Source organism: Lissotriton vulgaris, assembly GCF_964263255.1.
Source record: "Lissotriton vulgaris chromosome 5 unlocalized genomic scaffold, aLisVul1.2 SUPER_5_unloc_1, whole genome shotgun sequence".
Classification (NCBI taxonomy): Eukaryota; Metazoa; Chordata; class Amphibia; order Caudata; family Salamandridae; genus Lissotriton; species Lissotriton vulgaris.
In genome coordinates, this window is record NW_028240613.1 from 639308 (window position 1) to 927665 (window position 288358).

Genomic DNA, 288358 nt, shown 5'->3' on the forward strand with positions numbered 1-288358 from the left:
GAAGCATGCTGCACAAGACGATTGAGTTCTGCCACATTTATTGAAATGGACACACAGCGTCAGGGAAACACAGCATGCAGCCAAATAAAAGTCCTTCCTGACGCGTTTCGTGCTCCAGCACTTCCTCATAGGAACTGGACTCTGCAGGAAATGCCCAGTCGCTATCCGGCACCACTTAAATTCTGCCCTTGTGGGCGTGGCCACTCCTGTGGCTCGATGGTACTTGTAGTGCCGATTTTTCCAACAGTGCGGTCTTCGTGACATTTCCCCATATTTCAAAGTATCACCACAGTGGGTTGTGCACCTGCGCTCACACCAACGCTGCATTAATGATTCCCTCGTCAACTGGCATCTCCCAGATAAAGGGACGTCATAGGGCGTCTCCTCTGGAGGGCTGGATCAGCCCCGGAGCCTCACTTCGCGGCTCAGGCAAGCCGCCAAAAATCCCACAAGTTTGCCTGTGTATGAAGCATGCCACACAAGACGATTGAGCTCTGCCACATTTATTGAAAGGGACACACAGCGTCAGGGAAACACATCATGCAGCCAAATAATAATAAATGTGGCAGAACTCAATCGTCTTGCGCGGCATGCTTCATACACAGGCAAACTTGTGGGATATATATATATATATATATATATATATATATATATATATATCTCTCACTGGTTATTCTGAAGCAGAGATCAGGCCCGGGACCAGGGTTCAATTCCCGACGCAGCAGGGTCTTGGGCTCAATGTCCGTGGACTCGATAATTCTCGCCTCAGCGCCTATTCTAATCATGGGTCCCACGCTGCAACTCTGGGCACTAGCTTGCTTAATCTCCACAACGGCCCCAACAACACTGGGATGCCTGGCTTCACCTTGGGGGTGCCCAGGAGGGGCATCTCACAGGGAGAGCCAGGAAGGGTTCCACAGCGTTATACAGCGCCGGGACGCCCCGTTGCGGGGGCAGCTGTGCGCTTTACAAGTGTACTACATTTACATTTACATATATATATATATATATATATATATATATATATATATATATATATATATTCAAACAGAGTTCCAATGAGCACTCGAGTCTGTGAAAAAACAACAGGGTCCGTTCTTATGCCAAAGTAAAGAGGTTTATTAACGACCTAAACCTTCCGTGACGCGTTTCGCACTCCAAAAAACGCTTGTTCACACAACAAAGTTAGTAAAGTTTGTCTCTTAAAAGTCTTTAAACACAATAAAGTTCATAGTCATGGTAAGTGGACTGTAACATAATCAGTACAAGGGCGCCACCTTGGCATGTGTAATCCTGCATAACATAGTAAACAATGTAACCTTCTGTGTTAATTACATGCAATGTACTAGGTAGGCATCAGATACAGTTAATGGGCAAGGAGCTAGAGACTCTATTTATAAGAGTATCGGTATAGCTGGCAAGTCAGTCTGCGTGGACGAAACTCAAGGCGGCTTCGAGGGCTGGAATAAATGCTGACGGAGATTGCACCGGTGGTGCTTTATGGGAGATGTAGAGTATGTGCGCTAGTGACGAGATACCTCACTCTCACTCGTGTCGCGAGTCTGCCTCATTAGCCAATAGATATCAAAACACTTTATAAATGTAAGAGCCCATAATAAATGCTGGTTAGTGCAGCAGGGCCCATGAAAGTGCTAAACTCCAGGCATCGGGAATGCCGGGGTGTAGAGACAGGTACGATAGAAAGAGCCCAAAATTAATGTTTGTTAGTGCCAAAGGGCCCATGCGAGCGTTAAGCTATAGACATCAGCAATGCCGCTTGGGTCTGCCTTATGTGCCGGTACGCAAGGCCAATCAAAACATTACAATCCTAAGTGTCGATAAAAGTATACAACAGGAATTCCTGAGTAGTAAAATATAATTAAGCATGGGCGAATTTTGCGGATCTCGCGTTCGCGGATTTTGCGGATTTGCGAACTCGCAATCCGCAAAATCCGCGAATTCTCGCGAATTTGCGGATTTTTTTTTATGTTCGCACGGGTTTCTGCAACTTCGCAAGGGTTTTGTACAATTTCGCAAATTGCGAAATTGTACAAAACGCGTGCGAACTTGCAGCAACCCGTGCGAACACGAAGAGAAAGAAGCTCCTGGTCACAGGAACAGCACGGGGATTGCGCTCATGAAAGTCAAGGATGCAAAGGCCTCTACCCAGCATCACAGCTGATTTTCCACGGTAGATTTGGGAAGAGGCACCTGTCCAGCCTCGAAGACGCTCATGATTGTTTTTGGGCTAATGAATGAGTCACTGAATTTGAGCATTAACTAGTTCGAGCGACCATGATTTGCGGATTTTGTGGTGGGGGGGGGGTGCTTCCATGCGTGTTCACATGCCTCTTGTATGTATAAAAGGTCAGAGAAAGATCGGTTCAGCAGATGAAGAAAAAGAAGCTCCTGGTCACAGGAACAGCACGGGTATTGCGCTCGTGAAAGTCAAGGATGCAAAGGCCTCTATCCAGCATCACAGCTGATTTTCCGCGGTACATTTGGGAAGAGGCACATGATTGTTTTTGGGCTAATGAATGAGTCACTGAATTTGAGCATTAACTAGTTCGAGCGACCATGTGTGTGTTACTATGCAATCGCCCTGAAGGGCGCAGGGGTCCCTTGAGTGACCTGTAAGGCTGTGCTGCCCTGTAACTATTTTACAATGGCGCCAGCAAGCTGCCAGCGCCGTTGTAAAATAGTTACAAAGTTAGCTTGCACAGGAAGCACCTGCTTCGTTTTATCTAGTGGTTCCTGTGCAAGCTAACTTTGTAACTATTTTACAACGGCGCTGGCAGCTTGCTGGCGCCATTGTAAAATAGTTAAATGAGTGTGGGTTCAACTTTTGAACCCGTTACGTTCGCGGATTTTTTTTTGCGGATTTTGCGGGAAATCTGCAAAATTCGCGGATTGCGGATTTCCCGAAAATCCGCAAAATCCGCGAGCGTAACGGATTTCACGCTCATGTTTAAATATAATACCCTTGTTAGTGGGTGAAGCCCCTTAAGCCCATCTGACTCCTATTTGTGACTCCCTGGTTAGTGGATACGAAGTCCGGTAGGTATCTAGTATGGACAAACAGATATTTTTATAAACCTCATTCTCCTAAACAGTGTAAATCAAAATGGAAAATACGTGAATGTGCATATGTATACAAGTGTGTTAAAACCATATACAAAACAATGTATATTACTTAACATGGTGAGGAGAAGAATAGAAGATGAATCACGGAAAAAGGTTTAGGGTACAGGTGCCGTAAGCCTGAGACAACGTCCCTCCCTTCCTTCCTGTGAGAGAGAGAAAAGAAGAAAAATAGAGCATACATGTTAGAAGAAATCCATTTAGCAATACATGGAATCAATAAAATAATCCCTTAACACAGAGCCCTGTGTGCACACCATAAGGCACAACCATGAAGAAATCAGGACAACGTACGGTTCTTCGCTAGAAAGTAGAATGGCGGTACTAGATGTTACCCCAAGGTGGATCTATTCTTTCTGTAAATGTATGGCTAGTTCTTCATTCATTTTATGCCCTTTGGGGTACAGAGTGCACATGCTTTTAATATATCTGGGTTCCTTCTGTCTCAGTCTCAAAGTGCAATTGCCTCCCCTCTGACTCTGATTCACCTGTTCTATGATGACAAATGAGTTTGGTTTGGTCTGAGAAATGAAAAGCCTCAAAGTGACGGGCTTTTGGGTATTGTTTGTCGTTCTTACTGATGGCTCTGGTATGTTCTAGGATACGCTTTTTGGCCATGTGTGTGTTACTGCCCACATACTTAAGGTGACATGGGCATACTAACACATATATAACAAATGTGCCTGTGCATGTGAGAAACTGGTTTATTTTGTTCATACTGTTGGTACTGGGATTCCAGTACTCCTTGACCATATGGCTGTTGCTACAGGCTTTACAATGGCCACACGGGTAAAAACCATGAAGGTTTCTGTTAAGACTTCTACTGCGGATGTCATTGTGTACTAAAATATCTTTCAGATTATGACCACGCCTGTACGTTTTACTAGGGCGGTCAGGTAAAGTGGCCCCAATGATGGAGTCCCTATGAAGATCACGACAAGGCACTCGAGTGGTGAGTGAATTATGTCCAATTTATTAAAAAGCAATGAAGGACACGTCTGTACGAAGAGCCTGGGTCTTAACCGTCCTCTCTGGAATCACGAGCACGTAGCGTTCCTGATTCCAGACATGACATCAAGACACCACACATTTCCCTTCGTAAAAGGAAAAGAATTGCATGAAGAGAAATAAGTAGAAAAACAAACTTTAGTAGAACATGTAAACAAAAGAATAATGCATGCAGCAATGGAAAGAAAAAAAAGTACATCGTGAAAATTACATACTTGTGAACATGTGACAATTGAAACTAGAAATTTATACAAAAGATGGGAGAAATCATAACATCCTTAACTGAACCCATTACTTTTCAAAAGAGTAATCTTTATGCCACATAGGATTTTGACGGTTTCTTAGTGGACGTTGATTACAAGGAACACCACGAGATGATGTGGAAAACTTTCTCCAATTTTTTCGCGGCATTGGCAGAATTCGAACAAGAAGGTACATAGGAATCATGGACATTTTCATTCGGCCACAACCAGCGAGGAACTTTAACAACTTTAGATAAGCTCCACACATTTCCATCTGATCGTTCAACTACCTGCCTGCCAATGCGTATGACTTTCAAAGGATCAGAATACCGTGCCCCTCCAGATTTGATTAGTCTGCTTTTCTTTACACGGACCCAAGCATTTACATCAATTTGACAAGAAACATCTTTCGAGATATTAATATTATTCTTATTGGTCAAATTTGACATCCATGATTGAGACATGTTAGAACAACTCTTCCTTCCCCTCATTTTTTCAAAAGGAGACAAATCTCCCATACTTCTAGGAGAATTTCTATAACACCACAAAATCTCACTTAATGCTTGTTTACAATCTCTTCCATTACGTAGTGCCAACTGTAACCCTTCCTTAAATACACGTATCCACCTTTCCACTATTCCATTGCTCTGTGGATAGTATACAGAGGATCTTTTAGGAATGATTCCATGACACCTAAAATATTCTTTCATTTCAGTAGATATAAACTGTACGCCATTATCAGAGGTAATAGAATCGGGAAGGCTTTCTCTCTCAAATATCTCATTTAAAAAATGTATAACTACACTTGAGGTAATGTTTGAAACAATTTTAACCTCTGGGCATTGAGAAAATTGATCTATTACAATAATGGCATAAACAACACATTTATTATAAGTTAAAGGTCCATCTATATCTACTGAAACACATTCCCCAGCACGACATGGTCTAGAGAGGGGTAAACGCTCATAAGAAATATGCTTTTGAGATTTGTCACTCAAACAGCATTCCATGCAATCTCTAACTTTATGCTCAATGGCTTTGTCCATTGCTGGCCACCAAAAATCACTTCTAATTCTGTTTTTCATGCTTGTCATGCCTGGATGACCTTCATGAGCCATATTTAAAATTACTTGTTGTAATTCACAAGGAACTACCAATTGCAAACCTCTAAACAAAATGTCATCATTCAGGGAGAACTCATGAGCAATCATAAAAAAAGGAATTAATTTTTCTGACAAATCAGTTTTTCGTGGCCATGACGACTTAACATATAATGTAACATCTCTTAATGTCATGTCATTATCACACGCAGATCTCCAATCATGTTCTTGAAGACAACCTTTCGATATTTCACAAATAGAAATAACACTTTCTAAATCAGTATCATCTTCTACGATATGGTCATCAGGAGCAGGTAACCTTGATAAGCAATCAGCTAATATATTTCTTACGCCAGGAATATACTCCACCTTGAAGTGAAAGTCTTGTAATTTGTATTGCCATCTTGCAATCCTTGAAGTTGCTTTTCCACAACCCTTTGTGGTGAACAAATCAACTAAGGGTCTATGATCACTCCTGACTTTGAAAGTGGTACCATAAACATACTTGCGGAAATACTCAATTCCCCACCAACAAGCTAAAGTTTCCTTTTCCAAAGTAGAATACTTGCACTCAGCGCCTCTTAATGGTCTGGATACAAAACCAATAGTTACTAACTGACCTTTCTGGTTTTGCATCTATACTGCATCAATCCCTGCATTGCTGGCATCGGTAACGATGACAGAACTGCATGCTGTGTCAAAAGTTGCTAAAGCAGGTGCTGAAATAATACTTTTCTTTAACATTTTAAATTCCTCCTTACATTTATCATCCCACATAAATGACACATTTTTCTTCATTAAGCATCTCATGTTAAAGGTCTTATCAGCGAACAAAGGAACAAACTTCGCATAATATTCAGCAAGCCCTAAGAAAGATCTGAGTATCTTTATTTTCAGGATCTGGGGCTAAGTCAATGGCTCTCATAAAGTTTTGTTTTGGAGAAATACCAGCTTTACTAATTGAATGACCCAAATAGTCAACAGATGACACACCAAATTTACATTTGTCTTTTGCGAGAGTAAGACCATTGTCCTGTAAGATGGATAAAACCTTGTGTAAAATGTTTGTATGTTCAGAGGAATCGGATGCAAAAATCAAAATGTCGTCTTGGAAATATAAGACATTTGCCATATCTTTAAATAAATTATGCATTACCCTCTGAAAGACAGAGGAGGCAGATATCAAACCAAATGGCATTCTTTTATATCGGAATGCCCCTTCTGAAGTGATAAATGACGTGATATGTTTACTGTCATCATGTAGAGCTATTTGATGATAAGCGTTGGATAAGTCTAAGGTAGTAAATATTGATGCCCCTTTTAATTTTGTGAACATATCATTTATATTTGGCAAGGGATGTCTTACATTTTCAAGACAACATTTTGATTTTTGCATCCAATTCCTCTGAACACACAAACATTTTACAAAAGGTTTTATGCATCTTACAGGACAATGGTCTTACTCTCACAAAAGACAAATGTAAATTTGGTGTGTCATCTGTTGACTATTTGGGTCATTCAATTAGTAAAGCTGGTATTTCTCCAAAACAAAACTTGATGAGAGCCATTGACTTAGCCCCAGATCCTGAAAATAAAGATCAACTCAGATCTTTCTTAGGGCTTGCTGAATATTATGCGAAGTTTGTTCCTTTGTTCGCTGATAAGACCTTTAACATGAGATGCTTAATGAAGAAAAATGTGTCATTTATGTGGGATGATAAATGTAAGGAGGAATTTAAAATGTTAAAGAAAAGTATTATTTCAGCACCTGCTTTAGCAACTTTTGACACAGCATGCAGTTCTGTCATCGTTACCGATGCCAGCAATGCAGGGATTGATGCAGTATAGATGCAAAACCAGAAAGGTCAGTTAGTAACTATTGGTTTTGCATCCAGACCATTAAGAGGCGCTGAGTGCAAGTATTCTACTTTGGAAAAGGAAACTTTAGCTTGTTGGTGGGGAATTGAGTATTTCCGCAAGTATGTTTATGGTACCACTTTCAAAGTCAGGAGTGATCATAGACCCTTAGTTGATTTGTTCACCACAAAGGGTTGTGGAAAAGCAACTTCAAGGATTGCAAGATGGCAATACAAATTACAAGACTTTCACTTCAAGGTGGAGTATATTCCTGGCGTAAGAAATATATTAGCTGATTGCTTATCAAGGTTACCTGCTCCTGATGACCATTTTGTAGAAGATGATACTGATTTAGAAAGTGTTATTTCTATTTGTGAAATATCGAAAGGTTGTCTTCAAGAACATGATTGGAGATCTGCGTGTGATAATGATACGACATTAAGAGATGTTAAATTATATGGTAAGTCGTCATGGCCACGAAAAACTGATTTGTCAGAAAAATTAATTCCTTTTTTTATGATTGCTCATGAGTTATCCCTGAATGATGACATTTTGTTTAGAGGTTTGCAATTGGTAGTTCCTTGTGAATTACAACAAGTAATTTTAAATATGGCTCATGAAGGTCATCCAGGCATGACAAGCATGAAAAACAGAATTAGAAGTGATTTTTGGTGGCCGCAAATGGACAAATCCATTGAGCATAAAGTTAGAGATTGCATGGAATGCTGTTTGAGTGACAAATCTCAAAAGCATATTTCTTATGAGCGTTTACCCCTCTCTAGACCATGTCCTGCTTGGGAATGTGTTTCAGTAGATATAGCTGGACCTTTAACTTATAATACATGTGTTGTTTATGCCATTATTGTAATAGATCAATTTTCTCAATGCCCAGAGGTTAAAATTGTTTCAAACATTACCTCAAGTGTAGTTATAACATTTTTAAACGAGATATTTGAGAGAGAAAGCTTTCCCAATTCTGTTACCTCTGATAATGGCATACAGTTTATATCTACTGAAATGAAAGAATATTTGAGGTGTCATGGAATCATTCATAAAAGATCCTCTGTATACTATCGACACAGCAATGGAATAGTGGAAAGGTGGATACGTGTATTTAAGGAAGGGTTACAGTTGGCACTACGTGAAACCACTTCATTAACCCTTTTAATATATTGTTTATCCAATTGACAAATAGCTTCTTCATAGACATCCACTCCTCCTTCCGTGGTGGATGTTGCATTCCCACTTGGAGGTAAATGACTCAAAACGTGTCTACCTTCTGCACCCAAACAATGTTTCAAAATAGCCAATTTTCTTTTTTCAGTGTAGTCATCACCACCTATTGCTTCAATATATGCTTGAAAGCCTTCTTTCCATCTTTTCCATTCTAAAATAAGCTCACCAGGAGAAGCTAGAAAAGGTGCTGGTGCAGAAACATTATCCATTTTAGGATTATTTGATGAAATAAAAAAAAATAAAAAATGTTCTTTCTTCTTCTTTATTTTTAAACTTAAAGGCCCACATGCATCAAGCATTTTTGGAGTCGCAAACGGTGCGGTTCCTTAAAATCGGCCGTTTGCGATTCCAAAAATGCTTTTTTGGATGCATCAAGCAATTTTAGAAATCGCAACATTTTTGCGATTTCTAAAATTGCGATTGCTTTTAAGAAATCGTAAATTTGCGATTTCTTAAAAGCAATGCATGATTACTTTTGAAATTGCGAATTCGCAATTAGAGGGATAAATTTACCGAGTAGTTGAACTACTCGGTAAATTTGCAAAAAGTGTAATTAACACAGAAAACGCATTTTAAAGGCATTCATATTACGGACACACATGTCCTTAGGACATGTGTGTGTGCAACATGATGCGAAAAATACATTTCAGGGGTGCTGGGCTCACCACCCTTGAAATGCAATCAGGATTTGCGATTTTCAAATTGCGAATTCGCAATTCCCATTCATTCCTATGGGCCTTTTGGCCCATAGGAATGAATGGGAATTGCGAATTCGCAATTTGAAAATCGCATTTTGTATGCGATTCGGTAGAAATAGCGATTTCTACCGAATTGCATAAAAATTTAAAACATAATCATGCATAGGCTTTTGCGATTTCTAAATTGCGAATCGCTATTTATCGCAATTTAGAAATCGCAAAAGCCGAGATTGATGCATGTGGGCCATGATTCTTTATTATTCTTACAATAAAATTGTTAAAATAGCTCAATTTGAAGTAACGCATGTATCAGCAAAGTTCACATCAAAAATATGATATTGATGATTAAAACCATGTTAAACACAGAAGTAGAAAGTTGTAATGCTTGCCCGAAATACTTTTGCAAGAAGTAATGTCAAATTGGTTCCCAAAATATGTCCGCCGTACGTTTTGACGTTTATACGTCATGCCACATCATTTGCGTGTGTTCAATTGAAATTTGGTTCCCAAAACATGGCCGCCTCACGTTTTGACGCTCATACGTCACGCAAGCGTCGGAGGGGTCCGCGCTAAGCTCCGAGCGCTTCGAGTATAGAAAATGCTTCAAAATGTCTAAAAGACTCACCGGGCCCATAAGACAAACAGGGTTTTCAGAAACGGTGGTTGCGAAACAAGAGATATGCTTCGGTAAAGAAGATCGAGATGAAAACGGAAATACGGCCGCACTTGCTCTTGAGGACCCTGATCTGCATCAAGCAGGACTCCAGGCTTAAAAGTTTGCCTCCGATCGTCGCCAATATGAAGATTACGACAAGGCACTCGAGTGGTGAGTGAATTATGTCCAATTTATTAAAGAGCAATGAAGGACACGTCTGCACGAAGAGCCTGGGTCTTAACCGTCCTCTCTGGAATCATGAGCGCGCAGCGTTCCTGATTCCAGACATGACATCAAGACACCACAGTCCCCTTTGAGTATTTTCCAGTTTTTCGCTATGCATTTCCGAATTTGATTGGAATTGCCATTGTAGTTGATTATGACACGGGTCTGAGCCGTGTCAGGGTTCTCTTTTTGTGTGGTCAGATAATTGCTGAGTAAATTCTCGCGTTCCACCACTTTGACTTTGTCAATAGCTCTCTTTACTACTCATTTGGGGTACCCCCTTGCCAGAAACCTCTGTATCATGATGTTTTGCTGTTTGATGAAATCTGACTCAGTACTGCAATTTCTCTTTGCTCTGAGCAGCTCACCATAGGAAATACTCCACTAAAGATTCTCCGGGTGGCCGCTCAGAGCATGTAACAGGGTATTGCCCACCGTGCTTTTGCGGTAGAGGACAGTGTGGAGTGTATTGTCCTATATCTGTACCTTGGTATCCAGGTACTCTACCTCATCCTTGCTGATGTTACATGTCAGAGTGATATTCATCTGTTTCTGATTTAATCCGGTTATAAAGTCTTAGGCTTGGTCTTTTTTACCTCTCCAGACGACAAAAATGGCGTCTATGTAGCGTAGCAAAAAACAAAATCTGAAAGAGGGTCTACAGGGGAAATATATTAAGAGACCTATTTGCATCCTATCCCCTAATCTAACTAACAACAGATACACAAGGGATGCTAAAGATCTGTGTGTGGCTCAAAAATGTCTGCTTACTCAAAAGTGGGTGTATGTAAAAGCTAAGTCAAATGAGAGGAAAAGATATATATAAAAAGAAATATATACCCATCAGCCCACCAGGTGGCGGAAACTCATCATCTGGGATTTTTGTAAGACTGGTATCTGCTTGGTTACTAACTTAAGATATCGTGAGAAATCCTAGTGTCAGATCCACCAGTGATGGAGGCCAGAAAGCTGTGGTACAGGTGCTGAATGGGAAAAAGTTGCAGTGCTCAAAAAGTGGATAAACCAATAATGAAAATGTGAGAATTAAAATTGCCTAATGTGGTGCCAGGAAATGACTTTATTAGAGAGGCCACCACAATGGCAAGGTTAAAAACAGAGTGTAGATAGTGCCAACAAATACTACTATCAATAGATGGAACTGGTCGACATGTTTCAGCCAAAAAATGGCTTTCTTCAGGACCCAATGATGTTAAAACACTACTGCAACAAGTGAGGACAGAATGGATATTATCTATCCACAAAACAAAATGTACCATGTAAAAATAATAGCCTACCGTATTTTAATATTGAATGGTAGGACAATGAAGACATGGTCATAAGAATTCTCACCTGTGGGAAAGACAAATACATACAGATACAATTTTGTGAGGAAAGCAGAAGTTATGTGAACTAAACATATGATGGCCTTTGATCAAAACTTGATTCATCCTTGTAGTACATTTATTAAATGACTCGCCCAAACATTTGATGGGGAAAGGCCTCACCTCGCCTGGCACTCGCTCAGGTTCAGAGGCCCGCTCTAAAGAGATGGGGAAGAAAGGGGAAAAGAAAACATCCATTTCATACATGGGGTTAATCATTATTCCCCTATATGCAACCATATCTCTTCAAACAATCTCTAGTGCATGATGAACATAATAAAATAGCGATCTCAGCAAACCTAAGGAGGCCGGTGATCGACTATAGTTAGTTACCTCAATTAGAAATGTTTACATATACCAAAAATTGAGGATTGGACTAGTGCTAAACACACTAGATGTGAGGAACTAGATGTAAGAAATTGCAAAATGGTGCAGAGCAAGGATCCATACATCAAAGATGTGGATATAATACTATCAGTGGTAGTATATATCCCACAGATAGGAGGAAAACAAGTGCCTCTAAATGAGAAGGATCTCAAGGTGAAAATAAAGAGAAATCCATAGGACCTTACCTAATGCTACTGCATATTGTGAAACAAAGTGTTTCTGGAGGGAGGAACCTCCCTCCAGACAGCCTAGACGGATGTCCGGGGTACCAACGGACAGAGCGGTGCTCCGTTTTACCTGAGCTGTAGCCAGGTGAGGTGGAGAGTGCATTCCCTATAATATAGGCGAATCCCAGGTGATATTGAAGAATTTTCTTTAACACTTTGTTTCACAATATGCAGTAGCATTAGGTAAGGTCCTGAGGAAGCAGTATATACATATCGTTTATAAAATTCATTGGTGTACCCGTCAGGGCCTGGTGCTTTCCCATTCCTCAACCGTGATGGGTGATGCTAATATTTCCCTTTGCCCATCCCAGAGCCATCCTATTGCCACATTTTCTAGATATTTAAAAATGTCGTCCATCGATGTAATCGGTCGTGACCTGTATAGCTCCTCGTATTCGTCTGCAAAGCATGTTAAAATGTCTGTGGCTTGTGTGTGGATCGAACCATCATCAGATTTAATGCGTAGTACAGTCGTGTGCCCTTTACCGTCACATATTTTGGCCGCCAGTATGCTGCCTGGTCTGCCACCCTCCCCATATGACCTGGCTGTGTATTTTTTGTCTATGTATTTAATTTCATCGTCGATGAACGTCTGGTGTTCTGAGTGTAGTTCTCTCAGTTCTCCCAAAAAGGTGATGTCTTGAGTGATCTCATAGGCCATCTCAAGTTCCCTCATACGTGTCTCACAAAGTGTAATTTGCCTCCGTATGTCCTTTAAAATGCCTATCGTGGTGCTCATGCATACTCCCCGTATTGTGGCTTTGAATGCTTCCCACAGTAGCCCTGGATCTTCCACCACTGGTTCGTTTAAAAGGAAGTACTCCTTAATCGCTTTGTGGATGGTATCTGCATAGACTGTGTCTGTGAGAGCGTGGGAGTTAAACCTCCATTGAAAAGGGGGTGTAGTATAAGTCGGAATCACTAGGATTAACAACACAGGGTTGTGGTCCGAAAGTGTCCTGGGTAAAGTCTTTAGCTCTCGTGTCCATAATGCAATGTTATCTGTGCCTAGCCAGTAGTCCAGGCGTGACCAGCTATGGTGGACCGCTGAAATGTGTGTAGCTCCTGGTTCATCAGGGAATTTGTGCCTCCAGATGTCTGTCAATGATAGATCTGTGAGCATGTGAAGTAGTTTAGCCCTGGCCTGTTTATGTGGTTCTGATGAATGTAAGGAACGGTCCACTCCCTCTTCCATCGTCACATTCCAGTCCCCCCCACATATGATGTGTGTGTTTGCTAGCGTTTGGAGATGACCCCACAATTCCTGGAAGAATTCCGGGGCATCTATGTTTGGACCATACACATTAAGAAGCGTTATCCGTTGTCCACGTAGTGTGCCTGACACAATAACATATCTTCCATGGGGATCGCTGATAACTTTGTGTACTGTGAAGTTCATGCCTTTACGTATTAGTGTGAGCACTCCTCTGGAGTAAGAGGAGTAAGTAGCCATGTACGAGGACTCCGACCAACGTCCTCCTATCTGTTTATGTGTGTTAGTTGCAATATGTGTCTCCTGTAGCACAGCAATATCCACTTCCCATCTATTTAAGTAGGCAAATACCTGTCTTATTTTTTTCGGCTGTGTGAAACCCCGTACATTCCACGTGAGGAAGTTGACATGATTCCTACCAGTACCCCTAACTACCTGAGCCATCTATAAAATCGAGGGATCCATCTAAGTAACAGATTATAAGCAGATGCAAAGTCCGACTTTTTCCCCCCAGTGGAGGTCGAGTGCTCTTGATCAGTCCGTCGCCTCCTAACACCTCGTGAGTAAACATGCAGTAGTTGCTTTGGTCTCATAACATGAACAATTCCCCTAGCCCCCCCTCCCCCTCCCACTCCAGCAACCCAAATCTGCCGAAGCCATTCTCCCTCTTGTAACATCCCCCTGAAAACAGCTGAATACAAACAACTTTTGTGGGGATTACCCTTTTGGAGGTCCGCCTGGGGCACAACTCTACACCCAACTAAATGGGTGCGGACGACTCACATATTTTACGATTCATACATGCGTACTTCGTCCAACCACCCCGGTCCCGCCCACAGTTCACAAATGCCCTGATACAACAGTGTAGACATCGGCAGTAGGCGACACATCAGATAGATCTCAGCAGTGCGCCACCACTATGTAAAGAGGGTGGGCCGTCCTTATTAACAATAATGTGCAACATATTGGCATGTATGGTCGTGGCCCACAATTTCCCATTCCCAGCACTCTATTTAGAGGAATAACGATACGCCACTTATGTGTTCCAGGCCACAAGTGTAAGTGTTCCTGCACATCAATACTCCAGAACAAGGATTGGTAATGGCCCATGTAATGCATTTGAATGTCAACCATTAGCACTGCAATATGAGACACCCATTGTCCAAAGATGCCAACCTCATGGGGGTGTGTGTGGTCCTATTGGCCAGTACAGCCCGTACTCTAGCAGTGTCCTACCCCATATGATCAGAAATACCTGAGGTTATCAAGATTGTGGTGCAATGCATCCTGCAATGTGTGACAACACCGGGCCCCCCTCGATTTAAGATTAAGGCACAGTGCCACCACTGACATGAGGGTGCGGGCACCACGATTTACCTGGTAATGTACTTGAACAGTTCCAAGTGTTATCATTCTTAGTGTTCCCACACGTTAGTAATCAAAAGTTTAAGATCAGAAACATAGCAAAGTTCCCAAGCGGTCCATTCTGGCCGTTAGTTGTGGTCCTTGACAATAACACCGGGTTTTTACATCGGAGTCATTGTCATTCCTACCATTGGGAATAGCGATTCACACCCCAAGCATCCAACATCTTACCGCAGTTCTGGAAGGGGTGTAATCCAAACGTCCCTCACCCTCAGTCTGAGTCCAGGTGTTGTTCCTCACGCCCTGTCGCTTTAGCCTGCTGTTGCACTTTTTTAACAAACTCTTGTGCTGCTTTTGGTGTGGCCAACAGCACTGGTTTACATTTCCAAGTCACCCGCAGTCTGGCCGGGTACAGCATAGAGTAGTTGATGTTCAATTCCCTGAGTTTGGCCTTCGCAGATGCAAATTCCTTCCTAGCTTGTTGAACAGCGACAGTGTGATCTGGATAAAACTCAAAGGTGTTCCCCTGGTGAGTAATCGTTCCTTTTTCGCGGGCTAACCGTAGTATGGTGTTTCTGTCACGGTAATTTAGAATCCTCGCCACTATGGGCTGCGGTGTAGCTCCCGGCGGTGGGCGTGGCGCTAGAGATCTATGCGCTCGCTCCACGATGAAGATCGGAGAGAGTGCCTCTTCGCCAAAGATATCCTTGCACAACTGTTCTATGTAGACCTCCATGCGACCGGTGTTGGTCGATTCCGGCAAGCCCGTGATGCGTACATTGTTACGCCTGGAACGTGCTTCCAACTCCTCCTCCCTCGTTTTGATCACTTCCAATACGCGTTCCATGCCGGTGCATTTAGTGGAAGTCGCACGTGATTCATCCTCCACCGCTGAGATTCTGTTTTCGGCCGTGTCCAATTGTTCACCATGTTTGTCTAGTTTCGCAGACATGCCATCCATCCTGCAAGTTAAATTGTCTAGTTTACCATTAATGTCTTGTAGGTTTGCTTGTATGGCCATCAGTATCTTTTCCATGTTAGAGTTAGTCGCCAAGTCAGTCGGTATATCGCCGTCCGCCATCTGGTCCGTGGGTTTAGGCACTTTCTTGCTTTCAAATGATATCTTCTGCTGTTGTTTATCAGGCTTGCCCATCTTACCCAGAAGCGGGCGCCTCGACTGTGTAGCCTGGAGCGAGGATCTGGTTATTCTGTCCGATGACGCCGTGTTGACTGTGTGATGGCCTGTGGCCGAGTGCAGTACACCAGGGCTGGGAATACTGTGTCTCCGGTCTCCGCGTTTCTTTGGAACGTGAAGGAAGCTGCCAGTGGATCCGGTTAGCACTTCAGCTGTTCAGCACCCAATCAGTGTGATTAGCGGCAATTCATGCTCTGCGTAGATCTGAGGCCGATTCACGACAGGCTTCGAGCGCTAGCATCTCTTTGCCATGGAGGACTCAACAGATTTCCCGCTGAAGCACCCATCGTTCGGTTCACACTGTAATATCGCACCACCTCGGGCCGTTTGCCTCTCCCAGCGGCAGTTGGCGTATGCTGCAGATGTTCACTTCCCGGTTTGCTTGTTAGTACCTTTGTCCCAACTGACCAGGCCGCGGACAAATGCCTGAGCCGACACTCGAACCTCCACCAGTCTCGCAGCCCAGCAGCTGAACGTGAGGAACGTGGCGCCGTGTCACTTATCTATGGTGACGCAGTCACTGATCGTACACCACACAAACATCATGAATTCCATCTTTTCGCATTAATTCAGGCGCACGACGGGGTTGCATGCCATTTTTGTCTTAATGGTAGTGCATTACTGCGCCCAGCAATCAACACCATCCCGCCCCAGAGGTAGTCGTCTCCACGTCTCCGCGGAGGTCCTATCCACCAGTGCGATTGTCTGCCTCAGCGTCAGGTGCGTGGTAGTGCACGCTTCAGGCGGTGGTCGCGGAGTGCTTTATGTTTTCCCCTCTTGATTCGACCCTCGAGGGAATGTACCGCATTCATTTACACGCGGGTCCTGTTGCAAACATATCTGACTTTAGCCGGCATAACGGTAATCTGCTAAGGCGCCGCCATTTTGAGTACGCCGCGGTCCGATCCGAGGGTCGGGCTATCTGCGTGGGGTAGTCTTAACACCTGTACTAACTATGTGCGTGTTGGAGTTTGCAGGCGAAAAGCTAGAATCGCCACCACAGACGCACTTCCACACTATCCTCTGGTGCTCTTACCGGCGTTTCAATTCCATGGTCGGAACAGCTCCGGGTCTGGGTGCCATCTTAACTGCAGCCGCCGGCCGGTGAGCGCCGAGTTTCCTTCGTCCAATGCCGTTAATTCGCACAATCACCGCACATTACTCCGACATGGTGTGCCCAGGAGGTATATACACACGATCACTGCATTTTTGGACGGTTCCACAGAGTCCGGACAGGATAAACACGCATATTCGCGGTCGTCCGGCGGAGCTACGGTATCACCCAGCCATTCCGCTGTGCGCCCCCTAGCGCCTCCAATCCATACAATAGTTGGGCAAGGATGGCGGGCGTATTGCCCCCACCAGGCTGGCTGTGGCTACCGCCAGCCTGGCGGGGGCAATCCGCCGCCATCCTAATGGGGCCCAAACAATAGTTTGATTTACCTGTTCATCATCCATAGTTAGTTCTTCCTGTATCGAGCCTGTTTGGTTCCCACGTGCTCTTTTCCATTTTCCTTTTTGTTCCCACCTCTGTTTGCATTTCTTCCGCCTCTTGTTCTGGTACCCCTTGGTCTTCCTCTTCCACTTGGTTCCGCTGAGTCCTTCTTCTCCTTGAGTCTGGCTGAGGATCTGGTGGCTTGCGGGATCTGCTTCATGAGCCGGTACTCGTCTAAAAAAAGTCCTGCGTCGTGGTACAGTTTCCCCTTCCGACTTGGAACTTTCTGATGTCCTAGTTAATTCAGAATTCTCTGTGTTCGAATCACTTGTACTTGCCACTTCCTCTTCTTGTTGTCTATGTGGCATGTTCTCGCTTGAGCCTTTTGCCTGTGATGACTCATATAGGTGGTCATATTTTCTACTGTGTCAGTATCCTTTCTGATTCATAGTCACCACAGTCCCTGTGAAGTTTGCATTGCTTTCTTTTCTTTATATCTTCTTCCATCAGCCTCAGTCTTTTCTTCATTTCTTCAATAAATTTGGTAATAGTATCTTGGTCAGGATGTTTGTTGAGTTCCTCTGCCAGAGTCTCAATGTCTTTTTTAATATTCACCCTGTCTCACCAAGCGTATTTGACTAAGATTTGCAACATAGTCCTTGAGCTGTTTGCTGAATTCTGTGACCATACCTCCAACATCAGGGGATCAGATATATACACCAATAACAAAACATGTTTAAAGTACAAGCCATTTTAAATAAAACGAAAAAATGAACAAAATACATTTCTAAATTTTATAAAATTATTTTACACATTAAAACAATAATTTAAAATATAAATATTATCATTTTAACCAAGGAGAAAACATAATATAAAGTGTAACAATATAAAATAAATTATATAAGTTTACATATAATACATATACTATTCCCACTACAAATTATACAAAAGTAAGCAATTCTTCCACTAAAGATGTATACACTTTACTACTCCACTTCATGCAACGCAACAGTAGGAAAACTGTTACATCACACAGGTAAAATTTACTATTCCCTCTCCAGTCAATACATCAGTAGGGAAAATGTTGGATTACGTGGAGGTCAAATTTACTATTCCCACACCAGTCAGTACAACACTAGGGAAAATGTTGAATTGCGGAGGGGTAGAATGTACTATTCCAACCCCAGTTAGTGCAACAGTAGGGAAAGTGTTAGATTGCGAAGGGGTAAAATGTACTACTCCCACTCCGTGAACCAGTAGGGAAAGTGTTGGATTGCAGAGGGTAAAATGTACTATTCGAACTCCAATGAGTGCAACAATAGGGAAAGTGTTAGATTGCGGAAGAGTAACATTTACAATTCCCACTTCAGTTAGTGCAACATTAGAAACAAATTTTCTTCAACACAATAAAATAATTGCAAAAACATAGTAAACAAATAAAAATATAAATATGTAAAAAAAATACAAAGATATTTTATATTAAAAATTAAATACAATAAATACATATGACAATGTTAAATACATATAAATACCTAAAATAATAAAATTAAAATAAACAAAAGTAAAAAATGTTATTAAAAATTATTTATTAACAAAAACAATTATTACATTTTATTTTCGTTTAGTTACTTCCTACCTTGTACCTCTACAAAACTCACAACCCGCACCTAAAACTGAACTTCGAAAAACAAATTATTTACCCTATAACATAAATATTTATCAATAAACTAATGATCATTAATAAAAAATGAACTATAACTTAATTATAATAAATTTACTTCCCACAATATACCCCCACAAAACAAACACAATCCTAAAATGTAACTTACCAAAAAATGAACTAAACAATTAACATAATTAATTCTACATTTAATAATGAATATCAATTAAAAAATGTATTTTAACTTGAATAAAAACAAAAAAATAATTACTTATCATTAATTTACTTCCCACCCTGTACCCCTATAAACCCCACAACCCACACCTAAAGTTAAAAAAAACTACACAATTAACATAAATATCAATTATATAATTAATATTAATTAACAACTAATGACTAAGGCCCCCATTAGGATGGCGGGTGGACTTTGCCAGCCCGCCATCCTCACGGTACTAGGGACCGCCCGCCATAAAGGTGGGGGTCCCTTGCATGGCGCATCCAGCATTCCTACCATTGTGGCGGGCGGTGTACTCAGCACCGCCCGCCACAATGGTAGGAAGGCATGCAGGGCACTTTCATGCACAACATTGCAGGCACTGTGCAGTGCCTGCCATGTTGTGCATGGAACTGCTGGGGGGTACCATAGGTACCCCCCCATGTGCACCCCTCACACCCCCGAGTCCTTGGGGGCCCGCAACGGGCCCCCAGAGCAAACTCCGCATGCCTTTCTGTGGTGGCATTGCTGCCACGGAAATGCATAGAAAATTTTGCATCCTAATATGGATGGCGGTGTCTGATAGACACCGCCACCATATAAACCCTTTTCCGCCCCGGTCGCAAGGTGACCGGGGCAGAAAAGCGGCGGACGGTGTTTCCGTCCGCCGCAGACCCCCCAGCCAGGTTAATATGGCGGGGGGTCTTTGCAGCAAGGATGGCGGGCGGATTGCCCCCGCCAGGCTGGCTGTGGCTACCGCCAGCCTGGCGGGGGCAATCCGCGCCATCCTAATGGGGCCCTAAGTATTAAGAATTTGTTTACTTCCCACCCTGTACCCCTATAAACCCCACAACCTACACCTAGAGTTTAAAAAAAATATTTACACCATTAACATAGTTATCAATGAAATAGAATTAACAATTCTTTGTCAGGACTGGAGGCGAGGATTATGCTCATTCTTCCTTCGCTTTATTAACACAATTTCAAACAGCAGCTTATCACAAACATGTTTAACAAACTACATTTCCCACAGGACTAGGGAAAGAAAAACAGTCTCTGGACAGTCCTTCCACAATGTCCATGGCCCTTATCCAATAAATCGTGTCACTTCCTGCATTTTCTCTTTCTTCGCTGCTCGGTAGCAGTAGAGATAAGTGCTTTTATATTCCTCTCATTTCAGCAGATGGTATTTTGCTGGGGTATCCATTGCCTTGTGTTTTTCTTTGGTGCTTTTTTTTCCCCAGATTCCCTGTTGCCGTGGGAACGCTTGGCGCTCTTACGCGGCGTGCTTTCACCTTAGAGAGGACCGCGGTGCGGTCTGCCGCCTGCTGGAGGGCGCTGTGGAGACGTCGCGACGGAGCGCGTTTCAGTCAGGACAAGTTGAAATGCGTTTCGGTCAACCGTTCTGCCCGCGCTCCGTGCGGTGCCTGAAGCGCCCAGAGAGACTGGGTCTGTATTACTGCCCATTTCGTCATGCACCCGTTTTTTATAAGCGGGTAGGTAGTGGTGCGGAGCACCAGGAGTGTTAACTCCTTACGCTCTGTTCCTACGGGGTCAGTAAAAGTGTGTTGGGCCTCAGGCCTTTTTCTACAATACTGACACCCTTTCCAGGTAGCAAACCCTTTGTACCTTGAGGGTGTTGTGGTGTCCTGGGGTTGACTGCCCCATAAATTCTGTGCCTTTGGCCTCTAAATATCCTGAGAGACCCTCAGCCCCTACTTTCTTGCGCTCTGCGTGAGTGTGCTCACTAGTATTGGGCCCAGTGTTTCCAATTTTCACTTGGTCATGAAGCACGAGTATTATGAGAAGGAGGATTGCGTTTCATACTTACAGTGGCATGATGACATTTATGAAAAGGTTGACACCTCCATTTATAGAGCGGTCACCGAGCTGATGACCCCGATGGAACAGCGTTTGGCCGATAAGATAGAGCAGTGGTGCGCCAAAGTAGGGCAGCCTCCACAGGCTACCCCGGTGGTACCACCTGCGGAGCCAGAGCCGGTTCAGCCGGGCGGGGAGGGTCCCCCTCTCCCCAAGAATAAGTGTGATGGGGGGTTGCTAAGGATGCTTTTGAACGTCTCAAGCAGGTTTTCTTGTAGCACACGGCGCCCATAGGGCTTCCCCAGGAGTCTGCTCCTCCGAGTTGTACCCCCAACAGGTTTTGCCTCAGTCTCAGCAAGGGGACACTCCAGACGTGTCTGATGATGAGGCTGGTTCCTCGAGGTCTTGGCATCCGTCGGGTTCTACTGATCCACCTAAGGTGGGCATAACCGACATGTTAGACCCGGATGATATTGTGCATCCTAGGTCGGCTGAGTGGGTTCCCGCCAAGAAGGCCGCCTTATACGTACCGTCCCGACTCAGGAAGCCTTTAGAAAATTAGGCTAGAAGTAGACTACGAGCGGAATGTCCCCGACCTACTCTAGAAGGTAAGGTGGCGCTTACCCCGAGATTGAAGGAAAGATGGCTACCTTCCTAGATAAGTTCATCAAAGACCCCACAAAAGGGATAGATCGTTCCTGGCGTGCGTGTCAGGACAATCTATTGGACACCATTGGTCCCATGACGAAAATCCTTGACATGGCGGAGGAGGCCAGTAGTTTGGGCTCCTTGATTGATCCTGAGGTCCTGTCAGCTTGGGCGCAGAGGGCAATCTGCTTTATGGGTAATGCAAATTGTGCTCTCTCGAGAGACGTAGGTCCCTTTTGATTAAAGTTGCCCCCAAACTTGGTAACTTAGCCTGTTCTGAGTAGGGGGCAACAGCACAAGGGGGTTTATTTGGCGAGCCCTTCGTTAAAGAACTGGGCAGATTCGTCGCCACGTTTACTTCCTTAGATACGGCCCAGGTAAATATAAAAAGAGTTTTTAGTCCTCAGGTTTTCTGCGGGCCGGTCGGGGCAGGAGCCGCCCGCCCGGCTGAGCTCAGAACCAAACCCCCCAGGGCAGGGGGCAAGGCTCCGGACGTGGACAGCACCATACGGATCAACATTTTAACAACTTCTACCCCGACAAGAAGGGAACGCTTCTGAGGTCGAGGAGGTTACAAGGGCGGCGACGGAAACGTCAACGGTGAGTGTTTTGCCCGCTGTGCAGGTGCGAGTTGGGGGCAGGCTGGCGCAGTTCTTCCCCGCTTGGGAAGCTCTTACCGGGGATGCTTGGGTGCTTTAAACGGTGAGGGGGTTCCAAATAGAGTTTTATGGTTCCCCCGTCAGGACATCATCCGACACCCAATTGTTTTCTGTGCGGCAAACGCAGCTATAGTAGATGAGGAAGTGGCCGACCTTCTCCGCAAAGGGGCGGTGTGCCTTACAGAGGTCCATCCCGGAGGTTTTCTCTGCAAAATATTTTTGGTGGACAAGACCGACGGGGGTCGAAGGCCGGTTATCAACCATCGGGAATTCAACGAGTGGCTGGTGTACAGGCATTTCAAAATGGAGGGCATTCATCTGCTCAGGGACGTCCTCCTGACGCTCGATTGGATGGTGTGTCTGGACCTGAAGAATGCATACCTAGTGGTCCCGATTTTTCCAACGCACAGATGGTTCCTTCAATTACTTTGGCGTGGACAAGCTTACCAGTTCTGGTGCCTTCCATTCGGGCCTTCCTCAGCCCGTGGTGTTTCACCAAGGTCCTCAAACCGGCAGTGGAATACTTGAGAGCACACGGGATCCCCTTGATCGTCTACATAGACGATATTCTTCTCTTAGCCCAATGTCCTTTACAGCTGCGGAGTCACCTGCAGATGGCAGTGTCTTTGCTTCAAGATTTGGGGTTTGTGATCAACGAACAGAAGTCCATCCTAGTCACAACTCAGAAGGCAGTCTTTCTGGGGTTCGTGATAGACTCTGTCTCATCTTCGCTAAGTCTACCCTCCAGGAAGGTGGCAGATTCGTCACGAGATCCTTCAAATCCTGGCCAAACAGGGGACTTCTCTATGTCAGATAGCCTGCCTGGTGGGTCTCTTTTCGGCCTGTATTCAGGCGATTTTTCTGGGTCCTTTGCACTACTGGGCCCTTCAGCGCTTGAAGGCACACCATCTGCGGAGAGGCCTGATGTATTCTCAGGTGGTCCCTTTGACAGATGAGGTACACGGAGAGTTAGAGTGGTGACTATCCCACATGGGGGCTTGGAACCAACGAGCCATCTTCAGTTCCGCGCCCAATTTGGTGATAGAGTCGGACGCCAGGCTGGGGAGCGTGGTGTGGGGAGTTCTCCACCGGCGGAAGTTGGTCTCCTCAAGAACAACAACTTCATATCAATTGTCTGGAGCTTCTGGCGGGTTCCTTTGCAGTTCGTTGCTGGACCAAGGATCGCGTCCAGGCTTTGGTACTCCTAAAAATGGACAATGTGTCGGCAGTCAGGTATATCAATCATCTAGGCGGCACCCGATCCAAAGCCTTGGTAAACATGGTGAAGCAGTTCTGGGAGTTTTGCCTTTCCAATCAGATCTCGGTCACGGCGGAGTACCTCCCAGGGTGGGAGAACTTAGTGGCGGATTGGCACTCCCGTTGCCTCCGAGACACCAGTGTTTGGAAGCTGGGCCAGGGGATTTTTCGTTACCTGCAGGAACGCTGGGGCCTTTTTCCATCGACCTCTTTGCTTATCGCCTCGACCGACAACTTCCCCGGTTCTTCAGTTGGAGGCCGGATCCGCTAGCGGTGGCGACCGATATGTTCACTCAGGATGTGCATCCGGAGAGCGGGTATGTGTTTCCACCTATTCTCCATGGTCACCCGGGCGGCAGTCCAGGTTCACAGGCAGGGAGCTTCCGTGGTTCTGATAACGCAGTTTCGGAGGTCACAAGTTTTGTTTCCGGTTCTACTGTAACTTTCTTTGGATTTTCCAATATGACTCCAGCGAACTCCCCATCTTCTGTCTAGTCCGGAGGGAGTTCCTCACCGCTTGGTGGAAGAAGGTTCACTTCAGCTCATGTCCTGGCCGATTAATTACAGGCAACGCTGGAAACTGCCGGGACATTTGGAGCACGCTGAGCTCCTACTTCCAGAGCTTGGGCAGACAGCACGTCCAAACGATACAAATCGGCTTGGATGCGATGGGTATGTTGGTGTATGCGACTGGAAGTGGATCCCGTGGTCGCAGATTTAACGCATGTTCTGGCGGATTTGGCAAAAAAAGGCTTGGCGTATAGGTCGGTGAACACGGCCCGCTCAGCAATTTCAGCGGGTCATGCACCGGTGGATAGAGCCCATTTGGGGAAACATCCTTTTGTTTGTAAACTTCTCAGGGGCATTAGGCTATCGCTACCTCCAGAACCCTGCTATTCAGTCCTCTGGGACATTAACCAGGTTTTGAATTTATTGCTAACTTGGCAACAGAATCGTTTCCTTTCCAGGAAAGAATTGTTGGCTAAATTAGCAATGTTGCTATGACTGGTGTCGTGCAGAAGAGTATCGGATGTCAGAGCTTTGGATATTACAGCAAGGGTTTTCTCCCCTGAGGGTGTTACCTTCACAGTGAGTAGACGCACTAAGTCCAATACCCGTACAATCTCTTATCCTGCTTTTGAGGAGTCACCAAAGCTCTGTGTGGTTCAATGCCTGAAAGCCTATGAGGAGGCGACGGAGGAAGTCTGCCCTCCGGGCGAACGACAACTCCTGATAGCCAGTAAGAAGCCATTTAAAGAGGTTTCATCCCCCACTATAGCCCATTGGATACAGTGGATAATGCAAGAGGCGAGCATTAATACGAGAGCTTTTAGTGCGCATTCAGCAGGAGGAGCAATGGCGTCAAAAGCATTCAGCCTTGGAGTTAGGTTAGGACATTATGAAGGCAGCCGATTGGTTGCCGGATTCTACCTTTAAAAGGTCCTATTTTAAACAGCTGCTGAATGTGGCTCAGATAGTCATTGACAAGCTTTAAAGGAGCATAATCCTCGCCTCCGGTCCTGACATAGAATATAAATTTGCCTAGCCTACGAGAAGGTAAGTTTCAATTCTATTAAGGACGCGGAGGCAAGGATTATCCCTCCCTGCAAGCTCGTTGGTTGCTGTCCCGCCCTGTATAGATGTAAGTAATCCTTTTACCTGTTATAAAGGGGTCATGGGATAGGACTGGGTGGTCTCTTTATGATTGGCTAACTGTTGCCTTATTCTTTGCACAATTTGTGTTTACATGCCTGGTTTAGGTTGCAATTTGCTTGCTTATGCCTTTTTATGGTGTTAATTCCGTGATTGATTGGTGTTGTTTCTTTCAGGCAAACATGGTGCGAAACAGAATGCGTAAACATGGGAGAGTTCCTCCAGCGAAGAAAGAGGGAGTGCAGGAAGTGACACAATGATTTATTGGATAAGGGCCATGGACATTGTGGCAGGACTGCCCAAAAACTGTTTCTTTCCCTAGTCCCCTGTGAAATGTAGTTTGTTATACTTGTTTATGATAAACTGCTGTTTGAATTATTTTTTAATAAAGGGAAGGAGGAATGAGCATAATCCTCGCCTCCGCGTCCTTAATAGAATTGAAACTTACCTTCTCGTAGGCTTGGCAAATTTCTAATCATTAATAATTAATTAAATTTAAATTACTTCCCACCCTGTACCCCTACAAACCCCACAAATTGCGCCTAATATTTAAATAAAAAATTGAACAATGAACATAAAAATTACCAATTAAATAAGCAATGTTAATTTAAAACGAATTGATAATGTATTATAAATAAATTACTTCCCAACCTGGACCCCTATAAACCCACAACCCGCTTTGGTACTAAAAATCACAAAAAATAATACAATTTCATAACTACAAAAAATTTAACTACTACATTAATAAACACAAACAATAATTAAACAAAAAATTCATATCATATACATTTAAAATGAATACTAAAATACCGAACAATAATTTAAAAACGATAATATAAACCACTATATTTTTGTAAACTATATTAATGACAGATATTTTAAAAATCGTTATTACTTACCATAAAATCGATATTCTTGACAACGGTATTCTTGCAGATGATATTTCCATAGCATCCTATTTTGGAGATTATATTTTGGTATGATGATATTTTAACTTCAATATTTTGTTTGAATACCCCTCCAAAGTATAAAAGCCCCAGCTGCAGGTAATGTGTGCGCCAAAACTAACCTTTTGAGGTGCTGGGAGAGGGCTGGTGTGACCTCGCCACTGACCCACGTCTGCCTTGTAAGAGCGGGAGATGTGAAAAAAGTTTTTATGATCACCATGTGCAGAAGTCTCACATGCTGGTACTGTCCCGCAAAAGTATAAATAACCTGCTCGTGGGAGGGTGATGTGCCCTTTGTCTCCAAGGTGTCATTCTGTTGGGCTGGTGAGCAAGAGCTCACATGGGGCCAACATGCCGCTGCCATTTGTTCAGTTGGCATATTTTCTATCGTTGGGAGAGGGCAGGGGCATAGAATGTTGGCTGCAAAGACCAGGATGTGAGTGTGACCTCCCTGCCTTCCTCCTTGCAATACATTTTGCGAACTGGTAGAAGAAAGGGGAAGTGGTTGCCAAGGTTCAGCACCCCCTGATGGGTACATTTCAAGCAGTCAGGGTATGTAGCAAACTTGATGTGGGAAGGGGGTGCTGATAAACAAGCGTGTGCTACTAAAGGCAACTGTGAGTCCTTGGTTCACTTTATCTCAGTCACCTCTGGTTCTCGAGGTCCAGAGGGCTAAAGACATGATAAGATGGAAGTTTCCAGAGCCGGTGAGTAATGGGTTAGTGGCATGCATAATGGCTGGCCCAGTGGTCTCCACAGCATCAATGCTGGACAAAGGGACAATCTCACCCCTTTTTCTGCTACCGCTGGCTGATGGACAGTAGGAAGAACATGGAACCAAGAGCTGCACTTGTATTGCCGTGGATTCTTCCAGAATAAAATGTTGCAAGTGTAGATACAATCTCCAATTCTCGAGTTGAACCGAGAAGCACAATTTCCAGCGTGTTGGAGCTCTACCAATATTTAGAAGTTGAAAGTTAAACCGCCTGGTATCCAGAGCCTTCCTCAATAACTCTGAAAGTGTTCCCAAAATTGATTTCTGAACTGGGTACCGTACTCTACGTCACGCATAATTTAAATTATTGCACCTACTAACTGCTGATCATCTACCCTAAGCCATTCTGCATTGGCTTCTTTACTGGAACCTATTCAGCTCATTTTCACATTTTTAAAAAAACCTGAGATTAACATAAAATGTGCATTGGATATTCTTTCTTGTACCCACTGGAACTGCCACATGCGTCAGAGTCTGGGGTCCATGCATTACTTCTCCTAAATTCTTGAAATGGAGTAAGCAAGCAAAGTTGTGGAAACCTCGATCTATGTCTGGTAGAAAGGGCTTCCTGTACGTACTTTTGTGTCCTGTCCATGCTATATTTAGAGCCCAAGTATTCTTTAGCTAGATTTTCCAAATTCCAGGTTCTCGTATTTATCAGAGGTTTGAACGTGCGATAAGAAAATCCTTCATCGAAAAGTTCTTGCAACAAGGATTGTTTGTAACCTGACAATAGAGCCCAATGCCCGCCATTGGGCTTATCATTTCTTAAAAGTGAGGGGGCATCTAGCTTTATCCTCTGCTAACTTTTAGAAAAAGGATCCCCCATTTCCATAGTCTGACTTTTTAAATTAGCTTTATCTGAGTATTACTATTAGAGTTGGCGAAATAGAACTTAAAGTAAACACTCTCCATTGAGCTTGATCTAGCAGAACTGGTAGTCTACCCGGAAAGATTCCTGTGTCATCCGTGCCAAAATGATAAGACTATCATGCGTACAACACCACAAATAGGCAGCCTAAAAGAAGCCTCAAGCTTATATACAGCTTGCTATCATGTTCCTAAGGAGTGTTACATGTGCTTTACTTCATCCCTTTCACCAAAATAAATACCTATATATATATATACTTGGGTAAATAATGTTGAACTGTGATACACTTTATTTGTTGAATATGCCGAATCATGATTATGTATTTTGTTTATCAAGAAACACGTATATTCCTGAATGTATATAAGAATATATCCATACTAATAATATAAAGAGAGAGCCCAAACCTTTGAGGCGGGTAATCTCAGGAACCACAGCACCAATCACAACACCCAATACAGCGTTGGAAAGGGCAGTTGCTGCAGAAGGACATAGGCTATGCAGACGCCCACCATATACATTTAAAAGGTAAAAGAACCGTGCCAGCAAAGTAGTCCCTTGTGGGCGTGTCTGCGTTGTGCTGTGGGCGTGTGCTGGGGGCGTGACAAATGCTGGGGGCGTGTGGTACGTTCCGCCGTTCATGCCATGTTTCATATCGTGTGCTAATCCCACTCTGCTCCCTTTAAATACCCCTGCACCCCATAATCATTACCCCTTACACCTTAAAATACCCCAACACCCTTAAACACTAACCCATCTTAACCATATAAATATACCCTGTACCCCAAAACCCAAACCTATCCCTAAACCCTAAACATACCCTGTATCCCAAAACCCAAACCTAGCCCTGAACCCTATAAATACACCTGTAACTCAAAACCCAAACCTACCCCTGAACCCTAAAAATACCCCTGTACCCCAAAACCCAAACCTAGCCCTGAACCCTAAAAATACCACTGTACCCCAAAACCCAAACCTACCCCTGAACCCTAAAATACCCATGTACCCCAAAACCCAAACCTAGCCCTGAACCCTTAAAATACCCCTGTACCCCAAAACTCAAACCTACCCCTGAACCCTAAAAGTACCCCTGTAGCCCAAAACCCAAACCTAGCCCTGAACCCTAAAAATACCCCTGTACCCCAAAACCCATACCTATCCCTAAACCCTATAATGACCCCTGTACCCCATACCTCAAAACTATATCTGAACCCTTAAAATACTCAAACACCCCAAAACATATACCTCAGTACCCCAAAACATATACCCCTATACCCATACTTACCTTATCCAAACATTTTAAAAAAAAACAGGCTTTTACCATTCATGCATTTACAACGAATTTCGTTGTAAATGTATGCGTGGTAAAAGCATATAAAATGTAACGCCATGCGTTATAATGGCATTGCGGAGTCATGGTACTTTTGTAATGAAAGTATGCGGAGTGATGGTATGCGGAAAGAAAGTTGCGGAATAATGGGTGTTTACCCTCCCCCGGTAAGTACATTGGTGGCACGGCGGCCCACATCTCCAGCAACATACTCATATTTTTTCACCACCCATTTGAAAAATGCACAGGTCTCTCTCATTGATGGCCAGCACCGACCTACACTTTTAGACACACCTCCCGCCACAAGTTCTAGAATTGCGAACTTTAGAGCTGGGGAGCTACGTTCGAATCTCGGCATCAGCTCAACATCCTGTGATTCCATCCAAATCGCTTTGTCTCCCCGTGCCTACTACAAATGAATGTGTTTTTCTGTAATGTAAATTGTGCTCATGCCATGTTGTCGAGTTCGCACTATATAATACTGCAAGGAAAAATTAAGTAGGGAAACTCAAGTTCACACACTATTGAACGCGCACTCTTAAGTGCATCAGCAGTGCACTGTGAATCGGAGCGTTTCACAGGCCTGTCACAGATAAGAAATGCTATCAAAACGAAATCCTACAAAACAATATACTACTAGTCGGCAGCAAATCATACCCGGACAACGTCGGGACAGGCTGCTATATGAAGATAAAGATATACATATCTGTATTTTGTAATTTTGAGAGTTCAGGAGATGAATCGCATGACATCATAGGAATTGATTTGATTAAGAGCAAATTACTGCAACCCTGCCAGATGCTTTTAGCTGAACCATTGTTGGTAGTTCCATTTAGTTTCTTTGAGGTTTTTCAAGCCTAGAATGTGTATTGGATGGCGTATTCCATTGCAGCTATTAATTGTACTAAATTGAACTTTTATTGATTTTTTGATCCTACCCTTTTTGTCCCAGTGTAAACTAATAGAGTAATATCGACATGGGCCACAGTTTAACATAGGACATAGGCCGATCCACGGCTTAATAACAATGTCAATGTACTACATCATGATAAATTATAACTTCTGACGCGGGGCAGCCACCTATCTGTAGGTACAACAAGTGTTGTATAGCTCCTGCACTGATACAAAATTGTGTATGAACACCGTTACAAGATGGCGCCCACAGCGTCTCTGAGGGGTTATTGTCCTATGTTTGTGTCCATGTCATGATGAGATGTAGAGAAAAAACGTTATTAACATGCCTGACACTAAGTGCTTTACACACTGACGAAGGCAGCACGCCGAAACGCGTCTGTGTAGCTCCTGCATACAAAATAAAAATGTGGTTACCCGTACCCTCTTGAGTGATGTCACTGAACATGTCATGAGTGATGTAATATGTGACGTCATCAGCAGTGCATTGCAGGCGCGCAAGTTATAGTGAGTCCAACTAACTATAACGTGGGAATTTCAATGGTTTTATGTAGGTAAAATTTCCAGCTAACTATAACTGGTGTGAAACCTCTGTTTCTTTCAGTGAATATATATATATATATATATATATATATATATATATATATATATATATAGATATATATATATAGAGTAAATATGTCCCAGAGCCCTTCCCACTTTACAGTTGCACATAAACCGTGATCCTGGTTTTCGGAGCTTACGGCTGAATACCAGAATATTATTTATTTAATGTTGTAGCCTTACTGTTAATTCATTTGCAGTATAACATTGCTCCAGGACATTAACTGCCCATTACAGGCTGATGCTTGTTGAATCCAAGATTAAGGTTATCATTAATATTGTAATAAAGGAATATGACAAGAACTCAACTTTGGCAGGGAAGTTCTGGTGTTCCACAAGCTTTTTCTTAAGTCAACAATGTATAGGTTGAGCAGCCAGGGTGTGAGGACACAGACTTGCTATAACAGTTGTATTTGTCTTCACTTTCTGGGTCTGTGACTGGGGGTGAGTGTCTGAAAAGTTTCAGTGCTCAGTCCTTCATGTCCTTGTGTTTGCTTTGTTCGCCCTAAGTCGGCAGGGTATGCCCAGAAGTGGGCCCCTTGCTCACTTTGCCAATGGATTCCAGCTAGCCTGGGTGATGAGGGCTGTTAGCTCAAAGCCGGTCCCAGGATGCTTGTCTCCGGTCCAGGGAAGACATGCCTTAGCAGTTCGCGCTGGACTGTTCCCATGAGGCACAGGGTCAAGACTAATTTGCATATAGCTGTGTCTGAGCTGGGGTGGCAAAGTGAGCTAAAGAATGATGATGGATTCAACCCAGATCTGTGACTGGGGGTGAGTGTCTGAAAAGTTTTAGCGCTCCATCCATCATTTCCTTGTGTTTGCTTTGTTCGCCCTAAGTTGGCAGGGTATGCCCAGACGTGGGTCCTTGCTTACTTTACCACCGAATTCAACCTAGCATGGCTGATGAGGGCTGGTAGCCCGAAACCGGTCCCAGAATGCTTATTTCCGGTCCAGGGAAAACACGGCTTGGCAGTTCGGACTGGACTGTTCCCATGAGGCACAGGGTCAAGACTGATTTGCATATAGCTGTGACTAACTCGGGTGGCGAAGTGAGCTAAAGAACGATGATGGATTTAACCCAGATATGTGACTGGGGGTTAGTGCTTGAAAAGTATCAGTGCTCCGTCCATCATCTCCTTGTGTTTGCTATTTTCTTAAATATGAGCCTGATTTAGAAAAAAGGCTCATTATAGCTTTTAATATTCCGATTGATTCCCCATTGGTTTAGTTTTGCCACAAATGTTGTTTTCACCCTATGGAAAACTATGTTCCGGTCTTCACAAAAGGCATGTAATAAAGAGGCTGAGTTATACACCTATTATGGATTAAGGCAGACTGAGCTATGTTATACAGTGCCCCGCAGGAAGAATTCTGTTTTGTACACTGCTATCAGATTGTTTTCCGAAACCCAAGCCCCCGGAGGAAGATTTATTATTTCATTAAGTTGCATCGCCTTTGCACCACGCAAGGGGGCACAAGGGCTATGCAACTACTAAGTCAGATTTATCGAGCCATGCAAGGCATGTTTGGCCCAATTATTATTGGGGGTCCTAACCTGTGACCTGCACCTGATCTCCAATCACCATGTTATATTTGTCCAGTAATTTTTGTCCATTTCCCAAACATCATCTGCCTAATTACTTGAAGTGCATAGCTCTTGCACCTGTATATCTATTTTGATTTGTTTATTTCACGTTTCATTATCTTTTTATCTACTTGTATACCATGTTTGCTTTTTATCATCCTCTCATGTAAAGCGCTCTGATACCTCTGGGTCTAGCCAGCGCTATATAAAACTTTTAAAATAAATAAATAAATACTTCTTTGAATATTCAATGTACTATAAATCGTTTTTAAGATTACCACCAGGTTTTGCAAACCTTCAGTGACTCAGTTGACTTCATTCCTAGAGTAAAACACTATAAGAAATGTTTCCATACTCACCATCAGTTTAGCTGGCATTCATCGCCCATAGTCTAGGTTTGTAATCAGAACCAGTGGACGGTTTGGCATCCATACACTCTGCAGAGCCAAGTAGCTCTAGAGAGCACACTACCCCCAGAAAAAGGTATCAATATTGCTCCAGCCCAAGTTATTAGGCACCACTTAACACACTTTCTTTAAGCTCCTCATAGTCATATCCACCATATCCACAGTATTTGGAAGTGTTAACCAGAAAGCAAATAGGGGCACCAACTTGACACAACTTATTGCCATTATAACAACAATTATTCGGAGCTCTCTTGCTTTGGAAAAATAGTCTTTCCATGATCAACTGGGTGCCTGTTGATCATGTGCGACAGTATTGTAATTGTATTTATATAGCGCTTACCACCCCTTAAGAGGCGTTGAAGTGCTTTTCTGCGAGTAGGATGCTACTCCGGATCCCAAAAGGATTAGTATTGGGGAATATGAGTTAAATTGATCAGTGTACATGTGAGTCTGTGAGTTGGATTGTATGGGATAATAGAGTAAAGAATCAAGAAAGTGTTATTTGGGAGATCATAGTATTACATTTGGTTTGGGATGAGTAAGAAAGAGAGATGGAGGAGGGAAAAGTCTCTAGAAAGGGATTAGAGAGGTAATAGTAAAATGGTTTTGGGATGAGTCAAAGGAGGGATACTTGAGGGAAGAAAGGGTTGTTTGGGAGATCATTGTAGTAAAATGAGGTTTGGGGTGAACCAGGAGGAGTAGAAGAGGGAAGAGTCTAGAAAGGGTTATTTTGGTGATCATAGTAGTAGAATGAGGTTTGGAATGAGTCAGAGAGTAGGGGTAGAGGATATATTGAGAGAGGTATAAGGTGAGACAGAGTAGTGCATTAGAGAGAATAGAAGTATTTTTTTCTTTTTCTCTTCTACAGTAGGAGTAAAGTAATAAATATATAGATACATAAGTACTTAGAGAGGTTACATGAACAAGGAAGATAATATATTGAGATTTAAAGTTGTATTGTATAAACTCAGACTTTCAGGTATTGCTGTACTTAAGGCTAATGTATGTGTGTTTTTTATAACTATTTTTTAATCATTTTATATTTACCTCAATATTTCAATAGTGAAGTGCTTGTAGATAAAATATTTATGATATTTACATATTGTCAAAAACAGAGACCCATAAGCATCTAATCAAATAACCTATATAAAAACTAGGCAGTGATCTGTAAACATGTTAAGCATAGAATTATATATATATATATATATACATATATACATATATATAAATATATATATATATATATAAATATATATATATAAATAATTCTCTCTCTCTCTCTCTCTCTCTCTCTCTCTCTATATATATATATGTATATATATATATATGGATATATATATAGCTTCCTGGTATCGCATAAAGTTGGTCACGTACACCTGGTTTGCAGGTGCTCCCTAGTGGGTGGGGTTAGCCGGCAACACTTTGCACACAATACTTCGTTACCGGTTAGCGTCCAAAGTAGACAGGCATCCAAAGGTGCAGTATAAACGCTGTTTATTTCCAGGAGATTCAATTAATCCCAACTCGTTCTCGCTCCACGAGCCTTTCCCAATGTGGAAAGGTCCAATCATCATTTGAAATAAATACAAACTTTTGACTTGGACAGTGAAGAAATCCTAACTGACCCGTCCAAGGAGAGTTTCATAAATGCTATAACAGCATAAAAAACAATGTGCAAATCAGCATACCAATAATTTATTTAGGCACATTATTATTAAAGAATAAAATAAATGCTTAAATGAAAATATTGTAATTTGAAAATCACATATTTATCCATAGACATAGTAGAGTCACGCTATAAGGTCAGACCGACCTGTAACTATATCAAGATAATAAAAATAAAGATTAGGTGCCCCATAGTCCCAAGAAGCAGCCTATCCTCGGACCTGTTAGGAGTTCCCAAGTACCCAGATCAGCTATACATATAGTCCCAATGGGTAATCTGAACTCTTCAATGGGTGTGAGTAGGGCACACAGATTACACATGTGCATTGTTGGATAAATGTCCACACAGACTCTTGTATTGCTAGGGGACCGCACATCTAGCAGAGGTGGGAATTTCACCCCAGTGGGCTAAAGTTTGATCAACAATCTTAGACATCTGGTGTCACTTGTTCAAAATAAAAAAAAATCAACACCAGACATCTCACATAAACTCAAACAAATTAACAATGACAAAGATTCAAAGGGAAAATCTGTAAGAAAGCAAAAGGCAAAGGAAACATTTCATTACATTATATCAAATGTCACATAACAGTGAGAGTGAACTAGATAGCATAGAATCATATCATATACAAAAGGAAGTACCCTAGTAGTAAAACCTCACTGGCCAGTAACCCAAACACAGCACTATAAATGCGAGAGACACTCAGCCACATGAACTACCAATTCCTCATCCTTATTCAGGCCTGAGGGATGTTTGGTCTGTAAGAATATATCTTGACTCAAGTTGTCTGGTTCTATTGCTCCTCACACATTTCTATTGATTTTATCAATTACAAAGAACCTCAAATTGAAAACACCATTCTGGTGTTCCAAAGAGAAATGTCTGGCCACAGGGTAGGATATATCTACATATTCTTACAGCAAACTGATGTTCAAGAATGCTCTTCCTCAAAGGGAAAGTCGTGTTCCCAACATACATTAAATTGCCTCAACACATCAAGATGTATATACAGAAATCTGATGTACAATAAAAAAAATTGGCCTATCTGTCTCTTGTGGTCATTCGATGTCAGATATACAGAAGTATTAGAAATATTTGTACAGACCTTCCATTGGCCACAATAAAAAAAATCCATTATACTTGGCCAACCAAGTATCACGTTTCTGTGTGATAGCTATGAGCTATGTGGCTAACAATCCCCCAATTACCTCCCTTTCGCACGTGATGGACAGTCTTAAGGGTAATCCTGTGCCTATGACTATGTCACAGACCAATGTTTATGCATTAGACTCCTTATCCTCTGCGAGGAAACATTGTAAGTTGTAATCAAGCAAATGCATTCCTATTCCGGGATTTATCAATGTTGGGATAAAGAAGTTCATCTCTTGTCAGAGGTTCTGCTTTCTTTTCAACTATGTTCAGAATCTTAGCAATATTATCCCTCTCCATTAATCTTTTATTCATGAGTTTTTTGTTTAAGTAATTCAGTTTCGGTATTGCATACTCTTTTAATCATAACATCTCCCCATATGGGATACTGCTAATGGGGTTTTGAGATGGTAGTCCTTTTTTAATGCTGATTTAGTGTTTATGAACCACTCACTGGATGAGTCACATAGGATTTCTTTAGTGTCTACGACCAAAGTTTGTATTTATTTCAAATGGTGATGGGGCTTTTTCACCTTGAGAAAGGCTCTTGGAGGAGAAACATCCATTACAACGCAGTCATTACATCACACTGCTTTTACAACGCAACTGCCTTTACATCGCATGCCATTACGCAACTGCCTTTACATCGCATGCCATTACAACGCATGTCACTGCAATGCATGCCATTACAACGCATTATAAGGTAAGTAATGGAGAATTTTAAGTTTTAGGGTGGGTATGACTTTTGAGGTACTTGGGAATATACATTTTTACCCCTACACTATCCAACACTTTCCCTACTGTAACACTCACTAGAGTGAGAATAGTAATTTTTACCCCTATGCTATCCAACACTTACCCTACTGTTGCACTCACTGGAGGGGGAATAGTTATTTTTACCCTACGCTATCCAACTCTTATTGTTGCACTAAAAGTATTATGCGTTGTAATGGTACTTTTAAAACATGCATTGTAATGGCATGCGATTACTTTAAAAAAATGCATTGTAATGGCATGCGTTGTAAAGTCATGCGATGTAATGGTAGTTGTGATGTAAAAAACGCGTTTGTAAAAGCATGCGTTGTAATTGTTTGCGTGTAAAGTCATATATTCCTTGTGGAGCCGAATCGCTTTGGGATGAATTGAATCTGCCTGAAATAAACAGCGTTTATACTGCACATACCTTAGTGGCGTCAACTTTCAGCTACTCTCAGTGCATCTGCAGCTTTTAACATAATCCCAAAACTCTATAGATCCTCCCCTCCTCTCTCCCAACCCTCACCCCCCTCCCCACCAGCTGTATCCAAAGCACTTCCACCACCCTGGATTATAAGGTCTGAGAGGTGTTAGTGGCTTGGGGGTCCGGTTAGGTGCAACAACTTGAGGTATCTGGGACACGTGAGCTCAGTTAATTCTTGCGATAGGAGTGTTATGAATGGGTGCCATGTTTCTCTAAAAGTTTCTCCACCTAGGTCAAGAGATGTTGCCAGCCTTTCCATTTCCAAGAGATCCCAGATGTGGTGTAACCAGGCTAATCTCGATGGAACCTTTTCAATGCCCCTGAGGTCCAATATCGCCTGGTGCGCCGCTCGGAGGGCTAATATGATATGTCTACCCTGTTTGGAACCGAGCGGGTAGGTAATTGGATTGGGAAGATCCAGGATGGTGAAGGAGGGAAACCTAGGGAGCTGGGTGCGAAGTGGGTGTCTATTTCTGTTAGAATCCCTTCCCAGAATAATTCCAGTCTCGGGCACTCCCAAAGAATATGGACCAGTGTCCCTGAAGAATTGTTACATCTCCAACACTTATCCCCTTATCCGGGTTTATTTTATATAACCTAGCCGGAGTCCAACACCAATAAAAAGCAGTCTTTATTGCCGTTTCTGTGCTTGACATGTTGGTGCCACAGCAGCCACCACTGTAATTGAGTGTGTGCTAGGGGCCCAGATCTTATCTGTGTTCATCATTCCGAAAGAAGGTTTAATACAGGAATTAGATTTTTCGGCATGACATGTTTTGGAGTGCTATCTTCTGCTAACAGTTATTATAATACATTCCTAACTACATTGTTTCATGAATATAGCTATAATACTTCATAAGCGCAAAAGATATGCAATCATCTTGATTTCAGTGATTTTCCCGCGAGTGACCATGAGGCTCAGTTAAGCCTATGAAAAAGTATGTTTTTCTTTATTCTTTTTCCTTTCTTTCCGTTCAGTTGTATGTCTGTGATGTCCTGTGTTGAACCTAGTACAGCGCCGCATTTGTGTTTTCTAAAATCAATGTACATATCATGTCATAGATAAATCACAGAGGGTGTTCCTTCACTTTGGGATCACTCGTCTTTTGAGTGTGTGTACAAAATCGGGTGTAGGGTTAAGTAATTTTTCTGTATATATTTAGACACTACCTTGCCACATTAAGAAAAATCATTGAGAATCCAGCAATTATTTTATCTGTTGAACACGTAACTTTGGTAATATGCTTTCTCTTCACAGATATGCCAACGATTGCAGAAAATTAGTATGTATATCCAACAATTAATGTAGGCATACTTTTACAATCAATTCTTTTTGTTTTTTGGAGTGGTACTCACAGGGCGGGACCCTGTGTAGTCCTGAGGAAGAGCTGAGGGGTACAGCTCGAAACTAGTTGATTTTTTACTAGGGCACTGTGTTTCATAATAGAACCAGCGTACCCGGTAACCACCCCACTTTTAATGTATCCGCTAGGAGCCTGAATAAAGTTAGTTTAGCCCACTAGTAGGATATTTTTAACCTTTATCACTCCACTTCACTTCCCCCCTTTTTTCACATCACACCACACATAGTTCTCACTAAAAGTGCTCCTACGCAATCGCGATAGTTGTAGCACGCCTCAACCCGCAGCGGGTTGGGAAGCCCCTATGATGAAGCATGTCACCGTGAGGAAACTCCGGTGAGTGAGGGGACTATAAAGAAAAAAATTTCTTTCCCTGTCTTAATATGTTTTTTGTTTTTTAAAGACAGACCCAATGGTGTAATGTCCCAATAGCTAGCTAGGTTCTCTGGATCTGAATGTCTCAGATCTTTTTTGTAAACTTAGTGCTGTGGAGGGCGAACCTAGCTATTGTTTTTCCTCTACCTCCCCCCTTTTTTCGAATAGTATATATCTCTAAAAGTTTCTCCACCTAGGTCAAGAGATGTTGCCAGCCTTTCCATTTCCAAGAGATCCCAGATGTGGTGTAACCAGGCTAATATGGATGGAACCTTTTCAATGCCCCTGAGGTCCAATATCGCCTGGTGCGCCGCTCGGAGGGCTAATATGATATGTCTACCCTGTTTGGAACCGAGCGGGTAGGTAATTGGATTGGGAAGATCCAGGATGGTGAAGGAGGGAAACCTAGGGAGCTGGGTGCGAAGTGGGTGTCTATTTCTGTTAGAATCCCTTCCCAGAATAATTCCAGTCTCGGGCACTCCCAAAGAATATGGACCAGTGTCCCTGAAGAATTGTTACATCTCCAACACTTATCCCCTTATCCGGGTTTATTTTATATAACCTAGCCGGAGTCCAACACCAATAAAAAGCAATCTTTATTGCCGTTTCTGTGCTTGACATGTTGGTGCCACAGCAGCCACCACTGTAATTGAGTGTGTGCTAGGGGCCCAGATCTTATCTGTGTTCATCATTCCGAAAGAAGGTTTAATACAGGAATTAGATTTGTCGTCATGACATGTTTAGGAGTGCTATCTTCTGCTAACAGTTGTTATAATACATTCCTAACTACATTGTTTCATGAATATAGCTATAATACTTCATAAGCGCAAAAGATATGCAATCATCTTGATTTCAGTGATTTATATATTGATTTCATGTAGAATCTTTCATATTCTATGTTCAAAACAAACCGTCCTTTTGCATCACTCAAAACAGGACTGGAACTCACCAATAGCCCTAGGTTTCAAGTCAAACACCACTCAATGGCCATCCAAGTACATTGTGGTCAATGTGGTAAATCATTAGCAAACTTGTAGTCCCCCCCCCCCCTCCCCCGATCCCCCGATCCCCCGTGAAGCAAATCTTGGTAAATATTTCGAAATTAATAGTTAACAGTAGCCAGCCCTGTTTTGAGTGCTATCAAATGATTTTTTTTATTGTTTGCATATTGCAAGTCCAACCTTCATGCCTCAAATTATTTCAGCCATAAATTGTTTCATGAAAGACTCGGTTATTCATGGCGATTAAAGACAAAAACAATCTGTTACATTAATTATAAGCATTACATATTAATACACACAAACTCACAAATGCATCTGATATAGGCTGTTTCTTCATACACAAGTTAAAACATTCTTTAGTCACAGCCAAAAACTCTTATCTGAGCAGCAGTGCGTGGTGGCTGATGGTACGTGGAGACACGATCGGTTTCTTTATCCTTATTTAGTTTATTCTTAAATGGCATATATGACTAACCCACCAGTCAGCATCTCTGCCTACCCTGTGTCCCAGCACCAACCGTCCTTCTCTAATTGGCTGTTCAAATACCTCACACACTGAGATGATGGATGGTTGGCAACATTCCAGTACCCAAGCATTCTACCCATTAGATCATGCAATTATGACAAATAACAATGAAGGCCCCAAGATACAACATCTCCCCTCCTAAAAATACAAAAAGTAAAATGTACATTAATACAAATTATTATGTAAAGAAGAATAAAAGATAAAAACAAAGAAATAAACAAAATGACGTCAAGAAACTGCAATAAAAAACTTGCAATATTATATTGTTATATGGTTTCCTTCGGATACAACTGATCTTACTATAGATAACCACGAATGCATACAATGTTTATGTGCAATACTCCAGTATTTAGGTTTCTTTGTCATGAGACCACATCTAGTAGTGGTATGTTCTTCACTATCAACACCCTCAGTACATGGATTCTATTCTATATCTTGAGTATCAGGGAAACTGACACATCTCTCTGCACCGAAGAATCACACCATTTTTCATACACAACAGGTGACAACACAGATTTTTTTATTTTTATGTTATTTTAAAGGTTTTGTATAGCGCGAATAAGACCCTTGCGGGTATCAGAGCAATTCACAAGTGAGGTAGTTAAACAACTGAAACAATTGTACAAAAGAATCATAGTATAACGAGATAAAGACATATGTTACAGCTGGATTGATCCAGGAGTCCGAAATAATGTTCAAGTGAATTTCGTCATGATCAAGAAATCGCTTGGATATGTCAGTTTTCTGCAGGTCCTCAAGCACAACTCAATACCTTACTGTCCACCATCTTTCATCAGTTAGCTTAGCAGATCATTGTGCCACTTTCACAACTTTAAATGGACCATTAACTTTATAGTGAACTTTTGACCTCTTTGCTCTCACGTTTTTAAGCATAACCCAATGGTCTAACGTACACCCTTCTCTTCCCCAACAATGTTTTTTTAATCAAAAAAGCTTTTCATTTTATTCTGAGCCTTATCAACATTAGCTTTTTTTTTCCAGACTACGTTCTTCTTTTTCTTCTTCCCTCTGCGCAGTATAAGATTTGTCACTTAACCAACCTGGAATCAATCCAGTACTAATCTTCCTACCTCTCAACAATATAAAAGTAGAAACACCGCTCACACCATAAGGAGAATTATGATACGCCCATACTTTGCTTCTAACAAAATCATGCAAGTCTTTCCCACATGTAAGTACAGTTTGATTACCCTCCTTAAGTAACATGTTCCCTCTTTCCTCTGCACCATTGGATTGTGGGCTGTATAAAGCTACAGTGTAATGAGCAATTCCTTTATACCTCAAAAAAGGTTTCCATTCTCTCTAATATAAGCTGCAACCCATTATCTGAAATAATTAATGGGGTTAACCTTCAAGAGAAAAAACTTTTTCTAGAAAATCTATTGCCACACTAGTGCTAATTTCGCTAATACATTTTTTAATGAATCCATTTAGAAAAATAATCTACCATTACAATCAGATGCCTAGATTCTTTAGGTAATGCCACAATGGGTCCAGCAAAGTCGAATTCTACTTTATTCCATGGTATGTCAGGATAGGGTGTAGGTAACAAAGGTGTCACCCTTGTGTTCCAATGTTTATTGGATAATAAGCACTCGTCATATTTGTTCACAAAATCTTGCACATTCTATCCATGTACGGCCACCACAAAGACTACCTTAACATTACCTTGGTAGCTGTGGACTCTAAATGTCCTTTTAAAGGCAGACTAATGATCTTACATCTGAGCTCTGCATGTGCCACAAGTTTTCCAGCGCTCAATAAAATTCCTGACAACAGAAAGGTGAGAGGCAACATGATAAATACAAAGCCTTTCACCACTCGTATGTTTCTGCAAAGGCCATTTACACAGCAAATACTCCATCACCTTCAGCATACAGATGTCTTTAAACCTAGTGGAATTCCATTCCTCTTCCCTAATGGTACCAAGACAACTTTCCACCACATCCATTGCTTCTACCGCACATTTTGATCCAAAAATAACTTTGTCTACCGAAATTTCATCTTCACAAATAGGACGTCTAGAAAGACAATCAGCGCTGACTTTGGAACCTCCTGGAATATATCTAATATCAAAATTGTACTCTTGCAATTAAGATAGAATGTGTATCAACCCTGAAGCTGCTGCTGATGTCATTTTCTTACCCAGCAAGTACAAAAGTGGTTATAACCAGTACATCGAATAAAAAGAGTATCCCATAGATATGTTTTACATTTTTCAATTGATCATGCACAAGCAGAGCTTCTCTTACAATAGTCATGTACTTTCTCTTCACCTTAAACAGAACTCTTGAGGCAAAGGCAATGGTATGCTTCACCCTACCTATATTTTGGTAAACTTAGCTCCCAATACTACTGCACTAGCATCAACTGTAATGATGCATTGCCGGTCACTGATGTAGGTTTTCAAAGACAGCACCTCTGTAGGAATGCTGTTTATGTCTTTGTCTAGAAATACTTCTTGATTCCCAAACACATAAAAAAAAATATTTTCTCAACTTTTTAAGCTCCATGATAGTGGAATAATTTCCCACAAAACCTGGAACAATAGTCACATAGACCTATAAATGATCTTAATTAATCCTTGGTAGTGGGACGAGATACTTCTCTCAATGCTTCATGACATAATTTTTAGGCTCTATTCCTTCCGCTTTTATAGTATGACCCAGATACTCCACAGAATCCGTTAATAATGTACAGTTCTCTTTAGCAGCAGTCATACCATGTTTATTCAAAAAACGTAGGACTCTGTTTAAAATTGAATTGTTCTCTTCAATAGTGTTTGCAAAAATGAGTGCATTATCCTGAAAAGCTTCGACCCCAGGAACATTTTTGAACAAACAATAGATCAACTTTGGAAACACACTTGCAGAAGACGTAAGACAAAATGGTAGGGAAAAACGTAGCCAGTGTCTGTTATTATTTTACCAATGGGACTTAGTAATACACAGCCCTAAGATCAAGGTTGCTGAAAAACTTTGCCCTACCTAAAGATGTTAGTAATTTGTGAATCTGAATTAAAGGATGACAATCTGCAACTCTAAATTTGTTCAGTGAATGCAAGTCTGCACATAAACTAATTTGCCTATTTTTCTTTTTTGCAACTACAACTGCATTTAACCATTCAGCTGCATTCATAGGATCAATAAACTTTTCTTGGCACATCTTATCTGAATGTTTTCTTAGATCTTCTTTAATGTATAAAGGCACATCACGCACATATTGTTTGTTTGTTTGTTTGTTTCAACTTTATTTCGGCTAACATTAGCCATAAAAGCACAAGATAAAACATTACATGTTGTTATTAACTCCATAGTCCATTTACAAACATTTTGGGGAAAAAAAGATACACAATTTATCAGCTTTATAAATTATTCCCTAAAAACATTCAATTTACTTCCATAAATATAATAAAATTTGTTTAAAAGCCAGTTTAAAATGTTTTAGCAGCACTTAGTATTTACAAGGCAAAAGTTAAATAAACAGTTCAATTGCACTATAATTTGAGCCCAGCCTTCTTCCTGATTAAGAAAACGTTATATAGGAACCTAGATATGCAAAACACAATCACCTGTGTAGTATTGGTCCTCAATATACGTTCAGATCTTTACAAGACCTAACACCCATATTCCTGCATAGAGGTCTAATCCAGCGAACCCTAGGCAACTTATATTACGGGCAGAAGAAGAATAGATGGACATCATCTTCCTTCGCCTGCTGTGTACAGGAGATACATAGGGGAGTTAGTCAAACGGGGGGATCCCTGGGGTCGGCTGGTCGACCGATAGCTATTGGCCTTTCCTATTTTGGGAGGAAAGAGGTCACAAAGTGCAGAGGGTATTTGAACAATTGTAAAAATAGTTTTCCACAAAGAAATAGAATCGTTAACAATCTATATTTATTAAAAATACAATCAATCACGTAATAAAAACAAAGCAAGTTCATACAGTTTTCACAAAACAATTTAAAATCCAAGTAAAAGGTACCTTGGAGGGATAAAAATCAACAGTGTTACACATACATGATATTACGGTACACGGAAAGTGAAGACATAACTAAAACAAATTTACAAAAAATATACGGCAAAATACAGGTAATTACAAAATAAAACCCTTAGTGCATATGTGGCTCACCAGATATCTCTGCCACTCAATTAAACCAGATCCAATGGCCTGACCCAATACAGTTACTATAAAGCTTTAGTGGAAGAATGAAATACCCATCTAAAGTTTTACCCGGCCCTAACTGGATTCTTTTAAACAAAGAAACAGTGCGTCGACGCGTTTCGGTGCTGTACAGTTGATTTTGTGGCACCTTCCTCAGGACTTCTCTTTTCTGGGGTTTCAGGGAACGGATGGTTATACCGTATCCTTAGGGTTGTGTGGGCGATGTACCGTGATGTGGTCTGCTTGTTATCGCACTAGGCTTCCTCAAATTTTGTTCCTTCGGCCTTCTTTCTCCTAGCCTTGGAGCTCCTTATCTTGGGGTTTCTTTTCTTCTCTCAATTGTCAGGCGTTCTCTCAAGTTTCATGCATCTCAAATAATTTTAAAACGTGCTTTGAATGGGCATATAAAGTTGTAGGTCTCTTCCAGAACCAGATATGTTCCGAATTTCGTAGTGGCCGTACTTCTGCCTCGTTCCTTCTCTTGCTGTTTCTTTGTTTAAAAGAATCCAGTTAGGGCCGGGTAAAACTTTAGATGGGTATTTCATTCTTCCACTAAAGCTTTATAGTAACTGTATTGGGTCAGGCCATTGGATCTGGTTTAATTGAGTGGCAGAGATATCTGGTGAGCCACATATGCATTAAGGGTTTTTTTTTGTAATTACATGTATTTTGCCGTATATTTTTTGTAAATTTGTTTTAGTTATGTCTTCACTTTCCGTGTACCGTAATATCATGTATGTGTAACACTGTTGATTTTTATCCCTCCAAGGTACCTTTTACTTGGATTTTAAATTGTTTTGTGAAAACTGTATGAACTTGCTTTGTTTTTATTACGTGATTGATTGTATTTTTAATAAATATAGATTGTTAACGATTCTATTTCTTTGTGGAAAACTATTTTTACAATTGTTCAAATACCCTCTGCACTTTGTGACCTCTTTCCTCCCAAAATAGGAAAGGCCAATAGCTATCGGTCGACCAGCCGACCCCAGGGATCCCCCCGTTTGACTAACTGTCTTTCTACCCTGTTCCCTGGTGAAAGTGGGGTACCCTCTCCTTTTGAAACCGATACATAGGGGAGTACCCACGTTTCCCCCCCATCTGGATGTATTTGCATTTATCTGTAGGACCCCGTGTCTAAACTGTAAAAATAAACTTTTTGCTATTGGTGGTCCAATCTCATCCATAAAGGGTTCAAAGGAAACAGTATCTTTGAAGATTAAAAACTTTTGGGTTAGTGAGCCAAAAGATGTGCCCTGTACTAGTGGGTTACTGATGTAAGACCAGAATGCAGACTTTAAAGACTTTTTACAAGACGGTGTCAGTCTCAAGGGCTCATCCCAATAATGGGATAACCCTAATCTATTTGTCCAGAAAGAAATATGTTTGAACCAAGGGATATTTTTGTGCCCATCGAACTGCATAATTTCTATCAGGCCACATCTATAATTATCCAACTCAGGAGTAGTCCATATCTTAATCCAATACAATAGGGGCCTTAAAATAGCATGATGGTCTGTACGTTTGATAGCAACATCCAAAAACACAGGAACTAGGGGGGTTCTAGACAGAATTTTTAACAACCTCCGTATAAAGATGTTTTCATCCCGTTCAAAATTCTTTTTGCAGGATGGTCCCCAAATCTCAGCCCCCTAGAGTCCTGCTGATTGGGCCTTTGCTTTGAATTCTTCCAATGCTGGAGTAATGGCCTTAGATTGGCTACCACCGTGAATTTTTAGAATGGGCATTGAATTCTGACGAAGGGCTATCCTGCTCTTTTCAAGCTGCCCTTTCCTGGATAGTTTACTGTCCAACATGATTCCCAAATAATTAAAACTCCCCACAAGTTCTAGTTTTTGGTTGTTTAGGGCCAGATTTTTTCTAAAGGTTTTCTGGGGATTTATAGACATGTACTTCGTTTTTGAAGAATTAATTTCCAATCCTTTATCCACGCAGTAACTAAAAAAACAATTCACCAAATTTTGGAGTCCCTTTGGGGTCTGTGAAATGAGGATGGTATCATCAGCAAAATGTAGTGCTGGAATCAATTCACCCCCTAGTTTTGGAGAGTCATTTACACAGTTCCCTAAGTACGTGGGAATATCGTTAACATAAAGTGTGAAGAGCGTAGGCGCCAATACGCAACCTTGGCGTACGCCCTGTCTCACTGGTATGGCCTGTGTTAACTCCCCTCCCTTCCCCCATCTTACATTGGCGTAGTTTCCTGTGTGGAGTCTGATTAATTCTATAAGTAATTCACCAGGTACCCCTATGTTTGCTAATGTTTCCCATAAAAGTGTACGAGGGACAAGATCGAACGCAGCCTTCAGGTCCATAAAAGCAACATACAGACTGCCCTTCTTAATATTGATATATTTCCAAACAATACAAGTAAACCTAAAAACCTGGTCTATTGTGCTGACTTTTGCTCTGAACCCTGCCTGATATTTGGATAATATCTGGGAGTCATCCATCCACTCTAAAAGCCTGTTTAAATGTGTCTGGCATACACTTGTTGAATAAGATCTATCAAACTAATTGGGCGATAATTTGCTGGATCATAACGGTCTCCTTTTTAAAAAATCGTTATGATTTCAGCCCCCTTCCAGGACTCCGGAATTGGAGTACCTGCTGCTGTAGAGTTACATAAGAAATTAATATACGGTCCCCAAACTTCTATATCATGCTTGAGTAGATCGCCAGGGATCTTATCAGGTACCGGGGCTTTCCCTGGTTTGATGGCCTGTATCGCCTGGACAGTCTCCTCTAGGCTGAAGTATAGATTAGTAGTCCGTAGTGGCAATGCGACCACCTGTTCAGCTATGGGGAACCCCTCTTTGTTTAGGGAGTATAACTTAAGGAAGTGATCTCTCCATGTTTTTTCATCAAGGAAAGTGTCCTTACAAGATCTACCCAACTTATTTCCTTTTGATATTAGGCTCCAAAAAGTGGCTTGATCCTTCGTTTTGGCTGCCATAAGTAGATCAGCCCAGATTTCCTCATCCCAAGCTTTTGTTGAATGGGAAAGGGTTTTCTTATAAGCTTGTCTGGTATCTCTGATTCCCTTTCAGTCCTTAGTTTTAACTGCCTTGATCAGGAGAGACTTAGCTACACGGCACTCTTTATTGTACCATGGGTTACCATGTTCTAAGTTAATGTTATGGGATCTATCCCCCTTCTCGTAGATTTTACTCAGAAGAGGAGTTAGAGCATCAACCAAATTAAGGTGCATATCTAATACTCCATAATCGCCTAAGGCGAGATCCTGGCATGTAGCATCTTTATCAGCAAAGGTATTATAATACATGTCATAGATGTCTCCTTGGCTAAGATATATGGCCATCTTAGTGCACGCCTATTATTACTTATCTGAAGTTCACCATCATACCCCTTGGGCACTATTTCTGTAACTGTATTAATTTTGAAAGGCTGAGGATCCAGGGTTAATTGTAACGGTAAGTGATCGCTCTCAGTCCTATACCCAACCTTAAAATCAGCAATTAGGTGCCACGAACTCATGGAGACCATTATGAAATCTATATGGGACTTGGCATTTCCTCTACAAAATGTAGGGGCCGCTGGTCTATCTGACTGAAAACGACCGTTACAAGCCCTTAACACATATTGTGCTATTGGCACAGCATGTTTTTCCAAAATTATTTAATGTTCAAACCCTTTCACAGTACCGATCTTGTCTGAAAATGCTTGTGGGTATTTACTCAAACTTTCCTCGATACACTCATTGCTGATTCATCAATATAATGGAAGTGGCAGTACCCAGTTTAAGTATTATAACTAGTCTACCTTTGTCAATCCAAACCATAATGTCACTGCTATTCACAGCATCATATATCTTTGTGAAGTTCTGTCTCCGAGAAAACCATAGCATAATCTCAAAATAACCCAATGTTTCATTTTCTGTATCTTCTTCATAAGCAACCGCTCTGATATCCCTTTTCTTTAACAAGGGGCTGTTTCCACAAAGAGTTGAAAGTGACTTCTGATAACATAGTCACTGGTGAACCAGAATGTCAACATCAAATAATTTGTCTCTCCACTTCCTTTCATAGTTAGAATAGTGGTTGAATGTAAGGTCGAAGGTACAGTATTACAATTTTGCTCCTCAAATTCAGGAAGACAACCGACTCTCACATTAAGAATTCCTTTGCAAACACACATAAACGCAGCAGATGAAGCTAGGGAACTGGGTTCGAGTCTCGGCAGGGACGCTCAACATCTTGTGATTTGGGGCACATCACTTAACTTCCCTGTGCCTAACAAAATTAATGTGTCCATCTGTTACGCAACGGGTGCTCATGTAATGGCCTCTGATACCTTCGGGTCGAGCTTGTGCCTTTATAAAAGTCCGGGGGGGAAAAGTGTCTACATTTTTTGCACTTCTTAGCTTCTGCAGGACAGCTCACACTGTTACTAAAGTGATTGCTAGAGCCTCACCTATAACAGTTACTACCACGAGACCTCACCTTAATATTTCTGGCACCTGTGACTTGAGCCTTCGTTGCCACACTCACACTTATACAGTGAGAACCGGTAGTACCAGTGAGCACTTTCACTGATTCAGTGAAGTGTTCTATGCCTTTAGCTATTTTAACTGTCTCCTCTAGAGTAGGATTTGTACAATATAACAGGTGCTCTGGTATCATTTTAAGATAACTATTCAAGACAATCTGATCTCTCATGAATTTGTCTAGTGCATTATTAAACTGACATGTACTAGCTAAAATTCTGAGTGCTGCCACATATTGATCAATGTTTCCTCCTGCCAATTGTTTTCTAGAATAGAAATTAAAGCGCCCCAAAACCACACTTGGATCTTCTGAAAAATGTAAAGTTAGTCTTCGTTGCACTTCTGTCTCCCACGTATCCATGGGAGGCTGCGCATTCGGTAAATGATCAAATATCTTCTGGCCTTCCTTACCCACACAATTACATAAAAGTGCCAACTTCCTTTGTGGAGAATACTTACCAGTATCAATGGCAACCACGTAATTTTCAGATGACTGAAACCAGGGTTTCCACTCCACTCTGGGATTGCCAGGACAGGGCAAAAACTGTGGAGGTTGTTGAATACTACTATTTCTAGACATATTCAGTAAATGTCAGAAGTACCCAATATGAGGTATATATACACACACAATATATATGTGTGTCATATAAAACTAGAAACGCAGTATTAAAACTTCTTACTAAATAATCCTTCAAACATAGATTTCGGTGACATCTCAGGCAGGCACCGCAGTTTTAATTTTAATACAAGCACACATACATAAATATAGTATTTGAAGCAAAAAAATGTTGGTTTGCGCAGTACTTTGCAGCATGTGAAAAATGTTTCTTTCTGTTCATTCTATGGCTCAATGAATATATGCAGCACACATGGAAAGAATAAAAAACGAGGAGAAATAAAACATATTCTCCTCATTACGCCTGCAGCGTTAAAATCCATGGGTGCTGTGTGGGAAAAACCCATTGCAAAGCTCATGGAACGCCTCCCTGACGTAGAGTAAGGCAAGGCCGCGACTTACGCTGCTTTGTCTTTCTCCATATCTATGAGACCAAGTAAAGTCACATATAATGGCTTTGCGTGGCCTCATAGATATGATTGAGGGGCTTACACCATCCTGGTGGCAAAAATAGTGAAGGTCTAGCGGTGCAAGCCTCTCATAAATAAGCCCCTTAGATTCAAAGGGGCAGATTTACAATTACTGGCGCATCCCTACAAATTAGCAGGGATGCACTAGTAATTGTGCGCCGCAGCTCCGCCACCCATGATGCGCCGCATTTACAATGTTATTCAGAAAAGGGGGTGGTGATGGACAGAGTATCTGAATTAAACAGAACACTCATACCCAGTCAACAGATCAGGGCTTGATCCATCACCGTTTTTTAGCTCACTGCACCATCCCAGCTCAGAACCTGGCTCTATGCAAATTAGTCTGTCCCTGGCCCAGTGCATCATGGGAACAGGGCAGACCGAACCACCAAGCCAATTCTTATACTGGGAAGGAAACAAGCTTCCGGGACCGGTTTCTGGCATTACAGCCGTCTTCGGCCCGGCTTGCTTGAATCCTGATGGTGCAATGAGCAAGGGACTCACATCTGAGTATACCCTTCCACGCTTATGGTGGACAAAACTATTCAGAAAAGGGGGTGGTGATGGACAGAGTATCTGAATTAAACAGAACACTCATACCCAGTCAACAGATCAGGGCTTGATCCATCACCATTTTTTAGCTCACTGCACCATCCCAGCTCAGAACCTGGCTCTATGCAAATTAGTCTGTCCCTGGCCCAGTGCATCTTGGGAACAGGGCAGACCAAACTACGAAGCCAATTCTTATACTGGGAAGGAAACAAGCTTCCGGGGACCGGTTTCTGGCATTACAGCCGTCTTCGGCCCGGCTTGCTTGAATCCTGATGGTGCAATGAGCAAGGGACTCACATCTGAGTATACCCTTCCACGCTTATGGTGGACAAAACGATTCAGAAAAGGGGGTGGTGATGGACAGAGTATCTGAATTAAACAGAACACTCATACCCAGTCAACAGATCAGGGCTTGATCCATCACCGTTTTTTAGCTCACTGCACCATCCCAGCTCAGAACCTGGCTCTATGCAAATTAGTCTGTCCCTGGCCCAGTGCATCATGGGAACAAGGCAGACCAAACTACCAAGCCAATTCTTATACTGGGAAGGAAACAAGCTTCCGGGGACCGGTTTCTGGCATTACAGCCGTCTTCGGCCCGGCTTGCTTGAATCCTGATGGTGCAATGAGCAAGGGACTCACATCTGAGTATACCCATCCACGCTTATGGTGGACAAAACGATTCAGAAAAGGGGGTGGTGATGGACAGAGTATCTGAATTAAACAGAACACTCATACCCAGTCAACAGATCAGGGCTTGATCTATCACCGTTTTTTAGCTCACTGCACATTTACAATGTGGTGCACCATGGGGCCAAAATGGCACAGATGCGTCACACATCTGTGCCGTAAAATGGTCACATTGCCGGAGTTGCGTCGCAAGCGCGATGCAGCTCCAGCCATGCTCTGGGGGGGCCTATTCCTTCAATGCTGCCTCAAGCCTTATGCCTGCTTCAAGCAGGCGCAGGGTTTTGACGCACCATTGGCCTAAAAGTGACTGAGTGAAATCTTGTAGATTTCAATCAGGCACTTTTAGGAGGCGTTCCTGCGCAGGAACGCACCCCCCTGCGCAGGAACGCCTTCTTATGGCGCAGGTCTTGACAACGTGACGCATCTCCCAGATTCGCCACATTGTTAAAACCGCGCACCATGGCGCATCTTTTGTGCCACCGCTGCGTCACAAAAGTGAAGCAACGGCGGCGCAAAATAGGCGCAAGGGGCTTGTAAATCTGCCCCATAATCGGAACAGCCCAAGAATCTCTGCGCCAGTTTGGTAGTGCGGGCAGAATATGATGGAATTTGATATCGTGTATCCTGGGATAGGAGAGAAAGGCACATTTAATTGTATTTCTGAGAGACATCTGTGAAGATCAGGTGCAGCATCTTAAAACTTAAGCATCGCATTTACATATACATAGTGCACGTCATTTGTATACCCGGTGGGCCTTGAATTTCCTTACTTAAATAAACATTTTAGGAATGGATAGTATTATGCAGAGTGCATCTTAGCCGGGATGACAGCCTCTACTTAGCTGTAGGCGGCCCTTCCTCCCCCCCCCCCCCCCTCCACACACACACACACACACACACATCCCCTACTCTCGGGTATAAAACCTCCAAACACTGCCATGAACATGCCAAGAAAACTTGGTCTGGAAAAAATAAAACAATATAGGCCCTGCCTCCGTGGATGCCAGCCACACCTGGGCTGCAGCAGAGCCAGAAGGGCGGGGCTTCTAAGAAATACCGGCGCTGGCATCTTTCAGAGCCTTACCTGATGCGCGGTCAATGCTGCGTGGCCAAAAATAGCTCCGATTTGTCAAACTCTGCTTCAGCTAAAGTAGATTCGAGCATCACAGGCCAGGGAGTGTTAGTTTCAGTTTCAGAGATAATTGCCTTATGTTTTCTATTTATGGAAGAGAGGGAATGCTTTTAACCGTAGGGAGCTTTTGATTCAGGACCAGGGGAGTAGCTTAGTCAGTGAGATTTGTTTTTGGGGGGATTGATCTAAAAAAATCCCAACTAACAAAGTAAAGGGCTCAGGGTGGAGGGGAGAGATGACCAGGGGTTGGTATGAACTGTTTCCATGAGGAATAGGGTCAGCACTGATTTGCATTGAAGGACCTCTGTCTAGAATGCCACAGTGTGTGAAAAATGATGGTTTGGAATGCTACCGCCAGCAATTGCAACTGGTTAGACAATTTTCAAGCATTCATCCCACCGCATTTTAGGTGTTTTGTTTCCAGTAATATGCCTGGAAACCTGTGACTGGCGCAGCTTTCCAAGCCTACCACTGCCAATTTTTGTGAATTCTAAAGAGTAGTACATTTGCACTCATTCAAGGAGTATTTCTATGGGTACAGACTGACTTTTGGTAAAGCAGTCACTATATATATATTTAAGATCCTGATCCAAAAAACATGAGCAAGTTAAAACCTCTTGGTGACATGAGGATGGCGAGAAAACCTGACACAGATGCAGCCGAGACGACTCAGTGCTCCCAGACCCAACTACCAAACCAAGAATGCATTTGAGGGGTGTTGCACCCCAAATATCACCACTGAAGCTATGTCCCTGCCCATTCCACCTGGGCCTGTTAGTTCTCAATGGGAATTCATGACTAATGTCATGTACAACACAATGACCTGGAATCCATGCCTTTTCAACACTTATTTTAAATCTTTTTCACCGCTTGTACTCTCCTCTGTATCTACTACAAGAAGCTTTGATGGTAGGATTATCAAATGCGTTCATGTAGGAAGGTCTCCTTGTTTCTAGTTCTCACCTTTTACAAATCATTTGATTAAGTGATTGACAGCTCCATGTACTAAGCCTGAGTTGCAAATAGTTAAAGGGACATAGACAAATTAATAGGGCGAGCTTAGCCAGAGCTGAGACGTGGGTATGGTTAGTGGGTGGCTAGAGCTTTTGCCACCCGGGGCGGTCCCTAAGTTTGATAGCCAGTGCAGGTAAGAGCAGGGAGGGAAGTGCAAGTGATGTGATGGGGTGAAGTACCTCCACCCCTAAAAAAGTGCGACCTGGGGCGGTCCCCTCCCCCGCCACTGGAGATATGTTTTTTCTATGAGACGGTGCACAGGCAGATCCAAGCTAAGACACCGTTTGACATGTATATGTAAAAATAAGGTACAATATCTTCAAAATTTATGAATTTGTAAATGATTTTACAAATGGATTACGAATGACAATTGAAAAGAGGTGTGTTGTTTGCTCCCCTTTTAAATAGCGATTTAGACCCTGAGGTATCAATTGTATTGTATTGTATTGTAATTGCATTTGTATATCGCTTACTATCTCTGACGAGACGTTGAAGCGCTTTTTCGTAGAGCAGCACGCTACTCCGGGACCCATAGAGGATAAGTGTTGAATTGGTATAGGGAAACATGCAAGTAAATTTTAAGTGGTGGCTATGTTAGTCCGTTATTTGGATTATTTGGATTAGGACGGATAGCAGAAGGATAGAAAAGGGAAGAAGGTTTGTATTTATATAGCGCTTCTAACCCCTGATGGGGTGCTACTCTGGAAACCCATAAAGGATCGTGTTGAAAAATTAGTATAGTGAAATATGAAGTAATTCGAGTGGTGGATATGTTAGTCAGTTATTTGGATTGAGAAGGGTTAGGGAGGGCTAAAAGAGGAAAAAAAGGTTTGCATTTATATAGCGCTTGTAACCCTGATGAGCTGTTAAAACGCTTTGTTGGCGAGTAGCACGCTACTCTGGAACCCATAACGGATTAGTGGTGAATTAGTATAGTGGAATATGGAATTAGAGACGTGAACATGCTTGTCTGTTATTTTTATTGAAAAGGATAGTGGTGGGATAGAAGAGTGAAGGATTTCTTTTTTCAGGTCATAGCAGTAGGAGGTGGCTTTTGGATGAGTAGAAGGTTTTTGGAGGAGAAGAGTCAGAGGGAAGAGTTTAGAAAGGTTTGTTTTTGGGGATCAGTATAGTAAAAGAGTTGTCAGATGATGCAAGGAGGGGTAGAGTAGGAGAGTGTCAAGAAAGGGTTATTATGGGGAACATAGTAGTGGTATGGGGTTTGGGATAAATGAGAGAGTGGGTGTAGAGGATATAATGATAGATGTATAGGGTGAGAGATAGGGTAGTGAATTGGAAAGAGTTATAGAAAGAAGTTTGAGATGAGTCAGAAAGTTGGGCTAGAAGATGTATTGAGAGCAGTATAGGCTGAGAAATAGGGTATTGCATTGGAAATACTAAATTAGAAGAAAGAGATAAATATATAGATCCATAAGTACATTGAAAGTTTATAGATGCATAAAGGAGGTAAGTATATGCAGATTAGAGATATTGATAGAGGGAGGGGATGAGAAATAGGGTAGTGCATTGGATATGCTTTTTCAGGAGAAAAGTAACAGACACACAGATCCAAGTACATGGAGGTACATAGATACACAATGGAAGCAAGTACATGTAGACCAAAGATGTTTTTTTTCTTTTATTTTTGTTTTATAACAACATAATTATTGTACATGTTTATACAAAGCAATACACAAAGTAAGGCTCATATCTATAGTGAAAATACATGCTTATATACAGAGGGACAAACACATAGGGTGGGTATTAATGAATGGGAAAATGGGCAGCACTCCTGGCCCTGATCCCGACCAGTCTTGAACAGGCTCAAACAGGCGTACACCCTTGTCCTCTCCACCCTTAGCCTCGATGCCCGGGCTGAGACGCCCTAAGCCTTGGCCGGTTATAGCCTTAGTAGCCAGGTGACCCCTTCAGCCAATGGGAACCCTATCCAATCACAGCACTAGCCCTAACATCTAGAACCAATAGGAGATGAGGACCTTACAGCCACTTTTAGCCCTAGTCCAAGCACCCAATCAGTTTAAAAAACCCTGATCTCTATGTCCAATAGAGGCCCTAGCCCTAACAGTAGTCTCAACCCTAGTCGAAGCAACCAATGGCACAGGAAGCCCTAGTCCCTACTTCCAACAGAAAGCCTAACTCTACTCTTAGACCCACACCTAGTCCAGCAACCAATCACACCATAAGCCCTAATCGCTACTTCCAATTAAAGGCCTAACCCTAGGCCTAGTCCCACCCTAGTCCCAACAACCAATAAAACAGAAAGCCCTAGTCCCTACTTCCAATAGAAATCCTAATCCTAGCCCCAACCCTACAATGATTGAATCACAGACCCAGAAACCAATCAGAACCCTCAAATACCCAACCAATGAGGACACTAACCCTAATCCAATAGAAACATCGGATACAACCACCAATCAGTGTACACATGTACCAAACAATATCAGATTATATAGGGCCCCAGCTACCTCAGACAATTTTGCTGGCTAGGGAGTTGGAAGTAAGCATGGGCGAATTTTGCGGATCTCGCGTTCGCGAATTTTGCGGATTTGCGAACTCGCAATCCGCAAAATCCGCGAATTCCCGCGAATTTGCGGATTTTTTTTTTTTGTGTGTTCGCAATTGTTTCTGCCAGTTCGCGAGGATTTGGTACTAGTTCGCAATTGCGAACTTACTTGTCGGCTCGCAACGGTCGCGACTATGTTGTTTCTACGTCTGGTTCATCATCACAGCCTCCCAGCACCCTCTGTTTTACCACTGGCACCCTCTCTTTGACCCATGCCACCCTCTGTTACATCAATGCCACCCTCTGGTTCATCATCACTGTAGAAGATGGGGGGGAAAAGCAAGCCCACCTGCCCTGCTTGAACTGACATGAATTAATTTGGGGTTAGTTTATTAACAACACCTGCCCTGCCCCAACTGACAATAATGAATTAGGGGCTAATTAATGTGTCACTGAAAGAATTTAAAGTTCCAGCCTGGCACCTGCTTGTCTGCTCCTTTAGCTGTAAATCAGGACCTTTGTGGCATACAGTTAAGGTCAGAGCAGGGTCACACAATAGTTGCAAGCAGGCAACCGAATTCTGGAGGGCCCCCTCAGGAAGCACTACAAAGAATCGTTACAAATCATGAGGTTGACCTTTTGCACCTGCTCATTGCTTTTGCTTTTGCTGAAATCGTTTTTCGGTTTTTTTCGCGCTATTCGCGGGGCGCGGCGTCGTGCGAAACCGACCGCGGAAGCCGCCAATTCGTGCGAATGAGCATTTTATTTTTTTGCGGCTTGTTGTTTCGCGAGTTTTTTTGCAGTATTCGCGAGCCGCTTGCAGCGCAACACGCGAATTTACCCCAAGGTCGAGTACGGGCGCGGCCATTTTGTTTGCGTGACGTATTTCCGTTTCCGCCCGCTATGTATAATCTCGCGCAGTAAGCGCATTGCGAGTAGAGGTTCGCACGAGATCGCGCGGGAAATCTAGAGGTTTGCACGAGATCGCGAGGAAAATCTCGCGCGAACTTACTTTCGCGCTCATGAACGGGCGCCGGCCATCTTGTTTTTCATTCATTTCCTGTGTCTGGGCATGGTGTTTAATCCTCTTGGTATCTTTGCCATCCTTTGCTTGTTTTCAGTTTTTTTTTTACGATTTTGCTTCTTATCTATCCCTCTCGTTTCCTAGCTGTATATTTTTGTCTTTTCTGCTATTTTTCTTTACTTTTAAACTACTTTTTAAAACTCTTTTCTTTTCTTCTTCCCTATCCTATTCTTTCTTAATTTTCTACTTCTTCCTACCTTACCTGCCCAGACCATGGTCAAGCCAGGCGCCGTGAAGCTGCCCAGGCACTTGAGGGCCGCAGCGGCGGCGGGGAGTAGTGCTGGATCCAGTGGCAGGACAGCATGCGGGAGATTGAGGGGGGAGCAGGTGACGCGACGGGAGATATTCAGCCCGGAGGAAGTGGGCGCGCTGGTCTACTTCGTCCAGCGCCGCCTGCCCAGGACCATCGCGGGAGGCGGCAGGATCGCGGCCGGCGGCTACAACATGCGGGAGCGCCGGAAGCGGTGGGAGAAGGTGTGCTGGGCCATATCCCACCTCTACGGGGTCCAGCGCACCTACAGCCAGGTCACCCATCGCTGGACGGACCTCCTGGACCGCGAGCGCGACCTGCTGGACCAGCTCGGCTTGGAGATCCCCGGGCTTGGTGAGTAGTAGTAGCCATTTAATCACTCACTACTATGATGTTTTCTCCTGCTCTGTGTTGTTGTATTGCAAATATTTGTTTTTTACATGGAGCAAGCCAATAATGCCGCTGATGACGATTACATTGTAGTTAAATTATATTTCAAAATCTTCTGTGCATTTCAGGTGCACTGCTCTCCTTCTCAGTGGCGTTGCTACTATGCTTATTTGTTTTCTATTTCGTGGTCTCATTGGCCTGAGTAACTATTATGTATGAGTGTACTTTACAGAACTGCGTAATGCTAGACACTAGGGGGCAGATTACATTTACAAGCCCCTTGCGCCACGTTTACGTTGCCTTGCGTGACGCAACAGCGGCGTAAACGTGCCGCATCCCTGCGAGTCATTTACAGCATGACGCATCTAGGGAGATGCGTCACGTTATAAAGCCATGGGCCTGCACCACAATGGGTGCGTTCCTAGTACGCAGGGTGGGCGGTCCAGCGGCTGTGCGCCTCGCAAAATTGCCTGCGTGAAATCTACAAGATTTAACGCAGGCACTTCTGCGACGCTGCTACGTCAATTCAATTCCTTATGTCTGCTCGAAGCAGGCGAAAGGACTGACACAGCATGTTAAGTATTGGGTGGCCCTGAGCATTACTGGAGTTGCATTGCGTTGGCGACGTGACTCCAGCGATGCACCGCTCTTACGTGACGAGATGCGTCACGCAAGTGCCTACCCTTGCGCCAGGGCGCGCCGCATTGTAAATGAGGCACATCTGCCGTGTCGCAAGGGTAGTTTTGCGTGACGCATTTGATCTGGCGCATCTCTGGAGATGCGCCAGAACGCGTAAGTAAGTATGCCCCTAAGGGGCAGAATTGCAATTACCGTCGCATCCCTGCAAAGTAGCAGGGATGCGCCATTAATTGTGCGGCCCGCTACCACCACCAAACATGGTGCGCCGTATTTGCAATGCGGCGCACCATGGGCCCAAAACGTCACCGAAGCTTTACTGCTGGAGTTGCGTCGCAACGATGGCGCAGCTCCATCAATGCTCTGGGGTACCCTATCTCCCCAATGCTGGGTCAAGCCGTACGTCTGCTTCAAGCAGGTGCAGGGTTTGTGTGACGCATCATTGTCCTAAAGGTGACTGATTGATATTTTGTAGATTTCCCTCAGCCACTATTAGGATGTGTTCCAGCGCAGGAATGCCCTCCCTTGCGCCGGAACGCCCCCTGATGGCGCAGGGCTTTATAACGGGATGCATCTCCCAAATGCGTCACGTTGTTATAATATTATACGCCGCACCATGGCGCCCTTTTTTGTTTAGCTGCTGCGTCACAAAAGTCACGCAAGAACGGCGCAAAAGAGCCGCAAGGGCTTAAATCTGCCCCTTCCTTTGTACCCCTGACAATAAGAAAAATAGTGGCGGTGGATTGATAGTTTGACTATTTAAATGACTGGTAATGTAGCAGGCAACTGTTAGTGTTGTCACTGATCTGACTGAAATCACAATGGAGTTTGTCTGTCACTTTGCGTCTTGCCTGCGGACTGCTGCCTGCCAGTCCTAGGTGAACGTTTCAGTACTTTGTTTAGTGAGTTACGTGACTTTCGAAGTCACAGGTCTGCAAATAAATGAAAAGTAACCATAATCAATATAATTTCGCGGAAATATTTTGTTATTGTTCTTTTGAAATGTTTGATTTGGTTGACATTGACAAGCAACAATCATCCATGTTTTCTGTTCTTTCTTTCATGTTGTACGTCAGCTCCCCCCAGGGGCGAGAGGAGGACACAGGAGCAGCAGGCGGCGGATGCTGTTCAACAGGGCCAGGATCGGGCAGGCGAGGGCTCCTCTGCTGGCCCCAGTAAGTTTTCATTTTAGACTAGTACCTATTTTTCCTAGCGTTCCTCATTTGACTTTTTTCAAAATTGTCTTTGCTCTTCTTGTAGACTGTATCTAAATTCTTATCCTGCCTCTACTATGACTCCCTGTGGTATTACTAGATTATTCTTATTAGTCTGTCTGTGTAGCTAACTAAGATTGCACGGTTGGCGAAACTCCCATGATTCTAGTCAGCAATAGCTCTATCAACTTAGTGCAGTCCTCTGGGATTGTCCATAATGTCTTTTGAAGTGTTCTATCTGGACTCGTGCTTGCAAAAATTGCAAAACCTTTCGCTCAGTCACTCTAGTCTGGACCAAAAAACACAGATTGTATTTAAGTTTAAAAGCTTTATTAAAAGTAAACACATTTATTAAAATGAAGTCATAATAAAACTAAACGTTTAACTGATAATGGAAAAGTGGTTAGTGCTGACGATTAATTGAAGACATTTCTTGTGGTCGAGCCGAGCTCTCACCTGGTTTCAACTTGATCTTGTTGTTAGAAGTCCATCTTCTGTCTGTGTGGAGAAAAATGGTGCGTGTTAAAAAAACAGCCTTCATCAGTTGTGCCAAAAAGTGCAGCAAGACAACCTTCCCTGGAAAAAGGGACATTTTTTTTAACTTTAACGTAGACAGTCACAAATTACATTGTTTTCACATGTCTTCATTCCTAGACCAAAGACTAGTGAGTGCTTTATTCTAACATTCTTAAATGTACTTTGTAGGTGGAACATCTGGTGGCGGGGCCAGTGTGGAGGTGGTGGTGCTCGACACGGAGGCGGAGGGCGATTCTTCAGGGGAGGAGGCGGCGGCTGTGAGAGTTGAGACGGTGGTGGTGGCGGCCAGAGGTAAGCTCTTATATATTCCTTACTTATTGAGATTGAAGACTAGCTGGGAAGGCAAGAATATGAGATGCATGGCTGGGTGAATGATGAAGCAATGATGGGTGGAAGGACAACAGCCTGGGTGGGTGACACAGAAACTGTATGTGTCCATATACCTGGATCATGCTACTATCTGACTCTTAGATAGCATATGTGTATCTAGAGCAGGGGTACTCATAGTACGGCCCGCGGGCCGGTGGTGGCCCGGCAAGCCTTCCTTGGCGGTGCGCAGACCTTGCAGACAATCACTGCTCCCCCGGCCCCCACAGAGCAGAGGCTTTTTTGTATTTCACCTGTTAGCGCCCCTGCATCTCCACTCTGACAATCACTGCTCCCCCGGCCCCCACAGAGCAGAGTGGAGATGCAAGGCCACAAAGAGGTGAAATAGAACAAAGCCTCTGCTCTGTGGGGCCGGGCAAGCAGTGATTGTCAGGGTGGAGAAGCAGGAGCGCTACAACAAACAAAGCCTCAATAATATGTTAATGGTCTTTTAAAGACCTGTTAAGTACTTTGGTGTTGTTGTCTGTGTGTGCGCGTTGAGGAAGCGGTCTCAACCCGGGCTGAAGGCTGACACAGATAGACACACACACAGTGAGATGACAGAGGGGGAGGGAGAGGGAGGGCAGGAGGGAGAGAGAGATGGAGGGAGGGCAGGAGGGAGAGCAGGAGGGAGAGAGATGTATGTAAATGCTGGGTCTGGTGGCTCAGTGGATGAGGGCATCTGCTGCAGGGACCTGTGTGCAACCTCATGGTCACAAGTTATCGTTTTGCTTTAGCCCCGCCCCCTCTGACTCCGCCCCCACCAGTGCGGCCCTCGGCCCCAAACTACACTGTAAATGTAGCCCCTGAGAGAAAGTTTGTGAGTACCCATGATCTAGAGAGAGTAGACGGTCAGTGGATGAACTAAGTGTAACTTTGAAGAGCATGTAACACTGCACCCGCACGTCCGTTCCAGTGTAGGAAAGGCAAGGAAAAGAACTTTTAATTTTGTCCAAATACTACCATAAATAGTAGCAGTAGTTTGTATTGCAAGCACTGCATAGATCCGGTTATTACGGTGGCCACTCCCTACCTCTCTTAATAAGTTTAGTAGTACTCAGTCATTCATGTGTGGATGTATCACTGGTCACTCAATAAAAAGCAAAGCACCTAAAGTCATCCCATATATAAGCAAAAACATCCCATGTGAAGTGATAGATAATCAGATTATTTATCTTCTTCAATTTTCCATTTCTAGTACTCATTTCCACTGTAGGGTGAAAGTTAAATTAATTAAGCAGTAGCCCTTGAGTTGTAACAGAGTATTCTCAGTGCCACCCGTAATAGAAAAGTAAGAGCTTCACCACCTGCATGTACTGGACGGGTACAGTAACGCAACGCAAATCTAGGTCACTCCTCATGGCGTGCGTCTCTTTTTCTCGGGTGCAAGTTTACTGCGCTGGCATTATGCCGGCTTGCAGAAAATAACGTACCAATTTTCCAAAACAAGAGATAAGAAGAAGAATAAGACTGGTGTACTTTCATAGTCGACTCCAATGGAAGTCCACAGTGCTCGTAGAATTTGTTCCTTAAACTCCCACTAATGTTAGAGCAAGGATGAAGAAGTGTGAGGTTAGATAGATACTGGCCTCAATAGTTATGTAATGCGCTTGCAAGTTGCTAGTTGTACTGCAACACAAATTTCTGCTGAATGATTGAGTTAATCTTAAAGAGCATTGGTTACAGACTATGTCTTTCTTTCTTCATATAGATGCTCCTTCCAAACGAACAAGGAGGAAGGAGCTGGCTAGAGCGGCCCGGCAACGGAGGATCGAGGCCACTGTTGCGGAATATCGGCGGCTGGTGGCCCTGGAGGACGAGGAAAGTGTGCAGTCGACAACAACAACAACGTCGTCTGCATCGGCCTCCGTGGCCCCACGGGCTGCCACCCAGCACAGTGGTCCACCCAGACTGAGCCGGGCTGCCAAAGGCAAACGCCACCGCCGAGCAGCAAGGCCAACAGCTGCCTCTCACAGGCATTGCACCTGCAAGGCAGTGAAGGCACGCCTGCGCCGCACTACCCTGATGGTGTCCCGCCTTCAGCAGGAGCTCGCCTTGCTCCGCGAGGAGCATGATGCCCTGGCCCAAAAAGTTAACAGCATCCACCCATAGTGTCCCTTGCCCCTTTTTTAGAGACTTTTGGGGAGTGGGAATTGGGAGTTGGGTTTTTGGGGACTTTTGAAGGACAATCGTTGGGGTTAGGGAGGGTCTTGCGGGAGATTATTTTGTTAGGGATATAAATATACTTTTTCAAACTTTATCTGAGCATACCTGTTTTTTACTGCTTGCCTGGTGGGTGGGGGTTTAACGTTGACTGTTTTCCTGAAAGTTTAGTTCCATTTTCTTCCTTTAAGTGTAAATGCCCAAATGTTTTCAACACTAAGTGCCTCTCACAGACTAAGTGAAGTGAATCCAAGAGTCCTAGGACTTTAGTAGTACTACCTTCAGTCTCTCGTCTCTCGTACTAATACTCCATTATACCCCCAAACCACCAAACGCTTATCTTACCTGTAATTTGTGTTTGAAAGTAGGGCTAGACCCAGGGCTGGCTCCACGGGAAACACCGAATAAGGTTGGCAATCTTGGTCGGATAAAATTTCCTCATAGCGGTGGTACTAGTGGTGTGACACAGTGGCAGTTGCATGCCTATGAAAAAAAAGAAAATGAAATCTGGTTTGTCCTCCTGAGCAATTCAACGGTACAACTGAGAATATAGCAGGTGACAGAAGTACAGTAGAGCAGTGCCACATTGTAGCCTAACAAATGGTAAAGTATAACTACTAATTCGGTTGAAGTTCTTTCACATTAGCAATGGTTCTTTGTCAAGCAGAGTAAGAATATATCCTCGGATTTCTTCACCAGCCTGTTGCTATCACCTTATCCTCCCCAGCAAGTGTGTGGATTTATTGCTGTAATAATAATTTAGTCACACATCAATCAAAACCACACAGCCCGGGGGAAGAGGGTTAGGGTTTGAAAAATGGATGGGTACGGGGGTTTTTGGGAAAGGTTTTGGGAGACAAGAAAAAATAGCACAGCATAGACAAACAATTGTGAACATAAACAAATCTTTGGGTACAAACCTATCCATCAATCTTTGAAAGTGCATGCACTACTGCATGCATGTCAGTGAAAAGTAAGTAGTACATTCGACAACTGTGGAAAGAAAGAATGCGACAGTACAGGGCCTGTGTGGAATTATTGATAACGATATTCAACATAAGGTCTCTGTAGCCAGATACCCGAGAGCCTTGCTGGTCACTATAAATCCATTCACAACAACACTCAATGGGGTTGGTCTGGAAGGTGTCAGGTTTACTCCCCGTGATCCAGTCGATGCAAATATGGTTCCACCTCCAAATGTCACCAACACCCAGAAGTGTAAACACAGGGTGTTCGAGCCATTAGGCGGGGGAGAAAAATAACAAACTAAAATAAAAAATGTGGGATGGGTAAAGGTAGGGTCAGCAGGGAAAGGATACCTGTAACAGAAGACAAGACAGGCATCAGTGAAGTGCTGTCCTAACATACAAGGCTACTCTCATATAGTCTCACTAAATAACCAAGGAAGTAGACAAGTACCTGAGCACCAAGAAAACATGACCTTGGATAGGAAATACTATAGCCCTTCTGCCACAATCTGTGAGGAAGGCCTAAGAAACACATAAACATATAGTTAACGAACACACTCCTGTCGCACCAAACACACTCGCGTTATACTAAGACATCAAACCCACTACTCACAACATACCACAAACATGGTAGAGGACTCAATGTACAAAGGGGGTTCCAAATAGTCAAAGCAAAGATGTATGGTCCAACAAAAAGGAAGAGGGAAACGGTAGTGTGTAGGAAGCAAGAACTACAACACTGCGCTCTCTAAGTAATGACCCAGTAGAGAATCTTTGGTGAAGGTCAAACAGAAAAACGTAGTTGCGACCACCACTGAATTCTGCCAACAACACACCCCACGGTGCACTACACAAAGAGAACTGGGGTAGCCTGTAGTTACCTCACTACATGCCCAGTTATGGAGGTCCTTTGAAATACACAGTTATACAACGGAGACGCGTAGTTGTCCTTACTACCGCGCTCCGTTTTAATAGTACAAAAACGATCCCCGATGTGAACGGTAACACGTGGTATAGACCGCCACTGTGCTCCGCCACACACAATTCAACCAAACAGGAATTCAGCAAAGGTAGAATTCTGTTAGAAAACAGTCACAGAACCTCCCTTAACAATCCGTTCAGGCAGTAATCAGCTGACCGCACGGGCGGCCGAAGAGTTTAGAGCGGCTTTACCTGAAGACGCGTGAAGTCCGTCTACCGCCAAGGACAGAACACGGAAGCGCTCCCCACTGAGCCTCAGGGGGGGGGGGGGAAGGTGATAGTCCACAGGAGACACGATAGAAAAGCATGCAGAGCGTCCGCTCTCATGCCGGTGCAGAACAGAAACCAGAATAACGCGCAACAGGAAGCGCGTCTGTTCCCCAGATAAACTTCCTGCAAGTCTCCCGCCTACTCATGGGAAATGTAGTTTCATAGTACGGTAGGCGCTTAGGGGCTGCGTAACCTGACAGAAGGTATAGTAGATAGAAAAGGAGAAATTGCTTTTTTTCTAGGTGTCCCCTCACTCACCAGGGTTGCCCCTTGGTGACATGCTTCATCATTGGGGCCATCCCAGTCCTCTACGGCCTGGGGCGTGCTGCGACTTGCGAATTACGTAGGAGCACTTACAAATGACTATGTGTGGTGCAGATGTGATAGTGGAGTGGACTAAGTGATGTGTTAAGGGATCAATTTAGAAGCCGAGAGAGAGCCAAGAAATGCAGTCACAGTCAGAGAAAAAGGCAAGGGATACTGTATCTATGTGGTTGTAGTGGTCCTGTTGGAAGTGGTAAGTAAGTTGCCTGCAGAAAAAAAATCCTCCTATTAGCGGCACTCCTCCATTGCAGCCGACGCTTCGTCCATCGATGTTGGTCACCAGAAGACACCCTGTAAAAAAAAGCACAGCATAGACAAACAATTGAACATAAACAATTCTTTGGGTACAAACCTATCCATCAATCTTTGAAAGTGCATGCACTACTGCATGCATGTCAGTGAAAAGTAAGTAGTACATTCGACAACTGTGGAAGAAAGAATGCAACAGTAAAGGGCCTATGTGTAAATTATTGATAACGATATTCAACATAAGGTCTCTGTAGCCAGATACCCGAGAGCCTTGCTGGTCACTATAAATCCATTCACAACAACACTCAGTGGGGTTGGTCTGGAAGGTATAGTAGATAGAAAAGGAGAAATTGCTTTTTTTCTAGGTGTCCCCTCACTCACCAGGGTTGCCCCTTGGTGACATGCTTCATCATTGGGGCCATCCCAGTCCTCTACGGCCTGGGGCGTGCTGCGACTTGCGAATTACGTAGGAGCACTTACAAATGACTATGTGTGGTGCAGATGTGATAGTGGAGTGGACTAAGTGATGTGTTAAGGGATCAATTTAGAAGCCGAGAGAGAGCCAAGAAATGCAGTCACAGTCAGAGAAAAAGGCAAGGGATACTGTATCTATGTGGTTGTAGTGGTCCTGTTGGAAGTGGTAAGTAAGTTGCCTGCAGAAAAAAAATCCTCCTATTAGCGGCACTCCTCCATTGCAGCCGACGCTTCGTCCATCGATGTTGGTCACCAGAAGACACCCTGTCCACTGCCTGCCTGATGCTGAATTGTGGCTCGCTACTGTGAAGCCTGACTCCATCCTTTTTTCCCCATTGCAGAGACTGAAACCCGGCCTGTAATTATTCAACGAAAAACAGGAAGTGATATAATATTACAACACCAATGATAAATAAATATAAGGTATGTAGGCTGTGGAGTGCAAAAAGTCACAATTTGATTTTCCTAATAGACAGTACAATATTTTTGAAAGTGCGTACTCTGAGTCACCTTTTGAAGGATAAATAAGTATGGGCAAATTAATGTAGCGGATCTTGCCCCTCAAGCTAGGTGTACTGTAAACTGTGTTTTAGAACAAAATTAGATCTTCCTAGCAGTGCTCCCACCCAGACCCTTACTAAAGCCAGTCGCAAAAATGTAGAAGACCCCCAATCAAATCTCAAAAAACGAGGCCTAGCAGAAAACTGGTGACAAAACTTACTTTGAAAGTAAAAGTAGGCCGAAGTACCCCCTTCCTAATTACCCATTACCCACCGTGGATTGCATTCAAACCACTTGCAAGCAACCAAGCAAAAGTAGCCATAGCCAGCATCGCTCCAAGACTCGAAATCCCCCCCACTCAAACACATGCAATAGAAATACTGCTAACCCTAACAAACCCTAAGTTAAGAATAGTGGCAAAGGCTTTCTTTAACTATGCCAAATCCCCCCTTTCCCACCATGGATTTTCTTCAAATGACTTGCAACCAAAATTACACATTCTCACGAGTGCTCTAAGACCCCAGAACTCAGTTGGAAAAATCTAGAACACCGCGAAACACATGCAATCCTGCTGCTAGGGCTAACCCTAACGAACCCTAAGTTACAAAAAGTGCCAAAACTAAAGGCTTTTCCGCGCGGATTTTGTCCCAACCACTTCTACCCGGTATTAGACCTTCCCAGGAATGCCCCAAGACCCGGCAACCCACCCGCCAAGAAGCATAACACCCCCAAACAGGCCAAAAGCAAAATCTCATACTTGCAATATTTCTGGGCCTTCGGTCCAAACGCGCTGCGTAGCTAGGCCATAAGTCGGGGTTGGCACGACGGATTTCCTGAAAAGCAAATGCAATCAAGATTAGAGTGTCCCAGCAATGCTCCCAGACCACGAAACTCACCCACAAACAGACGGAACCCCCCCTAAGAGCACCTCAAAGGCAAGCAAGTCATCAAAAACACAAAAAAAATTCCGCCTGGGATTTGGTCCAAAACACTTTTATCCGGTATTAGAGCTTCCCAGCAATGGCCCCAGAGCCGTCAACCCAGGAGAAAACGAGTAGAAGACCCCCAAACAGCCAAAGAGCAAAAGTACAAAAATGGGGACTTAGTCAATTTTTCACAAATTTCCCAAATCACTCCGCGCGCGCTCTGCAGCTAGGCCCTAAGTCCCCTCTGCCACCATGGATTTGCTTCAAACCTCTTGCAAAGTAAAGTATATATAGCCAGCAGTGCTCCCAGACCACGAAACTCACCCACAAACACCAGGAAGCCCCCCAAACAGGCCCCCGAAAACGCTACATAGAGCAAAATGTCAGAAATAGCCAAAAAAAAAATCGGCCTGGATTTTGTCCCAACCACTTCTACCCGGTATTAGACCTTCCCAGGAATGCCCCAAGACCCGGCAACCCACCCGCCAAGAAGCATAACACCCCCAAACAGGCCAAAAGCAAAATCTCATACTTGCAATATTTCTGGGCCTTCGGTCCAAACGCGCTGCGTAGCTAGGCCATAAGTCGGGGTTGCCACGACGGATTTCCTGAAAAGCAAATGCAATCAAGATTAGAGTGTCCCAACAGTGCTCCCAGACCACGAAACTCACCCACAAACACCAGGAAGCCCCCCAAACAGGCCCCCGAAAACGCTACATAGAGCAAAATGTCAGAAATAGCCAAAAAAAAAATCGGCCTGGATTTTGTCCCAACCACTTCTACCCGGTATTAGACCTTCCCAGGAATGCCCCAAGACCCGTCAACCCACCCGCCAAGAAGCATAACACCCCCAAACAGGCCAAAAGCAAAATCTCATACTTGCAATATTTCTGGGCCTTCGGTCCAAACGCACTGCGTAGCTAGGCCATAAGTCGGGGTTGCCACGACGGATTTCCTGAAAAGCAAATGCAATCAAGATTAGAGTGTCCCAGCAGTGCTCCCAGACCACGAAACTCACCCACAAACACCAGGAAGCCCCCCAAACAGGCCCCCGAAAACGCTACATAGAGCAAAATGTCAGAAATAGCCAAAAAAAAAATCGGCCTGGATTTTGTCCCAACCACTTCTACCCGGTATTAGACCTTCCCAGGAATGCCCCAAGACCCGTCAACCCACCCGCCAAGAAGCATAACACCCCCAAACAGGCCAAAAGCAAAATCTCATACTTGCAATATTTCTGGGCCTTCGGTCCAAACGCACTGCGTAGCTAGGCCATAAGTCGGGGTTGCCACGACGGATTTCCTGAAAAGCAAATGCAATCAAGATTAGAGTGTCCCAGCAGTGCTCCCAGACCACGAAACTCACCCACAAACACCAGGAAGCCCCCCAAACAGGACCCCCGAAAACGCTACATAGAGCAAAATGTCAGAAATAGCCAAAAAAAAAATCGGCCTGGATTTTGTCCCAACCACTTCTACCCGGTATTAGACCTTCCCAGGAATGCCCCAAGACCCGGCAACCCACCCGCCAAGAAGCATAACACCCCCAAACAGGCCAAAAGCAAAATCTCATACTTGCAATATTTCTGGGCCTTCGGTCCAAACGCGCTGCGTAGCTAGGCCATAAGTCGGGGTTGGCACGACGGATTTCCTGAAAAGCAAATGCAATCAAGATTAGAGTGTCCCAGCAATGCTCCCAGACCACGAAACTCACCCACAAACAGACGGAACCCCCCCTAAGAGCACCTCAAAGGCAAGCAAGTCATCAAAAACACAAAAAATTTTCCGCCTCGGATTTGGTCCAAACCACTTTTAGTGCTTCCCAGCAATGGCCCCAGACCCGTCAACTCACCTGCAAAGAGGTAGAACAACACCCCCACAAGTGCTGAGTCTTTCTTCATTGGGCGTAAACCAGCCCTCTGCTTTGATGGAAATAGGAGTCTGGAGGAGGAGGATAGAGGAGCATGTTCTTCTGAACTTGTGAACCTGAGGAATGCAGACTGCGGCACCTTCAAATCAATTAGCAAACAAGTGAAGACAGTTCTGCTGATGGGCTTGTTTTTGTGATTATCTGATTAAAGTTTGAATTATATTAACTGTGCACAACAAAGAAAGACAGACACACAGGAATAAAAGTGAATAAGGATGAAAAAGAAAGTTATTGATTCGTTGTCTCATTTTCAGGGCTCGAAGTCGGTATCACGGTCCAGGAATAAGAATAAGGCTTCGTCATCATACTCTGCGAATTCAGGCAGGGTGAGCTCAGTGTCACCTGACAGAGTAGAAATTCCCTCATCTATGTTGCTGGCCACCTCCTCTTCATCCGGCACGCTCTCTTGTACTCTGAAATCTGGTGGTATGAGGTGCTGATTCATCTTGATCATTGTTAACCTCTCCACATTTTTGGGCGAGAGGCGGCTCCGTTTGGGAGTTACAATCCCACCAGCCGCACTGAAAACCCGTTCAGAAGACACGCTTGCGAGTGGGCAAGACAAGTAGTTTAAAGCCAGGTTGGTGAGCTGTGGCCACAATTCTTTTTTCCCATGCCAATACGCCAATGGGTCAGAATTAACATAGACCTCTGTTGAGTCATTCAGATAGTCCTTCACCATCGACTCAAGGTCCTCATCCAAGGTTCCTCCACTTTGCTTAGCTCTTGCTGTGCCTCTGACCTTTTGAGAACCAAACCCACGCAGAGCTAGCCAATCCTCTTCAGCCTCCAATGTTTCTGTTGTCTTTCGTGCAGATGATCCGGTTGCCGGTGTCTTTAACGGCTGAGAGGTCACTTGTGCCACAGCCACAGGTGCAGAAGTGGATTGTTTTGACTGGGGATGGCCTGCTGATGTACTGCCATTTCCTTCAATTTCCAGCCGTTCTGTTTCAAACTTCTTGGCTGACAAGGCTAGCCAACGTTTGTACTTTGGAACATGTTCATCATCAAAAGGAAAGAATGCTTGGCCTGCCAGCGCCTTTTTGTAGCGTGGATCCAGAATAGTAGCACAAATGTAATGCTGTTCTGAGTGGATCTTTTTAAGACGTTCATCACCTTGTAGGAGCTCTAATAATTGCTCAGCCAGAAGCAAAGAGTCTTGGTTTTTGTCATCTTTTCCAAACACAGAACACACCTCCTTCAGTTGGTCCTCCAGCATGTACAACAATGGGATAGCTTTTCCCAAATTAGAGTCCTCCTTGCTGACTGCACGCGTGAAGAACTCAAAAGGACGAAGCATGCGTGTCAGGCTTTCAACTATGTTCCATTGCGGCCCACCCATCCTCAGCTCCTCTATACCCTCTTTCAAGAAATATTGATCGAGTTCCGTATACTGCTCATACAGACGCTCAAGCATGTAGAAGGTTGAGTTCCAACGTGTTACCACCTCCTGGATGAGTGCTTTCACTGGCATTTGACGTTGATATAGCAGGCTCCTCAGCTGCTTCCGGGCCTTAAAAGAATGCCTGAAATGCTTGCACATTTTTCGGCAGGTCTCCAATACACTGTACGCTGCACTGCCTTTATTACCCAAGAATTTTTGGACAACCAGGTTTATACAGTGCGCCAAACACGGCACTCTGAAATAGTAACCGTCCCTCATGGCCTTAACTATATTGGCGCCATTGTCCGTGGAAACATAACCAACCTTGCGTTTTAGTGGGGACAGCCAGTTAAGGACCTTTGTGTTAAAGACATCCAAAATGTTTTCTGCTGTGTGACGTTTCTCCAAACCAAACATGGCTAGTGTTGCATGTTTCCGAGCACCTTTAAAAACAATGTTAGTGTCAACACCTGAGTTTAGCTTTGCTTTAGCCCCTGAAAAAGAGACCCAGTGTGCAGTGATGCACATGTAATCAGCGCCTGCGCCACTGGTCCACATGTCTGTTGTCAGATGTATAGTGTGAACAGCACTCTTCTGCAAAGCTGCCCCAATCACCTTCAGAACATCTTCATGTAGTGCTGGAACCGCAACTCGGGCAAAATAGAACCGGCTAGGAACCTTCCATTTAGGGCAGAGCGCTGTCACTAATTCTAGAAAACCAACCCCTTCTACAAAAGAAAAAGGGAGAAGGTCCAGAGCTAGCATTTTAGCCAGCTTAGTGTTATACAGACGGGTCATTGGGTGGTTGCGTTCATATTGCGCTTCTGTAAACAACATCTTTTTAATGTTGCCCTGGACCAAGGATTTACGGGATGATGATGATCTCTTCGACCCAGTTACGCTCGCTGATGAACTTTTCCGCATTGATGTCTCACTCTCTCCCACACTCTTAGTGTGGCTCCCATGGGGTGTGCTGCTGACAGGGGAACTGGGTGTAAGTGAAGTGTTTGAATCGTCTTCTACCTCCTCGTCATCACCAGATGAAAAAACAACGTTTTCATTGCGTGCAATTGCGGCTTCCTTGATCGTGTGTAGGTGCGCAAACCATTGGACATCGTGCGTTCTCCTAAGATGACCTCTCTGGCCTCCGGTACCATAGTTGGAACCCAACTTACCACGACTAACTCGAAGCTTACAAATGCTACAAATGGCTACGTTTTCATTTTTTGGGCAAACACTAAAGAAGTCCCAAACTGGAGACTTGAAATGTCTTCGGGGGCCGGAGGAGGCGGCGATACTGGTGGTGGTGGTCCTGCTGCTAATGCCAGATGAAGTGGAGGATGTGGATTGCCGAACTTCAGTACGTTTTGCACTTTCACCACCACGAATTGAGGTCGAGGACGAGGTGGGTACCTTCTTGCGAGGAAGAAATATGGAAGCGGTAGGTTTTGGTGTACTACTTAACTCCAAATCTAATGATTCCATTTCCATTGCCTCCTCGCCGACATCATCATCACGCTCAGCAGCTTCTCGGGATAGGGTCAAAATGTCTCTTTGCTGCATGCCCGGTGGGGCTGCAGTGACCTTTGTGATGACTGGCTCGTCGTCATCGTGAGAAGCTTCATCACCAGCAGTATCTGTCACTTCTTGTTGAGCCTCATCACACTCCATAGGTTTGAGTTTTTGGACGACCTTCCTTTTACGCTTAGGTACCGGTGTCAGATCATGGTGTGCCTCACTGTCAGACCGCAGTTGTGGTTCCCAAGACAGATCACTTGCATCAGAACGAGGTGGGCTTGAAGAAGATGTAGACACCCCCCTTGATCTTTTCCTTGCTAGGGATGTGGAAGACAATGAATGATCATCAGGAGGAGTGGCTTCCAATGATACCTCGGCTTCATTGTCGATTTCCAAATGTGCCCCTACTTCGGGAGGAACAACTATTGTGGGCACTTGTGAACCTCCATGCACCTTTGCTTGCGCATCTCCTTTTGCTGCCTCTCCTTCCACATGTACTTGGGCGTGTACTTGCACATGGTGTTGTTGTTGCGGCTGTGGTTGTTCAACACTTGTCAGATGAGTTACAACAACCTGTGTTGATTCAGGGACATTGCTGCTACTTTCTTGCGATGAGCCAACATCACTGGTCGATGGTGATTGGAGAAGTACACTGACTGCCTCTGAAGCACTCAAGGGCTTTGACTTAAGTTGGCGTGGTGGTGGAGGCACTGAACCCAATGGAGCAGGGGTGCTGCTCCCAGCTTGGTCCCCAGCAGATCCTGCTGCTGCAGGCGTACTTTTTTTTTTGCTCCCAAAAAACGTGGCGGGTGGCACACCAGCCTCCTTGGTAACTTGCTTCTTCTGCTCCTTACTAGCAACTTTCTTGCTAGAGGAGCTACGGAGAACTTTCTTTGGGGGCGGGGCCATCTTCTTCAGAGCAGGTCAGACAGCAGGCCGCAGTTGCACGAATTGTAGAGTTGTCTGAGGCCAGACGTGACGTCGCGTGACGTTATGCTGCACACACACACCGCTGCAGGACTTCTTCCTGGCACTGGTGGTTCTCTTGAGTCTTGTGCACCTAAAAAAAATGGAAGACAGAGGAACATCAGTTCAGTTATAGAGCACAAAAAAATCGAAAAACACTGCAAAATCAGCACAATCCCAATCCATCCATGCCCTCCATAATGTTTAAATTCAAGACAACCCACAGAAAGACTAGGCCCATGCAAGACTCACTACCCCTGGGCATAAATAAAGGTTGAAAAGTAGGCAAAATGGTTGGAGGCCTAACAACAAAGCCTGCATTCAAAATGGCCACTTGCCTGCCAGCACATGGCCAGTGCCTGTAGCTGCACTCAAAATGGCCACCAGCCACATGGCATGTCCCTCCCCATGAACACCCCCAAAAATCGAAAAACACTGCAAAATCAGCACAATCCCATTCCATCCATGGCCTCCATGATGTTTAAATTCAAGACAACCCACAGAAAGACTAGGCCCATGCAAGACTCACTACCCCTGGGCATAAATAAAGGTTGAAAAGTAGGCAAAATGGTTGGAGGCCTAACAACAAAGCCTGCATTCAAAATGGCCACTTGCCTGCCAGCACATGGCCAGTGCCTGTAGCTGCACTCAAAATGGCCACCAGCCACATGGCATGTCCCTCCCCATGAACACCCCCAAAAATCGAAAAACACTGCAAAATCAGCACAATCCCATTCCATCCATGGCCTCCATGATGTTTAAATTCAAGACAGCCCACAGAAAGACTAGGCCCATGCTAGACTCAAATACCCCTGGTGAAAAGGCCACAAGTACAGGCCCAAAAAACGAAAATCACTGAAAAATCTGCACAATCCCATTCCATCCATGGCCTCCATGATGTTTACATTCAAGACAACCCACAGAAAGACTAGGCCCATGCAAGACTCACTACCCCTGGGCATAAATAAAGGTTGAAAAGTAGGCAAAATGGTTGGAGGCCTAACAACAAAGCCTGCATTCAAAATGGCCACTTGCCTGCCAGCACATGGCCAGTGCCTGTAGCTGCACTCAAAATGGCCACCAGCCACATGGCATGTCCCTCCCCATGAACACCCCCAAAAATCGAAAAACACTGCAAAATCAGCACAATCCCATTCCATCCATGGCCTCCATGATGTTTAAATTCAAGACAACCCACAGAAAGACTAGGCCCATGCAAGACTCACTACCCCTGGGCATAAATAAAGGTTGAAAAGTAGGCAAAATGGTTGGAGGCCTAACAACAAAGCCTGCATTCAAAATGGCCACTTGCCTGCCAGCACATGGCCAGTGCCTGTAGCTGCACTCAAAATGGCCACCAGCCACATGGCATGTCCCTCCCCATGAACACCCCCAAAAATCGAAAAACACTGCAAAATCAGCACAATCCCATTCCATCCATGGCCTCCATGATGTTTAAATTCAAGACAGCCCACAGAAAGACTAGGCCCATGCTAGACTCAAATACCCCTGGTGAAAAGGCCACAAGTACAGGCCCAAAAAACGAAAATCACTGAAAATCTGCACAATCCCATTCCATCCATGGCCTCCATGATGTTTAAATTCAAGACAACCCACAGAAAGACTAGGCCCATGCAAGACTCACTACCCCTGGGCATAAATAAAGGTTGAAAAGTAGTCAAAATGGTTGGAGGCCTAACAACAAAGCCTGCATTCAAAATGGCCACTTGCCTGCCAGCACATGGCCAGTGCCTGTAGCTGCACTCAAAATGGCCACCAGCCACATGGCATGTCCCTCCCCATGAACACCCCCAAAAATCGAAAAACACTGCAAAATCAGCACAATCCCATTCCATCCATGGCCTCCATGATGTTTAAATTCAAGACAGCCCACAGAAAGACTAGGCCCATGCTAGACTCAAATACCCCTGGTGAAAAGGCCACAAGTACAGGCCCAAAAAACGAAAATCACTGAAAAATCTGCACAATCCCATTCCATCCATGGCCTCCATGATGTTTAAATTCAAGACAACCCACAGAAAGACTAGGCCCATGCAAGACTCACTACCCCTGGGCATAAATAAAGGTTGAAAAGTAGGCAAAATGGTTGGAGGCCTAACAACAAAGCCTGCATTCAAAATGGCCACTTGCCTGCCAGCACATGGCCAGTGCCTGTAGCTGCACTCAAAATGGCCACCAGCCACATGGCATGTCCCTCCCCATGAACACCCCCAAAAATCGAAAAACACTGCAAAATCAGCACAATCCCATTCCATCCATGCCCTCCATGATGTTTAAATTCAAGACACCCCACAGAAAGACTAGGCCCATGCACCACTCACTACCCCTGGTCAAGGCCCCAACAACAGGTCAAAAATCGAAAAACACAGAAAAATCAGCACAATCCCATTCCATCTATGCCCTCCATGATGTTTAAGTTCAAGACAGCCCACAGAAAGACTAGGCCCATGCACCACTCACTACCCCTGGTCAAGGCCCCAACAACAGGTCAAAAATCGAAAAACACAGAAAAATCAGCACAATCCCAATTCATCCATGGCCTCCATGATGTTTAAGTTCAAGACAACCCACAGAAAGACTCAGTCCACCCACCACTGAGTACCCCTGGGCAAAAGGCCCCAAAACAGCCCAAAAATCGATAATTCCAAAATTTTAATTGCAGCAACTGTAATGCCCCAAACAAACTTACTTGTAAAATTTCTAATCCAACAGTAATCCAAAGAAAGTCAAAAAGGCCTCAAATCCAAATATCCAGCAGCATCCACAAAAAGTAATCCTTCCAGCTCCAGACCCAAATGAAAAGTGACCAGGAGATGGAAAAAGCACTGGGAGGAGCCTGCTGAACAGGAACAGGAAGTTGAAGACTGTGGGGCACTTCCTTCCTCCCACCCCCCTGCCCCCCTCCCCAAAATGGACTCTTCGCTAAAAAAGTGCAGGCAAATGTCAAACTAAGGAGTTATTCACATAAAAATCATCATTTCTAGAAGGTTTATGCTGCTTGCTGGTGGATTTCTTGTGCAGAATTACAAATTTATATTTTCGCTCGCCGCATCTCAAATCTCGCAATTGCGAAGTACCGCGAGACGTGATCTCGCGTACTCGCGTTGACAAACTATCGCTGGCAAGCCGCGATGACGTAATCGCGCTCGCCAATTCCCGCGGGATCACACAGCAAGATCCAAAATGGCGCAGCACTCGCAAACTATCGAAAAAAACAACTCGGCAAACGATGATAAACGCCGCGCGCCGCAAAAATTGTATCACCAACGCCGCGCGCCGCCAAAAAAATCCGCTGCGTGCGAATTTGCGGATTTTGCGGGAAATTCGCAAATCTCGCGGATTGCGAATTTCCCAAAAATCCGCAAAATCCGCGAGCGTAACGGATTTTCCGCCCACACCTAGTTGGAAGCTGCTCCTCTATTCAGAAATCTCCTAGGAGACAGACCGGCTCAATCCACACTTAGGACTTCTGCAGGTAAGGCCCCAACAAACTTGTCCTCTAACAACACTATTTGAATAAAACTGTACTCCCTCTCCTGGCCAAAAAACAAAGTGAACAGTCCCTATTAAACACAGTTTAAACAGTTTACAATGGATTACTGCTGTCTCAGGGGCATGGGGGGGGCTGATTTCACTGACTTGTTAACACAAAATGGACACTGGGGGTGCACTGCTTAACATACAGGTCTTAGCACAGAGCAAAGGAGACATTTGGAGGGAAAAACTGATAGTCACAAGGAATGAGAGGGAAAAACTACAGAGTTTGGACTGCAAATCCCACAATTCAACTGGTTAAATGGAAGCAGTCATAGGCAGGAATAACCAGAAGATTAAACACAAAAACATGGGATAAATCATGCAATCACTGGCAGGTTAAATCTACAATTTTAAACGGTAACAACCACAGGCAAAGACAGTTAAAGACATTTAAAAAGAAAAAAATAAGATGATGCAATCACAGGTAGGGAAAATCGTTTTTTAAACTTTTTTAACAAAGAGTCAGCACTAGGCTCTCTCCTTACCACTTCCTGGACTCTGCTCACTGCAACCTGGGGCACAGGTAGGCTGCAACTCACAAGATGGAGGAGAATTTTTTGGGGTGCACCAAGGAAAGCCTTAAGGGGACTGGGCAGGTGCAATGGTGTGCACCCATAATTTTTGTCACAAATCATTGATAAGTTACTGAATTCCAAGTTGGAGTGGTAACTGATATGCAAAGAATAAAGGGGCATATTACCAAGCAATAGCGATAATTATCGCTATTGCTTGGTTAGCGGGAAAAAAATATCGCCGAGCACGAGGATTTTTACCGCTGAGATACCTTGATATTATCAAGGTTTATCTCAAAAGCGGTAAAAATCCTGCGAAATGCATGAATATCGCTGAAAAATCAGCGATATTCATGCATTATCGTGACAATGCTGTTAGCCATGTTATCCACCTTCCATTGGATAACATGGCTAAGAACTGCTTTTAGCAGGCGTTAGCTTTTGGAGATATTCGCGCCTAGCGCGAATATTTCCAAAAGTTGTTAATAGGCGTTAGAGATGTTAGCGACTGTTTTCAGTGGCTAACATCTTGGCACGCCCACTTTGCATGTCATTAGCGATAATTATCGCTGACATGCAAAGTGGGCCCTAAATGCCCGCTATCGCCTACCAGCTGTCGCTAACTGGTGTTAGCGACAGCTTGGTAATAGGGCGATAAAATTATCGCTGCATTAGCAGGAAAAAGTCCCGCTAATGCGGCGATAATTCCCTTGGTAATATGCCCCAAAGAGTCCCCCATTGGATCAATTTCCCTGTGTGGATGTTGAAAACGGTTTCAGAGAGAGAAAGGCAATAAACCTTTAAAACACCCACTTTTTTTTAAATAGAGTAGCGTGTTTTATCAGGAAAAAGAGCTGCATTGAAAAACACACTTTTTTCTTTATTTAAACATAATCCCAGACAGCTGAACCTTGCAGGCCATTGTCTCTGTGAGTGTTGCCATAAGTGTTTGCAAATTGCCATCTGCCTAATGATTATTAATTACACAGGTTGCTCTGTGATCCCTCTGATTCAGTATTTTTTTTACCTATTTGTACTTAGGTAAGGTCTCAAAATCTTATACAATTTGCAGTCTGTGCCCAATTTGTGACCCGTTTTTGTGAATGGAATACTTGTGCATTGGGCCGAGGGGTGCTCAATAAACTCAGGATCTCTCTGAGACAAAGTGGTATACCTTGCACACTTGTATTTGTGCTGGCAATTGTGTGGGGCACAGTTCTAAAACCAAACTTCAATGTAGCAAACCTGATTTCAATCCTGTGAAAAGTACAGTGGCTGCCATTTTTTTATCTGTCATAAACTGGCTTTGATGTTGTGATCCTCTGGTACATACCTATCCAGGCGGCCACCTGCCTGAGTTTGTGTTTTTTAGTTTGTAGATTTATACAGTGCTGCTTATCACCCGTGAGGGTATCTGGGTGCTGTCTATGGGCACAGGGAGATTAAGTGATTTGCCAAGAATCACAGGATGTTGAGCAGACACCAACACTCAAACCTAGATCCCCAGTTCCTCAGTCTGCAACTCTGGCCACTTTGCCACATATTCTCCCTGGGTTTGCCGCAGTCAGTTTCTGATATGGCTGACCTGTTCGGGTCAGTGGGAACACTACCTCCATTGGTTCCTGAGGTGTGTTCAGGTCTTGAGAAAGCCTCATATAGATAGGATTGTTCTCTTCTGGCTTGAACAAAGTAGGCAAGCCCTTCTGCAAGCCGCCTCCTGGGCCTTATCGTCCACGGTTTTGTCTTGGGAACATGCTGGTCTATTCAGGCCTACCAAGTTATCTGAGTGAAATAGCACTTTGATAGCTGTGTCCGATCACATGGCCAGTGCCTGGTGGTTCTGTGTGCCGTAGCGTGCTCTTACAGAACGGGAGCATTGTCTGAGGAGGCCCACAGCTCATGGTTGCAGCTCGGCAACATCCTATTCATTGCACAAGGCAAATATTGACAATTTCCATGCCTTTTGCATGCACTAGATTAGCCCGTGATAATGTCGGTTTGCATTTACTTTGGAAGCAGCTCAAGGCGGTGCTTTCATGGGGTCAACAGGTGTGGACGGAAGTAGGTCTATGATTCTGGACACGACTGCAGAGCCCCCCACTATTGTTCTAACACGTCTTCATAGGTATGGAAGGTTATTTTGTAGGAAGACTTTCTTTTTAAGCCTGGTTTAGGGGAAAGCTTTAGCTGCTTCCCCAACCCTGGTAACCTGCATGTTTACATTCATACAGGGGTTTTCGGTCGGCCCTCTTCATTCATTCAATTCATATTTTGCATCCACCCTTTGTAGCATACAATAAGGGGAACTGGGTCAGCTCTCCTCCTCCACTGGCTGTCTTGCCTAGAGAATGAGGGCATTTCGCCTGATAACTTGCACAGCCACCAAAAAAAAAAAGAATGCACACTAATTTCAGAATTATTATGCCTGGCCTGCTGAATCACCCTATTATAGTTATGTTTTTTAAATGTTTGCCATTTGTTTTGATACTGCATATGTTTGCAAAAAAAAGTTGCATGCTTACAAAGACTAGGGGCCAGATGTACCACCGAGAAAATTGGGCATCTCAAATTGCGACTCTTTTGGGAGTCACAATTTGCGAGGTGCAATTGCTGATGTACAACAGTCTATTTCACACTGTTTGAGATTCCCAATAGGGTCGCAATTTGCGATGCTCATTATTATTAATGAGCCTCTCGCAGTTTGCGAGCCCATTGGGAATGACAGCCATCCCACAGATGGGCTCAGCAGACCACCATGTCTGGGATTCCTTTTTAATACAGCATCTTTTTTTAAATGCAGCCCATTTTCCTTAAAGGAAAACGGGATGCATTTTAAAAAAAAGAAACTTTTCAGTTTCATGTTTTTTAAGGGCAGGCAGGGGTCTCTGGGACCACTGCTTGCTCTTAAAAAATATCTTTCAACATATTCAAAAAGGGTAAGGGGTTCTCTGGGGACCTCTTCCCCTTTGCGAGTGGTTTGTGGCTGCAAATGCGGTCTCAAAACACTAGTACATAGCATGTTGACTCGCTAATAGGAAGGGACGCCCCATCGTAAAAGCGAGAGTCGCAAATGCTTTTTTGCGAGTCAGGGACTCACAAAATAACATTTGTACATGCTATTACCCTTTTTTTGCGGCCGCAAACGGGAGGTTCTCCCGTTTGCAGCCGGATAAAAGGGTTGTATATATGGCCCCTACACCTATTGGCTTTGTCAGTGCTTGTTCAATATTGTGTCTGACAAGAAGGGATAAAAACTTTGGAAATCAGCACCTGATTAACTTATAAGGAATAAGGGACATTTTCCAACAGGCCCAAAAGTAAGTAGGTTTGGTGAATGTGGTTGGCATGTCACATCTCAATCTGTCTTTAATGCTATGACTTGTACAAACAGGGGCGGCTCCTCTAGTAAGGCGGAGGAGCATTGCCTCACTGCTCTTTGAGCAGGAAAAATAAAATTGTAATAACATGGTTATTATCATTTTATTTTTCGCAGGTTCGGAGCTAAGTTAGGGTGGTGCGGGGCTAGTGGCACAGGGAGAGGAGTGGTTTGCACACTCCAAGTGTGCATAATGGTTTGGCCGGCCGTCTGGGGCCGGCAAAACCGTCATGCGCACTTTGCATGTTTCCCACCATTACACAGCCTGGTGGGGAACATGCACGGGTTCCCTGTCCCCCCACCCCCGCCTGAGCGCCGAACCATGGTGCTCAGACCAAACACAACGCTGCATGGTAGCTTTGTGATTGGCTTAGGGGAGCCTGGGTGCTTTCTGGTTCCAGGACTCTCCAGAGCAGCGAAGGAGAGGTGTGGCCGGCAGAGAAGTCAGTGGTATCTTTTTTCTTTTTTGCATTTTGTTTGTCCCCCTACCCACCCACCCCCTCCCTCCACCACATCTCCACTCTCAATCCCTACCAGCTACTACTGTGTACAGAAATATACAGTTTTTCTTCTTGGGCAGTAGCAAAGTCTCTGAAAGCCTTTAAATGGCATCTTAAACTTCTGGAAGGACCAATAGAAACCAAGGCTTGCCTTGCCAACAGTATTAAAGAACATCCAAATTTTCATGAAATCGCTTGAGCCGGGGTCTCTCAACTTTTTCCTGTTGACTATCTTACTATAAGGGTTAAATATTTCAAGAGGTCCCTGTTTTTCATTGTGAAGTGAGAGTTGGATGACATGCTTAGTGCCTAGAGTCAAGACTTTATAGAACAGTTGAATTGACTAGAAAAAAGCAAATATCGCATCGTACGGTAAATATTTAAAAAGGGTTTAGGTGTTCTTAGAGTCTGCTGATGTGCTCATGTGGTTGGAAATGTTCCTAGAAGGATTGCATGAATTAAGACCTCTTATGCAGCATTATATTTATTTATTTATTTATTAAATTTGTAAAGCGCTACAGCTACCCAAACGGGTTTCCCGGCGCTAATTGACACAAGTCACCTGACACCCATGAAAAGAAAGAATCTACTGGTTGAAGAGCCAGGTCTTAACAGCTCTTCGAAAGCAAACATAGTTGACTTCCGCACGGACAGCCAGCGGGAGAGAGTTCCACAGTCTGGGTCCCAAATTGGCAAATGCACCGCCCCCCATTCTGGACAACCTATACTTAGGCGCATGAAATAAGTGTTGAGAGGAAGAACGGAGCAAGCGGGAAGGAGAATAGGGCTTAACAAGTGACTGAAGATAGAGGGGAGCCACACCCATCTTAATCTTGTGCATGTAGCATAGCGCCTTGAACTTTATACGGCTTTCCACACGGAGCCAATGAAGTACCCTCAGGCGTTCGGTAATGTGGTCTGATTTACGACATCTACAAAGGAGTCGCGCGGCCGCATTTTGAACCAATTGGAGGCGGCGGGTAACCGCCTTGGTGGACCCCAGATAGAGTACGTTGCCATAGTCCAATCTGGAGGTCACCAAGGCGTCAACCACGGATCTCTGAGTGTCCGAGGGGATCATCCCAAAAATGTTTCCAAGCCACCGTAAGATGGTAAAGCAGGTGGCAGACACTCTGTTTGCTTGGTCCCTCATAGATAGCCCCTTATCAATAATCACTCCAAGATTACGTACAGATGCAGACGGAACTGGCAGTGCTCCCATCGCTGAAGGCCAATGACTCGGACTCCAAAGATCAGGTTTATTGCCCAAAACCAAAACCTCCGTCTTCCCACCATTTAATTTAAGGAAGTTCCTATTCATCCAGTTTGCTATGTCACTGAGTCCGATTTCCAAGGGAGAAGGTAGGGCAGGATCAGTTTGGATAGGGAAAAAACAATCTGTGAATCGTCCGCATAAGTAAATAAATTAAGACCGGCCCTTTGAGCAATATGAGCTAAGGGAGTAACATAAAGGTTAAACAAAAGAGGACTAAGAATGGAACCCTGGGGTACACCATGTGGGGATAGATAAACTTTAGAAATGGAAGGGTGAGAAACAATTTGGAAAGTCCGGTCTTTCAAAAAAGACGAGAGCCAATCCAAAGCCTTGCCACCAATACCAAGGTGTGTGAGGGATCTGATGAGTATACTGTGTGATATAGTATTGAATGCTGCACTGAGATCGAGCAGTATCAGTGCAGCAGTTTCCCCTCGATCCAGATGTAATCGTAGATTTTCTGTCACACCTAAAAGAGTAGTCTCCGTAGAGAATCCTGGGCGAAAGCCAGACTGAGAGGGATGTAGGAAATTGTTTAGCACCACATATTGAGATAGATGCGTGTGGATATGTCTCTCCAGAACTTTAGAAAAGATAGGCAACAGAGAGATAGGACGATAGTTTGATGAAACATTGGGGTCCAAGGTGGGCTTTTTCAAAAGTGGTGTAATCATTCAATGTTTCCAGCAGCTTGGGACAGTTGCCGTATTCAAGGAGTGATTTAGCAGAGTGCAAATAATAGAGAGCAGGGGGGGCTCCAAAGATCGTAGGACGGAAACAGGTACAGGGTCCAACGGCGAGCCTGACTTAATTTTACCCAAGATCTCTAAAAGAGTAGAAGGAAGAAGGTCGGGCCAGGACAAAAGTGAAGCTGAAGACGGAGTGGGAAGAATCACCTCAGCAGCTGCAGGGGGCAAGTTAGCAGAGGTGTTACTGATGTTGCCAGCTCCCTGCGCTGTAATGTCCAGGTGAATATTCTCAATCTTAGAGATGAAATACTGAGCGAGCTCATCACATTTATCGTTGGATAAGGGAGGAAGTATGGCCGTAGTTTTTTTTTTTTCACAACTGTGAGGAAGTATGGCCGTAGTTTTAGAGCCAGCAAGTTCCTTGACAACACTAAACAATGTTTTAGATTTATTTGAGCATTCTGGGGTGAGAATTTAAAAGAAGCCTTTGAGGTTCCTCGAATTTGCCCGTGTGACCTGTAGGCTCAAAGCTATGTAGAAGAGCAGGTTGTACCAGCGATAGAAAACACAACATTGCGTGACAAGGATTCAATGCTACGGTTGGGTGTTAGTGGATTTGGCTCCTAGAGCCTTTTGGATTAAGGTATTCCTGGAAAAACGTGGGCTTTCTGCCAAAAGCCTACGTGCTGTGGCATGAAGCGAGTTCAACTGAGGACTACGGTGCTATTACACCCTGCCCTTATGGTCTTGTAGACACTGAGCTTCCTAGAAGGGTTGGACGGTATGAAGAGAGCACAGGCGTCATTGTTTGGCAAAGGTTTCATGGTAATATTAAGTTCCCTAGAATGGTACCTGCCCAGGATGCTGGGTTAGGTATTGACCTGGCAAGGCGTTTCCACTTGCTTATGGTTGAATTGCCTTTGTTAGTCTCTTTGGCAGTGGGACAGTATGGGCTTATCTGCAGCTATAATTAAACTGCATGGCTGGAGATGAGATGTATATGTCTTGCGAAGGACGTGCCCTTTTGTTACTTTGATTCCCTTGCCATCACCTTAGGAGGTTTCCTGGAGCGTGAACAGCTCATGTTGTCATCGGCAAGCAGGTCTGCTGGGACCTGCTTGGAGCTATGTACTCCACACACAAGCCACACCTGTGCTGACTGAATGAATGATGGCTTTAAACAAACCAGAGAAGGGACCTTAAGCAAACATGAGAGGTGTAGACACCATGCCAACATTCTGTCCAGTTGGCACCATAAACACAATTCGTTATGTCCTACCTTTCATCAAGGACATTCAGGAAGATACAAAAATAGAAGGACTACGAATTGTTTGAGGACAGTAAATCTGTCCAATAGGGTGGTGTGCTTTCTCTGCCGAACTTGTTACTGGTTGAGCTCTTCCCGTCCTTACTTCCCGCTGACACAGACAACCACTCAGTCACCCTTCACTATACTAGTTCACCATCCTGTAAGCACATCCCTATAGAAAAGCGAACCCTCTCCATATCTTAGCTAAGGCAATGCCCCGGGCAGTTACCACCTGAAATCCAGGATTGAGATGTGCAGTTGTGTACCATGCAGCGTTTATGCTTCCTGAACCCGTACTTCAGGTCTCATCAGGCTTAACCCCTTTCAGAGCTCAGGGACTTCAGTGGACTGGACTGTGAGGACACTTATGATAAGGGCAGAAATCTAGTCTGGGCTACACCAGGCTCAGCAAGTGTTCGGGACAAACCTTCAGCGCCCTCTAGTGCTGTGATCCTCATCTAGCCCTATTAGCTGACCTCCTAGAAACCACAGGACAGATTTATCAATATTTCACACAACGCAACACAGCAAGACACCTTGCTGCGTGACGTGAAAGGGAGAGGGCTGGAATGTGCCATACTTACCAATAACTTGGTGCATTACAAGTCTCTGCCTGGGCTGGCGCACAATAAGCAGGCTAGCACCAGGGCAGGCACTCTTGTGCAATGGGGGAATAGGGTCCCTTCCTGCACAAAAACAACCCTTAGAGGCCATTTCCTCTTTCAAACTGCAGCACTCTTAGCAAGATGAAATAAGGAGAAGAAATAAAGATATTTCTCCTCATTGTGCCTCCCCTGGGAAGGTATTGCATTTTGACACATTCCGAGGTTTACCAGTCTCTGTAAATATGGAAATGCGCCAATGGGTGGATGAGTGAGAACCCCCAAATTCACCCATGGAACGCCTTCCCAGGGTAAAGTAATGCAAGGCAGCAGCTTACTCCAGATTTACCTAGCAACGCAGGGCCACACAAGGTGGCCTTGCATTGTTTTATAAGGGTGACTTAAGTATTGCGTTGACCTTGCAACACCATGCATGATGCAAGGACAACACAATGTAAATCTGGACCCAAGCATCTAAGATGTGGAGTGGCTCACAAGCTCTCCTTACTCGACATCATTATAAAGGTGCTGGCTCACAGAAAAATGCATCATTATCTATCCAAGTTTAAGGAGGTACAAGGGTAGTTAAGGACCTTGGGTAGCAGTTTCAATAACAACAGTGGTCCTTAAAAAGAACTGTAGTAACATATAGATAAAATATAGCCTTCAATGGGTCCTATATTCATTGGTGTCCAGCCGCACACAAATTTAATCAGTTAGGTAAATACAACAAATAATCAAAAAGAGAACATACAATACAGTGGGACACAATCCTGCATCCGATTCACAAGAAAATCACACAAAAGGAAAAATTGTTTAGAGTAAACAACGTTTTTCAGGCAACAAGTGGGCGGGAGCTGGGGTCAATGGTAATACATAAACAAGCTATCCCCGATGTTTAACACACTGGTAGGAAACATTGGTTGACTGTGTGAAACTATACAAGTGGTCGACTGTGTTTCGATCCCTTATAGCGTATAATGGGATCATCATCAGGACTGTTGTAATCACATGCCTGAATTTAATTTCTGCCTGTTGGGAAAAGAAAGGGTAGAAAAGGCAGACATAAGTGTGAAGGCAGGAAGGATGAGAGTACAGCTTGTCAAGACCATCTATATATGGCTTAAGGAACCATGCACTTATAAGTTAAGAACCATGCATGAGTGCATATCTAGTGGTGAAGGTATACAATGTGAAAGACACCTGTAATAGAACGTGGGTTCGTGAAAAGGCGCAAGTTGAAAAACAGTTTAGGATGAAAATCCGTTAGTGAGACTGATAGCCTCAGTGTTCCTAGTAAGGACAGCTCGACTGACGCGCACAGGTTGTGACCGGAGAAAATCAAAAGGCTGTGTCAGAGTGGGGCCGAAATTATTATCAATACAGCAACTGACTCAAGCAGAGACGTTTTAAGGCATGGGCAAAGTGGGCTCTGGCCCAGTGCCCCAGCCTTGCAAGGGGCCCCCTGATAGAGCCAGCTATGTTCTGCAAGGAGTCTTGCCCTGATGACTCTGAATGATTTTTAAACAGATTGTTCTAAATAGCATTTTGCTGTAATTTTTTTTCTGTGTGAGTCTATTACAGACATTTTGCAGACAAAATGTGCTTATATTTCATGCAACATCCATATAAAAAGTTTATTTTAGATGAATACAGGCACTCACGTATGAAGAATAGGAAGGTGTGACAGAAATAATTTTCAGTAATATTAGTAAGCTGCTGTTGTGTTACAATACTGAAACACACATCACTATCCCTGAAAATCAGATGTACACACATTTAGAATTTGATCAAAGAGGGCATAGAAGAGCTGAAACAGGAACATAAAATCAGAGCTGTTTGGACTGGGGGCCCCCAAAATACATTAGGCCTAGGGCCCCCAAAAGCCAAAATCCTTAAAAAGTAGCCCTGATTCAGGTGAGGTCGCGAATGGTGTCTGCAGAGCTAAAGATTGTGAGCGGAGAAGAACAAGCTGTGTCTATTTGGGTCCAGAAAAAGTGTCCAAATGGCAATTCACTCACGTGGCCCGTGTGCGGGTTGGATCGCGGATGGAACCTGCTGCGCAAAAGTGATGAAAACAAGTGGGAAGTGCGGCACGGCAAGTCATGCCGCGTGGTATAATTCCTTAACAAATTAATAATAACGGGCGCGGAGCGGCAGTGTTCATGCTATAATTCCATGACTGAAATGAGCATGGCAACGCGAGGATTCCGGCAAACTGTGTCTGGCCTACAGAACTAACCTTAGTGGTAGATGCACGTCTGTTGGACAAAATGGCAAGAACTCGATCGTTTCCTATTGAGGAAGAGCAAGGTTTAGAAAAACAGCCCGGTGATGATGTGAGATAATAATGTGGGCAGGAAGGTGGCCAGGTGGTTACCTTATTTTGTGATCAAACTTCCTGGGTGCGGGTGAGCGATTCCAGGGGTATCAAGGAAGCGCGGTTGCTGGAACGATAGTCTGGAGAACAACCGTCTTGAGAGGGCAATGCCTGGGGATGTTGAAATTGGCATTAAAGCCTGGTAAAAGCAATAGATACAGAGAGGAAACTTAAAGGAGGGAATTCTATTGCAGGACAGGAGGCTCCGATTATGCTATCTCATTTCTTTAATGAAATGCCCAGCAGCCATAGAAACAAATAAACTACAATACCCAGAAACACATGGGTAACAACCATAGAGTATGTGGAATATAAGGCCACATAGAGAGTCACTCTTCCTCTTTCTTTGCTGCTCCGCAGCCAGTTAAGTGCTTTTGACTTACCTTGCATGTGTTGCTGTTATTGAATTTCTGTTTAATTTCTTGCTGTCGCGTGCTTTCTCTTCGCGCTTTCAGCGCTTTATGTATCTGTGCTGCACGCGCTTTCCGCTTTCCGATTTTGCTGCTTAGGCGTTGCGGTATTTGGCTCTTATTTTCCCGAGCCTTCGGTTTCCTTTGGAAGCGCGTGGCCCGCCTTCCTGTGCCCGGGCGCTCGGCGCCCGTGTTTGTTTATTTCATAAGTGGAGCGGGAGACGGGGGTTTTTGAGCCTCGCGCGCGGCAGCGCAAACTCATTTCTAACGCGCCTGGCTTCTAGCATTTTGCGCATGCGCAGTTGCTATTTTCCTCGTTCCACATCTCTTCAGAGACACGGAGCTTCCAGAGAGACGCCTCTTCACAGCGTCGACGCCCACGGCCAGTGTGTTTAACCCCTTCTGACGCCCATTGTTGGTTAAAGGCTTTCGGCTGTATCATCTTTGCATAGGCTCTGCCTAGAGTGTATTTTAGTGCACAGCAACCCCTCCCTCCACATTGTATTGAATTTTGGCAGTTCTTTCTGCTTCTTTGGCTTGCTGTCAGGGTTTTTACACTCCCCCTGCATTTTGCCTTTGGCAAACCAGATTCTTGTCATCCAGTGGGCTGTATATATTTTCTCACTCAGTGAGTACCATGAGTGCTTCTTATTATGGGGATGACTATTATGATGAGGAGGAAGCCCCTGAGTCCTTAGAATATGATTTGGTGAGGCTCTTGATCAAGGGGTACAGCATTCAGTCAATAAAGTTTTGGTTAGAGCCATAACGCCTCTGAAGCGGCATTTGACCCAGTATGCGCAGCAGCAGGATGGGTTCCTGCTTCGCGCAAGTCTTCTACCTCCCCTAAAAACCCTCATTCTTCGGATTTCCAACAAGCATTTACAATGCAATGGTTTCGCCTTTGGAAAAGTTAGAGTTATTGGCATTGTATATGCCAAAATTTGTATTTATGTTTTTGTTTCGAAAACAGATAAGTAAATGGCATTGTCATTTACATTGCCATTACCTTTTTTTTGCAGTCACTTGGCACTCTCTAGCACTCCCTAGTACTCTTTTTGCACTCTGCATTTCATATGCACTCCCTGTGCACTCTGCACTCCCTATGCAGCACTCTGTATGCACTCTGTACTCTATATGCACCCTACACGCTCCACTTCCTATGCACTCCCTATGCACTCTGCACTTTTTATGCAGCACTCTGTATGCACTGTGCACTTTGTATGCACTCCACACTTCCTATGCACTCTGCACTCTGCACTTCCTATGCACTCTGCACTTATCATGCACTCCCTATGCACTCCCCTGTGATTTTGTGTTTTGTGAATCAACCTATTTGTATCTAGGTTTGTATGCAAAATCAAATTGTATTCGTAAAATTGGGTGAGCTAATTGTGATCACTTTTTTATGTAATCTTGGTACATCAAGCCCTAATTTATCAATGTTGTGTAGTGTCAAATAACCAGTGGTTGACACTCAAGCTGGTCATTTCTTGACCGCAGGCACCAAATCACCATAACAATGGGAGAAGGAAAAATCTGCATATGCAATGCGCATCAATGTCACTTCATCATAAGAAGCACTTTCACAGCCTTCTTCTGCCCTCTATTACAGTCACAGGTGAAATAAAAATGTAGTAATGTGTATTTAATATGCAGGTAAATACAAAATTCTCACTGCATATGTTCCTATATAAACAACATGCTGGGGTCTAAGAAGCTTGTGATCATATTTTGTTTTCACTGGTGTCCTGAAAAGGCCTCCTGATTAACAGAGCACTATAAAAAATAAATATTATTTCAAATGGAAGTGTGAAAGAACATTCAAGTTATTTTACTAAGGTAATTCACATGAATATTTTCCATGTATTTAGGAACTGACCATATGAATTAGTCAAAAAGACATTTTAAAACAAGGGTTGCACTTGTTTGGTGTATTTAAAAGGGTGAGTTTTTCAACAAGTAAATGAATTGCCATGAATGTTATAATGCGTGAGAGCTACAGGTATAAAAAGTGAGAGATGGCTTCGAATTGCAGTCTTATATGCCTCTGACACCCCACCATGGTGCCTTCGAAATGTCGAATACTTTTTAACTTCTTGTCTTACTGTAAAAATGTACCTGGCCATACATGAGCCTTGCGCATGGTCAGCCAGTAAACAATATAAAATGTCATCCCTCAATTCTTGGCCACTTATCATAAATCATAGGTGGGGTAGAAACGTCACAAGCAATTTTAACCTTGTGCCTAAGGTTGCATGCAGTAGAAAAACTGATTATTGCTTTGTCACAGAAAAAAACATGGCAGCAGAGGTACACAGGGAGTGGTATTAGACTCGTCCAATCCCCGTAAGCAAATTTTTGTAAACATGAATGGGAAACATCCTTCGCCACGTCTTTGTCTCTTGCCCAGACCCTCCCCTCCATCTCCTCAATAGTTCCCTCTCCCGAGGCATAGTTCCCAGCTCTATGAAATCCGCGGTCATTGTGCCCATTCTGAAGAAACCGGGGGCAGATCCTTCTGTCCCGGCCAATTTCCGCCCCATTTCCCTCCTACCTTTCTTGGCCAAGGTGCTCGAGCGCCATGTCACCTGCGCTCTGAGTTCCTTTGTGGAGAAACACGGTGTCCTTGCCCCCCGTCAAGCCGGCTTTCGCCCCGCACACTCCACGGAGTCTGTTGTTATGTCGGTCCTCGACACCCTCAGGGAGGGTATGGACACCAATCAGCACCAGGCGCTTGTGCTCCTCGATCTCTCAGCCGCTTTCGATACGGTGGACCACAACACCTTACTCTCCCGTATCGCGGCGGCGGGGATCGGGGGGAGTGCCCTGATCTGGTTGTCCTCCTTCTTGAGTGACCGCACCCAGGCTGTCCGCCTGGGTGACTATACAGCGGACACCCGAAGAGTTCAGTGCGGGGTTCCCCAGGGTTCCTCTCTCTCTCCCCTCCTATTTAATCTGTATATTGCCCCTCTTATTTTCTCTCTTCAACAGATGGAGGTCACCGTATTTAATTATGCGGATGACCTCCAGCTGGTCTTTAATCTCTCTTCTCCTTCTGCTACACTTAATTTTCAAACTGTCATGCTTCATATCAGGGACTGGATGAACCACAACCATCTCAAACTCAACCCCGATAAAACAGAACTGGTGTTGACGGGTGGTTCGTCCAGCCCCTGGTCCCCCCTCTTCTGGCCCCCTTCTCTCGGTCCTTCTCCTGTTCCCTCTCCCTCAGTCAAAACCTTGGGCATTAAACTTAATTCACAACTCACCCTTCACTCCCAGGTCAGCTCTGTGGTTTCTTCTTCCTTTCTCTCACTGCGCACTATTCGCAGGGTGTCCCGATTCTTCACTTTCTCCGCACTGAAACTCATCATTCTGGCCATGGTGGTGTCCCGCCTGGACTACGGGAACGCCCTGTATGCTGGTATTCCCGCATACAGCTTACGCCGCCTTCAACAAATACAGAACCAGGCGGCCCGCCTGGCCTTCAATCTCCCCAAATTCCACCACTCTACCCCTCTTTTGATATCACTGCACTGGCTCCCCGTGCGAGCTAGAATTCAATTCAAGCTCGCATGCATTACTTTCCTGGCCCGCTCCAGTTCGGCGCCAGCCTTCATCTCCTCTGAGATCGTCCCCTATGTCCCCACTAGGGCTCTACGATCCTCCACCCAGTCCCTCCTCACCATCCCACGCTTCCGGAGAAAGAAGTGGGGTGGATCTAAATTTTCTGTCCTCGCCCCTACCCTCTGGAATTCCCTTCCCCTTGAACTTCGCTCCATCCCCCTCTATTCACTATTCCGTAAAAACCTCAAAACCTATCTGTTCACTAAATCCTTTGACTAATTGCCCGCTTTGACCTCCCTACCTCCACCCTCAGTCCCCGTTAGTTATAGCGCCAAGAAGCCGCTGGTATACGTGCGCTTAAGAAGAACTTTTAAACTCAAACTCAAACTCAAACTGTGACAATACAAAATGACGTGTACACAATGGAGGGAAATACCAGATTACTCTCGATTTAGCTAGCTATTTTGAGCATTAGCCTTGCCATTCCTCAGTGATGGCTCCCATACTAAACAAGCATTGGGAAAGCCAATTGGTGTGGTGCTGCTGCCAGCCTTTTGGTGTAGTCAGTGATTATTTTGTTTTGCCATCGTTTTTACAAACCTTTATATTGAGGAAGCTGGTGGCCCTCCTCCGTCTAACAAACAAATGGCTAATAACAAAAATACTTTCTGGGTAACAGAAATCAAACATTGCCATGGTAGCCCAGGGCACTAAAGAGAACTACTTTGTGTGTGGATAGGCTTCTTCTGAGAGGGCAGAATGGCGCAACTCTCAGTGAAGTTAGCCAAGGGGTGAAGCTTGCCTGACCCTTTGCCACAAGTTGTGCTCTATAGTGGGCAGAAGAAAAATGTGAATGACACAATATCAAACCAATGGATGATGAGGAGAAGCTGAAAGCCCCTTGAGTAACTGTACTGTACATATCATTTTAGGAAAATCAAAAGAGCAAAGCTAACTCCAGACCTAAAAACGTATCTTGTCTACTTTAAAACTATTCAGTCAAATTCAAACCAAGAATTAATCAAAGATAAACTTGAACGTCCAACCCTGATAACTAGTAAGTCCCTGCTTGCCATTCACTAGGCTCTACCACAACCTGAACCACTGCGCACCACCAGCAGGCACGCCACCCACATTCAGACAGGAAGACCCATATGAGGCCCTCCCTTGGTGTCGCTACGCTGACATGCTGCTGCTCTGTTCATTTCCAACTCACAGCTATCTGCAATGCTAAACACATCCTACTGCACTCTCAGACGTCACTCCCTTTTCCGGCCACCAAAGAACACACGACCTGCTAAATTCTCGAAAATACCAATGCCGGCCTCTGAAATTTGTGTTTGTCAACAGAAATATGGACATTCTATAATCAGCCGAATACTGCTACGCGTGGTTGAATATTCAGATATAAAAACTGCAGTATTATATGTTAATATGCAACACTGAATATTTCCTGTCGGATAAGAGACGGCATCTTAGTTTGCTGGACAAATGCCCCGTCACTCAAATCGGTCCTGATAATATTGATGTCTCTGCAACCAAAGGGGCACTTTGCAAGCGGTAAGGAAGTGTACTAATGGCGTCATTAATTTGATTTTAGCACAGGGTCCATAGCTCTTGATTCTATGATTCTGTCACAGGAAGAGCTGGATGTCACAAACCACATTCCAATGAGCCTTCATTCGCCATATTCGATTCCCAAACTGCATGATGTGTTTGCGCATAGTATAGTATTTTATGATGTATAGAAGTGCGTCACATGCTGAATGTTAGGCGGTATGTGTTTTTTAAGCAAAGCACAAATACACTGAGTGAAACATATAGGTTTATGGCTTGTCATTACGTGGCATGTCGGTCGTATTACGTGAATGCAGCGCACGGACTTCCTATCCCCCTGCGCTAGTTATGTTACTTTATAGGGCCAATGATGATTTGCGTCAGAAGTGAACTCAGCACAGAAGCAAAAAACATTATCACTGCAAGTGCAGCGAGATTGGAAATAGTAGGCACAGTGGCGCACAACTCTGACACCAACACTTTCCACGCGTTCCCTCAGAGTCCGCCCCTTCTGCCCCCACAACCCGCCCGTCGAGCTCACCTCGCGTGCCCATAATGCTGCCCAGTTTCTCATCAGCATACCTGTGCGCCACATGCAGACTCCCAGACAGCGACCGTCACGTGTTCCCAAAGACTCACCCTCGCAGGCACGGCCCCCGTCGCAGCTCCCACTGGCCTCCGCTGACGTCGAGGGTTCCCCCGGAGTCAGCCACTCACAGCGCGGCTCCCGGGGCAGATCCTGATGACGCGGCGAGGCTCCAACCAACGGCGGCGCAGCTCACGGGGACAGGCCCACTGCAGCGGCCAATCAGAGCGCGCCTCTGCCGACGAGCCTCCGAAAAGCCACCAATGCGGTCGCAGCCCCTTTGTGTCTCGGCCAAGGTGCCGAGCAGCTGCCGGTTGACCCCCGGGCGGATAAAAAAAATGGCGGCAGCACCTACGAGGACACGGGGGGGGGCGGGAGAGGAACGGACGGCGGGAGGGGGCGGGAGAGGACACAGGGGGCGTGAGGGGGGCGGGAGAGAACACGAACGGCGGGAGGGAGGCGGGAAGCGTGCCGGGGGAAAAACACTCACGATGCCCAGGACAGCAGCAAGCACGGCCCGGCCGGAGGAGACTCGGGGGCGTTCCCGGCGTCGCGTGACGTCGGCAAAAGCCAAAGAATCTCGGGAACGCCCCCGTGTCTGGTCCGGCATTGATGGACAGGCCCCTCGTCCAATGGCTAGGCTCCATTTATGGAGCTAGCCAATGGGACGGGGGGGCGTGTTCCATAGTGCTTACTATACTCAATAGATTTCTCTGGAGGAGGAGCCTAACGGCTCCGCCCCCCAGCGAAACCTAAAAACCATCCACACCAACGGATGCGTAATTAAACCCCGAGTTCAGGGATACCAAACTCGACATTGCACCATGCTCCCCGAGCCAGCTAGGATTATAGCGTTAATAACCCCGGCGGCCCATTCTATCCAACGGAGAGCAGGCTACCTCGCAATAGTGAAGCCCTAAGATGGCGGCACTTCACTATCAGGACATGCCAACTTGGTCAGGCTTGTCCTACCTTACACTTACAATGCACCCTGCCCACGGGCCTACCATAGGGGTGACTAACATGAAGCTAAGGGAAGGTTGAAGGGACTGGCAGGTAGGTATACCTGCGCAGCCGACGTGACAGTGCAAGACTGCACGTGGGTCTCGCAATGACCGACCCGTAGACATTCGTTTACCAGGCCGCTCCTGTGGGTGGCACAACACGTGCTGCAAGCCCACGAGCGGCATTTGCATTTACAAGCCCCGGCACTCCTGGTGCACTAGACTAGGGACTGACAGTAAACCAAATAAGCCAAACATGGATACCATAGATACATCATTTTAACATAGGGAGCACTTGCGCTATGGCACTGATCAGCAGTGACACGGCGCCCAAAGCATATACCAGCAAAACATCGTAACACAGTAGAGGCAAACGGAAAACATGGAGGAGAGACTCAAGCCAATGATGTCAGGTCTAACATCATCCATCAGCTGATGTTCGAGCGATGAATAAGTGTGGAAGTTCATGTGCTATTCTCACTAGAAAAGTGGTATTGTAACCTCGGGATTGGCTCATGGATGGTTAATAGATGTAGAAGTGATGTCACTGAGGAAGGCACAAATGGGCTCTTGCATGCGTCACCAAGGAGCCAGGAACCTCATGTAATATGGTATGGAAGGATAAAGGAGAACGGTGGCATGGAAGTAAAGCTCAGATGCCACTGTCAGCGGAGAGCTGTCAGCACAGCAGAAGGAGACCCACAACGCGCTGAGGGAGTGAGTGACCCCATAAGTCACCAGAAGAGGCCATTGCCCGGTTTGTACCAGGGGCATTGCCAACGGACCCTACCAGACCAAGCAGAGGCTGCAACATGCCCTAACGCAGGCCTGATCGAAGGACGGGGAAATGTTTACTTGTAGTACTTGGGGTGTTTGGGTTTTGGTTATGGTTATAGGTAAAAGAGGGGAAGACCTCTTTTGAGCATTCCCCATCCTAGGACAGGCACACGGGGATGACAGCCTCCCGCTCTGCACTCGCTCTGCACTCGGTCTTTCATAGTACCAGACTAGCGCCTAGAAGCAGAAGAGTGCGCGGGTCTATGAAGGTGACCGTGAGTAGATGTCACCTGCTGTCAGTCCTTACAGTATAGGTGTGCTATGTGGGATGCACTTCTGTGTGCCTGGGGAGTGGGTGTACATCTGTGTGTGTGTGGGCTAGCGTGTGTGTGTGTGCGTGTGTCTTTGTGTGCGTGTGTGCATGGGTGTCTGTGTGCATGTGTGTCCGTCGCCACCTCAGAAGCAGTGGTGAGCATGTCACCCCCTATGAAACTGAAAGAGCAGGTGGCCCAGGAGGGGACATTGACGTCCAGCAAAGCAGCCGCCAGATGATCGATCAAAGGCAGGCCGCAGATCAACTTGGCAACGAGGCCTTCTAGATAGGACCAGCAGTGGGTGTGTGCTGTGCTAATGTGCAGAGGGTACCGTTCTGTGCTTGTTAGAATGGTTGGTGCATGTGATCAAATATGCCTGTCACAGGGTGTGCATTGTATGCTCTTTGTGTGCATTCCAGGAGGCTGTGTTCATGTCACGATGATGTGCGCATGCACGTGTGCAAACTGTTGTAGTGTGTGCCTGTTGCAGTGTGTGTGCGTGTGCTCATTGTTGTGCTGGGGGTGTGTACAGGTTGAGGTGTTCAGCGCATGCTCTGCTGCTGTCTTCATGGGATGGTGGTCTTTGTGTGTATTGTGGCGTGTGCATGCCGCGGTGCTTTGTTCACGGGTTGTTGATTTGTGCGGTTACACTCGTATGAACCTAGAATGGCGTGTGCATGTTTTGCTACCGTGTGCACGTTGCAGTGGTGTGCACACGTGATGGTAATGTGCCCGTGTTATGACGTTGCTCGTATTATATGGCAGGTCCTCATTTCACAATGTGTATATATTATGGTGTGTGCCTAATAGGGTAATCCGCGTGTTTTTGGGGTGCTTTGTGCATGCTCGAACGCTGGGTGTGCATGCTACTGTAGGGTGTGCATGTTACGGTGTCTCACGTCGTGTACACTCAGTGCTGGGAGATTGCTCCGTATATGGGATGTCCAGGTCTGAGTCCAGAGACGCATTAACGCATGCCCCCCTGACCCCAAACACACACAGGCGCTGCCGGGCAGTTATTTCTGGTAAACACCACTTTAGCACCATGAATTGGATTAAATTGATCCGGAGCAGGAGGTGTGTTATTGAGACATCACTGTCTCGGTGATGGATGGGCGCAGCGCCGTCCCATGAGCCGTCTCTTACCTTGCATTATCCCTTCTCTTCTTTTCTCTCCCTCTCTGAACTATCACTTTTCTCGACGAACGCTTGTCTCTGATTGCTGACCTCTCCCATCTCCCTCGACCTTTATTATGTCTCTCCTTTACCTCCAAATACTTGATTTTTTTCTTTATAAATCGGTTCCCATTTCCGCGTTGGTGAGACCCGTGTGCGTCAGTCAGTGAATGAATGAATGTGTTAGGTTAGTCTGGAAGGTGTGGGGGGGGGGGGGGGGTGTACTATGTTGTGATTTGAATTGACCTCCTAGAGACATAAGGGCCGAGTTAAAGGTGGGCGGCTCTGCCAAAAAGTGGCACGTGACCTCGGTGCTCCCGGCCCCCCAGGAGTGCAAGCCCCCTATCTAGTGCCTCATTAGGTGTGAGGCGCAAACTCCAGTTCCGTGGTAGCTTGGCATCCCGAGGGTAATTGCCAGCTGCAGTCAGTATCGCACGCCTGCCACTTTCATCAGGGTCAGCTACGGTCAGTGACGTCAGGTCAAAGCTGCCAACATGTGCAAACTGTTGTAGTGTGTGCCTGTTGCAGTGTGTGTGCGTGTGCTCATTGTTGTGCTGGGTGTGTGTACAGGTTGAGGTGTTCAGCGCATGCTCTGCTGCTGTCTTCATGGGATGGTGGTCTTTGTGTGTATTGTGGCGTGTGCATGCCGCGGTGCTTTGTTCACGGGTTGTTGATTTGTGCGGTTACACTCGTATGAACCTAGAATGGCGTGTGCATGTTTTGCTACCGTGTGCACGTTGCAGTGGTGTGCACACGTGATGGTAATGTGCCCGTGTTATGACGTTGCTCGTATTATATGGCAGGTCCTCATTTCACAATGTGTTTATATTATGGTGTGTGCCTAATAGGGTAATCCGCGTGTTTTTGGGGTGCTTTGTGCATGCTCGAACGCTGGGTGTGCATGCTACTGTAGGGTGTGCATGTTACGGTGTCTCACGTCGTGTACACTCAGTGCTGGGAGATTGCTCCGTATATGGGATGTCCAGGTCTGAGTCCAGAGACGCATTAACGCATGCCCCCCTGACCCCAAACACACACAGGCGCTGCCGGGCAGTTATTTCTGGTAAACACCACTTTAGCACCATGAATTGGATTAAATTGATCCGGAGCAGGAGGTGTGTTATTGAGACATCACTGTCTCGGTGATGGATGGGCGCAGCGCCGTCCCATGAGCCGTCTCTTACCTTGCATTATCCCTTCTCTTCTTTTCTCTCCCTCTCTGAACTATCACTTTTCTCGACGAACGCTTGTCTCTGATTGCTGACCTCTCCCATCTCCCTCGACCTTTATTATGTCTCTCCTTTACCTCCAAATACTTGATTTTTTTCTTTATAAATCGGTTCCCATTTCCGCGTTGGTGAGACCCGTGTGCGTCAGTCAGTGAATGAATGAATGTGTTAGGTTAGTCTGGAAGGTGTGGGGGGGGGGGGGTGTACTATGTTGTGATTTGAATTGACCTCCTAGAGACATAAGGGCCGAGTTAAAGGTGGGCGGCTCTGCCAAAAAGTGGCACGTGACCTCGGTGCTCCCGGCCCCCCAGGAGTGCAAGCCCCCTATCTAGTGCCTCATTAGGTGTGAGGCGCAAACTCCAGTTCCGTGGTAGCTTGGCATCCCGAGGGTAATTGCCAGCTGCAGTCAGTATCGCACGCCTGCCACTTTCATCAGGGTCAGCTACGGTCAGTGACGTCAGGTCAAAGCTGCCAACATGTGCAAACTGTTGTAGTGTGTGCCTGTTGCAGTGTGTGTGCGTGTGCTCATTGTTGTGCTGGGTGTGTGTACAGGTTGAGGTGTTCAGCGCATGCTCTGCTGCTGTCTTCATGGGATGGTGGTCTTTGTGTGTATTGTGGCGTGTGCATGCTGCGGTGCTTTGTTCACGGGTTGTTGATTTGTGCGGTTACACTCGTATGAACCTAGAATGGCGTGTGCATGTTTTGCTACCGTGTGCACGTTGCAGTGGTGTGCACACGTGATGGTAATGTGCCCGTGTTATGACGTTGCTCGTATTATATGCCAGGTCCTCATTTCACAATGTGTTTATATTATGGTGTGTGCCTAATAGGGTAATCCGCGTGTTTTTGGGGTGCTTTGTGCATGCTCGAACGCTGGGTGTGCATGCTACTGTAGGGTGTGCATGTTACGGTGTCTCACGTCGTGTACACTCAGTGCTGGGAGATTGCTCCGTATATGGGATGTCCAGGTCTGAGTCCAGAGACGCATTAACGCATGCCCCCCTGACCCCAAACACACACAGGCGCTGCCGGGCAGTTATTTCTGGTAAACACCACTTTAGCACCATGAATTGGATTAAATTGATCCGGAGCAGGAGGTGTGTTATTGAGACATCACTGTCTCGGTGATGGATGGGCGCAGCGCCGTCCCATGAGCCGTCTCTTACCTTGCATTATCCCTTCTCTTCTTTTCTCTCCCTCTCTGAACTTTCACTTTTCTCGACGAACCGGGTTAAGGAGGTCGACATCCGGGTATCGAAGGCCAGCACCAGGAAACAGATGCGGCTGACTTAGAGCTCGTGCACACAGGACAGTGTTCAGGCCCAGTCTTCAGACTAGTATCCCAGACCATTCTCCAGTCTAAGGAACTGAGTCAGCCACTCACAGCGCGGCTCCTGGGGCAGATCCTGATGACGCGGCGAGGCTCCAACCAACGGCGGCGCAGCTCACGGGGACAGGCCCACTGCAGCGGCCAATCAGAGCGCGCCTCTGCCGACGAGCCTCCGAAAAGCCACCAATGCGGTCGCAGCCCCTTCGTGCCTCGGCCAAGGTGCCGAGCAGCTGCCGGTTGACCCCCGGGATACCACTATTTGTGAGGACACGGGGGGGGGCGGGAGAGGACGAGGGGAGCGGGCGGGAGAGGACGAGGGGGGCGGGAAAGGACACGGACGTCGGGAGGGAGGCGGGAAACGTGGGGACGGCGAGAGGAGGGACACAAGGCAGGACAGCAGCAAGCACGGCCCGGCCGGACCAGACTCGGGGGCGTTCCCGGCGTCGCGTGACGTCGCCAAAGCCAAAGAATCTCGGGAACGCCCCCGTGTCTGGTCCGGCATTGATGGACAGGCCCCTCGTCCAATGGCTAGGCTCCATTTATGGAGCGAGCCAATGGGACGGGGGGCGTGTTCCATAGTGCCTTACTATACTCAATAGATTTCTCTGGAGGAGGAGCCTACGGCTCCGCCCCCCAGCGAAACCTAAAAATTGGCAAAAACTTTGCATTCTGTCAAGCCTGTGCCCAAGGTGGGTGCGCCTTCAACCTTCCCTGCGGGTACGGACGACCAGGATTCGTCTTCCTCATCTGACCATGTGAGACCTCCTCCCAAGAAGAAGGTCTGCAAAGAGCATTTTGTGGATGCGCTCACGCATCCTCCTGTCCTGACTTTTGAGCCCTTGGACATTGTCCACCCTAACTCCTCAGCCAGGCTTCCATCCCCTGCGGTGGCTGAGTATGTGCAAACTCACATACGCCAGCCTTTTGACAAAGATGTGCGAGCTCGCCTTCGTTCCGAATATCCGTGTCCAGACCTGGCGGATCACCTTGCAGACACCCCCGAGGTAGATCCCACGATGCTTACCTATCTTCATAAATATGCGAAAGACCCTAAGAAGGGATTGGACCGCTCTTGGCGCTCTTGCCAGGATAAGGTTCTGGATCTTATGGGCCCGCTCACCAAGATTCTGGACCTTGGATTCGTGGCTAAAGAATCCTCAGCGATGGTAGATCCTGATGAATTGATTGAATGGGCTCAGAGGGCCATTTGCCAACTCGGCAACGCAAATTGTGCCCTTTCCAGCGAGCGTCGTGGCTCGATTCTTCTGAAGCTTGACCCGAGGCTTGCTGAACTTTGCACTTCTGAGGCGGGTCCGGAAGCTCAAGGTTTACTCTTTGGCCAGCCGTTCTTAAAAGAACTGACCAAGTTTGTGAATATGTTCAGTGGTTTGGACAAGGCTCAAGCCTCATTACGCCGAGCCTTTCGTCCGGTTTTCGGCAGGGCTGGACGAAGTAGGTGACGTTCGTCTGCCAGTGGTCAGACCACCCAAAGGGGAAACCAGTCCAACAGAGGCAATCAGCAGGATTCCGGATACTCCAACAGATCCAAGTTCTATCCATTCCAAGAAAGGACGTGGCCAGTACCAGAAAGGTCGTTCTGGGGGATCCTATGGTGGATACCAGGATTCCAATACATCAGGGGAGCCTAATTCCTGCATGCAGTGTGACTCATGGGGGCAGGATACAGTTTTTCCTAGACAATTGGCGATTGATCTCCAACGATGCTTGGGTGCTGGAGACTGTTCAGGGTTACCGAATAGAATTCTATCATCACCCACATCAGCCCCACCCTCCCTCTCCACTTTGCTTTTCCACTCAGGATCAGGAGTTCATTTCAGTCCAATAGGGTGGTGGGCTTACTCTGCCGAACTTGTTACTGGTTGAGCTCTTCCTGTCCTTACTTCCCGCCGACACAGACAACCACTCAGTCACCCTTCACTATACTAGTTCACCATCCTGTAAGCACATCCCTATAGAGAAGCGAACCCTCTGCATATCTTAGCTAAGACAATGCCCCGGGCAGTTACCACCTGAAACCCAGGATTGAAATGTGCAGTCGCGTACCATGCAGCGTTCATGCTTCCTGAATTCATACTTCAGGTCTCATCAGGCTGCACCCCTTTTAGAGCTCAGGGACTTCAGTGGACTGGACTGTGAGGAAACTTATGAAAAGGGCTGAATTCTAGTCTGGGCTACACCAGGCTCGGCAAGTGTTCGGGACAAACCTTCAGCGCCCTCTAGTGCTGTGATCCTCATCTAGCCCTATTAGCTGACCTCCTAGAAACCACAGGACAGATTTATCAATATTTCACACAACGCAGCACAGCAAGACACCTTGCTGCGTGACGTGAAAGGGAGAGGGCAGGAATGTGCCATACTTACCAATAACTTGGTGCATTACAAGTCTCTGCCTGGGCTGGCGCACAATAAGCAGGCTAGCACCAGGGCAGGCACTCTTGTGCAATGGGGGAATAGGGTCCCTTCCTGCACAAAAACAACCCTTAGAGGCCATTTCCTCTTTCAAAATGCAGCACTCTTAGCAAGATGAAATAAGGAGAAGAAATAAAGATATTTCTCCTCATTGTGCTTCCCCTGGGAAGTCATTGCATTTTGACACATTCCGAGGTTTACCAGTCTCTGTAAATATGGAATTGCCCCAGTGGGTGGATGAGTGAGAACCCCCACAATTCACCCATGGAACGCCTTCCCAGGGTAAAGTAATGCAAGGCAGCAGCTTACTCCAGATTTACCTAGCAACGCAGGGCCACACAAGGTGGCCTTGCATTGTTTTATAAGGGTGACTTAAGTATTGCGTTGACCTTGCAACACCATGCATGATGCAAGGACAACACAATGTAAATCTGGACCCAAGCATCTAAGATGTGGAGTGGCTCACAAGCTCTCCTTACTCGACATCATTATAAAGGTGTTGGCTCACAGAAAAATGCATCATTATCTATCCAAGTTTAAGGAGGTACAAGGGTAGTTAAGGACCTTGGGTAGCAGTTTCAATAACAACAGTGGTCCTTTAAAAGAACTGTAGTAACATATAGATAACATATAGCCTTCAATGAGTCCTATATTCATTGGTGTCCAGCCGCACACAAATTTAATCAGTTAGGTAAATACAACAAGCATTGGAAATGCAATAGGTCTCGCACCATTAGAGTTAGTGCTTTTAGAATTGTTTATGGGTTTTTTTTGTAAATGTTTAGCATTTTTGTTTCCTGTAGCCAATGCTAAAATATTACAAAGCCATAAACATTTCTAAAAGCTCTAATTGAAATGGTCTGAGAACTATTGCACTGTGTGAGGGTGAGGGTGAGTGAGGGTGAGGGTGAGTGAGGGTGAGTGAGGGTGAGGGTGAGTGAGGGTGAGTGAGGGTGAGGGGTTGAGGGTGAGTGAGGGTGAGTGAGGGTGAGTGAGGGTGAGGGGTTGAGGTTGAGGGTGAGGTGTTGAGGGTGAGTGAGGGTGAGGGTGAGTGAGGGTGAGGGTGAGTGAGGTGTTGAGGGTGAGTGAGGGTGAGTGAGGGTGAGGGGTTTTGGGTGAGTGAGGGTGAGGGGGAGTAGTTGAGGCTGAGTGAGGGTGAGTGAGAGTGAGGGTGAGTGAGGGGTTGAGGGTGAGGGGTTGAGGGTGAGTGAGTGAGGGTGAGGGGTTGAGGGTGAGTGAGTGAGGGTGAGGGGTTGAGGGTGAGTGAGGGTGAGGGTGAGTGAGGGTGAGGGGTTGAGGGTGAGTGAGGGGTTGAGGGTGAGGGGTTGAGGGTGAGTGAGGGTTTGAGGGTGAGGGGTTGAGGGTGAGGGAGGGTGAGTGAGGGGGAGGGTGAGTGAGGTTGAGGGTGAGGGTTTGAGGGGGAGGGGTCGAGGGGGAGGGGTTGAGGGTGAGTGAGGGTGAGTGAGTGAGGGTGAGGGGTTGAGGGTGAGTGAGGGTGAGGGGTTGAGGGTGGGTGAGTGAGGGTGAGGGTTTGAGGGTGAGGGGTTGAGGGTGAGTGAGGGTGAGGGGTTGAGGGTGAGTGAGGTTGAGGGTGGTTGAGTGAGGATGAGTGAGAGTGAGGGTGAGTGAGGGGTTGAGGGTGAGGGGTTGAGGGTGAGTGAGTGAGGGTGAGGGGTTGAGGGTGAGTGAGGGTGAGGGTGAGGGTGAGTGAGGGTGAGGGGTTGAGGGTGAGTGAGGATGAGTGAGAGTGAGGGTGAGTGAGGGGTTGAGGGTGAGGGGTTGAGGGTGAGGGGTTGAGGGTGAGTGAGGGTGAGGGTGAGTGAGGGTGAGGGGTTGAGGGTGAGTGAGGGTGAGTGAGGGTGAGTGAGGGTGAGGGGTTGAGGGTGAGTGAGGATGAGTGAGAGTGAGAGTGAGTGAGGGGTTGAGGGTGAGTGAGGGGTTGAGGGTGAGTGATGGTCAGGGTGAGTGAGGGTGAGGGTGGGTGAGGGGTTGAGGGTGAGTGAGGGTGAGTTTGAGGGGTTGAGGGTGAGGGTGAGTGAGAGTGAGGGTGAGGGGTTGAGGGTGAGGGTGAGTGAGGGTGAGGGGTTGAGGGTGAGGGATTGAGGGTGAGGGGTTGAGGGTGAGGGGTTGAGGGTGAGTGAGTGAGGGTGAGGGGTTGAGGGTGAGTGAGGGTGAGGGGTTGAGGGGGAGGGGTTGAGGGTGGGTGAGGGGTTGAGGGTGAGGGGTTGAGGGTGAGTGAGGGTGAGGGCGAGTGAGGGTGAGGGGTTGAGGGTGAGGGGTTGAGGGTGAGGGGTTGAGGGTGAGTGAGGGTGAGGGCGAGTGAGGGTGAGGGGTTGAGGGTGAGGGGTTGAGGGTGAGGGTGAGGGGTTGAGGGTGAGTGAGTGAGGGTGAGTGAGGGTGAGTGAGGGTGAGTGAGGGTGAGTGAGGGTGAGGGGTTGAGGGGGAGGGGTTGAGGGTGAGGGGTTGAGGGTGAGTGAGGGTGAGGGGTTGAGGGTGAGTGAGGGTGAGGGTGAGTGGGGGGTTGAGGGTGAGTGAGGTTGAGGGGTTGAGGGTGAGTGAGGGTGAGGGGTTGAGGGTGAGTGAGGGTGAGTGAGGGTGAGGGTGAGTGAGGGTGAGTGAGGGTGAGGGGTTGAGGGTGAGTGAGGGTGAGTGAGGGTGAGGGTGAGTGAGGGTGAGGGAGGGTGAGGGTGAGGGAGGGTCCACTAGAAACTGTTGATCTATTTCCACCCAACTCTTAATCGAGCCATAAGCAACGATTGGCCGGTAACCATACACTTATCACCTAATGCTCATAGTGCTAGCTTTCTTAAGAAACATTGTATACAGCATCTGGGTCGCTATTTTATAAACGCCCATATGCGTTAAAATAGTTAGAGAAACGTGCCAGGGCATATTGCACTAAAGTTAGTCCTTTAGTTTATCGCATAATATGCTGCATTATTTGTCTACCCTTGCGCTATAATTCCGACGGCTGCCCCAGCCCCACAGATGTCTACATAACGAAAGCAAAATGTCAACCAGCCTGATGCTGCATACCGTTATCAAATGGGAAAGCAGGATGCTCCAAATTGACGTGAACATTCGATTCATATTTGAAGTTCCCTATGGATTTAAGTTGTTTGGCTTATGAACAGTTCTCGTTGTTGGCACCCTAATAATAATACACCCAAAAAATCATACTAGCCTTGTTTTAGGGTGTCTTCGCTCCGCTCTCTATCATTCTAACCTGAAAGGCAACCATATGTTAAGGCCTGTGGAAAGGGACATCACCTCAGTATACAGTATACTTATACAAGGAAGTAAAGGCAACTATTCCAATTGAGAAAATGCGAGGCATGTAGGGCCAAACTTGCTGTGAACTTATTTAAAGGGGCATCTAACGTATTTCATTTACTGTGAGCACCCAGTTTGCATTCGACAGTGTATGTACATACTACGATCTAATCTTGTTAAGTGCGCCGTCATTGAAAATACTTCTGCCTCTAAATCGGAATAGGATACAAAAAGCTAGCAATGCTACAGGCTGAAAGGAGAACGCTGGTTAACAATGCACGTTACCCTCAGATTGTCCCTGGCTCGGACATTTTGTCAAAATTTCTGGTGGTCCGGTGTGTCAATTGAGCAGCGCTTCCCGCTGGGATGCAATACGCGCCTCTGCCCCTTCTATACTTTGAAAGGCGGACAGTTTAGTCGCTTGCATACACTGAGGTGATGGCAACTATAAAAGCATATGTTTACTGTGCGCTCAGACACGAGATTAAAATATATTATATGGTGTGCGCCTGCACTGGCACTGATACCGAGTGGATGTTTTATGATTGATATCGGGCGTCCTGCGCCTTTACAGCATGTCCCAAGGACGTCTAGGGGGGGGGGGGGGCAGTCCTTAACCTGTTAGGGTTTTAACAAAAGTTCCCTGGAAACGCTGGCTGAGCTATGCACCGGAAGCACATTGCGCTAGATGAACACACACAATCGCCAGCTTCCTAAACCACCGGCTTCCTCACTTATTGCACGAGGCAGGAAACGTGTTGGACGCTTGCAAAACTCTTGTGAGGACACCCGTGCAAAGCCCAGAGGATTCATAAGCAAACGCACACACGCATCTATCTACCCCATGATGCATAGGAGATATTTACAATGCGTTTTTCCATTTTGTTAAGTGTTTTTTCTGTACGCTGGTCATAAGAGCACTGTACAAAGTAGCTTAAACAAGACGGAGGGAAGAGAGGGGAGGGGGGAGGAGAAATGCGACACGGCGGGAAGGGGAGGGGGCGGAGCGGGTAAAATAAACAAACAAGACGGAGGGAAGAGAGGGGAGGGGGGAGGAGAAATGCGACACAGCGGGAAGTGGAGGGGGCGGAGCGGGTAAAACAAGACGGACGTGCACGCGCTTTTAAGCTCAATGCGCATGCGCATTGAGCTTAAAAGTCACGGGCACTGCAAGGAATCGCCACGATTCCTTGCAGTGGATAAAGAGTGGATAAGCCCCCATAGTCTCGCTTGCTCGATGCGCATGCGCATCGACAGGCGAGACCTAAAAAATAATCAAAAAGAGAACATACAATACAATGGGACACAATCCTGCATCCGATTCACAAGAAAATCACACAAAAGGAAAAATTGTTTAGAGTAAACAACGTTTTTCAGGCAACAAGTGGGCGGGAGCTGGGGTCAATGGTAATACATAAACAAGCTATCCCCGATGTTTAACACACTGGTAGGAAACATTGGTTGACTGTGTGAAACTATACAAGTGGTCGACTGCGTTTCGATCCCTTATAGCGTATAATGGGATCATCATCAGAACTGTTGTAATAACATGCCTGAATTTAATTTCTGCCTGTTGGGAAAAGAAAGGGTAGAAAAGGCAGACATAAGTGTGAAGGCAGGAAGGATGAGAGTACAGCTTGTCAAGACCATCTATATATGGCTTAAGGAACCATGCACTTTATTAGTTAAGAACCATGCATGAGTGCATATCTAGTGGTGAAGGTATAGAATGTGAAAGACACCTGTAATAGAACGTGGGTTCGTGAAAAGGCGCAAGTTGAAAAAATAGTTTAGAATGAAAATCCGTTAGTGAGACTGATAGCCACAGTGTTCCTAGTAAGAACAGCTCGACTGACGCGCACAGGTTGTGACCGGAGAAAATCAAAAGGCTGTGTCAGAGTGGGGCCGAAATTATTATCAATACAGCAACTGACTCAAGCAGAGACGTTTTAAGGCATGGGCAAAGTGGGCTCTGGCCCAGTGCCCCAGCCTTGCAAGGGGCCCCCTGATAGAGCCAGCTATGTTCTGCAAGGAGTCTTGCTCTGATGACTCTGAATGATTTTTAAACAGATTGTTCTAAATAGCATTTTGCTGTAATTTTTTTCTGTGTGAGTCTATTACAGACATTTTGCAGACAAAATGTGCTTATATTTCATGCAACATCCATATAAAAAGTTTATTTTAGATGAATACAGGCACTCACGTATGAAGAATAGGAAGGTGTGACAGAAATAATTTGCAGTAATATTAGTAAGCTGCTGTTGTGTTACAATACTGAAACACACATCACTATCCCTGAAAATCAGATGTACACACATTTAGAATTTGATCAAAGAGGGCATAGAAGAGCTGAAACAGGAACATAAAATCAGAGCTGTTTGGAGTGGGGGCCCCACAACTACATTAGGCCCAGGGCCCCCAAAATCCTTAAAACGTAGCCCTGATTCAGGTGAGGTCGCGAATGGTGTCTGCAGAGCTAAAGGTTGTGAGCGGAGAAGAACAAGCTGTGTCTATTTGGGTCCAGAAAAAGTGTCCAAATGGCAATTCACTCATGTGGCCCGTGTGCGGGTTGGATCGTGGATGGAACCTGCTGCGCAAAAGTAATGAAAACAAGTGGGAAGTGCGGCACGGCAAGTCATGCCGCGTGGTATAATTCCTTAACAAATTAATAATAACGGGCGCGGAGCGGCAGTGTTCATGCTATAATTCCATGACTGAAATGAACATGGCAACGCAAAGATTCCGGCAAACTGTGTCTGACCTACAGAACTAACCTTAGTGGTAGATGCACGTCTGTTGGACAAAATGGCAAGAACTCGATCGTTTCCTATTGAGGAAGAGCAAGGTTTAGAAAAACAGCCCGGTGATGATGTGAGATAATAATGTGGGCAGGAAGGTGGCCAGGTGGTTACCTTATTTTGTGATCAAACTTCCTGGGTGCGGGTGGGCAATTCCGGGGGTATCAAGGAAGCGCGGTTGCTGGAACGATAGTCTGGAGAACAACCGTCTTGGGAGGGCAATGCCTGGGGAAGTTGAAATTGGCATTAAAATAATTAAACAACAGGGGGTGGTGATGGACAGAGTTTCTGAATTAAGCAAAATACTCTCACCCAGTCAAGAGATCAGGGCTTAATCCAACACCGTTTTTTAGCTCACTGCACCATCCCAGCTACAGAACCTGGCTATATGCAAATTAGTCTGTCCCTGGCCCAGTGCATCATGGGAACAGGGCAAACCAAACTACCAAGCCAATTCTTTCACTGGGAAGGAAACAAGCTACCGGGGACCGGTTTCTGGCATTTCAGCCGTCTTCGGCCCGGCTTGCTTGAATCCTGATGGTGCAATGAGCAAGGGACTCACGTCTGAGTATACCCTTCCACGCTTATGGTGGACAAGATAATTAAACAACAGGGGGTGGTGATGGACAGAGTTTCTGAATTAAGCAGAATACTCTCACCCAGTCAAGAGATCAGGGCTTAATCCAACACCGTTTTTTAGCTCACTGCACCATCCCAGCTACAGAACCTGGCTATATGCAAATTAGTCTGTCCCTGGCCCAGTGCATCATGGGAACAGGGCAAACCAAACTACCAAGCCAATTCTTTCACTGGGAAGGAAACAAGCTACCGGGGACCGGTTTCTGGCATTTCAGCCGTCTTCGGCCCGGCTTGCTTGAATCCTGATGGTGCAATGAGCAAGGGACTCACGTCTGAGTATACCCTTCCACGCTTATGGTGGGGTGAATGTGTGACATTGATCCACATTCTGTCCATCACCTGTATTGTTTGCAATACCACCATAAGTGCGCTGGGGATGCTCACACGTGGGTCCCGGGCACTCCACACCACTGGAGTCAAGCTAGCCGGGCTGATGAGAGGTGTTACCTCGAAATCGGTCCGGTCCTCGGATGCTTGATTCCGTTCTGGGAAGGACATGGCTTTTGTAGTTCGGACTGGACTGTTCCCATGGGGCACAGGGTCAGAGCTGATTTGCATATCGCCATTGTCTAACCCAGGGTGGTGTGGAGTGCAAAAAAACAATGGATTTGGGCCCAGATCTTTGGACTGGGGTGAATGTGTGACATTGATCCACATTCTGTCCATCACCTGTTTTGTTTGAAATTGGCATTAAAGCCTGGTAAAAGCAATAGATACAGAGAGGAAATTTAAAGGAGGGAATTCTATTGCAGGACAGGAGGCTCCGATTATGCTATCTCATTTCTTTAATGAAATGCCCAGCAGCCATAGAAACAAATAAACTACAATACCCAGAAACATATGGGTAACAACCATAGAGTATGTGGTATATAAGGCCACATAGAGAGTCACTCTTCCTCTTTCTTTGCTGCTCCGCAGCCAGTTAAGTGCTTTTGACTTACCTTGCATGTGTTGCTGTTATTGAATTTCTCTTTAATTTCTTGCTGACGCGTGCTTTCTCTTCGCGCTTTCAGCGCTTTATGTATCTGTGCTGCACGCGCTTTCCGCTTTCCGATTTTGCTGCTTAGGCGTTGCGGTATTTGGCTCGTGTTTTCCCGAGCCTTCGGTTTCCTTTGGAAGCACGTGGTCCGCCTTCCTGTGCCCGGGCTTGGCGCCCGTGTTTGTTTATTTCATAAGTGGAGTGGGAGACGGGCGTTTTTGAGCCTCGCGCACGGCAGCGCAAGCTCATTTCTAATGCGCCTGGCTTCTAGCATTCCGCGCATGCGCAGTTGCTATTTTCCTCGTTCCACATCTCTTCAGAGACACGGAGCTTCCAGAGAGACGCCTCTTCACAGCGTCGACGCCCACGGCCAGTGTGTTTAACCCCTTCTGACGCCCATTGTTGGTTAAAGGCTTTGGGCTGTATAATCTTTGCATAGGCTCTGCCTAGAGTGTATTTTAGTGCACAGCAAGCCCTCCCTCCATATTGTATTGAGTTTTGGCAGTTCTTTCTGCTTCTTTGGCTTGCTGTCAGGGTTTTTACACTCCCCCTGCATTTTGCCTTTGGCAAACCAGATTCTTGTCATCCAGTGGGCTGTATATATTTTCTCACTCAGTGAGTACCATGAGTGCTTCTTATTATGGGGATGACTATTATGATGAGGAGGAAGCCCCTGAGTCCTTAGAATATGATTTGGTGGAGGCTCTTGATCAAGGGGTACAGCATTCAGTCAATAAGGTTTTGGTTAGAGCCATAACGCCTCTGAAGCGGCATTTGACCCAGTATGCGCAGCAGCAGGATGGGTTCCTGCTTCGCGCAAGTCTTCTACCTCCCCTAAAAACCCTCATTCTTCGGATTTCCAAAAATTGACTAAAACTTTGCATTCTGTCAAGCCTGTGCCCAAGGTGGGTGCGCCTTCAACTGCTTCCCTGCGGGTACGGATGACCAGGATTCGTCTTCCTCATCTGACCATGTGAGACCTTCTCCCAAGAAGAAGGTCTGCAAAAAGCATTTTGTGGATGCGCCCACGCATCCTCCTGTCCTGACTTTTGAGCCCTCGGACATTGTCCACCCTAACTCCTCAGCCAGGCTTCCATCCCCTGCGGTGGCTGAGTATGTGCAAACTCACATACGCCAGCCTTTTGACAAAGATGTGCGAGCTCGCCTTCGTTCCGAATGTCCGCGTCCAGACCTGGCGGATCACCTTGCAGACACCCCCGAGGTAGATCCCACGATGCTTACCTATCTTCGCAAATATGCGAAAGACCCTAAGAAGGGATTGGACTGCTCTTGGCGCTCTTGCCAGGATAAGGTTCTGGATCTTATGGGCCCGCTCACCAAGATTCTGGACCTTGGATTCATGGCTAAAGAATCCTCAGCGATGGTAGATCCTGATGAATTGATTGAATGGGCTCAGAGGGCCATTTGCCAACTCGGCAACGCAAATTGTCCCCTTTCCAGCGAGCGTCGTGGCTCAATTCTTCTGAAGCTTGCCCCGAAGCTTGCTGAACTTTTCACTTCTGAGGCGGGTCCAGAAGCTCAAGGTTTACTCTTTGGCCAGCCGTTCTTAAAAGAACTCACCAAGTTTGTGAATATGTTCAGTGGTTTGGACAAGGCTCAAGCCTCATTACGCTGAGCCTTTCGTCCGGTTTTCGGCAGTGCTGGACGAAGTAGGTGACGTTCGTCTGCCAGTGGTCAGACCACCCAAAGGGGAAACCAGTCCCACAGAGGCAATCAGCAGGATTCCGGATACTCCAACAGATCTAAGTTCTATCCATTCCAAGAAAGGACGTGGCCAGTACCAGAAAGGTCGTTCTGGGGGATCCTATGGTGGATACCAGGATTCCAATACATCAGGTGAGCCTAATTCCTGCATGCAGTGTGACTCATGCGGGCAGGATACAGTTTTTCCTAGACAATTGGCGATTGATCTCCAACGATGCTTGGGTGCTGGAGACTGTTCAAGGTTACCGAATAGAATTCTATCATCACCCACATCAGCCCCACCCTCCCTCTCCACTTTGCTTTTCCACTCAGGATCAGGAGTTCATTTCCGCGGAACTGGAATCTCTCCTGTTGAAAGAGGCCATAGTTCCGACCGTGCGCCATCCTCAGGGGTTCGCCAGCACGGTTTTCCTGGTGGAAAAGAAAGGGGGAGGATCCTGCTTGGTTCTCAACCTGAGGGATTTCAACGGGGGAGTAGTTTACAGGCATTTCAAGATGGAGGGCATCCATCTGTTGAGGGATCTTCTGCGCGAGAAGGATTGGATGGTTCGTCTGGACCTCAAGGACGCTTACTTGTCAGTCCCAATACTTCCACCTCATCGGCGCTTCCTTCAGTTTTAATGGCTGGGGAAATGGTAGGAGTACAAGGTTCTCCCGTTCGGCCTGTCATCAGCACCATGGTGCTTTACAAAGCTTCTGCGGCCAGTAGTGGAGTCCTTACGATCCCGGGGTGTTCGTCTGATTATTTATCTGGACGACATCCTCATTCTGGCGGACTCTCCTTTTCGGTTGTTGACCCATCTGAACTGGGCCATCGATCTCTTGCAGTCCGTGGGGTTCCTTGTGAACGTCCAGAAGTCGGTTTTAGTCCTGACTCAAGTGTTGGACTTCTTTGGTTTCCAGGTCAATTCTCTTACCTGTCAACTTCTGTTACCCGCTCAGAAGGTGCGTTATATCAAGAGAGAGCTGACTACTGTTATTTCCAAACCGACTGTGTCGTTGAGGTCGTTAGCACGAGTCGTCGGTCTGTTGGCATCCTCCATCAAGCGATCTTCCCGGCGCCTTTACATTACAGAGCATTACAACACCTAAAAGTCTGTCATCTCCGGAAAGGACTTCGGTATTCAGACCAGATTCCTCTATCGGAGGAGGCGAAATGGGAGATGCAGTGGTGGTTGGATCACATGTAGGCTTGGAATGGCCGAGCCCTGTTCGGCACATCACCGGAGTTGGTGATAGAATCAGATGCCAGTCAATGGGTTTGGGGAGCCCGGTGCGGTTCCGTCTCGATTGGGGGTCGTTGGTCCCCTCAGGAGCTTTCCCTGCCTCGAACTCCTGGCAGGGTCCTTTGCGATCAAGTGTTTCTCTCCCCTTCAGTCCCAGTGCTGTATTCTTCTCCGAATGGACAACGTGTCAGCAGTCCGTTACATCAACAAGCTGGGCGGTACTCGCTCGAAGCTTCTGGCGGAGATTGCCAAGGACTTTTGGCATTTTTGTCTGCAACAGAAGATCACGGTTATTGCAGAATATCTTCCCGGCCGCGACAATCAAGTGGCGGATTGGCACTCCAGACACCTGAAAGACTTCAGCGATTGAAAGTTACATCCCCGCGCCTTTCGCGCTCTTCTCCGGACTTGGGGCCCATGTCACATGGATATGTTTGTCTCAATTCTCAACCCCCACTGTTCTTCAGTTGGAGACCGGATCCGGAGGCCCTCGCCAGGGATGCCTTTCTTCAGCAGTGGCCATCGACTCTGTGTTATGCCTTTCCTCCCTTCATGATGATTCCCAGGGTTCTGGCTTACACGAAACGGTTCCAATCGGAGATCATTTTGATTGCTCCTCTGTGGTGGGCTCAACCGTGGTTCCCGGTTCTCTTGGAAATGAGTTGTGCAGTGCCGCTCCTTCTTCCCCTGAAGTGGAATCTCTTGTTAGATTCTCTTCGGAATCCGCATCCCCTGATTCTCCCAGGCTCTCTCCTCCTGCTAGCGTGGCCGATTTCGGGGAACGCTGGTCAGTCCCAGGCCTTTCTGCGGACGCTTCCAAATTCATTAGTGACGCCTGGTCTTCTAACACCCACAAACGCTACAGGGGATCCTGGAAGCGCCGGTGTGACTGGTGTGTTCAACGGCAAGTTGATCCCGCTTCAGCGGATGTCTCTGTCATAGTGAATTTTTTGGCTTCCCTGGCTTATTCTGGTTTGGCGTATCGCACAGTGAACAATTTTCGTTCTGCCATCTCAGCGGGCCACCTCCCGGTGGACGGTAAGCCTGTAGGTGAACACCCTCTGATTTCTAAACTGCTCAAGGGTATTCGTCTTGCGAATCCCCCGCGTCCTAAGTACGTCTCGTTATGGGACGTGTCGGTTGTACTCCGTTTTCTGGAGGCCTGGCCTGTCAATTGCTTGCTGTCCCGTAAGCAACTGTCAGCCAAATTAACTATGTTATTGTGTCTGATCTCTTGCAAGCGGGTGTCTGATGTCCGTGCTTTGGATTTAGCCGGCCGTCATTTCACGCCGGACGGTGTCACCTTTCACCTCACCAGACGTACTAAGACAAACACTGCAGTTATTTCTTATCCTGCATTCCATGCTCGTCCTAATCTGTGTGTCGTCCAATGTCTCAAGGATTACAAAGTAAGTACTGCTTCTTTTCGTTCACATATGCAGGGTCAGTTGTTAATTGCTCTGCAGAAGCCTTTCCGCCCTGTCACCCTGGCTACTTTAGCTAGATGAGTTCGTTGGCTCATGGCGGAGGCTGGGATTGATGTTTCTATGTTTGGGGCACATTCAGCTCGCGGAGCAATGGCTTCTAAGGCTTTCTCTATGGGGGTCACTTTGTTTGACATTATGAAGGCCGCTGATTGGTCCTCTGATTCTGTGTTCAAGACGTTTTATTTTAAACCTATTGCTAATGTTGCTTCTGTGGTGGTGGATCAGTTTTAAACAAGCATAATCGGAGCCTCCTGTCCAGCAATAGAATTCAAAATTTGCAAACATTTGTGACAAGAATTTTCAATTCCATTAAGGACAAGGAGGCGAGGATTATCCCACCCGTTGTTGTATGCATTTATTATTATACATATTCTGCATTTATGCTTATGATGTTTCTTTGTATGCATCCTGTTTATTCACCCTCCCTTGCTTCTATGCTCAATATTTTGTATAGTTTGTGTATTACGGCTTTGTCTTCTTTTCAGGATCTGATCCCAAATGAAGATGTTTCCGACCTGCCTGCTGTCTGCCTGCCTGCTCCTTGGGAGTGTTCTGGCTTCAGTTTTCTTCACTTTGTTGCCTTTTGATGTTGCTTGGCCTTCCTGGATTGGTGATGCTGTTTTCCTTATTTGACTTTCCGGATTGGCTTTGTTCTGCTTTACTGGATATGTTCTCACGAAAGAAAGAGGAAGAGTGACTCTCTATATGGCCTTATATACCACATACTCTATGGTTGTTACCCATGTTGAGGTTCCGTGACGATTGTAAGTGGTGTTTTCGACTCGCACGAATATGGTCGAGTCTGGTATCTACGAACCGCAAATGACGAGTTTAGTGGGTGTGCGCAGTTTCGCTGTGCTAACCTAAACCGTTCGTCTGTTTCGTGGGTTTATACATCTGTACCCACGGGTTCCATCTTGGATATGGCATCCATTTTGTCTCTTGCCCTCAAGTAGCCAGCGGACCGACGCTGTCCGCTTCGCGACCCTGGGATTCCCAAGACTCTTGCGGAAGACACGTTTCCCTTGAAAGTGTCTTTATGATGAGGGGGATGATGTTGTAAGGCAGATGGCCCCGCTCGAGGCTCATCTTGCCGTGCCGGTCTGTTGTCTCAGCCGTGCATCTCATTAGGCACGTCTCTTTGATGCCTGTAGCTCGTGTTTCCCGATACCACCCCCTTTTACACCCTTTCCGATCTCCCCACTGTTTCTGCCTTCCTCTGCACCTGTCCTTGTTCCTTCTTCGATCTGTTTACTGCCGATTGGAATGTACTAATGGTGGGAAGATGGGTTTTTACAGTTGGGAACCACGAATGTTTCTGTACGTATGTTCCGGACCTTGAATGCATCAAAGCGACCCCTCTCGGGGATAATTATGGGAACCAAGTTGTAAACCTTTGTGTACCATGTTAACCTATGAGAGAAATGGGTATAAAAAGGAGCGATCCACAGTAGTAAATTGAAGCAGATCCCGAAAACATACCCGTTGTGTACTTCTCGTGAATTCTGTGTTCCCTGCAGTAAATAAACCTCGAATCTTTGACGCCGAAGGAAGTGTCCCGTGTCTCTGTCATTTGTACGCCGGAACAGGTTACCCACGAAGGTTTCAGGTGTTGTCCCCTGGCACCGCTGGGTCTTAAATAACCCAGTCCTTCAGTTGGCGCCCAACGTGGGGCTGCATCAGTGGTACCGGTCCAAGCCCGACGATCGTGAGGAACTTCGTGTGAAATCTCCGAGGGAAGGTGCACTCCGCTTCATCGATCCTGTTGTCGAAACAAGTGGCCCGACGACTTTTCCCGCGAAGATTCCCGCCTCCTGACGGCTGCGACGGACTGCTGCCCTGACTGTAGACCTGTTTTGGCGCCTGGCGTAGACCTTGGTACAGCGAGACGATTGACGGGCCTTCCTGGTGCCGCCATTGATCTTTGAGTTAAGTATTTGTGGGTCGCTCCCAGAGTCCTTGGTTGTAGTTGCTTAGTTGTTGCATGGTTCCATTGCATTTGTGGTTCTTAGTACTTGGTTCTTTGTTGTGTTCTTTGACGTCTGCAGTCGCCAAAAACCGAGGGTTTTTGCTCTTTGCTGGGACTTGGTAAATCCCGTAACCCTTGAAGTTTGTGAAACTTGGCTAGTGTGCAAGATGCCTGGTCGTAGTACTTTGTTCAGTTGTTTCAGACGTTGTGGTACGGATTCCCGACTGGAGGACTCGTGTCCGATACCTCCGGTTGGAACTCCAACTTACGAACTTTACAGTAAGCATGGGTTAGGTCCTATTACCTTTAATGAATATTGGATTCGTTACACTAAAAAGGATGGTGTCCTTAGTTGGCCACCTCATGGTAGTTTCGAGACCCCGATTTTAGATAACCTCGAGGCAAAATTGTTTAAGAAAAAGTCAAGGCCGGCCATGTTTGATGCCTTTCGGTTGTGGCGTAAAGAAGCCCGACAGAAAGAGATCAGACAGACTAAACGTAATCAGAGAGATGGTGTTGCTACTATTGTAAAGAAAGCAGAGCAGTTTCAGCGTGATAAGGAGGATAAGGAAAAGGAAGTTTTTGACAGGCTTCAGCGTATGACTATAGATAAATGTTATCCCGCTCTGCCAACGGAGTCGGATAAGAAGGAGGAATTAGTTGAGGATCCTTTAATGTCCTATCTTATGAAGTCACCACCTCCGTATGCACAGGGTACCGCAGCTCCTGTGGTTCCCCCTGTACCTGCTCCTGTACCTGCTCCTCAACCTGTTCTTCCGACTGTTCCTGCTCCCTTGCCTATTGTTGTTCCTACTGCTCCTCCGCCTGCACTTCCACATACTCCTGCTCCCGCTACTGCTCCTGTTCTACTTACTCCTACTGCTTCTTCTGTTTCCACTCCTTCTCTCGTTTCTACTCTATCGTATACTTCTCCAACTACTCGACGTCGTACCCCTTCAATGGCTGCTAACTTTTTCAATTCTCTTGGACCTATTCTTGAGTCCGCTGATTCGGACGGTCCACAAAGACGTAGTCAGCTTCCTGGTAATAGGGAACGTGCCGCGTTGTACAATATGGCGATGTCATGGATGTTACATCCTCATAGAAATCCTCCACGTTCGGTGTTGGATACGTTCAGTCAATTCAATATACCGACACAGAGGTATGTTTTTGAAGAAATGTGCAAAGTGTTGCGCGATCAAATATCGGCAGATGCATCGGAAGATGTATTAACTGCTGTGACTAACTTACAGCTTCAGTTTTCGAGCGGAATGGTGGTGGGTACCAATGTTCGACGTGCCATCGAGCAATTATTAGCTTTCCGCCCCTCTCCGATACCTCAAGCATTGTTCGTTGAGGATGTTGAGAGACAGTTAGATCCGTCTGGTCAGTTTCCCATGCGTGAAGTTCCACCTGTATGGATGGCAGCTAATCCTCAGGCTCAACCTCAGGTAGTGGCACATTTCCAGAGAGTATGGATACATCTCCCATGGAAACGATCAGAAGTTTTACAGGTGAAGCAGTCTTTGCCTGACCCTCGCAAAAACCCTGCAGGGTATTACAAGGAGTTGTCGCAGCTCGTAGATGCGACGATAATGAATCTTGCCGATATCGATATGCTGTTTGGCAACGTCGTACCGCAACCGGTATGGGCTAAGATTCGTCAGGAAAATCATGCAAACGAATTAGGTGGAGATTGGGCAGCTCTTATTGCGGCAGATACACGACAAGTTGGCGGGGCTAAGCCTGAACAGCTCATTACTGATCTCCCTCAGAGAATCATTACCTTGATGAAAACGCTCATGCCAGCTATGAGGGTGAACTGGGACAAGTTGTCAGCTTGCAGACAGAAGAAAGACGAGAGTGTCTCCGATTTCTTTACGAGATTTGAGGAGGCATTCATCGACCATAGTGGACAGGATATGAGTACCGAGGGTGGTCAGCGGTTGTTTGTGGATAAATTTGTTTCAAACTTATTGCCCGACTTGAGCAATAAATTAAAAAATTCTGAGAGTGCGTGGGCTGTTTCTACGTCTGCTCAAATATTGGCTACGGCACAATATTATGAGAATAGGGAGAAAGAAGAGAATGATCGTGCCGATAAGAAGACGAAAGAACTTAAAACTAAGGTGTTGTTGCAGCAAGCGTACCCTCCGCGCTCGAATCAGAATGATTCGCAACAACGTAATCGATCGCAGTCGCAATCTAATAGGTCGCAATCGCGAAATGACTCCTCTTCGCAAAGATCTTCATTAGGGTACAATCAGTGTGCCTATTGTAGACAGGAGGGTCACTTAAAATTCAATTGTCCTGTTCTAAATGAGCGTAATAGTAGTAACACATCTAGAGGAGGTCGTGGTGGTGCTCAGCAGACATCACGTGGTAGGGGTCGAGGTGCTCCCAACGATCGTTCAGACAATTCATCAAATTCTAACAATTGTTTTGATAAACGTGGATCATCGCAAGGACGATCTGCGCAGTACAACGTAGATGATTATTACGTCGATCAGGATGCTGACGACGGTAATTACTAGGACAGCCGTAGACAAGGAGAGGGAGTGGTATCAGTTCCGGTTGATCAGAGAGGGCCTTACGTCGCAGTTGCCACCTCGGGCGTCGTTGAGCCTTTTCTGTTGAACACTGGTGCAGCGAAAAGTTCCATCATGCATTCGAAACTCCCTGGCGCACCTTTGTCTGGCTTAACAAATGTTTCCGTTGGATTCTCTGGCGCCCCTGTTAGCAATCCGGTTTCGTGCCCATTGCCACTCACGATTGGGCCACGTGAGCTCGAAGCTCCGTTGATTTTGACCACTGGATGTGGTGAAAATCTCTTGGGCCTGGATTTGCTAAAACGTCTGTATGCGACTTTGTATTGTTCTCCTGCGGGAGTAAAGCTTACGTTGGGTGAGAGAGTTGTCTCTCCTATGTATTTGTCTCTCGATAAGCTCCCACCGGAATTGAGTTCTCTTCCTGCATCTTTGTGGGCAACAGGTCCCAATGACGTGGGCCTGCTCGACATCTCCCCTTATGTTGTTCACGTGAAATCTAATGTGCGATTGCCTCGTATTCCCCAGTATCGTATCTCCCTTGATGGTGAACGAGCATTGTTGGCGATCATCTATGATTTGATCGAGAAAGATGTCATTGAGGAGACTCGGGGAAACGTGTGCAACAGCCCTGTACTGCCTATCCTGAAACGTACCGATCCTTCTAAACCACCTGTTTATCGTTTTGTTATCGATTTGCGGGAGGTCAATAAAATTGTGATTCCTCAGTTCCCTGTTGTGCCTGACATCACGGCGCTACTGACTCTGATTCCAGCTTCTGCATCTTGGTTTTCAGTAATCGATCTGAAGAATGCGTTCTTCAGTATTCCGATTGCTGAAGAAAGCAGAGACCTTTTCGGTTTCTCTCTTGGTGGCCGTAGCTTCCGCTTCAAACGTGCTCCTCAGGGCTACTGTGAGAGTCCATCAATTTACAGTCAAGCCTTGAAGGGTCAACTAGATGCGTTTGTGTTGCCGGCTGGTGCGGCTTTGATCCAATATGTCGACGACTTATTGGTGGCTGCAGATACTCGGGACATTTGCAAAATTGCCACTATTTCATTGTTGCAGCATCTCTGTGACTTACATCACAAGGTGTCTCCTTCTAAACTTCAATATTGTTGTCAAGAAGTAACCTATCTAGGTCACTTATTGTCAAAGGAGGGAAGAAGGTTGACCCCAGAGAGAATTGCAGCCATTGCGCGCATATCTGTGCCGACAACCCAAAGAGATGTGCGTGCCTTTCTAGGTATCACGTCATACTGCAGACAGTGGATTCCGAATTTTTCATTGTTAGCGAAACCATTGGTGGCTCTTACGTGCAAGGATGTTTCGACTCCTTTACCATGGACGGAAGAATGTCCGAAAAATTTTTCTGAACTACGTGACGCATTGTGTTCGGCTCCTGTGTTAGGTACTCCTGACTATAGCAAGCCGTTTACACTATACGTTCACGAGAGGGAAGGTTGTGCGTTGAGTGTTTTAACGCAACCTTTCAGTGATAAACAACGTCCATGTGCCTATTTTTCCTCGACCTTGGACCCGGTAGCTAGAGCATTGCCGAGTTGTTTGAGAGCAACAGCGGCAGCCGCGGTCTCCATCCGACAATCAGCAGGATTGGTCATGGATAATATGCTTACGGTGATGGTTCCGCATGCAGTTGACACTCTTTTGAATCGTACGAAAACTCAGCACTTGACGAGTGCGAGGTTGTCAGGGTACGAGCTGACGTTGTTGGCAAGCCATATTCAGATAAAACGATGTAATGTCCTGAACCCGGCGACTTTGTTGCCAATTAGTACAGAGTCAGATGAAGTAGCAGCCCATGACTGCTATTTAAGGACTGAGGAGGAAACAAAAGGTCGAGTGGACCTTAAAAACACTCCTTTGGAAGATCCCGATGGGACCTTGTATGTGGATGGTTCGTGTTTTAAATTGCCGAATGGTGATGTGACGACTGCGTATGCTGTTGTAACTTTGAATACTGTCGTGGAAACTGCAAGACTGAATCAGAACTCTGCCCAGGCTGCAGAGCTGATCGCTCTAACTAGAGCGTGTGTGTTGGCGAGAGGGAAACGAGTGAATGTGTTTACCGACAGCCAATATGCCTTTGGCGTCGCTCATAGCTTTGGACGATTGTGGAGAGAGAGAGGTTTTATGACGTCGCATGGTACGAAGATTCAGCATGGACAGCTTGTGAATGATCTTTTGGATGCACTTACGTTACCTAAGCAAGTGGCGATTGTTAAATGTAGTGCGCACCGTAAGGTTACGGATGATGTTGGTCGTGATAATGCGTTCGCGGATGAGATTGCTAAGGAGACTGCCCGGAACCTTAGCACTAGAATGTATGTGACGAGTTCGGTTAGGTGGCCTACAGAGACTAGCATGTGTGAGGACACTATCGAGAGTGTGAAAGCAATTCAGAATGAGGCCACTGAGACTGAAAAGACGAAGTGGAAAGAGAGTACGGGAAAGTTGGATGTGAATGGTTGCTGGGTCGATTTGTCGGAGCACAAGAGGTGGATGTTACCAGATGCGTATGTGCTGGCTGTGGTGACAATGGCACACGGGTTAGCACATATTAGTGCGAAAGGTATTTGTAAGTTGTTGTCTCCTGTGTGGAAGAATGATGGTATTACGAAGTGTGCCGAGAGATTGGTGAAGAATTGCATGATATGTATGTTATACAATCCCGGAAAGGGGACCCCCACACCTCCTGGCCATTTTGCTCCCCCTTCATATCCCTTTGAAGTAATCCAGCTAGACTTCATCCATATGGAGAGATGCAATAATCTGAAATACGTTTTAGTTGTGGTTTGCGCATTCTCCCGATGGATTGAAGCCTACCCTCTTAAAGACAATACTGCCCTGTCTACTGCGAAAATCCTGCTGAAGGAATACTTTCCTCGGTATGGAATGCCCAGAATTGTATGGTCTGATAACGGAAGTGAGTTTGTAGGGAGTGTGATGAAAAGTGTGTGTAAGGGCCTTGGAATTAATCAAAAATTCCATAGCGCCAATCATCCCCAGTCAGCAGGTTTGGTTGAAGGGTATATTGGCACCCTTAAACTCAAACTGGCTAAGATTCAGGCTACGACTGGTCTTTCGTGGCCTGACGCTTTGCCCCTTGCCTTGTTGTCAACAAGGACGACAGTACACTCCCGAGTAGGGCTCAGTCCCTATGAAATAGTGTTCGGCCGTCCTGCGAATGTTTGGGGGTTTCCTAGACCGGGTGTATTTTCTAATCTTGAGTACCCAATGTTGATTGATTATCTTCATGATCTGACTGCTAAACTGAGGTTAATTCACCAACAGGTTTACGAAGCACTGCCGACGCAGACGGAGGGTCCAGGCCACCAGCTCCAACCCGGGGACTGGGTGGTCACCCGCAACTTTGCCCGAAAAAAGAACTTGGAACCCCGCTTCACTGGACCCTACCAGGTCCTCCTTGCCACGAGAACTGCCGTCTGTTTAGAAGGGTGGAAAAATTGGGTGCATGCCACCCATACTAAGAAGGTTCCTATACCTTTACCGGCAGACTCGTGGGTGAGGAAGGGCATTGCTTCATCTGAAACCGAAGGACCACAGACTTTTGTACCCTTTAGCGACGCACAGCCTGTCGGAGAATCCTCAGTGCAGCAGAAAGACATTGTTGAGCATTTGACATCACAAGACTCAGGATTAGAACAATCAACTGATCGGCAGAACTCTGTTCCTTCATCGGATTCTTTGTTTGACGAACAGACACGTCTTGGGAAAACTCGATACTTCTTGCGATCTAACACCAGAGACAAATAAATTTCCGTTCTGTCCCTTGACAACTGCATTTTCCCATTTGCCACGATCAGTTCAAAACACCCGTATTATTGTGATTATTTTTGTAAAAATTGAGCTTCGTTCCAAATATGTGCTTTTACTTTCACAGCTAAGAGACTGTCTGTATATACATTGTGAATAAAGATACCTTGCATCCAGGTGTACCGTAGGGCCGCGCGTGTACTTCCTTCTGGTTAGCAGGTCTTGGCGCTAGGCTAAAGACCATCGGTTCCTGGGAACTCCTAGGGATTGACTACTGCTACACAGAACGGAGTACGTCAAGAAACGTTGCGGACGGTAGTAGGGGATGGCGTTTTCGAAGCTGATGGACTTGGAAGAAGCTCAGGCGCAAAGATTCAAACTGCAACAAATTATTCGTACCAAATGTTTTATGTTTCAAATGTTCCTACTGTTTCTGACTGTTTCTTTGCTATTGGCGGGTGGGGTGTATTACATGATGTCGTACTTCTTACCTTCTGCCATACCTACTCCTACTTCTGAACCTAAATCTACCTCCACTGCATCCCTTCATTCTTTCCATATCTTACCCGAACACGAACAGGCTAGACGTGTGGAATTCAGAAATAATTCCTTTATTCAGCTCCTTCATCAGCATCAGTTAGTGGTTAATACTACAAATTGTTGGGTGTGTGGGTTAATGCCACATACCACGGATAAGGGAATTCCATATCTGGTCCTACCTTATAGTTCCCAGGGTTCAGCTCGAGCATTTCAAACAATGTTTCGAAGTGCACTAGATTCTTACCCCAGTCGAGAGCCACGTTCTCCCTACTCTGGTCCTAGCTCGTATCATAAGCCTTTGTCTATAGCGATAGAAGATTTGGATAAAGATATCTATGAGCCATCGCTCATCCCAGAGGAAGAGGTACAAGCCTATAGGGTCCTGAGTAAGATCGAGTATAGTGCGCTCACAAGTGAAAAACAGCTTAGAAGCTCGCCTCCGATATGGGTCGTACCCCACATTGGTAATCTCTGTCTAATGGGTCGTGGTCGAAGATCGAAAGCTCGTCTTGGAGAGAGTGCTTGCTCCGAGAATTATATCCTGCCGATGGTCTCGTCCCCTGTGTTTCTGGCTGCCAAGGGTACATACTTTGTCTGCCATGATCGTGCGTATACATGGTTGCCCTCCGACTTTGTGGGCTCATGTTTTATCGCAAATCTGTTGCCTCCGACGTTCACTGTAGATGCAGATTATCACAAGACTAGAGTTGTGAGAGGCGTGATTAGCGAAGAGGACACTGCCGGTCAAGAGGCAGGAGACTTTTTCAAGGGTTTCCTCCCGTTTTGGGGACCTATGGTTAATAGTAGGAACCTGAGACAGTTGACTCGTGTGGTGGAATCGACAGCTAATATCACTGCCAGTGCCCTTGGTAATATCACCACAGAACTTCAGGCGGAAAGGCTCATGACGTTACAAAACCGTATGGTTTTAGACGTGGTCTTAGCAGATCGAGGTGGGGTATGTAAGGTGATCCATTCGAGCTGCTGCATTTTCATTCCAGATAACGCTCCGACCGTCTATCAAGCCATCTCAAGGTTGCATAAGATCTCTGAGTCCATACACGTGGACGTAGGGGATTGGACGCTACTTGGGTGGTTTTGGGGCCTGATGTCGACTTGGGGTTGGAAGATTCTGATGATCATCGGAGTTGTTGTAGTGTTCCTGTTCACGTGTTGCCTTTGTGTGCAGTGTGGTCCTGCCTTATGTGACCTCTGTGCTACAACGTGTATAAGACAGCCGCCTGTTACCAAAGGAGCTCGGTTGGACAGAGCTATGTTGCAGCAACATCTAGATGGTCTGATGAATATTGAATATGATTCTGACTAGTGCTTGCCTACATGAGGGCAAAAGGAGCGTCTGAGGTTCCGTGACGATTGTAAGTGGTGTTTTCGACTCGCACGAATATGGTCGAGTCTGGTATCTACGAACCGCAAATGACGAGTTTAGTGGGTGTACGCAGTTTCGCTGTGCTAACCTAAACCGTTCGTCTGTTTCGTGGGTTTATACATCTGTACCCACGGGTTCCATCTTAGATATGGCATCCATTTTGTCTCTTGCCCTCAAGTAGCCAGCGAACGGACGCTGTCCGCTTCGCGACCCTGGGATTCCCAAGACTCTTGCGGAAGACACGTTTCCCTTGAAAGTGTCTTTATGATGAGGGGGATGATGTTGTAAGGCAGATGGCCCCGCTCGAGGCTCATCTTGCCGTGCCGGTCTGTTGTCTCAGCCGTGCATCTCATTAGGCACGTCTCTTTGATGCCTGTAGCTCGTGTTTCCCGATACCACCCCCTTTTACACCCTTTCCGATCTCCCCACTGTTTCTGCCTTCCTCTGCACCTGTCCTTGTTCCTTCTTCGATCTGTTTACTGCCGATTGGAATGTACTAATGGTGGGAAGATGGGTTTTTACAGGTGGGAACCACGAATGTTTCTGTACGTATGTTCCGGACCTTGAATGCATCAAAGCGACCCCTCTCGGGGATAATTATGGGAACCAAGTTGTAAACCTTTGTGTACCATGTTAACCTATGAGAGAAATGGGTATAAAAAGGAGCGATCCACAGTAGCAAATTGAAGCAGATCCCGAAAACATACCCGTTGTGTACTTCTCGTGAATTCTGTGTTCCCTGCAGTAAATAAACCTCGAATCTTTGACGCCGAAGGAAGTGTCCCGTGTCTCTGTCATTTGTACGCCGGAACAGGTTACCCACGAAGGTTTCAGGTGTTGTCCCCTGGCACCGCTGGGTCTTAAATAACCCAGTCCTTCAATGTGTTTCTGGGTATTGTAGTTTATTTGTTTCTATGGCTGCTGGGCATTTCATTAAAGAAATGAGATAGCATAATCCTCGCCTCCTTGTCCTTAATAGAATTGAAAATTCTTGTCACGAATGTTTGCAAATTTTGAATTGCCTCTTACCTTACGAGACTGCACAATAGCCGTAAGCTGCTTCCGCAATTGCTCGAGCTTGGTGGTCTAACTAGGGGGCATAGCCCCGTGCTTAAATCAAGTAAAGTGAGGCGCGTGCAGCCACGGTGGCCATGTTGGATGAATACGGGATGAGGTTGTGAAAATTACCCCGATTGGAGATGTGAATGGCACCAGATATAGGAGACAGTTGAGAGTAGAAAAAAGAGGTTAAAGACTTGCATAGAGAAACAAATGAACCACACGGTTGAGAATTTTTAATAAATAGTCAAAGCCGGATACAAGAAACAGCTGGGAAAACAATAAAAGTATTAACAATTGCATAGCGTGATGAAGAACATTGGACAATTATTAATAAGTACTCAAAAAGATATGCCGAATAATTATACAGATAGGCGTGGTCAGCCGACCGACGCAGTATAAGAATTCAAATTTTAGCAACATTGAAAGAAGAAATAGTGGAATAGAGGATACAACATAGTGAAGAATTAGGCAATTTCATATGCATCTGTATTAACAATTAAGAACACAGAAATGTAGAGCACAGGTCAGAATTGTAAAAGTGTGACGGTCATAACTTGAATTGTTCATGATTTTAAAAGAAAAGTCCAGTCTTCTGCGCGATTAAGTCCATTTCGGATGCTGTCAAAGCAGATTATCATTTTTAACTCCAATTTATTCAGCAAAAGAGACATGTTGACAACTCGTGGGGGCAATTTTAATACATTCAACACTGTCCATTGTCGGTCATCCTCGGTGTGACCGGTCTGTATGCAATGTTCGACAAGTGGTTTATGAAAGATAACAACCTAGGCAATTCAATGCTTAAGGCTCATGGGACAGTGACAAAGGAGAAATAATTACTAAATAAATCCAAAAAGAATCAGTGACTTGAATTTTATTATCAAAATAGATAGGCTTTCTACAATCACCGCTATGAGTCAGCTCGCGGTTGTGTCAGGTTTTTTCAGGTTTTTTAAAGTCTTTATTTCGATGATAAAATCATAAAAGACAAAGTTTAAAACATTTTAGGGCATTTTAACCACTAGACAATTGATTGGGAAAACAATAACCATATTGTCGTATTGCGTTTCAGTTATACTAGAATCACAGCTAAAAATAATTATTAAACATCCATGAGTTACAAAGACAAAGATAAACCTGGCCTTAGAAAAGCTCAAATGTACAAATTACAATTTACAGGATTAATTGGGTCATACACAATACAGCTTACAAAATAAATGCATTGGGGAAAATATCATAGTTAAACCTACTAATAATGTGAGTTCCTTCTGGCCTTTATAGCCCACGCCCAGCCTAAAAATTTAGCCAAGCATACCACAAATACTTCTGAGGTATTAGTTTTTAGGACCCAGATCGCCTCAGAAGACCTTCTGTATGAGAGGCGCTGAAACAGGGGTTTTATCCATTTAGTGCGAGACTCTGAATACAGAGGGCAGGAAAACAGGAGATGACCCTCGGTTTCCTTTTGGCCTGGGCACCAACAACAGGAGCTTGTTGTTCCTTTGACCCAAGTTGATGTAAAGGAATTCAGCGGCAGGGCACCTACTCGAAACTGGTGATAAAGTTTCTTGTCCAGTGGTCTGGTGATGGTATCCCAATAAGTCTCGCGGGAGGGGTCCAGCTTGAAGCTTAGGAATCTTCCCGTAAGACTACCAGAGCTGGAAGCAGTTACCAGGGATTGGCGAACCGAGGCCCAATATAATTCCTTGAATTCCTTTTTTGATGGAAAGGTGTTGGTACCAGGAGAAGCCCACAGGTGTTCTAATCCCATATCTTGTAGGCTCTTTTTTACAGAGCGAAGCCAGGGGATTCTTCCAGAGCCCCCCATCGACCTCACTTCTGCTAACTCCTTTGCAAAAAGAGTAAGATCCGGGGAAGTCCACAAACGCCTCCAGAGAGCCACTACTCTAAATCTTGCCATATCGTTAATTGGAAGGCAACCCAGATCTTGGCAAAGAGGTATCGATGGAGAGGATAGGGGTAACCCTACCAAGTTCCGGAGGAATTTACACTGGGTTTTGTAGAGACTCGAGAGATCCATGAATCCCCATAGGTCAGCGCCATAGAGTATGGCAGCATTTATTTTGGTATCATAAATTTTCAAGGCTGGGGTAACCCGTTTTGTTATGGATCTCTTCTGCTCTCGCAAAAGACAGCCGGTGAGTTGGGCAAATTTTAGCTGTTGAGCAGCGATTTGCTCTTTCCATAGCAAGCGGCGTTCCAAAGTGACCCCTAGGTGGATCACTGAAATAATATCGAGCCCATTAATATCGAGTTACAAAAATATCGATGACAAAATATCTAGGGACAAAATATCGAGTTTCTATCTTCATACAGGTAAGTACAAAAATATCGACTCTAAAATATCGACTGTAAATAATATAGACTGTCAAAATATCGTTTTTTTTATATGTCTTTAAATTAAGTTAAAACTAATATAATAATAAATATATTTAATATAAACTTAGTTAAAATGATTAAATAAATGTAATATTAATAAATAATTTATGTAAATTACAAAAATATATAACAAAAATAATAAATAAATATATATATATATATATATATATATATATATATATATATATATAAATACATATTATTAACTAAACATATATAATATTTTTACCGTAGCATAGCAAAATGGTTAAAATTTATTATAACAACTATAGTGAATTCAACAGTAGAAAAACGCAGGATAGCGTAGGGGTAAAAAATACTATTCCCACTCCAGTGGGTGCAACAGTAGGGAAAACGTTGGATAGCGTAGGGGTATAAATTACTATTCCCACTCCAGTGGGTGCAACAGTAGGGAAAGCGCTGGATAGCGTAGAGGTAAAAATTACTATTCTCACTCCTGTGGGTGCAACAGTAGGGAAAGCGATGGATAGCGTAGGGGTTAAAATTACTATTCTCACTCCAGTGGGTGCAACAGTAGGGAAAGCGTTGGATAGCATAGGGGTAAAAATTACTATTCCCACTCCAGTGGGTGCAAGAGTAGGGAAAGCGTTGGATAGCGTAGGGGTAAAAATTACTATTCCCACTCCAGTGGGTGCAACAGTAGGGAAAGCGTTGGATAGCTTAGGGGTAAAAATTACTATTCCCACTCCAGTGGGTGCAACAGTAGGGAAAGCGTTGGATAGCGTAGGGGTAAAAATTACTATTCCCACTCCAGTGGGTGCAACAGTAGGGAAAGCGTTGGATAGTGTAGGGGTAAAAATTACTATTCCCACTCCAGTGGGTGCAACAGTAGGGAAAGCGCTGGATAGCGTAGAGGTAAAAATTACTATTCCCACTCCAAAGAGTGTAACAGTAGGGAAAACATTGGATAGCGTAAGGGTTAAAATTACTATTCCCACTCCAAAGAGTGCAACAGTAGGGAAAACATTGGATAGCGTAAGGGTTAAAATTACTATTCCCAATCCAGTGGGTGCAACAGTAGGGAAAGCGTTGGATAGCGTAGGGGTAAAAATTACTATTCCCACTCCAGTGGGTGCAACAGTAGGGAAAGCGTTGGATAGCGTAGGGGTTAAAATTACTATTCCCACTCCAATGGGTGCAACAGTAGGGAAAGCGCTGGATAGCGTAGTGGTTAAAATGACTATAAATTAATTAATAATTAACAATTTTAATTATTTTACATAATTAATTAATTATTATTAAATTACTTCCCACCCTATCCCCCTATAAACTCACAACCCACTACAGAAAATAATTTACTAAATATTAATTATTTATCAATTAAATATTTATAATTAATTACCAATTATATTTTAATTATTTACCAATTAATAATTAATTAACCATTATTAATTTACATAATTAATTAATTATAATAAAATTACTTCCCACCCTATCCCCCTATAAACCCACAACCCGCTACAGAAAATAATTTACTGATTATTAATTATTTATCAATTAAATATTTATAATGAATTACCAAATATATTTGAATTAATTACCAATTAATAAGTAATTAACATTATTATTAATTTACATAATTAATTAATTATAATAAAATTACTTCCCACCCTATTCCCCTATAAACCCACAACCCGCTACAGAAATTAATTTACTAAAAATTAATTATTAATCAATAATTTTTTACCAATTATATTTTAATTATTTACCAATTAATAAGTAATTAACAATTATTATTAATTTACATAATTAATTAATTATAATTAAATTACTTCCCACCCTATTCCCCTATAAACCCACAACCCGCTACAGATTTATATTACACAATTATTAAAAAATATTAAAAACTACCTTATTTTCGATTTTTTTTTTGTCTATATTCTATCTAGTCGATATTATGTCTAGTCTATATTTTTGATTCGATATTTTGGCTATTAATATCGATATTACTCGATATTTTGTAATCTATATTATGTCTGGTCGATATTTTGGCTAGTCTATATTTTTTACTCAATATTTTGTCCAAACGATATTTTGGATTCGATATTATGTCTGTTTACCCCCTAGGTAGGTCATGGTTTCAACTTGTTCCAGGTTGACCCCACTCATAGTTACATTGCTACGGACAAAGTTATTCCTAGTTAAAACCATGAATTTGGTTTTCCCCACGTTTACCTGAAGGTCATTTTTCACACAAAACTCCTCAAAGCAGTTCAAGGCCCGCTGTAAGCCTTTCCGTGTCTTAGATAGGAGTAGAGTGTCGTCGGCAAAGATAAGCATAGGGAATCTTGTCCCTGCCAACGATGGGGCATCGGTAGGGATAGCTGAAAAAAATTTGACTACCTGTTCAATAAAGAGCAGGAAAAGTGTGGGCGCAAGGACACACCCCTGGCGAACTCCACGAGTGACTGGGAAAGAATCTGTACGTTATCCTTGGCCTCCCCACCTCACCCTTGCATAGTTCTACTCATGCATTTTGATAATTAACTCAAGTAGTTCTCCTGGTAACCCAAGATCTCTCAGTACCCGCCACAGTTTGCCCTAGGCACTAAATCGAAGGCTGACTTCAGGTCTATAAATGCGGCAAAAATGGTGCCACCGCCGAGCAAAACCACCTTCCAGAAAATTAAACAAAATCGAAACACCTGGTCAATAGTGCTCGTCCCCGATCTAAAGCCTGCCTGCATAGGTGACAATATATTTTCCGATTCCATCCACCCTTGCACTCTAGCCAAGATCATTCGTGCGATGACCTTTTGGAGGCAGTCAATTAAACTAATCGGGCGATAGTTGCCCGGATTTGACCTGTCTCCTTTTTTGTATATTGGGAGAATCTCTGCCCCCTTCCATGATTTGGGAATACTTGCACCTTTCGCTATCGCATTGGCTATGTTGGTTATATATGGCACCCAGAGGTCGGTATTTGCTTTGAACAAGTCTGCAGGTATAAGATCCAACCCCGGTGCTTTCCCCCGCTGAGTCAAACCGAGGGCAGACTCCGCCTCAATGTTAGTGAAGGTCAATTTTTCCCCGCATGTGGGCGTTATGTACAACTTATCCAACATAGGCGTAGGATCAGAGCCCTCCATACTAAATTGGGTCGAATAGTGTTTTATCCAATCTTCCGGGGACACATGATTGGTTGGAGTACGGGAATCAACATCCTTTCCCCATTTTACTATATCCCAAAATTTAGTCTGGTTGTTCATCTTGGAAGCATCCAAGAGATCGGCCCAATAGCCATCCTCCCACTCCCTTTTAGCTTCCCACTGTGCTCTTTTATACCAGGCCCTAGCCATCTTTACAGCACACATATTTCTAGATTTGACAGTGTTAACAAGATTGCTGTGAGCCTCCCTACATTTTTTATTGTACCACTTTTCCCGAATACCGTGTGGTCGTACTGTACCCTTCTGGCATGGCTTAGAAAGAAGAAGCTTGAGCTGGTCAAAACAGCGTTCATGCAGGCCCATAATGGTGTTAGGTTCTAAACTGCCCCTCCCTGTATCCTCTAACATCAGTTCATTTAATGCATTCAAAACCACATTCTTAATATTGGTCTGTAGGGTCTCATCTCCTAATAGGTTTGACCATTTCAGCCTCCTGCGATCATTAGACAGGACAGCAACCCCTGACCCTTGGAGAACTGGGTCTTCCAGTCTTTCAATACCATGCAGCCTTAATTTCAGTGACAGGGGATTATGGTCGCTTTCTGGGCGAGGGACGACTTCCATATCGACCATCAGTGACCAGAATTCCATTTTCAAAAGGAGGTATCTATACGACTCTTCCTCAGTCCATTGTCAAAGGTAAAGTTGGCACCAAGATCTGAGAGAGAGCGTCCATTTACTGCCCTTAACCCCCAAGTGAGGCATAGTGCAGTCCAGTTCAAGGCAGCCTCCGTTGCTTTGACAGTTTTACTGGTCAATAAGTCCAGTATGTTCCATGTTGCATCCTCAGCGGACCCCCAACTATCCCCTGCAACATAGAGCGGCTCAATTGTGTAGTTCAGATCACCCGCTAGAAGAATTAAAGTGTCTTTGCTCAATCCAGGTAGATGTCTGTCCAGGACATCCACAATGGCAGGGCACCGACCACCTGGGAGGCCACGTGAATAAATGTTAATAATGATCATATCCTGTCCGCCTCCCTTGCTCAGTTTGATGGCCAGTAGGTCAGGATTATCCTCATAAAGTTCGGTGATGTTATATCCCGACGCCTGTTTTACCCACGTTATCAGGCCCCCTGATGCTCGCCCTTTACTACTCTTGATGGCGGGTTTAAAAATGTTTATGAAGCCTGCCTTATGAATCGGTTCGGTTGCCCAGGTTTCTTGTAGTACAACAACATCATATTTATCAACACACTCAAGCCAATCCTCAGAGTCCATGCGACCCTTAACTCCCGCAACATTCCAGGACACTATATTGAATGTTTCTGGAGTGGGTACTGTTGTATTCTGTGCGAGATTAGCGGTGGACAGGGGAGTCATTAGGGTAGTCCGTGTAAACATGTTTCTCTCCCCTATTTCTTCTATATCAATTTTATCCAGACTTTCCCCCTCTACCATAGCCACTGTTATTTCCACTGCACCAGGTACAAACTGATCGCTGGATTCAAGTGCCACTGGGGCTTGATGTAATATATGTGCCTCATTCCCACTAACGTCAACAGGCTTATTCTTCATTCTTGGTGCATGCAGTCAATCTATCTGCTCCAAGTCAGACAGGGGCCCAAAGTGGTTAAAAAGTAGGGGGTACTGCTGTATGTGAGGTGTTCTTAACCCTTGATACCTCCCATCTCTTACTCTCAAATGAGTTGGGCCTAGGCGTTAGTTGCTATGTCTGTGTGGATAAAAATACGCAAGGCCCAGGGATTGTACATCACCCTGGCGGGCAAATCTGGCTTTCCGTCGTATAAAATCAACCACCCAGGGATCTTTAAATGAAATTAAGATACAGTCCCCTTCCAGATCTTTGGTACCATTACCCACCCAATCTACTCTCCTTACATAGAGAATTTCTGTTGGAGATGATGGTGGTAAGGGACGGTTCTTTTAGCCAAAATATCGCCTTATTATGCAGGTCCCCATGTGTCTCCTTAATACCATCTCTTAAGGGAGCAACACCAGTTAAAACTATAGTGTATTGGGTTGCCTCCGGGGGTAGGTTTACGCGGGGAACTAAGCTCATGCTTTGTTTGCCCACAAACGGCGTCCTGGTAGGCTGATGGTTAATTTTTTGCCTACTAGGTGGCTGAGCTGGGGTACTATATGATGGTTTTGCCATGGCATCTGGCGTGGATGGTTTCACTCTATCTAAATTAGGTTTAGCGGAGTCTTTTTTCTTAGGAGCATGTGTCAGGGAGCCTCCACTTGCGGTGCTAGATGTATCAACTGACCTTGCCCCTGCAATGAGTTTATTAATAGCTGCCCCTGTTGGTGCTGACTTAGTTACCTTATTTGCTAGAGAATTACTGGCTGGTTTGGTTTTACATAATGTCTGGTTACGAGCCCCTGCAGCAGAACTAGGGGTGGTTAGTTTTTGCAATAAACCCAGATTTGTATTAACTACGGTCTCCAGAGCATCGATTTTGGAGGTCATCAACCTTGTTCGCTCCAAGACTGGAAGCAGAATAGTTTTGAACATGGCCTCAATTTTGACCAAGAGAATGTCATCACTGTTGAGGCATGTTGGACAAGGGTTAGATGACCCCAAGGGGGTGAAGGAGGGACAATACACATTAGGAAAACCCAAGGGTGGGTGTGGGACTGGTAAAAGGAGACTACGTGTGTCATTCAATTTAGGCTGCTTTAAGTCTTTTGCCCCCTGGGGACTCGAATCGTGCTTTCTCTTGCGAGATATCAATCTCGGACTCATAGGATCGTCCTCAGGCGGGGTAGATGAAGTGGAATCATTAGATTGGGAAAGGATGTCCATACTATGTTCGTTGTCCCCATTATTCTGGGTTTCACCCCCCTCCCTTGGCTGGCAAACATTTGATTTCGGGACATCGATGACCGGAGATGTAGGTAGGGCCACCCCCTCTCCATCCACATGGACTATTGCCTCAGTCTTCATGGAATAAATGCAGTTAGATGCTGCATGGGGAACGAGACTTTTGGCTATTGCCAAGCCACCCAACGAAGAGCGCTTACCAGTAACTAAATCTAGGGACAACCTTTTTTCCACCATTTCTATTTCTTTCTCCAAAATCCCTGTGGCTCTAGTAATGAAAGCGTCCAGTGGGCCAGAAACAACTCCCTTAGATGTTTGTAGCTGGACTAATCGTTCTTTCCCTGATCTCAAAGGCATAATGATTCCCAACTTGTTTTACCTACTACCCTTAAAGTACGGTGTGTCACCCTCCCTTTAAAAGACAGTCAGTCTCAATGTACCTTCGGGTCCCAAACAATAAGGGGGGAGCACCTATTACCTGAGAATCGGTTTTGCCAGGGGTTCAGGCCCAACCCAACCTTGTCCGACCACGGACGGCCACAGACGGTCCCGCCCTTGTCCCGGGCTTCTCCCGGCGTGCTCCCGCGCAGCGGGTACACGACGATCTTAAGATAGCAGGGGGTGTGATTGACGGGTGGGCGGGGCCGGCAGGGAGAGCAGCCCAGCTGGTGGTGATAGGGCACGCAGGGACTCCTGGTCCACGGAGTCCCTGCCTAGCGCTCGCAGCCCTGCCGGTCGGGACACAGCAGCCCCTGTACGAACAGCGACTCCCGCAGTGTGACCCGCGCTGCGGGACCTGTGAAGCGGGTCCGGCGAGTTGCTGGTGCAGCCTCCGGTGTTTTTTAGGCAGGAACTTTTGCAGCTGATGGCCGGTCAGCGTGAAGCGTCAAGGAAACAATCCCACCAGGTAACCTGTCAAACGCTCCTTTATCTCCGTGGGCCGGTGGGCGGGGCCGGCAGGGAGAGCAGCCCAGCTGGTGGTGTTAGGGCGCGCAGGGACTCCTGGTCCACGGAGTCCCTGCCTAGTTCTCGCAGCCCTGCCGGTATGGGAAACAGCAGCCCCTGTACGAACAGCGACTCCCACGGTGTGACCCGCTCTGCGGGACCCGCGAAGCGGGTCCGGCGAGTTGCTGGTGCAGCCTCAGGTGTTTTTTAGGCAGGAACTTTTGCAGCTGATGGCCAGTCAGCGTGAAGCGTCAAGGAAACAATCCCACCAGGTAACCTGTCAAACGCCCCTTTATCTCCGTCAGCGGGTGGGCGGGGCCGGAAGATTGAGCAGCCCAGCTGGTGGTGATAGGGTGCGTAGGGACTCCTGGTCCACGGAGTCCCTGCCTAGTGCTCGCAGCCCTGCCGGTCGGGAAACAGCAACCCCTGTACGAACAGCGACTCCCGCGGTGTGACCCGCTCTGCGGGACCCGCGAAGCGGGTCCGGTGAGTTGCTGGTGCAGCCTCCGGTGTTTTTTAGGCAGGAACTTTTGCAGCTGATGGCCGGTCAGCGTGAAGCGTCAAGGAAACAATCCCACCAGGTAACCTGTCAAACGCCCCTTTATCTCCGTGGGCGGGTGGGCGGGGCCGGAAGGGAGAGCAGCCCAGCTGGTGGTGATAGGGCGCGTAGGGACTCCTGGTCCACGGAGTCCCTGCCTAGTGCTCGCAGCCCTGCCGGTCGGGAAACAGCAGCCCTGTACGAACAGCGACTCCCGCGGTGTGACCCGCGCTGCGGGACCCGCGAAGCGGGTCCGGCGAGTTGCTGGTCCAGCCTCCGGTGTTTTTTAGGCAGGAACTTTTGCAGCTGATGGCCGGTCAGCGTGAAGCGTCAAGGAAACAATCCTTGTGTCACTCCTGGTCTGCTCGGCTAATTTTTTAAAAATCGTGTGAAGCCGAAGCTTGTACCTCATATTCGGAGGCTCGCCTTCACTACGACGCTCTGACCAATTTTAAAACAGAACACTTCATCTTATTATATTGTTTGCGACCAGGAGTTTTTCGACTATCCACGTTATTAGAAGATTCTATCTTGAAGAAAGGATCCTCCAGGGAAAAGGGTTCCCGTTTACGAGGCATTGTTTTTGCCAGACTGAAGTTCAACCAAAATATTCTGGCTAAAAATATCTAAACTTTTAATACACTCTATTTCCGCATTCACCAAAATATAACCGCTACCTTTGGAAAATTGCAAAGGCAATCACCTGTGGCTACTCCAGAAGAAGGCGCTGGTCGCCGAAACGCGCGTCGAGAAAATCCTTTTGCCACTTCTATCCTTTTCCTTTCACCCTCTCCTTTCTCTTCCCTCATGTTTTCCATTTTAATTGTGATTTTTTAATTATATTGTGATTTCATGTAATGATGGTTTAATTAATTTGTGTAGTTGGTTAATAACATTTGAGAATCAACTTTTTAATAGTTTTTATCTATTTTGATAATAAAATTCAAGTTACTGATTCTTTTTGGATTTATTTAGTAATTCTTTCTCCTTTGTCACTGTCCCATGAGCCTTAAGCATTGAATTGCCTAGGTTGTTATCATTCATAAATTGCTTTTCCCTGACCTAGGAATTACTATATTCGTATATTCAGGGGGTCCTTGTTACCTATAAATAATGTTCGACAAGTGGCGCATTGGGTGTTTTTCACCGGACTCCGCTCCTATGCTTTACTTTCTGCGTGGTCTGACCGATGTATACTTTAGGGCAAGGACGCTGAACCAAATATATAACGTTACATGTGTTGAAGTTAGAGAATGTACGATAATTCACTGTCACATTATTGTGGGTGAAGGATTTACCTTCCATGCTGAATTCACACACATTACATGCACCACATTTAGAATGACCCACTAGGGGAGCAAGTCCTCAAACGGCATTGAGAGTTGAGGGCGGTGCAGGGTTGGGAAGTGCGGCTCTCACTAGATGGTCTTTGAGATTGGAGCTCTTTCGGAATGCGAATAAAGGGTGTTCCATGTTCAGGGCCCCAGCATTCAGTATTGGCCAGTGTTTGAGTATAGACTTGCGAAGTGGGTTAGAAATAGGGGAGAAAGTAGTCCCACAAGCAATTCTGTTGCCCTAGCCTCTTATTTTTGGCCTTAGCAATACCTCCCTTGGGCAATCCAGGCTCTTTTGATTGCATTACGCACAAGTCTTTTAGGATAACCACGGTCCCTCAATTTAGTGGAAAGAATGGTGGCCTCTTGAAAGTAGTGCTCTTTGGCGTAACAATTACGTCTAATTCTTAAAAATTGAGAATACGGCAATGAATCCCTGAGATCTCGTGGATGGTTGCTGCTGTAGTTGAGCAATGTATTGCGTACAGTTAGTTTCCGAAAAAGTTTAGTGCGTAAAGTGCCTTCTGAGTGGTAAATAGTCAGGTCTAGGAATGCTATTGTTGACTTGTCGATGGTGATAGTAAATGTAAGTCCTAAGCAGTTGTTATTCAGCCAGTGTAAAAATTGGTTAAGTGTATCTGTGCTGTTGTGCCATATTAAGAATATAGTGCCGTTTTTGGGACACTCGCTGCCTATTTGAGCTCTCCCTGTGTGAGCACTAGGGCTGCGAGCTATCTGGAATTAATCACACGCATTGCTGCATTTTAACCTTGTGACCTTGCATTTTAATATCGTTTTTACTTCGTGTTGAAATTTCTCTGTTTGGGGGCTTTTATTACATCAGTTTAAATGGGAATTGTATCTGAGGCGCTCTAACACCCTTCTTCACGCTATTCAGATCTCTTTCACCTTGCCTAGCCGCTCTGGTTGAGTGTAGGCGGCGGCGGGCGCCATCTTGGGTGTGGGCTGGGGCTGCGCTCTAGTCGCGCTGGCCTCCCGCCCTCCCAGAGTATTTAGCTTGCCGTTTTTGGGACACTCGCTGCCTATTTGAGCTCTCCCTGTGTGAGCACTAGGGCTGAGAGCTATCTGGAATTAATCACACGCATTGCTGCATTTTAACCTTGTGACCTTGCATTTTAATATCGTTTTTACTTCGTGTTGAAATTTCTCTGTTTGGGGGCTTTTATTACATCAGTTTAAATGGGAATTGTATCTGAGGCACTCTAACACCCCTCTTCACGCTATTCAGATCTCTTTCACCTTGCCTAGCCACTCTGGTTGAGTGTAGGCGGCGGCGGGCGCCATCTTGGGTGTGGGCTGGGGCTGCGCTCTAGTCGCGCTGGCCTCCCACCCTCCTCACGGCCAATAAAGGAGCACGATGACCAGACGGCGCAGCGGGCGCGCGCCGAAGCCGCGCCAAAGCCAAGCCCGTCTGCGCCCGTCCGCGGCCGGACTCGGCCCAGGGCCATAACCCCTGGTCCCCGACTGCTGTACTCATCTCAGTACTTAAAAGAGCTGAATCCTGGTAAGGCACATCAGGACTGTATTACTGCCCCCCCTACTACTGTGATGGGCACTCGCCCCTCCCCTTGTCCAGGTTGTAGCTACCAACTCCCCCTATCTCATTTACCAGCCCATCTAGACCTTAATTATGTCCCGCCACATGCTTCAGATAACCCCCCTCTGCATGGCTGTCGAGCTGCGCTCATTAATACGCGCTCACTCCCATGTCATAGTTTTCAGATCAATGAGTTTATTCTCGCCCATGACCTGGATCTACTATTTGCCACTGAGACCTGGGCAGATGCCGGGTCAGGTCCGGATTTTTGCGACGCTACCCCGGATGGATACAGCGTCGCTAGACACGACAGGCCTATAGGAAGAGGTGGTGGCCTTGCAATAATTTACAAGGACAAATATCGTACTACACTCGACCCCATAAACTCCGCAAATTGTGAATCAGCTGCCTTTGCTAATAACATTAACCCCAAGCAAGCTCTAAAAGGTATAATATTATACCGTCCCCCTGGCCCCCGTAATCCCTTTCCCTCCACTTTTTTTTTCGACCTGAATGATAACGTTATAGGTTCAGAAAAATATACGATACTGGGAGATTTTAACTTCCATCTGGAAGAGCAGGACAACTCTGATACTATTCAACTTATTACTGATCTTTCTAACCTAGGACTGCATCAATTAGTTAAGGGCATCACACATCAAGCTGGACACACCCTTGATGGTCTGTTCACTAATGATCCTGACATTTCTGTGCTGGACATTATTCCTATCACATGGTCAGACCACAGGGCTATTATATTTCAGCTAGATATACGGGCCACGTACCCTGCACTTCCCAGGCCCCGAACTAGGGTGGGGACTCGTGCTTGGAAAAATGCTGATATCCCTCAGATGCTAGACTCCCTGGTTTCCTCGTGTCCTCAGGGAGGAAATACTCCTGCACTATCAGCTTCAGATTTCCAGGATTGGATCCGAAGTGCCGCCGATCTAGTTGCCCCAGAGAAACTCACGAGACCAAACAGAGCATCTCCTTCGGCCGCCTGGTATAATGAAGATCTTAGACTCCATCGCCAACACTGTAGGAATCTAGAAAGGCGATGGAGGAAAGCCTACTGCCCCATAGCTAGACAAATTTATAAAGATGCCCTTATGATTTATAAAAAGGCGATTATGGCTCGAAAAACGGTTTTCTTCTCGGCGCAAATTGAGACCGCTGCTAACTCTGCCAGAGAGCTGTTCTCTGTTGTCACGACTCTGTCCACCCCCCCCTCTGGCCCTGGAGTGGAGCCCTCACAGACCTTTGTAATGAACTATCTTCTTTCTTTACCACAAAGGTGGCAGATATATATGCTTCATTCGAAGGGGATATCAAAACTGAACGCAGAGGCGGTACTGTGAAAGAAGTACTTTCCCATTACAATCATGACTCCTTCTCATGTTTTCTACCTGCCTCACATGATGGTGTTACTAAACTCATCTTTACCATCAAATCGGGCTCCCCTCTTGACCCTTGCCCTCCTTCTGTGATGCTAAAACTCACAGAAGTGATCTCACGCCCCATCATGGAGATCTGCAATACTGCATTTCAGACAGGCCAATTTCCTAGTATATGGAAAAAGGCTGTTATAAAACCTCTGTTAAAAAAACCATCCCTAGACACCACAGCTGTCGCCAGTTACAGACCTATTGCGTGCCTGCCCTTTCCTGCCAAAGTATGCGAATTCCTGATGAATAGACAGCTCTCAGAGTTCGTTGAGACCCACCAACTTCTCGACGAAACGCAGTTTGGTTTCAGGAAAGGGCATGGAACAGAGACCGCCTTGATAAAGGCCTCTGATGAGATCAGGGCGATCATGGATCAGGGAGGGGCGGCTGTCCTCATCCTTTTGGATTTGTCAGCGGCTTTTGACACGGTCGACCATGTCACTCTAGTCGACCGTGTCACAGCCCTGGGGATAAACGGCTTGGCCAGGGATCTCATCTCATCTTTCCTGGCAAACCGTACCCAGACAGTGAGGCTGGGAGACTTCTATTCTCCTATCTCTGCACTCCCTTGTGGAGTCCCACAAGGCTCCTCGCTAAGTCCTATGCTATTCAACATCTATGTAGCGGACTTAGCGAGGGTAATAAAGGCCAATGGGGTACGGCTTACATCGTACGCAGATGATACCCAGCTGGTTCTGGGTATCCATAGGGACGGCCTCACTGTGGCAGCCAACTTCCAGAGAACTATGCTTGAGGTCAGTACCTGGATGGCCTCGAATTGTCTTAGGCTCAACTCGGACAAGACCGAGATTATGACCTTCGGAAAACTCTCCCCTGAATGGTCTCCTAGTTGGTGGCCGGAAAAGCTCGGCCATCCACCTGTCCCAGTGGAAAAAGCCAGAAATCTGGGAGTGATTTTTGACAGCAAGCTGGCTTTTGACCTCCACACTAACAAGGTTGTCTCATCATCATTCTTTATTTTAAAAAAAATTAAGAAGCTACTACCTTATCTCCCCCCCTCAGCTGGGAAGACTCTGGTCTCCACCTTAGTCTTCTCTAAAATAGATTATGGAAACGCTCTCCTTCTTCACACCCAGAAGCGTGTCATAACGAAGCTGCAATCCATCCAAAACGCGGCTGCTAGGATTCTTTTAAACATTCCTCGCCGCAAATCCACCACTTCTGGCATTCGTCAGCTCCACTGGCTGAGAGTTGAGAGCCGCATTAAATACAAGGCCCTGTGAATTGCATATAAGGCAGTATATGGCATAGGACCCAGGTTCCTGACTGAAGCTTTTCAGCTGTATACTCCGAGAAGGCAATTAAGATCGGCCAACACCAGTCTCCTCCCTGTGCCACGTACAAGAACGGCCACCTGGGGAGACAGGCGCTTTCTTGTGGCCACTCCAAAACTCTGGAATCTTCTGCCACTTGCCATTAAAACTGCCCGAACCTGATGAGCTTCCGCAGGCTCTTAAAAACATGGTTGTTTAACCAGTAAGAGGTTGTTTAACCAGTAAGAGGATGGCTGACTCCAGTAGCTCCACAGCGCCGAGACACCCCAGGGTATTTGTTGCGCTATAAAAATTACGTAAATAAATAAATAAATATATCTGCGCCAGAGTGTTATTTCAGTGAAAAATGGATTGGCTGGAGAGAGTATGGTTTTCATTTCGAGATGGTCCATGAAGAGTATGGCCAGGTTGGGGGCGAAAACAGCCCCCATAGATGTACCCTTCACCTGTTGATAAAATTGATTTTAAAATGCAAAAAGATTTCCTGTGAGTCATATCTCCAAAAGTTGGAGAATAAAACATGTAGGCACTGGGTGAGGAAGGGGTCTCGAGTCAAGTACCTCCTGAATGACAAACATGGCCTCTCTCTGGAGGATATTCGTGTACAAAGATTCTACATCCATTGTACAGAGCAAATTGATGTGTTCATTGAATGGGTGGTGCTCAATTAAATTAATCATTGCCATGCTCTCTCACATAGCAGGCAGTGGATGGAGGAAATTCTTTAATAAAAAAGTCGACATACTGGCCTAGGGGCTCTAAGATTGATCCGCAGCCGGAGACAATGGGTCTACCAGGTGGGCTAGTCAGATTTGTATGCACTTTCAGAAGCGTATAAATCACCGGTGTTCTTGGTGACTTGACATTAAGGAATACAAATATTTTTTTGTTGATAAAGCCTGTTTCAAAAGCCTCAGTAGTGATTCGGGTAATTATCCCCTGCAGTTCTTTAGTGGGGTTTGTGGGTGGTCTCATATTGTGGTCGGAATCTGAGAGTTGTTTCGGTACTGTACAAGTCCCTTTCTTGAAGGACTTAATTAATTAATTAATTAATTGTGTGCTTATATAGCGCAGGAATCACTCCCGAAGGGGTACCTCCGCGCTTCGACCGCTGCGAAACCCTTCCTGGCTTCCCTGAGAGATGGTCCCTTAATGGGTATCTCCAGGGTGAGACCAGGCATCCCCGGCGGTCTGGTGGGGCCGTTAGTGAAGATGAGGCAAGCTAGTGCCCAGAGTTGCCGAGTGTGATCGCTGATCAGAGTGGGCACCGAGGCGAGAGAATTATCGAGTCCGCTGACCCTGGTCCAGAAACCTGCCGCGTCGGGAATCGAACCCTGGTCCCGGGCCGTCCTCTGCTCTCGGGTCTGCCGCCTCTAACCAGTGAGCCACACTACTTCACTTAGGACGATACCACCACCCTTATCAGCACTCTTGATGATGAGCGACTCATTGGATTTTAGAGTCCTGATGGCCTTTTTCTCATCAAGGGACAGATTGTAAGGTATAAATCTTTTGGTTTCTTTCAGTGTGGTGAGATCTTTAATTACCATTTTCTCAAAAGTGACTACCTCGGATGGTAGCATCCCTGATGTGGGTGAAAAAGTGGAGGGTGGATGTAAGGGAGCGTTGGCTAATCTTACAGGCGATGGGTTAAGCTGGAAATAAGCTTTTAGGCTTACGTTCCTGAAGAACCTAAGTAGTTCGGTGTGTAGTTCAAGATAGTTAGGGGGAACAGAAGGCACAAAAGAAAGTCCTTTATTAACAAGGGAAAATTCTGCCTCAGATAGGGTATGCCTGCACGAATTAAAAATGGGTATGATCTTAGATTGCGACATTTGCATGTTGTTTTGTCTTACCATTGGTAGAATTTCTGACGGGTCTGCCGTTCCCCTGGTTGGTTGTACCAACGCTGAGTGTGCTTCCCGCTGCCCCTTCTGGGTGTACCTGGCTGACCTCTGCCTAAAAAATTACTGCTTGGGCCAGTATTTCTGTTGGAGGTACTCGGATTTTCCCCAGTATCTGAACTTTCAGAGGAGTCTGCTGAAGTATCTGAAAACCTCACTAAATGTTGTTGTCTATTGAAGCGACCCCAGGGTCTGGTGTTTTGGGGGTTGGTATATGTTCTATTTGTATAGAAATCCTTCTGCAGGTACTGATAGGTGTTTTCAATATTGTAAGATTTTATGTCCTTCTTAACCTTGTTTGACTTTATATTCTGTTCAATTCTGTGAAAGTCTTCTATTGTTTTTTGAATTTGGTCTAATAATTTCTTACTCTCAGTAACAGGGTTAGACTCCTGGAGTTGTTTCTCAATATCTGAGATTTCTTCAGCTAGAGTGACTAAGGTCTCAGTGGCAATGTCAATCCCCAAGACTAACCAATGTCGGGAACACGTAGTTTCAATGTAGCTAAAGTTGTGAATGTATTTAGGGTTGTCTGTAAATATCCCTGGTATGTTACGTACTTGCAATCCAACTGGAATTATGCCTGTCTTTCGGTATTCCCTGAGCATCAAGGTCATAAGCTGTAGGCGAACTTGTTTCTTTCTTATTCCATACTATGTTGTATCCTCTATTCCACTTGTTCTTCTTTCAATGTTGCTAAAATTTGAATTCTTATACTGCGTCGGTCGGCTGACCATGCCTATCTGTCTAATTATTCGGCATATCTTTTTTGAGTACTTATTAATAATTGTCCAATGTTCTTCATCACGCTATGCAATTGTTAATACTTTTATTGCTTTCCCAGCTGTTTCTTGTTTCCGGCTTTGACTATTTATAATTAATTCTCAACCGTGTGGTTCATTTGTTTCTCTATGCAAGTCTTTAACCTTTTTTTTCTACTCTCAACTGTCTCCTATATCTGGTGCCATTCACAGCTCCAATCGGGGTAATTTTTACAACCTCATCCTGTACTCACCCGACATATCCGCCGTGGCTGCATGCGCTTCACTTTACTTGATTTAAGCACGGGGCTACCTACGCCCCCTAGTTAGACCACCAAGCTCGCGCAATTGTGGAAGCAGCTAACAGCCATTGTGCAGTCTCGTAAGGTAAGAGGCAATTCCCTCCTTTAAGTATCCTCACTGGATCTATTGGTTTTACCGGGCTTTAATGCCAATTTCAACTTCCCCAGGCATTGCCCTCCCAAGACGGTTGTTCTCCAGACTATCGTTCCAGCAACCGCGCTTCCTTGATACCCCTGGAATCGCTCACCCGCACCCAGGAAGTTTGATCACAAAATAAGGTAACCACCTGGCCACCTTCCTGCCCACATTATTATCTCACATCATCACCGGGCTGTTTTTCTAAACCTTGCTCTTCCTCAATAGGAAACGATCGAGTTCTTGCCATTTTGTCCAACAGACGTGCATCTACCACTAAGGTTAGTTCTGTAGGCCAGACACAGTTTGCCGGAATCCTCGCGTTGCCATGCTCATTTCAGTCATGGAATTATAGCATGAACACTGCCGCTCCGCGCCCGTTATTATTAATTTGTTAAGGAATAATACCACGCGGCATGACTTGCCGTGCCGCACTTCCCACTTGTTTTCATCACTTTTGCGCAGCAGGTTCCATCCGCGATCCAACCCGCACACGGGCCACGTGAGTGAATTGCCATTTGGACACTTTTTCCGGACCCAAATAGACACAGCTTGTTCTTCTCCGCTCACAACCTTTAGCTCTGCAGACACCATTCGCGACCTCACCTGAATCAGGGCTACCTGAGTCAGTTGCTGTATTGATAATAATTTCGGCCCCACTCTGACACAGCCTTTTTATTTTCTCTGGTCACAACCTGTGCGCGTCAGTCGAGCTGTTCTTACTAGGAACACTGAGGCTATCAGTCTCACTAACGGATTTTCATCCTAAACTGTTTTTTCAACTTGCGCCTTCTCATGAACCCACGTTCTATTACAGGTGTCTTTTACATTCTACACCTTCACCACTAGCTATGCACTCATTTTTATTTTATTTTTTAAATATATTTTTATTGCAGATATGCTATTACACATGCATGCCATTCGGCAACTTTGTAACCAGCGTTAGTGGTCCTTGGAACAGAAACATTTGAAGTACACAGCCATTTCAAAATTTGCAAACATTCGTGACAAGAATTTTCAATTCTATTAAGGACAAGGAGGCGAGGATTATGCTTTCTCATTTCTTTAATGAAATGCTCAGCAGCCAATAAAAATAACCAAAAAACTACATTTCCCATGAACACCAGGGAGTAACCATAGATGGTAGTGTATAAAAGGTCCCAACATTAGTCTGTCTTCCTCTTTCTTTGTGGAAATATGTCCAAATTAAAGTAAAATCCCAAATACAACAGGAACAACAATTCCAAACAAGCCGCCGTCATCCACAGAATCCGGAAGTAGGCAGCCGAAGAACCATGGGTCCAGAAGACAGGAGGAGAACCAGATCCCGACAAGGAAGGAAGGACATCACTTCTGGTCTGAACCTGAAACAAGATACAGAGCCATAATACCCAAAACAAGAAGACTGTCAAGAGTCATCCAGGGAGAGAAATATTTGCAAATGCATGTATACAGTCATAATACATAAGCATACAAATATGGAAAAACCTGGGTGGGATAATCCTCGCCTCCTTGTCCTTAATAGAATTGAAAATTCTTGTCACGAATGTTTGCAAATTTTGAATTCTATGTCAGGACAGGAGGCTCAGATTATGCTTTTTTAAAGCTGATCCACCACTACAGAAGCAACACAATCAATTGGTTTGTAATAAAACGTTTTAAATACAGAATCAGATGACCAATCTGCAGCTTTCATTATGTCAAACAAAGTAACACCCATGGAGAAGGCTTTGGACGCCATAGCCCCACGTGCAGAATGTGCGCCAAACACAGAAACATCAATACCTGCTTCAGACATAAGCCCCCGCACCCAGCGCGCCAAAGTAGCTGGAGTGACGGGGCGAAAAGGCTTTTGCAAAGCAATCAGCAATTGACCCTGCATGTCTGTAATGGCAGAGTTTTTGGCTTTATTTAGCAGTGATATAGATCATTAATCTTGCTCGCATCTAGTATAGGTATTCTTAGCCTGTGTTGGCCCTTTTAAGCCCTTTTTCCAGACCTAGAAGAGGATAGCTGCTTAATATGCCTTTATTCTTGACTTTAACCTGTCTATTGCCTATTGGCTTTGACATATTAGACACATTGGTATGGTTTATGTAGGTATTCTGACAGAGCTAAGGAGCATTTCACCCCTTTCAGGCCTACAGGCCTAGAGCTAGAGGGACTCCATCTTGATGAAGCTGAGAGGCTTTTCAGGGCAAAGGCAAAGTTTATAGTTAAGGCTGTTTTTCACTTGGAGAGAACCGGTCTGGGCCAGCCCTTATCGGTAGGCTGTATTATTCTCTGTGTTGAAGACACCACAAAAGGCTGGCCAGCTGGGTGTGTGTCCTTGATGCGAAGTGGTGCAGAGATCTGGTGGGCGGCAGGCTGATGGCTGGAACTTTCCATGAGGAAACAGCATTCTATATCAGTGAAGTGCAGAGGCGGAGTCAGTCAGTCAAGCAGAGAGGGAGTCGAGCAGAGTGGCAGTCGAGTGAAGGTGGCGAAGCCAGAGGGTCGTGTTAAGGTGGAGGAGTGGAAAGCAGTGGAGTGGAGTTGGCAGAGAGAGAGAGGGTTCAAGCTGGAGAAGAGCTGAGTTGAATAGTGAGCTGGAACTGAAGGAAGCAGTCAGAAGCAGTTGCTTATCAGGAGGAGGTGTGAATAGCTGGAGTCTGAAGTAATGCCTTTTAGAAGAGACGGAGGAGAGATCGTGGACTAACCTATGGGAGCAGATGGAGTTAATTGGACAGTGGCGCAGAGACAGAGTGAATAAGCTAGTGGAATGAACGGTGCAGAGCGGCAGGAACCATTAAGATTGAAGCTGGAAGGTGGAGACAGTTCGTGGGGGAGAGGCAGCGCAGAGGTGTACCCAAAAGTGCAGGAGAGAGAGGGAGTCTGAGATGAGCCAAGGCACAGACGAGAGAGGAACCCAGATGACAGCTAGAACAAGACTTCACACTAATCAGGTGATATTGTTTTCATCACATTAGTTTACTTTACACTTGCATCTTAATCTTGTCCTTATTCCCTAGGCTATTGTATGTTTAAATCTTTTCTCTTTCAGTGGAGTGTTCCTGTTATGTTTAATCTTTTCTCTTTCAGCGGTGTGTTCTACCTATAGTTTTTGTCAGTCACAGATCTGTGTAAATGTTTATATTGTTGTAATAAAATAACCCCCCAGTTTGTAACAAACTGGCGTGTATCTCCTACTTTTGCTCAATCCAGGTAAATGAAGCTCCTAGGTAGTTACTAGGTACATGAATGGATGAGTAATCCCAATCAGGTAAGTGGTGATCACATAAATAGGGAGTGAGTGGACCTATGATGCCAAGAATAGGAGACACACAATATTAATAGGCTAACTCCTAATATTGTAGTAGCAGACCCTTAGTGAAGAGACTTCCCAATATATATATATATATAGGTGTTCATAGGAATGTGGTCGTCGTTGATATACGGCGTTAGTGAGAACACTGGGGAGGATTACCAGTGCCGATACCCACAGGATTGTGGCTTGAATAAGTGAGAGCGCTAGGAGGTTGAACTAGCGTGTAGTTTTGCAGGATTGCAAACAGTTTGAAAAAGGGAGCATTGGGTTCTGCAGGCCCATGTGTAGACGCACCGGATTGTGTGTCATATCTGCCCTAGGGTAGACCGGTCTGGGTCTGGGTGGCCGCGAGACCAACTGATGTGAATATAAGTATCCCTATAGATTTAGTGGTGTTTTTAATAATATGAGCTTGTATATTGCGAGTTCCCCATCCTCAGGTAGGTACAGGTGCCTGGATAGTTGGTCCTGAGGAGGGATGTGATTACGTTCTGGCTGGGTTGGAGGGGCCCCTAGGGGCTGATCCCACCTACTCAGAAAATCCGGCCATAACATCTGGCGTCACGAACAGGATACGAAACCTGTGTGACCTTGCCATGTGCTTAGAGAGTTTCCCATGTGTTCTGAGGGAGTGCCCTGAACGCTGGTTCCATCTGGCGTAATGTTGCAGTTTATGTAGCCTGTTAGACCTATGGGCTTGAACAGTTGCAGCGTGAGGAGATTGCATTATATCATGGCATTTGGCTTATTCAGTGTGGAAGGAATGGTTTTCATCTTGGTGTTTAAACTGTCAGAGTTGAAGGATGGCATCACATGAGGAAGCCAGTTACATCTTTGTGATGGTCCAATTGTATAAATGTGTGTAAAAATGCTTTTAAATTGCCCATTAAATTGCTTGCTGCATCTGCTTATGCTGTGCAATGTGAAATGTGTTCATTGTTATATGATTTGTGGAGTTCTTTGAATATAGCTCCTTGTAAATATGACTTGTGAATAGCGCCATATTAATGTGGCTTGTGAGGTGCATGTTCTTATGTTGATCTGCTGTGTTCCTTGTGCATTGCGCCTTGGAAATATTGTTTGTGAAAAGTTTGTCTTGTAAATATGGCTTGTGAATAGCGCCATGTGGTCATGGCTTGGACAGGGCATGTTATCATTACGTTTGGCAGGAGAGAGCTGGATCTCTCTCGGGTGCTTGGGGATAACGTTTTTGAAAATATGTGTACGTGTTATCTGTAAACGTGAAGAAATGTGCTCATGATTTTCCCATGTATCTGCAGTCGTTGGGAAATGATTGTGCTTGAGCTGCCAAAGGGTTAATATCTTGAGTTGAGATGGCAGTCTTTATTTTTAACATGCTGTCAACATGCATGGTTATCTGACCTGACTATAAAAGTCAGTGGATTATTTGATGGTTTGATTTTGACTTTTTTTTTGGTTCCTTGGTCTGCCTATGTGCTTTGTCAACTTCTTGACGGGAAGGTAACATCTTGTGCTTTGCAAAGGGTTTTGTTCATTTCACATTCTTTTTGAAATGCGTCTACGAATTTGTGTGGGTTTGCCTTGGAACTGTAAGTTATAAATCACCCAGTCGGATTGAGATAAAGGGTTTGCACGGAGAGAGAAAATGAGTGAAATGTTAAAAAGATGGCCCGTTAGAATGCATGCTACGGGCTGTTTTCATTAATTATTTCTTTGAGGGGTTTCCATCTAGATAGGAATGTGCTGGTTGCAATGATCACAGGTTGAGAATAATCAATCTTGCCCGACAGTGCATGGTAACATGTGCTTTTAATTAGTGGAAGGCAACCGTGTGCCTTTGAAAAAATGTTAAATGTAACATTATTATTTTCCCAAATGTAAATTAAAATGTATTCTTTTATAAATGTGTCAGCAAAACCTTTTTTGGTAAGTTAACCAACTCAGTTAGAAAATAATGGGCTGTTTAATAGTGTATGAATGTGGCCCTTTTATTAGGTTGGCTTGGATGGCTTGCATGTTAAATTACATTGTAATGTACAATTATGTTGTTTTAAAATTATTTCTCTTTCAGCAGCTGACAATGGACCATGTTAATTCGTTTTTTTTTTCAAATTCAGAATGTATAATCTTGTGTGCAAAACTTAGTTGCCACTTTCTAAATAAATGCCCATATTTTAAATGTCTTGCCTTTAGCTGAATTAGTTAGACAAAAGTCTTTTTAGAAACTGGAGCTTTTAATTAGCAGTACACTGTAACAGAATTGTTTGTTTTAAAAATGCTAGCTTTCGTTGGTTAGCACAATCAGGCCTGGGAACAGGCAAGGAATTTGTTTGTCGACCTTGGCAGACCAGCTGGTTTGTGCAGACGAGTTTTTTTTTCCTTCCCGCTGCAGGTTCCGATCACGTCCCTGTTCGTTATGATTGGCTACAATCCAATTTTCTTCCGCGGATGGCTTGTTTATTTAAGGGCGGGGGACCTCGCTCTTCCTGGCTGTTGACGCAGGCGGCTTCATTGCCTGCTGATAAGGGACTCTTGCAGACTCTTGCCCTTGGAGTTAGTTAGTTACAGTGGACCTGGGCGGGCTTCTCTGACCAGGGAAATGGGAGGCTTGCAGTGCCCTGCTCCTGCTGTGAGCTCATCACTTGGCGGTATTTCAAATTACCTCATACTGTAGCCTGGCTCCTGCTCTGAAGGGAGGGGCTGGCTTAGAGAGGATTAGGGTATGTTAGGCCCTGCTAAATGTCATTAAAAGTTAAATTTTGAATGTTTTTAATTAATTAGGATATTTTCTTTTCAATAATGAAAGGCACCCGGGGTGCTTTTTAAATAAAAATTTTATTTTGCAAGAATAATGATACTTGTTTTCTTGTCCCTAGGATTGCTGGGTTGTGGTTGTGCGTGGGTCCCTCCCCCTTCCACTTCCTTTCTTGTTTTAGTTTTTTACTTTCATGTTTTTATTTTAGTTTATTATTTTTGGATGATGGAATCAGACAAGACCAGACCAGACCAGACCAGACCGGAAGGGTGATGGATGGCTGCATCGGAGGAAGTGTCCGGATACCGAAGATGCAGGGTGGTGGCCTACACTGAAAAATTTGAATTGACTTTTTTTTTGGACTCGGTTACATAATTCCTTGGCCTGCAATTTTTTTTTTGTTGTTGACATCACTACGAGCAGGCCCCACTTTTAAAAAAAAAAAAAACACAAACATGTTTTATTTGTGACAGAATAATACAGGGATTTGGCTGCATAATCCCTTGGACAAGCAGGCCCCACTTTTAAAGCAAAAAACATGTCACCTATTATAGTTTTCCTGTTTTCTTCAAAACAGTTGTTGCCAATGAAGGACTTTTTTTTTTTTTTTTGAATGGTGGTGCACACATGTGTTCCACAGTATGATGTAAAATGGCGGTTTTAGGCTTGGTGTTACACCAGCTATCTTGTAGAAATGGGGTTGTTTTTTATTGTTCTTACATTTTCACCTTGATTGATCAAAGGGTGGTTACCTTAGACTTTGGATTGTTCTGGGTGGTGTGTCTTTTAGTATGATTATGTATTAATGTTTGCCCAGACCTTGAAACAGTTTGTCATGTCTACTTCTCAGATTTCACCAAAATGTTAGCTTAAGTTAACTAAAGTAGGTAGGCCTCATTTAGGCCCATTGTTATTTTCATCCCACAAACATGCCCCTACACCAATAGATTTCATGAGTCATCATTAGCTTAAGTTGCCAATATTAGGTAGGGCTCATTTAGGCCCTTTCTCGTTTTCTCATTAGGAGTTGAAACACATTTAGTTCTTAAGTTGACAATAGTAGGTAGGCCTCATTTAGGCTTAAGTTGTCCGAGGTAGGCCCCATTTAGGCCCCTTGCTGTTTTCATTCAACACATAAGTCCCTACATCACTAGATTTCACCAGTTATCATTAGAAGTTGAGGCACATTTAGTTTGAGGATGCTTTGGTTAGTTTCTGTTGTTATCAGATCCAATCTCAGATATGTTTCAGCATTCAAGTCAAGGGTGCTTTGATTTGTTTTCAGTTGGTTGTTAGGTTTCTATTCCCTACAATTGAGTTTCAGGTGGAATTTCCTTGAGTTGTCATTGTTTTTAGGGAGTTTTTTAGGTTTTGATTTGTGGATAGATTATGTTGATGTTTGTTTAGATGGTTGTTGTTGTTTATTGATGCTCGCAAGATAAGGATCTAAGGGTGGAGTGTAATGGCAGAGTTTTTGGCTTTATTTAGCAGTGATATAGATCATTAATCTTGCTCGCATCTAGTATAGGTATTCTTAGCCTGTGTTGGCCCTTTTAAGCCCTTTTTCCAGACCTAGAAGAGGATAGCTGCTTAATATGCCTTTATTCTTGACTTTAACCTGTCTATTGCCTATTGGCTTTGACATATTAGACACATTGGTATGGTTTATGTAGGTATTCTGACAGAGCTAAGGAGCATTTCACCCCTTTCAGGCCTACAGGCCTAGAGCTAGAGGGACTCCATCTTGATGAAGCTGAGAGGCTTTTCAGGGCAAAGGCAAAGTTTATAGTTAAGGCTGTTTTTCACTTGGAGAGAACCGGTCTGGGCCAGCCCTTATCGGTAGGCTGTATTATTCTCTGTGTTGAAGACACCACAAAAGGCTGGCCAGCTGGGTGTGTGTCCTTGATGCGAAGTGGTGCAGAGATCTGGTGGGCGGCAGGCTGATGGCTGGAACTTTCCATGAGGAAACAGCATTCTATATCAGTGAAGTGCAGAGGCGGAGTCAGTCAGTCAAGCAGAGAGGGAGTCGAGCAGAGTGGCAGTCGAGTGAAGGTGGCGAAGCCAGAGGGTCGTGTTAAGGTGGAGGAGTGGAAAGCAGTGGAGTGGAGTTGGCAGAGAGAGAGAGGGTTCAAGCTGGAGAAGAGCTGAGTTGAATAGTGAGCTGGAACTGAAGGAAGCAGTCAGAAGCAGTTGCTTATCAGGAGGAGGTGTGAATAGCTGGAGTCTGAAGTAATGCCTTTTAGAAGAGACGGAGGAGAGATCGTGGACTAACCTATGGGAGCAGATGGAGTTAATTGGACAGTGGCGCAGAGACAGAGTGAATAAGCTAGTGGAATGAACGGTGCAGAGCGGCAGGAACCATTAAGATTGAAGCTGGAAGGTGGAGACAGTTCGTGGGGGAGAGGCAGCGCAGAGGTGTACCCAAGAGTGCAGGAGAGAGAGGGAGTCTGAGATGAGCCAAGGCACAGACGAGAGAGGAACCCAGATGACAGCTAGAACAAGACTTCACACTAATCAGGTGATATTGTTTTCATCACATTAGTTTACTTTACACTTGCATCTTAATCTTGTCCTTATTCCCTAGGCTATTGTACAGTAGCGGTCGGCAGTAGGTGTTTCTATAGGGCGGTGACGTGGGCAGGAGGAGGGGCAGGGTGGGGGGAAATAATGTATGGATTACGGAGTTTTACAGGTAAGTAAACATTTAAATACATAAAACGAATTTCGTTGCGCACACTGCATCACCAAATGTGATGCAGTGCGCGCAACGAAATTCGTTTTATGTATTTAAATGTTTACTTACCTGTAAAACTCCGTAATCCATACATTATTTCCCCCCACCCTGCCCCTCCTCCTGCCCACGTCACCGCCCTACAGAAACACCTACTGCCGACCGCTACTGCTATTGTATGTTTAAATCTTTTCTCTTTCAGTGGAGTGTTCCTGTTATGTTTAATCTTTTCTCTTTCAGCGGTGTGTTCTACCTATAGTCTTTGTCAGTCACAGATCTGTGTAAATGTTTATATTGTTGTAATAAAATAACCCCCCAGTTTGTAACAAACTGGCGTGTATCTCCTACTTTTGCTCAATCCAGGTAAATGAAGCTCCTAGGTAGTTACTAGGTACATGAATGGATGAGTAATCCCAATCAGGTAAGTGGTGATCACATAAATAGGGAGTGAGTGGACCTATGATGCCAAGAATAGGAGACACACAATATTAATAGGCTAACTCCTAATATTGTAGTAGCAGACCCTTAGTGAAGAGACTTCCCAATATATATATATATATAGGTGTTCATAGGATTGTGGTCTTTGTTGATATACGGCGTTAGTGAGAACACTGGGGAGGATTACCAGTGCCGATACCCACAGGATTGTGGCTTGAATAAGTGAGAGCGCTAGGAGGTTGAACTAGCGTGTAGTTTTGCAGGATTGCAAACAGTTTGGAAAAGGGAGTATTGGGTTCTGCAGGCCCATGTGTAGACGCACCGGATTGTGTGTCATATCTGCCCTAGGGTAGACCGGTCTGGGTCTGGGTGGCCGCGAGACCAACTGATGTGAATATAAGTATCCCTATAGATTTAGTGGTGTTTTTAATAATATGAGCTTGTATATTGCGAGTTCCCCATCCTCAGGTAGGTACAGGTGCCTGGATAGTTGGTCCTGAGGAGGGATGTGATTACGTTCTGGCTGGGTTGGAGGGGCCCCTAGGGGCTGATCCCACCTACTCAGAAAATCCGGCCATAACAATGTCAGATCGCAAAGAAGCGGTACTCACCTCGTAATCCTTTAGGCACTGCACAACGCAAAGGTTGGGATGAGAAGGAAAAGAAGGGTAAAATATAGAAGGCGTATTAGATTTTGTACGCCTGGAAAGACGAAAAGAAACCCCCTCAGGAGTAAAACTACGACCAGCAAGATCCAAAGCGTGGACATCTGAAACACGCTTACAGGAAACCAAACACAGTAACATAGTTAATTTCGCAGATAACTGCTTGCGGGAAAGCAAGGAATTCGAAGGCCAAGCCTCCAAAAAACGGAGAACAATCGAAACATCCCATAATGTAACATACTTTGGATTGGGAGGTTTCGCAAAACGAATCCCCTTAAGGACCCCGGAAACAAAAGGATGTTCACCCGCAGGTTTCCCATCTATGTGAGCATGACCTGCCGAAATAGCCGAGCGGAAGCCATTGATAGTCGAGTAAGCCAGCCCCGAGGTGGCTAAAGAAGCCAAGAAGTTAACAATCACACTGACATCTGCCGAAACGGGATGAACTTGTTGTTGATCACACCAATCGCACCATCGCTTCCAAGACCCCTTGTATCGTTTGTGAGTATTGGGAGCCCATGCTTCACGAAGGTACTTGGAAGCGTCGCTCGAAATGCCTGGGATCGCCCAACGATCCCCGAGATCTTCCACGCGAGCAGGTGTAGGGAGCCCGAGGTGATCAGGGGATGAGGACCTCCGAGAGGATCCAACAAGAGATTCCACAACGGGGGAAGGAGAAACGGCGGAGCGGAGCACATTTCCAGAAGCACCGGAAACCAAGCTTGAGCCCTCCAGAGAGGGGCAATCAGAATCAGATCCGTCTGAAACCGTTTGGAGTAAGCCAAGACCCTGGGAATCATTAGAAACGGAGGAAAGGCATAACAAAGGGTCGACGGCCACTGCTGGAGAAAAGCATCCGTGGCCAGAGCCTGAGGGTCCGGTCTCCAACTGTAAAAGCGCGGGAGTTGCGCATTGAGGCGAGAGGCAAACAGATCCAGCTGACAAGGACCCCAATGCCGTTGGAGAGCACGGAAGACTCGAGGATGAAGCCTCCAATCGCTGTAATCCCGGAGATGTCTGGAGTGCCAGTCCGCTATTTGATTGTGGCATCCCGGAAGATACTCCGCAATAACAGTGATCTTCTTCTGCAGACAAAAGTGCCAGAAATCCTTGGCGATCTCCGCCAAAACTTTGGGCCTGGTCCCGCCCAGTTTGTTCACGTATCGGACTGCCGACACGTTGTCCATCTGAAGAAGGACACAACAACTCGGTTGGAGGGGAGAGAAGCACTTGATCGCAAAGGAACCCGCCAGGAGTTCCAAACAGTTGATATGCAGGGTCAACTCCTGAGGCGACCAACGACCCCCGGTCGAGACAGACCCGCAACGGGCTCCCCAACCCCACCGGCTGGCATCGGACTCTATCACTAGATCCGGGGATGTCCCGAAGAGGGCTCGACCATTCCAGGCCTCCATGTGGTCCAACCACCACTGCATTTCCCAACGGACCTCCTCCGTAAGAGGGATCTGGTCCGAGTAGCCGAGACCTTTCCGGAGATGCAGAATTTTCAGGCGTTGCATTGCCCTGTAATGTAGGGGACCCGGAAATATCGCTTGAATGGACGACGCCAGTAGACCCACTACTCGCGCCAACGACCTCAACGACACAGTCGGTCTGGAAATAACAGATGTCAACTCTCTCTTGATGTAACGCATCTTTTGCTTGGGTAAGAGAAGTTGACAAGCCACTGAATCTATCTGGAAGCCCAGGAAGTCTATAGACTGGGAAGGAACCAAAACCGACTTCTGAACATTGATCAGAAAGCCTAGAGATTGTAACAGATCGATGGACCATTCCAGATGACGCAGAAGTTGAAGAGGACAATCCGCCATAAGGAGAATATCGTCCAGATAAATTATCAACCGCACACCCCGAGAACGAAGATGTTCCACAACTGGTCTCAATAGTTTCGTGAAGCACCATGGTGCCGACGACAGACCGAAGGGGAGAACCTGATACTCGTACCAAACCCCTTGCCATAGAAACTGAAGAAAACGGCGATGAGGCTGGAAAATTGGAATCGAGAGGTACGCATCCTTGAGATCCAGACGGACCATCCAGTCCCCCTCTCGTAAGAGGTCTCTCAATAGATGGATGCCCTCCATCTTGAAATGACGGTAGACTACCACCCCGTTGAAGTCTTTCAGATTGAGAACAAGGCGAGAGCCGCCTCCTTTTTTCTCGACCAGAAAGACTGAACTGGCAAACCCCAAGGGATGACGAGTCGTGGGAACAATCGCCCCTTTCTTGAGGAGGGTGGCTATTTCCTCTGAGAGACACGCCTGGTCTTTCAGAGGAAAATGCAAACAAGGGGGAGGACGAGTTTGATGCACTGGATGATAAAACTCTATTCTGAACCCTTGAACAGTTTGCAGAACCCATGCATCGCTTGAGATCATGCGCCAATTGTGCAGGAAATATTGAATGCGACCCCCCAACATCACATCGCATGCATGAATTAGGCTCACCTGTAGAGGAGGCATCATGGTATTGTCCTTGTTGACCACCAGAACGGCCTTTTCCATACTGGCCTTTTCCTTTTCTTGAAGGATAGAAGTTGGCTCGGGTGGAGTAGCCGGAATCATAGGAACCTCTCTGCTGAGAGGAATTTCCCCTCTGGGACTGGTTCGCAGAGCCTCGGCCGAACGAGCGTCCCCTTCCACGTCCGGCCTTAGCAAAAACCGGGCGCATGGCCCGCCTCAAAGAGGCCTGCGCTTTGTCAATTCCGCTAAACGTTGAAACAAAACGAGTGAGTTCCTTCAGGAACGGCTGACCGAACAACAGTCCTTGAGCTTCAGGGCCAGATTCGGAAGTTGCTAATTCCGAAAGCTTCGGATCCAACTTTAAGAGTATGGACCTGCGACGTTCAGTCGACATTGCGCAATTTGCATTGCCCAGGTAACAAATCGCCCGCTGGGCCCATTCAATCAGTTCTTTGGGATTCACAAGAGCAGAAGCCTCGTCAGCCCTATAACCGAGGTCTAAGAGTTTGGTGAGAGGAGCCAGCAAGTCGAGCATCTTGTCTTGACAGGACCGCCAAGACCTGTCCAAACCTTTTTTAGGGTCTTTCGCGTACTTTTTCAAGTACGTGACCATCATGGGGTCAACCTCCGGGGTGTCGGCTAGATGGTCCGCCAAATCCGGTCTCGGGCACTCGGAGCGCAACCGTGCCCGAACCGAGGCCTCAAAAGGTTGGCGAATATGAGACTCGATATAAGCCGCCACTGCAGGTGAAGGCGTCCACGATGAAGAGTTCGGGTGGACAATGTCCGCCGGCTCGAAATTAAGGACTGAAGGACGTTCAGGGGCGTCTACAAAGTGTTCCTTACAGACACTCTTCCGAGGGGGAGGTGAAGCATGATCTGAAGACGCGGAAGAGTGGGCATTATCCGACTCCGACTCCTGAGGAGCTGAAGAAGCGGAAGGAGTTGCCGCCAAACTCTTCGCAAGACGTTGAAAGTCCGCCTTATGAGGATTCACCGGCGATTTGGCCGATTTCTTGGCAGCAGGCAACCAACCCTGCTGTTGGGCGTAAAGATTCAGGTGACGCTTCAGGGGGTTAATTGCACACACCAGTGCCTTATTAACTGACTGTTGGACCCCCTTATCCAACTGCTCCACCAAATTCTGCTCCAAGGAGTCTTCCTCCTCGCCATCGTAGTAGTAGTCGTCGTCAGCGTCATAATATTCAGCCATTCTACTAGGTAGAAAAGTAAATGCCCACAAGACGACTAAATTTCAGAGTGTCAAAACACCAGTCATGGGGGAGTGCGTAAACCCCAAAGCAGGCTTTGAATGAAGCAGGAACCGGGTCCGGACTTCAAGAAAATTATTCAAGCGTGAAGGGAGCCAAAGCCTGCACAGCACCAACACTCTAGGCAGAGCCTATGCCACAATGTTGCAACCGCAGTCCTCAAGAAACCACGGTGTCTGACGGGGTTAAAGTTTGTAGACAGGTCGTGGGCAGAATGCCAAAGACGTCGTCACTCAACCAGTTCTGAGGAGAAACCCTGAAACCGGAAATAGGACAGTGCGCACGCGCGACTGTCACCTGTCACCAAACACCGTCTCGAGAGCGCTCGCGCTCCCCTAAGGAAAACGGAAACCCCTGCTCCCACTCCACAAGAGTACACGAGCGCGAGATAGCGCACGGAACAACGGAGGTGGCCACACGCTCCAAACAGAAGGAAAAAGCTGAACAACAGCTGAGAAAAACCACGTAAGTAACACGGAGACAAAGCCCCAAACACGTGAACCTTAAATGCGCAAAGCACAACAGGCAAGAAAAGCAACAAAGTCAACAGAGTAACAATATGCTTAGAAGAGAAAATATGCACTTAACTGGCTGCGGAGCAGCAAAGAAAGAGGAAGACAGACTAATGTTGGGACCTTTTATACACTACCATCTATGGTTACTCCCTGGTGTTCATGGGAAATGTAGTTTTTTGGTTGTTTTTATTGGCTGCTGAGCATTTCATTAAAGAAATGAGAAAGCATAATCTGAGCCTCCTGTCCTGACATAGAATTAGCCCACAACCCGGGGGTCGGGCGGCAATTTTCAAAGTCTTAACGCATGCGTACGCATCACAATAACAGAATCAAGTCTGGTTAACAGGCGGAGGACTGCGTCTGCTTTTCTTTTCTCCCCCTCTAAATTCCCAACAAACAAGCTAAAACTACCCCTAGAGCTATCACTAACAGTTCTACTTAGTTACCCCTTTCAGCATTCCTTCCATCCCGGTTCCCTCCCCCCAAACATGAGTGGTGGTGTGGGCGCTTACCAATCCACTTGATAGAACTCAGCTGATTCATCACTGGGTCAGCAGAAACTACGCTATAGTGATAACCATCACACAGATGTGAGACCTACACCTCCTCCTCTGGCAGCAGGCTGTCTTTCAAGGTTTGGACCATGGCCTCCCAAGACCGTGCGATCTCCAACGCTTTCTCGTGACCTGAGCGGGTAGCCTGCCGGAGCCGCACTACAACCTTGCAGCTAGCCCACCTGCAGAACTCCCATCTCCATCTCTCAAATGACGGGCCCTCTTTCGCCTTCCAATGCCAAGTAATTTCGCGTTTCGCCAGCAAAAGCCCCAAGTCAATAAATTTGCTGGTTACCTTGGTCTTAGCCGTGTGCGGGAACCAGTGCAGCAAGCAGGTGGCCATGTCATACTCTGTGTCTATCCGTGATCATGCACAGAAGCCCCCCTACTTCTTCCCAGTAGCCCCCCATGCGTGGGCAAAGCCACAGCATATGTTCCAGCTCAACACCCTCCTCTTGACATCGCGGGCATGCTGCATCCCATATCAGGAAGTATTTCCGGACTTTCCCTGGCGTTAGGTAGGCCCTATGCAATATACAATACTGAATTAGCTGGAAACTCGCGTTCCTCGTGCATTTCTATGCCCGTTGAAGGATTTGGGCCCAAGCGGTATCCGGTATCTGTCGATCCATATTTGTTTCCCATTTCGCTTTAAGGGCATCCAAAGGATGTATGCCTTCCCGGAGCAACCGGGATTGGAAGCAAGTCACTGCCTTAACCATGCCCGTCGCCATCACCACATATTGGCAAGCAAGGGATTCCACTGGTTCCATTTTCCCAGATTTCCAGTGTTTTTGAATCGCAGTTGTGACTGCAGCATGAAGCAAGAAGTCCCCCTCAGGCAGTCCAAATGTTTCCTGCAGCACCGAGAAAGGCACCAATTCCTGGTTCACATATAGGTCTCCCACCATCTGGACCCCCATCTGTTCCCAGTCCGCTAACGGAGTCCAGTCTCCACCATGCGGCAGTGCTGTCAGCATGCCCAACGGTATCTCCAGTGCGTATTGGTGGGGAGTCCCTGCTCTTTTTTGTATCCTATTCCAGCAGAGTCTGAGGGTCCGTTCTTCTCCCGTCAAATCCCTCAGATCCAGCTTTTGCTGCAGAACTATGTAGGCTTGCACATGACGAGGGATTCCCTTTCCCCATCCACTCTCCGGGCCTCGGTATTCCCTCGCCACATTTTGCGTTAAAACCTGCAATTGGGCCGCCAGATAGTAGAGTTCAAAGTATGGTACCGCCAGGCCCCCTTCCTATCTGGGCCGCATCAGTGTTGCCAGAGCTATGCGCCGCCTACCGCTGCCCCAGATGAAACCCCCCATCAGCGATCTCAGTTCTCTGAAGATTCTCGTTGCGATCCAGATCGGCAGTGTACGAAAATAGTACAGGAGTCTGGGGAGCGCCACCATCTTAAGCAGTGCAATTCTGCCCATAACCAACAGAGGAAGCGTCGCCCAGAATTCCATGCAGTTCTTCAGAGCTCTAATACCCCGGGTTACATTACCCTCCAGTATATCTTGGTCTACGTGATAGATTCGGACCCCCAAGTACGTGATGCATGCAGGTTCCCATTTAATGCTACCCAGTTCAGCTGACGGGGAGAGGCTCAGTCGCACCGGGAAGAGGCATGTCTTGGACCAGTTCACCTTAAGACCAGAGACCCTCCCAAAGCTGGATAACATATAGGTCGCTCCATGTAAGTCCTCCTCGGGTTCCCGAAGAAACAAAAGCAGATCATAGGCATACAACGAGATACAGTGCAGTTCCCCCCGATGCAGCAGTCCATTATAGGATCGCCCCATCCTTGCCCGTGCCGCCTGGGGCTCGATCGCTAATGCGAACAGTAGGGGCGACAGCGAGCATCCCAGTCTGGTGCCTCTTTGAATCGAGTATTGGTCCGAGATCACCTCGCCCAGTCTCACCCTAGCTGTGGCTGAGGTGTACAACACCTTTGTCCAGTTTACAAATCCGTCGCCCAGTCCGAATCTATCCAAGACTTTACAAAGAAAGGCCCACTCCAAGCTGTCAAACGCCTTTTCTATGTCCACCGAGAGCACCGCCGCCAAGCTCTCATCGGTCTGGTTATCAGCCATGACTCGGAGAAGACGGCGAATGTTCGATGCCGTGCTTCTCTTGGGGATAAAGCCTGCTTGGTCCATGTGGACCAGCACCCCCATGTGTGGTAATAACCAGGACGCCAGTATACGGCTCATGATTTTGTAATCCACCGACAGCATGTATAGAGGAGGATATGAGGCCACATCCGCTTCCGGCCGTCCGGGCTTCAGTAGTGGGACTATCAGGGCTTCACGTATCGATCCCGGCAAGTGACCATCTGTCATTGCCTCTTGATAAACCTCCAGCAGGGCGGGGGCCAGTACATCAACATATTGAGCATAGAATTTGACAGGCAGCCCATTAGGCCCTGATGTCTTGTTCCTGGCCATTTGCTTAATTGCCACCCGTATTTCAGTCAGTGTAATGTCTTTACCCAGCCCACTGGCGTCATCTTCCCCTAAGCGCGGCAGGCGGAGTTCTTCTAGATATTCCTCAATGTCCGCGATTGCCTCCCCCCTCTTGCGGCTATATAAAGTTTCATGGCAAAGCGAGACAGCACCACCTCTTGGGAGTGGGTCAGGGTACCATCTTCCAGTGTTATCTGCATGACTGGACCATTTCGCTGCACCGGGTTGGCCAATTTAGCCAACAGCGCGCCTACCTTATCCCCCTCCGCATGCACTCTCGCTAGGTACTCTCTCTGGTCGAAAAATCGCAACCGTTCCATTTCAGCAGCCACTTTCTCTTTGGCCTCTAGTAGTTGCTCCTGTAGGGATGGCAACTTGGGCCTCGTCCGCTCCAATTCCCTCAGGGCTTCGTCGTCCGCCCTTGTTATAGCATCTGCCACCGATTTCCTGGCTCCCGAATACTTACTAATGCACAGCCCCCTGAATATCACTTTAAAAGCATCCCATTCCACTGCCCTTGAGCTTGCTGTGCCCCAATTCTCCTGAAAGTAGTTGCTAATACCCTCACCCACTTCCGTCAGTAACACCAGGTCTTCCAGAGTCTCAGGGCGTAGTCGCCATGTCGGGATCGCTGTTCTCACCCTTTGCCAATCCAGTGACATCAGGAGCGGGTTGTGGTCCGATATAGGTCGAGCAAGGTACTCGGTGCGTACTGCCAAATGAGCTAACAGCATAGAATAGCATCAATCCGCACATGTAGCTCATGCACAGACGAGAAGAACGAATAGTCCCTATCATGAGGGTGCTGAGCTCGCCACACATCAATAAATCCCCAATGGTCCTGCCAATCGGATCTAGCTTTAGCTAATGCCCGAGCCGGAGCAGTCGATAAAGGAGGGTGCGACCTATCCATGTCTACATTCGAGATAGCATTGAAGTCCCCTCCCACAATGGCCGGGCCAGCCAGCATGGACGCCAGCGTTCCAGAGAGTGTATCCAGGAAACGGGCCTGCTCAGTGTTCGGGGCATATATACTACACAATACAACATCTCTTCCATGCAACCTACCCTCTACAGCCACAAAGCGGCCGTCCTGATCTAATACCTGTTTAGCGACCTGGAAAGGGACCCCTGCTCGTATCCATATGAGTACCCCCCCTAGCAAACGCAGAGTAAACTGTACTAAAGACCTGGCCTCTCCATCTCCCTTGCAATGCTAAGCTCTCCACCTTGGTAAGATGGGTCTCCTGCAACAGAGCAATGTGCACCCCCCTTCGCAATAAGTAAGCAAGGACCTTATGCCGTCTAGCTTCAGGGCTTGAATTACCAACTCCGTCTCTTTCACCCTGTCCACCAACTTCGAGTGGTCGGCTCTCAGGAGTCCCAGCCCCGTTGCAACCTGTGATATGTCATTATGTAATGACTCCTTGGACGCCGTGATCGCCTCCAGAATTTTATCCAGCCGTGCATTCAGCCGACTTTCCCCTCCTCCTGAGCCTTCATCGCTTCCTCTGCCGGCTTGTGCGCCATCCTGAGCGCCAGTACCTCCCGCTCCAACCGTCGGTTTCATTATGGTCTTGAAAGTCCGTTCACTCTTCAGGGAAGAGCTGTCCACGTTCCTAGGAGCACCCGGCGATCGTCTGGGCTTACACAGTCTGCAGCAACTTTCAGTTTCCGCCAGTGCGCACAGTCCCGTGCCCCCCAGCGACCTACTTCAGGTCAGCTGTATCTGCAGCCTCCGGGGCCCACAGTTATCTCGCCCTGGCACAGGTATACGGGCAAGATATCTTCCGGTATCCCCCGGCCGTGCCCACTCCATTGACAATGCGCTCAGGTCCCGGCAGACACCCCGCGTTCTTTCCGTTCAGCAGTGGTCATCTTCGCCTCTCGTCACTTCTCTGCTGTCCTCTGCCACAGGGGCTCGTGCGCAGGGTGGCTCACAATTTAAACGGGCCCAGCGGGACCACAGGGTGCTCAGAGCAGAGATCACTATCAGATCCAAAATCGGCCCCACCACAGTGGTTACGCTATTGTGTGGGTCCCACCGCACCGTCCGCCATCAGCCGCATAAATACAATGTGCAGGGGGCACCGTCCACACGAGCGCTGCAGGGCAACAGAGAGTTAACTACCGGTCCTTGGGCATCCTCCTGGTTGTCACATCATAGGTCACCCTTCCAGCATCGGCCCGTGGATCAAAAGATATGGCACACCAGTGTTGACCTTGAAGTCGCCCTCGCTGTGCATACAGCACCGTACTCCCGTCTCAGCCCCCGCCGGTAGTGTTCCAAGTGCAGGTCTCTGTGCACTCATTTACCGGGACCCAGGAGCTTCCAGTACTAATCGGCACGGCCCAGAGTACAGTCGTCCACTCCAGGGTGCCACCGGGCGCAAGAGCTGATCAAGCGGGTAGCCCGCGGTGATATCCTCGACCCCCTGGGCAGTATTCCAACTCTCCACCTACGCCAGGGCAGGCGCCGCACCAACGCCACGTCATGCACAGAGGCAGCAGCGCCCAGCCTCCTACAGCCGCAGAGCCCTCCAGGACACGAGCTCAAGGCCGTACCTCCAAGCCGATCCCGCAGCTGGCTGCCATCTCGAGGTCCCTCTCAAGCCGTCCGCTCTCTGGCAAACTCCGGCCCCCCATAGTCAGCCGAGGCAGGCCACCCGTTTCGGCAGCCAGGCTTCCGGTTACTTGGCGTTTCGGATGGCTAGCGCCCCTCGTGTCTCGGGCCGGGTCCTCGGCAGCTGGTTCTCCGGCCCCGGGTCACCACTGTCCTCCGCTACCACCGTTTTTCTTTGTAGAGGGATGCACACCAAATTTATAACCATCTTTTTTCATTCCTCATATTCATCATTTCCTTTGCAAGTTAGCGTGCAGAAAAGCTGATAGGCATGCCCCACTGCCACGAGTTAAGAAACTTTAGTGATGAGAAGGGACTGCATAGCCCCTTAGCCAATTGCACAGCCTGATGCCGCTTTTTTAGCGTGCATATTTGTCCAAAAACCTTTGTCCTTTGTTTCAGTATTCCAACTTTTAATCCTATTTTTAACGCATATTTTCAACAATGTTTCATTCCTTTTAATCCAAACATCCAACAACCGGGATATGGTGCCCATTTTCAAGTTTCTTGCATTCCAACTGTGCCAATCCAGGCTTCTTGAAAGAATACGAGTAGTGCAAGGAGTCCATCACAAGCAGTTTTATTTCACGTCTAAAAACCCAATGCATTTCGGGCCGCCTTGTGCCCTTCTTCGGGGGTCACTACAAATTAATCACAACATGAATTCATTATTAACATTTTTTCTCTTAAATAGATGTATAACATTGCAACATAATTTCATTATTACACTTCATATTTTTCTTACACTCCCTGAGGTACAAAGTCTCACTACGTCTCCCACTTCGTAATCAAATCCTCAAAAGCCAATCCTTTGTGTATAAACTCTCTGCTCCCATCTTTCCACTCCCTATGACTAGCATTAAAGTAATCCTGATATTCTCCCCTCACTTCCATGGCAATCATCACCAAAACCTCTGTTCACTTCACATTTCCGTAATTACTCTACATGCCTCCCAGTTAAGTTTAGTCTGTGAACTTCAAAAGCCGAGCTGTACTTAATCATTCACATATTTACTTTTATCGCGCTGTTAACTCCAAAACTTACTCATCCCCTCCCGTGCGTCTATTTTCTCAACAAGAAAAGCTGTATCCTTCGTACTTTGCGTTTCCGTAATTACTCTGTGAGCCTCCCAGTTGAGTTAAGTCTGTGAACTTCAGAAACCGTGCTATACTAAATTATTCACATTTTTCCTTTCATCGCACTGTTAGCTGTTAAATATGAAGTGTAATAATGAAATTATGTTGCAATGTTATACATCTATTTAAGAGAAAAAATGTTAATAATGAATTCATGTTGTGATTAATTTGTAGTGACCCCCGAAGAAGGGCACAAGGCGGCCCGAAATGCATTGGGTTTTTAGACGTGAAATAAAACTGCTTGTGATGGACTCCTTGCACTACTCGTATTCTTTCAAGAAGCCTGGATTGGCACAGTTGGAATGCAAGAAACTTGAAAATGGGCACCATATCCCGGTTGTTGGATGTTTGGATTAAAAGGAATGAAACATTGTTGAAAATATGCGTTAAAAATAGGATTAAAAGTTGGAATACTGAAACAAAGGACAAAGGTTTTTGGACAAATATGCACGCTAAAAAAGCGGCATCAGGCTGTGCAATTGGCTAAGGGGCTATGCAGTCCCTTCTCTCCGCTACCACCCGCCATCTTGCTGATCGTCATAGTCATCCCCGGCACTTTGCTCGATTCCGGTGGTCCAGCAGAGCCCTCCGCCGAGGTCACAAGTAGCCGGGGGTGTTCCCCCGGTGTTCCCACACGTCCACCAGTGTCGTGAGCTGCGGGCAGTATAAGTATGCGAATAAGTGGTGGTTTCGGGCACGGAGCTCCCGGCTCACGCCGCCGACCCCATCAGCGCCGAAACCACGCCCCTTCTAGCTATGCACTCATGCATGGTTCTTAACTAATAAGTGCATGGCTCCTTAAGCCATATATATATATATACTAGCAGCCCGTCCCGACGTTGTCCGGGTATGAATTGCTGCCGGCCAGTAGTATATTGTTTTGTAGGATTTTGTTTTGATAGCATTTTTTATCTGTGACAGGCAGGTGAAACTCTCCGATTCACAGTGCACTGCTGATGCACTTAAGAGTGCGCGTTCAGTAGTGTGTGAACTCGAGTTTGCCTACTTTATTTTTCCTTGCAATATTATATAGCGCGAACTCGACAACATGGCATGAGCACAATTTACATTACAGAAGAACACATTCATTTGTGGTAGGCACGGGGAGACAACGCGATTTGCCTGGAATCACAGGATGTTGAGCTGATGCCGAGATTCGAACGTAGCTCCCCAGCTCTAAATTTTGCAATTCTAGAACTTGTGGCGGGAGGTGTGTCTAAAAGTGTATGTCGGTGCTGGCCATCAATGAGAGAGACATGTGCATTTTTCAAATCGGTGGTGAAAAAATATGAGTATGTTGCTGGAGATGTGGGCCGCCGTGCCACCAATGTACTTACCGGGGGAGGGAAAACACCCATTATTCCGCAACTTTCTTTTCGCATACCATCACTCCGCATACTTTCATTACGAAAGTACCATGACTCCGCAATGCTATTATAACGCATGGCATTCCATTTGATATGCTTTTACCACGCATACATTTACAACAAAATTAGTTGTAAATGCATGAATGGTAAAAGCATGCTTTTTTTAATGTTTGGATAAGGTAAGCATGGGTATAGGGGTATATGTTTTGGGTTACTGAGGTATATGTTTTGGGGTGTTTGGGTATTTTAAGGGTTCAGATATAGTTTTGTGTTATGGGGTACAGGGGTAGTGTTAGGGTTTAGGGATAGGTATGGGTTTTGGGGTACAGGGATATTTTTAGGGTTCAGGGCTAGGTTTGAGTTTTGGGGTATAGGGGTATTTTTAGGGTTCAGGGGTACGTTTGGGTTTTGGGGTACAGGGGTATTTAAGGGTTCAGGGCTAGGTTTGGGTTTTGGGGTACAGGGCTATTTTTAGGGTTTAGGGCTAGGTTTGGGTTTTAGGGTACAGGGGTATTTTTAGGGTTCAGGGGTAGGTTTGGGTTTTGGGGTACAGGGGTATTTTAAGGGTTCAGGGCTAGGTTTGGGTTTTGGGGTACAGGGGTATTGTAGGGTTCAGGGGTAGGTTTGGGTTTTGGGGTACAGTGGTATTTTTAGGGTTCAGGGCTAGGTTTGGGTTTTGGGGTACAGGGGTATTTTAGGGTTCAGGGGTAGGTTTGGGTTTTGAGGTACAGGGGTATTTATAGGGTTCAGGGCTAGGTTTGGGTTTTGGGGTACAGGGGTATTTCTAGGGTTTAGGGATAGGTTTGGGTTTTGGGGTACAGGGTATATTTATAGGTTTAAGATGGGTTAGTGTTTAAGGGTGTTGGGGTATTTTAAGGAGTAAGGGTGGGTTATGATTATGGAGTGCAGGGGTATTTAAAGGGAGCAGGGTGGGATTAGCACACAATATGAGACATGGCATGAAGGGCGGAACGTACCACACACCAGCGTTTGTCACGCCCCCAGCACACGCCCACAGCACAACGCAGACACGCCCACAAAGGACTACTTTGCTGGCACGGTTCTTTTACCTTTTAAATGTATATGGTGGGCGTCTGCATAGCCTATGTGCTTCTGATGCAACTGCCCTTTCCAACGCTGTATTGGGTGTTGTGATTGCTGCTGTGGTTCCTGAGATTACCCACCTCAAAGGTTTGGGCTCTCTCTTTATTATATTAGTATGGATATGGTCTTGACAAGCTGTACTCTCATCCTGCCTTCACACTTATGTCTGCCTTTTCTACCCTTTCTTTTCCCAACAGGCAGAAATTAAATTCAGGCATGTGATTACAACAGTCCTGATGATGATCCATTATACGCTGTAAGGGATCGAAACGCCGTCGACCACTTGTATAGTTTCACACAGTCAACCAATCTGTCCTACCAGTGTGTTAACTATCGGGGATAGCTTGTTTATGTATTACCATTGACCTAAGCTCCCGCCCACTTCTTGCCTGAAAAACTTTGTTTGCTCTAAACAATTTTTCCTGTTGTGTGATTTTCTTGTGAATCGGATGCAGGATTGTGTCCCACTGTATTGTTTGTTTGTTTTTTGATTCTTTGTTGCATTTACCTAACTCATTACATTTGTGTCCGGCTGGAAACCAATGAATATAGGACTCATTGAAGGCTATGTTTTATCTATATGTTCCTACAGTTCTTTTTAAGGGCCACCGTTGTTATTGAAACTTCTGGGCTACTCTACACCCTTGGACTCTAACAGCAACATGGGATTCAATGCCCCACTCACCAATGCACCAGGAGGAGGGGTGCCGGCTGCAGCCTCCAGGGGGCAGGGTCTCCAGCTATATTGCTCAAAAGTGGATGTCCTGCTGCGGGAGACGTGCGCAGCCTTCACCAAGGCAAGGCCTGGGCCAAGGGTGGGCCCATCCACACCTGTCAAAGCCAGGATAAGGCAGGGCTGAGCCACCCCTTTTGGATTTTCTTTTATTTAGAAATTTGCTGCTGATATGATGCTAGACATACTGAGGGCTTGTTCACATTGCTAAAATTGATGCCAATGTTCATAAGGATAAGCTAGCAAATATGAGTGAAATCACATCACTATTAAACTCTCAAGCCATGAACTCTCAATCAACCCCAACTCAGAAATACATGGTCAGGCAGGCTCTGGGTGGGACCTAGGCCTGAGGTTACAGATTAGTAGGTCACAGGTGGGGTAGCATGTAGCCGGCAGACAAACATGTGAACAGGAAACTCAGGTCAATCCCCAGATAAGCGCAGCAACACCACAATGGTCCAGGGAAATTGGCCCCAATAAACACATACGGCCAGAAGAGGTGCGTGCATTCCTAAAACACTTTAAAGTCAGATGCCACATGAAGTTGGGAACACACAGCCAATGAGGACACAGCACACACAGTACATGCAGTGATCACGTGCCCTTCATGCCGGACATCTCGACACGTTACCCACTGGCCCCCATTGTTTCCACACAAGGTCAGGGCACACCTGCATTTGTTATACGAGACCTAATTTACAATTCCACAGACAACGTCCACATTCTTTTACCAAAAAAGGTTTGTCAGAAGTACTTTATGACACCCAAAAACTATATAAAGTCTTGTTCAGATTGATTGTACTTTTTCTGTAACTGTGATCCTGGCTTAAGTGTTTAATTAAACCAACTGTTCTTGTTTTGCCAACTGCCTCTTGTCTTTTGTGTTTTTAAAGGTAAATTCGTATTTGAGCAACATTTTGCCGAGCCAGATAGGAGAGATTGGTACCTCAGAACTGACTGGAGCTGAAAGAAAAGGACCCCGCCTGGATGTATTCACATCTGCACAAAAAGTAGAGCAGACACTGCAATTGATTGTATATTCTACTGAATCTGCAGGCAGGGCGGAGGTCCATCCTGAAGCCGCCGTCCGAGGTTAAGAGATCACATCTGATCCTTAGTCCCCAGCATTTGTCATTTTTCAAACTAGGAAAAAGCGGAGAAAAGTTAACCTGAGTGCCCTGCCACTGCCACTGCCACTGACAGAAATCTGGCATGTTACCTATTTTATTTGTCCAAGCTCAGTGGTAGCAAGGCAGCCTCGGAGGCATTCTCCGTTACTTTGTTTCAATAGTCGGCATGCTAGGAAGGGTGATTATTGGTTGTCACTTGGACCCCTGGGAGAGACATAGATGGGTTTGATACAAGTTTGAGCCCTCACTGCTTGGACCACTGGGCGTAATACAGATGGTACGCATAGGCTCCTGGGTGTGATATAGGGTTGGCCCCATAATCTTATTTTTTTGTCTAAAGGGGTTTTCTCAGTGCTTTGTTTCTTAACACTGTTGGTATCTGAAAGAAGTGAGAGATGTTGTTTGCTTGGACCACGGGACGTGACACATATGGTACGCAACGCCCCTTGGTGTCAAACAGGGTACTATTCGGAAGTTAGGGAAAAGATTTGGATCTGGGAGAATTAGGTGTTTGGCCAAGAAAGGCCAGTGGTTGTCAAGTTGTTCCTATTTTCCGCTTTCATATTCTTTTTCCCAGAGACAATATTGAGAGACTATCAGGCTCACGTAGTCCCGTGTGTGGCACAGAGCTTCCGCTAGTCACGGGATAGCATGCGCTAGGAGCGGGCTGGATGTTTGACAAAGTCATCTTTTTTGTTCTGTTAGGTTTTTTATTGTGGTATTGACATTTATGCAAGACACATTTAATGCTGTCTGATGATGTGGTGTTGGTGGATTAATGCAACTGTATTTTTGTCTTGAGTATTTTGTTTTGTCGATGTCTCAATATACTTTATGAAGGTGTTGCTATTTCTCACAATCGTCATTTTAATTCCTACACTCTGAGGGATCACTATACATGCAAAACCGACCATGCTGTATATTTGTTAACATGCATATGTGGCAAAATGTATGTAGGGTCAACCATTCACCCAGTACATGTCAGAGTGTTGCAACACCTCAGGGCAATAACTAATAAGGACCCAGCATACCCTGTAGCGAGACATATCCACGAAGTACATGGTGGAGATGCAAAAGGCTTAACTTACTGCGTACTAGACAATGTCCCAAAAAATGTGAGGGGAGGCAATCGCAAACTTGCATTGCGTCGTCTGGAATCCAGATACATAATCTTACTGAATTCCAAAATTCCCATAGGGCTTAATGCAGATGAAGCCTTAAATGTACATATCTAGAGCAGCGTCCCTTTTCTCTTTCCCAAGTACCCTATAACATTGTACAACAGCATACGCGATAATGTGAAACCAATCACTTATTTTATCACTCAGTCATACTGAACCCTTATCAGTTGGCAAACACCCCCAAAATGGCACGTATGGCACGCATGGATATCTATACCTAAGAGATATTATCCAAAAGCGGGAGTACAAACGCGCACTAGCGCAACACGGCATGCCTCCGAAGCGGTAAAAATACAATAGACTTGCATGAGAATCAGGACGCTGTGATCTCTACACTTGAGAGATATCAGTCATAAGCACGGGGAACAAACGCGCATCAGCGCAACACAGCATTTCTCCTTAAGCGATTAAAATTATGGCAGACTTGCACGAAACAAACAGGATGTTACTCACTAATTACACGAGCGCGTTCTGACATCTGCAAACTTGTTCTGCCCCTGCCATTAGACGAACAAACCGATGTCTAAAACAGCAGAGCCCATTTGTGATAAACCGAGGTCAAGGTAACCAATCATGATCCGTAGGGGAACACACCTCCTTTCTGATAGGCCAGAGTTACCATGACACCGAAAACATGCAAGGTATCACGTAACACAGAGGCTTTCTCCCGCCAGTGTTATTAAACACCAATCATTTACATGTATAAATGACAGAATGTTTAAAATGTATCATTTATGATTACAAATATATACTTAATGTGTGCCTACTGAAAACAAAGTAAGGAACAAAGAAATGTATTAGAAATCGCCAGAGAAACAAATGAGCTGGAATAATTGTTTGGGTGTAACACACGATTACTATGGTAACTAATTAATGCCAATCAGGAATGACCAATATGACTCATGTGATAGTTTAAAACATGTATAAAAGCGTCATTTTGTTTAGTCAGATGTTAGTGAGCAAGGCGGAGGTTGCCGCCGAAACGCGTCTGAGCAGAAGTTGATATGAAATAAACACCCTTGAACTAAGATACACGGAGTCAGCGCCTTCTTGGATGGTGAAGTTTGGTGTGGTATTAATATATATATATATATATATATATATATATATATATATATATATATATATATATATATATATATATGCACCAAACAATTCCCACCACTTCCGGCGTGCGGCGAGGAAGGAACTCAGACCACCACAGCAAGTCAGGCAAGATATAGATTTTATTTGCGTTTCTTTAGCCTGCAACGATGCGTTTCGGGCTTCAAGAGCCCTTGATCACATTATATATATATTACATATTCCTAAAGGGCAAATTCCTGCCCTAACGCTGGCATTACATGCACCTCAGTGTCCCTGTTCCACCCACTATCTCAGCATTATCCATGGTCTTCCTGGATGATACTCACCAACTGAGACTGTTGTTATAAATGTTTCCTCTTGTTTTTTATCCCCACAGGTATCCTGGGATTGAAACTGCCTGCCTCTTTGTACAATGTATCTCCCTGTTTTTATTCTACTGTATCCCCCCCCCCCCCAAAGTCCTTTGTTTACCTCCTATCTATCCTGTAAAGCGTTCTGATACCCTCACAGGTCTGGTTCGCACTCTATAAAACTCTAAATAAATGAAATAAATATATATATATTTTTTCTTCCCACGATGGATGGAGTCGCCACTGAAACACATGCAAATCAGGTTCTCCAAAAAGGCAAAAACACTTAACAAGTATTGCCAAGAGTGTCATGCACACACTAAGGTACAAACATTCCCCTGGCAAAAGGAGGGAACCTATGACACTCACACAATCGACACATGAGGACACACATACGGGCCAAGAACACAGTACCGAAGAAGGACGGGAAGGAGGAACTATTAGAGCTTTGAGCCATCTTCTAGGAGGCCCAGACTGACCATCCTATCCCACAGACATTAAGCGAAATGTCTACACCTCCCCTCGCCATATGCAGGTATGGAGGTGCTGTCCCTGATGCTGGCTATTCCTGCTTTAGGATACACCAACCCACCAGTTGGGGGAGCCAGAGGGTCCATTACCGAACAGAAAACTGTTAGGTCCAGGCATGAGAATCTAACAGGCCAGCAGGCCCTGGCAATCCCAGCAGCATCCCAGTCCAGTGTGAAAGTTACGTGAAATTCACCCCCCTCCTGTCTGCCATGTTCAGACCATCAAACCACAGCAGTGCGAAGAACACACACTCCCACTAGGTCAGGTGCACATACTTGAGTGACTCTGGGAGATTCATAGATGTTCTGGTCAATGATACAACTAGCGGGGTGAGGAGAGGGGTCCCAGACCTCCAAGATCTGACAACAAGGTGGAACCCACAGGGTTTGCTAAGTCTATGTTAGGGAGAGACCAGTGGAGCTACAGCAAGCTAAAATGTAACCGCTGCTGCAGAAGGGCACATCGGGGACCATCCATGTACCATGGGCTCAGATGGATAAAGAAGGGCTATGGAGCAAATTTCCACCCTTGCTGGTTAGAGTGGGGAAATGGACCTCATGTGTTGAGAAGAACACAGTGGGAGTAAATCTAGCGTCAAGCGATGTCAATAGTCTGCTTGCTGAGGAGGTCTTTGCCCTAGATCTCATCCTAGCAGTCACAGTGACAAACACCGAGCATGACAGGCCACTTTCATTTTGTACAGACACTAAATATGGATCACCCTGAGGGAAATTTTCTCTGACCACCCTGACATAGGAGGGTTAATGGCGGAAACTATGAAACCTGGGGAGACCATAACTGAGTTTTTGGATAGAATAAGGGAACAATGGGAACAAAAGACAGGACATCCATTGACTGATATGAGCCAGCAAGTCGTGCTCTTTTATAACATCCTCAAAAAGAGGTTGCCCACTGAGATACAGAGTGGCTTGGACTGCATAGTAGGGTTAGATACCAAACCCTGGTGGGAGATTCAGGCCCACATACTGCACTATTGCTGGAAGCAACAGGAAAAGGACAGGGAGAAACAGGAGCGAACCCAGAGAGACACCTCTAAGTTGCTCCAACAAAAGTTGAAAAAGACCACCCTTGAGGGGATCATTTTGTCCGCAAGCGTGCAAATAGCGCCAGTCTTGAAAGGAGATCCAACACAAACCCAAAAGAATTGAGACTAACCATAACAGCAGAAGTCAGGGAGGATGGCAGCAGCCAGATCTCAGAGAAAGTTACTATTGCCACATTATTGGCCACATGGCCCACTGACGCCGACTAAAAGTCTGTCATGAACAGAGGTAAATAAACCTGGGCCAGTCCCAGCAACACCTCCATCCATAAAGCCAGACCCAAGGAGAACCGAATGCATCTTACACACAGCCTCAGGGAAGTCAGTCAGCTACTGCTCCACCTCAACAGGGATCAGGTAGTAAGACAAATGCGCGGCAACAGGAACAACAGACAAGAAACCCAGCCCAACAGCTACCCTCAACTGCGGCAAGGAGGGGTAACTGTCTGTGGAGGCAATGCCTTTGCGCGAACACAGAACTTAAATATGTAGTAACTCAAAATACCCAATGCGAAGCATTCATTTCATGCGCACCTCACAATTCACTGTACCAAAACACAAAAGAAAAACCAATAAGACAACATTAGGAATTCAAGCTTTTACTTGCGTTTAGGAATTCAGGGCTGCTGGCTGCGATTTGTCGATCGGGTATTCTCACTAGAGTCTGCAATTTCAGGGTGCCTGTGGGAGCCTAGGCCCCACTCTGCTGATGAACCTACTGGCTGATCAGACCCCAGGGGAGGGCAGTCTGATATGGGGGGCAGGGTGACTCCCATGTCCAAGTCCTTAAAAAGCAGGCACCCAGGGCTCCACACCAAAGTCCAAATTGGGACAGGTTCCGATTACCAAATCCAACGGACCCCATTCTTGGGCACTCAGCCTGGGACCAAGATTTCTGTATGGCTCGTGGTACCAGCAGTGCCCTCAAAAGCTAGCAGCCTCCAGCCAATGGAGGCCCCCTGTTAGTTCCAAAACAAAGATGTCCTCCAGTGTTGGGATCCAGGTTTCCAATGCATTCGGGATAGTGAAGACCCCATAACCTCCAGTGCACAAGATTCAACAGGTTGTGAAATGCCGTACTACAACGAGTCAGTCAGGAGGGGAGGTCCTCCCAGATAACCAACTATCCTGGTCCATCACCTTCATTAGGCATATTTCGACGAGTTCTTGACCTTAAAACTCCAGATCCTCTATGCAGCAATGTTCCTTCTCCCTCAAAGTTTTCCAAGTTTCCAATGCCTGTTCGCCGGGTCGTGCCCTCCTGAATAACAACAGAAGTGTGCCACCAGTTAAAAGTCCTTAGTCACAGTCAGGGACCGCAGGTCCAAATGCTCAGGGAAAGACATGATCCGACAAAGATGGGGTGCCAGGAAAAAGGACTTCAACAGTTCCTTCTCAGCTCCGTTTGAGATTAAAACACAAGAATGAGCTCACACTCATATAAGGCCTAGCACTAAGCCACATATTAGGCCAAGCAATCAGCCAAATACACCAAGCCTTACATACACCATTTTAAGGGAATAGTAAGCCCAATCTCAGACACCACACTATCATTACTGAATTATAGCAATGCTCTTTTCCTGGCAGCACCAAAATCCACGAATAATATCCTGCAGCGGATGCAGAATGCAGCGGCCAGGCTACTTATGGGGGCTCCAAGAAGAACCTCGGCCAAACCACTGCTGAGAGCCCTCCACTGGCTTCCAGTCCATGAACGAATCACTTTTAAATCATCTTGTATCACCCATAAGACACTGCAAGGCAAAGGCCCTCCGGCCATGAGAAACTTGATTTGTCCCTATAAGCCGGCTCGGGCCCTCCGATCTGATGGGGACAATCTTGCCATAGTCTCGAGAGTGAGGAAGGCTCGTACAGGAGGCCGCCGCTTCTCTATAAATGCAGCAAAAAACTGGAACGCTCTTCCCAGGGGCATCCAGAATGAACCTTCTTATCTTAAATTTAGAAAATCACTTAAAACTTTTCTTTTTCCTAAAACCCCTTAAAATTCCAGATTCTCAGAGTTTTTCTGTTATCAGTCAGGTAGCGCTGGGACGCTCCAGGGCAGCCATGCGCTTTACAAATCAAATTTTATTTCATTTAATTTCATCAGAAGCACACAGACCCCATGGGACAGCTTTCCAACCACCTCCATTTTTCCTGATAAAATGAGAATAGCAGATAACTTGAGACCTAGGCAAAGCACACAAAAGACATGCAAAAAGAAGCCCAAAAGGTTGTAGAAAAAGGGCAAAGTTAAGATACCTGGCGCCACTAGGAAGGGTCATGTTACACACTGCATGCCAGGACTATAGGGGTATACACGTGACCTCAGGACACATTGCGAATGCCAAACACATTTAATTGTGACTTACCCCCTCTTTTTACACCGCCCATGCATGTGAAGAGACACCACCTGCACAGATAGCACACCACATGCACACATTGGAGAGAGGGGCTGGCGATGCCCAGAGAACCCTAACTAAAATGAATACCATCCCATGTTCATAAGGTTACCCCCTTGCACCCGCCTAAACTTCTAGCCAGTGACGGAGAGGGTGGTGGCCCAACAACCCATAAAAATGAATGCTTCCCATGAACAATAACGCATTTTCAAAAATAGATACCCCAACTGGGGCCACCTTCCAGTACCTCACTAAAAATTGAATGAATATAGTGTGTAGCCCACACCTTTAAAAAGAAGGCACATGAACCACAAAGGAAAATGACAGCACATTGTTTTCTAAACTAACTAATGAACGTAGCTCTTATTCAACAGGCTGGCAATCGAACATCCAAGTGCACCACCTTTTCAGAGGCCACATCAACACCCCAATGAGATCTACAGTGTGCGAATTAAGAACTACAAAATTTTATCTTCAACTTTTTCTTTCGAACTTTCAAGTAAAAAACCCTCAATCAACAGAGGACTACAAGACATCTCCCCAGGAATCATCGCAAAGATCTGCAATGTTCAATAAGTTTTGTGTTACCGCACTTCTATGTACCCTCTGTTTACTATGGATGTTTTCAAATCCATTCTTCATCAAAGTACTGTCTAGTCAGGTGGAGTCCATCTGAAGCTATCACCATGCTTGCGTACGGACCTCTCACATATCACTTATAATTACAACAAACCCAACACTTGCATTACACACACACACACACACTACACAGCGTCCTCTTACACAACATATGGTATCGGCACATGACCGCCGTGGGCTCCATGACAACAGCCAGGTCTTGCTACGTCTGTTCACTGATACCTCATGCAGTAGGGGCAGACAGAATTTACTTGTCCCAAGAGGTAGACCCCGGAAGAGCAAAATGCCTTCTGCACCTATACCTATGTAGGATTAGGGCCAAGATGCAACCTAGCATAGTAGAACCCCATAGAGTAATAGTGAATCTAACCTTACAAGACCAATCCCAAAGCATTGTCCTTTTTCACTGAGCATAGTGACATTCATATTGAGCTAGATAGGATGCACCGGAGGGTCACAAGAGGGGAGGATTTTGTTTGGCCCCAAGACTTTCCGGGGAAGAGATTCTTGGATGTAACAAAACCACTGCACCAATGTACGAACATGTCCGCTCTGCTTTCATCTGTGGTCCCAGGGTGGCCCTCAGCATACCTTGGCCTGTCTTCTTTAATAACAAATGGATCCCAGCCATGGAGTTAAAATGTTAGGCCATACACCTTGATGATGCCAGGGGAAACGAGTCTTGTAGGGGAGGGTTGAATAACATCATAGGTACCCATGTCAGGAAATCTGGGATATTTAGGTGAATAGAAATGCGTGGTTAGAAGGGAAGGGGCAACCCACAATTGTACAGAAACGTACACTGTATTTCTTGTGTTTCAGCGGTAACGGATCCATTCCACTGGGAATGAATGAAAATTGTGACACAATATTGCACATTCCGGATATGCACTGGAACAACTCCATGCTGATGGATACCTACTGGCAATGCAGCAAGTTTGCCTACAATCAGCTCATCCCTGGATGGTGTGGCCTTTACTCCCTCATCACAATACACACCCAGACCCTGGTCATTCCCAGAGAAGATCTGTCAGAGTTGTACCAACATCCGCTAAAGAAGAAGACGACTCTGTTGCATCGGGCCAGAAAAAAAAGAACTGCAGAGTATTTTGGCTGGGCTCAGTGCAAGGACATTCCGGAAGAATTCAGACTGTTTTCTGGCACACAAGGAAACACAGGAAGGTTCATACCCTTCTTCACCATCCATATGAAAGGTAACGCCCACGGGTTACAAATAATCAGAATCGAAATGTGAAGATGATGAACAACACTGAGAATGGAAATGTGAAGATAATGAACAACACTGAGCTTGGCCTTAATGTAATCAAGGAAGAACTAAGAGCCATCCGCATCATTCATGGTGATGCAGCATTGGTATGTGTTAGACTTAATGAATGCAATGGAGAGAAGGGTGTGGGACAAGATCGGAGCATCCTGCAGCACGTTTATCCCAGGCAATGACCAAGACAAAAGGACTTTAACTCTTGACACCCAAGCATTGCAACATTTACAAAGAGACATGTGGGAGCGGCCCCTGAGCAGGAATGGTACAGGAACTGCTTTTTATGGCTCCTCTGGGGGCTGACCGGACTGTGCACGTCACTGTTGCCTGTTTTCATATTTTCATTGTTCTTATGTTATTTCCTGCAATTGGGGGTTTCCTGCTGTAAAAATGCAGTACACAAATTAGGTAGAATGCAAGTAACTAGGAAAATAGTAATAGTCAAATCTGAAGATCAACAAATCCTCAATAATGTGACTGTTATGAAGTATGGGTTAGATAATGTAGTTGAAAGTTCAACTACAGTGGGGAATGTTAATATTGATAAAATCGATGCTAATATTCATAATGATACACTTGCATATATGAGCGAAATCGCATCACTATTATCAAACTCTCCCATCATGAGCTCTTCATCAAGCCTGACTCAGAAATAGATGGTCAAGCACGCTGTGTGACCCAGCCCTGAGGGTACAGATTGACAGGTCATAGGCGGGGTGGCACGAAGCCTTCAGACAAATGCGCAAACAGGATTCCCCCAGATAAGCACAGTGACAACACAATGGTCCTGGGAAATTAGGCTCAATAAAGCTCAAATGGCCTGAGTGGAGTACGAGTTCCCAAAACACCATAAAGTCAGATGCCACATGAAGTGAGGAATGCACAGCCAATCAGGACACAGCACACACAGTACACGCAGTGATCACACGCCCCTCATGCGGGCATCTGGACACATTACCCACTGGTCGAGGCCCATCTGCATTTGTGGTCAGGGGCCTAATTTACAACTCCACAGACAAGACCAGTAATCCTTTACCAAACAAAGTTCATCAGAAGTACTTTGACACCCAAAAACTGTAAAAAAAAAAAGACCCGTTCAGATTGATTGTTATTAGAGACAGTGCTCAGACCCGCTTCTCTAAGTGTGTTCCTGGCCGAAGTGTTTAATTAAAACATCTGTTCCTGTTCTGCCAAATGCCTCTTGTCTTTTGTTTTCTCAAGGTAAATTCATATTCGAGCATCCATCAATCCCCTATATAAAACAATCCCCCTAAGCAACCTTAACATGCAGCCATCATTGTGTCTCTAAGGACATTATCACTTTAATTGATGAGGTGGAAACTATATTAACAAGCATTTGCAATGCAATAGGTCTCACATTTGAGAGTTTAAGCTATTGGCATTGTCCATGACTATGCCTTGCCTTTTAGTTATATGTTTTGATAATTAGCACACAAATAAAAGGCATTGTCAGGTACAATGCCAATAGCTCAAACTCTTATAAGTGCTAGACCTATTCAAATAAGCGGCCACCATTGTCCTGGGCTGCTTAGAAAGTGAAAGCGCACATGCTGAATGTTGCAGGAAAACATGTTGTGCCTGCAGTAGGAGAAACTATTTAAAAAAAATTGTGCTCACGGACTAAAAAGGACTTAACGTATAACAACCGAAGTAGGGCCAGTCCTCATGGGTAGTTACAAATGAAGACAAGGCGGTACTAAGAAGGGACTGACAAGCTTATTAATGAATCAGAAGCCAGCATTTATGAAAGACAATGACACAAGCCAATGACACAAAACGGGCAGAGAGTGAGCGGGGCTTCTATTCTATATTCCAATATAGCATAGTTTGCAGAGCCGCGCATGCGCGGCCCATGCTCGACCCACAAACTAAAGCCCGTAGCAAAGCCAATGTACCTAAAGGAGGGAATATTTCTAAAAAAGACAAGGACACAAAAAGACCTTATTGGCAAGGCCTCTTTACAAAACAAGGGGTAATAAAGCTCGTCTGGCCAGGAGGAAAACCCAATTGTAAACTGTGGATTCCCCCTAGCAAGTCCAAACATCGAGTGTTCGAATAGATACGAGATTCTTCAACCAGACCATCTTTCTGACATCCATAATGCTGCCCCAACTCCTCCCGTTGCTACTGCTGTCCCTTGTGTGGCCCCCTAACTATGGAGGAGGCAGTTAGGACCATTCAAGCTTTCAAGACTGAGATCAATGATCTAAAGCAAGTATTGCTGGGCGTAGTGTCCAACCTTGCCAAACTAACTAGGGAGGACTCCACTCATTTTTGCCTACCGAATAATGTGGCCCCAATGTCCAACACAATTCCAGTTCCACCGCAACATCCATTACAACGCATTCCATTACAACGCATGCCATTACAACAAATTCTTTGAAACTACCTTTACAACGCATTCCACTACAATGCATACTACATTTACAATGCATACCATTACAAAGCATACCACTACATTGCATGTATGGTAAGTATTGGATAGTGTAGGGGTAAAAATTACTATTCTAACTCCAGGGGGGTGCAACAGTAGGGTAAGTGTTGGATAGTGTAGGGGTAAAAATTACTATTCTAACTCCAGGGGGTGCAGCAGTAGGGTAAGTATTGGATAGTGTAGGGGTAAAAATTACTATTCTAACTCCAGGGGGTGCAACAGTAGGGTAAGTGTTGGATAGTGTAGGTATGCGTTGTAATGGTATGCATTGTAATGACTGCATTGTAATGACATGCGTTGTAGTGGTATGCGTTGTAGTGACATGCATTGTAATGGTTGCATTGTAATGGCATGCGTTGTAATGCATGTTGCGTTGTAAAAGTTTCGTTGTAAAGGTAGTGCGTTGTAAAAGTTGCGTTTTAAGTGTTGTTTCCCATAAATTCACATGGACATCTTCAGACGGTCACCAAATGGGCCACAATAAATCTGACTCCTTGTGCCCTCCATATATCAACTGCATTGATGGACGATTACTTCTGTTGCACCATCTTTTTAATCACCCAGTTGCGTATGCACCCAAGGTTGCAATCCCTCACAGGGAATAGACTGTGTAACTCAGTGGCATAGCTAGCCCTGTGGTTGCCCGTGGCTGTACCTGCGTTTGTTTGCCGCCCCGCGGCAGCTGCATTGAGGAGGGGGGTGCTGCCAAGATTCGGCAGCAATTGCCGCCTGCGACTACTGCAATATAGAAGGAGGGGGCGACTGCCGCCCCCGAGACTGCAGGTAAGTTCAGGAGGAGGCTGCCAACCCAAAACTCATGCCGCCCGGGGCTGATATCCCCCACCCCCTCCCTTGCTACGCCACTGGTGTAACTACCTGGCCAGCACATCTATCACCCATAACTAGCTCGTTCCCAACAAACTCAGATTCCAACTGTTTGATGCCCCGCCAAGCTGTGTTGCACACAAAGGACTTTTCTACACTGCAATCCGAAGTGGGCTATACTGTGTTTATAATGAAGGTCCCCAAAATAGCTACTGGTACTATTGAAGGTAGAGACTCTCTTAAAAACAAGCTCTCTGCATTGCTGTGGCGGGGGGCAGGGGAGCGGGAGCGCATTCCTTTGAAGTTTGATGCCAAGGCTCAGACAAATGGTAGTGTGCGATGTGCACGCGGGGGGGCGGGGGAGCGGCAGCCTTTGAAGTCTGATGCCCAGGCACAGACAAATGGTGGTGTGTGATGTGGCTGGCTCTGTACACGTGCATAGCTCACATGAATTGTACGCGATCTGCAGGCTAGATAGACTTTTTTTCCCGCTTACTATAATCTCGCCTTTTTATCCCTGCGGGTTATAATAGGTGAGACCTAACAAGTTCTTGCACTCGATCAGAAATGTTAGGCAGTGTTACTCAATTGTTTATTCTGAAATTACTTATGTGAGGTGTTTACCTGGATGGGAGGATGTGATTGAGATAAAACTTAAAACACCAGAACTGCTTGAGGGCCTCCATTCTCTAGACCAACGCACCACCCCACCTGGAGAGTCTAAAAACAAATTTTAATCGAGTGCCCCAGACGATGGTCAGGATACGGGCACAAATGGTTCTGTTAGCCCTGGAGCAGGGAATGGTTGTTGCCCAATAGCCAGAGCGCCACTACCCCAAACAGCAGGAGGTGACTCTGCTGAAAGTAGTCTGGTTATGGTGGACTGACTAACCAACACGGTTCCCCATGCCCCCATTGAAACCCCCACCCCCCCCCCAGTGGTCGATAAAATCCCTGCAGGCCTTGTTTGAAATATACAGCTCTTTCAAAGGGGCAGCAAGGAAATGCCTAGCGTTGATAGGGAGGGGTCTGTCTTCAATTTTACCACATCTGGTTCCTATGATATGATTCCAAAACTCATGATAGCCCCGGTGGATTCATTTCCAAGCCCAAATCATGCCCTATAGCACCAGACAAACATTATCCACTTAGTAAGCTTGAATATAGCTGGAATTAATTTCAAACAGGCAGACCCAGACTGGGGAAGCTTCATTGATGATTTTCACATTTGTGTTTTTCAAGAGATCTTGGCAGTAAATAAGGACTATAGGTAGGGTTTCACCATATCGAGCATTGAAACAATCCTCTCCAAAAAAGCAGACCCTCAGGTCTTACTATTTGGACCAAAACTTCTCTTGACTGCAAGATGAAAGTTATTGACAACGACTCCTTAGACCTTCTTGCTCTCAAAATGATTCCAAAGTTAGGGACCCCATACTTCTTAGTTGACATCTGCAGTAGGTAGTCCCCTTTTAACAAACTTTACCATACCATTCATTGGTAGAAACCTTTGGGGCAGGGTAGCATGTGATTATTGCAGGCAATGTTAACGCCTCATTCGAACCTTATCCTCCAATGTCCAAACTGACCCAAGCAGAAGACGAATGTTGGGGAATCCCCTCAGTGTCCTGCCCTAGGAAAAACGTTAGATTGAGTTCAGCTGCCCATCAGATTGTAGATATAGTAGTATATTTTGGTCTAAGAGGGTGCAGTGGCCGCTCCAATTCACACTCCCGAACCAGACCTTTAGGAGGGTGATTATAATAGCAATATAGACTATGTACTTCTAGATGTCAGGATTTGGCATGAGATGGCAGACATGGAGATTGTTGATCGCCTTCACAGCAACCACTTTCCTCTAACACTTAAACTGAAGGGGTCTGCATTTAAATGGCCGTCATGCCCTGACCCTAGAACAGCTTACTGTACGGCCCTGAGTAATTACAGACACAATGTCAAATGGGTTGATATATACAATACCAGGAGAACCTTGAGAGAGATCTGTGGGAAAGTTAGTGCAGCAATTACAACATTTGAAGACTTAGACCCCACGTCATCCCAAATAACGGTAGCACTAAAGAACTGTTTCAAACTTTAAAAGCATTTTTAATTTTTTTAATTTTATTTATGCATTTTCAAAAGTAATGAATAAAAGACAGGGATCCAGATCAAAGCATTGGTACAGCATGGACAGATCAGAATATCACATTTAACAGATCACAGTATTACACAACTCAATGGCGCAGGGTCATACAGACAGGACATTGATTAAAAATGCAGTTTACAGCAGTGTCCAGTGTTGCATTGTTACAAAACATAATGGGCATCAGATGTCAGATATCGATAGGAGGTAAGACGGGAGTGACCCCAGATGTCCCGTGGTTTGGATGTAGTAGGTAGTTCCTCTGCGTAGCATGTAAGCTGATCTCGACAGATCTTGCAACCATAGTTTAGTGGTAGGAGGAAGCCTGCCCCCCCCCCCCCCCCCCCCCCAGCATATGGAGACCCTGTGCTTAGCCAACAATAGTGCTATGTCTACAAACTTCTTATTGGACGCCTTAATTTTAGAGATGACACCCAGCAGGCACACTTGTGGGCTGCATCAACAGATTCCTCAACCATCAGGCATAAAATGTGTGTTACTCGCCTCCAATATTCATGCATTTTGGGCACTCCCAAGCTAAATGATAGAAGTTGGCACCAGGTGCGCCACAGCGTTTACGATTGTCAGCTTCCCGCAACCCATATTTATGAAGCTGAGCTGGGGTGTAGTACATCTGATGCAGATATTTAAAATGCACTAATGGTAACTTGCCATTCGCCGTCAGCTGACCTGCTAAGTGGCAACTATTAAACCACTCATCTTCAGACAGCGGATCAGGCAGCATGGCATTCCACTTAGCCAACGCTGATGCACCCCCAGCAGTTACATCCCTCTATGATGCCTGGTAAAGCCTAGTGACTAACTTGGCTTTGGAAGTGGTGGTGTATATCAGTTGTAGTGCTTCAAGTGTCTGTGGTTCCGTAGGAAATTGCAGATAAAGGGAGCACATAGCACAGCGCAGCCTAGTAGAGACAAAGAGGTGCTTGGCGGTGACAGTACCCCGGGTGTTTGTTATCAGAAGTTATGAACTGACCTCCAGTAAATATATCCTCCATTGTTGGCATCTCCATATCTTTGAGCGCCCGCAGTGTGCCAATCTCCCTAGTGACCGAAAGCTCAGAGTGATGCAATAGTGGCATGCCAGACGCTTATAGTGGCAATTTTTGCGCACGTTTGCCTAGTTCGTGCCAGGCCCTAGATGTAGTTTGCACAGTGTCGAACTCACTCTTTTCAAATACTGTGTGCCTGTTGACGATCATGACTTTAAGCGGTATGGGGTGCACAGCACCCGCCTCCACCTCCACATGCGGTATGTATTCTGGGTCGCGCTGCCAGTAGTAGGCGTAATGCGCCTGCGCGCAAAGATAATAAAGATGGAAGTCAGGCGCTGCAAACCCTCCCTGATCGTAAGGAAGGGTGATAACCTCCTATTTGAGCAGGGGTTTTTTACCTCTCCAGGCTAGTGTGACAAGAAGGGAGCGAAGCCTATAAAAAAAGTGCCACGTTAAGTGTACAGGAATGTTTTATTAAAAGGTAAAGGAAGCGCGGAAGGATTACCATTTTCATCAACGCTATTCGATTCACAAATGAGAGGGGCAGCTTGATCCAGCGGCTTACTTGTCCCTCAAGCCGCGTCATGGCGGTGCCATAATTGGACTGTACAACAGCGAGCCGCTAGCTGTTGTACAGTCCAATTATGGCAGGGGTACTCATAGTACGGCCCGCGGGCCGGTGGCGGCCCGGCAAGCCTTCCTTGGCGGCCCGCCGGACCTTGTAGACATGTACCAGTTAAAAAAAAAAAAAATCAAGAGTTTTAGTAAACACTGCTGGTTGATGCAGCCTGGCTCGGAGAGGCTCTGCTCTAGGGGGGCCGGGAAATTCCAGCCATAGAGTGGAGCTGCAGGGGCCTCAGAAGAGGTGAAACAGAACAAAGCCTCATTAACGATTTAATGGTCTTTTAAAGACCTGTGAAGAACTCCGGCTGTGTGCGTCAGGCAAGCTGACTCATCCCGGGCTGCCACAGAGGAGGGGGGGGGGGGGGGGGCGGGATTGTTGGACAATTACAGTGATCAGGACAAACCCCGTGACTGATTGAACCGAGCCACTTGGAGATCACTATGCGCAGCCTCGAGTAGCATTTGTTTTATCAACACTGAATGGATGAAAGTCTGAATCAGCCCAGCCTTATTTGAAATCTCTGCCCTCCGGATTATACCTGATCTCTGCTGCAGTGGTCCAGCCAGCTCTCGTGCACCCTCTACATTAGGGAGTCACTAATAATGTGCTGCAGATTTTGGGAAGGTTGGGGAAGGTGGTTCGATGTGTGCAGCAAATAGCTCTTGCTTTTCGTGATATTTCTAATAGAATTAATACACCTTGCCAAGACAGAGATAGGGAGACAGAGATGGAGAGAGAGGGCGAGGGAGAGACAGAGGGAGGGAGAGTCAGGGGAGGTTGAGGGAGTGAGAGAGTCAGGGGAGGGCGAGGGAGGGAGTGAGAGAGGGAGGAGGAGAGTCAGGGGAGGGTGAGACAGAGGGAGGGAGAGACAGGGGAGGTTGAGGAAGGGAGAGTGAGGGCGAGAGAGGGAGAGTCAGGGAAGGGAGACAGATGGAGAGCCAGGGGGGTGAGGGAGGTAGAGAGAGGGAGAGTCAGGGGAGGGAGAGAGAGGGAGAGTCAGGGGAGAGGGAGGGAGGGAGAGCCAGGGCAGGGTGAGGGAGAGGGAGAGTGAGAGTGAGAGTCAGAGGAGGGCGAGGGAGGGAGAGACAGAGGGAGGGAGAGTGAGGGGAGGGCGAGGGAAGGAGAGACAGAGGGAGGGAGAGTGAGGGGAGGGCGAGGGAGGGAGAGACAGAGGGAGGGAGTGTGAGGGGAGGGAGGGAGAGTGAGGGGAGGGAGGTAGAGAGAGGGAGAGTCAGGGGAGGGAGAGAGAGGGAGAGTCAGGGGAGAGGGAGGGAGGGAGAGCCAGGGCAGGGTGAGGGAGAGGGAGAGTGAGAGTCAGGGGAGGGCGAGGGAGGGAGAGACAGAGGGAGGGAGAGTGAGGGGAGGGCGAGGGAGGGAGAGACAGAGGGAGGGAGTGTGAGGGGAGGGCGAGGGAGGGAGAGACAGAGGGAGGGAGTGTGAGGGGAGGGAAGGAGTGTGAGGGGAGGGAGGAAGAGAGTCATGGGAGGGAGAGGGAGGGAGAGAGAGAGAGTCAGGTGAGGGCGAGGGAGAGAGAGAGAGTCAGGTGAGGGCGAGGGAGAGAGGGTGAGTCAGGGGAAGGCAAGGGAGGGAAAGAGTCGGGGAGGGAGAGAGAGAGAGAGTCAGGGGAGGGGAGGGAGGCAGAGGCATAAGGAGGGAGGGAGACAAATGGAGGGAGGGAGAAAGAGGGTGAGAGGGAGAGAGAGAGGGAGACAGAGAGAGGGAGGGAGATGGAGGGAGAGAGGGAGGGAGGAAGTGGGAGGGAGTGAGGGAGACAGAGAGAGGGAGAGAAAAAGAGAGGGAGGGAGAAAAAGAGAGGGATGGAGAGAAAGAGGGATGGAGACAGAGAGGGGAGGTAGAGAAAGAGAGAGGGAGGAAGAGAGGGAGGGAGGGAGACAGAGATAGGGAGGGAGGGAGACAGAGGGAGGGAGACAGAGAGGGAGGGAGGGAGACAGAGAGAGGGAGGAAGACAGAGAGAGGGAAGGAGACAGAGAAGGGGGGAGACAGAGAGAAGGAGGGAGACAGAGGGAGGGAGACAGAGAGAGGGAGGGAGACAGGGAGGGAGGGAGGGAGACAGAGAGAGTGAGGGAGACAGAGAGAGTGAGGGAGACAGAGGGAGTGAGGGAGACGAGAGAGGGAGGGATGGAGAGAGAGAGAGAGAGGGAGGTAGAGAAATAGAGAGAGGGAGGGAGGAAGAGAAAGAGAGAGAGGGAGGGAGACAGAGAGAGAGATATGTGTGTATGCTCGGTCTGGTGGCTCAGTGGACAAAGACATCCGCTGCCAGGGCCTGTGTTCAACCTCATGGTCACAGGTTTTTTTTTGTCTCTAGCCCCGCCCCCTCTCTCACTGACCACGCCCCCACCGGTGCAGCCCTCGGCCACAAACTACACTGTAAATGTGGCCCCTTAGAGAAAGTTTGTGAGTACCCATGAGCTAGCGGATCCCTGTGGAGCCATATGCCCAAGTATTTTACAGTCTCTATGCACCATGTTAGGGGTACTCCCTGTCAAATTGCTGTGTACAATCTGTGAGGGTCAATACAACTGATTTAGAACAGTTTATGCCCAGCCCTGAAAAACGTTTGATTCGGACACACTCCTGTATAAGTTGTGCAAGATAGTTCACCGGTTCGTGAACATACAGCACCATGTCGTCTGCGCACATGGAGTCTGCAAGAGGACGTTGTAAAAATCATAACACGGTCTGGGCATGGCGCTGTCTTAAAATACAAGCTAAGGGTTCGAGAATGAGAGTGAACAACAAAGGTGACAATGGACACCCTTGTTGTGTGCCAAGGTGTATATGAATTTTCTCCGATATCTGCCTGTTAACTCTAACCTGTGCTACAGAATTGGTATATAATAATTTTATCCAATTAGTAAAAACGAATGGGACACCCATGTGATGTAAAATGGTAAACATATAGGACCAGGAAATCTAATCAAAAGCTTTTGCGGCGTCAAGAAGCACCGCTACCACCGGCAGAGTGGGCTCCAACACATGCATTGTCGCAAAAAGCGTACGCAAATTATGTGATGTAGAACGGGTGCGGATGAACCCCAATTGGTCTGGGAGCACCATAACAGGCAGAAGCAGTTTCAGCCTGATGGCTAATACCTTCGCTAATATTTTTATATCTGTGTTAATTAGGGATAGGGGACAATAAGAATCGCACCTGTCAGGTGGTTTCTCAGGTTTCAAGAGCATGACAACTAGTGCTTCTCGTAAGGTTGGCGGTAGACATTGAGACTCATATGCTTCTTCATATAATTGAAGGGGCCAATTGGTCAATGTATTCTTTATAAAATTCTGCTGGCAACCCATCAGTGCCCGCAGATTTCCCGTTAGGCAAAGAGATAATTGTGTCCCACACCTCACCCAGCGTGAGCAGATGCATCAAGAACTCTTGTTGTCCGTGTGATAACCACACTAAACCAATATGATCCAGATTCTGCTCGAGTTCCTCTGCATTAGCAGTTGGCTGATGAGCGTACATCCCAGCGTAATAATCCCAAAATGTTTTCAGTGTAACAGGTGTGTCGTAGTGCGTACCCTCATCAGTAGTGATCGCCTGAACCATAGGTGCCTGAGTGTGAGGTTCCAAGATACGGTTAGCTAATGTTTTCCCTGGCCAGCCCCCCTCACCATAATAACGCGCTTTGTACCGACACAATATATGGTTGACCTCTTGATCAGCTACTTAGTTGTATTCTACGATTTTCTCTTTGATAAGCGCCAGAGAATTGTGGTTCTGCCTGTTCGCCATATTTGCTTTCCAGGTCACCTAACTCGAGCTCAAGCGATGCCATGGTGCGACGCAGAGATTTCAGAACCCTGGCTTGGAGACCCATATATGCCCCTCGAATCGTAACTTTGAAAGCCTCCCAAAGTGTCTCTATCGTTTGGACAGACCCTGTATTAAGTGAAAAGTAATCAGATATGGCCTCTTGAATCCCTTCTCTAAAGACCTGATCCAGTAGCAAGGATGATTGTAATCGCCATTGAAAAGGAGGAGGAATATGAGAGGGCAGAGCCATACTAAGAACCACTGGAGAATGATCCGATAGTGTTCGAGGTAAGTGTTTGACCTGTGTAGTCCGTGTGCAAGCATCCTGAGTGCCCAGCCAGTAGTCCATACGTGACCAGGATTGTAGTGCATATTTGTGGCATGCACCCTCTCTACTGATTGGGTGTCGCAATCTCCAGATATCTGTGAGGCCTAACGTCCACATTCCATCACGCACTGACAGAGATGCTTTACGGGGAGGGGGATCTGCCATAGTCGGCCAAACTATTTTGGGATCTAAGACCACATTAAAATCGCCCCCACAAATAAGAGCTGAGGAGGATAATTTGCAGAGCTTAATCCATAATGTGTCAAAAAAAGCAGGGTCGTCTACTTGGGTCCATATAGGTTCACAATTACTATCTGTGTGTTATAAAGTTTTCCCGGTACTATAATATAGCACCCTTCCTCATCCTCATCGACACACAGTGGAACAAAGGGGATACCTTTCTTCACACGAATCATAACCCCACGCGCATATGAGGAGTAGGAAGCGGCTAACCGTACTCCCGCCCATCTAGTGGCTATGTGTGAGACTGCCCATTTGGTAAGATGTATCTCCAGCAACAAGGCAATTTGAACATGGTGCCGCTCCAAATCAGAAATCACCTGTCGTACTGTTTTATCATTACTAAGCCCCCTTACGTTCCAACTTATCCAGGATATGATGGGATGTTTTGAGTCAGCCATGTCTGTAGAGTTGGATGATACAAACTGCGTCACTTTTTAGGAAAACTGAGTCGTATAGTTCAGTACCTGTCCGCATACCATTACCAAAGCTATCACAATAAAAAGATGTCCCCCAACTAATCCCCGCACCCACTACAGCATTAGAATCATGCCTTAAATACACCCCCATAGAACAAAACAATAAGTGATCAGTAGCATCCATGAGTCGCTTATCATGAAAGGAAAAAAGGGAAACAAGAGCCTTGTAGGAGCATCAAACAGGGCCCAACCAAGTAACATAAAATGTTGGGGAATTCCCATACTGTGAGTCACTAGTAGCCCACGCCCCCGTATAACAGGGTGAGTCAAGAAAGGTAGAGCTAGGCTAACCAGTCCACGGCCTTCTAATAGCTGGCAAAGGATCAAAACAAATAGTACTCATTATGTCAATATCAATCAACCATATTGTCTGCCTAGCCAGGAGCATACGTTATACATAAATGTTCTGCAAAGGAGAGAAAAAGGACAAGTGTCTTATCAAATTGGAACATTTTACAAAAGTCTATCCTAGTTCAGGAGCCTCATCTCATTCAGGATAGGAGGAACATTACCCCAGTTACAATGATCAGTAAAGACTCATGTGCTCATCCTTCAGAGTTGGAGTCCACACCCCTCTCTCGTAGTGTCTCCTGTCGCTCGAATCGCCGGGTATATTGAAGCGCTTCCTTAGGTGTCGTAAAGATACGTGCTTTCCCAGCATGTTAAATCCGCAGACGGGCAGGATATAGCATGGCATATTGAATGTGTAAAGCTTGCAATTTCTTTTTGACTGCTTGAAATTCACGGCGAGCCTGTTGTACTGCGACAGTGAAGTCAGGAAAAAGTTCCACCTTCATTCCTTGGTAGTCAAGCTTGCCCTTTTCTTTAGCCAGACGAATTGCTGTGTCCCGGTCCCGATAGTTCATGAGTCTGGCAGTTATGGGACGAGGTGGGGCACCAGGGATCGGATGAGCAGCTAAGGAGCGGTGAGCCCGTTCAACTATGAGCACCTTTGAGAAGTGTTCTGCTCCCAGCAGGGTAGTGAACAATGTTTCGACATAAGTCTCCATGGGCCCGGTGTTTGTAGTTTCCGAAATACCCGTTATAAGGAAATTGTTGTTCCGTCGGGAGCGAGCTTCGATATCCTCATTCTTAGCCCTGATTACCTCCAACAGATTCTCCATATTGGTACACGACGTACTGATGCCTTCCAAGCGATCCTCAGCAGTCTAGATGCGCTGCTCCGCCTCCATGATCTGCGAGCCATGCTTGCCAATCTTAGTTGCCATGCTGTCCATATGTAAGTTGAGATGATCGATTTTGGTGTCGATGAACTGCAAACTTTGTTGCATGGTTAACATCATACGTTCAAGTTTTGTAGTCGTACCAGATTCGGGATCAGGTTCAGTGTCCAAAGCGTTTGGAGTTTGCGATTTTGTATGCTTCTTGGCTTCAAAGTGCAACTTGCTCTGCTGCTTGTCTGTCCTCCCTATGATGAGATTCCTGTAACTGCCAGTAGTAGTTGACTATAGTGTTAAGTGGAGGTCAGGCAGGTCAATGATAGCACATATAGCCCCAACCTAGCACTATTCACACAGCCTGCGTCAGTGGAGAAGCAAGATTTGGGCCGCAAGAGCTAGCAGCGAACTAGGTATGCTTGTGTTGGGGGCAGATAGATAGTAATGTCATCAGAGAAAATCCTTTGTCCGCTCATGAGGAGGTTTTAATTACTCACACCGCCTCCAAAGTCCTAATGCAGGCACCAGTACTTGCAGCTATGAAAGTCCAACCAGCGGCACCCTCAGGCCTACAACGATCTCTGTATGCGGGTTCACAACACGTTGTGTAGAAGCAGGAAGGCGTTCAATTGGCGCTGAAGGCCATCACGATGATTAGCCAGTGTAGCAGCAGCACTAACCCAACCATGATATCAGCCAGTGCGTTGTGAGTACTTTACAGTGAAGAGGTCCGCCGAGTAGCAATTAAACTGTGGGCTTCAGGCAGTTAGAACCGCAGTCGTCACGCCAGGGAGACCGCACCGTGGAGCAGGAATGTGGCAGCCGCCGGTGTCTGCGCCTCAGCATGGGAGCTGCTGCACACAAATGTCCGGGAGTCACAGGTGGCGCGGAGATGCAATACGGGCCCCCGTGGGACAGCAACCTGCATACGTCACAGAAGTGTAGCACACACCGGACCGCCTCCCCCAGAGAGCGAGCGCAGATCCCAGTACCTCAGCAACAGCGACAGGTAAGGCCCGCACAGTGAACGCTCACCTCAGCAGCCCGGGTCGCAAAATGGCATCAGCCCAGCGCTCCGCAGGGACAGTGGCGCACAGCTCAGAGCCGTTCCGCCACTCGCCGAAGGCTGGGTATCTTGTAATGAGGTCAGTATCGCCGGGCAGGCTCCCCGCAAAGCAGTCCCAGCACTGGGAAGCGGAGATCAGCAACCAGAGCTCACTGGGGCCGCCATTTTGTGTCCTGGGGGTTTAGCGGAGATTAGGCCGTTAGGGGTGGAAAATATCCAGTTTGCAAGCAGCAAAGCATTCCTGTCTCAGGAGCGATTGCATATAGTATTCAGCCATGGATGGCGCCAGATGTAATGGATATTAGGCGGATGGTATTCTTGACCTGCAGAGCTGCACTACAGTGCGGCCATCTTGCTACGGGCTCTCTAGCGCCCCCCCCCCCCCAAACTTTAAAAACATTCTTTGTTAAAGGGCTCAGGCCAGTCAAAGTACTCCCAAAAACCCATGAATGGTTCAACCATTACTGTAGAGAGGCCAAAACTGACTTGATGAAGGCTCTGAAAAGCAAGAGTAGTTCTGCCATCACCTCTGCTAACAGAACTAATCTTGGGTAATCAAGACTAGCATGGAGCAGTGGGAACCTAAAGTGTGGGAGGATCTGGTAAATGCAGCAAAGGGAAAGAACTGCAGACTATTCTGGAATCTGGTCACCCACAATTGAAGTAGAACTCATGATCACCCAGAATGTCATGTTTCTGAAGGTGAGAGGATTAAGCACTTTACAACTCTCTCTGCAGAGCCAATGTCAGCAAAAACTATCCAAAATGCTGGGTATCCCCCCATCACACCAGCTCTCGGAGACAACCAAGTAGCCTTTATGCTAGATGACACACTGGGCTCTATGCACAGAAAGTTGGAAAGCCCCAGGCCTTGATAAAATTCCTTCAGACCTCTTTCGTTCTGAACCTTTGATCTTATAGCAATTCCTTATTCAATACAATAGCATTGGATGACCCCATACCCCATTCGTAAAAAGGGGCTGGAATAATCCCCATCAACAAAAAGGGTTCTAAACAAGATCTGGATAACTACCATCCAATCAGTCCTATCAGCAATATTCAAAAGGCATATATCAAGCAATTCCTGACCAAATTGTGGGACTGGATATGGCTTGAAATTGTGCTATTACACTTCTAGACCGGTTTCAAACCCAACTTAAGTATGGTTGACCAGTTCCTACGATTCCTGACTATAATACAGAAGTCCGTTGACAATGGGAAGGGGTCACTATTTGCCACATTTGTTGATTTACGGGCTGAATTTGATCATGTTCCCAGTGCAAAACTTTGGGAAGTTCTTAGTAAAGCAGGAGCACCTAGCGGTTTATAGGTACTGATCCTACAATTGTACACAGGAAACTTCGCCAGAGTCAGGTGGGGCCACTAAAGAGATATCTCGATTCGGCAAGGTGTCTGCCAGGGTTGCGTCCTAGAACCAACACTTTTACTTATATTTATTGATGGGTGTATCACTTACCTTTTGGACAATGAAAATGACTGGGACTTTTTGCCAACAACACAGGGGCATATTATCAAGGGGGTTTATCTCCGCTTTTTTGGCTTTAAAAGCCAAGAAAGCGGAAATAAAATTATCTCCCTATTACCTAGCTGTCGCTAACACCAGTTAGCGACAGCCAGTAGGAGATAGCGACCATCTTGGGCCCGCTTTGCATTTCAGTGATATTTATCACTAATGACATGCAAAGTGGGCGTGCCATGATGTTAGCGACTGGAAACAGTCGCTAACATCGCTATCTCCTATTACCAACTTTTGGAGATATTCGCGCTAAGCGTGAATATCTCCAAAAGCTAACACCTGCCCTGAGCAGTTCTTAGCCATGTTATCCAATGGGAGGTGGATAACATGGCTAAGAGCATTAGCTCGGTAATGCATGAATATCGCTGACTTTTCAGCGATATTCATGCATTGCTGCCGTTTTTTATCGCATTTGCGATAAACCTTGGTAATACCAAGGTTTATCTGCGATAAAAATCGCCGCAGCTCAGCGGTAAATTTTTGTAACCAAGCAATAGCGATAATTATCGCTATTGCTTGGTAATATGCCCCACACTTCTCCTTTCTAAAACTGTAAGAGGCTTAAATACCCTCTTGGGGGCATGTAGTGTTTACTGCAAGGACCATGACCTTGAAATAAATACCAACAAATGGAAATATATAGTTATAGCCACTAAAAAATGGTCAAGGGGAAGGTGGTTCTAGATGGGGTCAGCTTAGACCAGGATGTTGAATTTAATTACTTAGGGGTGAGATTGAATGACTCTCATAAGTGGCCTGTCCAGATTGGGAGAAGTACAATGATTCTAAAGCACAGAGCTGGGTCTATAGTTAGATTTGTTAGTATGGCCTGGTCGTAATCTATTTCTCCAGCATTAACAATATACAAGGCCCAATCATCTGGGGCAGCACTATAAGGTGCTGACCTGTGGGGACATTCAAGTCGTGGCCTGTTAGTGAGAAGTGAAAATGTCTTTATCAAAGCTGTTGGAAATGGCCCTTTTTGCAGGGTTATCCCTCAACTTTGTGCTTTTTCCTCCCATTTTTTCCTGACCTGTGTGTTGGTTTTAGGACTCTGGGCACTTTTCCCACTGCTAATCCGTGCTAAAGTGCATATGCTCTCTGTGTAAAATGTGTTATGGATTGGTGTTTCCATGATTGGCCTATTTGATTTATGTGGCAGTCCCTAGTAAAGTGCACTGTCAGTGCCAGGGCTTATAAAACACATGCTGTTGGTGGACTGCAGCACTGGATTGTGCCACCCGCGCAAACAGCCCACAAAGTGTAACTCTGGCCAACCTGACTGCTAGTGCCAAGCTACCAAGGGGGTGAGCAGGGCTTATTTTAGAGTGTACCTCCCTTATCCTAACTAGAGTGGTGGTTTATGCCTGGCTTTGGTGCAAACCTTAGCCAATCAGAAATCCCATTTCTAACAAAAGCCATATTGAGACTTCTGATAAGTGCCCGGCTATTCCTGTTAAGGTTTGACTTAAACCTAAGACAAATTTCAGATTTAGCTTGCTTAAAACCAATCCTTTATTGGATTAAGCTTTGGATAACAGAGGACCTGGCCCCATATAGAGATTGTCTCAATAAGATATTGACAAACCAACGGGCACTAACAATCCCTTTGGTGCACCATGTAAAAACCTGTGGCTCATTTATGAGGTTTTGCTGTAGGGCAGCGCAGAAGACCTTCCTGCTACGCTGCCCTACAGCAAAAGAAAAGGGCAGGAATGCGACATATCTATCAGATGCAGCGCATTCCTGTCCTTTTCCCTTGTGCCGCCCCACATTGGGCTGCCATGTGCCAACGCAGGCACTTTGCAACATGGTGCAAGGGGGCCTGCGTTGCGGGGATGATTATTTTTGTACCGGAAAGGACACCTTCCTATACAAAAATAATCACAAGAGGCTTTTTCCTCTTTCTATGTGTTTCAGAATGCAGGACACATAGAAAAAGGAAAAACGAGGAGAAATAAAGATATTTCTCCTCGTTGTGCCTCCGTTACGCCTCCCCCTTTTGGCGCTGCCTTAGATTTACGATTTCTCGTAAATCCGAGTCAGTGTCAAAAAGCCATGGATGTTGCTGGGACGCCCCCAGCAACACCCATTGCATGCCCCTTTGACGCAGAAAACTGTGTTAAAGGGCCCGATATTAACAGGCAGCAGTAAGACAAAAAAAGTGGCTTAGTGCTGCCTGATAAATATCATGCAGGCTTCTGAGCCAGGGAACGTCACAAAAAGTGACGTTCCAGATGCGCTAGGGCCCTCATTAATGAGGCACCTGGTCTTTCTAAATCGGCTGTCTGAAGATTAGCTGCATGCTGCTGCAATTCCAACAAATGCTAGAGAAATGGCCAAAGTATGCTATTGGGAAGTTGTAACTAACACAAGAAATTCAGCAGTCCCCATGGGCAGCCTTACAGATGCATATCTGTCTTTTAAATGCGGTCCACATGTTGAAGAGTTCATGGATTATGTTGGCAAGAACTTTTGTTAATTAAGTTTAGGCTTTGTGTTTTACCAATAGCCTCTTTTACATATTCCTGGAACAAAAAAGACAAATCTTCCAATCTCGACCCCATTGGCTGCGATATAGTTGAAAGTGAGGGGCAGTTATTCTTTTGTTGTGGGTACCCAAAGCAGCGTGCACGCTGGATAGCCCCCCTTTGCTGTCTTCTTTCGCTTGCAGACCGGCAAAATGCCCTAAGATTATGTAAATCAGGTGATAGGAGCTGCATAGTATACTCGATTTGCAACTATTTACGCTCGATATGGCATGTTAGGGCAAGAACTGTTGGGAGAAACACATCTGTATAATGACATCCATTTATTTTGTTATTGTTTTCAAAGTGTTATTCTCCTAACCATTGCAGTGCGTATTTTGTACCTCACTTACCTTATCGAGTATGTTTGACCTGCCCCTTTCTAGGGAATAATCCCTATAATTTGTGTGACATAGCGGACCCTTTAATGAGCCCACTTTGAAGGACTCTTATGAGGTTTTTGTTCCCCTGGTTTTTGCCTTAGTATTGTGGTAGCATATTGACAATCGATGTATTATGATTGTAATTGTTTTATATACTTGCACTGTCATGATCTGTGATTCGTATTTATCATGTTTTTATGTATTAATAAAGCTTTTGCACTGTGCACTTTTATGGTTCATCGGACGTAAATAAAGCTGATTAACCAACTACTAGCAGGGTTTAAAGGTTTGAAACGGAAAAAACATGTATTGGAGGAGTCCATTTCACACCTGTAAGAATTGCTTGTTTCCTTATCTCAGAGGTCCTTGTCCCGGGACAGGAAGTGAGACACAATTTCACCCAAGTCATGTTACCAAAGCACACCTGGACTTCTTTTTCGCCCAGCTGCAGACTAGCAGGGCTGTATTGAGAGGGTGGGCACACACACACACAGCTTCTTTCTCACTTGTGGTGCAGTCTGGCATGTTCACTTCCGTCCCTGCCTGCAGCTGGCCCGAACCAGCTCGGCATTCTGAGACTTTCCAAAACAAGAAAAGTGTTGCTCTCACAGATTCATTATGCCTGACTGCAGGCAGGATAAGAGGGGCCTTATTTGGCCTCCAGCTTAGGGGTTATCTGAAAATTCAAAAAAGATAGCCCTCATGGCCCTGGCTCAAAAAATATCATTTAACAAAAGCCATCTGAGCAGGCCTTGTAGCCTGGGTTTAGGATGCCCACCCCATATTTACTGATCCTTTCACAGCCCTCGTATCATGTGTAGGTGTTATAGATTTGTATGAGTTTGTATTTGTGTGCATCAAAGTACAGTATATTTTTTCACACGCGATGTAATATGTACAGGCGGACATAATGCAATTGCTTTTGAAACACATTCCCTATGCTGTGTAGTAGTGCGTTTTTTAAATGTATGTTAACTAGCCTACATTTCAATATAAAACGCCATCTTGTCCAAGACGGAAGCCATCTCTGTCATCCTGTGCCTCTCCCCATCTGCACACATCCTCTCCCCACAAACTCTGCAGCACACAGTAAAGCTTAAATGTTTTGGGTTATTTCCACATATTGTTCTTGAGCTGCACTTGATGAACCTACCCCAGTTCATCTGTAACTTGCTACCTTTTATAAGGCTTTCCACTTGTTCACTGAGGTGTATTCATTCACATAACACGTAATTGTTAATATATCTTGTTCCATTCGAGCATCTCCGGATTACATTAGCTTAGAGGGTGCTGAATTATCATTCATATTAATGCTTAGGTCTTAAGGCAATATATTGTTTTTTCATGTTCCCTAATTTGCTGAATTAATTATACATTTGCTCAGACCACAATGAATGTGCAGGAATTTCGATTTCAGTTGCAAGAATCAAAATGTGCAAAAAAACATTGATTTTGGGGGGTGAGCCAGAGAATTCCTGAATGCTGTCAGGGATGCTGTCCATTTCGCTTTTGATTTGGTGCTCACTTGGGATTTAGAATAAATTCAGATTTTTGCATAATCTATAGAGCTCTGCGTGGAGAGACTTCATGACATTGACTCGGTACAGTTTCATTTTTTAATTTTGTAATATAATCCTTTAACTTGTCTATTGGTCTAGAACTCAGTTATTAAGTGGTCCCATTCATTCTCAACCCAATTAATGAATGAATTGTATTTTCTGATCTTCTTTACGCTTGGGAGGGGACTTAATGAGGGGGTACATTGGCGCATTAAAATGAGGTTTAACACCGTCTCTCATCTAGTGAAATGTGGGAACACTGTTTGAGATAAATTTCGGGGCGTCCAGATTTTGGGGTACAGTGTTTTGCTCCCACATAGGTTGAGAAGGAGAACTACAATATGCTGTGATGAGTTCTGGTGAGTTCAGGTAGCTCCCTGGGGGAGGTGCACTTCGGAGAACACAAGTGAAGGCTCTTGGCTCAGATGCTCCAGACCTGCAGTTCCTATTAAGCCATATGTAGGTCCTGCTGTACATTGAGAGGATTTACGTGGTTATAAAGAGAGGTTGAGGGCTAAGGCAACATTAGTTTCCCAGGGCAGGTAGTGTTGGTGACCTCACAGTGACAGGCTGCTTGGTGGTGGGGCGAGTGCTGTATCAGTGACCTTGACATCCACTGGTTGGAGTTTTCCTTTCCTTCAGAGTTTGGCAGTGGGGATCTGTCCTTCACTCTCAGGAGGGTAGGGCGTATCAACAGGGTCTCACAGAGGTCTGTTTGCTTTCTGGAGGTGAATCCGAGCGCGAAGGGCCCAATGCTGGGATTTTGTACCTCCTAGATCCCTATTGAAATGCTTCAAGACTGCTGTATTGTGGCTAGAAAGAGACAGGGGCTTTTCTACTCTCATAAAGGTACTCACCACTGCATATCTCTCTAATAGTTTTTAATACAAACTTTTTCAGTAAGTTTTCACTGGTAGGACATAATAAACCTTCTGATTGACTGGAATTTTCTCCCATAAACATAAGATCCCCCATAAAAAGGGATTATCGATAGCAAAATGGGAGGTTGGGAGAGAAAAGAGGCCAGGGCCTAGATTTAGAATCATTCACAGAATGGAGCACTGTGTCAATGTCGGCGTGCAGAATATCAAGGCTGAGGGGCAGATTTACAAGAAAGTGATGCATCTATAGAGATGCGTCACTTTCCTTGCGCCAACGTAAAAAATGCTTGCGCCACAATGGATGCACCGTATTTACAATACGGCGCACCATGGCGGAAGGATTGACAGATGCGTCAGAAAATCTGACGCATTTGTTGGGGCAAAAGTCACGCATTGCTGGCGTTGTGTCGCAAGCACGACTCAACTCATTTTGTGGTCGATTCCCACTACACTGCGTCACTGCTAATGCCGGCTTCAAGCAGGCGTAAAGTTTTGACGCACTGGCGTCCTAAATGTGGTGCAGTGAAATCTTGTAGATTTCACTGCATCACTTTTACGAGGCTTTCCTGCATAGGAGCGCCCACCTGCATACATTATACCCGACGCAGGAATAATGTGACGCAGGGCTTTACAACGTGACGCATCTTCCTAGATGCGTCACGTTGTAAGTAGGGCGCATTGTTTGCGCCGCCATTGCGTCACAAAAAGGGACGCAATGGCGGCGCGTGGGGCTTGTAAATCTGCCCCTGTTAGTCTTGAATCCACTGCAAGCCTCTTGTTCTCACTCTTGCAGGCTCCTTCTTTCTTCCTTTATAACAATGTTTTCGTCTTTCTCTACCTCTTTCTTCCCCCTTTGTGTGTTTTTCCCTGCATTGCTCTTGGGAAATGTCTGTGCCGGTGGCCTCCAGTGGCAACCATCGTCTCAAAGCTACTGGTTTACTTTCTACCCATTTACCCACAAGCCAGTCCATCTCTGACAACCCGCGTATATAATCAGGCAAATGTTCCTACTTCCAGCAGCGCGCACACCTGCTTCACGCTATGGAAAACCAAGCACTGGGAAGGGGTGCGCCCAGACCTCGACAGGCTGGGCATGATGGACTGCTGACACCTGAGTATTGCAGCCGGTTCCGGCTTTGCGCAGTCATTCCGCCAAGTACCCGGATTCCGCAGCCTCTACGCTGTTTGCTTTCGTCATGGACCGTTTGGACATGTGGGAAAGGCTGCATTGCTCTGTGTGACTGTGCGAGTGCGCGTGCACCCGAGCACTGCTTATCCAAAAATAAACGCGCGTGCTTTTTTTCCACAGCGACACTGGTGCTTTTGGAAAGTTTAATTACGAGCAATAGTTTTGATACTTCAGTCACTGTCGACAATTATAGGTAGGTGGCGGCAGCCCAGGAGTCCTAATCGCAGACGGCCACACTCAGCCTTCAAAGATGGGGGGGCTTTGGAATGGCCTGTGGCAAGGAGAGTAGCCTCCCCCGGATGATGGGGCGCACCATGCACACTCGTCGTCTGTGGGGTTGCAGCTCATCACTTCTGAGTGGGGCTGGCCTTCTTGGATGGAGTACACCTAGCCTTTCTCTTCCCTACCAGGGGCGGCTCTAGGCTCATGGTGGCCCTGGGCAGGGAGCGTAGGTAGGGGGCCCCGGAAGAGGGGGTCCGGGCGGGACGGAGCGCGGAGGCCAGTGAAGAGGAGGTGGGCCAGGGTGTTTGGAAGTGGAATAGAGCCGGAGGCCGCCAAATCCCTGCCAGGGGCCGCCACGCAAATATGTATCCATCCTCAGAGGATTATTATATTAAGGATATATATTGGTGTGGTGGCCCCTGGGGTTTGGTGGCCCTGTGCAGGTGCACAGCTTGCACATGCCTAAGGCTGCCCCTGCCCCTACTACAATCCATGCATGAACTGGCGGGGTTCAGTCCTTTTCACTGGTGCTAGTTTCCATGGATAGAAGGGCTCTAGTCCTCAGTGGCGAAGCTTGGTCAGTAAAACTGAGTGAGGTGTGAGCTTCAGATTTCACGACAATTACGCTCGCATATATTGTTAATTATTATATGAAAAGTGTTGCACGAGGGTCTTGGGGCCATTGGAAAGAGAAAGGAGGACAGATTGTGAGGGGTACATAATGCATGGTATTTTGTAAAATACCAATGTGTTAAGACCTTCAAAACAGAAGATTGTGTTTGTGTTTATGTCTGAGTGAGTATTTAGAAATCCCAGGTGAAATCGGACAAACATCTTACGCTACCCGACTGAAAGCTCCTGTACCCAACTATTTACTAAGTAATACATTTATTAGGGTGGTGTAAATACCAACCCCCTCCCCCACCCCCTTCGAAGCTATGCCTCAGCCAGTACTTCTTTACAATGTTACAGTAACAAGGATCCAGAGGACCCTCAAGGGTGGCAGCATCTTCCAATTCAACTGCTTCAAACCTCCTCATTGGCTCTGGCATCATAGGAAAGCCTGGTACCATGGTCTTCTCACTGATGCTGGCATCTTGGATAGACCTGGTTTCAGCCAGAAGAGCTTGTATGGACCGGAATCCAGGACTTCTGCTGGGGTCCAGAATCCTTAGACGGACTGGGACGCAGCCTGGTTCATTAGCGTTGCTGTCACTAGAAAGACTAGACTCCACCTTCTCCCTGATTTCGCCTTCTTTGGTTACATTTGGCTCCAAGACTTTTCACAGGTGTCAGCATTTAGTCCTTTTTACTGCTGATGGCATCAGCGGATGAGTTGTGCTCCAGCAGTTCTCGCTGGTGCTAGCATTCTGGGATGGGCTGACCATCAGCACTCCCCACTGGTTGCATATCCTTGAATAAATTGTGTACAGTCATTTCTTTACTGCCGGCACCATTGAATGTACTGGGGCTCCAGCCCTTTTCATTTGTGTCGGCTTCCTTGGATAGACTGGCTCCAGCCTTTCTAATTGGTGTCAGCTTCCATGGATAGATGGGCTCCAGCCCTTCTCATTGGTGTCGGCTTCCTTGGATCGAGTCGGCACCAGCCCTTCTCATTGGTGTCGGCTTCGATGGCTAGACAGACTCCAGCCCTTCTCATGGGTGTTTGCTTACTTGGATAGACTGGGCTCCCTCCTTTTTCATTGGTGTCTGCTTCCTTGGATAGACTGGGTTCCAGCCCTTTTCATTGGTGTTGGCTTCCTTGGATAGACTGTCTCCAGCCCTTCTCAGTAGTTTCTGCTTACTTGGATAGACTGGGCTCTCTCCTTTTTCATTGGTGTTGGCTTCCTTGGATAGACTGGGTTTCAGCCCTTTTCATTGGTGTCAGTGTCCTTGGAACTAGTGGCCTCCCTCCCTTTTCATTGGTGCCGGCTTCCTTGTATAGACTGTCTCCAGCCCTTCTCATTGGTGTCTGCTTCCATGGATAGACTAGGCTCCGGCCCTTCTCATTGGTGTCTGCTTCCTTGTATAGACTGTCTCCAGCCCTTCTCATTGGTGTCTGCTTCCATGGATAGACTAGGCTCCAGCCCTTCTCATTGGTGTCTGCTTCCTTGTATAGACTGTCTCCAGCCCTTCTCATTGGTGTCTGCTTCCATGGATAGACTAGGCTCCAGCCCTTCTCATTGGTGTCTGCTTCCTTGTATAGACTGTCTCCAGCCCTTCTCATTGGTGTCTGCTTCCATAGATAGACTAGGCTCCAGCCCTTCTCATTGGTGTCTGCTTCCATGGATAGACTAGGCTCCGGCCCTTCTCATTGGTGTTAGCTTCCTTGCATGCACTGGGCTCCGGCCCTTCTTACTGGTATTGGGTTCCTTGCATGGACTAGGCTCTGGCCCTTTTCATCGGTGTTGGCTTCCTTGAATAGACTGGCTCCAGCCCTTTTCACTGATGCAGGCTTCATTTGATGAACGAGGCTCCAGCCCTATCAATTGGTGCCAGCATCTTTGCTCATGCTAGATTCATGCAAACACCCTTGCACCAAGATGCAAAAGTGTGTGTGTGCGTGGCGCTCGGCAGCCTGATTTTGTGATGGTACTTCATAAGGTAGTAAAAGGCGACAGGAGTTTGACCCGTAGACCCGATTGAGATCTGAGTAAGTATACGTTATAAGCAACAATGTCTCTACCGGATTTAGTACAAAGACAGATACACAGGTATGTACGAGATATTACAAGGTAGCAAAGAAAGGAGAGACTTCCGGTATTTTTTCAAAAGTGCTCATGGCATCATATATTAAAAATAATTTCTCACAGGTCATCCAGGACAGTTATAACAGCACTGTTAGCATGAAATGCGAAGGCAACCCAAGGTGGCTTTATGTACGTGGTGCTCGTGAATCAAAGAGTGACGGCGCGAGTGACAAGTGGAAACACAGCGAGGGACGCAAGGTGACAAAGTGGAAAATAATTATGTATAAAACAATGGTTCTTCTTCAAACATTGGGAGACATATGGCTATTCATGAACCAAAGTTGAGGCTGCGCCGTAAGATTTGCTGTATGATCGGTCGACGGCGTTTCGATCCTCTCAAGTTAGGATCATCATCAGGACTGGGTTGCTTTATTTAAACGGGAAGAGGGGGAGGCCGGGTAGTGGAGTCAGGCAGAGGAAGGTGAAGTGCTGTGCAGGGCGGAGGCTGGCGTGAAGCGGTCAGCAACCGTGGTGAAAATCAGGGTCGAGGATGTGGGAGAGCAGGCGCAGGGTCGGATCCCTGATCCACTGTGTAGCTCCCGGTTGGTGAATCTGGGAGACTTGGGGGAGGCTGGCACGGTCGGAGCCCCGATCCGTTGACAGGGTCCCGGGACCAACCACTCACCGGGCCAGTCCGCAACACCCTGCGGCTACCAGGACTACACAGCAGTGTTCCAGCGGCTTCTTGATTAACTCCGGAGTTTGCCCCGCATCTCCCAGAGGTACCCGTCCCGGGACCCTGTCAACGGATCAGGGCTCCGACCTTGCCAGCCTCCCCCAAGCCTCCCAGATTCACCGACCGGGAGCTACACAGTGAATCAGGGATCCGACCCTGCGCCTGTTCTCCCACATCCTCGACCCTGCTTTTCACCACGGTTGCTGACCGCTTCACGCCAGCCCCCGCCCTGTACAGCACTTCACCTTCCTCTGCCTGACTCCACTACCCGGCCTCCCCCTCTTCCCGTTTAAATAAGGCAACCCAGTCCTGATGATGATCCTAACTTGAGAGGATCGAAACGCCGTAGACCGATCATACAGTGAATCTTACAGTGCAGCCTCAACTGTGGTACATGAATAGCCATATGTCTCCCAATTTTTGAAGAGGTACCATTGTTTTGTACATAATTATTTTCCACTTTGTCACCTTGCGTCCCTCGCTGTGCTTCCACTTGTCACTCGTGTCGTCACTCTTTGATTCATGAGCACCACGCACAAAGCCCCCTTGGGTTGCCTTTGCATTTCATGCTAACAGTGCTGTTATGACTGTCCTGGATGACCTGTGAAAAATTATTTTTAATATATGATGCCATGAGCACTTTTGAAAAAATACCGCAAGTCTCTCCTTTCTTTGCTACCTTGTAATGTCTCGTCCATACCTGTGTATCTGTCTTTGTTCTAAATCCGGTTGAGACGGGCACTTCATAAGGGGCGGAGAGTGGCATATCTCTGTAAATGTAGCACACTCCTGCTCTGCCTTTGTCTCGCAACGCAGTAGATTCAGGTGCTGCACTGTGTTGCCTGACTTCTTCGTAAATCTAGCCCTAGGTTGTCAATCCAACAAAATGGCATAGGAAGCAGAAATTAAGTTGGACACCTATTGCCCATCTGATGATGCCAGAGATGGATGTATGACGTTACAACGCATACTTTTACCACGCATACCTTTACAACGAGGTTTTTACAACGCATGCCTTTACAACGCATAGCGCTTTGGGGTGCTGGATAGTGAAAAGTTTAATTTACTATTCCAACTCCAGTCCCCGTGGACACTAGGGAAAGTGTTGGATAGTAAATTAAACGTATTCCCTATCCTAGAGCGCCCCCCAGCGCAATGCGTTGTAATGGTTTGCGTTGTATTGACTGCGTTGTAATGGTAGTGCGTGGTAAAAGTTTCGTTGTAAAGGTTGTATACCGCCAGAGATTCACACACAGTCTTTTATTTGCTGATGAGGTAACAGGAGGGCGGGAAAAACGAAATGAAGAATAAATGTCAGAGAATAGAGTTATGGTCTCCGAGGCTCCCATTACAAGCATTGAAGATTTTGGTGAGGGGTGCTGGGGAGCTGGAATTTCTGCAGTGCAGTGGAGTGCTGGCTCGTCGGGACAGGGGTGGTAAGGCCGCGAGGAGGGTTGTCCGGTCCCCGCACTGCACATTGTTCTGCTCTTGGTAAGTTCACACAGCACTTCAGCACAGCCCTCGGCTCAGTCACTGGCATGAGCTGTCCTTCAAAGAGGAGGCAAGAAGGGAAGACAGACAGGAAAAGGGACAGTGCATTTATGATCGCACTGACAGACTGTAGTTAGATAGCAGCAGCGAAGTCAGGAAAACGAGAATGTTATGATTGACAGAAAGCTGAGTTATATGGGGTTCAGTTATCCCGATACAGATGAAAAGGATGCTACTCTTGTGGTATCCTGTAGTTCAGCGTTTCTTAATTTTTTTTATTTCTGCGGACCCCCACTGAATCATTATTGGAATCTGTAAACCCAAATGAGTCTTTATTGGAACCCAGAAACACTGGCCTAAGCAATTTCTGTGATCTGAATGACAAAACAATATGCAAAAATACAAAAACAAGTATACAGCAAACAAGTCTTCAAATATTGAAATATTGTATTTAATATTCAAATATATAAAAACCTTTCAATTTTGCTTCTTTGTTGTTGATACTTAATTGATTTTAATTGATTAATTTTAACATTATTTGTCACAATGGGGGCAGTGAAAACGGTTGGGGTGCTGATATGCCCCAGCCTCTGGTGAGGGACAGTAACTATGTCCAGTTGTGTAGTCACAGCTGGTCTTGCTTTTTGGGGGTAGAGGGATAGGAGCCGATGGGATGGGATGGCCTGAGCCGTGCTGGTGAGAGCACTTTATGCTCTCACCTTGGTGTGAGCCCCGGTCCTTGCTCCTAGAGTGATTTCACAGAGTACGAACTCGTGCTTTGTGAACGGACCCACATTTTTTTTCAAATCTGTTTTGTACATTTTTAAAGGAAAGGTACAAGCGACAGTGTGGTAAGTCGCACATATATCATCATTTGGTAAGTCAAGATAAAGCACCATTAAAGCGAGGGATGATATTTAGGTAGAGTATGTATATCCAGGGCGTGTGTAGAGTGCAAGTAATCAAATATAGAAGCTGTACCTTCATCAAGATAGTTGTAGGCATCAGTCACCGAACAATGGATGAAACTGGTGGGAATCAGCAATGGGGATGGTAATGGTGGTATATTTGGGGGCAGCGCAGCGAGATTCAATCCACCGTAATTATTCAGGAAAGAGGGGAGATGGAAGGAGTGTGTACGTGATATGCTCAGCAAGGAACATGCCATTTAAGCAGTGAGGATCAAGGGGCATATTACCAAGGGGGCGATAGGCTATTATCGCCGATTTAGCTGCCGTTTTCGACCGCTAAGCGGCGATAATTCTATTGCCTTATTAGCAAGTTGTCGCTAACTGATGTTAGCGACAGCTTTTAGGCGATAGCGAGCGGTTTGGGGCCCGCTTTGCATGTCAGCGATGTTTATCGCTAATGACATGCACAGTGGGCGTATCCAACTAGTTAGCGACTGAAAGCAGTCGCTAACGTCGCTATCGCCTATTAGCAAGGCAGGCGTAGCTTTGGAAATATTCGCGCTAAGCGCGAAAATCTCCAAATACTAACACCTGCCCAGACCAGTTCTTAGCCATGTTATCCAATTGGAGGTGGATAAGATGGCTAAGAGCATTTCATCGTTAATGCATGAATATCGCTGTATTCTCAGCGATATTCACGCATTTAGCCGCTATCGCTGGATATTTTAGCACAATGGAGAAAAAGTTGCTAACAGCAAGTTTTCTCTGCTAACATTTCCAGCGATAGGCAGCGATAAAAAAATTGTCGCTAAGTCTATTTAGCGATAAATATCGCTACTTGTTGGTAATATGCCCCCAAGTGTGGAGAAGAAAGAGATAAAAGGAGGATGTGCGAAGTAATATCTTGGGTGGCTTCATGGAAAAAAGGTCATAATTTTGTGTGTGGTGTAGAAATTCTGAGGGTAGAGTGGCCCATTGCGAAGAAATTGGGTTTTGCGCTGCCTGTGTATCTCTTCGTAACGAAGGGCATCCTCCTCCACTGCGCCCTATTTGCGGACCACGACATACCAAGCCTCTAGTGGCGGGTGATCGGGGACCACCAGTTTAGGGTGAGGGTCTGCTTGGCGAGGGGTAGTGGTGGTGAACCCACATTTGTTGACTCCAGCCCTGGAACTATCTGGTCTAGATTTGCAATCGAGGATTACAGAGCCTAGAATCAACAGACCTGGTAATTCCAGGCTCGGAGACACCAGGCCACGTATGATAGTGAGTGGTGGAATTCAATACAGCATTATCACTCTTGGAGGAATACCACCATTTGAAATGAGGGCCATGGAGGGATATTTCTCCAGAGCTAAAAATATTTTCAGCAGGGAGAAACAAAAACAAGTTCAAAGGGCTCGGCAGAGTTGTGCCAGATTTAAAGGTGCAGATTCTTGAAATCAGGTGAATGCTCTACCTGCTTGGATTTTCTATATGGAAGAAATCTGGAAGATCTCATAAAGTGCGCCTCACTCAGTCTGAAAATAGTTGGCAAAGCCTCTGAAAGTCTTAAATTTTCTCCAGAAGGACGAGTAATCACACGGGAGCAAATCTACGGCGGTTCATTGTTTGGCTTTGTGAATTAGATCAAATTGATTGCTGTTAGCAAAAAAACTGGCCAGGGCAGGATTTAACATGCTCCCTGCCTCATGGCGGTTGTCTTTTGTCGTTATATAAATATGCATCTTGACATTTAAAAGACACCTTGGCTCTGAGTTTGTTTGAAACAATAGAACAGCAGTGTTCAAGCAAGGAAAATGTGCATTGAGCAGAACGAATAGCTGGTTCCCGCCTGAAAAATGCACTCCACCTGCTTCTGAAAACAACCTTTTCTGTCAGCCCTCACCTTTAGGAAAGACACCCTGCCTTTGTCTCTTTTATCCGTTCATATGATACCTTAGCCTTAGCGCCTCCCCAGGACACCCACATAGTCAAATGAGAGGAAATATGAAGTTAGAGATTCCTTTACTAAGAACTACACAGTGCAACATGGCAGAAACATTAGTAGCATTGCATTGGTGCAAATGATAAAATAAATAGTTCAGTACCGTATTTATGAAGCGTCAGACGTCAATAAGGTCATCATTGGTGTACATGCAGGGCTACTGAATTTCTGCGGTTGGGGAGGGACAAATTATACGGCAGAGTTGACTAAATTATGCAGTACGAAAAGGCAAATTATGCAGTGTAATGCGGCACATTTTATAGTAATATTACGTCATAATTTTGATATTTGATCACGTTATCACTGTCTGAGCAAAGGCTTTACCTCATTAGTAACAGTTGAACATCCAAATACAGTAATATGCAACTGATAGATGACCAGTCAACCTTTTCATAGGGCCTTCCACTGCACGGCACCACATGTCACCACCATTTAATTAAGTTTTAGTAACTTTTGATCCGTTTGAGCTAGAAACACATTTTTGGGAAAATCTGCAGATTATGCAGCAGATGATGAATTATGTAGCAAATGAAGCAAATCCATAATTCTGTGGAAACTGCTGCGGTTGCAGATTTGCATAATTTCAGTGACCCTTAGTATATGCAGTAAATGGAATTTACCATTGTGAAACAGCACGCAAGCAAAATCATTTGCATGACTTTTTTTTTTACTTAAGGCTACAATTAAGAACAAGTATCTTCATCCAGGCAACTGCACAAAGTAAAATAGCATGATATGTGTAATACACAATGATGTATTACACAGACCCCCCAGGATATAGCGGCATGGATTAGCAAATTTAGCGGCACAAAAATGGAAATTTAGCGGCACAAATATGGAAATTTAGTGGCAATTTTGCGGCATTTTATGTGGCCATTTTTCCTACAATAAACACAGATATCTTAGTTTTTTAGGTCTCGCCTTTACCATTCCGCAGGAATAGGAAATGGGGAGAATTCAAGTCGGCTATTTTCTCTTCCAACTAAGGGCTTTCAGCCGCGGTTTTCCTGCAGTTCACGTGAATCACGTGAACAAACATGCACGAGCATTCACGGCCAGGGCTTCTCCTCCCCTAGCAGCACTCCTCCCACACCAGCAACTCCCCCCTCCCACACCAGCACCTCCCCTCTCTTTCCCCGCCAACACAGCCTTGCCGTATCAGCACTCCTCCCACACCAGCACCTCCCACACCAGCACCTCCCCTCTCTCCCCGCCAACACAGCCTTGCCGCATCAGCACTCCTCCCACACCAGCAACTCCCCCCTCCCACACCAGCACCTCCCCCCTCCCACACCAGCACCTTCCCTCTCTCTCCCCGCAAAGACAGCCTTGCCGTATCAGCACTCCTCCCACACCAGCACCTCCCAGTAAATAATGGCGGCCGCGCATCTTGTTTGTTTTTTTACATCTCTGCCATACCCCACTCCGTGTCTTTCCACGTCCCAGCGCTCTTTTCTCCCCCTTCCTTGACCCAGCTTGCTTTCTTTGCCTTCCCTTCCTCCTGCTCGGTGTACCCTCTCCCCTGGCTACTGTCACTTCCTACCCCCACCTCTTCCTTGAGCAAGTTTCATTGACGCACGGAAAAACGCACACGTTGACCACATTTAGACGTGCATCTTGCAAGCAAACTCCCTCTGCTACTGTCTCTTCCTACCCCCACCTCTCCCTCGAGCACGTTTCACACACAGCTTTGTCTTTGTTTTAACAGTAAATAATGGTGTCCGCGCAATTTTTTTAAAATATATAGTTTGGGGTGACTTGGGCTGTCACCTACAACGCCCTACAGGGTCCTTCAGAGTAAACACTAAGCACAGCTCACCATGTGTCTCCCCTCTCCCTTCCACACACTCTTTCAGAGACACGCTTTCCGTTCGTGCAGCAGGTGCAGTGACACCAGACTCAGGAATCCATACTATCCAATAATTTCACAGTATTTCACTTGCTGGGACACATACACGAAAAAAAACATCTCTGTTCGTGTCTCTTTGTTATCCTATCCCAATCACGCCCGCCAACACGCACAAACAGACCACAGACTTTCTCTTTTCCATTCACACACGGAAACACGTTGACCACATTTAGACGTGCATCTTGCAAGCAAACCCCCCCCTGCCTTGTGTCTCATTCATTCATCTACACGTTTCTGCCTTTCCTATTCAGACGTGCACTTTTTTTTGTCCTTTTAAGCATAACACCCTGTCTTTCAATTGCTGAAACTATTACACCTAATCATCTCTCTGTTCCATTCAGCACGCAAGGCAACATGCACAAACAGGCCACCAAAATCAGCTTTCTGGTCGTGGCTCTTGCTTATTCTATCCCAATCAGGCCCGTCCACACGCACGACAGTAACACACAGCCCTCAGACTCTATCTCTTTTCCATTCATCCACGGAAACACGCACACGTTTACAACATTTACACGTGCATCTTGCAAGCATACCCACCCTGCCTTAGCTTATCCCCCCTGTCTTAACTTCAGTCTCATTCATTCATCTGCACCTTTATGCCTTTTACTCGCGCAAATACGCACTAAAAGAACAAACACTCTAGATTCTTTCACATTCATGCACGACAACTTTTTTTTTCTTCTTTATTTTCACCTCTGTAAGGTGGGGAGGGGGACAGAGCCAAACGTCTGGGGCCTAACCACCCCAGGAGACTGAATTGCTTTCATCACAGTCGTAAAGATTGTAATCTGTTGTCGGCCATCCGCGGGGAAATGCAAATGTTAAGTAAAGAGACCGAAAGGCGCCTTTTTTCCCTGCAAACCATAAAGCAAGGGAAGCAACTTTAGAAACAACGTGTCAAGCGGCACGTTCTTTTACACATTCGATTACATGTACGTACAATGGTCTTATTGTTGTTGATTTATAGTTACGTTTCATAGTGCAAAGTTACACACAAAACATGCATTACAACATCCCTAAGGGCATGCTTAGGCCATTCACCCACATCAAAACGACGATCATGAGAAGACATTTTACGTGTGCAGACAAAGTAAAACATTCAGTATGAGCCTAGAAAAATTTAGTAGGATTACAAAAAACACTATTGTTTTTTGTGGTGACTTGTGCTGTCACCTACAACGCACTAAGCACAGCTCACCATGCGTCTTCACTCTCCCTTGCACACACTCTTTCAGAGACACGCTTTCCGTTCGGGCAGCAGGTGCAGTGGAACCGGCCTCAGAAATCCATAAAATCAAATAATTTCACTGTCTTTCAATTGCTGGGACACATACACGAAAAAACGTCTCTGTTCGTGTCTCTTGGTTATCCTATCCCAATCACGCCCGCCAACCCGCACAACCAGCTCACAGACTTTCTCTCTTTTCCATTGACGCACGGAAATACGCACACGTTGACCACATTTAGACGTGCATCTTGCAAGCAAACCCCCCCTGCCTTCTGTCTCATTCATTCATCTACACGTTTCTGCCTTTCCTATTCAGACGTGCACTTTTATTTTCCTTTTAAGCATAACACCCTGTCTTTCAATTGCTGAAACAATTACACCAAATCATCTCTCTGTTTCATTCACCACGCAAGGCAACATGCACAAACAGTCCACCAAAATCAGCTTTCTGGTCGTGGCTCTTGCATATCCTATCCCAATCAGGCCCGTCCACACGCACAACAGTCACAAACAGCACTCAGACTCCATCTCTTTTCCATTCATCCACGGAAACACTCACACGTTGACAACTTTTAGACGTGCATCTTGCAAGCATACCCAGCCTGCCTTACCTTATCCCCCCCTGTCTTAACTTCAGTCTCATTCACAACACACATTCGTCACATAAATGCACACACTCGAAAACCAACACTGCAGATCACTCACTTTCTACGGGCAGATCACACCACTTCGCCACATCTTGAAAATTGTTTATAGTGAAAATTAACACAAAATATTACAGGGGATTTTAGACACATTTGTCCAAAGACTCCATAGCCCATCCTTCCTACTACGCTCTTCCATCCTTTCTTTTTACATAGAACTCACAACAGTTTCAAACATTTAAGTGACGCATTTGCCGACAAATGAAAAAAAATTTCTAACATGCGTCTTCAATACTATATACTAACTACAGCTGTACGTGTTCTTAAATAGCACACCCTTCGTCACTACCTTTTATCCACACAGTATATTGAGCCAATTCTGCTGCTCCCTCCTAATGCACGCACAGATCACAACACTGCTATTTTCCAGTTAAATACTGCTGTAGTGTGGATTAATAAGACTGTTGGTGTGATAAATACGTCTGTGGTGGGGCAGAGTCATGCTGTGTTGGTGCTCAATGGTACTGTGGGGGTGCAGAGTGATCATGTGGTGTTGCTGCGTGTTGCATTGGTGGAGCTCAGTGATGCAGTTGTTGGAGCATTACTCAGCAGACAAACGTCACACAAACAATACATGTTTTCACCACCACAGCACAACTCATAACTACAACAACATTACTCAGCAGACAAATGTCACACAAACAGAACATGTACGCTTTCACCAGGCACACACACCAACAGCTATCAATGCACGCTTTCAATAGGCATACACCCACACTAACAGCCATCAGTCCACGCTTTCAACAGTCACACACACCACCGGCCGTAAGTGCACGCTTTCAACACAGATTCTAACATAGCAGACACAATTACAGGTATGAAAGCCTGCTATTTTGCAGTTCACTACTGCTGTATGTATGAATGAAACTGTTGGTGTGCTAAATACAACTGTGGTGGTGCAGAGTGATGCTGTGTTGTTGCTCAATGCTACCGTGGGGGTGCAGAGTGATAATGTGGTGTTGCTGCGTGTTGCATTGGTGGTGCTCAGTGATGCAGTTGTTGTCAGAAGTGCTACTGTTGTGGTGCTGAGTTATGCTGTGGTGGTAATAAGTTAACACCAACACAGCACCACTCATCAACAGCGCAGCACCACTCATCATCACAACTGCATTACTCAGCACCACACTAACATCACTCGGCAACACACCAGCATCACTCTACACCACCACAACAGCATCATTCAGCAACAACAAACTATCACTCTACAACGACACAGCACCACTCATCACCACAACACCATTATTCAGCAGACAAACGTCACACAAACAGAACATGTACGCTTTCACCAGGCACACACACCAACAGCTATCAATGCACGGTGTCACAAGGCATACACACACAACAACAGCCATCGGTGCATGCTTTCACCAGGCATACACACACACAGACAGCATTAGTGCACACTTTCACCACAGATTTTAACATAGCTTACACAATTCCAGCTATAAAAGCATGCTATTTTCCAGTTAAATACTGCTGTAGTGTGGATTAATAAGATAAATAAATAAATAAATTAATGTGAGAAAACAAAGGAGAATGCAGAGCGGCGAGACAAAACACGTACGGCGAAACACAAGAGAAAACGAGCCAACAGCGACATAAAAAAAAAAATACAGGATGCGAGCTCATACGGAAGTAGACTACAGGACCCGCATACCAGAACGCCACGCGCAAACATAACTCAATGCATGGCGAAGAGACAAACTAAATAGCACCCATTGATAGCATCAAAAAGCACACTCACAATAAAGGAGCCGGACAATAGCCAAGTGCGAGCAAACAAAGACACATAACAAGAATTACATTCACATCACTAAAATAAAAATCATAGACAAAAGTGTAAAAACTCACAAAGGCACTCTCATGATATTAAAAAAAAATAGTATTTACCTGTCGATCGTAGCAGGTCATTCAGTGAAATGTACAGATAAAAAATACAACACACAAAGAGAACATAACCAGTGCATACATAAGACGTTTAACTAAAACAATAAAAACAGCAACAAAAAAAAGCCAAAAGCATAGCGGCAAAACAAGCCACATACGGGTCAAACACCACCCAAAGGCAAGCCAAGTGCAGATATAATAAAAAAAAGAGTGCAAGCTCAGGCGAAACGAAACTACAGGAACAGCATACCAGGACGACACTAGCAAACATGAGGCAATGCATGGCGAACAGACAACTTCAATACGAGCCAGTGATAGCATACATAAGAAGAAACGACACAGACACAAGGCAAGTGCGACCGAAAAATATGCAAACTCCATAATTACATTACATTCACAGCAATGAAAACGTATACAATTTTGAGTAACAAATAACAAAGGCACTCTTTAAATATATTTATTCAAAAAGGCAATTACCTGTCGATCGTAGCAGCTCAGTCACTGAAGTATAGAGATAAGCAAACCACACACAAACAGACAGTGCATACATAATACGTTGAACAAAAAAAGTACAACAGCATCCAAAAATAGCACAATGCAAAGCGCCAAAAATAGACAGATACGAGACAGACACGAGCCAAACACAAGGCAGTTGCGAAATAAAAAAAAAACAGGGTGCAAGCTCAGGCCAAACTACACTACAGGACCCGCATACCAGAACGACACGCGCAAACATAGTCAATGCATGGCGAAGAGACGACCTAAACACGAGCCAGTGATAGCATTAACAAGCCACATACGGGGCAAACACAAGCGAAAGACGACAAAGGTGCGAGATAAAATAAAAAAAACAGGGTGCGACCTCAGGCGAAACTGTACTACAGGACCCGCATACAAGGACGACACTAGCAAACATTAGCCAATGCATAGCGAGCCAGTGATAGCATAAAAAAGGACACTAATCAGAGACAACCCGGACACAAGCCAAGTGGGAGGCCAAGAAAAACACTAGTACATCATTACATTACATTCACAAAAAGGAAATGTATACAATTTAGTGTAAAACTTCACAAAGGCACTCTTTAAATATATTATCCAAAAAAGCAATTACCTGTCGATCGTAGCTGCACAGTCATTGAAGTGGAGGGACGATACGGAAAAGAACATAATAACATTTAGAATAAAAATAGGAAAACATACACAAACACAAACATCGCAATTAATTAAGGACACATTGGTGAAAAGGCTAAGAGTAGGCATGTACATTATTAAAACAACATTCAGAAAAATTAAAAAGATACAATAAAGTTGAAGAAGAAAATAATCTGCATCAGAAAATATCAAACAAAAATAACATTATTTACCTGTATGTCGCTTGAAATAAGTCTGTGAAATATACAAATGTCACCAGCGGTAGACGGAAAGGACCCTAAAAGTCAATAGCTGTAAATACAAAAAAAATACATCAAAACATGTACAAAAACCCCTACAATACATTACATTAACAGACAAAAGTTGTTATTACATGCAGAACTTCACAAAATATATACGTCACTAACATTTAGGTCAAAAAAATCAACCAACAGTTACGTATTACAATCAGATAATCACCTAAAAATATTAGGAATAGCACGTTCGACACCTAAATACAGTTAACAATTAAAATAACATTTTTCATAAATAAAATAACTGATAAAAAGGGAAAAAAAATTAATACACAATACATGCAAAATCAAGATCAACATTTATTTAAATAAAACATTTACCGCTATGTTGCAGCAAGTCGCCCATTGAAGTCGAGAAATATCACAATAAGTACACAAACATAAAAAATATAACACATTTACAAAATATTACAACTACTTCGCAAACACAAACATTATTACATTTATTTAAAAAAACATAATGTTACCTTACCGGTAGAATTTCACGGACTCAAACAGGAACGGTACACCCAAAAGTTTAAAATAAACAACAACAAAAAATGATATTAACGTATCGGAAAAATAAAGGAAACATTATACCAACAGACAACATTTGGCATTACCGCGAGAACTTCAACTAAGATATCGGTAACTGACATTTACGTAAAACACCTGCCACACCCGTGACGTATTACAATAAAATACTCCTCCTTTTCCAATTATGAAATCCACTTTCGGTACATATATAAAGCATACAAATCACAAATAAAATTATATCTAATGCAATTACAGCTATAAGGCAACGCAATACATAATACAGAATATAACTAAATGGTGACAACATAACAAACATTTTTAGTACCTGTATCTCGCTGCAACTCCGACATTAAAGTGTACAAAACCCACAAGCAAAACAAATACATTACATACTTACAAATTTTACAAAGATTAAAAATACCGCTTAAATAAAAGATTCTTCCATTACACAGAAACGCATTATCACACAACAACAAGACTTTAACACTTACCTACATGTCATAATCAGGAGCAAAAAAGGACTCGAAAAATGAACAGCTAAAAAAAAAAACATAAAACAGGTATCTGATTGACAAAGATCCTAAAAACACATTACATTAACTGACAAAAGTTACTCTTACCGGAAAAATTGGCGAAACATAACGGGAATTAACGTCGCAGCAGCAAAGACGGACAAGTGTCGTACAATACCAAAATGTCAAAAGAGAACACAAAGAAGCTAACTTCATCGAATGAATACCACTAAAAAATTACATCCTAAACAAAATACATTATATTACATTCACATAAAAAATGTTCTTACATGCATCAATTGGCAAAATAACTCGACATCTGACCTTTACGTAACAAAAAAATCCCCCCGCACGCTCCTATTCAGATTAAGAATTCAACATAGTAAACGCGAAACAACACTTTCGTATATTAAATTAAATATATGCAAAAAACAATACATTGGAGATTACATCAACAGACAAAACTTGGTCTTACCTGTAAAAAAGCACGGAAGATATACGTAACTGACGTTTACGTCCAAGACATCACACAAGCATAACGTATTACATTCAAATATTCAACAATAACAATTAGGATTAGCACTTTCGACAAATATAAGAATTAAGAAATTCCTAAAACATTTTACATAATTAAACATACTGATTAAAAGGAAAAAAACAGTAAAACACAATACATTCAACATGTAAATTGAAATGGATTTTATAAAGAATTACCAGTATGTTGCACCATCTCGCACATACGCTAAGGGAAAGAATACCAATACATAACACTAATACATAATAAAAGGAATTTACATAACCATATACTACATAAATCGATAATACTAATTTAGCAATTCACAAACTTCTAGTATTTCAAGAGATAAAAAGCAAGTACATACTACTAATATAACAACGATCAAAATTTATAAAACAGAACACATACAAAAGTATACATTGCTATATATTACATTTCTAACGATTACAAGTATTACAACATCTATAGTTTAGAACAGTAGGAATATAGATTCCAAGTACATACGCTCAAAAATAAACAAATCGCAATACAAAAACATCAATAATACATCCTAATAATTAATACATTTAATAACAATAGAAACACAATAAGCAATAATACATTCAGCTTCATGGACTAAATGTTAGAAAACATTTATCTTACCTGTCAAACTACGCAAAAACAAAAACGGAATAACAAACGCCTTTCCCGCACGAACATTCACACCGATCTGGAAATTTCAGTTGACGCACGGAAAACACAACGCTGCGTCACCAAACTTAGCGCTGCTATTGGCTACATAGTAAACGCGGGACAACACTTTCGATACAATAAATAATTGCATATATATATAGAACAATAAAAATTAACACATAACACATTACGTCAAAAAAAAATCATTGGTCTTACCTGCACAACAAACACGGAAGATATACGTAACTGACGTTAACGTCAAAAACGTCCCACAAAAACAACGTATTACATTCAAATATTCGAAGAAAAATATTAGAATAAGCACTTTCGAGTAATTAAAAAATTTATAAATTCATGAAACATTTATAATAATTAAAATAACTAATATAAAGGAAAATACAAAGTAAAACACAATACATTGAACATCTTTAAAAAAATGCATTTTTGAAAATCATAACAGTATATTGCACCAACTCGCACATACGCTAAGGGAGGAATAACAATACATCACACAAAAATACAGAATAAAAGGAAATAACATAACCATATACTACATAAATACATAATCAAACTTTGCCATTCAAGAACTTCTAGTATTTCCAAACATAATAAGCAAGTACATACAAAAAATATAACAACGTTCTAAATTTAAAAAACATAACACATACAAAAATATACATTGCTATATATAACATTTAGAAACATTACAATTAAAAGAACATCTATCGTTTAGAACACTACAACACTCTATTCTAAGTACAGACGGTAGAAAATACACAAGTCGCAATACGAAAACATCAATAATACATCAGATTAATTAATTACTTTATTAAATATATAAACACAAGTAATAATACATTCAGCTTCATGTACTAAAGGTTATTAAAATTTAATCTTACCTGTCAAACGACGCAGCAACAAGAACGGAAGAAGAACACGCCTTTCCCGCACGAACATTCACACCAATCTGGAACATTCCACGTTGACGCACGTCAAACGCAACGCTACGTCACAAAACGTAGCGCTGCGATTGGCTAGAAATTACGTCACACTAAACATGACAGCAAAATAAAAAAAAAACGAGAACGCTAATATCCCTTACGTAACACACGTAAAGGGAAAACATAGCGTACGACATTTTTACATAATAAAAATAAAACACAGTTTAAAAAAATTCACTCAACACTTATAATCCCAATAGAAATACACAAATACACACACACATTACATTAAAAATATAAATTAACACAACACCAGTCACACATGCAACGCCACTCACACATGCAACGCCACACACACATGCAACGCCACACACACATGCAACGCCACTCACACATGCAACGCCACTCACACATGCAACGCCACTCACACATGCAACGCCACTCACACATCCAACGCCACTCACACATGGAACGCCACTCACACATGGAACGCCACTCACACATGCAACGCCACTCACACATGCAACGCCACTCACACATGCAACGCCACTCACACATGCAACGCCACTCACACATGCAACACCACTCAACCATGCAACGCCACTCAACAATGCAACGCCACTCAACCATGCAACGCCACTCAACCATGCAACGCCACTCAACCATGCAACGCCACTCAACCACACAACGCCACTCAACAACCCAACGCCACTCAACCACGCAACGCCACTCAACCACGCAACGCCACTCAACAACGCAACGCCACTCAACAACGCAACGCCACACACACATGCAACGCCACTCGCACATGTAACGCCAGTCACACATGCAATGCCACTCACACATGCAACGCCACTCACACATGCAACCCCACTCCACCATGCAACGCCACTCAACCATGCAACGCCACTCAACAACCCAATGCAACTCAACAACCCAACGCCACTCAACCACACAACGCCACTCAACCACGCAACACCACTCAACAACGCAACGCCACTCAACCACGCAATGCCACTCTAACACGCAACACCACTCTAACACGCAACGCCACTCTAACACGCAACAACACTCTAACACGCAACGCCACTCTAACACGCAACGCCACTCTAACACGCAAAGACACTCAACCACGCAACGCAAATCACACATGCAACGCCACTCAACCACGCAACGCCACTCACACATGCAACAACACTCACACATGCAACGCCACTCACACATGCAACGCCACTCACACATGCAAAGCCACTCACACATGCAACGCCACTCAACAACGCAACGCCACTCCCACATGCAACGCCACTCACACATGCAACGCCACTCCACCATGCAACGCCACTCAACCATGCAGCGCCACTCAACAACACAACGCAACTCAACAACCCAACGCCACTCAACAACACAACGCCACTCAGACACGCAACACCACTCAACCACGCAACGCCACTCAACCACGCAACGCCACTCTAACACGCAACAACACTCTAACACGCAACGCCACTCTAACACGCAACGCCACTCTAACACACAATGCCACTCAACCACGCAACGCAAATCACACATGCAGCGCCACTCAACAACGCAACGCCACTCACACATGCAACAACACTCATACATGCAACGCCACTCACACATGCAACGCCACTCACACATGCAACGCCACTCACACATGCAACGCCACTCACACATCCAACGCCACTCACACATCCAACGCCACTCACACATGGAACGCCACTCACACATTCAACGCCACTCACACATGCAACGCCACCCACACATGCAACGCCACTCACACATGCAACGCCACTCACACATGCAACACCACTCAACCATGCAACGCCACTCAACAATGCAACGCCACTCAACCATGCAACGCCACTCAACCATGCAACGCCACTCAACCATGCAACGCCACTCAAGCACACAACGCCACTCAACAACCCAACGCCACTCAACCACGTAACGCCACTCAACCACGCAATGCCACTCAACAACGCAACACCACTCAACAACGCAACGCCACACACACATGCAACGCCACTCGCACATGTAACGCCAGTCACACATGCAACGCCACTCCCACATGCAACGCCACTCACACATGCAACGCCACTCCACCATGCAACGCCACTCAACCATGCAACGCCACTCAACAACACAACGCAACTCAACAACCCAACACCACTCAACAACACAACGCCACTCAAACACGCAACACCACTCAACCACGCAACGCCACTCAACCACGCAACTCCACTCTAACACGCAACACCACTCTAACACTCAACAACACTCTAACACGCAACGCCACTCTAACACGCAACGCCACTCTAACACGCAACGCCACTCAACAACACAACGCAAATCACATATGCAACGCCACTCAACCACGCAACGCCACTCACACATGCAACAACACTCACACATGCAATGCCACTCACACATGCAACGCCACTCACACATGCAAAGCCACTCACACATGCAACGCCACTCACACATGCAACGCCACTCACACATGCAACGCCACTCACACATGCAACGCCACTCACACATCCAACGCCACTCACACATCCAACGCCACTCACACATGGAACGCCACTCACACATGCAACGCCACTCACACATGCAACGCCACTCACACATGCAACGCCACTCACACATGCAACGCCACTCACACATGCAACGCCACTCAACCATTCAACGCCACTCAACAATGCAACGCCACTCAACCATGCAACGCCACTCAACCATGCAACGCCACTCAACAATGCAACGCCACTCAACCACACAACGCCACTCAACAACCCAACGCCACTCAACCACGCAACGCCACTCAACCACGCAACGCCACTCAACAGCGCAACGCCACTCAACCACGCAACGCCACTCACACATGCAACAACACTCACACATGCAACGCCACTCACACATGCAACGCCACTCACACATGCAAAGCCACTCACACATGCAACGCCACTCAACAACACAACGCCACTCCCACATGCAACGCCACTCAACCACGCAACGCCACTCACCCACGCAACGCCTAGGTATCGCAGTAGGAAAGTTGGAGCCATTACTATTGCAAATAACAATGCCTTTTATTTTTTTATCATTTTTAAAACATAAAGGGCTTTGTCATTTACAAAACCAATAGCTCCAACTTTCCTAATGCGAGACCTATTGGCAACGCCAGTGCTTGTTAGTTATTTAACAACATGAAGCCATGTATATTTGGTTTCTTTACAATGTAGACACTTTGTGGCAGATTTACAAGCCCCTTGCGCTGCTTTTACGCCACCGTTGCGTCACTTTTGTGACGCAGCGGCGGCGCAAAAGATGCACCATGGTGCGGGGTATTTACTACGTGACGCATCTCCCAGATGCGTCACGTTGCAAAGCCCTGCGCCAGAAGAGGCGTACCATTGCAGGTCAGTTTGTGTCTTGCAATAGCCTTAGAGCTTGGTGCCACTGTACCTGCTGCACTAATGATGGCTATACCTATCGCCCCTTTTATTAGTAAGCACGTTAAATAGTACAGTGTATTTTGAACACGAGCTGATATCCCACCGGATGCCCGTTCGACAGACCTAACCACTAGAGAAAGAGCAGTCAAAACCGCCAAGTGGTCACTTGTTAAACAGTAGCGAACTGCATGTTGGTACTTGTAGTTTGGTTGCAAAATGTCAGCCTGCAAATCGTCTCCGATTTAAAAGCAGGGACTGGTTGAAGTTGACACCCATGACATGGGGCCACTTGACGCCCGTGTTAAATTTCTCGCCTCTAGGATTTTTCCCATGGCTCACTCCCAGGGGGAAATGGTCTACAATAGGTGAGCTCAACCCTCTGACTTCATCCCTTGTCCAGCGCTCCTCTGCAGATACCCCGTCCCGTGTGCGCCTCAGCTCTCTCGGCTGAGTGGTTCTGTCTGTTTATCTTGAGGGACAGACATCTCTTCACGGCGCTCCGTCTCCAAGCCAGCTAATAGGGTGACCAACTGGCATTGGGGCAAATTCAGGACGGTGAGTGTAAAAATTCAGGACAAAGGGTCAAAATTTAGGACGCAAATTCAGGACAGGAGCTCAAAATTCAGGACAAAACTTCAGGACAATAGGTACGTTTTACAGACACATCAGAGGTCGCGCAATAGTATATAAGTAAGCCCAGCCATTTCCAAACATATTCAACCGTTTGCAAACCTATCCATCATGTATCCTTCCATCTATCATTTCACTCATCCATCCCTTCATCCATCCCCTCATCCATACTTTCACTCATCTCCATTATCCATCGACCCTTTCACCCTATCCATCTGTACCCTTATCCATCCACTCTTCATCCCATCCATCCATTCACTCATCCATTCAGCCATTTACACTTTCACCAATCCAGCCATCCTTTCACTTACTAATCCTTCCACTCATCCACTATTTTAGTCATCATCCATCCTCCCTTTCTCTCTCCATTGACCCTTTCACTTAGCCATCCTTCCTTCCATCCATCCTTTCACCCACCCATCAACCATTCATCCATCCATCCATCTGTCCTTCCCCTCATCATCCATCCTTCCCCTCATCACCCATCCATCCTTTTCCCTCATCATCCATCCATCCATCCTTTTCCCTTATCATCCATCCATCCATCTACCCACCCACTCTTCATCCATCCATCCTTCCCCTCATCATCCATCCATCCTTCCCCTCATCATCCATCCATCCTTTCACCCGCCCCTCATCATCCATCCATTCCCTCATCATCCATCCATCCACCCTTCCCCTCATCATCCATCCATCTTTTCACCCACCCCCTCATCATCCATCCATTCCCTCATCATCCATCCATCCACCCTTCTCCTCATCATCCATCCTTTCACCCACCCCCTCATCAACCATCCATCCATCCATCCTTTCACCCACCCATCCATCCATCCTTCCCCTCATCATCCATCCATCCTTCCCCTCATCATCCATCCATCCTTTCACCCGCCCCCTCATCATCCATCCATTCCCTCATCATCCATCCATCCACCCTTCCCCTCATCATCCATCCTTTCACCCACCCCCTCATCAACCATCCATCCATCCATTCCCTCATCATCCATCCATCCTTTCACCCACCCATCCATCCATCCTTCCCCTCTATCCATCCCCTCATCCATCCATCCTTCCTCTCATCCATCGTTCCCCTCATCCATCCATCGTTCCCAACATCCATCCTTCCTTTCATCCATCATCCATCCTTCCCCTCACCCATCCATCCATCCATCCATCCTTCTCCTCATCCATCCATCCTTCCCCTCCATCCATCCATCCTTCCCCTCATCCATCCATCCTTCCCCTCCATCCATCCATCCATCTCCTCATCCATCATCCTTCCCCTCATCCATCTTTCCCCTCATCCATCATCCAGCTACCCTTCCACCCATACATTCAGCTATTTACATTTTCTCTCCATCCTTCCCCTCTCATCAATCCATCCATCCTCTCTCATTATCCATTTATTCAATCTTTCATTCATCCATTCACCCTTTCACTAATTCATCCAGCCATTCACCCATCCCTTCACTTACTTACTCGCCGACCTTTCCATATTAATTTTGAGCTGAGCCCTTTTGAGAAGAGGCCCATCAAGAACTTCACCCTCGCTGCAGGGGCCGTTCCCGGACTGGGACAGAAGCCACCCAGGGCGGAGACAGGATCCACCACAGGGGGGGACAAGAGCCATCACAGGTGTAGGTGGACTGGAGCCACAACATGGGGGGACAGGAGCCATCAAAGGCGGGGGTGGACTGGAGCCACCACATGGGGGGACAGGAGCCATCACTGAGGGGAGGGCAGGAGCCATCACAGGAGAGGGAACAGGATCCACCAGGGTGGGCACAGGGGTGGGCATGCAGTATTCTAGTATCATCTTGGGCTCCTCGCCCCCTCCTGCACAAGACAACGAGAAGACAGGCTCTCTGTCCAAAATGCCATCCCCCACTGTGATGTACAGTACTTACAGGAGATACTCTAAGAGAACTGATTGAACTGATTGTCCTCCATACTCTGTTAATCAGTGTGGGTGCGATTGTGCCATTTCTGTATTTTCTTAAATTATAGACTGCATGTTTGAAGAACCGAGGTTTGCTTACAATTTAGTGACAGTAATTACGCTCTGTGAAGAGAACCACGTGCTGCCTCGGTGTAATCAGGGGTGTAATCTGGCCGAGTCTCGGATGTTTGGGGCCCTGGGTAGAAATGGAATGTGTGAGCCCCCCTTTAAATAGCAGAGACATGACACATTCAGGGCTGTTTGCATGTGAATAGATGTCGCAGCTCCTGAACCTGCAGCCCCTCCCTCTCAGTCACCTTCGAAGCACCTCTTAACAGGTCATCAAGGGCTGGAGGTGTGAGGTTTGCCATCCCGCTGTGACGCTTCAATGCTGCTGAGTATCTGAGGAGCTTTGGTGCAGCATCGGAGACAGAGGCACAGGCGATAGCCACATAAAGCAGACCCCCCAGGATATAGCGAAAAATGCCGCGATTTCTACAAAAATGCCGATTTCGTGGGCATTTTTGTAAAAATCGCGGCATTTTTTTAAAAAGTGCCGATTTCGTGGCAAATCGCGAAATCGCGATATCCTGGAGGGTCTGATTACACTTGGGGAAACCACAGTATGAGCATTTGTACATTATTTATGCCGCGTTTCATTTGGCTACAACAAACAGAAAGGTGATGAATGGAATGCTTGAGTTAATCTCAGTCACAGGTGATCACTCGGGTCACATTCCAGTCCAGCATTTTTCATCCATCATGCCACTCTAGCTAGAGGACCACCTCATGCAGATCAGTACTGTCCCTGCTCCTCATGGGAACAGTCCATTCCAACATGGAAATGCAAGCAAACCCAGACTGGTTTCAGATTATTTGGGCCTCATCAACAGAGCCCAAAATTGGGCATTCTTTTCACACTTATGATGTCCAAAGCATCAAAAATGGTGATAAATGGCGATCCTAGGGGCCGCATTTCAGACCACATGTTTTTTTGCCACCAGTTCAATCTAGACAGAGGCCCACCTTATAGAAATCAATACTAATCTGCTCCTGATGGCAACAGTCCATCCCAAACCGCCATGCAAGATCCCCTTTAAAAGGGGAACAGAAGCAACGCCAGACTGGTTTCAGCCTATTTGAGTCTCGTCAGTAGGTTGTAGCTTGAGTCCTGTGGCACAGTAAGCATGGGGCTCAAGTCTGGGCATACCTGTAATGCTTAAGCATCAACTACATCAAACAACAATCAATCAATCATATCATTTGTACAGCGCACTACTCACCCGTGAGGGTCTCAAGGTGCTGGGGTGGGGAATGCTGCTACTGCTAGAAAAATTTAACAACAAGGGGTGGTGATGGACAGAGTTTCTGAATTAGGCAGAATACTCTCACCCAGTCAACAGATCATGGCTAGATCCAACACCGTTCTTTAGCTCACTGCACCATCTCAGCTCAGAACCTGGCTATATGCAAATTAGTCTGTTCCTGTCCCAGTGCATGATGGGAACAGGGCAAACCAAAGTACCAAGCCAATTCTTACACTGGGAAGGAAACAAGCTTGCGGGGACCGGTTTCTGGCATTTCAGCCGTCGTCGGCCCGGCTTGCTTGAATCCTGATAGTGCAATGAGCAAGGGACTCACATCTGAGTATACCCTTCCACGCTTAGGGTGGACAAAATATTTAACAACAAGGGGTGGTGATGGACAGAGTTTCTGAATTAAGCAGAATACTCTCACCCAGTCAAGAGATCAGGGCTAGATCCAACACCGTTCTTTAGCTCACTGCACCATCCCAGCTCAGAACCTAGCTATATGCAAATTAGTTTGTTCCTGTCCCAGTGCATGATGGGAACAGGGCAAACCAAACTACCAAGCCAATTCTTACACTGGGAAGGAAACAAGCTTCCGGGGACCGGTTTCTGGCATTTCAGCCGTCGTCGGCCCGGCTTGCTTGAATCCTGATGGTGCAATGAGCAAGGGACTCACATCTGAGTATACCCTTCCACGCTTAGGGTGGACAAAACATTTAACAACAAGGGGTGGTGATGGACAGAGTTTCTGAATTAAGCAGAATACTCTCACCCAGTCAAGAGATCAGGGCTAGATCCAACACCGTTCTTTAGCTCACTGCACCATCCCAGCTCAGAACCTGGCTATATGCAAATTAGTCTGTTCCTGTCCCAGTGCATGATGGGAACAGGGCAAACCAAACTACCAAGCCAATTCTTACACTGGGAAGGAAACAAGCTTCCGGGGACCAGTTTCTGGCATTTCAGCCGTCGTCGGCCCGGCTTGCTTGAATCCTGATGGTGCAATGAGCAAGGGACTCACATCTGAGTATACCCTTCCACGCTTAGGGTGGACAAAATATTTAACAACAAGGGGTGCTCACTGCACCATCAGTATTCAAGCAAGCCGGGCCGACGACGGCTGAAATGCCAGAAACCGGTCCCCGGAAGCTTGTCTCCTTTATGGTGAAGAATTGGCTTGGTAGTTTAGTCTGCCCTGTTCCCATGATGCACTGGGCCAGGGACAGACTGATTTGCATATAGCCAGGTTCTGAGCTGGGATGGTGCAGTGAGCTAAATAACGGTGATGGATCAAGCCCTGATATTTGGACTGGGTAAGAGTGGTCTGCTTAATTCAGACACCCTGTTCATCACCACCCCCTTTTCTGAATCGTTTTTGGCCACTATAGGTGTGGCAGGGTATACTCAGACATGAGTCCCTTGCTCACTGCACCATCAGGATTCAAGCAAGCCGGGCCGACGACGGCTGAAATGCCAGAAACCGGTCCCCGGAAGCTTGTCTCCTTTCTGGTGAAGAATTGGCTTGGTAGTTTAGTCTGCCCTGCTCCCATGATGCACTGGGCCAGGGACAGACTGATTTGCATATAGCCAGGTTCTGAGCTGGGATGGTGCAGTGAGCTAAATAACGGTGATGGATCAAGCCCTGATCTTTGGACTGGGTAAGAGTGGTCTGCTTAATTCAGACACTCTGTTCATCACCACCCCCTTTTCTGAATCGCTACTGCTCGAAAAGCCAGGTCTTGAGGAGTTTTCTGAAGGTCAGCAGGTCTTGGGTCTGCCGTAGGTGGATGAGGAGGGTGTTCTAGGTCGGATGTATGATCCTACATCGCAAACAGTTACAACGCGTGCTTTTACCACACCGTTTCTACATCGCAATTGCTGTTACATCGCGTGTTTATTCACTGCATACCATTTCAACTGCAATGTGTTTCCCCCTATGGAAGACAACATTCCTACGTATTGGAATACATCGCGTTACCATTATAACGCGTTTTTTTTGTCTCTATATGAGGCTGCAGGGAAACCAGGTGTTTTTGTGTCTCCAGCCCCCACCCCATCCACCCCCCACAAAAAGTTTTCCGCCGCGCACATGTGGCAATTAGTATGTGTGCTCTGCAGAGGCCAAACATCGAATGGGCATGATATCATGGGTGTTCGCCCTCAAAGACAAACCCCATGACTGATTGAATCGAGCATGAACTTGGAGATCACTCTGCGCAGCTCGTGCTCCCCCGAGTGGCATTTGTTTTCTCGACAGTGACAGTGAATCGAAAATGCAAACTCCCATATATGCATTATACAGAGACCCCGCTTAAAAAAACGTACTAAATGTCTTACCTTAACGTAGTTGTCCGGGCAGCTTTTCAGTCTGAGTGACGTCAGCATACAAAGTAATAATGACAACCCCACACATGAAATTCAATCGCAGTTTGAATGACGTCAGCATACATCATAGTTGGGTGTACAAATCAAAAATGCAAACTCCCATATATGTATTATACAGAGACCCCGCATAAAAAAAGCACTAAGGGGCAGATTTACAAGACCCTTGCGCCACTTTTGCGTCACCTTTAACATGGTAAAAGTGACGCAAAAGTGGCGCAAGGGGCTTGTAAATCTGCCTATAAGGGTCTTAGCTTAATGTAGTTGTCCGGGCAGCTTCTCAGTACTAAGTGTCTTACCTTAACGTAGTTGTCCGGGCAGCTTCTCAGTCTGAGTGACCTTAGCATACAAAGTAATAATGACAATCCCACACATAAAATGCAATGTAAATGCATTCTACACAGATTACGCATAAAAAAGTACTAAATGTCTTCTCATGTCGGAGTGACGTCAGCATACGTCATAGTTTACAAAGTGATAATGACAATCCCACACATGTCTTCTTAGTCTGAATGACGTTAGCATACATCATAGTTTGCATTTTACTATTTTGTATTCTGTATTTTGCAAACCTGGGACTACTTGCCCATATTCGCGTTGTAATAGCATGCGATGTGGGAAACCCTGCGATGTAAAAGCATGCGTTTTGGAGACATACTATGTAACGTTTCCGCGATGTTAAATTTGCGTTGTTATGCAACCGCGATGTGCGCTCATCGTTGTAATGGGTGTTCACCTCCAGGTCTTGGCGGCAAGGTGGGAGAACGATCTGCCACCAGAGGTTGCTCTTCAGAAGCAGGGGACTGAGCAGGGGAGGTGGGGTGTGATGTGGCTGCAGCGAGGGATGTCGAGGATCAGGCGTGCAGAGGCATTCTGGATGCATTGGAGCCGTCTCAGGAGTTTGGCCAAGGCTCCTGCATAGAGGCTGTTTCCGTAGTCCAACCTGCTGCTGACGAGGACCTTGGTGACCGTTCTTCTCATTTCAGTGGGGATCCACTTGTAGATCCTACAGAGCATGCGGAGGGTGTTGAAGCAGGAGGAGGAGACGGCGTTGACCTGCTTAGACATGGAGAGGGAGGAGTCGAGGATGACCCCTAGGTTACGTGCGTGGTCGGTGGGTGTTGGAGCGGTTCTCAGTGCGGTCAGCCACCAGGAGTCGTCCCAGGCCGAAGAGGTGGATCAGAGGATGAGGACCTCCGTCTTGTCCGAGTTCAGCTTCTGTCGGCTGTTCCTCATTCATTCAGCGACGGCCTTCATTCCTTCGCGAAGGTTGGTTTTGGCGGTATGGGGGTCCTTGGTGACAACAAGGAGATGGATGGAATACCCGAATGAATGTCAGCCACTGGTGATCATTCGGATCTGCATTCCAGTTCGTAATTTTTCACCCAGCAATAGAATCTCTGCTCTCTGGATTACACCTGATATCTGCCACGGCGGTCCAGCCTGCTCTCGTGCAGACTTTAGATTAGGGTGTCATTAATAACGTGCTGCAGATTACGGAGAGGCTGGGGAAGGTGATGCGGCGTGTGCAGCGAGGAGCACTTACTTTTCGGGATATTTTTAATAGAATTATTACACCTCACCTCATTGATAACCAACGCCTGTTTTTTTCAGGGGGAAAAAACTCGATGACATGTTCCAATCACTTTCATAACACTAGGTAGAGACCTCTATGTTTTCCATGTATGTTTTCCCGGCAATGCCTGCTACATAATTTGGTATTTGTGACATTAGCGATTGCTCCTTTTTAAAAGATTGAGCTCTTAGGTTTATTGGTAGGTACTCTGCAGGATGCTCTTCAGTTTCCCATCCAAACCTGAGAATTATTTAGGAGAAGTTGAGGTTTGGTCTGTTTTGGCATACAATTTCCTTTCCACTGTTCAGCAGAATTGTGGGGTTCTTGGCCTCTTCCAGTGAGGCTGTTTTATGAGGCCTGTTACATTACAGGGCTTTGCACCATTTTAAAATCTAGCATCTTAGAAAGAGTCTTCCTGCAAGGAGCTGTAAAATCGAATAAGGGAGAGCTTGGTGTGGCCATTCATCAATGGAAAATGGTAAAACACAGACATTATTACCTGCTTGGGCCTCTTAGGGATAGGAAGGGCCCAGGGCCAGAACGCTGCTTCTCTGCAACTTCAGCAAGCACCTACCAGGCAAGATGTTATCAAGTGCCTTACCTATCAAGCCTAACTACCCGTCTCCCATATCACATTGAGAACTTGTAAGTACACTACATCCTCACAACAAGGGTAGGTAGGTGTCCCCTGGACCATTGCCTGCCCCTCAAAAAAATGTTTCCCAACATTTGCAAAGGGGAAGAGGTCCCCTGGGGACCCCTTACCTTTTACGAGTGCTTTACCACCCTCTTGATCACTGAAAGTGTTTTGCAACTGCAATTGCTGTCGCAAAACAATTTTACATGGGTTTTGGGGTCGCTATTGGGAAGGGAATTCCCCTTCCTTTTAGTGAGTCGCAAAACACTGAATACTAGAAACCCCTTACTAGCCCTAAACACCTATCCCTGAAAACCTTTTACTACCCCCAAAAACCCAATCATGTACCCCCCACAAACTCACATACCTTATCTTTTGAAAAAAAACTCATCCCTAAACATTAAAACACAAAACCCTTATACCTAAATATTAATCTCCAGATTTGTAAATATTAAAAATAAATCATAGTTAAAATTAATATTCCTTTTTTTCTTTCAAACTACTTTAAACATTAATGACTTTACATTTTATTATAAAAAGCGAATTTTACCATATAGATTAAGTAAATTTGGTTTAAAATTAACTTACGCATCTATACTTTGATAATAAGGTAACGTTAAACAGTTAAAACATAATGACCCTTGAAATAGCTGCCAAAGTGGAGTGGCCATCGATGATCACTAAAATCAGATGTCTAATTCTACCTTAACATAAGAATTGAAAGGTTGAAGAACACACACGGGAAAACAACTGTTATGATGCCTACATAAAGTGACCTTGAGAGACAGAGGCCACAAAAAAGAAAAAAGGTCCGCAGGCAAAAACATGCCCAAAGAACATCAAAGATGGAAGCCCATGACTAAGCTAGGATAGACAATTGTAAAAAAAAAACCTGAAAAACTGTGAAAGGGGCTACATTACCCCCAGCCACCAGGAAAGAGCGACATGGCACCACATACAGACCTCTCGATTCACAGCTAGATCACCTAGAAAGGAAAACAATTACCAGTCCCAATCCGAATTATTATTGACTAAAGCAAGTGGAAATGTGGCATTGCCTCTAGGAGGGTCCAACACTAGAGACTCTGTATACACTATAAGAATTCAGACAGCAAATATTGATCTTCAAGGCCAAGAAAGAACCATGCCCTGTTTTACAAAGCCCCAATTACCACTACCAATGCATGTTTACAAATCAGAACATAGGTGGGAAAGAACCATCAGTCAGATTTCTGAAAGCAATATTAAGAATGTAAAGAGGACATTTACCTGAAAACACAATTATATCCTATTTTTGCACCCAGGCTGCCTGAAAGAAAAGAAACGAAACTTAGAACCACTAGTGGAAAGGAAACAGGAGGAAGCATACATTATGGGAAACTGTATTCCCACAGCCCCTCATGGCATGATGCTCGCCACTACTAGGAATCAAGGGAATGAATTGCCTCTTCAGCAACACCGGCCACTGTGAAGAGCCACTAGCAACAAACAAAATGATTCAACGAAGATTTTTCTCTGAAAGTAAATCTAAGAGTCGTAATAATTGTCAATTCTCAAAGAGTATTAGAACATTGGAATGTTGGGAGCTCCAGTGAAAACAATGGAGTGCTCCGGGCTTATAATGGCTGGTATAAGCCTGAACCTCCACCTTTTGCCATAGCCTCATGTATACTCTCGGGTCCCTCCCCCGTTCTAATGAAATGGTATATTCTGTCTAAATTGTCTTTCATGCCTGGTAATGTGATCAAATATTCTGCAACGCGTCTTAGCCGTAGTGAGGATATGAGCATTGGGCCCACACCTGGTACTGGATCATATATACAGTGTGCAATTGTTACATTATGCTTATGGGGTGATGCTGTCCTTTGCGGCGTTCGTTGTAATGCTAGTTCTTGCAATGCTCGTGATGGTGGCGGTGTTTGCGGTAAGTTTGTGGTGGGCCCCCCTCCCACTGCCCCTTGTCCTAAATCGTCTATCACTGTCGGTGGCGGAAGCAGTTGTTCATGCTGGTCCTGTGATGCGGTCAGAGGGAGAAAAGGATTATTGCCAGGAGGAGGAGGAAAACCTGCATTAGCATAATCTGGAGCGGGCTCTTCTAGATAGGAGGAAAGGAAGACCTTGCTCTGGCTGTGAACAAAGGCTTCAGGGAGCCTGAGGGGATTCCAATCCCCTCACGCTTCCAAAAGGCTTTGTTTTTTTTGTTAGAACATTCTGTCCTCTAGTGACAGAATGTTCTAATAGCCTTATAGCCCTTCGTAGATGGGCTATACCGCTAGTAAAGTCCCTCTCCCTTGTTAAAGACCCTAGCCTTCGGCTCGGGGCCTTTAACGCTGTAGAGGGCCTTTAATAGCTGGTATAGCCCTCTACGGCAGGCTATAAGGCTATAATAAAAAATGAAACAAGCAAAACAGCCACAGGTTTAAATTGTTTGATATTTTTCTTTTCTGCACATTACGATGTGATGTTATGTATTTTATGAAATCTTATACAAGTGCCGAGAACAATGCTATTTAGTGGCATTTTCTTTGACTGGTGTATTAGATCTACCCATTGTCTTGGCAGAGCATCCCTTCCAATCTTGAATTCAAAGTTTGTTTACCACTGTGATTGTAGCTTCTTGGGCAGAGGTACACAGGCTTCCCCCTGGAGCTACATGTACCAGTTCATACATTTCTACAATATTAGATTAAGGACTCATGGGTCACCAGTTTCCAGACTCACATCCTTCAGACACTTTTTAACCCATCTTTTTGTGTGGCAAATGTTTATTTGGTTTGCATCAATCGTTGTGGTCAATGTGGCTTTTTTCTAGGATTGGCCTGTTCCTTGTCCTTACTCTGCATTGATTTGCCTCATGCCATATCATCTACTCCTTCTCTTCACATTTCTTTACCTCTACGTTGGTTTGCCTCAAGCCACTTCACCTACTGTTTCTCTTCACACTTATAAACCTCTCTACTGGGTACACTGTTGGAGCTTCAGCCCAGTGGAGGGTTGGTCACTAATATGAGGATCCTGGGAATGACAGCCCCTTTGTGGTATCCATCTTGAGTGGGCAAGGCTAGCACCTGAAGAAAGAAACTAACACTTGGTGTGGTTGCCTAAGAGTTGGGATCCACATCATCCTTAAGGGCTGATGAGGAATAGTATGACCAGGAGCAATACTGCTTATCGGTAGAAACTCGATGCATTTCTTTGGAAGATGAAGTTGGTGATTTGAGAGTATGTGAGGATAGGAGGGTGAAAAAATACAAGAACACCAATTCACGAAGCGATTACCAAGTAGAGAATATGGAGGGTGGATGGACTAGCATTCAACTATATTATACACAGGTTTCAAGAACACCACAAATAGTATTGAATATGCATTAATAAATCCCCTGCTTGTTATAAGTTTGGTTGCTAAAAAAAGGATGTGTATCCAATTCGGATAGATGAACTCCAACTGATATAAAGCAGGGCAGACAGTGGCAAAAGGGAGCTGTGTCAGAGCAAAGGACCTGAGAAGAGAGAATATGCTTAAGAATTGTTTCTTAGATTTAACTCTCCTGGTAATGGAGGGGCCAGGCTCATATTATGCAGAGAGTGGAGGCAACGTCAGTGCTGCCTCTGCACTGCAGGTGGGAAGGGGTATGCATATTTTCATGCTGCCCTTCAAGTCCCTTAGTAAAGGAAGAAGATCAGGGACACAGTGCAGTAACTGAGTATGCATTGATAAGAGTAAACAAGAGCAAGGCTCAACACAAAGTTCTCCCTTTCACCAAACAGGCTAAATACAGAAACAGCGAGAGGCAGAACTGCTGTTTTCCAGTGCTGACCCTTGTAGGAGGTGAATGACCACCTGTAACAAAACACTAGGGGGCAGATTTATGAGGCCGTTGCGCCTCTTTGCGCCGCAATTGCGTCACTTTATTTGACGCAACTGCGGCACAAACAATGCGCCCTATTTACAACGTGACGCATCTAGGAGATGCGTCACGTTGTAAAGCACTGCGCCATAAGGAGGCGTTCCTGCGCAAGGGGGGGGGGGTTCCTGCGCAGGAACGCCTCCTGAAAGTGGCTGAGTGAAATCTATGAGATTTCACTCAGTCACTTTCTATGTCAATTCCTTACGCCTGCTTGAAGCAGGCGTAAGGGTGACGCACCATGCATTGAAGAGGCGGCTCCTGTGCATTGCAGGAGTCATGTCGCACTTGCGACATGACTCCTGCAATGCGCCGCCCGTACGCCGAGAGATGCGTCACGCATCTTCACTTACTTGCATCATGGTGCGCCGCATCATAAATGCGGCGCACCATGGGTGGCGTAGCAGTGGCGCAGCAGTGGCGCACTGTGGCGCATGTTAACTGGTGCATCCCTGGGGATGCGCCAGTTAACATAAATCTGCCCGTCGGTACTTGATAACAAGTCTGGCAGTCCACAGACCGCCAGACTTGCATGAGTGCGGCGTCGGCTGTCTTCCATCCGCTCTATTGCAATTAGGGCGGTCGGGCAGCCATTGCCCCACCGCAGCCGCCAGGGAACTGCCATTTCTTGGCGGTGGTGCAGCGGTGTAGAGGCAGCAATATGCTCGGTGGGACCACAGCAGTCCTGTCAAACATACAACAAGTTTCTTCCTCACCACGATTTTCATGGCGGTTTCTCCTACATGAAAACTGTGGCAGACAGGAAGCAAAGGGTGCCGAACAGGACCCCAGTTCCCTCTGGGCCTTGGGGTGCATGCAGGGGGCACAACATGTGCCCCTCTTTGTGCATGCACCCCAGTTTCTGCACAGCATGGACTTTGCAGTCCATGCCGTGCAGGATCATTTTTGGGCATTTCCATTGAGGTGCCCATTTTCTGAGGCACCACCATGGGAATGTAAAAAGAAAAAAGCCCCCAGACACGAGAAGCACTCGTAATCTGGCAGCTGGCCCGGCCATGGGTTAGGCAGGGCAGACCCGGTGCCACAACACCAAACTTGTAATCAGGCCTTTGATGGGTTTTTTCCGTTTGAAAAATGTTTACTAGGTTGAAGTAAATACAAATAGAATAATGCATCAAAGTTAATACAGAGGTTAAAAGTGAAGGGAAGAAGAGAAGGAAAAGGAATACATTTACAGTATCATAAAAATATAAAAAATCCAATTTGAAAAAGAAGTATAACATTAGTAAAATTCAAGCCCATAATTAAAACCTTGTAAGATTATGAAAATTGTTACAGTTAGCTGCAAAAATAAAAATTGAACATCAAGGGGGTTTAGAAACCTCATGTCTAATGGGGTGACGGTAACAGAGGATTTAGTATGACTAGCAATAAAACTTGCAAAGGGGCTTAATAAAATAGAACGTTTAATGGTAAGTGAAATAGAGTGATTACATGCTTTAGCAAGTCTGTGATTATAATAAACCACAGATCACCAGGCTTGGAAAGACAATTTAGCTAAATCTCCCCAATTTTTAGTGAGTTGATAATATGCTACAGCCAATAGAAGGTAAATAATTTTTTTATGAGCTGAAACATGTTCACAATCAGTAGATAAACTACCTAGGAAGATGTTAATAAATGACAGGGTTACAGAGGTATTGAAGATGAGATTACTTTGATTCCATACTTGTGTCCAGAACGAGTTCACAAACTTGCAATTGAAAAGCATGTGTTTTAGATCCGATTGTTGTGATTGATATGACCAGCAACTGTCAGGGTGATCTGGGTAAATATGATGCAGAGATACAGGAGAAAAGAGAAGCTTATTGTAAATATAGAATATTGTCTGAATGGTGTTGGCGGCTCAGGAGGTAGACTGTATTTTTGTCTAGATTTGTCTCTAAAAGAAAACAGTCCAAATCATTCTCCCATGCTAGCTCATTAATTTTTTTTGGTCTAACAGTGGAAGGTTGGCATAAAACATGATATATGGCAGAAGCTTTAAGATTATTTTGTAGAAGATTGCCTAGCAGTAAAGAAGAAGATGTGGGAAGCTGTATTGGGATGGAGGTAAATTTAGAAAGTGGGTCTAATATGATGGATTGCAAAAGGTGACATTTATTCAGGAAAGAGGGAAAATGAAAAAGAGATCGAGCCTGAGAAAAAGAAAGAAAAGTATCAATAATGAAGAGATGAATGACCCATATTAGTCCCTATTTCCTCCACGTTTTCCAATAAATGGGTTGGTTAATGTTTCGTATGGAGGTGTGGTACCAAATGGGAGAGTTAAGGAAATAGGATCAACCTTCTTGACCCCCACAAGTCGGGTATCAGAAAAGGTTATAGCACCGACACCACGATCCTTAACATTACAGACAACATCCACAAATCCCTCGATACCGTCCAATGTTGCCTTCTCATTCTCTTAGACCTTTTGGCAGCCTTTGCCACAGTTGTTCACCAACTTCTCATCAAGGCTTTTCAAGAAAGGTTTGGTGCTGTTGAGGTGGTCCTACACTAGTTTTCCTCCTTCACACACAGCCGCTCACAAAGGAAAAACAAAAACGTTACCTCCGACCTACACCCCATCAACAGGGGCGTCCCCCAAGGTTCAGTGCCTCAACTGTTCAACATATATATGGAACCCCTCAACACCCTATTCAAAAATGTCAACATACCTTTCCACCTGTATGCAGATGACACCCAGATCTATCTAGAAACCTCCTCATAGATGACATTCACAAACTAAATGTCACTCTAAAAGAAATCCAACATTGGCTGTCGCTTAACCACTTAAAACTCAACCAAGACAAAACCGAGATCCTCCTCATCTCCTCATCTCCAACAAAGGGAACCCTCATATTTCAGAACGGCTAAAAGCTTTGGATGCTCTTAACGGCAATCACATTCTGAACCACTCCGTAAAATCATGTCAGCCTGAAGCTACTAAACAAAATAAAACCATTCATTCCAACCAAAGACCTCAAACAAGCCACCCAATCACTGGTGCTATCCAGACTCGACTACGAGAATGCCATCCTCACTGGTGCAACAAAATCCCACCTAGCTCCCCACAAAACTACTCTCAACGCAGAAGCTAGAATGGTCACTGGAATCAGGAAATACAATCACATTTCACCAGCACTCAGAGATCTAAAATGTCTCCCAGTCGAATTGCCTGCCAGTTTCAGAACTGCATGCCTCACGCACAAAACCCTGCACACATGAAAACCAGAGTATTTGGCTGCTAAACTCAAGAGGGCTGGTCAGACAAGGAACCTCAGGAGCTCCAACACCTTACTACTCATCCCTTTGAAAACACGCAAACAAAAAACTGCTGCAGTGTCCTTCACCGGAAACGCGCCCAAAATCTGGAACGCCATCTCAGTCGGTATCAGGACTATCTCGTCCTTCACGAAAAAACACCTAAAAGTACTCTTCCTCAACCGCTCTCTCCCGATTCGATAGCCGCCATCTAAACGCAAATTCTTGCTTGCCTTCTCTCCCAGACATTGTTGCTCTAAGACTTACCTCCTCCCTGCTATTTGACCCCTAACTGCTCCTCCCCCCGTCTAAGTGGTTCAACCCAAAACAACTTGCACTCTATGAGATTATCTCAGGACTCATGGACTATCTCAATGCTGCTCAGTACACTTGGACTTCCGAACCTATATGTAGAATACTGCTCATTTGTATGACTCTTGCTCAATAACTGTTGTGAAGCGCTCGGATACCCTTGGGTCAGGCCAGCGCTATATAAAACTCCGTAATAAATAAATAAATAGAGGGAACATCAATAGGAGAGTACAGCTGCACAGGTTTTAATAGATAAAAAAGGTGTTTAAAAATAGGTGAGTAAACATTTTGAGTTTTTTTTAGAGAAATCCAGATATTCGCGAAAAGAAAAGAAAAAGGAGAGAGAAAATATTTTTCCAATTGCACCCACAAAGGGGAATATTTATTGGACTCATGAATCCAGTGGATAGCATTGTTTTAATATGAAGGCTGAATGATAATTCCTGAAATCAGGGAAATTAACACCACCATCTGATTTAGGGCATTTTAATCTCATTATAGAGAGGCAAGATTTTTTCTTATTCCAGAAGAAAGTATGGAATTATAGAGCCCGATTCACAGAACTAACTTAAAACAAAATCCTAAACTTACTACCATTTTGGTATTCACAGAAGGCACTTCCTCATTTTGGTATTCACAGAAGTTAGAAGTCCTAACTTTAGGACTCCTAAATGCCTTCTGTGAATACCGAAAGTCTTAAAGTTAGTATATTTCTCAGTTTAGGAGTCCTAACTTTACTACTCCTAAACTGAGAAAAATCCTAACTTTAAGACTTTCGGTATTCACAGAAGGCATTTAGGAGTCCTAAAGTTAGGAGTCCTAACTTTACTACTACTAAATTGAGAAAAATCCTAACTTAAGACTTTCGGTATTCACAGAAGGCATTTAGGAGTTCTAAAGTTAGGACTCTTACAGGTACATGCATCATTAAATGAGTTTGCGATTCCTCAATTGTGATTTTTAAGGAATCGCAAATAAGGAATCGCAAAACGAGATGCTTCATGAAAATGGCGAAAAACATAAGGAATCGGTAAAATTCGCAGAATTTATAGCGATTTCTTGTTTTTGCAAACTCGCAAATTGCGATTTCGCAATTTCCGGGGTCGCACATTGATGCATGTTGATGACATCAGAACCAGGAAGTGTGCTGTCCAAGCCTCTTTTTCAGTGCGGAGGCTCAGGGGGAGGAGGGAGCTGGCTCTGGGAGCAGAGGAGAGTGAGAGGGAGAGAGGCTGAGTACACCTGAAAAGAACTTAAAAATGGAGCCTGAAAATCCAGTAGAAGACAGCGAAGATGCTAGGAAAAGAAAAGTTAAATTCTCAGAGAAAGAAATAGAAACTCTAATTGAGGGTGTAGTGCACAGCAATGACAAGCTGTTTGGAAAACCTTCACAGAAGGTACCTGAGCAGGAAAAAAGGAAGATATGGATCAGGATTCAGAACCGAGTCAATGCCATTGGGGTGACTCACCGTACCACAGAGGAACTGAAAAAGAGATGGTACGACCTGCGCAGTCGTGCCAAGGCGCGCATTGCAGACCGTTTGAAGGAGGCAAATAAGACAGGAGGGGGCACACCACCAGACACTGGAAACACTCCCATGGAGGAATTGGTGGAGTCAACAATCCAGCCAGAAGCTGTTGTTGGTGTCACGCAGCTGGACACCTCAGGAGCTGCACACACGTCTGAAGGTAAGAGGAATGCATGTTTATTTTGTCCCAATTACTGAAGTCGGGATGTCAGCTCAGCACAGCGCAAGCGCACACTGTAAAGCATGTACTACAAATCCATTACTAAGGGAAGTGCATCATGTGAGTTGTAGTCAGTCCAAGTAGTTACAATGACACACACACACATGCCAAAAACGGTTTTAAATAGTGTAGCAGATGTTCAAAAAAACATGAAATTTATTAATTGTGAACTGTGACATAACCTCACAAGCATACATTGATGCTGTTTTGCACTGTCAGACAGCTCCATTTCCAAACCTCCCTTTGTCCATATGTTGTGCAGCATGGCACATGCTGCCATTATCTTGCAGCATTTTACGGGATTGTATTTCATTGCTCCTCCGGTCTTATGAAGGCGTCTAAATCGGCTCTTCAGCAGCCCAAATGTTCGCTCTATCACGTTCCTTGTTAAGATATGTGCTGCATTGTATCTCCTTTGTGCGGCAGTGGCAGGATTGAGATAAGGTGTCATCAGGTAATTTCGAAAGGGGTATGCGCTGTCACCTACATGTGAGGTATGAAAGGCTGTCAGTAGTTGTGTGACATTAACATTTGTACAAGAAATGGAATGATGTATTGCACATATTTACGTAGCAAATGTCCCTCTCCAAACTCTCCCCTTGCTAGACGGGTCTAAATGCCACTTTGCCTGAAGATATATGAATCATGTGCACTGCCAGGAAATTGTGACACATTGTCCGTAATGATGTTTTTGGCATTACACACAACCTGAATATTGAGGGAGTGATAACATTTCCTATTCCTATACAAATATTCCTGAGCTGCAGGGGGACATATTGCCACATGGGTGCAATCAATACAACCCAGTACTTGGGGGAAGCCAGCAATTTGGTAAAACTCCTGCTTGGTCTTTGCAATTTCATGGGCTGTGGTAGCAAAACGTATGTGTGGGTGTATCCGGACCATCATGGCATCGAATATTCGTGACAATGCACTTTGCGACACACCTCCTTCTACTGCAATTACTCCCTGAAAAGTGCCTGACGTCAGTAGATGTAGGCAACATAAAATCTGGACATGCATTGGAATTGCATTGGTCCTTTGAGTCTGTCGTTGCAGGATGGGGTCCAATTCATTGATTAGATCATGTATCATTTGGCCATTCAGCCTATACTTATCATATATTTCGTCCTCCTCCTGTCCTAGCAAAGTTATGCGGACTCTGAAGATGCGCTCATTGATTTGCCTCCCTCTCTGTCGAGCAGCTTGCAGCCTCATCCTCCTCGCCATCAGGTACAGCCCAGCCATTTTGGATTCTGGGACCTCATTGTGGATGTATTTAAATCAGTTTCTGTTGCTCTTCAGCTGTTTCAGATTTGCACTAATTTTTACCACCTGGTTGTGTCCCTTCTTAAATTGCGATTGCAATTTTGCGATTTCTATGAAAATCGCAATTAGCGATTTTTCATGCATTTCAATTGGGATTCCTATTTTGAGAATCGCAAATGAGAAATCGCAATGGTTTTCTCAGAATAATTTAGCGATTCCTTATTTTTGCGAAAAGTTACACATTGTCGCAAAAATAAGGTTGATACATTGCATCACTATAAATAGCGATCGCAATTGTTCTTTTTTTGCGATTCGCTATTTTTGTGACTTCTAAATCGCTTGATGCATGTGCCTGTTAACTTCTGTGAATACCGCAATGAGTAAGTACCTTCTATGAATACCAAAATGAGAAAGTGCCTTCTGTGAATACCAAAATGGTAGTAAGTTTAGGATTTTGTCTTAAGTTAGTACTTTGAATCGGGCCTGATATGTTTAAAAAAATGTCTTCAAAATAGAAAGGGGGATGTTAGAAATAGTATAGAGAACGATAAGGATCATCATAATTTTTATGGTGTCTCATTCATTCATTTGGAAATCTTTATTCGGCTATATTCCAAGCCATAAAAGAATACATTATAAAAACAAAGATTTATAATTTAGAAAAATAAACAGTATAAACAATATTTCTTGAAAATAAAAAAAGAGACATTTCATATCACAGCCCTAGACTCAACAATAATTATACTGAGACAGAAAATAATCTACATTCCTAGTGCCATATGGCAAAATTTTTAAGACAACAGTATATATATATAGTGCAATGATAAAGTGCAATATAAGGTAATTTCCCAACAATATTTCTAAGTCGGACTGAACAAGAGATATATCTATAAACCATCAGACAGATGGATTCATCCTTTAAAAGCTGGTGAAAGTGCAAAGCTGCCTGACACCTTCTTATTTAAAAATGTTTTAAAAGTGGTATTAAAAAAGTGCGCCTTGGAGTAACATAAAGATTGCAAAAGAACATAAAGTGCAGCATGCTCTGCTTCGATTTAGAATCACATGGGCAGAAATCCAGCCCAGCATCTGTGTAAGCGTTTCGTGGATATGAAACCAACAGAGGTGAGCTTTCAAACCTAAACCTTATAAGGTAATATAATTTGACATGACTAAAGTAAAAATAAGTGTAGGGCTCAGTCCCCATTGAGCAAATCAAAAGTGAGTGGTCAAGAACCCTTCTTTTACCCATCTCCTGCATATCTCTTTCCAAGTACAGATACGCCATGTATTCTTTCTTTAACTTGGCCCTTGGGATTTTAGCAGTATTTGCTGGATAGTCGAAACAGTCTGACAAACCCAGGTTCCTCAGTTGGGCTTTGACATAGGAGAGCCAAGGGATTTTGCTTGCCCACTCTAGTTTTAAGCAATCTACAATAATAGCACAATTCCGAACTGTTTCTTCTTTTGCCCAAATATTGTGCCACAGAAAGAGAGGTGCTATTTGCTTAAGAAAGGATAGGGGGATCACACCTAGTTCGCTATGGCACATGGTGGCAGGGGTGCTCCATGGAAGGGTCAGTAGGCGTTTCAAAAATGAGTTTTCCGCTCGCTGAAGACCTGAAGTATTGCAGGGGCCCCAAACTCCTGCGCCATATAAAGCGGCAGCGCATGCGTGAGCTTTATAGATTTTTATTATTGCGTTTACAGGACGTGAGCCTAACTTTTTACTGAATCTAAAAATAGCTTTCAGGCTTTGATTAAAACCCCTAACTCTTGTCTCCATTAACTGCACCCATGCGCTTTTTGAGTAAAAAATTACTCCTAAGTAGGAAAAAATGGGCACCTGAATCAATTTCTCACTGCCTATAAAAAATGTCTTTACAATGGTAGGATGTTTACCCAGCACCATAATCTGAGATTTTTCAACATTAGTCTTGAGACCAAGGTCACTCATAAAATTGTTAAAACCAATTAAACACCGTTGCAGGCCCATCCCGGTTCGAGACATTAAAACACAGTCATCCGCATATAATAAAGCTGGTAATAACCTACGGCCTATCTTGGGTGCGTCCACGTGCCCATTTATAATAGAGGTTTCCAGATCATTTATATACAAACAAAATAAAAATGGGCAAGCACACAGCCCTGGCGGACTCCACAACTCATTTTAATTGGAGCAGTGTGCTCCCCGCCTAATCCATACCGGACCCTCCCAGTGACCTCCCAATGCATAGAAGCTATAAAATGCACAATTGGTGGTTCTATGCCCATCTCCAACATCTTCTCCCAGAGTATTCCTCTCTGCACCCAGTCAAAGGCAGATTTCAGGTCCATGAACCCTAAGTAAAGGGAACCCAGCTTAGCTAAGGTATATTTGCCTAAGACCAGGTGCAGATTAAGGCACTGTTCAACCGTCCCCAGGCCTCTCCTAAATCCATATTGAATGTCAGAGAGCTTACCATTCTCTGTTTCCCAGGTCTCCAATATTTCTAGGATTACTCTGCCCATGATCTTACAGGTGCAGTCAATCAAAGATATTGTCAGCCCTATTATTAAAGATGGAGACTATTGTCACAGTTCTCCAGGAGTCAGGGGGTCCTTGGGCTGCATAAACGAGCCCACCAAGAAAGATTAAAGGGTGCCAGCAATTGACTGGGGTAGTAATCTTACACTGACACTCCTCCATGCTCAAGGAGATTGAGGATTGAACTGAGTGTGTTAAATATAACCGTAAGTATTTGAGTTTGGAAGTGGCCTGGGAGTAATCTGTATCTGAAAAGTGATGTCTGAATGTGAATTGTTTAAGGGCAAAATTTTGCATTTATCGCAATTTAGTTTATAGTCTGAGACGAGAGAGTAGGAGACTTTAAGGAAGGCAGGAAGTGGGGCATGGGGTACGGATATATATAAAAGAATATTACCTGTATGTACTGCTGTTTTAATTTGTGGAGTGTTCCAGGAGAAACTTTGTAAAAGGGATTGTGTCTAATTCTGGAAAGGAAGGGCTCAAGAGCTAGGTTAAAGAGAAAAGGAGAAAGAGGACAGCCTTGGCGAACACCTCTGCTTTAAGGGAAACATGAGGAAGTTTGCCCATTATCAAAAATGGCTGCTAGGGGTATGACAAGAGAAAGGAAATAAGTTTTGGTTGAAACCTAAAACATTTTAAAGTATGGAAAATAAAAGACCAGTTAACAGGTTCAAAGGCTTTCTCAGTGTCTAGGGTAATAGCTGCTAAAGGGTAATGTGATTGTTGAGATTTGGGTAGGGCATAAAAAAATAAACGAGTGTTGTCAGATATATACTGTCTCTTAACAAACCCATATTGTTCTTTTCCAATTAAATTGAGTAAAAGGGATTAAAGACAAAGAGCTAAAGTTTTAGAAAATATTTTATAATCAATGTTGACAAGAGAAATTGGCCTATAATTTTTACATTGATGTAAATCTTTACCTTCATTTGGGATGAGACAGTTATGGGCGTCTGAGAAAGATCCCGATGATTTACCTGATTGAAGGAAAGTAGTGATAAGAAGGGATAGTTTAGGAAGGAATCATTAGGAAAAATGTAAGAAAAATCCAGCAGTAAATCCATCAGGTCCTGGCACTTTTCTCGATTTAAGGGAAGATAATCAGTACGAAGTTCAGGGAAGATAATGTCCTTTTCTAGTTATGTGAAGTTTAGCGTTTTGTCAAAATCCTTGTTTGAATCTGAGAGGTATTTGTTAATTCTGCAAAATATGTGGTACAAGCATATGTGCAAAGGCACCCCCAAAAACAGCTCGAAATAGGCATTGTTGACTGATGAGGCAGTGAAGAAGTTGTAAAGTGTGCATTTGTACTGTTGTGCCACTGGGTGCTTTTGTTTGATTTCTGAATATCTCACAACACTTCCCCAACTAAGCGTTGGTCCATTCTTCCTAGCCACCTGAGGAACAAGTGTTATAGCAGTGTCATGCTTAGTTTTGGGGCCCTAAAGACCAATAACACCCAGTTGATACCCCACCTCCCCCCAACAGGGTCGGACTGTGAGGTTAGTGTGTGTGGGTGGCTTTTGTAGCTGTTTGTGTCCCTGGTTTGTTTATGGTTTGGTGGGCCGTTTGCTCTGATTTTGCCACAAACATCGCCTGCCACAAACACAAATGCATGCAGTCGCCTATACGTTGCAAAATCTTATAGCATGTCTCCTCATCCTCAAAACTGCCTATATTCTCTAGTGGGGCCACTTATTTTAACTCCCAAGCCTGTTTTCTGTCCCAGTCCAACCCAGCCCTTTCCCAATCATTTTCCAACAGAAAAGCTTTGGGTTAGACCCTCCTTCTGCCATTGCTCACTAGAAGTGTAATTCACACAGCAGACGTCAAATGAAGTGGTGGGTCTTCCCGTTGAGCTATTACTTTGTCATGTAATACACATTTTGGATCACCCCACCGACATTACATAATTGTCTTAGTGTTAGTGATTGGTTCTGTACTTTGTTTCCTGTTGCTGTAATTTATAGGGTGAATGAATCCCCCAATCTTGTATTGCATGTCATATGAACTACAAATTTTATTTTATTTCATGCAATTTATAAAGCGCGCAAATACCCATGGGTGTCTCGGCACTGTGGACTGGACCAAGGGGGATGACACGACTGATTATTAATTAAAGAGCCAGGTCTTTAGTTGCTTCCTGAAGGTGAGCAAGGAAGGGGTAGTCTTGATGTGGAAGGGAGACTGTTCCAGAGTTTGGTGGTCGCGAACAGGAAGGATCTGTCGCCCCAAGATGCTTTTTTTGTACGGGGTACGATGAGAGGATTAGCTGTAGAGGAATGTAGTCGTCTGGGGGGTTGTATGGGCAGAGGGATTGTTTGAGGTAGTCTGGTCCACTGGCAAGAACAGCTTTGTAGGCGATGCATAGATACTTGAACTTAGATCTGCTTCTGATGGGCAGCTAGTGCAGTTGACGAACCACGTTAGAGATAGGTTTACATTTGGGAGTACCTGTCAGAAGCCTGGCAGCTGCATTTTGCAACAGTTGGAGTTTGTTAAGAACTCTTTCTTGAGCATTAATGAATAGGCCATTACAATAGTCTACTTTGGACGTGACTAGTGTTCTGATTAGCGGCAATAGTTGGAAGAAATGGGAGAAGTTTCTTTATCATTTTGATGGTGTAGAAGGATGCGGAAACTGATGCGTTTGCGTGGTGCATAAATGACAGCTTGTTGTCAAAGATGACGCCGAGATTTCTCACCTTTGAGACTGATGACAGAGGTGATCCTAAGTCTGCTGGCCACCAGAGAGGGGACCAGGCGGGGGAAAGATTGCCAAATATCATCACCTCCGTCTTGTTGGAAGTTAATTTGAGGCAATTGTTTGCCACCCATGTGCTGATGGCAAGCATTCCCTGGTGGAAGTTGGCTGCCACCTTAGCAGTTGGGTATCGTCGGCGTACGACATTAGGCCCAGGTTATAGGATTTGATGACCCTCGCTAGGTCCGACACATAGATATTAAATAGGGTTGGGCTTAGCAAGGATCCCTGTGGCACACCACAAGGGGAGTGGAGGGGGGGGGGGAGTTGAAGTTGCCAAGCGTGACTGATTGTGATCGGTTAGCTAGGAAGGATGCGAGGAGGGCCCTGGCCATGTGAGAAATGCCCAAGGCAGCGACACGGTCGATCAAAGTAGCATGGTCGACCGTGTCGAACGCCGCGGAGAGATCCAGCAGGATGAGAACCACAGCCCCTCCTACATCAAGAATCTTTCTGATTACATCAGATGCTTTAATGAGGGCGGTTTCCGTGCTATGTCCATTTCTGAAGCCAAACAGGGTGTCATCAAATAGGTAGTTTTCATCTATGTAGTGTGCAAGTTGAGTGTTAATAACTTTCTCAGCGATTTTTGCAGGTAGAGGCAGACATGCGATAGGTCTGAAACTTGTGGTGCCAGTGGGGTCGAGGTTCATCTTTTTAATAAGGGGCTTGAAGACCACCTTTTTCCAAATAGAGAGGTATATGCCTGTTTTGAACATTGAGTTAAATATTTTGGCTGAATTGGAGCCTATGATGTCAGGGATAAGTTTAAGGGCAGCCAGGGGACATGGATCGTCTGTGGATCCTGATTTAATCTTTGTTTGCAGTAGTCTTTTTATTTAAAGACAATTGTAGAAAACAAGGGAACAGCCGACACGTGTTTCGCCCAGAGGCCAGCAGGCCGGGGCTTTTTCAAGGCTGATTTTAGACAACAGAGCAATCATACAGAGTAGTCGGAGTCAAAGGTATAAATCAATAAGTACGTCATCCGTAGTTGATGGCGGGGCGAAAGAAATGTGGGAGTAAGGTGATGCAAATATGAATATATGAGACATCAGCATATATATATGGAACAGAGAGAACGACATCGGAATGGTGATTCCTACACAGGTAAGAGAGAAAAGGCAAAGAGAGGAAAAGAATGAGGAGAGAGTAAAGCTAGAGAAATAGTAGAGAGAATTATGTAGCAAGAAGTGGGTAGAGAAAGATAGGAGGAGGGATTTATATTTAAAAGTGAAATCCAAAAGAACATATTGTGTGTGAGGAGAAGAATTAGAATAGAAATGAAATGAAAGTAAGAATGGTTAGGTCACTACTGCAAACAAAGATTCAATCCTTTGTTGTTCTTATGACGTCCAATACAAGATTGGGGTATTTATTCACCTTATAAATTACAGGAACAAGAAACAAAGCACAGAACCAGTCACTAACACTAATACTTTGGAACAAGTGGTGTCTGGGTTAAACCACCGTTTTGGTTTGTGCCACAATCCAAATGATATCTACTTCCTTTAAATTGTGAATTTTAAAAATTGTGAGTTTTAACTAACTGTACAATAAAGTTTACTTATTTACTTACTTACAATCCAAATTGGGTCCTGACCAATTGTGTGTGAACCCTGGTAACACCCACCAACTACAACATAATTGTCTTGTCAGTTACCCTATGTGACTGCATTTTTTCATCTTGCTGTAGTGTTCCAGTGCTTCTACCAAACTGTAAGCATTTCTACCACATCCATTACTTGTATTAGAACTTTGTATTGTATGAGAGCCCAATGTGACGACCTCAAAAAGCCACTTTTTTTGTTGAATAGTGTTTATTAGTTTTCTGTTTAATACACACAATCCCAGGAGCAGTGGGAGTTATACAAAATATTAGAAGACAACATAATACAATATAACAGCTAATGTAATTGTGACAGCCCTAGGATTAGTAACAATGTCATAATAGTCTCCTAGGGGGAGATGTATCAAAGCAATTTTTTGTTGCAAACGATGAGTTTCGCAAAAAAGCACGTTTGCGACTAAAAATTCGCTAAACGGTATGTATGAAGGAAATTGCATAGCAAAATTAAGGAATCGCAAAATTTGCGATTCCTTAATTTTGAGTAAGCATTTAAGGAATCGCACATTGCGATTCCTTAAATGCTATGCATCAAGCATTCAATTATTGTGGTTTCTGCTTAAGAAAATGCAAATTACCACCAACTTCAAGTTGGTGGTAATTTGCGATTTCGTTCACAAATGCACTATAAAATATTCTCGGGGGTACTGGCAACGAGATTAGCAAAGGTAGTAAAATCGGTAGTACATTGTGACCAAAGGGGCTTCATTCCGGACAGGCAGCTCAACGAGTTGACCTTCCAAGTGGTGGCAGCGATAGATGTTGCTCAAGAAAAGAAGCAGCCGCGAAGGCATTTGACCAGGTAGACTGGGACTACCTTTGGATGGCGATGGAAAAATGTGGCTTTCCAATGAGCTACATAACAGCTATTATGCTCCTATACTCAGCTCCGACAGCGAAGGTTCTAGTAAATGGTTCACTGACTGAGCAGTTTTTTATTTCCCGAGGTACGCGACAGGGATATCCCTTATCCCCCCTTTTGTTTGATTTGTATATTGAGCCTTTTGTTTGTTTATTAAGAGCAGATCCAATAATTAAACCCTTTAAGTTCGCGGATATGGAGATGAAGCTGGCATTGTATGCCGATGATTTGTTAATGTATACAATAAATCCGGATGTAGCGATTCCCAGACTATTAGATCTTGCAAAGGGGTTTGGTAATATTTCTGGGCATTCAATTAATGCTGAAAAGACTGAAATAATGGAATGGAATCAGCAGACCTGCTCGATGGGGAAAAAGAACAAAATGAGGTATCTGGGAATCCATCTGGTCAACAAGATAGAAGAAATCCCCAAAATCAATTTAGAGAGGGTCATGAAAGATACAATTTTTTTATTACAACGCTGGTCCTCTCTACCTTTAAATATTTATGGGAGAGTGAACCTCCTGAAGATGATATTGCTCCCCAAGATAACTTTTTTATTTAATGCCATTCCATTATCTTTTCCAGTACCTTTAATCAAAAAACTCCAAGGAAAATTGGGTTCATTTATTTGGAATGCCAAAGGCCCTCGAATAGCGTGGAAAAAATTAAGAAGAGGTCTCAAGACAGGAGGGCTAGCCTTCCCGGACCTACTGTTGTATTGCCACGCTTTTCATTTTAAGCATTTTAGAATCATGGCGGGCCGTATGGACCAATCATCAATGGGTTTGCTATTTTCTGCTTTGTTAAAGGAGGTTCCTCAGGGATCAAGTTTCTTCCTTTATAAGTTCGGGGACCCAAAATTCTTTAAAAAAGTGAGGTTGAAGATTTTGAGGTCAGCTCTGAAAAATTGGGTATTTGTAAGGAACAAACTAAACATTTCTTATTATGCGCCGCAGGCACCCATATGGGACTCACCAGGCCTTCCAGCCTGTCTAAACGATCAATTATCATTACCTTTGAAGCAGGCAGGGCTTGAGAGGTGGGGAGACCTGCAGGGAGATGGCCAACTCTTAAGCTGGGATATATTGTTGAATTTAACTAAGGGATCTCTGACGCGGTTTAAATATTACCAATTGTCAGGTTGGTGGAAAACGAGACCTGTGACACCCGAAGATAATAACCCCCCCTAATCCCAAATTTGATGCAGTAGCTAGAAGGGGTAAGTGGAAGAATCAAATATCTTTTTGGTATTCGGCAATGTTAGAGGGGGAGGATGTTACGGAGGCCGAAATCAGCAAATTGTGGTGCAACGCTTTTACCCCGGCCAATGGGTCCTTTATGGATTTCTGGCATGACTCTTTCAGGGTGTTAAACGCTGTAATCAAGCCGGCTGCGCTGAAAAGAAATCACATATACACCATGTACAGGGTTTATATAACTCCGAAAAAACTGGCCAAATTTTCAAATATATACTATAAGTGCCCAAGGTGCGGCCTCTTGAGGGCAGATGATGTACATATGTTCATGGATTGCCCTGAATTGGTGGACTATTGGAGTAAGATAAGGGAATTTCTGGAAGAAGTCCTCTTAATGTCAATATCAGTTCCAAGGTTTACAGTAATGTCTGGGCTTGTCATGAACTACCAGGTGAATGATCTTCCCACGAAATTTGTATTTTACGTTATCCTGTTAGCAAGGCGCGAGATTTGCAGGGCGTGGAAAGATCCAATTCCGCCCACTTTTGCTAATTGCCTGAGGCAGATTATGTTAACCAGCAAATCAGATGTGGCATGTGATCCCAGTAGTGAGACGAATGTTTGGGCGGCCTTGGTGGCATGGCAATCTCGATGATTGGTATTCCAATGATTTGTCTGGAGCCCTGCTGGTTCCCCGTTCTCCTAAGTAGCATGGGGCGCTCAAAGATCGGCGAAAAAAAGGAGTTTGGAGGGGAAGGTAGTGGCTACTTGAGGGTACGGGTAAACCAACTTGCATCAGGCCGAAACCAGCGAGGGTCGGTACAGAAAGTCCATTGGTGCATGGAGGAGCCAGTGTCCCATCAAGAGTTCCATCTGTGATATATGAGGTTAATAAAAAAATTAAAAAATAAAAAAACAAATGCACCTTTTGGTATTTGTGAAGGTGCCATATGGTGCACATACATGCCCTTAGGGCATGTGTGTGCGCCATATGCGCACACATGTAAATTTCAGGGGTGCATCAGGGTGTCCTTATGACACCCTTGCACCCTTGAAATTATTCTCAATTTGCGATTCTCAAATTGCGAATCGCAAATTGAGAATAACTTCACATTCATTCCTATGGGCCTCCTGGCCCATAGAAATGAATGGGAAATTATTCCTTAATTGCGATTAGCAATTTGCTAATCGCAATTAAGGAATTTTAAGAAATCGCTAAAAAATTGCGATTTTTTTTATATACATACCATTTTGCAATTCTCAAATAGCGATTCCCTAAAAATCGCTATTTGAGAATCGCAAATAGGTATTTTGATACATCTGCCCCCAGCAGTTTTACATAACTCTATTAACATAACTTATAACATATTGAGGGTCTGTCATGCCGCAGAGAGAGCGCCTAGTTGCTCAGATGGAGATTACCATAGTACTATATTTGTAATATAGCATTGTGGTAGTTTGAGGTTGTTAGTTGTCAAGTCAAGCTTTTTTGCGCACAAGGGGGAGGGTTAGTGATCAAATTATTTTTGTGTGTTTTTGGGCGCTGTTGGATTATGTATGTATCTTGGGTGGACGGGGAAGTTGAGGAGGGAAGTCTGACGATAGCGTGAATGTGATCAACTCAGAAGAGCTGTTGCCGGTGAGTATTGCCGGATTAGAGGGAGCATGGGTCAATTTCGTTTCTATGAACGTTAAGTACTTTTGCCATTCTGGGGGGTCTTTAGCAGGGGGATGGTTAATAATGGTGCCCCGTATCAGCGCCTGGTAAGCCACCAGTGCCCCACGGAGGTCCACGAGCCATACGTGTATGGATGGTGTTGTGCTTGACTTTCAGGACATGGACAGTTTTTGTTTGGCTAGTCCTAGTGCCAAATCCATGAAATTATTGATAGTTTTGCAACACGCGTTTCGCTTGATTATGCCCAGCAAGCAATGAAGGTGCTTGCCGTAATTGTTGTGTCCATGGCTTTGAGAGTGTAGTGGCTACCTTGTCCTGGTATGTTTCCAGTTTTGGGCATGTCCATAAAATTTATATAAATGTAGCATCAGGATTATGACATCGTGTGCATATGTCGGGTGAATTTGCGTCAGTCATCCCAGTCTTTTCTGTGTGGGATTTGTGTGGTGAAGATAATTGAATTGGGTATATTTAATGCTGGTGTTTGTGGATATTATTTTCTGGAATCCTATGCATTGTACCCATTGTCTATCAGGAATTGACGTTGACAGTGCTGTATCCCAGTATTTCCTGAGTGGTACTAGTAGGGGTGTAGTGTTTGACCCCAACAAATTATATATCACGATGATTGCCTTCCTGCGTGTTCCGTATATTAATAATGTTTGAAGTGGATTGGAGGTTGTGGGTTCAGTGCATTTTACCCCATGTCTTAAACATTGTTTGTGTTAGCAATGTGTATAATAAGAATAAACCGGGGGGAATCGCAATAAACCTGGGGGAATGCCATAGTCATCTACCAGAGTTTCAAATTTGCTAAGATTTGAATCGACAAACAGATCTCCCCATGTCATCAGTCCAGTCCACTTCCAGTGGAGAAGTGTGGCTCAATGCTTAGAGCGGCAGACCTTGATGCAGAACGCTGGCCAGGGACCAGGGTTCGATTCCCGCCTCGGCGGGTTTCGGGCTTAAATTCCTCTGACCGGATATTCTCGCCTCAGTGCCGATTCTAAGCATGGGTCCCACGCTGCAACTCTGGGCAATAGCTTGCTTAGTCTCCACAAAGGCCCCCTGATACACAAGGGATGCCTGGTTTCACCATGGGATGCCCAGGAGTGGACACCCCACAAGGAAAAGCCAGGAGGGGTTCCCTTGTGGTAGGAGTACAAGCGCCGGGATGCCTCCGGGTCACTGTTCGCGCTATACAAATACGCCACATTTACATTTACATTCCAGTCTGTCAGTTCCAGTTGCGTTCTTTTGTGTACTAGAGTCGGGAATATCCCAAGTGGTAAGCCGGGAGCATAGGGTGGGGGTGGTGCTTTGTCCGTAGATAGCTGGTCCAACAGCTAGGATCCATGGACATTAGTATATTTCCTGACTTCTTCTGGACCATTGTGTCAGAGTCATTTAGCCACTTTAGAATCTTAGTTTGGCGTAATTTAGATTCCCAGCCTCCAAGGTTGGCAATATTGTGTCACGATAGCCACCTCATTGGCCATTATAACTGTGCGGCCCTCATAGATAGGGGACCCCAAGCTGCCATCTGTAATTGGAGCATATAACTTTGCTGAGCCAACCCTGACTCTGGTATTAACCCAGATCAAAGACGTCAGTAGTGATTTTAGGTCACAGAATAGTTCAGCTGGTGGTAGGAAGGGTAGAGCTGTTATGGCCAGGGACTACCAACCAACCCCCTCCCCCGCCTTGTGTTTCACCATCAATTATTAACTTGGACATGAGAGAGGATTTTCTTTGGAGGCGGGGGGTCATACAACCCCCCGGTCGTATTTATTAAAACCTAAAAGCAAATAAAAATTGAAATAAACAATATTTACACAATTATTTATGCAGAAAACGTACTTGACATCAGATTACAATTCATGTAGATAGGTATCAAATGGCTGACCTTAACATACTTCTAATACAAAGTATTTCCTATCCAAAACTAATATTTGAATCATTATCACACATTAATAACTTTTTTGCATATCCTATTTGGTTCCACGGCAAGGTCACTAACTGGTGTCAGATCCTTATCACTTAAACCACGCCCTCCTGTCGGAATGCGCATGCGCAGAGGGCCCGTTTACCATGAGGGTACTTCCCCACCGGTTACCCCCCGTACGCTCTATTAACCACGCCCTTCCGTCGAAGTGCGCATGGGCAGAGGGCCCGTTTACCGTGAGGGTACTTCAGCCCTCTCCCCGGTTACCCCCGTACGCTCTATTAACTCCATTAAAGGGGGCCCTTGCATCTCTGCGCCGTTTACTAGTGTCATTGTGCACTTGCGGGGTGGCCAACCAGCCTAGAGAAAGCGTGCCTCCCCCCTGCCCCGCACCCATGTAGCCAACAGGCTGTAACTGCCCCCAGAGTTCTAGGAAAGACCACTTGTCCCTCCCCTTGGGCAACCCCATTCAAGAATGACGCCGCCTTCTAAGGACCTTAAATGTACTACTCACCAATCATGACCTTACCGCCACAGGCCAGCGTAGTTGACCGACTATCTGGCCCCCCCACCCTCCTACACTGGAAGGTCATGCCCTGTCCGTAAAATTCTCACACCTAGCCATTATATTTTTTGTAGTCCGACTATCAGGCCCCCCTACCAACTCACTCCAAGGTCATGCCCTGTCCCTATACACCACTAACTAGGCAAAATATTCTCTGCGACGGTTTCAGCCCTGGTGTGGACAAATGGACGCCGTCTTTTAACACCTTCCATGCTATGGCTTTTCCCGTCCTGTGCTTGAAAAGCTCGAAAGGCATTATTTCATGACGAGCTCACCTTGTCATAAGCACAGCTCCAGTGTGCTTCATGACGAGCTGAGCTCGTCATGAGCATGGAAGGGGTTAAGAAGCATGACTCTCCCCAAATGCACCCCTGGGCTATAGTCTGTAAGTGTCAGGCCCTAGCTAGCCTCCTCAGTTTGTTACTAGGTATTTGTTTCCCGTGGCCCAATGGACTCACAGACTTGCTTCCTCCTTAATAGAAGCTCTGAAATGTCTGCGCCAGCGTGTACCCTGGGCTCAGACATGTCGACCCACCCTTCTACCCAGGTGCACCCAGTCCTTCCTCACCCCCTCTCAAGTGCAGGATAGATATGCTAGGGCCGTCTGACTCAGGGAAAGTAGACCTGTCACCATGGGGCCACTAGATGGGCTCAATTGATGGCATCACGCTGTGCCCGAAAAGCCACGGCACCCCAGATGCTGACACTCATTGTTGGTGCAATTGGAAGGCTGCCCAGGGAACCACAGGCCCCAAGATCTCCTACGAGCATATCATAAAGTTTATGAACCACCTACACCTGACCACTATGCTCTGGGAAATGCTCAGTGTATGCCTACCTCTTTACTATGGGATATCCCCACCACGCAGTGTCTGCTACGATGGCAGCTGGGAGCACAGGCGCTGTAAAGGCAGAGTACTGCCTCCCGAGAAGGGGTGATGAGGTGTTTCATAGGCCCATTACTCCTGGGTTTGGCCAAGCTGGCAAGGCACACTCCTGTGATGCAGCGTACTGCTACATTACTACGGCTGGGACCACCAGTTGGTGACGTACCCATACCCAACCCATATAGTGCTGGCACCTCCTGAGCTCTAGCGCAAACAGCAGAATACAAAGTTCCCTAGGGAAAGTGTTACAGAGTGGAGAAAAGAGTTAGTATCACAAGTAATGTGACTAGAAGGGTTCCCTTGTCGGAACTTAGAGAGCCTCACACACCCAGAGTATTAGGTGTGAAACACACCCTGACTAGAGGGTGTCCAGTGTCATCATCGACTCACTGCCCCTCGACAGACCGGCGCTGCAATGTCTGACGGAGTACCCAAAGGCAGTCTTTTGGCGGGGTTCTTTTGTTCCTTGCCGATGGTGGGTGTGAGTGAGGATGGAAGAAAGTGTAGTCAGTGCAAACGTGAGTGAAAGTTAAAAAGGGTGATCAATCCACACTGACTTTTATTAACGTGGCTGATTCCCTGGTTAAAAGGGGTGAGAGGGGAGCTAGAGACCGTATAGGTGTACAGAAAACTAACTCAACCCCCTGGTGTGGTCAACATGTTTCTCGCCAACCGGCGATTCGTCAGGACCTCAACAAAGTACTGCACAAAAACACATATGAATTGGATGCTCATTCACTATGAAGAAGGCAGATACAACCTCTCTGGGTCGGAGGTAAAGAGGGCCACGGGGTCCTGCTCTATTTAGGTGACCTAGAGGTAGGGGAAAAATTGGTTAAAAAAGAACAAGTCAAGTCAAATCTCACTTAAGTGACTTTTTACTCAGAAGATATAACGTGACTTCAGTGAATAATCTCCACACTGTGAGGGGTGAGGGGGGGTGTGTGTGAAGGGAAACCAATCATACCAGACATTGGGTGGAAATTCCCTTCAAAATCGGTCTATTAATGGCACGATTAATGTCTCACAATGGAGGTTTCCCAGAGTGCTTTTCAAACACTAAACTGAGGTGTGATGCCAAAACTTTCAAGAGGACACCCATTCCTAGGAAAAAAGCAAGCATGTTCTTACCCTAAGGGAAGTGATTAGGGCCTCGCAGCATACTCCCGTGAGGCCAGCGCTGTTAGGTTAGATGAACATGTAGGGTATGTAAGGGAGGTATAGATTGGCGTATAGTCCAACAGGGTAGGGTTGAGGAAGTGTGTGGTTGTGGAGGCTGGTTGGGAAAGTGACCTCCATGGTGAAAGCACTTGATAGCGTTAAATACAAATGCCAAAATAAATTCAAAAGCATGGAGGAGGGATGCCCACTCTATCAACCCCAGGGTTGTCTGGAGTATGAATCTAAGATAACACAGCATACTCCAGTATCCAGCGTATTGCTGAAACCGGCGCTATGATGAAGGACTTCAACGCGCTGATCCCAGCCTACCGAGTGAACATAGAAGTGAGTGGGAGTCAGTTCAACTCATGCCTACCGCTTTACTGTCACTCGCGCTGTGTTAATAGAGTGACCCGCGCCAAATTTAGCCTTCAAAAAATAGAGTTAACCCGGAGGCATGGGGGAAGAAGAGGAACCAACGAAGAGGGGAGGAGGAAACACCCCAGGGTACTGCCCGTACTCCATTCGATTCTAAGCCGTGCTGCGTGGGAGCGGAAAGCGGTAATGGTAGGGTTGGGCGTAATGTACACTTCTACCAGTGCCCACTGACTTGCGGGACAGAGTGAGGTGGTATTAGAACTGCGGAAACTCGCAGCGATTCTAGTGAGATAGCTGGGAGCAGTTCCGGGTGCTATCCGTGGAACTGGGCTTTAGGCAAAAGCACGAGCCTCTGGGATTTGAGGAGGAGCTTACCTTTAGTCAGGCGCTGGATCGGCGGGACACCTACCCCTCACGCCCACGGCACCTGGTCAGGGTGCGGAGCAGCTGGTGAGGAATCCCTCCGGTGACCGCCTATATGTAGGTAGTTTTCCCTAGACATCGGGGCAGCATCGGTAGTGGCGCGCATGTCGCGTGTCATGCGCATGCGCAGAACCAATGCGGTAGCTTAGACCTGCATCTGAATTCAGATGGCACGGTGTGGCGGCCATCTTGGAGGAAGCGCTAATGCCAAGGGTGGGGTCTGCTGGGATAGCGACAGACCAGGTAGCGGGGGAATGCATATGAGGCGGAGAAATTTAAAATTAGGATATAGGCAGGGCGGTGTGCCATCGTGCGATTTGGAGCCTTCGTCAGTGTCATGGGAGGCCCCTCTATTTGGCCGGATTGTATGGCTCTTCTGGGAGATCGCAGGAGTCGATCAGATGTTTGTGGGGCCCCGAGGTAAGGACATCATATTACTGATGAATCAACGGAAATGTAGTTTAATGATCCTCTGTTGGGGGAAATAGTTATATCAGACTAAGAATAAGGGGCTGGAATGGGTGGTTAGGTTACCTAAAGCGCTGGCCAGAGGATGTTAGCTTGAGGTGTTAACCCCGGGAATGCCATCGGAAAGCCCTATGATTTATACGATGCCAAAGGAATGTAATCGTGAAGCCATATGACATGCCAAGAGCCCTCTTTCATGGGAAGACTTATGCCTGTGTGTGTTATATTATCTAGGTAGGGGGGCGGGGGGCTGGCTTGGGGATATTATCTTGAGACGGTAGCCCAGGGAATAGCATCATTGATCCCTATTATATCAAGCTGGAGACGGTGACCCCATCTCTGTTCAAGCCTGAACAGTGCTTGTTTGGTCATGGCTGGTTGGGACTCAAGCACTAACCATTGAATGCTGTCAGCAGAGTGATTGTGTAGTTGGTAGTGTTCATACAATCTCGTGTGGGTCTTGGAGCATCGTATGTTGCTTTTGTGCTCCGTTATTCTGAGCTTCACCTGTCTCATGGTCATCCCTACGTAAAATTTGTCGCAGGGACAAATAAGAAGGTAAATACATTTAGAGCTGTGGCAATTTGTGTGTCTGTTAAGTTTCCATGAGAAAGAATCAGTAAGCTTGATTTCTTTGCATTGTTTAGACTGAGGACAGACCGCACAGCTCCCACATGGGTAGTGTCCAACAACAGGTGGGAGGTCCCACAGTGTCCGTTGTCCAGCACCGGGTTGTTTTTTAGGACGTCTATGTATCAGGGAGTCTTTTAGGTTAGCCGTGCGTTTAAAAGCGAACCTAGGCTTAGGTAAATCAGTGCCCCTTGAGTTGAGAATGTCCCAGTGCTTGTTCACTGTTTTTTTAATGAAGTTAGAGTTTCTGGTGAAACTTGTGACGCACGTTATTAGGTCATCACGTTCTTTTTGATGTACTTCAAGGAGGGCCTCCCTATGTTTGTTAAGGGCTCTCTTACTAGAGTCACGTATCAGTTTGGTGGGGTACCCTCTATCATGTAGTTTATGTTGTAGGGTATTGGCTTCTTGTCTGTAGTCATCCCTAGAGGAGCAATTTCTACGGACCCTCAAGAATTGGCCAAAGGGAAGATTTTCGCGTAGTGCTCTGGGGTGATGACTGTTGAACAGAAGAAGGCTGTTTCTGTCCGTCTCCTTACGTAACAAGGTGGTGCTCAGACCGGCTGGTCCCAGCCGTATCGTGAGGTCAAGAAAGGGAAGGGCTGTCTCTGACATGGAGCCTGTAAATTTCAAATAGGGGTTCTGTTGGTTGATCCAGGTGCAGAACTGGGTGCAGCTATCGCGGTCACCCTTCCATAGTATCAGAATATCGTCGATGTAACGACGCCATAGTGTTAGATGTTGTCTGAAGGGGTTGGAGTCGGGATAGATAAACTGGTTCTCAAAGGCCGCCATATAAATACAGGCAATGCTAGGAGCGAAGGTAGAACCCATCGAGGTACCCCTGATTTGATGGTACATCTGTGATCCGTATTGGAAGAAGTTTTCCGTTAGGGCAATACTCGCACAGGCCATGATGAATGATATTGGGGTAGGTGAGGACCATTCCTGCTGCATAAGAGCAGACTCTACGGCTTCTAGTGTGGCTGCTTGGGGAATTTTAGTGTATAAGGCTTCCACATCAAACGTTAGGAGTAGGTCCACTTCTTCTCTACCTTCGATGGACTCTATGAGACGCAGGACATCTCTCGTGTCCTGCAGGAAGGAAGGTATTTTCTTTACAATGGGTGAGGAATACGTCACAGAACTTGGACAGTGGCTCCAATAATGAGCTGATTCCCGAGACGATAGGTCTCCCTGGGACTGGGCTGGTACCTTTATGAATTTTGGGCAGAGTATAGAAATAGGGGACCACTGGGTCCGTCGTCAGAAGGAACTCTGCCTCATGTTTCGAAATCCAGCCGTTAGCCTCGCCTTCAATGATAAGACTGGAAATGTCTGTGATTAGCCTGTTGGTTGGATCAGCTGGAAGGGGTCTATAGTGGGTGGTGTTGGCTAGTTGGCGCTTACACTATGTGTCATAATCGGTGGCGTCTTGTATGACAGTTGCTCCCCCTTTATCAGCTTGTTTAATGACGATGGAAGCGTCATTACCCAGGGATAAGACTGCCTGTCTTTCAGCTCTGCTCAGGTTATTGAAACTACTGGTATTTGGTTTAGTCTCCAAGGACTTTAGTACAGCCATCTCAAATGTCAGCACCTCTGGAGGGACCATCCCATCCGTGGGGGTAAAAGTGGAGGGATTGCGTAGCCCTGTATCAGTCTTTTCAGTGGCTGGCTACTTTACGAAGGCGTACTTTACGAAAAAGCTGTTTTATCTCGCACATTTCTGTGAAGTTGTCCGGGGTGGGAGTAGGAACAAAACCTAAACCCTTTTCAAGGGTAGCCATTTCAATGGGGGTGAGTACTCTATTGGAGAGGTTGACTACTAGGCTCTTCTACCCCTTGCTGCACTCCTGGTTTCCATCGGGGCGGATGTCGATGGCTGATCTTGCCACTGTACCCCTCTTGTGCCGCTCCGCTCGCGCCCTTTTCCTCTGCCCCAACCTCTGTCGTGAAAAGTGGGGTTCTGGGGGTAGAATTGAGGGGGTCCCTGCGGGTAGAAGGGGTATTGCCAAGGGGGCAGCATTTGGGGGGGTCCATGAAACATGGGTCCTTGATGGTAACCTCGGTTCCAATTTGGGCGACGTTGGTAACGGTTGTTGTTAGGGGTAGTGCTTGCACTGGAGTCACTGAGCTCTCCCATAAGCCTATCATGTGCACCGTGTCTATCTGCCCCTGACTATTATATTCCTTGGATAAGCTCAGTGCTAGCCTATCCTCCTAATACGGAGCCTCTCACCGCTGTAATGTCTGCTTCGAAAGGTGCCCGCGAGCACAGGCGCTGTAATGGCAGATAACCGTTCCTCGACAGGGTGTTGCTGTGTCGCATCCGCCCTTAATACCTGTGTTCTGGTCAAGCTAGCAAGGTATACACCTATAAGATAGCGTACTGCTAACTTACGACAAATGGCAACCACCAATGATTGAAACACTTATACAATTCAACTATAGCGCATAGGCCGCACTGTCTCCTGCTGGCACCGCCCATCACATGCGATGCCGTAGCTTGCCACTCACGTTTCGGGTCTACCGGACCCCTTGGTTGTCCACATCTTGTAGTCATACTGGTGTGGATCACTTCCCAGGCATCAGGCGTGGATACAGTCATACAAAAATGATAATCAAACATCAATGATTAGTGCCTTTTGCATTTAGATGACTAAACACAATTCGCAAGTCAGTGCTACTTCGTGAGAATGTACCCTCCTTTTCTTCACATATCCCCAGCTTAGGGTGCTTAGCCAATACCTGTGAACCATTGGGTGCGAACAGTATCTAACATAGGCATCCAAATTCCTCAAATGTGCACCCGCCCCAGGGGGAGTTGGTCCGGTGTGACAACACAGGAATAGCCTGCTTAATATTACAGGCCGCAGGACGTCAGTAATGTGTGACCCCACTTGGACATCTCACTGCGTAAGTGCACAGGCACAAGAGTGCAAAGATACCGCGTGACAAAGCCTAGGGATATAATGGCACAATGTACACGCACAGGGGTGCACCGGTACTCTGTGTTGCCACGCGGACATCCAAGGTACGAGTGCCCAGGCACATGGGTGTTGCGGTAGTGTGCGACAATACATTATTGTGAATACGTGTATGGACACGAGGGTGTATAGATCCCGTGTGCAAACCCCTGCATACAATGCATACCTGTATAAGCGGACTGGTACAGAGTCACTGCGTGACATAACGCACTCCTAATGCTTATGTGTAGCTGCAAATGGTGTCTAGGACTTTTGACACCGACTCCTAATTCCTATCTATCACCCCACTGCGTGCAGGGATACCCTGGAAGGTGCTACCACAAGCCCTGGGATGTACTGTCTTGACGTTCTAAGCGGTGAAAGTATATTTGAGTGACCCTCACTGAGGCCAGTGCCAAGCAGGCCTGACCTCAAAACCATGTAAATCACTTGCTGCATATGCTAAGCATAACACCCTCAGTAAATAATGTCACTTCATGTGCAATCATGTAGCCTGCCCTAGAGGTAACTTAATGTAAAGAAAAGAAGGTATGAGCCCACATGGCAATTTTTTCCCCTGCGTGCGCAGACCCTACAATGATAGGTCTGATCATACAGTTACCCTACAATGATAGGTCTGATCATACAGTTACAGGACTGACCCCTGCGGGTGGCACAACTGGGGTGCCAGCGCACTAGTAGCATTTGGCGTACAGGCCATGGCACACACCCGTGTATTTCCAAGAGATTTACCAGTAAATCAGATACGTCAACCATAGGAAACTTGGTAACCGTCCCATTTCCCACAGAGGGCATGTTTATTATTAGCCCTGCAATAGCGGTAAAGTGCCCAAAAGGCCCAGTAGGAATGTTCCGGCTGACCCCCAAGAAACCAAACTGACCCATACTACACGGTGCCGATCACTGCATACTTTGATTTCTCAACATTACATGCAGATACCCTTAACACAGCTTCCTACCGTGTTACTTAAAGTACTTGTAATACAGGCCTAAGCGTTGCTTTAGCAATCCAGAAGAAGTTCAGAACAGTCTAAAATGTGACAAATGTAAATATTGCATCTAAGGCCTTGAGCACTGACTTGCATGCATAACCCTTATTCATTCCCCCTTGTTCTGAAACCTGTAACAAGTGATATGACCCTGACTTCTTTAGACCTGCCTTAGTACTTTTTTGTCTGCCACTTGGAGGAACCTTCATAAGCATCAAAAAACCTCAAGATCCTTCCCTCCCGCTTGCGTAATAGATAACGTGCAAAGTATCTTGGGCGCAACTCGTCTTGGTACAAACCCCCCATGCATCACCCAAGTAGCATGTAGGGGTACTCATTCCTGGGGGTACGGGAAATAAATACGCAACTGTGGTGTATAGGGCGATACTTTGTACCGTTGACATTTGTCGAGCAGCTCCGAAATAGCTTATGACTTTACCAGTGGGTTGTGGCATAACTTGCCGGCATTGTGCAATCTAACAGTGAACATTAGCATACCTTGAGGGCAGATGTAATTCCAATCCCACACACATGCGCCAGCCCAAATTATTCAGTTGATTTTTTTAATTTATTCAATTACAAGAATGCAAGCCTGTGCAATACAATGTTTCTTGGCAGGCCGCCCTGACATCCCCTGCTACCTTGTCATTCGTGATAAAATTCAGCAACTTTTTTGGACACTGCAGAAATGCTGGGGGATCGAAATTATACAACTAACTGCCATTCCTTATTGTATCCGTTCGCATTGACTGCCCCAGATGCAGTAACTCCCTACAATAGCTCAACCCTGGGCTTAACAGAAACAAATACCCATAAACCATTCCCACGAGAACTGGATGCCTCAAAGCAAACAAGCAGTGTCCTGGGAGGCGCACTATTTTTGGCAACACTAGGCATAGACATTACAAGCGGAGAACGTGTAGCATGGTAGGCCTCATCAGATATATACCTCTTGATGGTTCAATTTTCTTTTCTGGGCCCGATGACTGACTGGCAACTTGCAAGTAAGCGAGGGCATGAAGTCCAAAACAGTGGAGGGAACTGTCAAAATTCAACCATCCCCCCTTTGATGCCTCGTGAAGGGCAGTTGAGTGCTATTACAACTGCAATCACCCTACAAGACCATGAGGACAGGATAAACTTTAAGTGGAGGCTGCATACCCACTTTCTTATTGCGGCTGCCACAATCCATAAAATGATTTGGCACAGACAGGATAAATCACTTGCGCCTCTGCTTCCTTCTGTACCCCACTCCATCCAAATTTGGAATGCTTTAAAGAAACACCTCAATTCCCAGCAAAGTGCGTTTTGGATAGCTTAACTTCTTCCTGTGTTTTCCGCTTAATTTATTTATTTATTTTAAAGTTTTGTAGAGCCCGTAGTCACCACGAGGGTATCCCAGCGCTAAAACCTTGTTACTCATAAGGGGGAGAGGACCGGAAAGGTGCCAATTTAGGGGAAAATTGGCTCCTTGCAGAAAAGGTACAGACAGGAATATACTGCGTCCGGACTCCGACCTGATTTCCGGTGCAAAATGCTGTTCTACTTGGCCACCTATCATCTACTCTGGAATGTGCTACCGGGGAGATGGTATAATACAAATAGTTTGAAGCCACCGGAATTGCCAATGAGATACCCGCCCTGCTCAGAATGCCTTATGCACTCCCACCTTCATGGGAAACTTATTAGGAACTGAACGCTACCGTGCAGACTCACAGATGGACACCAATTAAACACTTTTTAGGTCGAGCTGGTGTAGCAATGTGAAGCAATGCGTCCAGCGAAGTATCTATTTTTGGCCACTTTCTGGGAATCGGAGACAGGGGATGTGCACGCGCAAGCCGTCAACTATTTCACCTCGTGGGCGCGCACGCCTAGCCCGGCGCCGTGCACATCTCCTATCCCACATTCTCAGTGAATAACACATACACAACACAGCCACACTTATGCATACACACACACACAAGCATGCAACAGCCACACTCACGCATGCATGCACACACACACACACGCGCGCAGGCGCACAACCGCTCCTTACCGCTGCTGTTGGGGACAATCATTCATGGAGCGCCGGGTCCTCGGCTCCCGGTGGATAGGCGGATGGGGGCTACGCGGCCAGGGGCTCCCGAGCAGGGACAGGCTGACAATTTCCAGCCTGCTAACTTTCTGCTGCTCCGGCGGGACCGGAGTTGTGCTGCGGGAACGGCGGCTGCGGTGCACGGGCGGGCAGGACGGCGGCTGCGCAGGATTCGTAGCCCCTGCCCTTCGGCCGCCTCCGGGACTCCGCCCTGCTAGCACGCCATTGGCGGAGCACCCCTCAGCGCTGGCTCGTTTGTGAATGTATGAGCCCCCGTTGTCGCCTGCCTGGCGCAGCCTGTTCCGCCCTCACGGTGTGTACAAGGGGCAGTATATTCAGGGGGTATTAAACGCAGGTTCGCCCCCCCCCCCCGATAGCTCGTTTTTTACTGTAGTCTGTGGCCATGTGAATAGAACACGGACATTAACCTCGTTCACCTACATAATCCTTCCATTCCAGATCTGAGTGGAACTGGAGCTTGCAGTGATGTAGACACTCACATGTGGTTTAAGACAGAAAAAAACCTTTATATAAAATGCACCGCAATATAGGTTTTAGGTTACCATTATGTTCAGTAGAATAGGTATGCCGCAGACCATGGACTCCATAGCTTGTGAAATCTCTCAGTTGAGCAGTGGGAGTTGTACAGTGACGGATGTCTACGGGAATGTATGTGTACGGAGGGAATTTAGTGCGAGCAAAAGAGTCTGCATTATGTGGCACATTCTGGTAGTGCATACAGCGAGGGTTTGAACGCTCAAATTAATCAGCCACTGGTACTTACTATGAGCTGCATTACATCCATTCTTCTTAAATTTTGCCTACGGACAGCTTTTAGCTGCCTGTTGACGTAGAACTATTGTGGTCAGCCCATTGCTTACCATTGCTTGTCTCTCTTGTTATCACTATCTCTTTCTCCATGCTTCTCGTTCTATCTTCCTCTCTCATACTCGTACCCATTTCTCTCTTTCTCTTTCCCTCTCACTCACTCTCTTTCACTCTCTTCTGCGCTATTTTTCTCTTTACTTCTCGCTTTATCTCTCTCTTTCACCCTTCTTCTCTCTCTTTCTCATTCTATCTTTCTCCACATTTCTGGCACATTCCAATGGTCGCGGACTATGGAAAGGGATATCCTGCTGCACCGGCCTCTTCCTTCACAATATATATATATTTTTTTAACTTCCGACACGAAGTCACTCCGGGCCGCCTCCACAGCAGCGCCTCCTGTTCCCACACTTGCGCAGAGCAGTCCTCGTCCCTCGGGGTGTCTAGCTTCCGTAGCTCCAGGCTGTCCTCGTCCCTCGAGGTGTCTGACTTCTGAAGCTCTAGACTGTCCCCGTCCCTCAGGGTGTGTGACTGCTGTAGCTTTAGGCTGTCTTAGTCTCTCAGGGTGTCTGACTTCCGTAACTCCAGGCTGTCCTTGGTTCTCAGGGTGTCTGACTTCCGTAGCTCCAGGCTGTCCTCATCTCTTGGGGTGTCTGGCTTCTGTAGCTCCTGGCTGTTTTCATCTCTAGGGGTGTTTGACGTTTTCCGTAGCTCCAGGCTGTCCTCGTCTCTCGGGGTGTCTGACTTCCGTAGCAGGCTGTCCTTGTCTCTCGGGGTGTCTAACTTCCGTAGCTCTTCACCCATTAAAAGTATTGTACAAATACTGAGAAGTGCTGGTTCTCTCCCATTAAACGTATTCCACTAGTATTCAAAAACTTGGGTACTTGCATTGTACCAGTACTTTGAAGTGCTGCCACACTCCCATTAAAAGTGTTATTCCAGTACTGGGAACCGCTAGTACACATATTGCACTAGTACTGAGAAGTGCTGATACATGTATTGCACCAGCAATTGGAAGGTTTAGAAACATCCCATTAAAAGTATTGCACTTGTGCTGTTGTACTCTCCCATTAAAAGCGTTGCACCCCTGCTGAGAAGCGCTGGTACACTCCCATTAAAAGTATTGCACCCCTGCTGAGAAGCGCTGGTACACTCCCATTAAAAGTATTACACCCATGCTGAGAAGCGCTGGTTCTCTCCCATTAAAAGTGTTGCACCCAAGCTTAGAAGCGCAGGTACACTCCCATTAAAAGTATTGCACCTATGCTGAGAAGCGCTGGTTCTCTCCCATTAAAAGTGTTGCACCCAAGCTTAGAAGCGCAGGTACACTCCCATTAAAAGTGTTGCACCCAAGCTTAGAAGCGCAGGTACACTCCCATTAAAAGTATTGCACCCATGCTGAGAAGCGCTGGTTCTCTCCCATTAAAAGTGTTGCACCCAAGCTTAGAAGCGCAGGTACACTCCCATTAGAAGTATTACACCCATGCTGAGAAGCGCTGGTTCTCTCCCATTAAAAGTGTTGCACCCAAGCTTAGAAGCGCAGGTACACTCCCATTAAAAGTATTGCACCCCTGCTGAGAAGCGCAGGTACACTCCCATTAAAAGTATTACACCCATGCTGAGAAGCGCTGGTTCTCTCCCATTAAAAGTGTTGCAACCAAGCTTAGAAGCGCAGGTACACTCCCATTAAAAGTGTTGCACTCAAGCTTAGAAGCGCAGGTACACTCCCATTAAAAGTATTGCACCCATGCTGAGAAGCGCTGGTTCTCTCCCATTAAAAGTGTTGCACCCAAGCTTAGAAGCGCAGGTACACTCCCATTAAAAGTATTGCACCCATGCTGAGAAGCGCTGGTTCTCTCCCATTAAAAGTGTTGCACCCAAGATTAGAAGCGCAGGTACACTCCCATTAAAAGTATTGCACCCCTGCTGAGAAGCGCAGGTACACTCCCATTAAAAGTATTACACCCATGCTGAGAAGCGCTGGTTCTCTCCCATTAAAAGTGTTGCACCCAAGCTTAGAAGCGCAGGTACACTCCCATTAAATGTATTGCACCCCTGCTGAGAAGCGCTGGTTCTCTCCCATTAAAAGTGTTGCACCCAAGCTTAGAAGCGCAGGTACACTCCCATTAAAAGTATTACACCCATGCTGAGAAGCGCTGGTTCTCTCCCATTAAAAGTGTTGCACCCAAGCTTAGAAGCGCAGGTACACTCCCATTAAAAGTATTGCACCCATGCTGAGAAGCGCTGGTTCTCTCCCATTAAAAGTGTTGCACCCAAGATTAGAAGCGCAGGTACACTCCCATTAAAAGTATTGCACCCCTGCTGAGAAGCGCAGGTACACTCCCATTAAAAGTATTACACCCATGCTGAGAAGCGCTGGTTCTCTCCCATTAAAAGTGTTGCACCCAAGCTTAGAAGCGCAGGTACACTCCCATTAAATGTATTGCACCCCTGCTGAGAAGCGCTGGTTCTCTCCCATTAAAAGTGTTGCACCCAAGCTTAGAAGCGCAGGTACACTCCCATTAAAAGTATTACACCCATGCTGAGAAGCGCTGGTTCTCTCCCATTAAAATTTAAGTATTAAGTATTAAAAATAAATAAAAGCCTGAATGCTTCTTTAAGGGAACATCAGGTCGGGGCCTAGGCTGTACTTGCAGCCCATTTGAGGACGATCTCCCAGTGTCTAGAGAACATGGAGCCTCTGTAAGCAGAGCTCCAGCAGTTCTGGTGTCTGGCGGTACCGCTCCAGTTGGGAGGGTGCAGAAGTCCAGATGGAGGGGTGAGAGGGGGAAAGAGTCGCCAGTGGAAGAACCAGTGTGTCAGAGGCCAGCCAGAAGGGCTGTGTCACCAATGATTGGCCATGGTGACACCATTTTTGTCTTGGGGGATCTGCACGCACTATCCATTGGACACGAGGTCGTGAGATGTGCGCCTGGCAGACTGTCACACAACACATTAGTTATGTGTCACATGGTCGGTGCCGGTCCCTGTCCCAGCAGCAAGTGGAGGAACCAGGGAGCCGCTACAGAGAGCCCCGGTGAGTGAGGCTCAGAGGGGGCAGATTTCTGTTTGGGGAGTCCCAGAATGGGAGACTAATGGAGATAGAGCGACGCACGCCGTAATCTATTGAGTGAGAGGACTTTGTAGCGGTTGTTTTGAATCGCACATGAAAAAATTCCCCTGAGTAAGAGCAGTCATGCTTGAAATGCATCGGGCATTTAAGAAATGGGCATTTAAGGAATGAAAAAATGCAATGAACTTTGAAAGTTATGATATTGAATAACGACATTCCTATGAAAATTAAAAGAAAGAAAACATAAAAAACATGTGAACACCTTTATTTGAAAAAAGTTTGAAAATATAGTTTTGAGTGCTTATGTGACAGTGAATCTTGCAGTCAAGAAACACGTGCTTGTGTCCAGTGCCAGGTGGCACCATGTATATTATGTATTTACTATTCTAATGTGTTATGAGAATACAAAGGCTATTTTTGATATAACCTTGTGTGGAGTTCCTTTTGCAGTGTGCATGGGATGTTGTTGCTGTGTGCGTGCGCAAATGGTTTACACATGGCCTCCGGATAAGCCTGACTGCTTGTGACAAGCTACCAATGGGGTGAGCAGGGGTTATCTTTGGCGTGTAACTCCCTTGCCCTGACTAGAGTGATGGTCTCTGCATGGCTTTGTCGCAAGCCTTAGCCAACCAGAGATCCCATTTCTAACAGTGCCCAAAACGAGAATTCATGGACTTATTGGCCAATCTCAAAATAAATAAATAAATAAATCACAGGGACATTAGCAAACCAGCCACCTAAACAAATACAGGAAGGCTTTTGATCCCTGGAAGCCTAGTCCCGGCCATCCTTGACTAGGTCAGTGCCAGCCCTTTGAAAGTCAATGGAGCATTCCTCTATAATATAGATTTACTTCTAGAACCCAATGCCTCCATGAACTGGCAACAGTAAAGCAGCTCTTCGTCAAAAGGATCTAAAGTTTGTGAACAGGTTTTTTTTTTTTATTCTGATATTCAGAGGCACTACCCCAAATCTGTACTTCACCAAAATATACGAAAAAATGAGAAATGTGAAAAACATTTAAGAGTACTTTTACCCATTATAAACCACCTCGTCTAAAAGGCATATTGATGTCAACACAATATTTTAAAACATAATTGCGTTAACTAATAAACTGTTTGGAATTCCGTTAACAAGTTAACAGACTACACAGAAAAGCAAACAGATGATCATCAACTACAGCCATAGAGATGTCACCAGCAGTCTAACTTTGCCTGATCACTATTTGCCAGCAAACAAATTCTTTCAGGTATGTAGTCTCTGGGAACAGCAGCCATCCATCCAAGGGAGGCCTGGACACTTAAGGTAGACTACACAATGCACAATTACTCCATCCAGTAAGATGGAAGCTTTTTGGTGACCAATAGCCCATTCCAAGTCTTCCTTATTCCCACAATTAATCCGGTCATTCTAGGATTTTCTTGCTTGTTACTCAGCTGTTTCGACTCTTCTCTTAGTTTAGCTCCATGACTTGGGTACGGCCAGGATTATCCACTTATAGCAAATGCAAATTAAAGTGTCTCTAACTCTGTTCTTAGAGGAAAGGAGGACTAGAAATGTTGTTCAACAGTTCCAATCTTTGATCTCTGGGCCCTGCAATGAAATCTATTAAGTAAGGGAGTGAGGCAGGTTCTGACAGCAAGTATGAGGAGAGCGGCAGTAGACTCCCTGGATTCAGGCTTCCGATCATGCATTGGACAATATGATTTCTACCCATCGCCCAAATGAACAGATATCTTCACACTTCATTTGTAAGTCCTTCCATCCCTTGCTCCTATACTTTCACATCAGAATTCATTCATCCATCTATTGGCTGGGCCTCCAGACACTCATGGTAGACTGCACCACGCAGGATTGCTCCATCCAGTGAGATTGAAGATTTTTGGTGGACAGTAGCCCATTCAAAGTCTTCCCAATTCCATCTGGTAACCAACTTTTCCATCTCTCCAGTCCCCTTTCCAACATCAGTCTTCGGAACTTTGACTCAGCGTTAAGCAGCATCAAGCACCACCCAAGAAACCAAGACAACAAACGACACAGAAACCAAGGTGTACAGTTTAAAAAGTATAAAAACATTTATATTTAAGAAATAAAATGATGTATACACAATATTAATTCAGATTCCCCCAGTTTCAACTCATGGTCTTACACAATTGTTTGACAGGGTCCCAATCATCTTCAATTTCACGAGTGGGGATGGGTAAATTGCGCTTAAATTTAATTTTAAATTGGTCAGTGTAACCAAAAATGTAAACCCTGCTCAAGAAAGTTTTTTTTAAAACACATAAAAGTGCATAAGTGTTCACTCTATTGATTTTTGATGTGGGTCATGAATGTTTCTCAGCTTACCCATGTCCCATTGTACAGTCCCATGTTCAGAGCAGTTAAACGTTTCCATGAAAAGTTCACCGCTGGAGAGCGTACCCATGCTAGATTAGACTTTGGTTTCTTGTTCCATTTCCAAAAAAGACACATAATTAAAGGCAGGAAAAAGGAAGTTCTTTGGGGTGGTGCACAAATTGCGTCCAAGGCTAGAAAGTGAAGGAGATAGGGAAAAAGAAGTATGCGAAGTGTATCCTTCCATTTTATGGTAGGATCAGATTAAAATATTTGAAATACTTCATTATAAAGCATAAACAAAGCATTAAGTAGATTTGTATTTATTAATACACTTTTAACCCCTTCGCTGCGGCGGCAATTCCGCTGCAGCGCTAGGGGGGAGGAGGGGGGGGCCGAGTGGCGCTCGCATGCTCGTGACGGAGCCACTCCGTCACGAGCCGCGGTTGCGCTGTGCTCATGACGGAGCGGTTCCGTCATGGCCACGCCCGCTCAATAGAACGCGCAGCGCAGGCCATAACGGAACCGCTCTGTCATGAGCACAGCGCAACCGCGACTCATGACGGAGCGGCTCCGTCATGAGCATGCATGCATGGGGTTAAACAAGATGCAGGATTAAAAACATTTTGGGGAGGTAGAATGGATTTGAAGCTCAACTTGCAGATTCAGTACTTTTGTGCATTTCAGTTGCCCCTTTTGTAAGAGGGAAGCGTTCATGCGCCCTTACGCCTGCTCTTCAAAGCCTCCAAAGGAAGACGACGAAAGGACTGTGCTTTTTCAAACATTGGCTTTTATAAAAACATATTGGGGAATGGAGTTCCCTTTAAAATAAAGTGCAATAGTTGCCCCTGTCTTATTTTAAATTTGTATTGGTGGGGTTTGATTATAGCTTGGCTCTGCCATGCCTTTTATGTCTTGACATTATACCTCCATCTTAGGATGTAATACCCTTCTATGCCTACCCTTTATAGGGCATGAGCCTGGGACCTTTAAACATAATTACAGAGTTCCTTAAGTAGAAGCATCCGTATGTAAATTAGGGTTTGCCTCTTCTAAACCCCCACTAACAGCTGAACCTTTACCACAATTAACATTGAGGGGAGGCTCTACTTCAAGATGGTCTGGGGGAAACAGAGAAGATTTAGCACTTCATTCATCACCATTTCAACAATAAGCATACTTTTATCACGGAGGTCGTGGTTGGAAGTATGCCTGTCACAGACCTCCTCCACAATAAGCACTTCGCTGAACCCCGATCACTTGCATCGCAAACATCGATGGAGTGTCTGTCCTACCACAAGTGACTTATGAAAAACACTTCACTGGAGCCCCACAATTCCTCATATCAACCCTCAACCCCATAAGGGGGCTCATACTGGGAGTATATCTTCCTCTCCCACCCAACTTTCGCCTAGTTGTTGTCTTGCAAGCTCCATTTTTAAATTGGATAGATATAGGATTTTTAGTGCAGCATATGCAGGAAATCTGACTGTACACAAAATGGCACCGGTGGGTTGATGCTTCTTTCAATCCATCACTACTGCAAATCGCTAACCCACCTTATTTTATCCTACTCAGATGGCACTCGAGACCTGTGTTATTGTTTACCAGTCCCAAGATGGTAAAGGAACCTGCTCTGACCCTCGAATCCATGACCCTCCCAATGCTCCAAGTTAGCCAACAAATGGCAGAGTCTGGCAGCGTTGGGCTGGCCTTCAATTCACACGGACAAAGAGTCCAAAGTACCAGAGAAGGAATACCATATTGTGACAAGAAATCCTACGTGGGACCTTCTCATGTGTGCACTAGTCTTAAAGAGGCAGGTAGTGAAACAGACCATTAAAGCAGCCCACAGCACCAGGAAACAAATCGTACTTGTCCATTTTGACATAGAACTGCCAAATTCCAGGCTCTAGTTGGCATGCCTTGCCATGGATAACGCAAGTGTTCTGCCCATTAGCTCTGCAAGGGTAGCAGGAAGCAGTTTTGAAGCTGGTAGCAGTAAGGTACTACAAAGGAATGACAGCTTTACTTTGGTTTTTGGGGGTACTTTTGAAGACTTTGTGAGTACATGGATTTCATATTATAGGGTGGTATACTTCTCATAAAGTTGTGCAGTAAGGTGGTTGGCACAATGTAGCAAGTTCTGTGTTCACTGTGGATGCAAGGTGCCTGGATTTGCTTCATTGCCTTTATGCAAGGTCAGTGGCCCTTTATTCTCGTACATTCTTAGAAAATTGACAAATTGCATAGTGTAGGGCCTATTACTCTCACCAAGTGATAGCAAAATCCCCGTTTATACAGCTTCTAGTTGTGGGCCATCACAATTTAAGGATCTCTGGAGGCTATTGGTTGCTGTGGTGTGGAATTTTCAGATCCACACTTGGCACTTACAGAATGTCATGATCCAGTAGCCCCCTTATTTGCTCAGTCGTTCTGTAGTGTTGTGGACAGTTGCACAGCAGAAACTGTAGGCCACGGTGGAGTTTCATGATCCAGAATCTCTTAGATGAGCCATTAGTGACCTTTGGTGTAAGACACATACGTGGAGTTGAGTGGATTAGAGGTGGGTGCCACAGTTGACGAACAGCTCAAGCTCCCAGTCTTCAGTATGCCATGGACTGGCAAAAGCAGAATACAGAAGAGGATTAGCAGCAACAGGACTATTATGAGGATGCGTTTCCAGTCAAGGCATAAGTCCCGCATCCCAGTGCGGCGTTCAGCAGGAGGCACTGCTGAGACCGCCTTGGTCATGCCAATGTCCACACAGATGCATGTGTCTGGGCTGTCGGAATCAGAGTTTGATGGCTGCTTATAGCAGAGTTTTGTGCCTTCGATCCAGACCGGCTCCTCGTGCTGCAGATGGGCAGGCAGGATGGACAGGGTTTCCTGGCTGGTGTGCAAGGCTGGGGCGCCCTTCTCTGGGATAGGCGTTGTCTGCCGGCAGTAGGGACATGGCACCTGAGAAGCAGACTTGTCCGCAGCCTGGGAGGCCACCAGTCGCGCCACACACTCCAGGCAGACTGTATGAGAACACTGCAGGCTCTTGGGAGTCTTGAAGATGTTGTCGTAGGAGCCGAAGCATATCGAGCACTCTAGCATGGACTCTCCACGCTCCACATCCTCAGCTGGAAGCTGCGGCACGTCCACCACCTGCGTGTGCCACACACTCACTGAGGAATCCATTTCTGTAGTCTGAAAAGATAAAGAAGGACTGATATTAGAAGCTGAGAGAATATTCTTAGCCAACCGTATTCTAATAATCAAAGATTAGGAAAAGCCCCCAGAGAGCCCCCTCTATTGTAAAAACCAACATAACTTATCAATGACTGCCTTTATATTGCATTACACTGGGACATTATACAAAACCTGAATGGCAATGAGTCACTGATTAGATCCTTAGGTTTTCTATGTTTTGAGGATTATGGGCCAGTAGCCACAACTATCCGCAATATGCAAGTTGGATCGACAGACTGGATTGGGTCAGTTTGCCTGTGGAGGAAGACTGGAGCAGGGAAACACCCTGAAGTCTGAGAAGTCAGTTGAATCATTCCAAACTATTTCAGTCATGGGGTAATAGAGAGCTCTGGTTGCAGTTTTTACAAAGGTTTCCACAATTCAGTTGTGCCGTAAGCAAAATATGGGAGAAGAGGAACACAGCGCTCTGAGTGACCTCAGCACCTTCAAGATACTTTACTCAAAAGTAAAAGACCCCGAAATTCACTGACCGCCAAATTTGTGAAAATGCAGTCATTTAATTTCATTGCGATTAGGTAATTTTGTCACAAATGTGATTGTGTATGGACGATTGGAGAGATTGGGTATTGCACCGATACCAGTGCTTTGAAATAATTATCAATCTGGCATGCATGCCAGCCAACCGTCCCGATTCAGGCGGGAGAGTGCCGAGTCAAAGGCTAGTCTCCCGCCTTCGATTCCTATATCCCAAAAACCTAATTACTCTGCAGGCTTCTGGCGACTGGGACTTGTCTAGTGTGACGAGTCTGCACTGCCAGTAAGAAACCTTGTAACCACACGCTGCCAGCCGTAGCATTTAACCGTGCTCCTGGCAGGCAAGGGGGGAAAAATGCATCTTCATTTCTAATATCCGATCATGCAGCAGCACTTTTAGTCCCTCCCATACCTGACAAAATACCCGATTCCTACCTCAACATAAATCGATGGGAGAAATACAGTTTTCCGATTCTTTTTTGTAAATCTGCCGCTTTCCGCTTCTCAAACGTTGGCATGCATGTCCCGGGTTGGAGAAAGGAAATCGTGCGCCTGCAGCCGACGGCACATAGTCAAATGTTCCTAGGAGCCGGTGCCTGAGCAGAGCACCCCCGTCACGCGCGCACCGCTCGAGACACACACACCAATATTAATGAAGAGCGTCCGCATCCGTTTGTCTCCTCAACACACAGCGAGCTGCAGAACCTGTTTCAGGTCTCTTTGGAGACTCGCTGGAATGTTTTTTTAAATTAGCCAAACCGACAGTAAAAATCCGGTATTGGTTGGCCAGGTCCGGCTTAGGAACCCTCAGGGCTGATGCATTCAGGCCGACCTGTGTTTCCAGAGAAGATGGCGGTCCTATCAGGGGCGTCGGCCTCTCCTGTGAGCTTCGAGTTAGCAGTGGTGCCCCAGAGCATGATAGGCGGAACCCTAAGCAGCAGGGGCTCGACTTGGTACACTACATCTTATTAGATGATTATTAAACGAGTATCGAGGGCTTTAGTGTTCAAACTATTTACATTTAATGAGTTCAGAATTAATAAATGGACAATTTTCGCTTTCAGGATTGGCCTCAGCTCTTCAGCGGAGGTTCCTATTGACACCCATATCACTTTTGAGTTGAGCAGATTTGTGTATTGAGTGAGTTAGCGTCACAACTTTCCACAGCAAAGGCATGGAGGACACTTATGTCACTGTCCAACATAACCATGTACATTGTTGTGACCCCCCCTCAGGAGTTGGGGATCACAAATCCACTGCCGAATATTACATCCTTGGCTCAGTGGGCCAGTTTTCTGCTGGAGGATGTAACCAGAGCTAAGGTTTTAGTCCCTTGGTTGACATGTTGTGCGCGGCCCTGCCACCTCAACCACTGCCAGGTCCCAGGCCTCAACACTTCATGCTGGGCAGCTTGGCTTACTTTAGTATGGATACTTGAAGGTAGCGGTCTTGTCTGATACTACAATGGTGAACACTGGGGTTGCGCACATTCCGAGGAGTAGCGCCACATTCGGCGTGAATATACCCAAAGCACGGAAAGTTTTCATGTTCAACTCAAATGTTCCACTTATATAACCCTTTAGCTCCTCTTCACTATTTTTTTTTATTTCACTTTACAACAGACTTAAAGGGCTTTATTTAGGTGTTTTACCTCATTTTATGGTGCCTTATTTTCCCTTTGTGTTTACTCCAACTTTAGTAATTTTTGCTGCTGATGCTGTTGTATAACCTATTTAATACCATTTTGTAATCTTTATGCTGGACATTGGCTGACTGATACGCGGTGTATGCTGCCAAGAAACTGTAAATGAGCCATAGAGAAGTGTTTGGTACTGTGTGAGGCCACATGAACCACTTCTATACAGGTGCATGTGATCACCAGATTACAATTTACCATTGTGATTACTCGTACCACGCTACTAGCGTGCGTGAATCCTATTCACCAGCGGGTTTCCGCTACGGCTTACCTGGGAGCCATTGGTATCCCTCTGGATGCAGTGTCATGCTGAGTAATAGAGGCAGGTATTTATCTCCAGGAAATCACAGGAGGTGAATTTCTACTCGGGAATTTCCTGGTTGTTGGGTTATTTCAGTTTGAAAAGGAAGTGCCCAGGTCTCCGCTTACACCTGCACGGGTGAGCTGTAATGGAGCAGCGCTGATGCGGCCTCATTGAAGTGTAGACTTGTCAAAGCGGCAAGTGGTGGGGAACGTGAAGGGAAATTATAAAATTATAAACATTTCATTAAAAAAGGCCGCAAATTCTGATCACTGTGCAGTCTGGCCAACAGACAGGGTGGTGCCTCTCTAGAAGGCCTGTGGGCTGGGGCCATGGTCAGTTGCATGGCAAACTGGACCCACACTCTGGCCACAAAAACGCCATGTACGGGGGGGGGGGGGGGCTCCCTATGTGGTGCAGTGCAAGAAGTCATTCCTGAAGACACTACATCTCATACTCAGTCCTGCCAAGAGAGCCCAGACGTTGCTAAAAGCGCCACAAAGAGAGCCCAGACATTGCAAAAAGTGACCCACCAGAGCAGTGCTTTAAATGGGATTAAAATAGTACTGGTACTCATTTAAATGCGTCGAATGGGCGGGGCTAAGAGCAAGACATGATTATACTTATTCACTTCAGTACTAGTGGCAGCACATACCAACACTGATGAGAAATGCGTTTCTATAAAAAAAAAAAAACGGGTTAACTCGTTTCACAAAAGGAAAGCTAAACGCCGTGATGTTTTAACATTTCTTTGTTTTATGATATTTACAGTTTCCATACTTTTATATGCTGTTGCTTGGCACAATAGTATATATTCTCGAGCGTACAGACACAGAGAAAGAAACAAGCAGACGTGCCCAAAAAGCGTTCCACACATTTCCCTGATATACCTCCCAAGAGTGTCTCGATTCCCGCTCCCCCACACCCTTCTCTCACTTTTTTCCTTACATAAAACGCCCACAGGCGCACAGACAAACCTAAGCAGAAACACTCCGGCAAAATAATCTGGTTAGATAAAATCCATTTTAACCTCGTTTCCTTCTTTGGCTTTCTTAATTGCGGCATCACGGGGTGCCTGGATTCCTGTGTTTGCAACACAGCAGGATGGGGGAACACCAGATGCAAATGAGCCCCCGCTGTATCGTTCAGCGGGGGCTCAGCTCACCAGTCACTGCTATACAAGTGCCTTGGCTGTCGGAGACAAGTCACCAGCACTAGCAGCCAATGTACCTGCCGTTTATGAGTACCAGTACTCTCTTGGGGAGCAAAGAAGTGCCGGTACTCGGATCGATAAAATTAAGAAGTGCCGGTACTCCGTACCTGTGAGTACCGGCCCATTTAAAGCAGTGCACCAGAGGGATAATAGGATTTCAAAGTGTTTACATAATAAGTGCTTTGATATTTGCTCAGGGAGCCAAGGACTGCACGTGACGTCACCACCCAAAGCGGATGCCCTATACAAGTGGCCTAACAGCATGCACCAAAAGTCAACACTCACTATAAAAATACTGCTTTCAGAAAATGCCTACTCCTTAAAAGTAATCACAGTGTGTGCTGCGTGTCTTCACGAACAGCAGCAGTGCCGGAGCCGGGCTTAAAGGAGGCAGGGTGCCCACTGTGCGTCGGTACAGCACTCTGTACCTCCAAGAAATTCAGACAGTGGCGTCTCTGAAGGGAAATGTAAGGAGGATGCGCACATATTGGGCTCCAGATAAAACTGTATATATATATATATATATATATATATATATATATATATACATATATATATATATATATATATATTCACTGAAAAAACCATAGGTTATAGACCATATATAGTTAGGAATTCGCATTTACAAAACCTTATTTTACTCACACAAAACCATTGAAATTCCATATATAGTTAGTTGCACTAACTATATATCGCGCACCCGCAATCCACTGCTGATGATGTCACATATTACATCATTCATGACATGGTCAGTGACATCACTGATGACATCACTGATGACATCTCAAATGACATCACTGATGACATCACTGATGACAACATCCAGTGACTGTATGTTTCTGTAAAGTTAAAATATGTCTTACATATTGAAGAATGAGTGGATGTATAAGTGTCTGGATGAAGGATTTAGTAGGTGCATGACTGACTGTATGAGTGAGTGATTAAATGTGTCTCACTGAGTGCATGGGTTAGTGACTAAACTGTCTTAATTTGTGCATCATTATGTCTGTTGTTCTGTAAACTGTTGCATGTGTTGATAAGTAGCTATATGAGTAACTATATGGGTTATTGATTGGTTGCCCAAGTATTTGTATGGGAGACTGAGTGTGTGTGTGGGTGGCTGGGAGGTGTATGAGTCTGTGCATAGATGTGTGAGCAGTTGATTCACTAGATGTATGGTTTCAAAAGTGCATGTGGAAACAGCTGTATGGGCGGTTGACTGTGTGCATGAGTGTATTGGTGAGTGAATGGATATCTCAGTGCTACATGTCAAAGTAAGTACATATGTAAAACACAGTACATGTGAGAGTTGACATATATAAATAACTGTGCATAAGAGCCAGTGAATGTGTGAGTGGCTGTATGGATCATTGTGAACTTGTATCAGGGATTGTATAAGAGAGTAAATATGTGTTAGTATATGTTTGAATAAGTAAAAATGGTATAACTGTATAGTTGAGGAAATGGAGGTGTGATTGATTCTTTGCATGACTGACTAGGTGTGTGAGTAACTCCATGGATGAGTGACAGTCTGTGAGTGTCTGTTTACACTGATTGTATCTAAGGTTATATTAGAGTCTGAAGAGGTTCATCGTATTATCACATGAATGATATCATCAGTGATGTGATCAGTAATGTCAAATGAGATGTCATCAGTGATGTCATCAGTGATGTCATTTGAGATGTCATCAGTGATGTCATTTGAGATGTCATCAGTGATGTCATCAGTGATGTCACTGACCATGTCATGAATGATGTAATATGTGACATCATCAGCAGTGGATTGCGGGTGCGCGATATATAGTTAGTGCAACTAACTATATATGGAATTTCAATGGTTTTGTGTGAGTAAAATAAGGTTTTGTAAATGCGAATTCCTAACTATATATGGTCTATAACCTATGGTTTTTTCAGTGAATTTTCAAGGTTTTGTAAATGCTAATTCCTAACTATATATGGTCTATAACCTATGGTTTTTTCAGTGAATTTTCAAAGTTTTTTAAATGCTAATTCCTAACTATATATGGTCTATAGCCTATGGTTTTTTCAGTGAATATATATATATATACATACATATATAAACATATATCATCTGTATATCTATATAAATACAAACATAAATGCATGCATACATATACTTATATGCATACAGATGCATGTTATTTACATGAAAGTTGAAAAAACACTAATAAAAGCAAAGCTAAAAAGCCACCTCATTACAAACAGAATGGCTTTAACTTAAACGAGGGCGAGATCTATTGCATTTTCAATGCTTGTTTACTTTGGTTCCATCAAGAAGGCATTCAGATGTGTCACACATTTGCCATAAATTCTGAATGTTAGCACTCTAGTTGCACATTAGATCACTGTAGTAAAGCTACTGCTCACCAGGGACGTCTGCTGCTGGTATTCAAAGTGCATGTTTCAGTCTGCATGTCAGAATTTTTTTAATGAAATAGAAGAGGATTTGAGAAGTCACTCAAAATGATCCCTAATTTTTCTTTCTGAAGCACTAATCATACTTTCTATGGCAAAATTAACCCCCTCATGTTGTTCCTTTTTAAATTGAGTGTTTTCAGACTTACCACTTCATTCCAATCAAGATGGCTTCTGGTGTGCCATACTTTTGTCATAAGTAAGACTGTTAGCGCTCTAGTTGTTCTTTAGAACACTCTGGGACATTCTGTCATTGGGCTATACTTGGGGTACATCTGGGTGATATTTGGGCTACATTTAGGCTCTTTTGTCTCTGGTGGCCATCTTGGGAGACTGTATGTCAGAATTTTTTAATGAAATTGAAGAGGGTTTGAGAAGTCACTCAAAATGTGCCCTAATTTTTCTTTCTGCAGCACTAATCATAATTCATATGTCAAAATATACCCCCTCATTCTGTTCCTTTTTAAATTAAATGTTTTAAGAGTTACCACTTTATTCCAATCAAGATGGCTTCAGGTGTGCCATACCTTTGTAATAAGTAGGACTGTTAGCGCTCTAGTTGTTCTTTAGAACACTCTGGGACATTCTGTCATTGGGCTATACTTGGGCTACATCTGGGTGATATTTGGGCTACATTTGGGCTCTTTTGTCTCTGGTGGCCATTTTGGGAGACTGCATGTCAGAATTTTTTAATGAAATAGAAGAGGATTTGAAAAGTCACTCAAAATGTGCCCTAATTTTTCTTTCTGCAGCACTAATAATACCTTCTATTGCATAATATACCCCCTCATTTTGTTCCTTTTTAAATTAAATGTTTTAAGAGTTACCACTTTATTCCCATCACGATGGCTCCAGGTGTGCTATACCTTTGTAATAAGTAGGACTGTTAGCGCTCTAGTTGTTCTTTAGAACACTCTGGGACATTCTGTCGTTGGGCTATACTTGGGCTACATCTGGGTGATATTTGGGCTACATTTGGGCTCTTTTGTCTCTGGTGGCCATTTTGGGAGACTGCATGTCAGAATGTTTTAATGAAATAGAAAAGGATTTGAGAAGTCACTCAAAATGTGCCCTAATTTTTCATTCTGCAGCACTAATCATACTTTCTATGGCAAAATATACCCCATCATGTTGTTTCTTTTTAAATTAAATGTTTTAAGAGTTACCACTTTATTCCAATCAAGATGGCTTCAGGTGTGCCATACCTTTGTAATAAGTAGGACTGTTAGCGCTCTAGTTGTTCTTTAGAACACTCTAGGAGGCTGCAGTAGAACACAAAGGAATCAACTGACAGTCTCTGTCCTTGTTGGATGTACATGTTTTACTGAGAATGTCAGACTTCATTTTCACATGACTGAGAAAGATAATGTGAATTTACAGAAAATATGCTTTCAGTTTAGCTTATAGATCCCCTTCCAAACCACTGTGGGAAAATCATGAGATATTAGTTTTCTTTCAAACAATATTCATGATATCACAGCAGAAGGTTTTTTCACATGGTAAAATCACCTTAGAACCCACCACAATTCCCAAAACGAGTATGGTACCATCAACAAATGATTTATAATGTAACTAAAGTCCTAAAACCCTCTATTAACTACAATGCTTTTTAATGAGGTGCTATCATGTATATTGGTCCCAAGATGGCTGCCAACACTTCTTGGATGAAGTGCTGACAGCCAATCAGATCAGATGTGTGGTTAGGCTCCGCCCAGATATATATCTTTTTTTGAACCTAAATTACTCAAAATCCACTGGAGCACATATATTGAGACCTAGCAAAGGCACATCAGGCTAACAGTCCCTACAATTTTGCCAAGTTTCGTGCAAATCCATTCAGCCGTTCGAGCTAAAAGTGAGGCCAACCGCCCTATGGAAAGTAACATGGGAAAACGCGTTTTGGGACCCCCCTTTTTTCTCGGCCCCCCCTTGACGAAACCCCCCCAAATTGTCAGGGGCTGCTCAGAAACAAAATGTTCCATTTTCCTGAAAATTTCAGCCAATTCCGTCCACAAACGCCAAAGTTATTAGACATAGAATTTTCAAAAATCCCATAGAGAAAAAATCCTAACTATATATACCTACTGGCGACCGCCAGTAGGTAATATATATATATATATATATATATATATATATATATATATATATATATATATATATATATATATATATATATACACACATACACACACACACAGTTATATTTCATCCGGCTAAGCACATGTATGTGTATATCCATCCTTTGTTGGTGCCCCCTCTAGTTTTATCTGGAGCCCAATATGTGTGCCCCCTCCTTACATTTCCCTTCCAGAGACGCCACTGTTCCCGCATAGGTCTGAATTTCTTGGAGGTACAGAGTGCTGTACCGGCGCACAGTGGGCACAGCACGCTGCCTGCTTTAAGCCCGGCTCCGGCACTGCTGCTGTTCGTGAAGACACGCAACACACACTGTGATTTACTTTTAAGGAGTATATATATATTTACACACACACGCACACACGTGTATGTATTTTAGACAGTCACACATACTGACAAAGTCAGCTTTGAACGTTTTCCAGCAAAGACTGATTCGCAACGAAATGCGGTCGGACACATTAGCACGCCGAGGTGCATGTCCGTTTTGTTGTAAAACTTTAGTATGCGGTGTACCAATACCCAAAACCTTTCATTGCATGATCTTTGCCCATCATGCACCGCAATCATCAGAAATATATGCATGCACACGCTGGCACAGAACAGAAGTCTTCCAAATAACGAAAGTTACCTCAGTTGGGTAATGAACCTGCTGCCGAGATCTGCCATTGTTTTCCGGTCTCCATTTAGAAACTCACCACCGACCGATCAATGTTTGAAATCCCATAAAAAATCATATTACCAACAATAATAATAATAAAAACTAAAAGTGTTACGCGTGCATGGACACCATCCTACTATCGAGAGACGGGACTAGTGGCAACGCCGCGCCGGCCGTCGGGTATGGGAGTCCCCGAAGACTACCTACCGAAGACAGGTGCGGGCCGGATCGGACCGGCTTAGGGCGGCGGCCAACGCGTAGGCTCACATTTTCGAGTGCATCCCTCAGCACCAGCCATTGACTGGCGAGGAGGATGGAGGCGCCTGGCAAGCGGGAGGGCCAGCCAGATAGGAACCCGGTTTTCCGCCCGGCTGCCCCTGACGACCGCCGACGCATCTGGGATGCGCCCGCAACTTTGGACCTCTGGGAAGATTCTCTTGTTCCTGACCACGGCACTTCTCCCCTGGCGGAGCATTCAGTAGCAGTCTTCTGTTTCTGATGGGACAGTGTAAGCACGCCTCAGCAGGGGCTAGAAGGGTGCGGGTATTTAGTAACAGTCTTCTGTTTCGGATGGGAGACTGACAGTGTAAGCACGCCTCAGCAGGGGCTAGAAGGGTGCGGGTATTTAGTAACAGTCTTCCGTTTCGGATGGGAGACTGACAGTGTAAGCACGCCTCAGCAGGGGCTAGAAGGGTGCGGGTATTTAGTAACAGTCTTCTGTTTCGGATGGGAGACTGACAGTGTAAGCACGCCTCAGCAGGGGAGCTGTGCGCGTGCTAGGATAGTGCAAGCATTTAGTACAGTTCTTGTCCTGCTAGCTAGAGGGACAGTGGCAGGCAGCACCTCACAGGAGGTTAGCTGTCCGTGCTAGGAAAGTGTAAGCATTTCTTAGAACTCTTGTACTTCTAATGGGACAGTAACATCCCCCAGCAGGGAAGCTGTACATGGGAGAGGACCGTGCAGATTTATTACTGCTCTTGAACTTCTAATGGGGCAGTGTAAATGTCTGAGCAGGACAGTTTAACATGTGATAAATGGTGTACACATTTATTAGAGGAGCTCTGATTGGACCTCCCCATATCAGCAGGGCAGCCATAACACTACTAGGACAGTGCAAGCAATTATTATCACCATTCTGCTTCTAATGGGCAGTGCCCGCACCCCTCAACAGGGCAGCTGTACATGCGACAGGGCAGGTCAAGCATTTATTGTAACTCCTGTGCTTCTAATGGGACAGTGCAGCTGTACATGTGCAAGGACGGTGGAAGTATCAGCTGCACTGTTTCCTATAGGACAGTCGAAGCATTTGTGAGCTCGTTAGTTGTACATGGACTAGGACAGTGCAAGCATGTATTCGGGTCACTGGATTTCTAATGGGAAAGCACCTCTACTTTCCATCCAAGCTGCTGCATAATTAACTGCAACAGTACCAGCTGAGCGGGCCTTGTACTTAAGAGTTTAGTTTCAATCAAACAATGCCAGGCGCGTTGGATCGAACAGCAAAGGCACTTAATATAGACTAGTAATAATAAAATACTACTATCCACATTTGTAAAGCGCGAACAATCACCCGTTAGGGTCTCTAGGCACTGGGGGCCATCGGGAAGATTAACCCATTCGATGCTGATGACGAGCTCAGCTCGTCATCAGCCACGGAGGGGCGTGTGCTGATGACGAGCTGAGCTCGTCATCTAACGAGGCTTTTAGAAAAAAGCCGCGTAGCGCGAAAATAACCGCCGCAGCGATGCGGTTAAGCAAGCTATTGCCCAGAGTCACATGGTGCTAGGCTAATCTGCTGCCAGCGCCATGGAACGAACTGTGATCCCCAGATTCCGGAGTCAGTCGCCCTGGCCGCGGTGCCACACCTCTTCCTCGTATATATCAGCAGAACAGTGCCAGCATTTCTCAATTGCCAGAAACAAGAGTGACCATATTAACTCATCTCTGCACAGCATCTCTATTATTAGAACAGTGCCTGCAATGGACAAAGGGGCCGCAGCCACCCTCGCAGGCCCCGGAGTCAGGTGCGGGCCGGTATGGACAGGTTGATGGCGGCGGCCCAACAGTGGCCACAGGTTCAAAATGGTGCAGGCAGGTTTCCCGCAGGTGGCAGCGATTGGTTGCCTGGGAGGGGGGGCAGCGGGCTGCCTGGGCGGCTTGCAGGGGCGCAGGACAGCTTAAAAGGCTTTTGATCAGCCTGAGGAGCACCTTGCTGGCTGCCTGCCCCTGAGGATTCCCGGTGCACGCTGCCCCCACCGCCAGAGAGACAGTTTACCCACCCTCCCAGCCATTTAGGTTCTACATATGGTTGGGGCGGTGGTTAAGGAATCATGTTTTGCACACAGAGTCCCAGGAGCAGACCGAAACCTGGGGCCCCACCTCACCCCATCATCGCGAGGGTTTTCAACTTTAGAGATCGGGATACCATCCTCCAAACGGCTCGCTCGGGTCCGCCACTGCTGCTAGAGAACGCCCGTATCACGCTGTTCCCGGACTTTACAATGAAGGTGCAGGCACAGAGGCGCAGCTTCCTAGAAGTTAAGAAAGCCCTCAGAGACAAAAGCATAAAGTATTCTATGCTCTTTCCTGCGAAGCTGCGAGTTGAAATGGACGGTAAAGCTTGGTTCTTCCTAGCACCGGACGAAGTGTGGGACTGGCTGTAGGGCTGGCGACGAGTCGGGAGATCGACGAAGAAGCGCAACACCCCTGTAGACCGCCTGGGAGACGACGACCGGCCGGAAAGTCAGGATCTGTTTACTAGCGTCAACGAAGATGAGGAATGAATACCTATCACCCGTGACTTACCATGCACTATACCTCTGAAAATGTTCAGTCTAGTTGACATCCCTTGTGACAATGTTGCTGAGAACGACGGGATGTGGCCTGCTAAAAAGTTCCTTTGTTCGACTGACTCTTTCACCAGGCTGGACCGGGCTCGATTAGAGGACCGAACGACACCGTTTGATATGTTTGGATGTGCACTGAAGACTGTTTTCTACTTTCACTGTATTAGATATAATGATCCTGTGTCAGGCGAGAGGCTTTAATGGCTCACCAGGTACCCTTACAATGGTTGGGAGGGCGACAGGCACTCTGCCTAGTTGGGGTGTGGATGGTTGTAAATCCGCGGGCAGCGAAGCAGGGATGGGGGTTGGGGAGAGGGAGGGAGGGGAAGTTATACGTTTAGTTAGTGTCAGTTTGGGTTTCACTGACGTCTACAACAGAGTCACCCCATGTCACAAGTTATTTCTCTCACAGGGTCTATAAATGACATATCAGCTTCTTCGAATGTTGCCTACTCCCCGACACATCCAGGTGCCCCCTGACCTTGCACTTCTACTACCACTGACACTAGACAGAAACTGCGGCCATTCCCATGACCTGACACATTAGCCCCATGTCGACCACCAATATGGCACACACCAATACTAGATCTCTCACGATCCTGTCATGGAATGTAAATGGTTTAGGGCACAAGTTAAAGAGAGGTATAGTCCTTCAGTTCCTACGGCGACATTCCCCTGACATAGTAATGCTGCAAGAGACTCACCTGGTGGCAAACGCTTGTCCGGCACTCCAACGGGTAGGATATAAACTAATAGTCCACGCTGGATTCACTTCTGGTTCCCGTGTCACAGCGATTCTTGTAAAAAAAAGTTTAGCCCTAACATACACGGGGACTTGGGCTGACCCACTGGGCCGCTTTGCTTTGGTGGAGGGTACCTGGGAAGGGCGCCCCCTAAACATTGTCTCCATCTATCTTCCACTGAGCCTAGGCAGAGATTTCCTCCGAGAGCTAGGTGCCCGACTGCTGAGTCTGCCTGCAGGCACACTTCTCCTAGGAGGAGACTTCAATGATGAGTTGGACTGTTGCCCTAGGCGCACCTCACACAGACACAGCTCTAGCCTAGCGGACTTTGTGCAGGCAATGGGACTGGAGGATATATGGCGGCAACATTACCCTGACATACCATATTATACGCACTACTCTAATGCTCACAGAAGTATGTCCTGACTCGACTACTTTTTCTGTCCCACGACAGATTTAGACTTCTTGATACGAACTAGGGGCCTCCCCCGGGGTATTTCGGACCACTCCCCAATACTGGCGGTCATTAAGGGCGAGGCATTGGCACTGAAAATGAGCTATGTACGAAAACACACCGAACAGATACATCAGGCTGAATCGGACCTCCTCCGTCTTGCAACATTACATAACATGGCCCCTTCGATCGAGACTGCAGGCCGCCTCAAAACCCAACAAATAGTCTATAAATCCTTGGCCCAGGAGAGGGCGCAGGCGCGCCTACTCCATACTCGGCATCGAATATACGAACTAGGGGATAGTACAGGAAAGATGCTGGCGTGGCTGGAACAGCGAGAGCGGGGATCCAGATGGGTCTCGTCCATAGTGTCACCGGACAGGACCACAATCACAGACCTGCAGGCCATAGCAGAGACCGTTGCTGACCACCTAGAGTCCGTCTACACTGCAAGAGCGCACTACTCCTCGGAGGACTCCAGACAATTGCTGGAGGAGATGCGCCTACCCACCCTCTCAGAGTCCGACACAGAAACATTAGACGCAGATATAACCTTAGACAAACTTACTGCAGCAGTCTTTAGCGTTAAATCTGGCAAGGCCATGGGCCCGAATGGCGTCCCCATTGAATTCCTGAAGGCCATGGCTCCTACTGTTATCCCCCACTTGAAGAACATGTTCGAAGAAAGTAGGGAGAGAGGTACCCTGCCTCCTGACCAAAGGCTGGCCTCCATAGCGGTTATCCTTAAACCGAACAAACCAGCCTCTGAATGCGGGTCATAGAGACCGATCTCTCTAATTAGTGTAGAGGCCAAGGTCCTGGCTAAATTACTGGCCACCCGTCTCCTTCTTGTGCTCCCCTCCTTAATCCACGACGATCAATCGGGCTTTCTTCTGGGACGCAACACAGCTCTCAACCTGCGATGAGTCAATAACGTTCTGAGCCGAAAATCGATCCTACACCAGGATGCCGCCATCTTATCCCTTGACGCCACGATGGCGTTTGACTCGATCTAGTGGTCCTATCTTTTTGAGGTCCTTTGCAGGTACGGCTTTGGACCCAAATTCATTCAATGGGTGCAGCTCCTATATACAGATTTACTGGGTCCGATACGGGTCAACAACCACACATCTCGGCAATTCCGCCTTGGCAGGGGGACCAGTCAGGGCTGCCCCCTATCGCCACTATTGTTTGCCCTCACCCTGGAACCCCTGGCTCACTGGATTCGTACGGATGTGTCTATCAGAGGCCTCCAATGGAACGACGAGATAACTGACAAGATATCATTATATGCCGATGATATCCTGATTTACGTTGCTTCCCCCCGTTCTTCGATTAACAGTCTATTCCACATCCTCACCAACTTTGGGAAATATTCGGGCTATTCGATCAACTGGACCAAATCGTCACTGTATATGTTACATGGCCCCCCGCCCAATTTGCCACAAGGATTTACCATTGCGGTGACCCTGATGGTTTTAAATATTTGGGTATATTCATCACCCCTGACTCAGCGGTGTTCTATGACCGGAACCCGATGGGCCCCCTGCGGAGGCTACATAAGGGCGTGACACACTGGTGTTCTCTTTCCCTCTCGCTGCTTGGCAGGGCCGCCCTATTCAAGATGCTAGCACTGCCGTGTTTCCTGTACGACCTGCAAAACTGTCCCTTTCGAATTCCTGACTCCTACTTTAGCGCAGTGGAAGGTGACATACGTCAACTACTATGGGATGGAGGTGCGGCCCGTATAGCCCTCCATAAACTCACCCAAGGCTGGTACCTAACCTACGCCTCTATTACTGGTCGTCACAGTTAGTGGCCATTAATCACTGGATTTATGGCTCCCCCCTAAATCCAGCCTTCCTCCTTGACAGGAGTCAGACAGGGCGGGACGTATATTAGGGGGCTCTCTACAGTAAACCGACCAGAAAACAATATGTTGGTCACATGGCGCACGATTGACATATGGCATAAAGCCAACAAGAGTTTGGGTTGGTCGCAAAAGATTACTGAAGCGACTCCGCTGTGTTCGGCGCAGCAGTTGGGCTCTCTGTGTTTTCTTCAGGGCTTCGACAAATGGGACGCGATTGGGCTCTCCACGGTGGGTGACTTAGTACACAGGGGCATTTCACTGACCTTCAAGCTACATACTCCCTAGCTCCGACAGAACACTTTCGATATCTTCAAATTAAACATGCCCTTCTCATCGCCATCCCAGACCTCACTTCCATCCCTGAAAGCTTCCCCTTGAAGATAGGCTGTTGTCGGAACCTCTCCCTGAGAAAGGCCATATCCCTTACTTATCGTAAGCTCTGTAACAACCTCCCCGACATCTTTCAATCCCTGAGGGCCAAGTGGGAGGTCGACCTGGATCCACGAGATGAGGAAGAATGGCGAGCTGCGATAATGTCTCCTAGGGAGTCCGCAATCAACCATAGGT

General features: G+C 45.6%; 1 protein-coding gene across 1 annotated transcript; it reads right to left on the reverse strand.

Annotated features, from left to right (window-relative positions):
• Positions 1–272124: 272124 nt before the first annotated feature.
• Positions 272125–281978, reverse strand: LOC147672982 (RING finger protein 223-like). Its single transcript, XM_086947839.1, has 2 exons — positions 281846–281978; positions 272125–272898 (listed from the first exon to the last, which is right to left on the reverse strand). Exon 2 carries the CDS (start codon positions 272887–272889, stop codon positions 272221–272223), a length of 669 nt encoding a protein of 222 aa, XP_086803965.1. The 5' UTR covers positions 272890–272898; positions 281846–281978; the 3' UTR covers positions 272125–272220.
• Positions 281979–288358: the final 6380 nt, after the last annotated feature.

Excerpts from the sequence above, each read along its gene's own strand:
- LOC147672982 (XM_086947839.1), bottom strand. The coding sequence starts at position 272,889 with ATGGATTCCTCAGTGAGTGTGTGGCACACGCAGGTGGTGGACGTGCCG.